The sequence below is a fragment of the Rhinoderma darwinii genome, chromosome 5, assembly GCF_050947455.1.
Source record: "Rhinoderma darwinii isolate aRhiDar2 chromosome 5, aRhiDar2.hap1, whole genome shotgun sequence".
Classification (NCBI taxonomy): Eukaryota; Metazoa; Chordata; class Amphibia; order Anura; family Rhinodermatidae; genus Rhinoderma; species Rhinoderma darwinii.
In genome coordinates, this window is record NC_134691.1 from 269,760,535 (window position 1) to 270,001,202 (window position 240,668).

General features: G+C 42.2%; 2 protein-coding genes across 2 annotated transcripts; both read left to right on the forward strand.

The window, feature by feature from the left end:
* The first annotated feature begins 68,374 nt into the window (after positions 1–68,374).
* Positions 68,375–174,881, forward strand: LOC142652591 (uncharacterized). Its single transcript, XM_075828246.1, has 28 exons — positions 68,375–68,441; positions 68,534–68,660; positions 82,608–82,767; positions 87,280–87,369; positions 90,465–90,689; positions 100,366–100,479; positions 100,769–100,789; positions 100,922–100,942; positions 101,661–101,705; positions 106,514–106,567; positions 107,293–107,337; positions 109,789–109,815; positions 110,217–110,243; positions 110,328–110,372; positions 110,473–110,526; positions 117,011–117,073; positions 120,349–120,411; positions 125,684–125,737; positions 130,008–130,043; positions 130,891–130,953; positions 135,222–135,284; positions 135,367–135,429; positions 138,111–138,173; positions 146,385–146,435; positions 149,192–149,227; positions 152,173–152,235; positions 154,080–154,145; positions 174,756–174,881. Exons 1-28 carry the CDS (start codon positions 68,375–68,377, stop codon positions 174,879–174,881), a joined length of 1,932 nt encoding a protein of 643 aa, XP_075684361.1.
* A 4,306-nt stretch (positions 174,882–179,187) lies between these two features.
* On the forward strand, positions 179,188–238,753 carry LOC142652907 (collagen alpha-1(VI) chain-like). The gene is made up of 6 exons (XM_075828601.1): positions 179,188–179,316; positions 191,167–191,279; positions 192,253–192,436; positions 229,299–229,470; positions 229,552–229,581; positions 238,132–238,753. Exons 1-6 carry the CDS (start codon positions 179,203–179,205, stop codon positions 238,731–238,733), a joined length of 1,215 nt encoding a protein of 404 aa, XP_075684716.1. The 5' UTR covers positions 179,188–179,202; the 3' UTR covers positions 238,734–238,753.
* Positions 238,754–240,668: the final 1,915 nt, after the last annotated feature.

A 240,668-nucleotide genomic window follows, 5' to 3' on the forward strand; every position in this document is an offset into this window, starting at 1 on the left:
GATCACATTATGTAGAAGATAGGGCACTTTTAATGTGGTGACAGAGCCTCTTTAACCCCTTCGCGCTCAGCGATGTAATATTCCGTCGCGCTAACCATGCCGTTCGTGCTCAGCGACGGAATATTACGTCGTGGGAGTAACGGCCATTTCGACCGTCTTCCCGACACATGCAGGAGTTGTGACAGCTGCTGTCTCATACAGCAGCTGCCGCAGCTCCTACAGCGGTAACCGATCGCTGTGTCCCCACTGATTAACCCCTTAAAAGCCGCGTTCAATACCGAACGCGGCTTTTTAGGGGTTAAGCTACCATCGCCGGCCTGCTACACGATAGCGGCCGGCGATGGTGACTATGGCAACTGGACACCTAATATGGCATCCGGCTATGCCATCGACGGAAGCCAAAGTCAGGCCCCACTATGCTTGCTGTCAGTGAGTAACTGACAGCTCTAATACACTGCACTACGCATGTAGTGCAGTGTAATAGAATAGCGATCAGAGCCTCCTGCCCTCAAGTCCCCTAGTGAGACAAAGTAATAAAGTTAAAAAAAAGTAAAAAAAAGATGTGTAAAAATAAGAAAATAAAAGTTAGAAAAGTAATAAAAGTAAAAATCCCCCTTTTTCCCTTATCAGTCCTTTATTATTAATAAAAATATATAAACAAACAAATAAACTATACATAATTGGTATCACCGTGTCCGTAACGGCCTGAACTACAAAATTATTTCATTATTTATCCCGCGTGGTGAACGCCGTAAAAGAAAATAATAATAAACCGTACCACAATCACAATTGTTTGGTCACTTTACCTCCCAAAAAATTGAATAAAAAGAGATAAAAAAGTCGCATGTACCTAAAAATGATACTGATCGAAACTACAGTTCGTTACACAAAAATAAGTCCTCGCATGGATTTATTGATGGAAAAAAAAAAAGTTATGGCTCTTAGAATAAGGTAACACAAAAAGTGAATGATTTTTTACAAAAAGTATTTTATTGTGCAAACGCCATAAGACATAAAAGAACAATAAACATCTGGTATCGCCGTAATCGTATCGCCCCGCAGAATAAAGTGAATATGTCATTTATAGCGCACGGTGAACGCTGTAAAAAAAATTGAATGAAAAATCAATAGTAGAATTGCTGTTTTTTAGTCACCACGCCACTTAAAATTAGAATAAAAACGGATCAAAAAGTCGCATGCACCCCAAGAAAACTGCAATGAATTCCTCAAGGGGTCTAGTTTCCAAAATTAGGTCACTTTTGGGGGGTTTTCACTGTTTTGGCACCACAAGACCTCTTCAAACCGGACATGGTGACTAATAAAAAGGAGGCCTCAAAATCCACTAGGTCCTCCTTTGCTTCTGAGGCCGCTCCTTCAGTCCATTACCGCACTAGGGCCACATGTGGGATATTTCTCAAAACGGAAGAATCTGGGCAATAAGTATTAAGTTGCGTTTCTCTGTTAAAACCTTTTGTGTTATAGAAAAAAATGGTATAATTTGGATTTTCTGACCCCAAAAAATATGTAAATTTCACCTCTACTTTGCTCTAAATTTCCGTGAAACACCTAAATGGTTCATAAACTTTCTAAATGCTGTTGTGAATACTTTGAGGGGTCTAGTTTCTAAAATGGGGTGTTTGATAGGGGTTTCTAATATATAGGCCCCTCAAAGCAACTTCAGAACTGAACTGGAACCTAAAAAAAAAATTAAAATGAGGCAATACTTCGCTTCTTACATTATACTGATAATGAGCAGTGCCCACCCCGAGATGACCCCAGTTTTGACCATTTGTATAAACGGAGACCTCTATTAGACCGTTTCAGTGCCCTGTTTTCCCAAGCGTAAACCCCCTAGAAGTGTATTTCTATTGAGGAGTCCTTGGTACATTTTAAAGGGAGGCTTCAATTCCGCCAGTACCTGCCGAGTAAGAGGGCAAGATATGGCGTGAAGATGTATAAGCTATGCGAGAGTGCATCGGGGTATACCTACAAATTTAGGATATATGAATGGAAGGACACCAGTATTCAGCCCCCAGAATGCCCCCCCTTACTGGGAGGTAATGCAAAAATTGTGTGGGATTTGGTGCACCCACTGCTGGACCAGGGTTACCACCTCTACCTGGATAATTTTTATACCAGCGTCCCACTCTTCAGGTGCCTCGCTTCCAGAAGTACTGCGGCATGCGGCACTGCTAGAAGAAATCTGAGAGGCCTCCCTAAAACACTGCTTGGGCAAACAAGAAGGGGTGAGAGCAGGGCACATTCTAGCAGCAACATATTGTGTGTCAAGTACAAGACAAGAGAGATGTCACACCAGTACCCATGTACCTGTACGAGGTACCAGTACAGAGACCCCCAAACCAGACTGCATCCTGGACTACAGTAGGTACATGGGAGGAGTGGACTTGTCAGATCAAGTCCTGAAGCCCTACAGCGCCATGTTGTGTGGTATAAGAAGCTGGCCATGCACATCATACAGATGGCATTGTACAATGTGTACGTGCTACGTCAATGTACAGGCCAGAGGGGAACTTTCCTGGAATTTCAAGAGGTGGTTATCAAGAAACTAATTTTTAGGGACCAGGAAGGGGGGGGCTCCCAGTACTTCTGGATGTGGGGCCACACGCATCGTACCAGGGCAATACTTTCCAAGAGAAGTTCCCCATACTGGCATGAAGGGAAAAAGTCAAAAGAGGTTCAAAGTCTATTATAAGATGGGGGTAAGGGAGGACACAATATATCAATGTGACACGTTTCCTGAAAAACAAAGGCTCTGTATGAAAGAGTGTTTTAAATGTATCATACATCCCTTGATTTTTAATCTACCCCAGTTTTACTTACTTTGATGCCCTCCGCAAAGCTTATCCCCCTCATCTTTCCCTTCTAAGCCCTGCTGCGTGCCCAGACAGCAGATAACAGCCACATGGAGGGTATTGCCGTACCCAAGAGAACCCACATTACAGTTTATGGGGTGTATGTCTCCGGTCAAAATGCTCACTACACCTCTAGATGAATGCCTTAAGGGGTGTAGTTTTAAAATGGGGTCACTTCTCGGGGGTTTCAACTGTACTGGTACATCAGGGGCTTCTGCATACATGACTTCGCACCAGAAAATCTCCAGTAGGCCAATGGTGGTCCTTTCCTTCTGAGCCCTCCCATGGGCCCAAACGGCAGTTTATCACCACAAATGGGGTATTGCCGCACTCAGGACAAATTGGGCAACAAAATGGGGTATTTTGTTCCCTGTGAAAATAAGAAATTTTGATAAAAAAATGACATCTTATTGGAAAAAATTGAATTTTTTTCATTTCACAGCCCAATTCAAATAGGTGCTGTGAAAAAACTGTGCGGTCAAAATGGTAACAACAACCATAAATGAATTCCTTGAGGGGTGTACTTTCCAAAATTGGGTCACTTCTGGTGGGTTTCCATTGCTTTGATACCTCTGGGGCTCTGAAAATGCGACATGGCACCCGAAAACCAATACAGCAAAATCTGCACTCCAAAGAACACACAGCGCTCCTTCCCTTCTGAGCCCTCCCATGGGCCCAAACGGCAGTTCATCTCCACAAATGGGGTATTGCTGCATTCTGGAGAATTTGGGCAACAAAATGGGCTATTTTGTTCCCTGTGAAAATAAGAAATGTTGATGAAAAATGACATTTTATTGGAAAAATTGTCATTTTTTAAATTTCACAGCCCAATTCAAATACATGCCGTGTAAAAACTGTGGAGTCAAAATGGTAACAACAACCATAAATGAATTCCTTGAGGGGTGTAGTTTCCAAAATGGGGTCACTTCTGGTGGGTTTCCATTGCTTTGATACCTCTGGGGCTCTGCAAATGCGATTTTCCGAAATGGGGTCACTTTTGGGGGATTCCTACTGTTTTGGCACCTCAACGCCTCTTCAAACCTGGCATGCTGCCTAAAATATATTCTAGTAAAAAAGAGGCCGCAAAATGCACTAGGTGCTTCTTTGCTTCTGGGGCTTGTGTTTTAGTCCACGAGCACACTAGAGCCACATGTGGGACATTTCTAAAAACTGCAGAATCTGGACAATACATATTTAGTAGTGTTTATCTGGTAAAACCTTCTGAGTTACAGAAAAAAAATTAATACAATTGAAATTCAGCAAGAAAAATGAAATTTGCAAATTTCACCTCCACTTTGCTTTAATTCCTGTGAAATGCCTAAAGGTTTAAATAACCTTCGTAAATGCTGTTTTGAATACTTTGAGGGGTCTAGTTTTCAAAATGGGGTGTTTTATGGGGGTTTCTAATACATAGGCCCCTCAAAGCCACTTCAGAACTGAACAGGTACCTTAAAAAAAAGGCTTTTGAAATTTTCTTAAAAATATGAGAAATTGCTGTTTTTGTTCTAAGCCTTGTAACGTCCAAGAAAAATAAAAGAATGTTCAAAAAACGATGCCAATCTAAAGTAGACATATGGGAAATGTGAACTAGTAACTATTTTGGGTGGTATAACCGTCTGTTTTACAAGCAGATGCATTTAAATTCTGAAAAATTCTATTTTTTTATACATTTTCTCAAAATTTTGCAATTTTTCACCAATAAACACTGAATATATCGTCCAAATTTCACCACTAACATAAAGCCCAATGTCTCCCAAGAAAACAATCTCAGAATCGCTAGGCTAGGTTTAAGCATTCCGACGTTATTACCACATAAAGTGAAATATGTCAGATTTGAAAAATGGGCTCTGAGCCTTAAGGCCCAAACTAGGCTGCGTCCTTAAGGGGTTAAAGAAAAAATTAATCCTGAAAACATACTAAACATAAATAAATAAATGAATGAATGAATGAATGAATGAATAAAAAAAACAACACTAAATTATAAAACAGGTATTGCAAAACAGTAGATGGAAACCTGCCAGTAAAAGAACTCTCCGAAAGGTCCAATAGGAGGAGTAGTACAGTCATTTATAAAGAAGGCATAGCTGCTATAAGTTATAAAAATCTAACTGTAGCTGCTATCAGTATTAGGGGAGGGGGGCATCTGAATTAGACAATACTAGTACTATAAATGACATGTGTTCATTGGGGAGCCCTGTTATAAATTTAGCTTAGTGGCCTAGGGCTAAGTTACACCTTTGCTTCCTTTCAGTAGCTGAAAACAAGTCCATACCTGCTGCCATTTTCCACCTAAAGAGAATCTCTCACCTGCCCATAAATGTGCAGCTGAGAGCACCATGTAATAGGCAGGGTTGCACAAATCCTGGAGCACTTTAATCATTTTTCCTATCCTCCTCCGTTATTTAGATATCAGTGTCGATATATTTGGTGCCCGATATTTAAATAACCCCCTGAACTGTCAATGGGGTGTGTAATTCGCACGGGGGCATGTTAGGCTGACGTATTTGCAGACGTAATGGAGGCGTTTTACTCCTCGAATTACGTCTGAAAAAACGTCTCCAATACATACGTCGGCAAACATCTGCCCATTACTTTCAATGGGCTTTACGATGTACTGTGCCGACGACCTGTCATTTTACGCATCGCTGTCAAAAGACGGCTCGTAAAATTACAGCCTCGTCAAAAGAAGTGCAGGACACTTCTTGGGACGTTTTTGGAGCTGTTTTCTCATAGACTCCAATGAAAACAGCTCCAAAAACGGCCGTAAAAAACGCTGCGAAAAACGCTGCGAAAAACGCTGCGAAAATCGCGACTTGCTCAAAAAATGTCTGAAAATCAGGGGCTGTTTTCCCTTGAAAACAGCTCCGTATTTTGAGACGTTTTTGACTCTACGTGTGAACATACCCTTACTGTTGCTGTGACACTGTCCAATTAGCTACGGACAGTGTTACAGCAAGAGCTGGAGAGAGGAGAGCGTGTGCCCGCACGCGCATGCGCAGCTCCGCCGCCACCAAGAACAGAAGAGGAGGAGAAGAATGTGAATTCTTCTTCTTCTGTTTTGTGGCGGCGGGAGTATCGTCAGCAGTGGCATGCTCTCACTCCTCAGCTCTCGGCAGACAAGGATGACAAGACTGTGTGATCTATCGCGAAAGATCGCACATTCTTGTCGTCCTTGTCTGCCGAGAGCTGAAGCACAATTGCCGCTGCTGATGATACTCCCGCCGCCACAATATACCATTTCCACAACACCATAATACCATTTCAGGGCATGTTGCAAATCTTCAAATCTGCAGCATGCCCATTATTGTAACAAATGTGGACTTTGTCATGAATTTGCTGCAGTTTTGCAATATCACCTGAACAGAATAAGACCTTATTAAAGTGACCCTCCGGTCTCAGGACAAAATTATGAATATAATGGGGTATGTAAAGTTATATAATTTATATTATCTGGTGCCCTCCAGTTGCGACCCTCTGCCGTAGATCCGTCGTTTTGGGGTGTCCTCTGTGTTGTCACAAAATGGCCACAGTGCGTTGTGTACTTACATCATATGGATGTGCCGCAGTTTTGGCAATGGAATCTAGCTTCCCCCCCACATGGTGTACCGCTTCGTTATCAACGCATGCCTGTCCCCTTTGTCTACGTGTGAGACAAACTCTCCACGTGACTTGGGCATTTTAGGAGGTTACTCTGCATTTTGCAGGGTTTGCGAGGACATATTGAGGGCCAGTGCAGATATCAGGGGATCCATACAAGATTGTTTGTGGATGTCCTATATCCATTATGGTACATATACAATAAATGTTTACATTTATTTAATAAAATACATATTTTTACACTAGGACCATTTTTTTCTGTGATTTTGATATAAACGACCTACCCAAGTGCACTTATCTTACGGACCGATACCCCTTTTATTTATTTATTCGTTCAGTGATATTTGTGTTGTGACATCACTACATTATCTCTGCGCTGTGACATCATTGTGTGCATTATACCTACAATCTGATACAGATGTGTCCACTCTGTCCGCCCTTACCTTAGCTAGAATTTGGTTAAGGACTCCAATTTCTCATAAAACAAATTCAATACAATATTGCGACATACTAGTAAAACCCTTGATAGGCTGCAATTCACATCAAACCACTGGGTGGCCATAGATAGACACACAGCATAGACATCTCTTGATAGAGAATCGCAAAATTATATTGTATTGTAAAGCTGGTCATCTCATGCTCCACATCTTAGGATATGTTGAGATATGAGGATAGGTAAGGAAGGATACATCTGTATGATATCATTGTGTGCATTTTCTCTGTACTCCGATCTCACTTTTGCACTCCGAGATCACTGTGTGGATAATTCTTGTGTTTTTACATCACTTTATGCGTTACCCTATGTCTTTGTTTGTATAATTCCTCTGCTGCAAATTTCATTGAGTAGTTTATTAGAGTTAAAAGTGTTGTCTGATATTTGATATTACACAAAAGGACAGGTTTTATTTCTTCCAGGAACCGCACCACTTTTGTCCATGGGCTGTGTATGGTATTGCAGCTGAGTTCCATTAAAGTGAATGGGGTTGAGCTGCAATAATAGATACAGCACATATATAAGAGGCCTTTTTGCTAATCCTAAACAACTTCTTTAATTATGTCTTAATTGTGACATTACGGTGTGTATTATCTCCTAGATTTTGACATCACTTTGTGTGCAGTATCCCTGTTCTGTGACATCACATTGTGAATAATGTCTGTGCGTTAGGTAAAAACACATGGCACAGAGTGGAGACCAAAAGTTCCATGAGCTTTTCAACTTCTCAACTTACTGCTGAAGGTGGGCATAGTAAAGTGGGGCCCCGTTCCAAGTTCTGCTATGGAGTCTCATGATTACTTACACTACTGAAGATGGGTCTGTCTTAATAAGGGCATGACCACACATGGCGGAATTCCTCCGCAACTGTCCGCATCAATGCCGCACCTAATCCGGGTTACGGCTGCGGATCTGCACAAAATGTGCAGAAAATTGATGCGGACTGGCCGCTGCGGACTGCAGGAAAAGTGCTTCCCTTCTCCCTATCAGTGCAGGATAGAGAGAAGGGACAGCACTTTCCCTAGTGAAAGTCAAAGAAATTCATACTTACCGCCCGTTGTCTTGGTGACGCGTCCCTCTTTCGGCATCCAGCCCGACCTCCCTGGATGACGCTCCAGTCCATGTGACCGCTGCAGCCTGTGCTTGGCCTGTGATTGGCTGCAGCCGTCACTTAGAATGAAACGTCATCCTGGGAGGCCGGACTGGAGACAGACGCAGGGAGTTCTCGGTAAGTATGAACTTATATGTTTTTTTACAGATACATGTATATTGAGATCGGTAGTCACTGTCCCGGGTGCAGAAACAGTTACTGCCGATCGCGTAACTCTTTCAGCACCCTGGACAGTGACTATTTACAGACGTCTCCTAGCAACGCTCCCGTCATTACGGGAGCCCCATTGACTTCCTCAGTCTGGCTGTAGACCTAGAAATACATAGGTCCAGCCAGAATGAAGAAATGTCATGGTAGTAAAAACAATACGCTCCGCAGCACACATAAGATCTGCGGACTTCATTGCGGAATTTTGACTCTCCATTGAAGTCAATGGAGAAATTCCGCCATGAGTCCGCAACCAGTCCGCCACTGCTCCGCAACAGACAGAGCATGCTGCGGACACCAAATTCTGCTCCGCAGCCTATGCTCCGCAGCGGAATTGTACGCATCGTGTAAACGAACACTGCTAAATTAAAGTGAAAGTCAATGGAGAAACGGCTCCGCTGCGGATTAACGCTGCGGAGTGTCCGCAGCGGAATTTAAGTGAAATTCCGCCATGTGTGAACCCGCCCTAAGGCAACCACTTTAGGTACAATACAGTTAATCAATCAGGACCAGCACAGGGGCAGAGCTAGGGACTTCATGTTATCCCAGGAGCTTTTATTCTAGGGATACATGGTGATGCCCATTGCCTGCAGTCAGAGGGCTTGGTGGTAGATTGCTGCTAAAACAGCGGTGACACAGCAGTGGGACGAGGGCAATATTATGGGGGCCTCTATAACCTTGGAGACCCAGGGAGCCTTCATGACAATGTTCATGCAGCTCTTCTTAGACACTCCCAGCAAGAAAAGATTTGAAGTATACTTCCAGCAATATAAAAGTTTTAGGATTTTAATATATGTAAGGAGCTTATTTTTTCAGCTTTTATTACTTAGGGTCGGAGCTCCCTTCCCCTTCTATGTAGCTCTAATACCTGATCTACCCGGATTGCTTTCTACAAAAAAAAGCAATAATGCCTTTTATTTGACATACGAACATGGAGAAACGAAGCTGCCAGACACCTAATTGACTGTCGGGTGATCAAAATCCAAAATGGCAATACTTGCTTAAGCCCCCTCTGGTCTCTGTGTTGCTGACCTCCTGGGATAAAGTTTTTTCCCATGTCAAAGGGTGCAAAGGTCGCCAGCACTAAGACCAGATGGGGAGCAGGGACATGTCGATACAGGAGACCAAGGAAGGGAGTATGATATATATATATATGCACCGAATTGAACATAATTTGGCGTGAAATTCCTTGGGTCCAATTTGCTGCAGAATTATACGCAGTGAATTCGACTTGTGTGAACATACCTTTTGTCCTTTAGTTATACCTCTCGCATGTCCACTGCATATGTCAAAAAATCTGGAATGGGTATTGGTGGAAAAATGGATCATGCACGGTCATTCTCCAGATGTAAACAGCCTAGTGAGAGCCCTCTATGGGGTTCCCCTGTCCACAGGATCAGTGGGGCCCCCGGTGGTCAGGACCCACCATTCATACTTTTAAGACATCCTATGTATAGGCTATAAAACAGTAGTTTGGTATTAGCCCCTTTTATATATTTTACAAATTCAAGATATATTCTTTTGGACAAAAATAAATATATGGCATATGTTTCACAGAAAAAAATTATAAAGTTCTATTTTATGTTAAATTTAAGTTTAAAAATGGGAAAAACAGGAATATATGCCATTTATTTTCATGTATATATGTGTCATGTATACATGGATAAATATAAAGAAAGGCAACTGTTATAAGGACAAAGCGCCATGAGGTACAAGAAGGAGAATTGGTAATGTGGACATCCTCCTAATGGTGGCCCTATCTATAGAGATAAATGTGTATAGTGATTTGGCACCAGTGTCCCCAAGGGCAAAGCACATGAGGAAGTTTTGATATGGGGACAAAAAAGTAGAGCAGCTGTGGGAGTCCAGTGGGCGGTCTCAATGTCACCCTGATTGACAGCCTTCCCTATATGAGTATTCATACAGATAATTGTCAATCACTGAGTAGTACCACCCAGATTGAGCAGAGATTTAAAGAGGCTCTGTCACCAGATTCTCAAACCCCTATCTCCTATTGCATGTGATCGGCGCTGCAATGTAGATAACAGTAAAGTTTTTTGTTTTTTTTAAAACGTTCATTTTTGGCCAAGTTATGAGCTATTTTATATATATATATATATATATATATATATATATATATATATATATATATATGCAAATGAGCTTTGAAATGGACAACTGGGCGTGTTTTTTTTTGTACGTCCAACTGGGCGTGTATTGTGTTTTTAACTGGGCGTGTTTACTTGTTTTACTAACTGGGCATTGTGAATAGAAGTGTATGATGCTGACCAATCAGTGACCAATCAGCATCATGCACTCCTCTCCATTCATTTACACAGCACATAGTGTTCTTACTAGAACGATGTGCAGCCACATACACAAGTGTCCTGATAATGAATACACATGACCTCCAGCCTGGACGTCATGTGTATTCAGAATCCTGACACTTCTGAATCTTTTCTGGGAGCTTCCAGCAAACCACGCGTAATCTCGCGAGATTACGAGGTAAACGAGATTTTGTTTCCCTTGCTGGAAATCTCACAGAAAAGATTCAGAAGTGTCAGGATTCTGAATACACATGACGTCCAGGCTGGAGGTCATGTGTATTCATTATCAGGACACTTGTGTATGTGGCTGCACATCGTTCTAGTAAGAACGTGATGCTGCTGTGTAAATGAATGGAGAGGATTGCATGATGCTGACTGGTCACTGATTCGTCAGCATCATACACAACGCCCAGTTAGTAAAACAAGTAAACACGCCCAGTTAAAAACACGATACACGCCCAGTTGGACATACGAAAAAAACCACGCCCAGTTGTCCATTTCAAAGCTCATTTGCATATATATAAAATAGCTCATAACTTGGCCAAAAATGAACGTTTAAAAAAAAAAACACGTTACTGTTATCTACATTGCAGCGCCGATCACATGCAATAGGAGATAGGGATTTGAGAATCTAGTGACAGAGCCTCTTTAACCCCTTGAGGACCAGAACAATTTTTTTATTTTTCTTCTTTGTAATTCATAACTTATACATTTTTTGTTTGATGAGGCTTCCAATGTGCAGTTTCATTTGTTTAATATGTAAACACTTTGCTTTAGGCCTCCTATACACACAGAAATTTTCTGGCAATTTAATCTGCATCACAAAGCGCTTCTAACAACGCTAGCATTATTAAAATGTAACATGCTTTTTTAAAGGCGTTTTACTGGCGTTTTTGGTGTCGTTTTTCATTTGGTGTCATTTTGTACATGCTTTTTTTGGGCATTTTTGAAGTCCTATAGAGAAGTCTATAGAGAAAACACAGAAAGAAAACCACGCCAAAACTGATCACAAAATTTCCTCAAAAACACCTCGAACAAAAATGCAGTTGTGTGCAGTGAATTTGATATTTCACTATAGACTTTAATGTAACATCTGTCTGCACTAAAAAAAAACACATTAAAAAAACTCCACAAAAAAACGGCATTAAAAACACCAAGAAAAACGCACATAAATGCGGCAAATACTGTTCTAAAACGATTTTTTTTCACTATGTTGGGAGCCAAAAAACATCCCGCACAGGGTGCCCCCTAAGCTAAGGCCGGCAATGAGCACGGGTTACATTGTAAAAGTAGAGGGAAGTTGAGTGGAAGCCAAATGCCTGCATCTTGTCTGCAGTCCCTGAGTAGACATATACAATAGACTGGATCGAATGAGTCCGTTAACAATGAAATGTGTTTTACTGACAGATGTTGGCCAGATGTCACGTCACACAGTCTTTGTTACATACAGCAAAAGCAAGATAATACATTTTAGATTTTAAAGGCCGACCACACTGGAGTTACTGTATACAGTGCAAAGTTTGCATGTATGGTTCACGTATAATGTTTATTGTAAACTATTCATCTTTATACAATACACACTGGTACATGAAACATCAAAGGAAATGTGCTTCTCAATTTATAATATTTATTTGACTAACATATTTTGCATTTATTTTTTACATTTTCTAATGCTGTAGACAGATTTCATTTTGGTTTGCATGAACGAGCAGATATACCTTTGTACCTGCTGTAGAAGCTGAACTTGATCCCCCCCTCCCTTCCTTAAAACAGCCCCAAAGTGGTGTTTGATGTTGACTATGGGTCACAATGGTAATTTTTGGTCCCTATGGCAGGGGACTGCACGTGCCACCAGCCACATGTGACAGATGGCAGAGTTCATTGACAGTGGAGCAGATGACTTGCCTGGCATCATGTCCAACAAACAGCCTTCCTCAGATTATTTAGTAATATAGTATACAGAGCCTCACTACCTCTTATGTCATATTAATACAATTTTACTAAAAGTTCATGAAGCGGTCCATAGACCACACTTGCCTACTCTTCTAGATTATGCAGAAGTCACATAAATAGGGGACATCTGCAATTTCGGCATAGCAGATAAGTCTCCCTGCAAAGCTCGCTGGCAGCTGCCACTAGGGAAGGTCACTGCATCTATAGCTGTATCACAGCTATATAAATATGTATGCAATGAACTCCACCTTTTGGCAAGAATTGTATTTTTTTTTTTTTTTTTTTTTGCTGTATGAAACACTATTCTTGCACTATTTATGAAGAGGACTCTGCTGGAACTGTTGATAATGGGGGACAATCTGCTGACAATGTTTAACCCCTTAAGGACTGAGACTGTTTTTGCCTTATGGACACAGCCCCTTTTTTTCAAAACTGACGTGTCACTTTCTATGGTAATAACTTTGGAATGCTTTTACTTATCCAAGCGATTCTGAGATTGTTTTCTCGTGACACATTGTACTTTATGTTAGTGGTAAAATGTGGTTGATGCATTCAGTGTTTGTGAAAAACACAAAAATTTGGAGAAAATGTGCAAAAATTTGAATTTCTCTAAATGTATCTGCTTGTAAGACAGATAGTAATACCACACTGAGGGTATGTGCACACGATATCGACAATTACGGCTGAAATTACGGAGCTGTTTTCAGGAGAAAACAGCTCCTGCATTTCAGACGTGATTGCTCGTACTCGCGTTTCGCGGGGCGTCAATTACGGACGTAATTTGGAGCTGTTCTTCATTGAAGTCAATGAAAAACGGCTCAAATTACGTCCCAAGAAGTGTTCTGCACTTCTTTGCCGAGGCTATCATTTTACGCGCCGTCTTTTGACAGCGACGCGTAAAATTACAGGTCGTCGGCACAGTACGTCGGCAAACCCATTGAAATGAATGGGCAGATGTTTGCTGACGTATTTGAGCCGTGTTTTCAGGTGTAATTTGAGGCGTAAAACGCCTCGTTTACGCCTGAAAATAGGACGTGTGAACCCAGCCTAATAGTTACTAGTTAACATTTACAATATGTCCACTTTATCATAGCACCACTTTTTGAAAGTCGTTTTATTTTTCTAGAACATTACAAATTTTGCAGCAATTTCTCACATTTTCAAGAAAATTTCCAAATCTATTTTATAGGTACCAGTTCAGCTGTATGTGGCTTTAAGGGGTCAATGTAATATAAACCCCCCCAAAAACAATTTAAAATCTGCACCTTTAAAGTATTCAAAACAGCATTTTAAAAGTTGTTTTTTTTAACCCTTTAGGCATTACAAAGGATTTAAGGGGAGGTGAAATTTAAATTTTTCCTTTTTTTTGCAGAAATTCCATTTGAATCCATTTTTTGCTGTTGCCATCGCAAACAATTGCACCCGGCACATGGGTCCCGATGGCGTTCTAACCCCTTCAATGCCATGGCCGCTGTTAACCACAGCATCTAAGGGGTTAATCGGCTGAATCGGAGGCTAGTTCCGGTCCTGGCCATTACAGCAGGGTGTCAACTGTAATAACCAGCTGACATCCGCTGATGACGGTGCAGGCTCAGCTTCTGAGTCCGCGCCCTTTCCCTCAGGTACAGGTACGTGGGAAGGCACTAACACACTAGTACCCACGATGTAACTGTACGTCATTGAGCGGGAAGGGGTTAATGGTGCCCAGTTTATTGGGGCACTCTGCTGCATTTTATAACTGTTCACGCTGATGGCATGCACTGGAGGAGCATTGGGTGTCATTATAGGTCATACATGCTTATAGTGTGACGCATCTCTGGTCTTCCTAAAAACTATTCGAAAAAGCTATAGAAATATGATAGTTGTTGACCAAGCAAACGGTCAATCAACTAGAAAATGGCACCTTTTTATAAATGGGGTTTCCTGTTTAGGGCAACGGGTAGCTACAAATTTCAATGTAAATTGTGTAATGCTTCATTTCTCCTATGATAGTGCTGTAGAGAATTTGAAGACTTGCTGCCAGATTCCCCTACATACTATAGCTGATCAATGGAGGTCCCAGCAGGGGAAAACCCTGTGATCAGTTATTTTTTGGGGGACCCTTCTACGAAAAAGGATTCTCCAAAGAGGACAACTCCTTTAAGTTCTACCACTACAGATGGCAGAACTGAATCATCTTATAGATTATGTTTATTACAGGCGTCTGTCTGGTGACAGTTAATAATTTATTGCTAAACATATGGGAAGGTGTCCGTGGGCAATTGAAATGAATGGGTCCGTACTTTGATCAGCAATTATGGTCCATAATACGAAATATCACTAGGATATACCATCACTTACTGATCATGGGGGCCGACTGTCATGATCTCTACAATACTCAGAATGAAGGAGCAGCAGCATAGGTTGAGTTCCCCAGAATTTCCTTGCACAGCAATGCTTCCGGACACCTGATGTGCATGGAGCTACAACACAGCCCCATTTAAAAAGCCCTAGCTGCCAGTCTTTGGCTATAGTATTATTATTCTGTGGGGTTTATTGACTAAGGCCCTATTCATATTGTGTTTGTGATGTCGGTTGGCGCGCACATCAGGAGAGCTCCCGACATTACCGTTTCAATAGGTCTCCATTAGCCCAACCGAGGTCTTATTGGCCTCCGTGGGGCTGGCATATATCAGTATAGCTTTTTTTTTATTTTTAATGAAGGAATAGCATAGTAGACAGCGCTTTTCCATCCCGCTGGATGCCACAAAAAAATCTATATTGTGTGGTATACTTTTTTTTTTAACAAGGAAGCCTATGGGTGATGTATGGTACATGTCACAGGCATCTGTTTAACATATACTCCATGGGCTTTCCAATAGCCTGTCAAGACGTATCCGTAAACTAATACCAATATAGTCTATGGGTGACGGATTCATTAAACAGAACACAACCTAACAGTGGCATCCGTCACTTAGGGGCTAAAATCATATATGTTTAATAAGTACGTCATAAACTCCCATGACCCCAGCTCACAACGTATCTATTTAACAGATACTTTTATAGTCTATGGTGACGGATGCCATTGTTAGGCATCCGTCACAGCCTACATTTAACGTATATGTTGGGAGCTTTTCCCCAATGTTAACGAAGGCAAAAAAAAGTGTTGTAAAGATAGCCTTACATACATCCATATAAAAAAAAATGTTAACACAATATTCAGAAATCAAAGTAATACTTTTTCCAACAGTACTGTACAATTAATAGCTATTCCGCCTCAGCGGCTGCTCCACATCTGTATCTTATAATTGTTCTGGCTGGGTACTTCCCTTCTGTAAGACACATTCTCTAAACAATGAGACAGCTCCCTTTCTGATCCGTAAATCTACAGTCATTAAAGCGCTCTGCTCATGTGGATTTAGGCAATGAGGAAGACCACATTTTGTTACTTGTAAGCAATCTCAAGGAGTCAGTGAAATTACAGTGTTTAACCCTTGTTAAACAATGAAAAATACCCTCTGACATTTTTCCATTGAAATGGTGTAGTCAAGCCTATCATGTTTAAAGGGATTGTCCACAGTTAAATATAAATTTTCCTTAATAGATCAGGAAAAAACAATTTTTTTTATACTCGAATCATTTAAAAAATATATGTTTCTGTGTCTAGATATTGCAGTTCCATACTTGTTATTCCTCGTCTGGTGTTCTTTTGATTCCCTCTCAGATCGTCCACCTAATGTGTCCAGTGACAGACTTGCCCAATAGCTCAGTCCCACCACCTGGATCTTCTTGTACACGGGTATTCTTGTGCAGGTCAGCCAATAAGATTGGGCACACTATGGCTTCTTCTCACCGGCACTAAACACATGAGATGGACATTCTGAGAAGGAATGAAAAGAACACCAATGGACACCATAGCAAGTATGTAACAGCAAAATCTAGATACAGGAGCATTTTATTTACAGGTTTCAGTTGCAAAATTGTTATGTTTTTCATGCTCTAAGGGTAAGTGCAGATGTTACGGGAAAAATAATTTTTTTTTACACAAATTCACAAAAAAATCTGCATGTGGATTCACCCAATGCGCTGAAAAGGGTGAAACCCACAGTGAAAATTTACAGCATTCCCATATTTTTCTGCTATGTGTCAACCAGTTTAAAGCATCGCTATCATTTGGGACAAGGGTACTTTAAACAAGGGTGTCTATGAAATACCCGCGATGGGTTAAAATAATGGGTGTTAAGAGCTTCCACTATATTGTTTGCAGAAGAGATATCTGAATGGCATCTAGTAAAAAAGGACATTTGGGTGGAATATCGTGTGTAGAGCCCTGTGTTCTCAGTCGATCACGTTGATGAGAACACGCTCAGTAATACTGATTGGCTGTAAAAAGTTGGCTGACTGACAGGCAGCAGCTCGCAATACTTCTTCTGAATGTCCTTTTCGATGCCAGAAACAGTAAATAGCCTCACAAACTCCCACTCTGAGTGTGATAGCTCTTAGCAATAACCCCTTCCCGCCGCAGTCGTTTTTATTTTTTTTTGTCCCCACGTTTCAAAAGCCTTAACTTTATTATTCTTCCATCAGCATAGCCGTATAAGGGATTTTTTTTGTTGAGAGCTGAGTTTTAGTTTTTAATGGCAACATTTAATATACTATATAGGGTACTGGCAAGCTTGTAAAAGTTATTTTATGGGGTGGAATGGGAAAAAAAACAGCAATTCCTCAATTGTTTATTGGGTTTAGTTTTTTATGGCATTCACCCTGCGGTAAAGACTACAGGTTCACTTTATTATGCGGGTCAATATAATTACAGAAATACCACATTTATGTATTATATTTTATGTTTTACTACTTTTACCAAATAAAAAGTTTGTTAAACAAAAAATTTGTTTTGTGTCACTCTATTCTGAGAGCCATAATACTTTTATTTTTCCGTCTACGTAGCTGTGTGGAAGCTTGATTTTTGCAAGGCACGCTTTAGTTTTTGTTAGTCTGTTTGATCACTTTTTATTCCATTATTTTGGGGGAGGAAGGTGACCAAAAAAAAGCAATATCACGACAAATGAGAAAAAAGGAGTCCAAATACTATATATAATAGAGAAAAATTAAAATTTTATTAAATACAATATAACAAAAGGGAAATGTATAAAAATAATACGAGGATCTAAAACAAAGTCTGTGTGGGAACCACTCCACAAGATGACATTGTTGCCAGGGATATAGTGTTAGTATCAATAATATATAATACAGATATATGTAGCTGTTAGGGATCTGCCAGGTACTACATCTAGGTATACTCCTGGGATTAATCAATCCACACCTGAGGCCAGACCTGTTCGACTGACACCATCTCCCACCAACCAGGGTGGCAGGCTCAGGAGTGGGAGAGCCTATCGCGGCCTGGTCAGTCGGAGTTAGCTCCGCCCCCTGTCCTTTATTACCTGCTGTGTTCTCCTCAGTGCTTGTAATTCTTTTGGATTCCTGGCCCCACTGCTGCTTGCTCCAGCCTGCTTCTGCCGTGCTTCTGCCTTGCTGCTGTTCTGCTTAACCCGCTTTGCTTTGCCCCCGGCTTGCTTCCTCCTCCGTGCTCACTTGGGTATACTCCACTTCATCCTGGTCCTGACAACTCATTCACCGCTCCGTTTCCTCGCGGCGTTCCGTGGGCTACTGCCCCTTCCCTTGCGTGTTCCCTGTTTGTTCTCGCGTGCACTTAGACAGCGTAGGGACCGCCGCCAAGTTGTACCCCGTCGCCTAGGGCGGGTCGTTGCAAGTAGGCAGGGACAGGGCGGTGGGTAGATTAGGGCTCACTTTCCCTTCACCTCCTTCCTGCCATTACATAATTACAAGCCCCTTACCTAGTCTACCATTTCCCCTACGTTGACGCTATCATGGACCCCCTTGAGACCCTGACCCAGCAGATGCAGGGCCTCTCCCTACAGGTCCAGGCCCTGGCCCAGAGGGTCAACCAGGGTGACGCTGCCGTAGTAGTTCCCCTCACCTCACCTCTAGAACCCGACCTCAAGTTACCTGACCGGTTCTCAGGGGACCGTAAGACGTTTCTCTCCTTCCGGGAGAGTTGCAGACTGTATTTCCGCCTTAAACCCCACTCCTCAGGTTCCGAGAACCAGCGGGTGGGTATCATCATATCCCGACTCCAGGAAGGGCCCCAAGAGTGGGCCTTCTCCTTGGCTCCTGACGCCCCTGAACTTTCCTCTGTTGATCGCTTTTTCTCTGCCCTCGGACTCATTTACGACGAGACTGACAGGACTGCTTTAGCCGAGAGTCAGCTGGTGACCTTACGTCAGGGTAGCAGACCGGTTGAGGAGTACTGTTCTGATTTTAGAAAGTGGTGCGTAGCTTCTCGGTGGAACGATCCGGCCCTAAGCTGCCAGTTTAGGTTAGGATTATCTGACGCCCTGAAGGATCTGCTGGTTAGTTACCCCTCTTCTGACTCCCTTGACCAGGTTATGGCCCTAGCAGTATGACTTGACCGACGTCTCAGGGAACGTCAGCTTGAACGCTTCAATGTGCTCCCCTCTGACCTTTCTGCGATTACCCCCGAGGTCCCGTCTCCTCGCCCCTCCACGGAGGACTCGGAGGTACCTATGCAACTCGAGGCCTCCATGTCCCCTCGACAACGTAGGGAGTTTCGCAGAATGAATGGTCTCTGCTTCTACTGTGGGGACGACAAGCATCTTCTGAACACCTGTCCCAGGCGCAAGAATAAAAAGCCAGAAAACTTCCGCGCCTAAGTGATCATCGGGGAGGTCACTTGGGCGCACAGGTATTTCCCGTTAATGTGAAACGCAATCAAATTTTGCTTCCCTTTCAGGTCTCGTTTGCTGGCCGGTCTGCCACTGGCAGTGCTTTTGTGGATTCTGGCTCATCTGCTAATATCATGTCTGTGGAATTTGCTATGTCTCTAAAAATGCCTTTTATTGATTTACCTTATCCTATCCCTGTAGTAGGTATCGACTCAACTCCCCTTGCTAATGGTTATTTTACTCAGCATACTCCTGTTTTTGAACTCCTGGTTGGCTCCATGCATTTGGAGCAGTGCTCTGTACTGGTGATGCAGGGATTATCGTCTGATCTGGTATTAGGTCTTCCCTGGTTGCAGTTGCATAATCCCACGTTTGATTGGAATACTGGGGAGCTTACCAAATGGGGTAATGAATGTCTTATGTCATGTCTTTCTGTTAACTCTATTTCTCCCCGGGAGGAGGTAAACACGCTTCCTGAGTTTGTTCAGGACTTCGCCGATGTGTTTTCTAAGGAGGCCTCCGAGGTGTTGCCCCCCCATAGAGATTACGATTGCGCCATCGATTTGGTGCCTGGTGCCAAGCTTCCTAAGGGTAGGATATTTAATCTTTCATGTCCTGAACGTGAAGCTATGAGGGTGTATATCCAAGAATGCCTGGCCAAGGGTTTCATTCGCCCCTCGACTTCTCCTGTAGGTGCTGGCTTCTTCTTCGTGGGGAAGAAGGATGGTGGTCTTAGGCCGTGCATTGATTATCGTAACCTGAATAAGGTCACCGTAAGGAACCAGTACCCACTTCCTTTGATTCCGGATCTTTTTAATCAGGTTCAGGGAGCCCAATGGTTTTCTAAGTTCGATTTACGGGGGGCATATAACCTTATCCGCATCAAAGAGGGGGATGAGTGGAAAACTGCGTTCAACACACCCGAGGGTCATTTCGAATACCTGGTCATGCCCTTTGGGTTGTGTAATGCTCCTGCTGTCTTCCAGAATTTTATTAATGAAATCCTGAGAGATTACCTGGGTAATTTTCTTGTTGTGTACCTTGATGACATACTGGTGTTTTCCAAGGACTGGTCCTCACACGTGGAGCATGTCAGGAAGGTGCTCCAGGTCCTTCGGGAGAATAATCTGTTTGCTAAGACTGAAAAATGTGTCTTTGGGGTACAGGAGATACCATTTTTAGGGCAAATCCTCACTCCTCATGAATTCCGCATGGACCCTGCCAAGGTTCAGGCTGTGGCGGAATGGGTCCAACCTGCCTCCCTTAAGGCGTTACAGTGTTTTTTAGGGTTCGCCAACTATTACAGGAGATTTATTGCCAACTTCTCGGTCGTCGCTAAGCCTCTTACGGACCTTACTCGCAAGGGTGCTGATGTCCTCCATTGGCCCCCTGAGGCCGTCCAGGCCTTTGAGACCCTCAAGAAGTGCTTTATCTCAGCCCCCGTGCTGATTCAGCCCAACCAAGAGGAGCCATTTATTGTGGAGGTTGACGCATCCGAGGTGGGAGTGGGGGCCGTCTTGTCCCAGGGTACCAGCTCCCTCACCCATCTCCGCCCCTGTGCTTACTTCTCTAGGAAGTTTTCGCCAACGGAGAGTAACTATGATATTGGCAACCGCGAACTTCTAGCCATTAAATGGGCTTTTGAAGAGTGGCGACACTTCCTGGAGGGGGCCAGACACCAGGTAACGGTCCTTACAGATCACAAGAATCTGGTTTTCCTAGAATCGGCCCGGAGGCTTAATCCTAGACAAGCTCGGTGGGCACTATTCTTTACCAGATTTAATTTCTTGGTTACCTATAGGGCTGGGTCCAAGAATATTAAGGCTGATGCCCTGTCACGTAGTTTCATGGCCAATCCTCCTTCCGAGAAGGATCCTGCTTGTATTTTACCCCCTGGTATAATCGTTTCTGCCACGGATTCTGATTTAGCTTCTGATATCGCGGCTGATCAGGGTGCAGCTCCCGGGAACGTCCCTGGGGACAAACTGTTTGTTCCCCTGCAATACCGGCTAAGGGTACTCAGGGAAAACCATGACTCCGCTCTATCTGGTCATCCTGGCATCTTGGGCACCAAACACCTCATTACCAGAAACTATTGGTGGCCTGGGTTGCCTAAAGACGTTAGGGCTTACGTCGCCGCTTGTGAGGTTTGCGCTAGGTCCAAAACCCCTAGGTCCCGACCTGCGGGCCTACTACGTTCCTTGCCCATTCCCCAGAGACCTTGGACCCATATCTCCATGGATTTTATCACCGATTTGCCTCCATCTCAGGGCAAGTCGGTGGTGTGGGTGGTAGTAGACCGCTTCAGCAAGATGTGCCACTTTGTGCCCCTTAAGAAGCTACCTAACGCCAAGATGTTAGCTTCTTTGTTTGTGAAACACATCCTGCGTCTCCATGGGGCCCCAGTCAATATTGTTTCTGACAGAGGGGTACAATTTGTTTCCTTATTTTGGAGAGCCTTTTGTAAAAAGTTGGAGATTGATCTGTCCTTCTCCTCCGCCTTCCATCCCGAAACTAATGGCCAAACTGAGAGGACTAACCAGTCCCTGGAACAATATTTAAGGTGTTTCATCTCTGACTGTCAATTCGATTGGGTCTCATTCCTTCCCCTTGCTGAATTTTCCCTGAATAACCGGGTCAGTAACTCGTCAGGGGTCTCCCCGTTTTTCTGTAATTTCGGGTTTAACCCAAGGTTCTCCTCCGTTTCCCCTGGTTGTTCCAATAATCCTGAGGTAGAGGATGTTCATCGGGAACTGTGCACTGTCTGGGCCCAGGTTCAGAAGAACCTAGAGGCGTCCCAAAGCGCACAAAAGATTCAGGCGGATAGTAGACGTTCTGCTAACCCCCGGTTTGTCGTCGGGGATTTGGTCTGGTTGTCGTCCAGGAACTTGCGCCTTAAGGTCCCGTCCAGGAAGTTTGCTCCCCGATTTATTGGGCCTTATAAGATCATTGAAGTCCTCAACCATGTATCCTTCCGTCTGGAGCTGCCCCCATCCTTTCGCATACATGACGTCTTCCATGCCTCCCTCCTTAAACGCTGCTCCCCGTCCTGGTCCCCCTCGAGGAAACCTCCTGTTCCCGTTCTCACCCCTGAGGGGGTGGAATTCGAGGTGGCCAAGATTATTGACAGTAGGATGGTCCAGGGCTCCCTCCAGTACCTGGTCCATTGGAGAGGGTACGGGCCGGAGGAGAGGACTTGGGTACCTGCCCGTGATGTTCACGCTGGGGTATTGATCAGGAGGTTCCACCTTCTCTTCCCTACTAAACCGGGTCCTCTTAGTAAGGGTCCGGTGGCCCCTCATAAAAGGGGGAGTACTGTTAGGGATCTGCCAGGTACTACATCTAGGTATACTCCTGGGATTAATCAATCCACACCTGAGGCCAGACCTGTTCGACTGACACCATCTCCCACCAACCAGGGTGGCAGGCTCAGGAGTGGGAGAGCCTATCGCGGCCTGGTCAGTCGGAGTTAGCTCCGCCCCCTGTCCTTTATTACCTGCTGTGTTCTCCTCCTCAGTGCTTGTAATTCTTTTGGATTCCTGGCCCCACTGCTGCTTGCTCCAGCCTGCTTCTGCCGTGCTTCTGCCTTGCTGCTGTTCTGCTTAACCCGCTTTGCTTTGCCTCCGGCTTGCTTCCTCCTCCGTGCTCACTTGGGTATACTCCACTTCATCCTGGTCCTGACAACTCATTCACCGCTCCGTTTCCTCGCGGCGTTCCGTGGGCTACTGCCCCTTCCCTTGCGTGTTCCCTGTTTGTTCTCCCGTGCACTTAGACAGCGTAGGGACCGCCGCCCAGTTGTACCCCGTCGCCTAGGGCGGGTCGTTGCAAGTAGGCAGGGACAGGGCGGTGGGTAGATTAGGGCTCACTTTCCCTTCACCTCCTTCCTGCCATTACAGTAGCATGCAAAAAAAACTCATCAGTCATATCAAGCAGACTGGTCTACGGCGCATGCGCGTGATTTTAATTGGGACCGCCGATCGTCACACTGCTACTGCGCATGCGCATCTCCCAAGACTCATCTCCAAGGAGACGGCGCAAGCGCAAAGCTTGCACTTTGATATTTCTTCACTTTTGTCCCAGAGCAAGGGGTGTGGTTTGGAACATGCCTAACAGTAACATATATATTATTCCGTTGATCTCTACATTGAACTTCTCCTACACATACTTACGGTGTTGTCTTCCTCTTTGGGGTCGCGCATGCTGCAGTGATATGGGACGCTGACTTCGTTCTTCTCTCGTCAATACACGCGCTCTGCGCTTGCACCGTCTCCTTGGAGACGCATCTTGGGAGATGCGCAGTATCATTTGTATTTTAATATTTAAACGGGACATACACACATCGTCAGTACCCCCAGAAGAAACGATACTAGCGAAACGCGCGTCGGGCCTCTGTCTCACTCTGTGGACCGCTCGACTACACTAGACTACATCTACTTCTATGGGTAAGGTTTTTTGCATGGGCTCCTTTTGACATTGGACTCTGCTACACACTTTCTAACCACTTGGTTGGATGTGTATATTTACCATTATCCAGTGACTTGTACTCCAGGTCACACCCACTTGATCCATGATTGCTATTAGAAGCACACACTCCTTCTATTTTTTGCCATGTTTAATACTAGCGCTCTTAACAGTAGTTTTGGGTAACCTGTATTACGTGAGGTATTAAACCTATAATGCTTTATCATTTGTATATACGTGACTGATGAGTTCTTTTTGCATGCTACATATATCTGTATTATATATTATTGATACTAACACTATATCCATGGCAACAATGTCATCTTGTGGAGTGGTCCACACACAGACTTTGTTTTCGATCCTCGTATTGTTTTTATACATTTCCCTTTTGTTATATTGTATTTAATAAAGTTTTCATTTTTCTCTATTATACAGTATATAGTATTTGGACTCCTTTTTTCTCATTTGCTGTGATATGATATATTGGAGTTTGCTATATCCATACTGACTAGAACTTTGGAGATGATTTACACTATGTTGGTATCCCCGAACCAGTTACTTAACCTGTGAGATCTTTTGTTGACAAAAAAAAGCAATGATGCCTTTTTCGGGGTTTTTTTTTTACAGCGTACACCGTTCCGTATAGATAACAATATATTGTAATAGTTCTGACTTTTACGGACACAGCGATATCAGTTATGTTTATTTTTTAACCCCTTCGCGCTCAGCGACGTAATAATCCGTCGCGCTAACTGTATCGTTAGCGCTCAGCGACGGATTATTACGTCGCGGGGATAACGGCCATTTCGGCCGTCCTCCCGACACATGCAGGAGCTGTGACAGCTGCTGTCTCGTACAGCAGCTGTCACAGCTCCTACAGCGGGGACCGATCGCTGTGTCCCCGCTGATTAACCCCTTAAAAGCCGTGTTCAATAGTGATCACGGCTTTTTAGGGGTTAAGCTACAATCGCCAGCCTGCTACGCGATAGCGGCTGGCGATGGTGGCTATGGCAACCGGACACCAAACAATGGCGTCCGGCTCTGCCATCGACGGAAGCCTAGTGGGTCCTGACAACGTCAGGACCCACTATGCTTGCTGTCAGTGAGTAGCTGACAGTTCTAATACACTGCACTACGCATGTAGTGCAGTGTATTAGAATAGCGATCAGGGCCTCCTGCCCTCAAGTCCCCTAATGGGACAAAGTAATAAAGTTAAAAAAAAGTTAAAAAAAGATGTGTAAAAATAAGAAAATAAAAGTTTTAAAAGTATTAAAAGTAAAAATCCCCCCTTTTCCCTTATCAGTCCTTTATTATTAATAAAAATATATAAACAAACAAATAAACTATACATAATTGGTATCGCCGCGTCCGTAACGGCCTGAACTACAAAATTATTTCGTTATTTATCCCGCGCGGTGAACGCCGTAAAAGAAAATAATAATAAACCGTACCACAATAACAATTGTTTGGTCACTTCACCTCCCAAAAAATGGAATAAAAAGAGATCAAAAAGTCGCATGTCCCTAAAAATGGTACTGTTCGAAACTACAGTTCGTTACGCAAAAAATAAGTCCTCGCACGGCTTTATTGATGGAAAAATAAAACCGTTCTGGCTCTTAGAATAAGGTAACACAAAAAGTGAATGATTGTTTACAAAACTTATTTTATTGTGTAAACGCCATAAGACATAAAAAAAACTATAAACATCTGGTATCGCCGTAATCGTATCGCCCCGCAGAATGAAGTGAATGTGTCATTTATAGCGCACGGTGAACGCTGTAAAAAAAATAGATTAAAAAAACAATAGTAGGATTGCTGTTTTTTAGTCACCACGCCACCTAAAAATAGAATAAAAACTGATCAAAAAGCCGCATGCACCCCAAGAAAACTACAATGGATTCCTCAAGGGGTCTAGTTTTCAAAATGGGGTCACTTTTGGGGGGTTTCCACTGTTTTGGCACCACAAGACCTCTTCAAACCGGACATGGTGCCTAATAAAAAGGATGCCTCAAAATCCACTAGGCGCTCCTTTGCTTCGGAGGCCGGCGCTTCAGTCCATTACCACACTAGGGCCACATGTGGGATATTTCTCAAAACTGCAGAATCTGGGCGATACGTATTAAGTTGCGTTTCTCTGGTAAAACCTTTTGTGTTATAAAAAAAAATGGTATAAAGAGGATTTTCTGACCAAAATTTTTTTTTTATTTCACCTCTACTTTGCTCTAAATTCCTGTGAAACACCTAAAGGGTTCATAAACTTTCTAAATGCTGTTGTGAATACTTTGAGGGGTCTAGTTTCTAAAATGGGGTGTTTGATAGGGGTTTCTAATATATAGGTCCATCAAAGCAACTTCAAAACTGAACTGTAACCTAAAAAAAAATAAAAAATCAGGCAATACTTGGCTTCTTACATCATTCTGATAATGAGCCGTGCCCACCCCGAGATGACCCCAGTTTTGACCGTTTGTATAAACGGAGACCCCTATTAGACCGTTTCCGTGCCCGGTTTTCCCAAGCATACACCCCCAAGAAGTGTATTTCTATTGATGAGTCCTTGGTGGATTTTAAAGGGAGGGTTCAATTCCGCGAGTACCTGCCGGGTAAGAGGGCAAGGTATGGCGTGAAGATGTATGAGCTGTGCGAGAGTGCATCAGGGTATACATACAGGTTTAGGATATATGAAGGGAAGGACACCAGTGCTCAGCCCCCAGAATGCCCCCGCTTACTGGGAGTTAATGCAAAAATTGTGTGGGATTTGGTACACCCACTGCTGGACCAGGGTTACCCCCTCTACCTGGATAATTTTTATACCGGCGTCCCACTCTTCAACTGCCTCGCTTCCAGTCCTGTGGCATGCGGCACTGCTAGAAGAAATCTGAGAGGCCTCCCTAAGACTCTGCAGGGCAAACAAGAAGGGGTGAGCGCAGGGCACATTCTAGCAGCAACATATTGTGTGTCAAGTACAAGGACAAGAGAGATGTCACAACAGTACCCATGTACCTGTACGAGGTACCAGTACAGCGACCCCTAAACCAGACTGCATCCTGTACTACAATAGGTACATGGGAGGGGTGGACTTGTCAGATCAAGTCCCGAAGCCCTACAGCGCCATGCGCTGTGGTATAAGAAGCTGGCCGGGCACATCATACAGATGGCATTGTACAATGTGTACGTGCTACGTCGATGTACAGGCCAGAGGGGAACTTTCCTGGAATTTCAAGAGGTGATTATCAAGAACCTAATCTTTAGGGACCAGGAACGGGGGGGGGGCACCCAGTACTTCTGGAAGCGAGGCCACACGCATCGTAGCAGGGCAACACTTTCCAGGAGAAGTTCCCCAAACTGGCAAGAAGGGAAAAAGTCAAAAGAGGTGCAAAGTCTGCTATAAGAGGGGTATAAGGGAGGACACAATATATCAATGTAACGCGTGTCCCGAAAAACCAGGGCTCTGTATGAAAGAGTGTTTTAACATTTATCATACATCCCTTGTTTTATAATTTACCCCAATTCTACTTACCCTGATGCACTCCGCACAGCTTATCCCCCCTTATCTTTCCCTTCTGAGCCCTGCTGTGTGCCCAAGCAGCTGATAACAACCACATTGAGGGTATTGCCATACCCGGGAGAACCCACATTACAGTTTATGGGGTGTATCTCTCCGGTCAAAATGCTCACTACACCTCTAGATGAATGCCTTAAGGGTGTAGTTTTTAAAACGGGGTGACTTCTTGCGGGTTTAAACTGTACTGGGGCTTCTGCACACATGACTTTGCACGAGAAAATCCCCAGTAGGCCAAATGGTGGTCCTTTCGTTCTGAGCCCTCCCATGGGCCCAAACGGCAGTTTATCACCACAAATGGGGTATTGCTGCACTCAGGACAAATTGCGCAACAGAATGGGGTATTTTATTTCTTGTGAAAATAAGAAATTTTCAGCCAAAACTACATATTATTGGAAAAAATTAATTTTGTTTTAATTCCAAGCCCAATTCAAATAAGTTCTGTGAAAAAACTATGGGGTCAAAATGGTCACAACACCCATAAATGAATTCCTTGAGGGGTGTAGTTTCCAAAATGGGGTCACTTCTGGTGGGTTTCCATTGCTTTGATACCTCTGGGGCTCTGCAAATGCGACATGGCACCCGAAAACCAATCCAGCAAAATCTGTACTCCAACAAACACATAGCGCTCCTTTCCTTCTGAGCCCTCCCATGGGCCCAAACAGCAGTTTATCGTCACAAATGGGGTATTGCCACACTCAGGACAAATTGGGCAACAAAATGTAGTATTTTATTTATGGAGACAATAAGAATTTTTGAGCTAAAACGACATATTATTGGAAAAAATATATATTTTTTAAATTCCCAGCCCAATTCAAATAAGTTCTGTGAAGAAACTATGGGGTCTAAATGGTCACAACACCCATAAATGAATTCCTTGAGGGGTGTAGTTTCCAAAATGGGGTCAGTTATAGTGGGTTTCCATTGCTTTGATACCTCTGGGGCTCTGCAAATGCGAGATGGCACCCGAAAACCAAACCAGCAAAATCTGCACTCCAAAGAACACACAGCGCTACTTCACTTCTGAGGCCTCCCATGGGCCCAAACTGCAGTTTAACGCCACAAATGGGGTATTGCTGCACTCAGGAGAAATTGGGCAACAAAATGGGGTATTTTGTTCCCTGTGAAAATAAGAAATTTTGATAAAAAATGACATCTTATTGGAAAAAATTTAATTTTTTTCATTTCACAGCCCAATTCAAATAGGTGCTGTGAAAAAATTGTGCGGACAAAATTGTAACAACAACCATATTTGAATTCCTTGAGGGGTGTAGTTTCCAAAATGGGGTCACTTCTGTGGGTTTCCATTGCTTTGATACCTCTGGGGCTCTGCAAATGCAACATGGCACCCGAAAACCAATCCAGCAAAATCTGGACTCCAACAAACACATAGCGCTCCTTTCATTCTGAGCCCTCCCATGGGCCCAAACGGCAGTTTATCACCACAAATGGGGTATTGCCGCACTAAGGACAAATTGGGCAACAAAATGGGGTATTTTGTTCCCTGTGAAAATAATAAATTTTGATCACAAATGACATCTTATTGGAAAAAATGTCATTTTTTTAATTTCACAGCCCAATTCAAATAGGTGCTGTGAAAAAACTGTGCGGTCAAAATGGTAACAACAACCATAAATTAATTCCTTGAGGGGTGTAGTTTCCAAAATGGGGTCACTATTCGGGGATTCCTACTGTTTTGGCACCTCAACACCTCTTCAAACCTGGCATGCTGCCTAAAATATATTCTAATAAAAAAGAGGACTCAAAATGCACTAGGTGCTTCTTTGCTTCTAGGGCTTGTGTTTTAGTCCACGAGCGCAGTAGAACCACATGTGGGACATTTCTAAAAACTGCAGAATCTGGACAATACATATTTAGTAGTGTTTCTCTGGTAAAACCTTCTCTGTTACAGAAAAAAAATGAATAAAATTGAAATTCAGCAAGAAAAATGAAATTTGCAAATTTCACCTCCACTTTGCTTTAATTCCTGTGAAATGCCTGAAGGGTTAAAAATCTTTCTAAATGCTGTTTTGAATACTTTAAGGGGTCTAGTTTTTAAAATGGGGTGTTTTATCAGGGTTTCTAATACATAGGCCCCTCAAATCCTCTTCAGAACTCAAGAGGTACCTTAAAAAAAAGGATTTTGAAATTTTCTTAAAAATATGAGAAATTGCTGTTTAGGTTCTAAGCCTTGTAACGTCCAAGAAAAATAAAAGAATGTTCAAAAAACGATGCCAATCTAAAGTAGACATATGGGAAGTGTGAAATAGTAACTATTTTGGGTGGTATAACCGTCTGTTTTACAAGCAGATGCATTAAAATTCTGAAAAATGCTATTTTTTCCAAATTTTCACTAAATTTTGCAATTTTTCACCAATAAACACTGAATATATCGACCAAATTTTACCACGAACATGAAGCCCAATGTGTCACGAGAAAACAATCTCAGAATCGCTTGGATAGGTTTAAGCATTCCGACGTTATTACCACATAAAGTGAAATATGTCAGATTTGAAAAATGGGCTCTGAGCCTTAAGGCCAAAACTAGGCTGCGTCCTTAAAGGGTTAAATATTTACATTAATTTATGGGAAAAGTTTTTTTTTCTATATATATAATTTTTTTCTTTATTACTAAAAGCTTTATTTAATTTAAACTTTTTTTTTTTGCCCACTAAGAGACTTGAACATATGATTCTTTGATTTCTTGCATAATACACTGCAATACTTATGTATTGCAGTGTATTGTGCTTTTTGCCGTCTCCTTTTAGTCACTGCCTCTGGCAGGGCTTACTAGGAGCACCAACATGGCAGACATGGGGGCCTTGACAATCCATCGGCACCCCGCGATCGCGTCACAGAGGGGCCGATGGGATGATGGCTTAGATGCCGTGGTCACTATTGACCACGGTATCTAAGTGGTTAAACGGGAGGAATCAGAGTAATCTCTGATCTCGGCCATTAGTGTGAGATGTCAGCTGTAATATACAACTGACATTTGCGGCATATGGAGTGGGCTCAGTCTATGAGTCCATAAAACTTATTTTAATGGGAAAAGGTAGACAAGCCGCTGCCGGACACTTGTGGCAGAGGCTAATCTCCCATTAGAACAAAAGAATTGGACATGTTGAAATCCATCAGGAAAAGTCGGAAGTCCCTCATATTGTCAGTAGATCCCTCTGAAATCATTATGATCCACCAAAATGTATCTAATATGTATGGAAAATGAGATTACCTTTTGTAATTTTTAAGTGGAAAAAGTAGGGGGTCTGTTCTAGTGGGTATGTTCACACATATTGAAAAGTACAAGGCTGATTTCAAGAGAAAACAGCCCCTGAATCCAGGCATTTTTTTTAGCACATTTTTAAAGCATTTTTGAAGTGTATTTTTCTAAGCATTTTTTTTGTGTGTCAATGGAAAACCAACTCCAAAAATGCGTAAAAATAAACCTCATATGAACAACAGTGTACTTTCCATTGAAATCAATGGGATACTGTTTGCAGGCGTAGTTCAACTGTGTTTTGGATATACACGAAAGTAAGAAGTGAACATACCCTCAAACATATGGCGTGTGATCATCCGCTTAGACGCATAGAGATGGTGATCGGTCATGTTAGATTGAACCTAAGTAATGTTTACAACTGTTTACATTGGTCGCTGATCTACCATACTAAGCTGCAATGAAACTTTTCCCATAGGACTCTGTGAATACACATAACATAAACTCTCCTCCAGCTTGTACGGAAATTGCGGTCAGCAGCTTTTAGGTACAAATAAATATTGCAATGGTAAATGTAATCTTCAGCAAATTAGCGCTGTCAAACTATTATATCGTGAAAAATGACATATCTGTTGGCCATTATAAACAGCACACAGCTGCAAGTAAAGGAATCCACTCACGGTAGAGTAAATAATGAATGAACTTCATGCTGCAAATCTGTTCTTCTACATATAAACTGGGAGGGAGTCAACCCAATAAGAATGACATCTTACATGAAAACATTTCTGGCACGATAGCAGTGCAGAGAGGAAGACGGATATATAGTAAAGGTGTACAGCTGTGAGCCATCAAAACAAATAGCTTTTTCTTCTAAAATAGTTTTTTCCAGCATTTACTTATTGTATTGACCTTTAAACATAACAGAAAACTCAAAAGTAGGTGATGAGAAGCAGAAATTGTTTTCTAAACTACTAGAAATAAAAATAAAAAAGAGCATTGAAACTGTGTTCCTAAAAATCTTGTACCAATATTCCGGTGGAAAAAAATTGGTAACTTTGGCATACGCTTGTTTTGTGCAAAAATGTGTGACTTTTTTCACTTTTACGCCACCTGAGCCCTTTTTAATTGGACGGGTCTTAGGAGAAGAAATTAGCGTTAATTATAGCTGCTAACTGCTGTAGATATCAGTTTGTGGTACCCGGGCAGCTCAAGATGCGAAAAAATTATTATTCCGACCTGAGCTCGTTCAAGTGAAAAAGACAATACTGTTCTGAGCGATCACAGCTCGGGGCAGCAGTGTGACTAAGGGTATGTTCACATGGCATCGTCCGTTACGGCTGAAATTACGGTGCTGTTTTCAGGAGAAATGGCATGTGCAGGCGTCTTTCGCTGCGTCCATTACGAACGTAATTGGAGCTGTTTTTCCATGGAGTCCATGGAAAACGGCTCCATTTACGTCTGAAGAAGTGACAGGCACTTCTTTGACGCGGGCGTCTTTTTTACGCGCCGCCTTTTGACTGCGACGCGTAAAAAAAATGACCGTCGGCACAGAACATCGTAAGACCCATTCAAATGAATGGGCAGATGTTTGCTGACGCTTTTGAGCCGCATTTTCGGACGTAATTCGGGGCTAAAACACCCGAATTACGTCTGTAAATAGTGTGTGTGAACCCAGCCTAAAGGGGAGCCTTCTAAAGGCTCTAGCACAGGCTAGCTCACAGCTAGAACCACGACTTTGGTCTTGTTTTAAAGTCAAAGCGGATGATAGTCTCATCTGGGTTCTGTATTAAGGAGATAGTAGTCTGGTTTGAGGTCTGTATTTAAGGGGAGTCTAGTCTGGGGGTCTATATTTAGAGGAAGTCTGTAATAGAAAAGTGCAGAAGTTGCCCATATCACCTATCAAAGCCATGGAAAACTACAGCTGTGATCTGTTTGGTTGCTATAGGCAACTGCCTAATGTTTTTTCTCACTGATTCTTATAGATCAGGAAATACAGGGCATGTTATAGTGTTGAATGGTGTCTCAGCCTGAAAACACAGGATAGAACGTCTTCAAAAATGGTGTGGCCTGCAAAAAAGAGGGGTCTGCCAAAAGGGGCATGACTTACTTAAAAAAAAACTACAGACTCTCCCTAAAAGCCATTTCCAAAACTTGTCAAGTATGTAAATACAGTTCATAAAAGTGAACATCCATCCAAAAGACATCTCTTTCTTCAGCTTTCAAATGATTGCATGGAAGCATGTCCTCTTGGGATGGACCACTTGTTCATCTGTAACTGGTCCACAGTTCATCTGCTTTCTGGTGGACATGGACGTGCACCCCCTTCTGTGATCTCTCTTTGGAGTTTCCTGAGCATGGGTTTGGTTAAGGCCCTTTTTAACTGTGTTTTTGGGCCGCTCTCCAGCGACCTCTTATATCTATCTATCTATCTATCTATCTATCTATCTATCTATCTATCTATCTATCTATCTATCTATCTATCTATCTATCTATCTATCTATCTATCTATCTATCTCATATCTATCTATCTATCTATCTATCTATCTACAGAAATACAAAAATAGGCAGCACACCATAGATGAAGTGAAAAAAAGGGTACTTTATTGGCCCCAAGTGCGACGTTTCAGCTCTATCCACCGTCGCACTTGGGGCCAATAAAGTACCCTTTTTTTCACTTCATCTATGGTGTGCTGCCTATTTTTGTATTTCTGTGGATATTGAGAGCTTGGTCGGCTCCTTGGGATTTGCACCCATCTTTTCTCATTCACCGGTGCTGCTGGATTTTTCTTTGTTTATCTATCTATCTATCTATCTCATATCTATCTATCTATCTATCTATCTATCTATCTATCTATCTATCTATCTATCTATCTATCTATCTATCTATCTATCTATCTATCTATCTATCTGTCTATCATATATCTATCTATCTCATATCTATCTATCTATCTATCTATCTATCTATCTATCTATCTATCTATCTATCTATCTATCTATCGATCGATCTATCTATCTATCTATCTATCTATCTATCTATCTATCTATCTCATATCTATCTATCTATCTATCTCATATCTATCTATCTATCTATCTATCTATCTATCTATCTATCTATCTATCTATCTATCTATCTATCTATCTATCTATCTATCTATCTATCTATCTTTGTGTGTGCAGCATGTTTTAAGCCTTGTAGCATTTCGTGCAGAAACATGTTCTCAATGTGTTACACTGATGTGTACAAGCTATTGAACTTCACATACTTTTGAATGAATATAAAAAGTGAAGAACTCAGTCACCTATACCTTATATTTACCTTCTTACCTAATATATACTTTTATAGGGCTTGAAACAACAGTTTATATTCTAGTTGCCTCATCTTTTTTACATAGAGACATGTTTAGGGCCTGATTCTCCTTTCACGTAGCACTGAAACATAGAATGTAATTAAAATGTCAACTACGCTTTTATTTCACTCATGAGAAAAAATTTAATTGTTTGGCATGATTAGGGCGGGTTCACACATGGCGGATTTTCACTTAAATTCCGCTGCGGACACTCCGCAGCGTTAATCCGCAGCGGAGCCGTTTCTCCATTGACTTTCACTTTAATTTCGCAGTGTTCGTTTACACGATGCGTACAATTCCGCTGCGGAGCATAGGCTGCGGAGCGGAATGTGGTGTCCGCAGCATGCTCTGTCTGTTGCGGAGCAGTGGCGGACTGGTTGCGGACTCATGGCGGAATTTCTCCATTGACTTCAATGGAGATTCTAAGTTCCGCAATGAAGTCCGCAGCTGTCATGCACATGTTATGTGTGGTGCGGAGCGTATTGGTTTTTTAACATGACATTTCTTCATTCTGGCTGGACCTATGTATTTCTAGGTCTACAGCCAGACTGAGGAAGTCAATGGGGCTCCCGTAATGACGGGAGCGTTGCTAGGAGACGTCAGTAAATAGTCACTGTCCAGGGTGCTGAAAGAGTTAAGCGATCGGCAGTAACTGTTTCTGCACCCGGGACAGTGACTACCGATCCCAATATACATGTATCTGTAAAAAAACATATAAGTTCATACTTACCGAGAACTCCCTGTGTCTGTCTCCAGTCCGGCCTCCCAGGATGACGTTTCAGTGGAAGTGACGGCTGCAGCCAATCACAGGCCAAGCACAGGCTGCAGCGGTCACATGGACTGGCGCGTCATCCAGGGAGGTCGGGCTGGATGCCGAAGGAGGGACGCGTCATCAAGACAACGGGCGGTAAGTATGAATTTCTTTTACTTTCACTAGGGAAAGTGCTGTCCCTTCTCTCTATCCTGCACTGATAGGGAGAAGGGAAGCACTTTTCCTGCAGTCCGCAGCGGCCAGTCCGCATCAATTTTCTGCACATTTTGTGCAGATCCGCAGCCGTAATCCGCAACCCGGATTAGGTGCGGCATTGATGCGGACAGTTGCGGAGGAATTCCGCCATGTGTGGTCATGCCCTTAGTATCTTTTCAGGCAGTTCACCTACTCATACAATATATTTCTAAAAAAACAAGCAGCATAAATTATTTGGAGTTTTTCTCTAATATATTTTAAAAAGTTACTGTGTTCAAGTTATTCAGCGCAAAACCGATCTATTCAAGTCAATTGAAGCTGTTTACAGGAAGCCCCCCTAGTGGCAGCAACAAGCAAATGAGATTTTTAAAAGTGTATCTATGAGGCAAAAGAGTTTTGGTGCCCAGTACTAAAAAAATAAAGCACTGTAGTTTTATCAAAGATATTTTTTTTAAAAAATCTCCAAATCATTTATGCTGATGTTTTTAAGAAATACATTTTAAAGTTGGTACTTTTTAAATCAATTTTTTTTCCCCACTATCTAAGCTTGAAGTCCATTATTTCACTCTGCGGTCTATTAGTTAAATAATACTTTCTAATATTACACATGCATCATTAAGAGGAAGCTCTCATGGCCACAGGATGTCAAATTTCCAAGCAATGAAGTATTACAGAGGTTCATTTGTACAGTTTCACCTGATTTCTTTTCCACTATCTATATAGATCTACTGTATATAGGGCATACAGGTCTGCACCAACAGTACAGTACGTGGCTGATGGAAGTGGTTATTTTTATATCTATTGCAAAATATAAAATATTGGACAGTTGCCAAATCAAACTACCATAGAATCCTACTACTTATTTCCTTCTCAGAATTAAGTTTTAATATTTGTTGATATACTTCGGTCAATAAAAACGTTTCTGTGCAATGGTCGACAATGGTCACAGTATGAGTTGCCTTAGTACTTAACCCATTAGGAAGGCCATTACTGAGCAGTATTAATAGGGTTGTCTGATGGGTTGTCACTAAACCAGAACAAGAAACAAGTCACGACCAGGTGTTTGAAAAAATCCAAATAATCTTTATTAAAGTCAATTAGACACATGGAGACAACGTATAACACTTAGACATAATAAAATGCCATGGATCCTCGAACACAAACGGAATCCGAACGTAAAAGCAGAGTAACCCCCCAGATGTAAAAATGGTCTGACACAACCTATATATGGCTAAAGTGCATAAGTACATATTAATGAGCAGGTACTAGGCATGGTACGCTTTGCACAGATGAACACACAAATAAGTATAGAGAATATATATAAGGTACAATCTAAGTAAAAACGACATGTAAAGTAGTATACCTACACCTGCGTATAAGAAGATAAATAGGAGATCAAGACCAGGAGGGGGACCTCTGCTTAACCCAACGCGCGTTTCGCTGGTGCTTCGTCAGGGGCACCAGTCAGGGGCACCAGCGAAACGCGCGTTGGGTTAAGCAGAGGTCCCCCTCCTGGTCTTGATCTCCTATTTATCTTCTTATACGCAGGTGTAGGTATACTACTTTACATGTCGTTTTTACTTAGATTGTACCTTATATATATTCTCTATACTTATTTGTGTGTTCATCTGTGCAAAGCGTACCATGCCTAGTACCTGCTCATTAATATGTACTTATGCACTTTAGCCATATATAGGTTGTGTCAGACCATTTTTACATCTGGGGGGTTACTCTGCTTTTACGTTCGGATTCCGTTTGTGTTCGAGGATCCATGGCATTTTATTATGTCTAAGTGTTATACGTTGTCTCCATGTGTCTAATTGACTTTAATAAAGATTATTTGTATTTTTTCAAACACCTGGTCGTGACTTGTTTCTTGTTCTGGTTTAGTTTTAATTAGTCACTAGGACCACTAGTATCATTCGGGGTATTATTCGGTTTGCTGATGGGTTGTCAGAAGCCCATGCGGTGATCAGTTGACCACCACAGGTCCGGCTTCTCCAACCCCTGATGATCATCTATTTTAATGGGAGGAATCCACTTCTGTAGAACTACATAGCGGCTCTTAGGCCTCATGAACACTTCCATCACCGTTTTCACGGCTGTTTTTCACGGATCCGTGTGTCCGTGATTGGAACAGTGTGCTTCCCGTGTGTACGCCGTGTACCCTTCCGTGTTTCAGTTTCCGAGAGGAAACTGAAACCCGTTCACACTATGTACACGATATTGTGAGTGCCGCACATGCTATTCCCTGTCCAGCGGTACTCACTGTCCAGGGTGCTGAAAGAGTTACTGCCGATCAGTGCAGCCCTTTAACTCTTTCAGCACCCTGGACAGAGACTACCGCTGGACAGTGAGTACCATGCGCGGTGCTCACAATATATGCCTGTGATTGGCTGCAGTGGTCACATGGTCTGAAACGTCATCTCAGGAGGCCGGACTTGAGCAAGAAGCAGGCAAGCAGGGAGTTCTGGGTAAGTAGCAACTTTTTCTTTTGTTGCATGTTTTTTTTTAATGAACACTTCAGAATGGGAGGTGATTTCTTGCCACTGCAAGTATGATTTCACTTGAAAGCTTTTTGAAAATAGACAGCTGCAATAATCTTAAGCAGCACCCATGGAATCTGGGTAAAGCAGTTTTTTTTTACCTATCTCCCCTGAGGAATCGTTTGGTAAGGATGAAACGCGTTGGGAGGACTTTCATTTACCACTTTTTGAACAGCGGCTACCCGATCCCTTTGCATTGACAGAACAGATGGATGACCTTTAGCATCAAAATGGGTAGGGGGTACCAGCCCCTAATTTCCATATTACTTCTACTGTCATTTATGAAAGGCAGGTATAACATCAAATGTTGGTGGAACCTCGCAGAAAGAAAAATAATATAGATTAATAACCCTCACAGAGGTGGACAATTTGCAGTCTCAATTTTGTTGGATGCATATCAAAAGAAATATATGAAAAAACGCATGAATATCTGGCACATGAAATCACCATGTGCATATGTCTATTGTTCTAAAATTGTTCTTAATGAAAATATAGCAAAAGTTATATTTTTTATATATATATATATATATATATATATATATATATATATATATATATACTCCAGATCTGCCTTTTTTTGTTTGAGAATCGATAGAAAGGTGGCCGCGCACATCTGTTCATTGATTCCTATTGGAGTTTCAGAGATAGCCATCCCTGCTTGCAAAGCCGTTTCCCATAGGAATCAATGAAGAGTGCCGCGCACATGCACACACAGTATCCCTGTAGAGTGTGTCACACACAGTGCCCCCATGTAGAGAGTGCCACATACAGTACCCCCGTAGAGAGTGCCACACACAGTGGCCCCTGTAAGGGTGCCACATACAGCACTCCCTGTAGAGAGTGCCACACACAGTGCCCCCTGTAAGGGTGCCACATACAGTACCCCTGTAGAAAGGGCCACACACAGTGTCCTCTGTAGATAGTGCCTCCATTCAGTAATGGTGCCCCCCAAACAAATAATGAAATGTCACCTAGCCCACATAGCCACGATGTACGGAGATGCACAGTAGGCCTCCTCAGCCCTATTAGGCCTGCAGCCTATGAGACACTAAGACGGGACAGTTGCATAGGCAGGCATGATGCAGTGACGTCATCGCGCCGCCCTGCCTGCGCAGGGATCCCGTCCCAGCATCTCATAGGCTGCAGGCCTAACATGGCCTGTAGCCTAGTGTATGGTGCTCTGCCATAGCATTCAATTGTACCTGTGTCTTGAGGACGCAGATACAATTGAATGTGGCAGTAGCCCGGGGATCCGTGCACTGGACCAAAGAAAACATACAATGAATTTTAATAAAACATAATGCACAACGAATGTTAATAAGATTTGCATGGTTTCTGTGCGTGGCAGGTAAGAGGTTGAACTTAGCAGTAGAAGATCGAGGATCAGGGTTATAAGAGATTTGCCCTACAGCTAATAGCAGGAGAATGGAGACAGCAGATGGTTCAGTAATTTATGAGAGCGACTTTTGTGTTGCACATTGGGATGAGATGGTTTAAAGAGAACCTTTCACCTCCCCAAACATGTGCAGCATGTTATAGGAAAGGCTTCACAAACCCTGTCTCACGTAAAATTATTTTTCTAACTCCCTCCGTTATTTACATATCGGTGCCGTTATATTTGGCGCCCGAAATGTAAATAAGCCCCTGAACAGTCAATGGGGTGTTTCTAACTAACTAAAAGGCAAGGGGGCGTGATGTCTCCGCTCTGACACTGTCCAATCAGCTGCGGACAGTGTCAGGGCGGCTAGTGGGTAATTTTCTGGGAATAGTTTTCCTAAAAGATTTATGTCCCTTTGACCAGCCAAAGTCTCCCATTTGTTGAATCTAAAGGAGGATATCTGGTGTTAGGGGTGTTTGGATACTGACTGCTGCCACTTTTCCACTACTACTAAAACTAGCAAGAGTTTTCTTTAATGGCTCACTAGTTTTAGGGTATGTTTCCATAGGTCGAATACGCTGCGTAAAAGTACGCATGGCAGGAAATTTCGGCCCAAAAAAACCGCAGAAAACAGAGTAAAAAAAGTCAACACTTACCATCAATTGCGTTGCCATAGTGATTGGTCCCTCTGTTCTCCGTGCAGCCTGGCCTCCTTTGATGAAACGTCATCCCAGGAGGCCATGCTGCACGGAGAACTGCCGAGAAGCAAAGAGCCTCCGCTATGACATTTTTTCTGTCATTTTTTTTTTTATATCTTCAAGTGCCTGTTGTGAACTACATTTCTTGAGCTGCTGTTGCATATTCATGTTTTAAAAAAAATGTAGTCTAGGTTCTAGATGTGGGAAGGGGCCCTCACCAAATAATGTGCCCCGCAACCTCCACAAACGTAATCCAGCCCTGATGTTCCGCAGCGATGACAGAACATGACTGGCCAGTCAGGGTTTCTGGTGAAAAGTTGAGATTCCCATTGTAATTATTAAAGTGTTACAATCACCGCTGAGGACAGTGATCGGCTGCAGCGGTCACTGCTGGACAGCAACAGAGACCAGCGGGGAAAACCAGATCGGCGTCACTAGAGCGGCGGGGGATTTACCAGGTCAGTAATACTTATTTTGTTACTCACCGTGTGTTTTTACACTTGTATTTAGTCTACACAATTCTCTGTAAGCCAGTGGCGTAGCTATAGGGGTCACAGCGGTTGCAATTGCCACACTGGCCCCCCCCCCAGAACAACGTTTATCCACAGTTAGGTCTGATTCAGACGAGCGTTTCCATTTTGTGTCCGCAAAAAACAGACCGTATTTAATGCATTCAAGTTCTGCGTGCCATCTGTGTGTGTTCCATGTGGCATGAATTTTTAATGTCAGTGTTGGTGCACATTTTTTTATTCATTTATTTTTCTCTTAGCATTTCTTTAGCAACTGGTGCGTGAAACACGGACAGCACACGCATGACGTCCATGTGCTGTCCGTGATATTCACGCATCCATAGACTTCAATAGGAGACGTTTCTGCAAAATGGATCAGAATAAGACATGCATTGAGTTTCACGTAACTGAATCATGCTGCGTGAAAAATCACGGACTTATGAATAGCCCCATTGAATTGCATAGGTCCGTGTGCTGTCTGTTTTTTTTAACGGACAGCACACAGACGTATACAACGTTTGTCTGAATAAGGCCTGTAGTAACTGGGGCTTATATAGTAAACTGGACGGGCCCCTATTACTACGGTAACAGTTTACTTACACTTTTCACTCCTGAGTCGAGTCCTGATGCCTTTCAGCGGCACGATGTTATGTGCGCCGCACACAACATTGTGATGCTAAACGACGTCATGTGGGCCCCGTATCTAATCCTATCATGTGTGATAATGTCTGCTGAGCTGTGTATTTAATCCTATTATGTGTCTACTTTTCCCTCCCTTCTTAGGGTATGTTCACACGCAGTAGCAAAATACGTCTGAAATTACGGAGCTGTTTTTCGCGGCGTATTTTACGGACGTTATTGGAGCTGTTTTTCAATGGAGTCAATGAAAAACGGCTCGAAAAACGTCCCAAGAAGTGACATGCACTTCTCTGACGCGGCGTCTTTTTACGAGCCGTCTATTGACAGCGACGCGTAAAATTACACCTCGTGGGAACAGAACGTTGTAAAACCCATTGAAAGCAATGGGTAGATGTTTGTAGGCGTAATGGAGCCGTTTTTTCAGGCGTAATTCGAGGCGTAAAACGTCCGAATTACATCTGAAAACAGTGCGTGTGAACATACCCTTAGTCCTAAAGTGCAGACGCCAATCACAGATCTGGCCACTTCTTTTAAAGTTAAAATTGACAACATCAATCCATGATATTATCTCCTAGTTTCCTAGTAACATTGATCCCCTCCCTTTCCACACTCTCCCTTCCTCACTTTCAGCATTTTACCCAATAACAGAAGTCTCTAGGCTCCTCTCTTCTTCTCATCCCACTAGTCACCTAACTAAAATATTTAACCTCTCTTTCTCCTGGAATCTTTCCCTCCTCTTTTAAACATGCCGGTATAACCCCATTACTGAAAAGACCATCCGTTGAACAGTCCTGTGCTGCTAACTACGACCTGTCTCTAATCTCCCCTGCTTCTCTAAACTTCTGGAACGCTTGGTCTACTCTCGCCTTATCCGCTATCTCTCTGCTAACTCTCTTCTCGACCCCTTACAATCTGGCTTCGGCACTTTAAAACGGCCCTTACCAGGGTCTCAAATGTTCTCCCTACGGCTAAATCAAATGGCAACTTTTTTCTATTGATTCTTTGGGATATCTCTGCAGCCCTTGACACTGTAGACCACCAACTCCTACTCAATAGGCTCCACTCTATTGGCATTAAGGACACTTTTCTTCCTACCTCTCTGACCGCTCATGCAAACGCTTCCAGTACCATATCTACGCTGATGACACCCAATTATATACCTCTCCCTGTGACATCATTCTCGCTCTAATACTAAACACCAGTGATTGTTTATCAGCTGTCTCTAACATCATGTTCTCTCTCTTTCTGAAACGGAATCTTTCAAAAACGGAGCTCCTTGTGTTCCCACCATCTACTAACCTACCTAAACCAGATGTCTCCATCTCTGTGTGTGGCACTATCATCACTCCTAAGCAGCACGCCCGCTGTCTCAGGGTTATGATGGACCACGATCTGTGCTTTACTCCTTATATTCAATTACTTGCACGCTTCTGTCACCTTCACCTCAAAAACGTCTCCAGAATCCGCCTTTATCTTACTGTGGAAACAACTAAAACTCTTATAGTCGCTCTGATTCACTCTCGTCTTGACTACTGTAACTCATTACTGATCAGTCTTTCCCTCACTAAACTCCCCTCTCTCCAATCTATCCTGAATGTAGCAGCCAGGCTCATCTTTCTGACCAATCGCTACGCCAACAACTCTACCCTGTGCCAGTCACTGCACTGGTTGCCCATTCACTTTAGAAAAAAATTCAAACTTATTACTCTCACCCACAAAGCTCTCCACAGTGCTGCACCTCCTTACATCTCCTCCCTCATCTCTGTCTACCACCCTACATGTGCTCGACATTCTACCAACAATCTAAGATTAACATTGTCCGTAATCCAAACCTCCCACTCCCGTCTCCAAGACTATTCTTGTGCTGCACTAGTTCTCTGGAATGTCCTAACCCAGACAAGTAGATAGGAAAAATAGTACAATTTTTATTGAAAAAATACAACATTAAAAGATGGGTCGTACTGAGCAAAAGCACAGAGACGTCTGACACTTGCAGAGAACGTACAAACACAAGGGGATACCTGACAATGTCAAGAATATATATCCTTGATCTGGGTGCAAATGGCCTGATCACATTGATGATTTTGTTATGCGTTATATGTGGATGGGGTGTAAATGTAACCAGCACATTGGTTATCAACAAAGAATGAACAACTGTGGTCCAGAAATGACACTGATGTGCTAGCAATGCAGGATACAGGCAAGTTAGGTGGAACAAAACCAAAGCAAGGAAACATGTAACGTACCCATTGTGGTCCTCTGCTTGGAGAGAACGTCAGTCCCGACGCGCGTTTCGGCGAAATGCCTTCGTCCGGGGGTGTCGTCTCTCCAGCAGGAAGCTCCTCATTTAAAGTGTATGGCCAACCAATCATAAGCGTATCTGACATCACATGGGACCGTAGGTGTGTGTACAGTGGCGTCAAGTGCCGGGGGCGGGGACGCCCGTCATTCACCTCCGAACGCGCGTCATCAAGGGGGCGTGGCCCAGCGGCGACTGACGCCGAAGAGACACGCCCACCCCAATAGAGACGCGCAGGACTGGGGGAAGCGGGGGCTCCTTCCCGACTCAAGCGCACAGGTAGACACTACTGAAATTGAGGTATCCCATGAGATGTTGTAAACACAGGACCGGGTGGCAAGGAGGAAAGGGAGAGTGTAACAGAGGATTTAGCATAAATCAATAAATCCTCATATGTTGAACTTGCCTGTATCCTGCATTGCTAGCACATCAGTGTCATTTCTGGACCACAGTTGTTCATTCTTTGTTGATAACCAATGTGCTGGTTACATTTACACCCCATCCACATATAACGCATAACAAAATCATCAATGTGATCAGGCCATTTGCACCCAGATCAAGGATATATATTCTTGACATTGTCAGGTATCCCCTTGTGTTTGTACGTTCTCTGCAAGTGTCAGACGTCTCTGTGCTTTTGCTCAGTACGACCCATCTTTTAATGTTGTATTTTTTCAATAAAAATTGTTCTATTTTTCCTATCTACTTGTGTTATTTGTGCCCTATACGCTTTTAGGTTTATACTAGTTATTTAGGGCAACACACCAAGAGTCACTTGGTTTCATCGAGGTCTAGCCTTTATATATAGGCTGCAATATAGCATATATCAATATGTATATCATTTAGACCTTTTTCCTGCATGTACCTATAGGTTTATGTCCTAACCCAGACAATCAGATTAATTCTTAATAAAAGCACATCTTTTTACACAGGCCTATGACATTCCCTTATCTGACACCTTTCCTTTACCTCTCCCCCATTACATTAGTCCTCAGAACCTAATCCTTTCATTCAACATTTTCTCCTACACTCCATGGAACTTAATGCCCTTAACGTCTGTCACACACAGATATGGGCTGGTGACCGGCTCATGCAGCTTTATATGCACTACCCTATGTTCACTAAAGATGGCTGGACCATTGTACAAAGTAAACACTTTTCACATTTTGTGCCATTCCTTGTAAGCTCTTGCGAGCAGGGCCCTCGCTCCTCTTATTCGAATTGTTAAATCGTTTTGTCACTATGTAATTTCTCATTTTGTCTGTACATTTACTTTTTTAATTGGAAACTGCTGTAAAATATGTAGGTGCTACATAAATAAAGATGAATAAATGCCACATTCCATTGTAAGTTAACTATCGGTAACAATTTTAAAGAACATGGGTATATGTAGGCTTCTATGGTTCAGCCTGGGCTAGACGTATGTCAGTATCCAGACATATACTGTTGATACCCATAGGCTTACATTGTACAAAATGTCTCATTTGGACTTATGTTTATGTCTGGATCTACGCTTTTTTATAATGAAAGTCATTGGCAGATTGATGAAAACATATGCATACATTTACTGTAGATGTGTGTAAAAAATAGAAATAAGACAATAAAACATTAGCTTCCCCTCTAAAAAAAAGTTACACTTTGTATACATCTGAGGTATTCTCATTTACTTAAATAATTTTCCTTTAAGGAAACGCAATTGGATATCATGATGCTTTACCTCATTCGATACTAACACATCAGTCCTTATCAGACATTATCTCCGGTTAACAAAGTTGCAACACGTTCTTACCTTACTACTCCTATCATAAAGCGAAGAACATCGTCAAGGATACAATAGATGGACCGTTGAGTAATCTGTGGATCTGTCAAGAAGAACAGGAATTTACACACATGTATACATAAAAACTGGTTCAAATGAAAAAAAAATATATAATATTCACACACAAAAACACCTAAAGAAGAAGAAGAGCCTGAGGACATCATATGGACTGTGCAGCTGTGAAGATTAACCCTGTATCTCATAACTCTCATCAAATTAGGCAATGGAATGTAACACCCTTTATAAGAATATAAAGTCAAAAGTCTCGGCTTTGAAGGATTAACCCTTTCTTACTGCAATACATTTATATCAAAACGGTATACATTTTTCCGTATTATCAAAAAGGCAAAAAGTAGAGAAGAACAAAGAGATATGGCTGAACTACAAAATACTGACCTGTGTAAAATGGAAAGAGGGTGTTTGATGATCTGTTGTTGCAGAAAAATCCTACTATAAAGGCTGATAAGTATTATAGCCAGTAAATGCTGCATCACAGTCCCAGGAGAGAATAGGAAAAAGAAAGTACTGAATCATATATCATGGGTGGGAGGGTCCTGGCTACAGAATGGGGAAGGGTCAAACCCACACACACTTGAATAAGCAGATGTTTTCTAAACATAAGTCTTTAGACAAAGTATTATATCCGCACACTCATCATGGCTAATGGTGTGAGATGAATGGATAAAAGTTGTACATGCTATATAAATGTGATTTTTCACCCCAGCAATGTTAATAAACACATATACAAGATAGATACATACATACATACATATATTGATAGATTGATGGATGGATGGATAGATGGATGGATGGATGGATAGATAGATAGATAGATAGATAGATAGATAGATAGATAGATAGATAGATAGATAGATAGATAGATAGATAGATAGATAGATAGATAGATAGATAGATAGATAGATAGATAGATAGATAAAGTCAGATGAACAGTTCACAGAACTGAATATATGTACGGCAGTATTATAGCCCTCCTTTCAGGTATTCACATCTAAGGCTTCGTTTACATCTGCGCTGGAAATCCATTCATGGGTTCCGTCTGAGCTTTCCATCAGGGGAACCCATAAACGGAATCCAAACTGAAATAAACGGAAACCATAAGTTTCCGTTTGTATCACTATTGATTTCAATGGTGACGGATCCGTTGCAAATGGTTTCCGTTTGTCACCGTTGTGCAAGGGTTCCGTTGTTTTGACGTTATCAATACCGTAGTCGACTGCTCTATTCATTCCGTCAAAGCAACGGAACCCTTAAACAACGGTGACAAACGGAAACCATTTGCAACGGATCCGTCACCATTGAAATCAATGGTGATGCAAACGGAAGCCTATGGTTTCCGTTTGTTTTAGTTTGGTTTGCGTTCATTGGTTCCCCTGACGGAAAGGTCCGACAAGACCCATGAACGGAGTCCCGACGAAGCCTAATCTACAGATGTTGTGAATGTAAGAAAACATTGTCTCTGTTGTTTCCACAGTTTGCTCAATTTATATTGCAACGTGTGGGCACATCATTTGCTTAGTTGAAGTCACTTTATTTGTAAATTTGTATAGAACCTTTCTAAGCTCCTGGGAATTAAAGTCTTATTTCATATTTTTATTGTATTTTTCAAATATTTCCCTATTTCTTCTTCATAGCATTAGTAGTAGTGGTAGTAGTAGTCCTACTTGTATATATCAGTATATGGATGTAGTCATCTTTAACTTGATTCTGATAACTTGCTGCAGCGTGATATCACACAACAAAAGTCATTGAAAAAGTCAAGACAAGAGATCTAGCCATTGTTTATTTAATGCGTTAAAAGTCAAGGTAAAGACGGCTACATCTGTAGGAGCAGTAATAGTTTTGTCTTTAACCTCTGAACGACGAAGAATGGATATATCCATCCTGTGAAGGTGCTAGTTCCTGCAAAAGGACGGATATTTCCGTCCTCTGATCGCGTGGGTACTGCCACGCAATCAGCGGCAGGAGCACGGCTGTTCTACACAGCCTGGCTCCTGCCGCAACTGCCGGAATCGAAGCGCGCTCCGATTCCAGCAGTTTAACCCATTAGATACCGCTGTCAATAGCGACAGCGACATCTAATGTGTTTAACAGAGGGAGGGAGCTCCCTCTGTCACCCCATCGGCACCCGCGCAAAGGCGCCCAACTGCCTGTAAGGCCATGCCAGAAGTATGGCCTAATAGATTGCCTGTCAGTTTTACATTGAAGGGTAATAATGCTTTAGTATAATGAGTATACCAAAGCATTATATAAGTGATCGGCAGATCACATGATGAAGTCCCCTAGTGATCAACATACACTGCCAGTGTACCCACGTTATCAGCGGCAGGAGCATGGCTGTTATACACAGCTTGGCTCCTGCCCCAACTACAGGAATCGAAGCACGCTCCAATTCCGGCAGTCTAACCCATTAGATGCCGCTGTCAATAGCGACAGCGGCATCTAATGTGTTTGACAGAGGGAGGGAGCTCCCTCTGTCACCCCATCGGCACCCCCGCAAAAAAATCACGGGGCACCATCGGGTTTTCATGGCAGCCGGGGGCCCTAAAAAAAGGCCCCCAGGTCTGCCTTCAGCAACTGCCTCTCAGGCATGGGCTAATAGATTGCCTGTCAGTTTTACACTGACAGGCAATAATGCTTTGGTATACTAAGTATACCAAAGCATTATATCTGCGATCTAAAGATCGCAAAGTAAAGTCCCCTAGTGGGACAAAAAAAAAAGTAAAATAGTTAAATAAAGTTTATGGGCAAAAAAAAGATTACAGTAAAAATAAAATAAAACCACTATTTTTCCCTCAAAAAGTGGTTTTATTTAGTAAAGGTTTCAAAAAAAAAGAACACATATAAGATTGTAACAACTCGAACAATAAAATTAATACATTAATTAAACCGCCGGATGAACGGCATCCAAAAAAAACACAAAAAACAATGGCAAAATTCATTTTTTTCTCCCATTCCCTCTATAAAAAATAATATAGAAGTTAATCAATAAGTCCCATGTACCCCATAATAGTATGAATGAAAACTACACCTTGCCCCGCAAAAATCAAGCCCACATAGGGCCATATTGACGGAAAAATAAAGAAGTTACGGCTCTTGGAATGCGTTTTTATTGAGCAAACGTAGGAAAACGTATAAAACCTTTACATATTTTGTATCCTCGTAATCATGCCGACCCATAGAATAAAGGTAACATATTATTTACGCTGCATAGTAAACTGCGTAAATTTATAACGTAAAAATCAATGTTGGAATAGCTGCTTATTTTCAATTCTCTCCTAAATAAAGTTAATAAAAGTTAATCGATATATTATATGCATCCAAAAATGGTGCAATTGCAAAATACAACTCATACCGCAAAAAAAAGCCTTTATACGGCTATGTCGATTGAATAAAAAAAAATTACGACTGTTGGAATGCGACCGTGAGAAAACAAAAAATAATCCTTGGTCATTAGCGCGCAAAATGCCCTGGACATTGAGGGGTTAAACAGAACTGTTTCCCTACACAGTCTCGCATAGTACAATCAGTGCTGCCAGCAATTTCCAGTTGTCAATTTATTCATACATTGCTAGGAGGAATAACAGAGGAATGGCACAACACAGAGTTCTACGAAAAGATGCTCCAGAATTGCTATTTTAAAGAAGTATTTACTAAAACAGAAATGTCAAGTGAGCTGAAAAGTTATTTTTAACGATGTGTTGTTTGTATAGATTGATTTTCGTTGTGGATTTTTGCCGCAACGCAAAAACACAAAAAAAACTGAGCTTGTGAACATACCACATTATGTAGAGTTCGAATGGATATACACATTCGTTAAGGCCTCATGCCCACTTCAGTGTTTTTCTTCAGGGTGCTAGCCGTTTTTCTGACGGCTAGCACCCTGACCCATTCATTTCAATGGGGCCATGCACACTTCAGTTTTTTTGACGGTCCCGTTGCTCCGTTTTGATCAAAAGTAGAGCATGTCCTACTTTGGTCCGAGACTCCGTGACCGTGAGGCCCATGCAAGTCAATGGGGCCGTCAAAAAAACTGAAGGCACACGGAAGGCATCCCTGTGCCGTCCGTGTGTGACGAAGCCGTTGCCTAGCAACGGCCGGGCGGGCAGAAGTACATTTCAGACATATTACACTAATCGGCAGCCACTTGTCTCTATCAATTACTGATAGAGAGAAGAGGCTGCTGATTAAAAATAAAATAAAAAGCAGTTCTTACGTATCCCGGTCGTTGTCTTGGTGACGAGTCCCTCTTCTTCCTCCAGTCCGACCTTCATGTATGAAGCGGCAGCCTGTGATTGGCTGCAGAGGCGGCTGCAGCCTGTGATTGGCTGCAGAGGCGGTCACGTGGGATGAAGCGTCATCCCTGGAGGACGGCCTTCTGACATCATCCTGACTTGCGTGACCGCCACTACAGCCTGTGATTGGCTGCAGCGGTGACATAAATGAAACGTCATCCTGGAGGCTGGACAGGAGGAAAGTAAGTATGAACTTATTTTTTTATTTTTTATTTAATTAAAATTTTATTTTCCGAGCGCCGAGCATGGTACTGTCCAGGGTGCTGAAAGAGCATGGTTCTTCAGCGCTAGTCACTGTCCAGGGTGCTGAAACAGTTACCGCCAATCAGTGCAGCCCATTAACTCTTTCAGCACCCTGTACAGTGACTAGCGCTGAATAACCATGCTCTTTCAGCACCCTGGACAGTACCATGCTCGGCGCTCGGAAACGGAAACACGGAGTGCACACGGAAATCACACGGCCGCTAAACCGAGCACATTGAGCCGTCAAAAACGGCCGTGAAAACGGTGATGGAAGTGTGCACGAGGCCTAAAGCAGATCTGTCACATATTTATGCTGCCCTATCTATGGGCAGCATAAAGTAGTGACATCCACGCTGATTTCAGCATGCTGTCACTTTTTAGTTAATGTTCCGTAGTTTAGGCGTATTTAGTACTTATACTTGCTTTGCGCATCCTGTGCCAAATCAAAGGTAGTATAAGGAAGAAATAAGAGTCTAACATGTCAAGCAAGATGCGCCAAAATTATCATACAACATGCATCACTGTGATAAATTTGGCGTATCTTGTGACTGCCTGGTCTAAGTTTATGCTGCCTAAATATTAAACAGCATTGTAAATGTGGCCCAGGGTGTTTGACCTACTATTGATCTGAGCCGCACACGCACATTTCTCAATAAAAGATCTGTTCTTCAGCATTTCACCTCTCAATTTGATATAATTATGAGTAAAAAAAATTATAATTGTGAATGAGCTAAAAGGCATTGGATACAATTTCTAAACCCCATACCTGCAAATACTTTTAAAATCTTCCCATGGGAGTTCCATAGTTTACTTCCCTTACATGAAAATATTCTATGCATTGTTATTTCTCGCATTGTGAAAGAACCCGGACCCTTAGGGTATGTTCACACGGCCGTAAATGCCCGAAAAACGCCCAAAAAATTGGAAGCAGAACGCCTCCAAACATCTGCCCATTGATTTCAATGGGAAAAACGGCTTTCTGTTCCGATGGGCCGTTTTTTTACGCAGCCGTTTTGAAACGTTTTGAAGCCGGTATCAGGGCAGACTAAGTAGTCTACCCGGTGATAACTGTCATTGGGCCACAGCTGTGGCCTATGTGACAGATCGGACAGTTTAGGGCCTTAGTGACCGTCGGGGTTTGGTGTAAGAGGTGTGGTCAGGTGACTGTTATTGTAGATATAAACCAGGAATATGAGTGGTCTTGGCAGACCATCTGACATATTCCTGGAAGAAGCGTTTCGCTGCCCTCACCCGCCCTCCCTGTTTTATTTATTACTGTATGTATTGTATTTATTATCACAGCCTTTTGTCGCTCAGCATTTTTAATGGATATATATATTATTTGTGGTAGGCATGAGTTTATGGCTAAGCCAGGTTAATAATTCAGGTTGATAAGTTTAATGTTTTTTTATTACATTGTTTTATGGTAACTTTAATAAAAGGCTGTGGCCAGAATTATTTTTTACCACCATTCCAGAGTCATATCTATTTATTTATTTATATCTAAAAGTTTGTTAGTGTTTTTTACTTAGTTAATATTATATTAGTATGTTTTGTAATCCCATCACAATGGTAAATGGAGAGTTAATCTATATTGACAATAAAAATGTATGCATAATACTAAGTCTAAATATGTTATCTTTTTTCTAAATTAAACAACCCCAATTTCTCTAAAATTTCTATACAATATAACCTATTAGTGAGTTTGTTATATCTTGGCTCTGAACTGTCTTGAGCTCTACTTACACACATGAACCTAACACGGTGCGTAATATTCCATCTATGACATACTACAGTAGTTCTATTTTACACCTCACAATATCATTAAACTGGGAAAGAGTAAATATTTCCATAATTTTACATTATTCTTGGTGTTTGATGTTTGTGGGATGTTGTGGTCATTTTTGCATTTATCAGCGCACTATAAGGCCTCGTGCACACTTCAGACACCGTTTTCACGGCCGTTTTTGACGGATCCGTGTGCCCGTTTTAGCGGCCGTGTGCACTCCCGTGTGCACTCCGTGTTTCCGTTTCCGAGCATGGTACCTTCCAGGCTGCTGAAAGAGTTAATGGGCTGCACTGATCGGCGGTAACTCTTTCAGCACCCTGGACAGTACCATGCTCGGCACTCGGAAAATACAATTTAAATTAAATAAAAGTAAATAAATCATAAGTTCATACTTACTTTCCACCTGTCCGGCCTCCAGGGATGACGTTTCATTTATGTCACCGCTGCAGTCAATCACAGGCTGTAGTGGCAGTCACGCACGTCAGGATGATGTCAGAAGGCCGGCCTCCAGGGATGACGCTTCATCCCACGTGACCGCCTCTGCAGCCAATCACAGGCTGCAGCGGCCTCTACAGCCAATCACAGGCTGCTGCGTCATACAGGAATGTCGGACTGGAGGAAGAAGAGGGACTCGTCACCAAGACAACGACCAGGTACGTATGAACTGCTTTTTATTTTATTTTTGATCAGCAGCCTCTTTTCTCTATCAGTGATTGATAGAGACAAGTGGCTGCCGATTAGTGTAATATGTCTGTAATGTATTTCTGCCCTCCCGGACGTTGCTAGGCAACGGCTCCGTCACACACGGACGGCACAGGGATGCCTTCCGTGTGCCTTCAGTTTTTTTGACGGCCCCATTGACTTGCATGGGCCTCACGGTCACGGAATCTCGGACCAAAGTAGGACATGCTCTACTTTGGATCGAAACGGAGCAACGGGACCGTTAAAAAAACGGAAGTGTGCATGGCCCCATTGAAATGAATGGGTCAGGGTGCTAGCCGTCAGAAAAACGGCTAGAACCCTGAAGAAAAACACTGAAGTGAGCATGAGGCCTAAGGGTATTTTTACACACTTAGCAAAATACGTCTGAAATCACGAAGCTGTTTTCACCTGAAAACACCTCATGATTTTCAGACGTTTTTAACAACTCGCATTTATCGCGGCGTATTTTACGGATGTTATTGGAGCTGTTTTTCAATGGAATCAATGAAAAACGGCTCCAAAAACGGCCCAAGAAGTGACATGCACTTCTTTGACGCGGGCGTCTTTTGTACGTGCCGTCTTTTGACAGCGACGCGTAGAATTACACCTCGTCGGAACTGAACATCGTAAAACCCATTGAAAGCAATGGGCAGATGCTTGTAGGCGTAATGGAGCTGTTTTTTCAGGCGTAATTCGAGGCACTGCATGTGAATATACCCTAAATGTTAGTTATAATTGTATGTTTTCTTTGTATTATTGTGTAATATTTTCTCAAAGCCTGTACACATAATACAGATTAAAGGGTTTGTCTCATGAAGACAATTCTTGTTTAAATGGAAGCCGGCCTAACAATCATTTAATTGCCGTTGGTCCGGCTTCTGAAGTTCAATCCCTGGCGATTAGCTGTCATCATTGAAATCGCGTCTGGCTACACATTAAGGCCGTATTCACACGAACGGGTGTAAAATGGACCGCCAAAAACATACGTTTTTCACGGCCAATTTGCATCCGTGCGGGACCTGTTTTCACGCATCCCTCATAGACGAGTCTATTGAGGAATCCGGGAAAACTGACAAAAATAAGACATGTCCTATTTTTTCACGTGCCGTTCACACTGTCCATTAAAAAAACGAACGTGTGAATAGCACCATAGACGTTCATTGATTTTAATGCAGCCGTGTGACGGCCATTAAAAAAACAGCTGTCACACGGCCGATTATCACTGTCATGTGAATGAGACCTTACCCTGCAGAAAACCAAAAGCTTGCATGTCAGACATTTAAATGAATAACTGACCATATAATGCATGGACTGGGCAGGTCTGCCAGAGTGGCAACCACTCGTTCAGAGTAGTTGTCCATTCTAGGATACCCCCTTTTAAAAAGGGGTTGTCCCTGTCAATCTCTTAGCCAGAATGGAAAGTGTCCCTTGCTCTTGAGGACCTGTGCTTCCAGCATTATACACACAAACCATTGTTTTGAGTGGGCACTGTGTAATGCTTAACTTCCCCTGTGGTGGTACTGCAGAAATATTAAACACTTACTGACACATTTTTACACAGATTACAGCTGATCGCTTAGGTCCCAGCAGGAGGACACTTTGTGATCAGCCTATTGTCAATGGACGCTTCTGACAAGTACGGATTATCCAAAATAGAGAACCTCTTTAACCTATTCCCCACATCCGCCAAATATGTATGGCAGAAGTCAGAAGGGAACGTATGGAGCGGGTTCACAGGCTGAGTCTGCTCCATATACTGCGGGTGTCTGCTGTATGTTAGGGTATGTTCACACACTGTGTTTTCAGGCGTATTTCGCGGAGTAAACGCCTCGAAATACGCCTGAAAAACAGTAGCTAAATGCCTACAAACATTTGCCCATTGAACTCAAAACTTAAAAAAACGCTGCGTAAGAAGAAGGAGCATGTCAATTCTTGAGCCATTTTTGGAGCTGTTTTTCATTGTGTCAGTGGTCAAACAGCTCCAAAAACAGCTAAAAAAAAAAGCCTCTAAAAAATATTTTCAACTTCTAAAACAGCTGAAAATCAGAGGCTGTTTTCGCCGTAATTTTCAGCCGTTTTTACTTAAGCGTGTGAACATACCCTTACAGTCGACAACTCACTGTAACGGCCCAGATAACTTCGATCCCGGTCATTTAAGCCCTCAGATATTGCAGTCAATAGCGACCACGGCATCTGAGCAGTTAGACAAAGGTAGGGGGATCCCTTTGTCACCCAACAGACTCCGAAAAACGTCATACCCAGAAGATGATGTGTTTAGGAAAAAACGCCACTAACCACAAAACTGCCTAAAAAAACCACAAACCAAAACACTTGTGTGTAGCGCATTTTATATTTTACTATAGACTATATTGTAAGATCTGGCCACACTAAAAAACGCTTTAAAAAACACCATTAACCCCTTTAGGACGCAGCCTGTTTTGGCCTTGTGGCACAGCCGATTTTTTCAAATCTGACATGTGTCACTTTATGTGGTAATAACTCCGGCATGCTTTTACCTATCCAAGCGATTCTGAGATTGTTTTCTCGTGACATATTGTACTTTATGATAGTGGAAAAATTTGGTCGATAAATTCAATATTTATTCGTGAAAAACACCAAAATTTAGAGAAAATTTGCAAAAATGGGCATTTTTCTAAATGTAAATGTATCTGCTTGTAAAACCGATAGTAATACCACACAAAATAGTCACTAGTTACCATTTCCCATATGTGTACTTTATATTTGCATCGTTTTTTAACATCCTTTTATTTTTCTAGGACGTTACAAGGCTTAGAACTTTAGCAGCAATTTCTCACATTTTCAAGAAAATTTCAAAAGGCTATTTTTACAGGGGCCAGTTCAGTTCTGAAGTGGTTTTGAGGGCCTTATATATTAGAATACCCCAATAAATTACCCCATTTTAAAAACTGCACCCCTCAAAGTGTTCAAAACAGCATTCAGAAAGTATTTTAACCCTTTAGGCGTTTCACAGGAAATAAAGCAAAGTAGAGGGGAAATGTACAAATTTCTCCTTTTTTTGCCGAAATTCATTTGTAATAAAAAAAATTGTGTAAAACAGAAGTTTTTACCAGAGAAATACAACTCAATATTTATTGCCCAGGTCCTGCAGTTTTTAGGAATATCTCACATGTGGTCCTAGTGTGCTTATGGACTGAAACACAGGCCTCAGAAGCAAAGGAGCACCTAGTGGATTTTGGGGCCTGCTTATTTTTAGAATATATTTTAGGCACCATGTCGAGTTTGAAGAGACCAAAACAGTGGAAACTCCCCAAAAGTGACCCCATTTTGGAAACTAGACCCCTCAAGGAATTTATCTAGGGGTATAGTTAGCACTTTGACACCACAGGTATTTTGCTATATTTATTGGAGTTAGTCTGTGAAAATGAAAATCTACTTTTTTTTCTGAAATAACATAGAAATTTTTAATATTTACAAGGAATAAAGAAGAAAATTCAAACCAACGTTTGTAAAGCATCTTCTCCCGATTACGGAAATACCCCATATGTGGTAATAAACTGCTGTTTGGGTCCACGGCAGCGCTCAGAAGGGAAGGAGCGCCATTTGTATTTTGGAGCACAGATTTTGCTGGATTGATTTTCAGTGCCATGTCGCGATTGCAACCCCCTGGAGGGAACAAAACAGTGGAAACCTCCAAAAAGTGACCCCATTTTGGAAACTAGACCCCTCAAGGAATTTTTCTAGGGGTTTAGTAAGCATTTATACCACACAGGTCTTTTGCAGAATTTAGTGGAATTAGGCCGTGATAATGAATATAAACATTTTTGTCCACTAAAATGTTGAATTTTTTCATTTTCACAAAGAATAAAGGAGAAAAAGTCGCCCTAAATTTGTAGCGCAATCTCTCCTGAGTATGACAATACCCCACATGTGGTAATAATTTATTTTTTTAATAGAAATTAATTAACCTTTCAGGACTGATCCTTTTTTGCTTTTCCATTTTAGTTTTTCCCTCCACACCTTCCAAATGGCATAACTTTTTTATTTTCCCATGAATTGAGCGGTGTGAGGGCTTATTTTTGGCAGGACGAGCTGTAGTTTTTACTGGTACCATTTTTTGGTAGATGCTAATTTTTGATCACTTTTTATTACTTTTATTTAGAGCTTTGGTGGCCAAAAACAGTGATTTTGGCGTTTTAAAGTCTTTATTTCTTACGGCGTTCATAATGCGCTATAAATGACAATTGTATTTTATTCTGTGGGTCGGTACGATTACGGCGATACCATATGTATATCGTTTTTTTTTATGTTTTGCAGCGTTTGCACAATAAAATCACTTCTTTATAAAATAATTTCTTTTTTGTGTCACCATATTCTGAGAGCCGTAACTTTTTTATTTTTCAGTCAAAAAAGCGGTGTAAGTCGCAAACGGCATCGCAAACGGCAAACGGCAGTGACGTCCTGTCACTCTGACAGGAAGTCTATCAGGAGGCTGATCCTAGTAGGCTTCCGTACATGGCAGACACGGAGGCCATTACTTGGCCTCCAATCGCCTTTGCTAGCCATCTGCAAACCTCACGATTTCATCGTGAGGTCTGCCGATGAGCTAGAAACCCCTGAATGCGGTGATTGCAATCGATCACCACAATCAAGGGGCTAATTGCCGATATCAGCGGAAATAAGCCGCTGATCGGCATTAAGTGGAGTGTCAGCTGTAAGGGACAGCTGGCCTCCCGGTTCCCGGTGCACACTGTCGCCGACAGTGTGCACTGGGATCTTCGCAGTAACTGTACGTCCCTGTGCCTTAAGACACTGGCCACATGGACGTACAGTTGCGTCCTCGTACGCCTAGGGGTTAAAATGCAGAAAAATGCAGCAAAACGCTTTGTATGAATCCATCCTTATGAATATAAGTCTTTTACACTATCAGGAAACGTGCACATGTTCACTAGTTTATAGTGTATCTGTCACTACTTTAACCCCTTGCCGCCACCAGACATAAATTTACAGAACTGGAGCTATATAGTTAGCAACAAGCACCGTAAATGTACAGTGCAGAGAAATGCGGTCACAGGAGCTGTGTCCGCACCGTTCGCTGCGGGTGTCTGCTGTATATTACAGCTGACACTCTGCTGCAAATGCCGGGATCAGAGATTACTCAGATTCTGTCCATTTAACCCTAGTGATACCGTGGTTGCTGCCTCTGCTACTTTATTGGCGATGCCATTGGGTTTCCGTGGCAACTGTGTATGCCTATTAGGCCCTGCCATAATAAGATTCCTTTACACTGACAGGCATAATACACTGCAATACAGAAGTAGTAAAAAAAAAAACAGAAATATAAAGAGCAGAATTAGATTTAGGGAGCAGGCGTAGATTTCCACTATGATTTATACCAGTTTCTAGCGTATATTATAGTAAAGGTGTCGGCCGCGGGTGGTCTCAACCCATTCCGCTAAGCTCCACCCATTTTGAGAGACAAGATTGTTGCAAAAGGTACAAAACTAGCCATATTCCCTGCAAATTGCTACTTTTGTGCCGTTTACAACTTTTCTATGTTAGGAAACTGGCGCAGTTAATAAATTCCCCCTGAACTGTCTAATGCGTAGGTGTACTAGGACCTCCAGAGAGACGCTCTTTGCAGTTACTTTGCACTTATTTGATCTCATTAGTAAAAAGTATGAAACAAATACATCTAAAGTTTACAGCTTGAAGGTAACAGAAATAAGTACGTACGAGTACATCGCACATTATAGATTGTATACCTTACACCAGTATTCATATTAATAGCACTTGTAAACATAGCTGGTAAGAAAAACTGACATTTCGGCTAAGGGAATTTTCCTTTTTGCAGATTTTAGACATGTTTAAATATGTCCAACTGTGCATCAGTGGACAAGGCTAACCTGCTGAAGGCTAAATACCTCAATTCTAGTAGTGATACGTGAAATATGATAGAGATGCATCCAGACTAGGACTTAAAAAAAATCCCTTGATATCTTTCTACACTCCAATTATACTTTGTTCTCCTGGAAATCATACAGTATAGTACATAAACTGTTATTTTGTTTTCTGTCATTTCTATATGTAGTTTTTAAAGCATTGTACTTCTTCGGTCACATTTAGGATTCTTTTTTGTATTGGTTTGCAGTCTCAAGGTAACGGTATAACAAATCCACTTGCTCGCAGTTTATCCAAATTAATCAAATGTTACATTTTATGTTATAGTAGTCAATATTTAGTGAATAGGATAATATAAACTAGAAAACACAAAAAGGCCCTGCTGGATATTTCCCCCCATTTCCCCCCAAATCTGAGAGTAAATCATAATCCAGTGTAAAAGGCCCTTGTGGCACATGCAATTTATGCCCCTAGTCATTGGAATAAACAATTAACCTGCTAAATTGACCATACATATATTTATACATGCTTCAATGCCCACTCCCACCCAACCTTAACCTAAGTCCATATTAGGGCATGCCCCCACGTGGCGGATTTCCTCCGCAACTGTCCGCATCAATGCCGCACAGAATCTGCGTTGCAGATTCTGCGGCAGATCTGCCCAAAATGTGCAGTAAATTGATGCGGACTAGCTGCTGCGGACTGCGGGAAAAGTGCTTCCCTTCTCTCTATCAGTGCAGGATAGAGAGAAGGGACAGCACTTTCCCTAGTGAAATTAAACAAATTTCATACTTTCCGGCCGTTGTCTTGGTGACGCGTCCCTCTTTCGGCATCCAGCCCGACCTCCCTGGATGACGCGGCAGTCCATGTGACCGCTGCAGCCTGTGATTGGCTGCAGCCGTCACTTAGACTGAAACGTCATCCTGGGAAGCCGGACTGGAGACAGAAGCAGGGAGTTCTCGGTAAGTATGAACTTCTATTTTTTTTACAGGTTGCTGTATATTGGGATCGGTAGTCACTGTCCAGGGTGCAGAAACAGTTACTGCCGATCGCTTAACTCTTTCAGCACCCTGGACAGTGACTATTTACTGACGTCTCCTAGCAACGCTCCCGTAATTACGGGAGCCCCATTGACTTCCTCAGTCTGGCTGTAGACCTAGAAATACATAGGTCCAGCCAGAATAAAGAAATGTCATGTCAAAAAAGCAAGACGCATCCGCAGCACACATAACATGTGCATGACAGCTGCGGACTTCATTGCGGAATTTAGAATCTCCATTGAAGTCAATGGAGAAAGTCCGCCATGAGTCCGCAACCAGTCCGCCACTGCTCCGCAACAGACAGAGCATGCTGCGGACACCAAATTCCGCACCGCAGCCTATGCTCCGCAGCGGAATTTTACGCATCGTCTAAACGAACACTTCTAAATTTAAGTGGAAGTCAATGGAGAAACGGCTCCGCTGCGGATTAACGCTGCGGAGTGTCCGCAGCGGAATTCAAGTGAAATTCCGCCACGTGTGAACCCAGCCTTAAACGGGAATATTCAGAACGTTTATACAATAGGCACACATTGTTGCATAATATTGTTGCACAATAGTGCAAAAAAATGTGATGGGAAAAAAAATCAGTTCTTGAATCTACAGGCTCAATGGCTAGAGCTCCTATGCTCTGCTGTCCTTATGACAATACTTCCTGCCCTGTGTTCTGAGAGTTTAGTTTTGTCATGGGGACATCACTCCCTTTATGCAGCAATCCGAGCCAGAAGAAAAAAAAATCGGATCCACCAAAGTGTAGCAAAAATAAAGTGTTATACAGCAGTAGAGTGAGAAAAAAAAAACCTACATAATCATCTTATATACAAATATTTTGTCACTGATTCTAACCAAAAAACAAAGAATTTATGAAGAGGGTCATGTGACACAAAATTAGGGGTGCATAGGCAGGCAGTTTCAGTGGGGTACATAAAAGGTGACAGATGCAATGATGCAGTGATGGGACACTGTAGAAGGAGCGCTTATAAGAAGATAAGTGGTGGCGCAACATCTACAGCTGTTCTTTATATTCTGCATAGTTACTGTAGATGCAGCAGTGCTGAGTTTTTGCACAGTGATAACTCTAATATCACAATGAGTTGTGTCAAATGACAAACATATCTCTTGTACATCTGCAGATATTAGTAAGGAAAATTAAACGGTGTATGTGCTCGTAGTGATACTATGTAAGGTATCATAATGCTCATCATGTCATATTGTCAACATTTTCAAATTAATAACTCACATATTGTGTCATATTTATAATGTTCAAACAACAGTCATATATACTGGTTATTGCATAGGACTCACTTTTCTGCTGTACTTGTAGATTATGAAGGGAAGGGGGAGTTACAAATCTTTCTTACACCCTAAGGTTAAAATACCATAGACACTACTTTTGTGTGTTACCAGGATACTCGTGTGCAGATCACCTGGCTCACATATAGAAGGTAAGCAATGTATACCCCACCTTTCCTGAAGTTGCCAACAATCCTGGATATAAAAAAAAAAATCTTTCTGGGAATTCCTATTCCTGTATTAGAACAATATCCCATTCATTTTTACAACAGTGTTGTTGTTTTTAGAATTGCTATAACATTTTCTATTCCAGATACATTGTAGAGTCATCAATACAAAAATTAGAAATAAAAATGAAATCTACATAAATATTTAATTGCCACTTTAGATGAATTACTGTAAATGTGCCTTAGTTTTTTTTGAGGATTTTTTTTTTCACAGAATTGTATTTTGTAAAATTGATGGTATAACCTTATATTATTTTTATCTTGTTGGATTACACTTTAGTTAACAAGTGTATTTGATGCCAATGGATGGCAATTTGAGAGATACGGGATAGAATACAATAAAATGCATTGCATGCTTATCACTTAGAGCAAATACATAATACATTAGTTTGAGATGTCAGTCAATTGACCTATACTGTGTAGTGTTTAACCATTAAGTTGTGGTAGATTGGTATTGTTACGTTTTTAGAATAAACGCTGTTGCTTATTCTCCTTTTTTTTTTTATAAACATAGTTTAAGTGTAGCCATGGCAAAGTGTATAGTGTAGGAAGTGATAAATGTGATGTCTACTGGAACTGAGAGCTAAGAGATTATTACCTTGGGGAATGTAAAACACTGTGGCTGTATTCTTTTTTCCTTAGAACTTCTATTCCTACCTAGCATGCAATACCCTGCTTCTGTATTAGACGTAAACTAGTGAGTTCTTGCAATGTCTCTTGGATTAATCAGCTGATGTAAACAAGTTTTTAATGTTTATTAGAATTTAAAAATAATTGACTATTACTGTAGGACTTGGTTCACATCTGCGTTGTGGCCTCTGTTTATACCGTACGCCACAATGTTGTGACGGATGTACACCAGAGGTGCCCTACGGGCCCAATTTAATTATAATGGAGTCCATCGGCTTCTGTTGAGATGTCCATCTTTTTGATTGGAAAAATAGTGCTACATGCAGCATTATTTTCCCAGTCTAAAACAACGTAATATGCAATGGAAACTCCAAATGAAGCCTCCGACGCGGATGTAAATATAGTATTTCTGTGTATCTGCAACTCTGCGTTGATGAGCCATGGGAAAGTGCAGAAAAAAGTGCTAGTTGGCATAGGCTTGGCCATCCAGCACTATGCTTCATTTTTGCACCAAATCACCAGTGACCAGGGGCGACCCATTATGATGTGGATCCATTGTGTCTGTGGACCCGTCCCCTGCCGTGTGTGATTCTGACAGCAAGGTTATAAGCCAGAGCCAGGAGTGGAAACATATAAAGGAAAGACTTTCGAATATCTACTCCTATGTTTAGCTAAAAAAAAAACTGTACTGTGGCTCAAAAACAGAAGCAATGTGTCACCAATACTTTTGGCTTTAGGCCAAACCAGGGAAAGAGGGGCTGAGTCTAAGGCCAGTGGCGTAACTACCACCGTAGCAGCCGTAGCAGCTGCTATGGGGCCCGCGGCATGAAGGGGCCCGTGTCGCCCGCGGGCACGGGCCCCCACCATGGCCGGAGGCTCCGCTTGCTGCCACTATGGCTGCTACAGCGCGACGCCACTGAACACTACGGCAGAGCAGGGAGGTATCTCTCCGCTCTGCCATTAAACAAAAGACATGTATCCCCTATCCACAGGATGGGGGATACATGTGTGATCGCTGGCATTGATAGGGAGAACGGGGGACTGAAAGTCCCCTGAAGTTCTCCATCACAAACCTCGGACTTCCGGGGTCTGTGTCGGCAGCTCCGTAGAAATGAATGGAGCGCCGATCACGCTTGTGCGCATGCGTGACCAGCGCTCCTTTCATTTTTATTGAGCTGCACAGACGCCGGAAGTCAGAGGTTAGTCATTGAGAACTTCGGGGGACTTTCGGTCTCCCATTCTCCCTATCGCTGCCAGCGATCACACATGTATCCCCTATCCTGTGGAGAGGTGATACATGTCTTTTAGTAGGACACACTGTAGGTCGCATTTTTTGGGGAGGGGGGACGCTGTATGGCGTTCCCTGCAGGGGGGGGGCTGTATGGCGTTCCCTGCAGGGGGGGGCTATATGGCGTTCCCTACAGGGGGGCTGTATGGCGTTCTCTACAGAGGGGGCTGTATGGCGTTCTCTACAGGGGGGGCTGTATAGCGTTCTCTACAGGGGGCTGTATGGCGTTCTCTACAGGGGGGGCTGTATGGCGTTCTCTACAAGGGGGGCTGTCTCGTTCTAACAAGCTTGCGCCAAACATGAATTCATACACCCACATCTTTCACTTCTTGCAGGCACAAAGCTATATCATTGGTGTTTTGCACTCCATGAGGGAGGAGGACTGGGACGACAATTTTTGTCGTCGGTTTGTCATCTTGATGGAACCCCAGAAACAAATCCCAGCTTACTACTCGCTACTCCGGAAATAGGTTGATTATCAGACACTCAACTCGGGATTGGAGTGGTGGACTTCTCATGACTCAGAGTTTACACCTGATTTAATCCTTCGCACACTCGGCAAGGCACTGAAATGCATACCGGTTATTTGCTACTGGGAAATGTTCTTGAAAATAGCACATAAAGGCTATATCTCTCCCCTATGAAACTTCCATATAGGAAATGTCCTAACCCCGGCTTGATCCAGGTGTGGGGAAGATGTGGCTGACATGTACTACTGCTTATGGACCTGCCCAGTGTCCCAGTCGTTCTGAAATAGGATACTACTTTTCACCCACACACACACACACACACACACACACACACACACTAAGCAACAGTTTCCCCTAACCCCCAGTTGGGCTCTTTTTGGTCATCTGCCTGACATCACTCCTCCTGTCCCCTGGCTCTACAAGTGGCTCATTTTCTGCATTTCCGCTGCTGCCTGAAAAACTACCCTGCAGACCTGGCTGGGTCCCTCTGTTTATTTTTAGTCTTTCTACTACGAATAGATTGGGTGAACGCCTCCCTGCAAAAACAATCAAGAGTACGTGGTTTCTTTGAGACCTGGCAACACATAATCCACATCCTCCCCAAACACATTAGCACCAGAATACTAGATTGTTTTTGTCCCACCATCTGGTTCCTGAAACGGACGTTAGTTGATGATGATCCTCTAGAGTTAAATTGGTCCCCTTGCCAATCTCCCTTTTTCTTTTTTCTCATCGGTCTATTCCTTTGAACCATTAGGGTGTTTATGGTCTTCGCGTCCCTATATCCCTATTCCCTCTCCCCGCCGCATTTTTTTTTCTCCTCGCTGCCGCTAACTGCCAGCCTTCAATACACAACTACAGCCCAGTAGTCTGGAATTCTGTACATTAAGAGTAAACAGACACCACCTCCTCCTATATCTCCGCAAGCTCCTCATTTCGACTCACCCAGAATGACCTGCTCCCTGGAGCCCTCTCATCGGAATGATCCCTAAATGACCTTGATACTTTTCTCTTTCTGAACTCTTTAATCCTCCCTACCCCATTTTTTTTCCCTCCCTTTCCCTCTTTTTCTGTTTCTGTTTCCCGTGGAATTCCATGGCTGGTTGTAAAACGTTATAAAATATTTACAATAAAAACATGTTAAAAAAAATACATTAAATAATCAGGGATGCTTAGACATATGCCAACCAGCTGACAGGCGCCTGTCCCTTTAAGATGTCGCACTGCACTCGCGTGATATACTCTCACTACCTCATGTTAGCTCAAGCTTAAAACAAAATAAAAAATCCAAATTCATCTCTTCCACATGCATGAAACATCAAAAAAGCTAATCCAGGCAGATATAATATCCCAGTAGCCAGTCTAAGTAAAGATGGGAGTTGGGGTGATCTGCGTCAAATTTGCATAAATCCTAATACATTTGGCGCATTTTGAACTCTCTGACAGCGATGAAAATATGCTATGAGCAGACGTAGATTTGCACCAAAATTTTCCCCATTTTCTTCTAGTCTAAATAATAAATCTGGCATCCTCTGTGTGATGAAGATGCGGGATAGACACAGGTACACTTCTACATGTTTTCTGGGACTGCTTTTTCATTGGCCATTTTTTGTACTGGGGTCTGGTGCATATTTTCAGCTATTTAGGCCTGCCTTGTTTTTGCTCCAACTGTGCGACTTCCCACTGACTTCTTAGGGCATGTTCAGACGTGGCGGAATTGCTGTGAAATTCTGCTGCGGACACGTCGCAGTAGAAATCCTCAGCAGACTTTTTTTCCCATTATTTTCTATGACAGTTTAGGTAACTTAGTGCAGATGTTGTGGAAATTAGGCTGCGGTGCAGAATTTTCATTCCGCAACATGCATGGCCGCCAGCGGAGAAGCAGCTGAATTTTTACTACGGATTTCAGCCTTTGCAATGCAAAGGCTGAAATCTGCGGCAAGTCCGCTGTGATATTCGCAACTTCTGAATTACCTGTCAAATATGCAAATGCTGCAGATTCGTTGCGGAATTGCTGCGAATTTGTGGCAAAATCTGCACCGGGAAATTTCTGCCACGTCTGAACATGGTCTTACAGTAAGTTGATGGTTCGCCATCTGGATGCGTAGAAGCACGTTGACCCAACCCTCTACGGCTGGGGCTATCACAAATTCAGGAGGTGATGCGGATGGAGGACGTTACAGTTTCCAAGAACCTCTCATGCCAACTCTCACCAGTGACTGATGAGCAGCCATGTATCTGGTTTTATACACGGCATCCCTGCTGAGAGGGGCTGGAGGAGACGGGAAGAGCCAGGGATGCACTGCCCTCATGAAAACAATATTATATTAAGATGCAGGGAACGTGCCTCCATATTATGATGATAGATCTGCTTTAATATCTTTTATTGACCAACAGTTATTTTGTAAACTTACGTGCTGGTTATTTTCTGTTATATTCCTTTTGTAATTTTGTGATAATTGTTTAGTGTTCCAGCTTTCCAACATCTCTGTGACTGGTCACATTATGCATAGCTATGTTGTGATTTTGCTATATTTGAAAATGTTAAATAAAGAATAAAAACAAATCTGCCATAATAATATCTCATTTGGAGACCACGTCTACTTTTACAGTTTCTTGCTACATTTGCCAAGCGAAGAGAAAAGTCACAAATTTTACCACTAAAATGTGGCACGTCATCATTTGAAACACTTTTAGCACCACAGTTTATGCCAAAGCCTTGTGTAAATTGTATAATAAATGTTGCTCATTATATACAAATACCACACACTACTTCTGATCTGCCCATGCCATTCTCTTCTCCAGTAGTCTAAACACATCCTCACCCTCTCATACCCAGGAGGGCTATCATGCCTCTCCTCCTCTATAGAATTCCTGTCCTTATACCATCTGCCATTCTTTAAACATTTTCCGCATTTGGATGTACTATTACTAAAACACTGCAATTAGAATGTAATGGTATGTCCTGATGAAGCTGTGCCCACATGATCATCACAGGAGCCCATCTATGACTGACAGCCAGACTTCCGCTATAACAGCTGGGTTTCTGAGAAATCTCAGATCCTTGGCGTTGAACACCCGATATATGCCATATCAGTCCTGATCGCGCTACCTAAGTTGTATAAACAAAGAGTGGGCTACCCTTCAGCCCCAAGTGATCATCAGGGCTGATTTCTTTATGTTCACAGCCCAGTGCCTAACTAATGCCACCAGGACGTCCAGTGATAATACCTGGGCATACCTTCAAATATGTAAAAAATAGAAGAAACTATTTTTTTTAAATAAACAACTTTTATTTAAAAAGTATCAGAAAAAACAATAAAACATATATATAGTTGATATTTCTGTAACTATAAGAACCCAAACGCATACATCAACGCTTACGCCCTTTCCACTGGACGGTGCAAGACTGTTTTGAATTGGCATCGTGACAAACTGCTTAACCCAATGCAATTCAAGAAAGGCTAAGGTTGAACACATCTGTACATGTACAGAGCTTGCTTCTGGTGCCGTATTTATGCACTTAGTTGGGTTCTCAATTAAAAACTAATTTAAATGTACCTCGAAATGATGCCCAAAAATTGTACAAAAAACAAGACAACATGCAGCTATGAATACCAAAAAATAAAAAAATGATGGCTGTCGGAATGTGGCAAGATTAAAACTGTTGTATGCAAATAAATCTTAATCTTGTGTTATAAGTACTGCAATTATGTTATGTATTTGTTTCAAATTGTTACCTTTTAAAAAAAAAAAAAAATTCAATATGTTTTACCTCACATTCATTTTTTAATACAAACACCCACACTATTATAAAATGCAGTTTTGGTGTGAATAAACTGTCAGATTTCCTTACTTTTCTGACTGTGCTCACTCTACTGTTATGGCTTCTGTTCATACCAAAGCCACGACAGCTATGACGGATTAATTTTGAAACCCAACCTATTCTAAAGAATCCCATTGTCTTTTAATGGGGTTTGTCAGGTTTCCGTCAAGGTTCTAGTTTTTTTTATCCCAAGAAAAGGCTGCACATAACACAATATTTGTCGTAAAATATACTTTAAAAAAAGCACATGTGAACAAAGCCTCACTCCCAGACTAAATAAAAAGAACAGAAGAGAGTGAGGTACGGAGGAAGTAGGAAAGAGTAGGGACTATGCAAGTGTGAGAAGCTGGGGTGACTCTGTGACAAAATTATAGTTTTACCTAAGCTGGTAAAAGTAGCTGCTGTTACTCCCTGGACCCACGAGAAAAAGTGTAGGTCAGGAACACAACTGCCTGACACAGAAAGCACAGCCAAGTTTTGATTTTTGATCATACATGGACTTTAAGAGCAGAAACTATATCACCATGTGCGGATGGTCATAATAAAATTGCTGGAGGAGGACAATATTGTGCAGGAACTTGACAATCATCTGTAAGATATTTCTATGTCTACAGCTGACATGGTAGCTATGATAGCTCTACTTGAATATGACTGCATGAATAAAATTTAGCTTCTCTGTCTTCAATATAAATCAGATTGACATAAACAGTAAGGAAATAAGAGATTTACTATCCTAGTTTTTGGTCAAGGAAATACTCTAAAAATGTCCAAGGTGACCCGAGGCAGTAAAATCCTGCATAGTTTATATTACTTATTATAATACCCATATCAACATGTTTAAAATAGCACAAAGAACATTTTTGTTCCAAGATGGTAACAACAAATTAAATTTTTACTTTGTATTTACAGCACAGTTTTAAGAAAATTCTGCCAGCTATCAGCAAATTTCTACAATATGCAATTATAGTTTGTGTATCAATTTCTCACAGTTTTCAAGATATCTGCCTGTAGTCTTTGAATAGAAAACTACTTTGTTTACTGTACTTCTAGAGGAAAAAATATTTCTGGATTATGCGATGATCACACAGGTGAATGGTTCGTTACAAGACAGAGCTCTGATAATTGTACTGTAACTATAGCGAGCTGTGCACCTGTGGGTAGGATTGGGTGGCAGATCTACCATCGTAAGTTTTGTTAATACAAACCTAATGCAAAATATGTCTGAAGCATTGAAAGAAAATTACTATGGAAATATACAGTATATTACAATGTCGCGTTTGGTATTTTTTTTGTAAAGCAATGGAGGATCAATTGCCTGTTTAACAAATAACAAAGTCATAGTTTTACCATCAGTTTCTGAGAAGCTAATTCAAAGGTGACAACCAATATGGCTGCATTAATCTATTCACTTTTGCAAAAAAAAATTAACACTAAATGAAAAAATTCTGTCTGAGAGCAGGGACCACTAGGGGGAGCTTACTGCATACATGCAGCTTTATTTAGCATTTTACTGTATGGGTATGTGTCTGCTACTCCTAAGCAGCACTGCTCCTACACCTGAATCCTATTTACACTTCCATCATATATCCACACAACTAAACATTGATTAAGGCTATATGCAAGTTAGAAAAATGCCTCTTTACTTTTTAGGCTGTATAGCATAGCTTGGCCACAAGGGGCAGAAAAGAGCAATTTGCATGTCACAACTCACTATGACAGAATGAGGATTTAATTCTTTGTTGCGTGGATACGTCATAGAAGTAAAAATTTAAATCTTCTGTTTTCGGAAGACTTGCTGTGTTCCAAATTGCTTCTGTAACAAAGATTTTAGTGAATACAGGAAATATTTGTTTTATATATTTATGTTTACAACTCATCTTGTCTTTCTTAACAGATTTCAAGCCCTTAACATGCAAAGAAGGCGAATACAATGACTCCACACCTCTCCTGCTTTTTTATGATCTTGGTCGTAACATATTCGGAATCAAGAAATCTTGGTAAGAAAATCATTAGTGAAACATACAATAACATAATAGCTTAACTGAACTAGGACTTCCCAAAGTGTTTATTCATTGACCTTTCTTTGCAGACTGCCCAGTCGACGTTTTCATTGTTTTAGACACATCTGAAAGCATTGCTCTCGGAACTCCACCATATGGATCAGTTGAAGATGTTAAGACATTCGCAATAGATCTTGTGGGTCAAATGAATAGCAGGTATGAGTGTAAGGCAAGCACATTCTTGTCAAACCATGAATTTTGCGCATTCCAGAGAGCTGTGAAGACCTCAATAAATTTCAGAGGAAATAGATTTATTGAAATAAGTTTACCAACTCATTCTGAAACACATTTATGAAAAGTACATTAATGGAGAACTATTTCACCAACTAGTAGAGAAGCATATAGCACTTAGGGTGAACTTTTTGGAAGGACCGCAGTTTTTGGGAGTGCATAAACTCAGTTACAAAGGTGAATCTGTGAAAAAAATCTGTATCATCCGCTTCCCCGTCAAACCATTATCTTCATTGAATGTATCCACTTCAGGCTTCTTTGAGACAGTGTACGTCACTAAATGAATGCGGAGAGTCCAACACTCACTTACTATATTCAGATTTGTATAGATTTTGCTCATAGTCACTGTACTATTTGCATGCCTCTTTATGTTCCATACTAAGTCTATAGCTCCACTTTATACCAATACCAAGCAGGAGCGTAACAAGTAACCGTTGGGCACCATAGCAAAACTTGGAATGGGGCCCACTCCATCAGGGCATAAAAGATTTTTTTATTATTTTGGTCTTTACTCTGTGTATTTTCCTCCCCTCCTTAGTCTTCAAGCGATCTATATTTATTTTCCCACTTTTTCCTTTCATCATTCACAGTTATCGCAGCCGGCACCTCACCTCTAAGCAGAGATGGGCCCGATTAGTATCTGGGCCCCATAGCAGCTGCTGTGCCACTACAGCTCCTCTTTATATTCTATTGCTCCTTTTTATATCCTACATCAAGGCTATTGCTCCTCTTTATATTCCATATCAAGTCTGTGGCTCCTCTATATATACCATATTAAGTCTGTGGCTCCTCTTCAAAATTCCTATGAACTCATTTATTTTTTATTTTTTTTAAATCAATAGTTTTTATTGAAGTTTTTAGAAAGTTTTTTCATTAAACAGTAAAGCAAAAACGAAACAATACTTTGGTGGTCTCTAAACATTTCGAGACCATCAGAGACAAATAAAGTATATGAATATAATACTACAATAAAGTACGGTAACATATACAGATTGTGCCTTGTATGAGGTAAAATGAAAAGAAATCCTAGAATAGTACAGGAAACTAAAATTTACAATCACACATGATCAGGAGAAATGATGAGAGCACATCCAAGGTTGCCATGCTTTCCAGACCCGTTGGTAAGAGGTAATTGTCTGCGAGAGCAGAGTTTCATGATGGCAGTTATTATTTACACTATTGATTACTTCCAGTATGGAGGGGGAGATTTCCAAGATTTAGCTATAGATAGTTTCATGTCTACGAGAATGTGGTGTACGACCAATCTGAACGCCTGAGGAATGTCCTCCAGGCCTATGTCTAAGATAGCCAAGCCCTTATTAGCAGGCACAGGTATTCCCGAGAGTTCTGAGATAAGCTGGAAGACTTCCTTACAAAGAACAGATACTGTTGGACAGGACCACCACATGTGTAAGGTCGTACCCACTTGACCACAACCTCTCCAATATACATTGGACGACCCAGCAAAAAAATGCACACATTTTCATGGAGTAAGCTACCATCTAAGATGTATTTTACGTACAAGTTCTAAGTGATTTGGAATGCCTAAAAATCCAATTGGATGCTTTCATCTAGCTAGCTACGGAAAATGTTTCTCCCAACTCCCGCTCCCACTTCAGCATGTGAGATGTCTTACCAAGTAAATTTCAATTTATTAAAAGAGCATAACCACAAGCCAGGCCCTTTGGAAAGCCATTCCATTTAAATAAAAATTGGTGATAGGAAGATAATGTGGTCTGTTTTGATGGGAGTGACAAAGATTGTAGGAGATGCCTTATTTGAAGATAGTGAAGAAAGAAGACACAAGAAAGACCAAAATCCTTGGATAGATTTCCAAAGGATTGGAAAATACCAGTTTTGTAAAAATTTGAGAGGACTGTTATGCCCGTTGATTGCCATGGAGTAATAGGGATTTGAGGTGAAAGGGGGATAAGTGCTTGAATTGCAATATGTACAAGGGAAATATGGACCCACTTATGTTACAAACTTTTAAAGTGTTGCTCATGGATTGTAAGGGCAGGTTATTTATTTGAGCTCCTAAGTAAGAGGCGGCCAAAAAAGACTTCATCCAGATACTTGGAATCATCTCATCTTCCAACTGGGACCATAGATTAGAGGACGGCGTATTCCAAAGAGAGACTATCTTATCCATAATGGATGCTATGCCATACGCTACCACATCAGGTACCCCCAATCCTCCCTCCCTAACCTTACGAAACAATAAATGTTTTGCCACCTGAGCCCTCTTACTGTTCCAAAAAAAATTAGGAAATAGCTTTTGAATTTGTGAGGTAATGGAGGAAGGGATAAGATATAGAATTGTTCTACATAAGTATAAATGTCTGAGTAATAAAAGCATTTTAATTAAATTAATTCTGGCAATCCAAGACAACCGAAATTTGTTTAGTCTTTCACATTCCAGCCTCATAGAAGAAACAAGTTCCAAAAAGTTATTTGCAATGACTTGGGACGGGGTGGGAAAGTTTTATACCTAAGTAAGGAAGGTCAAATGGGATGCAGATCATTTATCTCTAATTACTGGAGTAATATTGATCGATAACATCACAGACTTGGAAATGTTTAATTTATAATACGATACTTCAGAATATTGTAAGATAATATCTAGTACCGCTGGAAGGGACGATAATGGAGAAGTACAGGATAATATAACATCATCTGCGTAAAGACCAATTTTGTGTTCTACACTTCCTACCACAATGCCCGAGAAATGTGGAGAACTGCAAATCATTTCAGCTAAGTGTTCCATGCATAAAGCAAATATCAAAGGGGACAATAGACAGCCCTGATGAGTACCATATGATATATATATGGGTTCGGATATAAATCCGGAAGAAAGCACCACAGCCGAGGGGAAGGTATATAGGGAGGGAATTGCGGATTTGATGAACGAGTGAAATCCAAATTTATCCAATACTCCCTCTAGGTATCGCCAATTAACCCTATCAAAAGCCTTTTCGGCATCAAGAGAAATTAACAAAGTTGGAGTTGTAGAGGTATTAGCTATTTGTATAAGATCTAAATTCCTGCGAGTGCCATCGCTATCTTGCCAGTTTTTGACAAATTCTTCTTGATCTAATGCAACTAGAGAAGGCAGGCATTAATTTAGTCTTGTAGCAAGGATTTTCGCATATAGTTTTATGTCACAGTTTAGGAGGGATATTGGTCGGAAATTGGCAGGAGAGTCTGGAGACTTTCCTGGTTTAGGGAGCATAATAATTGTGGCTTGTAACATTTCAGGGGGAGGCTGCATGGAATTTTCTATTCCCATAAATGTGTTACGCAAATGGGGCAATAATATCTCAGAGAAGGATCTGTAGTATTCATTCGGTAAGCCGTCCAGGCCAGGGGATTTATTTTGTTTTGACTGACGATTATTTTACGGATCTCATCAATAGTGATCGGAGCATTTAGACGAGATAGTTGGGTGTTGGACAGTTCAGGGAGTTTCATACGGGCTAGAAAGGCGTCTATATTTTCTTGGTTACTTTTGGGAGAGTGTTATCCTCCCCAAGGTTAAATAACGACCTATAATATTCAGCGAGGGCCTCAGTTATCTGACGGGGATCATATAATTTTGAGCTATCTGAGAATTTCAAAAAGGATATTTTGGACCTAGCCATGTGCTGTTTCACCCCCTTAGCTAATATCTTACTTGGTCTGCCACCCTGTATACAAAAGTTCCAATTAAAAATTTTTTAAGAATTCCCAATTCATGTCTACAAGGATCTGTAGAACATGCTTTTAGTTTAACTTCTAAGGCTTGAATATTACCAATAAGGGAATCAAGGATTTTATTTCTTTCTCTTTTAGCTCCTGCAGCTGCTTGAATAAATAAACCCCTGACAAATGCCTTATGTGTACACCACAAAAGTTCATGGGAGGAAGCTATATCAGAATTAATTTGAAAAAATTATTTCAGAGCACTACCCACAGAAGATATAAGCGAAGGGGAATTTAACAGAAATGTATTCAGTCCCCATGAGATTCCAGGAGGACTACAATTTTGGTTACCAGTTCAATTGGAGCATGATCAGACCAAGTTATCAAACCAATTTTACAATAGGAAATAGTCAATCCGAGAGTACACTTTATGCAGAGATGAATAAAAAGTGTAATCTTTCTCGGTGGCATGTTGATATCTCCAAAAGTCATGTAAGTTCTCTTACATAATAAGAGAGGGCGGTCTAGCTCCGAGTTAATCACTGCGTTAAAGTCACCGCAAATAATCAAACTGCCTTTCTTCAGGGTGTCAACTTTTTCTAGCATTTTCTTTAAGAAGGGGAGTTGCCTTTTATTCGGGGCATAAAGCGAAACCAGAGTATACAACTTATTGTTAAGTTCACAGATAAGGATGATGTATTTACCTTGTGGATCAGAATATGAGTCAAGGGATTTGAAAACAACAGAGTCCTTAATAGCTATGATTACCCCAGCTTTCTTAACATCCCTAGATGCCATTAATATGTGTGGAAATTGTTTATGTTTAAATGAATGAGAATTACGATTAGACAAATGGGATTCCTGCACACAAAGAATGTCACATTTCGATCTACAATGCTTCCCTCCAAACAAGAGATCTTTTGAATGGGGAATTTAAGCCATGGGCATTAATTCATACAAATTTAACCCCCATGTCCGTATTTAAAGAAGGTCCCAAATTGTACCTGAACAATAAGGAATCCTACATGTAGAGAAAGATTAGTACAGAAATAATATAGCACAAGTATATAAAACCAACAAAGTACATAAAACAGTAAACAGAGAGTCACATTCAACGCAATGTGCATTCGCAAACAAGGAGAAAAAAGGCAAAAGTCTGGCCAAACAAGGCTTACACTCACGCAGATGGCAAGAAGCCTTGTAGATAAACCTGTAGATGAAAGGGATTGTTCATCAGACATTGTTTCTTCGTCTCATTCTGCTAACTTTATCCGACCATAGAGTTGTAATGAATTCCGGGCGGGATGCAAAAGCGTGGTGAGGACTCTGAGGAGGAGTAGAAATCAGGCCCCAGGAATGCAGAAGGTCTTCTGCCATCTCTGGAGAAAAGCAGACGTGTTGAGTCCCATTCTTGGAGATAAGGAGCTTCACCGGGAACCCCCATTTGTAGAGAATGCCTTTGTCACACAAAATTTTAAAAAACTAAGCAAATTCTTTGCGTCTCATCATAGTCACTTCAGACAGATCAGGGAATAGAGATATATATTTGAAGCGTCTGGCAGATCGGGACCGGATTTTAATGCTCTGAGGAATTAATCTTTTACCCTATAGAAGTGGATGTGAGCAATCGTATCCCTAGGGAGCTGCGAGGCAATATGACAGGGTTTTGGGATCCGGTGGATCCTGTCAATCATGAGGTCCAGAGTAGATTTATGAGGTAAGACTATCGCCATCAGATCAGTGAGGTATTGAGAGAGGATATCTGGAGAAACCGTCTCAGAAATTCCTCTAATACGAACATTGTTCCTACAGGAACAGTCTTCCAAATCCAATACCCTGTGGCAATGGATTGAATGTTAGATCTTAATTCCCCCATAACTTGTCTCAAGTCCAGTTGAAATGAGTCTCTTAAAGAGTTCAGTAGTTTTTTCATTGTTGCCTCTGAAGCGGGCTGGGAGTCAATGTGATCAAGAATGTCATTGTTGATTGAATCTGCCTTGGACGAGGGGGTGGGAGAAGATGGTGGAAGAGAAATACATCTGCTCACCTCTTTGTGTTGAGAAGAGGGGTTATTGAAATACTCTGTGAGTTTGGCTGGTTTAGCCTTGGTGTTCTTTTTTTGCAGTACCACCCATTGTGTTTTATGTGGACACACAATTCAGCTCGGTATGACATCAAACTTTCACCTTGGACAAAGTGTTATAAGATCCAAACACAGCCCCCTACCAGAGACAAAGTTAGTGAGAACTGCAGGAGCGACTAAGTAAGTGAGAACTGCAGGAAGTCTCCCATGATCTATTCCCAGACTCCAGATCAGTTGTCACCGGCAGAGAGGGGAAAACCATTCACGCTTCCCCTCTAGATAGCTGCTTTCAGTATAAAGCAGAGCTCAGTCCTCCCAGCATTCAGTGGCTGAAACCAAGATGGGCGTCGGAGGAGAATGGGCCCACACGACAGCCGAGGTAAGTGTCACGCAGTCTGCACAGGAGATGACACCAGACACTCAAGGAGAGTAAATCCCTCACCTCAAAGAAGCGCCCGACACCAGACAGAGGAGATCAACGGCAGGATGGATCCTCAGAATGGGGAAGGCCGGCCCTATCAATGATAGCAGGCCCACCTGAGAAGTTCTCCCGTCACAGGATTTTCCGTGGGACCGGAGGATCAAGGGTGAGTCCTTTCTTGCCACCGTGTCAGGGATGCTCAGAAGGAGAAAAAGTTTGCAGGATAAAGGATTATTTGAGCCGATTTGGGCTTCAGTGCAGAGGAGCTCAGCAGCTACACGTCTTCCTCCATTCACTACCAGGCCACGCCCCTATGGCTCATTTTTATATTCCATACAAAGTCAATGGCTCATCGATCTGCATATATTAAAAAACAAATAAAGTCCCATTGAAAAATAATGGAGTTGAAACATATTCAAATATTATAATATGTTAATACATAGAGAATTACTGGGTACTTTCTTACTGCACAATCTATGAATAAAAAAAGAGACAAGTACATCAAGATTAGTTAAGCTAAAAGAGTGCTCTGGTAAACACAGTTTTTTTGGATGCTGTGGAAAACAAGACAAGTGGAGTCAAAGTTCAATTGCAGCAGAACTTTACTGTACATACTTTACTATACATGAGGGCAAAAATTCTTAAACCTTGCATCCCAAACAAAATAAATACAGTTCTTACATGGCACTAATGGTGACCTTGGTGCCACTCTCTCGCTCTACTGACGGCAATGCGATTCCTCTCGGGTATTCCCTTTATTCTGAGCCAACAGCATGACCCAGTCTGTGCTACATTGCAGGGAGACTCCTAATGCTGCGTCACAGTAGGCCAAATCCACAACAACGTCAATTGTCTTTGACCCGAGGTGGCCCCAGGCAACTCTGACCCAGCAGCATTAAGCAGACTCCAAGTCTCGTGGCGCAGTCTCATCGTAGGTCTCTCACCACAGCTGACACATCTGCTACAAGGGGTGGCTTTGAGCCCCTTACAGTCAACTTATTGTCATGCTGTCTTAATTCAAAATAAGACAAAAGCAAAACCCAAGTGCAGTAATTGCTGATTGTTGTGTTAGAGGAAAAACTTCTGTTTTTCAATGTAACTAACAACAATATAATTTAACATGAAAGAAAAATCGATGAAATAATAATCAGCCATTATATTTATGCCCAGTTATCAACGATGTGACAGGCGTCTAACATGGAATTCTGGAGCTCTCCACTACAGTGATGAGGTGAAGGTGATTAGTGAGATGATCAGTATGGAATCTGGCAAGATGCATCTGAAAAAAGTTATTGAAGAAGTAACATACCTTGGAAAGGGCACATACACAGATTGCGCAATCGCTGCAGCTACAGGTCACCTTCTGTCTGGGTAAGTTAATTAGATTTAAGTATATATGTAAGTAGTCAAATTGTAATATAAGAACAGCATAAAAGTAGCAAAATATTAATGTGGAAATAAAGTACTTAACGTTATGGGAACTAAAGTGGATTTTCATCGTGTATTATATGTACACGCATAGGAACATTGTAGATGGGTGTTTCCACCACCCCTCATTCTGACTCCACAGGGACCCAATACTTTCATGAGGTATAAACCAGCATGTAGAAGACATTGTAAAATCAAAAACAGATGCCTCCCACACAGGGCACATAAGCTATGTGACTACTGAACATACATTTTGTAAAATATATGTAACTTGATGTCAGGGTAGTGATTGGATCAAAGGTGCAGGTTTATCCAGTGTGTAAGCACCAATTCTCTGCATGAAATTTTGCCATACAAAGGTGGCTGTTATTTTTTATCACACTGGTAAGTTGAATGTGCTACCAGGGATATCTAATCTAATTAGCCATAAGACTATGCCAGCGTACCAAAGAGCTCCATTTGTTGTTAAAAAAAAGTGAAATAATGAAGGTACTTTAAAAATAGTCTTGTAAAAATGTAAAAAATTCCTAAAATTTTTTCAGTCCTAGTGGTCACTCTGGTAACAGACTACAAGCAAACCTGTGTGTATTCTGATCCTGCAGTCATACTCCTTCCGTCATTCCCTTACTAACTTACAACATCCGGTAAGTTATCAAGAAGTAGGATACTTATGTAAGGGAGTATGACTGAAGGGTCAGACTACATAGAAATTTGTCTGTATTCTGTAACCATGGACACACATAGGTCTGCTTAGGAGCTGTAAACACAAAACTATGGGGGACTTTCAGGGCCGCCATCAGGAATTTCAGGGCCCCCTACAGCTAAATTTTCTGGGCCCCCCTACCGTGGCACCGCCTGTTAACGGTACTCCGTCCAGCACTATATCATGGTACCCAGGGCCGCCATCACGGGGGGTATTATGGGTACTGATGTGAGAGGCCCGGCCAAACCTAATTGAAAGGGGGGCCCGGCAACTGCCGCGACTTGCCTTTGGTAGAAAAAAAACAGGCCCCTGCAATGGGGCTTGTTTTTTTCACCAAAAGAATGTCGTGAGCTGCGGGCCCCCCTTTCAATTAGGTTTGGCCGGGCCTCTCACATCAGTACCCATAATACCCCCCCCTGATGGCGGCCCTAGGTAGCATGGGGGTCGTCATGGGGGCCGTCAAACACTGCCGCCCGTGCGACCGATCGCGCGCACCCGCAAACTCCCGCGCATGCGCACCCGGGACCGCCTGGAACCGCGCTCCGAATTTTGAGGCAGATTTTGAAAGGACGTGCTGCTTTTTCTTTTTTCAGCGACTTACTCCCATTGATTTCAGATTAAATCAATGGGAGGCGGTTTTGGAAGTTGTTTGGTGCTGATTCTGACGCAGTGTCCGAGTCAATATCAAGGCCCGAAAACTCTGTGAACTGGGCCTTATTGTTAGGGCTTATTCAGACAAACATGTAATACATCCGTGCAACGTGTGTGATTTTCACGCGCCTCGCACGGACCTATGTTACTCTATGGGGCCGTGCAGACTGTAAGTGATTTTCACGCAGCGTGCGTCCGCTGCGTAAAACTCACGACATGTCCTATATTTGTGCAGTGTTCGCGCATCACGCACCCATTGAAGTAAATGGGTGCGTGAAAATCACGCCCAGCACTTCCGCAGCAGTATAAACTATGAATGAAAATAAAAAAGCATCACGTGCTACAAACATACAAACAGAGTGTCATAATGATGGCGGCTGCGCGAAAATCACGCAGCCACGCATCATACGCTGCTGACACACGGAGCTGTTATGGACCCTTTGCATGCGCAAAACGCCACGTTTTTGCGAACGCAAAAAGCACACGCTTGCGTAAATCCGGCCTTAGGGTAGGAACACTAGACTAGGCATGAACGCTGCGGATTTTATGCAACACATTTTATTGTGGAAAATCCGCAGCGTATCACAGTCGCAGCCGAGTGGATGAGATTAGAACAAATCTCATCCACACGCTGCAAAAAAAATGGACCTGCAGTGTGGCTTTTTAAGCCGCAGCATGTCAATTTATGCTGTGGAATCGCTGCTCCTCTGTTGCGGAAATGCTGCGGTTCTGCCGCAAAAATCACAAATGAGAAAAAAAAAGGTACTTTTTTACATTTATAAAAAAGTTTAGACTTGCCCCGGCCGTAGTCCTGGTGACGCGATCCTCTATTCTTAGCGCAGCCCAGCCTCCTGTCATGACGTTTCATCCCATGTGACTGCTGCAGTGGTCACATGGTCTACAGCGTCATCCCAGGAGGCGGGGCTACTTTCAGAAGAGAGAGATGCGTCACCTAAACTACGGCCGGGGCAAGTCGAAACTTTTTTTTCCCTGCAGGATTCCCGCAGCGGACACGCCTCACGAAACCTGCGCCACTATTTGGTGCGGTTTTGCTGGCAGAATTCCCTGCGGCTACCGGGGCGGATAAGCTGTGTAGTTTTACTCAGCATATCCGCCTAGTGTGTTCCTTATGATGTCGCTCCTGGAGCTGCTGCCTGTCTCTAAATAGGCAATTGGTCCAGTAGAATTTGGAATTATTTTTTTTTGTGAACCAGCTTAAAAAAATACAAAACTTTTGTGTTAGGGCCTGTTCACATCACCGTTCGCTTCCGCTCCGGGGTTCCGTCTGAGGTTTCTGTCGGGTGAACCCCGCAACGGAAAGTGAAAGTGACAGCACAGCTTCCGTTTCCGTCTGAGTAAAACTACACAGCTTATCCGCCCCTGTAGCCGCAGGGAATTCTGCCAGCAAAACCGCACCAAATAGTGGCGCAGGTTTCGTGAGGCTTGTCCGCTGCGGGAATCCTGCAGGGAAAAAGTTTAGACTTGCCCCGGCCGTAGTCCTGGTGACGCATCTCTCTCTTCTGAACGTAGCCCCGCCTCCTGGGATGACGCTGTAGACCATGTGACCGCTGCAGCAGTCACATGGGATGAAACGTCATGACAGGAGGCCGGGCTGCGCTAAGAATAGAGGATCGAGTCACCAGGACTACGGCCGGGGCAAGTCTAAACTTTTTTATAAATGTAAAAAAGTACCTTTTTTTTTCTCATTTGTGATTTTTGCGGCAGAACCGCAGCATTTCCGCAACAGAGGAGCAGCGATTCCACAGCATAAATTGACATGTTGCGGCTTAAAAAGCCACACTGCAGGTCCATTATTTTTGCAGCGTGTGAAAGAGATTTGTTCTAATCTCATCCACTCGGCTGCGACTGTGATACGCTGCGGATTTTCCACAATAAAATGTGTTGCATAAAATCCGCAGCGTTCATGCCTAGTGTGTTCCTACCCTAAGGCCGGATTTACACAAGCGTGTGCTTTTTGCGTGCGCAAAAACGTGGCGTTTTGCACATGCAAAAGGTCCATAACAGCTCCGTGTGTCAGCTGCGTATGATGCGCGGCTGCGTGATTTTCGCGCAGCCGCCATCATTATGACACTCTGTTTGTATGTTTGTAGCACGTGGTGCTTTTCTGTTTTCATTCATAGTTTATACTGCTGCAGAAGTGCTGGGCGTGATTTTCACGCACCCATTGACTTCAATGGGTGCGTGATGCGCAAACAATGCATAAATATAGGACATGTCGTGAGTTTTACGCAGCGGACTCACGCTGCGTGAAAATCACGGACAGTCTGCACGGCCCCATAGAGTAACATAGGTCCGTGCGAGGCGCGTGAAAATCACACACGTTGCACGGACGTATTACACGTTCGTCTGAATAAGCCCTAACAATAAGGCCCAGTTCACAGAGTTTTTGGGCCTTGATATTGACTCGGACACTGCGTCAGAATCAGCACCAAACTTCCAAAACCGCCTCCCATTGATTTAATCTGAAATCAATGGGAGCCAGTCGCGGAAAAAAGAAAAAGCAGCACGTCCTTTCTTGCCGCGGTTCTGCCTCTGACCTCCCATCGAAATCAATGGGAGGCAGAAAATGCATTTTTCGCTGTGTTTTTTGTCTGCTGTCCTCAATCGCAGCGGGCAAAAAAAACGCAGCAAAAAACGCGGCAAGATAGTGTGGGCAGGTCAAAATCTGCCTCAAAATTCTTTAAGGAATTTTGAGGCAGATTTTTTCGGCCTGCAAAATACTCTGTGTGAACAGGGCCATACATAAACAGCACTTTGAGACACTTTACTCACCGTGTCAGAAGAGCTGCTCCCACTCCAGTCCTCTTCAGGCGATGTCTTCGGTCCAGACGTCCAGTCCTTCACCTCCAGGCTCCAGAAAATGGCGGGGATCGTGTAACTCCTGCCGCCGCGCAAGAACTGGACTCCTCCCCCTCTCCTTACGCAGCTACGCTCTGGAGAAGAAGGAGGCGAAGTCGGACGAGGAGGACGAGGAGGCGAAGTCGGAGGACAAGGAGGCGGAGTCGGACGAGGAGGCGGAGTCGGACGAGGAGGCGGAGGAGGAGGATGACGAGGAGGCGGAGTCAGAGGCGGGCCAGCAGGTAAGTAAACTGTGCGCCGCTGCTGTCCTTCCCCGTAGATCGGACTTGTGTTGCGGGCGCACCGCCTCCCTCTCGGCGGCGCGCCTGGTCGTTCGCGTGGGTGCTTGCGGTCGTTCGCGCACGGGTGCGCGCTTGCGGTCGTTCGCGCGCGCGCAAGCAGTGTTTCGCGGCGGTGATGAGAGGGGGGCCCGCAGCTCACGGCGGTGTTTGACGAGAGGGGGGCCCGCAGCTCACTACATTGTTTTGGTGAAAAGAACAGGCCCCATTGCAGGGGCCTGTTTTTTTCTACCAAAGGCAAGTCGCGGCAGTTGCCGGGCCCCCCTTTCAATTAAGTTTGGCCGGGCCCCCTACACTAGTACCCCTAATACCCCCCTGATGGCGGCCCTGGGGACTTTTAATCAAGACGATTTGCAAAGTTGCTTCATTTTTTATTTTAGATGCTTTAACACCTTAACGACTGCCAATACGTCTTTTCACAGCGGCAGTTAAGGGTACTTAAGCCAGAGCGCCCCCTTTTCATGGCGCTGTGACATAAGCCCGGCACGGCTGTCCTGTGCCAGCTAAAGCGGGTGTCGGGCCCGTCTAGAGACAGCAGGGCACTTGCTCTAACGGGCGGGATCGATTTCAACATCGATCTCACCCGTTTAACCCCTTAGATGCGGCACTCAACAGCGAGCGCCGAATCCAAGTGGTTTTGGAGGGAGTGTGCTCCTCCTCTCACCCCATCGGCACACTGCAATTGCAATCACAGGGTGCCGATGGCTTCTATGGCATCCTGGGGTCTAACAGAGGCCCCCAGGTCTGCCTGTAGTGGATGCCTGCTAGGTCATGCCTGGGGGATGGATGGATGGATAATAGATGGATAGATGATAGATAGATAGATAGATAGATAGATAGATAGATAGATAGATAGATAGATAGATAGATAGATAGATAGATAGATAGATAGATAGATAGATAGATAGATAGATAGATAGAAGGATAGATAGATAGATAGATAGATAGATAGATAGATAGATAGATAGATAGATAGATAGATAGATAGATAGATAGATAGATAGATAGATAGATAGATAGATAGATAGATAGATAGATAGATGATAGATAGATAGATAGATAGATAGATAGATAGATAGATAGATAGATTTAAAGTTACATACAATGATGACAATAATGTCTATATAGTTGCACAATTTATGCATGTGTATTGACTGTGAAAACATTCCCATATTCGTCTATGCTATCCCTAAATAAAGCAGAATGTTATATGCAGGCTGTATATTTTTTTAAATAGTTTCCTATAAATCTTATGGCGTTTCAGTAACTGTTAAAGAAACATTTCAGGACTAAATCATATTTCACAACAACAAGGGCATAAAAAGTTCCAAATATTGAGCCACCACAACGTCAGGCTTACCTAGAAAGGGACGAGCTGTGTCAGAGCGTCTGACTGTTATGTGTATTAAATGTGGCCTGCAATTCTTCAAATGTCAAAATGTAACAAATTTCTACAGATGTTTACTATGGATATGATCAGCCTGTGCTAAGATCCTGCTGAAAATGATTACAGATTATAAATGGATCGCATACACAATGGTTTAGACTAGTTGACTAATTTTTGGGATCTGGACCACCAAATTAGATCCCACGCATTCACTGCCGAGTGCATTAAACTAGAAAGCAGTTGCTTATGTGTCTTCTTGGCCTTATTTAGAATGATGTTGAGAAAATGAAGTTGTGCTTTGTATGGTTTTAAATACCTTCATTTACTTTTGTGTGATGTTCTTTCTTGTGGTTTGAATAGTGGAAGCTATAAGAAAGGAAAAAAGTTCATGATTGTGGTCACAGACGGATACCTCAATGATGGTTACAAGGAAATGTGTGGTGGATTGCACTATGTACTGAATGAAGCAAAATCGGCAAATATAAGGATATTTAATGTGATGGTGGATGCTGATCATAAGGTAATAGTTTTAATAAGAATCAACAAATTTGATGTCAATTTTATCTGAGCCAGAGGAAATAGAATTCTGCTAACTACAACTTCAGTCAGGGAAATAACTAGAATGTATGGGGCCCCAAAGCAGGAATCAGGCCCGCAACATAACTAAAGAGGGGAGCCTTCAGATTTTTTCTCCATGAAGTTCATCGGCAGACACTGGGTTGCCAAATGTGTTGGTCTCCAAGGAGAAAGTTAGTGATAGTATTTCTTCTAATATACGTACCTAGTAGTCTAGAGAATTTATGGGGTTAATATGGTAAAGCTGTTTCCTGTAATATCCATTGGGCTTTAGGATGGCTATACAGTGAAGGATTTAAGTATTTGATCCCTTGCTGATTTTGTAAGTTTGCCCACTGTCAAAGACATGAACAGTCTAGAATTTTTAGGCTAGGTTAATTTTACCAGTGAGAGATAGATTATATTAAAAAAAATCAAAAAAAATCACATTGTCAAAATTATATATATTTATTTGCATTGTGCACAGAGAAATAAGTATTTGATCCCTTTGGCAAACAAGACTTAATACTTGGTGGCAAAACCCTTGTTGGCAAGCACAGCAGTCAGATGTTTTTTGTAGTTGATGATGAGGTTTGCACACATGTTAGATGGAATTTTGGCCCACTCCTCTTTGCAGATATATCTGTAAATCATTAAGATTTCGAGGCTGTACCTTGGCAACTCGGATCTTCAGCTCCCTCCATAAGCTTTCGATGGGATTAAGGTCTGGAGACTGGCTAGGCCACTCCATGACCTTAATGTGCTTCTTTTTGAGCCACTCCTTTGTTGCCTTGGCTGTATGTTTCGGGTCATTGTCGTGCTGGAAGACCCAGCCACGAGCCATTTTTAATGTCCTGGTGGAGGGAAGGTGGTTGTCACTCAGGATTTGACGGTACATGGCTCCATCCATTCTCCCATTGATGCGGTGAAGTAGTCCTGTGCCCTTAGCAGAGAAACACCCCCAAAACATAATGTTTCCACCTCCATGCTTGACAGTGGGGACGGTGTTCTTTGGGTTATAGGCAGCATTTCTCTTCCTCCAAACACGGCGAGTTGAGTTAATGCCAAAGAGCTCAATTTTAGTCTCATCTGACCACAGCACCTTCTCCCAATCACTCTCAGAATCATCCAGATGTTCATTTGCAAACTTCAGACGGGCCTGTACATGTGCCTTCTTGAGCAGGGGGACCTTGCGAGCACTGCAGGATTTTAATCCATTACGGCGTAATGTGTTACCAATGGTTTTCTTGGTGACTGTGGTCCCAGCTGCCTTGAGATCATTAACAAGTTCCCCCAGTGTAGTTTTCGGCTGAGCTCTCACCTTCCTCAGGATCAAGGATACCCCACGAGGTGAGATTTTGCATGGAGCCCCAGATCGATGTCGATTGACAGTCATTTTGTATGTCTTCAATTTTCTTACTATTGCACCAACAGTTGTCTCCTTCTCACCCAGCGTCTTACTTATGGTTTTGTAGCCCATTCCAGCCTTGTGCAGGTCTATGATCTTGTCATTGACATCCTTAGAAAGCTCTTTGGTCTTGCCCATGTTGTAGAGGTTAGAGTCAGACTGATTAATTGAGTCTGTGGACAGGAGTCTTTTATACAGGTGACCATTTAAGACAGCTGTCTTTAATGCAGGCACCAAGTTGATTTGGAGCGTGTAACTGGTCTGGAGGAGGCTGAACTCTTAATGGTTGGTAGGGGATCAAATACTTATTTCTCTGTGCACAATGCAAATAAATATATATAATTTTGACTATGTGATTTTCTTTTTTTTTTTTTATATAATCTATCTCTCACTGGTAAAATTAACCTAGCCTAAAAATTCTAGACTGTTCATGTCTTTGACAGTGGGCAAACTTACAAAATCAGCAAGGGATCAAATACTTATTTCCTTCACTGTATATACCTAATATCCAGGCCAGTAACTAGAAAATTCCGAGTGGGTCCCATACCAAACTTCAGCCATATTAGTAGACATTGCAGGATAGGGGCACCCAGACCAGGACACCTAAATTAACATTTAAATTAAATCAGACCTCAGACCCTTAAATCAAACCCTAGACCAACCCCAAAAAATATTTCAGACCCTTAATCAGATCCCTAAATTAATTAGGACTCCTAAATCAGACCCCAGATCTCTAAATCAGACTCCAGACCCCTAAATCAGACCCCAGACCAGACCCCAAAATAATTCACACCTAAGTTAAAGCGAACCTGTGAGGTGATTAATTCTGTCCTATTTGAGAGCAGCATATGATAGAGGGAGGGATGCTGAGCTAAGTGATAGTACAAAGAGGCTGTCAATCAGCCTGTGTGGGTGGGGTTAGCAGGACTCGAACTGTCTCTCATAGGAGTCCTGTCAGGATTTACTTTGCCTTTTACTCAGAAATCTTAAAACAGACTCCAGACCAGACTTTTAAATCAGACCAAAATAAAAATAAAAAAACAGGTAGTTCCTTTCCTCTCCTCACTCCCATCTTCTCTTGTCTTCAGGGCCCGACACAAAATTCTGTACTTATCAATCTCATGATATATGTTTATAATGGTTGAAGCTCCATTTTTCTGCTACAGAGCTCTAAATGCCCTTCTTCCCTTCACACAGGCTGTCTGGAGCCACCACTAGGGAGAGCACACTGCATACAGATTTATAGAGCTCCACCTATTGGACACAATACTAGCTGTATAAATCCATATGTAAGGAGTTCCCTTTAGTAGTGGCTGCAGGAAGAAATAATTGTATAATTTAACTCTACGGCTGTGTGACTGCTTCTCTCGAGCAATGCCTTTCTTGCACCTGAGGGGGGCCTCTCAGTCTCTGGGGCCAAAAGCAGCTGCTATGATTGCTGCGGTTGTAGTTGTGTTCATGACTACAGGTACAACTAAGGGCAACTTTTATCAACTCTTTCTGGGGGGTGGAAAAAAAACAGCAATTCCACAATAGTGTTTTTGCATTTTAAATTTATGACTTCCAACGTGCGGCATAATTAACATGTTAGCTCTATTCTATGGATCGATACGATTACAGCGATACCAAATATGTGTCTTATTTTTATTTTTTTACTACTTTTCACAATAATTGCAAATTTGATGGAAACAAATTAGATGTTATGTTGTTGCATTCCAAATACCATAATTTAATTTAATAGAATAATTTTAGGTCCATATAAGTTATTGTTTAACTTCTATTATTATTTTTTTAAAGTTGGGAATGTGAAAAAAAAGCAATCCCGCAGTTGATTTTCCCGTTTTGTTTTTTTTACATCATTCACCGTGCAGTTTAAATAACATGTTACGTTTATTGTACGGGTCGATACAATCGCTGCGATACTACATATGTGTATTTTTTTTTAAACACTTTTTATAGAAAAAAATGTTTTTATCTTTTCTTTCCTTTTCGTCCTACGAAAGCACAAAAGCGGTAAGTTGACCTCAAATGATTTAGCCCTAGGACAAGTCCACCTAGCGACTAAGCACAAATAATTAGCAATAATGAAACAGTTAAGCACAAAACACCAAAAAAATTTTTATTACCTGCTTTATGCCCAACTTCATCAGATATCTTGTGAATTTGTTTTCATTGGGGGTGTCCCTGTGTTCCCTATCACAGGATTATTTACAGAGGGGTGTCCCTGTATTTATATGTTTATTTCTACTGGGGGTGGCCCTGATCTGAAGGTTTTACCTCTGGTGATCATACTCTGCTGGCCATCTTGCAGATGGGATTTCCTGTTGGGTCATTGAGTCTAATTGCTGGTACTTCTATAGCTTGCGAGCATTGAGCACCTTGTGTGATCCAGCTTACCTCCTTCTTCTCTTGCTCTGTGATTCAGGTTGATGGCGTGGTTGACGTGTCTTTCAAATTTCTGCACAAGTGCACGCCATGTTTGGCGGGCATTTCAAGTTACTGTGCTGGTGCATGCCGATTATTCGCGTGCGTTTCAATGACTGCACATGTGCACTCTGTTCCAGCTGATCCGGGAGCATTTATTATTAAAGGGTAGCTAAACTTTTAAAAAACTTTTGAGATGTCATGGTGATATGCCGGAAGTTTTGATCGGTGGGGGTGCTCGGATGAGGTCTCTGCCTCTTAGTTTCTGATTGGCTTTCCTCAGTGTAAAAGCTTTCTATTGAGCCTGCGCACTGCTCCAAGGAAAGCCGATCAGAAGCGAAGTGGCTCAGCACTCACCCGAGCGCTTTTGAAGCTTCGTTTTAGTGATTGGTGGGGGTTGCAGTGCTCGGATCCCCACCGATCAAAACTTCTGACATGTCACTATGATGCTCCAAAAGTTTTTAAAAGTTTAGTTACCCTTCAAGTGGGTGTGTTAATTAATCCCCGCACTACTTTAACCCTTTGATTATGGTGACTATGTCACAGTGTGCCTGAGGCAGTAGAGCTAAAATGGCATCAAGCTGCGTCTAAACCTCATAGGACTTTATTAGTCCTGTTATGTGCTTGCTTATATTTTTTAAACAGAGAGAGGGCAAGAGAAAGAGGAAATCAAGGCATTGTCTGTGCCGTCGCTATGAGCAACCATTAGACAAAGAAAAAGTCTACTCAAAAGAGGTGCAGCTCATGGATTCAACCCCTCCCGGAGGGATTTACTTTAGATATCTGTACTACTTGTAATATCCCACCAGACCCATCACAAAAATGAAGCCAAAGATTTCTTCTTTTGGCTGAAAAATCAAATGTCCACATCCATGAAAACAAAAAAGAGATTCGGACGTCAGTCTAGCAGACATACATAAGAGGAGCAGAGTTTCTACTGCAACTTCTTCTTTATCTGGGTCTGATCTATCTGAGCGAGAGATTGAAAGTGGAGTGTCTGAAGATAATTTGTAATTCAGAAGAGAAAACTCAGATAACTTGATTAAACTTGTTAAGAACAGCATTGAAGTTAAGAAAGAGAATAATTCCCACCAAGATAAAGAAAATTTATTTTCCCAGGAAAAAATCATGTGTTTTACCAGGTTTAAATTCAATTCTGTAGAGAGAGTGGAAAAATAATCTGACAAGGTCATAGACCTGGCTACTCATTTCAAAGCAGCGTATAGAACAGACCCTTCAGAATCTGATAGGTGGGACTTACCGGGGAGAGTTGATCCAGCTGTCGCTGAACTTCCAAGGTGCAGTTTTTCCCTGCAGATGAATCAACTCTCCTATGAGACACAATGGACCGCAAGGCAGACACCTTCTTAAAAAGGTCTTATGCCGCTTCGGCTTCTTTATGCAAAGCTTCTGTTGCTACAGTTTCAGTCGCAAGAGCACTACGTATCTGACTTAGCCAGCTTGGATAAGAAATTCAGGATGGAGTCCCAGAGAAGACCTTTTGGAGCAAGTGTCTTCTTTAAAACTGAATATAGAATTCTTATGTGACTTTCCCCTTGATGTCTAACGTATCTTATATAAAAACGTGGCTTTTTGTAATATAGACAGAGGAGCTATTTGGCTAAAACCTTGGACTAGTGACTCTAATTCTAAGACTAATCTATGTACTTTGCCCTTTTAGCCAGGATGATTTTTGGCTTGGAGTTCGACAGAATATTAGAAGCAAATAAGACGGAAAGGGTCAGGTCTTTCCCCAGACATTCAAAAGAAATATATTCCGGTCCTTTTGCCCAAGCTGTCTGTTCAGATGTAAAATATATGCAGGACCAGACAGACAGAGGTTTTGGAACAGAAAGAAAAAAGTCAAAGGCAAAAAAAAGTTAGGAAGAAACTTCCCTACTAAAGTGGAATTCTGACACAAGAAAAGATGCTCTTCCAGTGACAGCAAGATTGCTAAAATATTTTAGTCTGGTAAAATTCTACTTCCAGCAGATTGGTGCGGCAAATTATAAATGAGGACTTTGTCCTTGAATTTATAACATCTATAAGATCATTTTCTCTTGAATCAAGAAAATCCAATTATATTAGGATTATTTGAAGAGTTCCAGAGAAAAAATGTTCTAGAGCCAGTACCCCTTTCGCAACACAATACAATGATTTACTCCCGAGTTTTTCAAGTTTCAAAGCCACACGAAACTTGGAGACTGCTTATAGACTTAAGATATTTAAACCATTGTCTATTAAGGAAAAAAATCTAATTGGACACAATTTGCTTAGTAGCTACAGTTCTACAAAAAAAGGACGTGATGGCATCTCTGGATTTAAAGGATGCATATTTGCACATCCTCATTTATCTAACTTCGAGAAAATTAATACAAGTGGCCTTCCAGCAAAATACAGTTTTCCATCTCCAGTTCACGGCGATGCCCTTTGATCTTTCCTCAGCTCCTCGGGGGTTTACGAAGGTGACAGTAGTTCTTGCAGCAGGCCTTCATTTTCAAAGCATTTTTATAGTCTCATATTTAGACAAATGGTTGATAAAAGCGTCATTCCTAGAAGTTTTTTTGCAATAACGTCACCAGGAGGTCTTTCACCTCCAGAGGAATCTTTTCTTATCCATCAGATCTGCAATGAAAATTCTAGGTCTCCTGACCATATTTATAAATGCAGTTTCTAGGGCACAGGCCCATATCAGAGAGGTTGGAATCTTGGGCCAAAGGGCTCTGGTCCACTAAGGACCATACACTATCCTCAAATCTCAAAAAACTTAAAGCAGTAAGGATTGTTCTAACAGAGTTTCAGATTATACTGAAGGGGAAAGTTGTTACGATTCATTCAAACAATGCATCCACTGTCTACTACTTGAACAAAGAAGGAGGAGCCAGGACTGTCCATTTGCCAGCACAATGCAAAAAAATCATAACCTGGGCGGCAGACAATCTTCTGTGTAACGTCTATGGCCGCGGCCCTCATTCTGACTTACTCTCTGACGGCCGTGGCCATGGACGTGTGAGTGCTCGGCGGCATCTCCCTCCTGAGAGACGCCAGCACTCACTTCCTGGTTCTGTGACTGTCTCTCGCAGGGTGTGCGCGCCCGAGCGTGCACGGCCTTAAAGAGCCAGTGCGCGCATAATTGCAGGAAGTCTGCAATCAGTCCAGAATGCTGCTGGACTATAAAAAGGGCTCTGCCCTCTTGATCTTTGCCTGAGCGTTGTTGTGTACCTAAAGTTTGTCTTGAAAATGGTCTCCTAGTGTTTTCCAGTTCCCAGTGTTACCCGTTCCTGCTGCCTGTATCCTGTATCCCATGCTACCGTGCCTCTGTGCCATCTAGAGTTCAAGTCGAGTTGTGTCTTCCGCTGCCTCTACTGCGTCACACCCCGCCGGGTGTCGGTCTATTGCCGGAGCCTTATCTTCAGCCAGAATCACTGCTACTGTCTACATTGCCTCAGGTACCCTTCCTGGACTATAGACTTTGTATTGTACCTGTTTGGCAGCTGCTATTCTGCTACGCGGTACGACCCAGTGGGTTCACACCCCGCGCCGTGACATTCTGGACCTCAGAGCAGTCCACATAAAAGGCCACAAAAACATACAAGCAGCTGGAGTCCTGAATCCTGCAGATTTGGAGTTAAATCCCATCTTTTTCTAGGAGATTATAACAAGATGGAGGAAGCCAAAAATTTATCTCTATGCAACCCGTGAAAATTCCAAGCTGGATCTATTTTGTTTTCTTCTAACCGAGGATCGGCCTTTTGAGTCAACACATTTTCATGAGTTTTGGCCAAGATAAGAGCAGATCATCCATCAGTCATTTATATCACTCCCTACAGACCCAGAAGCGTCTGTTTTCCCAAGTTGTTGAGGCTTTCAAGGGCAGAATTCTGGAGACTACTGATACTCAAGGACCAGCTGCTTCAGAAGGGATTTCTGAACCCTCATCTCCACAAGATGAGAGATCTAATTTAACTATTTTAGACTTTTCTGATGAAGTTGTCAATACTTTGTTAGCAGCCAGAAAACCTACTACTACATTAGTTTACACCAGCATCACTACTGTAAGTTTTCCACCTGGTGCCTAGAGAAAGACTCTTCCAACCCTGGAGTACCTCAGATTCTTCAGTTTCTTCAGGATAGTTTCCATAAAGGTCTAAAAGTGAATACGTCTCGGCAATTAACTCAATGTTTCAGGGGACGTTTACATCTCAGACCAATGATTAAACATCTAGTTCTCATCTGGGACTTGACTTTGGTCCTTAATGAACTTATAAATAAGAGCCATTAGAACCAGTGAGTTTTAAATTCCTCTCTTGGAAGGCTCTTTTCCTAGTGGCAGTAACATCAGCCAAGAGACTTTGAGAGCTTCAAGCGTTGTCATGCAAGGAGCTTTATCTGCGGTTCCTTCCAGAGGATGTTGACATACACACATTACCATCGTTTCTACCAAAAGTTCCGACTTCAGCTAACATCAATAAATTTATTTTCCAGTTTCCTCATCAGATTCGGAAGATTTTTCATATATAAATCTGCATCTGGTAGATGTTAAAAGAGCACTTTATCTCCAGAGAACAGAGATTTCCTGAAATGCAGAAATTTTATTTCTGCAATACCAAGGGCCAAGGAAAGGCCAAAAGGCAGCTAAAATTTCATTAGCTAGTTGGATAAAGTCAACAATTTCTCTGAAAGATCTTGATCCATATTCAGTCCTCAAAGCACATTCAGCAGGGTCCGTATCAACCTCATAGGCCGAGAGAGTGTCTGCTCATTACATGACATCTGCAGTGCAGCATCCTGGTCTTGACCGTGTTGTTTATCAAGCATTATAGTCTTGAAATCCAGTCCTCCGAGATCTCAGTCTTCCGCACGGGAGTCATAAATGCAGCTGTATTAACATAACCCCCCTTTCCCTGTTGTCGCTATTCAGTTTATTTCAGTGCTGCCATAGGACGGAAAGGAAAGCTAAAATTTAACTGACTTGTAATTTTCCTTTCCTTGAGTCTGAAGGCAGCACAATATCCCTCGTAATAAATTGTAATTGCATTATTTTATTTCACAATTTTGGTGTTTTGTGTTTAACTGTTATACTGTGCTATGCTTCCCGATTGTTTAATCTTTATTGCTTGTTAAGTGGGCTTGTCCTAGGGCTAATTACTTACAGGTAAGACAAATTTTAGATTTTTATTTACTGCGTACACTTTTTTTTTTGTATAAATTTTACTTCATTTTATTTCGTTATTTTTTAGTACCACTAGTGGACTTCACAAAGCAGTTGATTGCTGATATAATATTTTGGTATACTTAGTAAAGCAAAGCACTATTGCCTGTCAGTGTAAAACTGCACGGCCTAACAGGCATACAGCCATAGAAATCCTGGGGGTCTTTAATAGTCCCTAAGCAACATGGCAACCTATTAGCGTCCCCCAATCATGTTGCTGGGAGGGGGAATTGGATGAGTGAGGGAGCCCCCTCCCTCTGTGTAACTCTGATCTAGGCCAATGCAGTGGGATGTCGTCTGTACATTCATCTACTTCGGATAGCAGGGCATAGCTACTGTGCCCGCGCTATTCAATACACGAAACTGTGCGCTCATTTGCGGAAATGTACAGCTAAAATGGACATACATGGAATTTATTCCGCACAGTGAACACTTTTAAAAAAAAACTGCTGAATTTGTTGTTTTTTAATCACTCCGCCTCACAAAAAAATGAAATAAAAAGTGATCAAAAAGTTGCATGTACTCCGAAAAAGTAACAATATAGACTACAGCTCGCCTCACAAAAACAAGCTCTCACACCGCTCCATTGACAGAGAAATAATAAAAAATCATGGGTCTCAGAATGTGGCCACACAAATTAAAAAATTTTTGTAACAAAGTTTTTATTTTGTAAAAGTAGTAAAACATAAAAACAACTATATAAATTTGGTATTTTTGTAATCATATTGACCTGCAGAATTAAGGAAAGATGTCATTTTTACCGCTCGGGGAACATTGTAAGATCGAAACCCCCAAAAAATTTAGGAATTGCTGTATTTTCCCCATTTTAGCCCACAAAATAACTTTTAAAAGTTTCTCAGTTCATTATATGGTAAAATAAATGATAATGTAAAAATATATTATTCGTCTGGCAAAAAACAAGCCCTCATATGCCTGTCAACGGAAAAATAAAAAAGTTATGGTTCTTGAAAAGGAAAACAAAAAGAAAAAAATTCAAACTGGCTTCAGCGGGAAGGGACTAAAAACATATTCCAAGAGTGAAGCAAAAAAAATTAATTTACAGGAGCCCATTGTTGTAAATAAGAATGAAGAATCTAATCACTAGTAGTAGACATCCCTCAGTATATGGGTGCCCATACATGAAGCGGCCGCAGTTTTGGCCCTGCAGCTTAAAAAGGTGAGGCATATGGTTTCAATGTGCTTCACCTGTTAAAATGTATTTTCAAAGAACAAATCACAAAACCGGGGCTATTCGTGTTAAGACTGTATGTGGTTTTGCAAAACAGCACACTACCTCACGCTGCTGCTGCGTATACAGGCATCCTTATGCAAAACAAATTGATCCCCTCTGCCCCATATCTACAGCTGCATGTGCAGATTACCATTTAGATAACAGATTTACCAAATTAGTGTTTAGTTGATTAAATTGTTCTTTTAAAGTTTAGCTTTACATACTGTATGAGCATTATTTTACCATTTAAAGATATATAGTATGACCAATGTTCACTATAACTTGCACAGCTTCGCAGCCACAAAGCTTAAAAACTGCTCGTTCAGGGAAAATCTGCACCCTCACACACTCCAGGAGCACCCCCATAGTGATGTGCGATGCCTGACCATAAAGAGGTGTGCAGCTTTTAAGTCACAGATGCACAGTTCTCTATGATCAGTGCAGAGCAGTTTAGAGAACCTGAGATTAGGGTTCAACTTCCTGTCACATGGACAAAGCTGGAGTCCGGGGAGGTGGGTAAATCCCTGGACACCATTTCAGTGCCCTAGATACCCGTGAATGTTACCATCAACCCATTTACTGCCCTAGCTTTTTCAGGGATGCAGACCTTAACCTAGGGCAGTTAAGGGAACTGCCCTAGACCTCCAGAGATGCAGATATGAACCCATTCACTACACTAGACCTCCAAGGAGGCACAAATTTACCAATCAACTGCTTTAAACCACAAGGAAGTTACTATAAACTCCCTTGCTGTCTTAGACCACTAGAGATGTTGCCATTTTATCCCCTTCAATATCCTAGACCCCCCCAAGGAAGTGGGCAGTCATCCCTTCACTATCCTAAACCACCACTTAAAGAGGCTCTGTCACCAGATTTTGAAACCCCTATCTGCTATTGCAGCAGATAGGCGCTGCAATGTAGATTACAGTAACGTTTTTATTTTTAAAAAACGAGCATTTTTGGCCAAGTTTTGACCATTTTTGTATTTATGCAAATGAGGCTTGCAAAAGTACAACTGGGCGTGTTTAAAGTAAAAGTCCAAGTGGGCGTGTATTATGTGTGTTACATCTGGGCGTGTTTACTACTTTTACTAGCTGGGCGTTCTGACGAGAAGTATCATCCACTTCTCTTCAGAACGCCCAGCTTCTGGCAGTGCAGACACAGCCGTGTTCTCGAGAGATCACGCTGTGTCGTCACTCACAGGTCCTGCATCGTGTCGGACGAGCGAGGACACATCGGCACCAGAGGCTACAGTTGATTCTGCAGCAGCATCGGCGTTTGCAGGTAAGTCGATGTAGCAATTACCTGCAAACGCTGATGCTGCTGCAGAATCAACTGTAGCCTCTGGTGCCGATGTGGCCGACACGATGCAGGACCTGGGGCAGGAAGTGAGTGACGTCACAGCGTGATCTCTCGAGAACACGGCTGTGTCTGCACTGCCAGAAGCTGGGCGTTCTGAAGAGAAGTGGATGATACTTCTCGTCAGAACGCCCAGCTAGTAAAAGTAGTAAAAACGCCCCGATGTACGCACATAATACACGCCCACTTGGACTTTTACTTTAAACACGCCCACTTGGACTTTTGCAAGCCTCATTTGCATAAATACAAAAATGGTCATAACTTGGCCAAAAATGCTCGTTTTTTTAAAATAAAAACGTTACTGTAATCTACATTGCAGCGCCTATCTGCTGCAATAGCACATAGGGGTTGCAAAATCTGGTGACAGAGCCTCTTTAACTACCTTAGAACACTAGGGCTGTTGGTAACAAACCTTTCACTACCACAGAGATGTTGCATACCCAGGGATGCTACCATTAATTCATTCACTTTGCAACCAGGGATGTTTGCTTGGGTAAAACTGGGGTGTCCTCTCTCTACTATTCTAGACCATCAGGAAAGCTGGTATTAATTCCTTTACTTCCTTAGACCATTAGAGATATTGGTATTAACACCTCCACTACCCTAGACTTCTACTAATGGTGTTACCATTAGTCCTTAACTACTCTAGACCACCAAAGATATTACTATTGTGTCATTACCCCGATAGACAGACATCTTCTTTTGTTAGAGAGCCCAAAAAGTCTATGGGCTGCCCTGATTTATCTCGACACTGTATATTTTTCTCGAGTTTATTAGTTTCAAGATTCTAGACTCTGTAAACTATTTATCTGGACATCATGTATAACTATATATATATATATATATATATATATATATATATATATATATATATATATATATATATAGAAAAAGAAACTTTGCAGCACTCCAATATGAAAAAAGTGGTGGTTTATTCACTCCAGATACAACAGCAACGTTTCAATCCTACAATCCTTGATAAAGATCCTATTGTAGGATTGAAACGTTGCTGTTGTATCTGGAGTGAATAAACCACCACTTTTTTCATATTGGAGTGCTGCAAAGTTTCTTTTTCTATACATTACATTACGTCCGAGGATCGGGACGTTTTGCTGGGCACCTGATCAACAATTTCTGTGCGAGTGCTGCTGCTTTCTTTTTTGCTATATATATATATATGTATATATACATATATATATATATATATATATATATATATATATATATATATATATATATATATATATATATATATATATATTATATATAGCTTGATATCATGTAATATTGTGTATCTGGCTCCTGTATCGCAAATTATTTTGTTGCTACATTGTAAAAAAAAAAACAAGGATTAAAAAAAATAGATAAATACTCAGTTTGTTAGACCTCAAACAGTCATATAGTGTGTTGTCGACTCCAGGTGATGAAGTATATCCAGGGAAAACACAGCTTAGTCGCTTGTTTTGCTCACTCTCTACCTTCAGCTTTCATGGTGGATATGTCAGTTGTCAATTCATGATGTCGCCTCGTCGGGTAGAGTTTTCAAATTCGACTTTTTCCCAATTTTAGAAAGTATATCACATGGTCGTCTGCTAAGCGATTACCTGCACCCAACACGTCGTCATCACAATTTCATCAGGTGTATGGCTGCATGACCTGTCATTGATATTTAAACCCTCTCCTCATTTAACATTTGTTACACATCGCTACAGTACAATCTCAGTGGCGGATTAAGTAGACCATGGGCCCTGGGCTGTTACACAAACTTGGGCCCCCCTTCCTCACCGCCGCCCTGCCGCACCGTAACTATTTTTAACACTACTTTTTGGGGCAAGCATTAACAGTGTTACGATTCCCCTTGTCACAGCGCGGTGTCCCTACATACTGACAGTATCACACTGTGCAGGGACACATCCTCCTGACAAGGGGAATTGTCTATCAGTCCTGGACTGCAGAAAGACTTTTTGTGAAATACAAGGATTTCCTATAATAAACATGTCAGGAGAGGTGACAGATTCTCTATAAATCTAGTGACTCACAGGGGACGACGTAGTTTTTTTCCTCTTCTCCATCCAGTCCAGACTTCATGACGACTTTTCCCGGCCATGACCCATTTCTGCAGAATTTGCCACTCAGATGTCTTTGGCTCCTCACTTTTCCAACATTTCCACACCTATAAACAAAGATAATATTATCATGGTGCCACATACTGTGCCCCTAAATATAATAGCACCAAACACTGCGCCCCTGAATAAAATAGTACAAACACTGTGCCCCTAAATATTATAGCACCATAGACTGCGCCCCTGAATATAATTGTGCCAAACACTGTAGATAGCACCACACACAGCCCCCTGTAAATAGCGCTACACAGTCCTCCCCCTCTGTAAATAGCGTCACATAGCCCTCCCCCTCTTGTATATAGTGCTACACAGCAATCCCCCTTAGATATAGTGATACACAGCGCTCCATTCTATATAGTGCTATACAACAATCCCCCCTTGTATATTGTGCTACACAGCGTCTCCCCCCTTGGACCTGCAGCTCTTGTAATTGCTCAGTATAATGTCCCCCATAGCTGCCCCCACAGTATATTGCCGCCCATAGCTGCCCCCACAGTATAATGCCCTTCATAGCTGCCTCTACACAGTATAATGCCTCCATAGCTGCGACACAGTATAATGCCTCCATAGCTGCCCCCACAGTATAATGCCCCATAGCTGCGACACAGTATAATGCCCCCATAGCTGCGACACAGTATAATGCCTCCATAGCCGCAACACAGTATAATATCCCCATAGCTGCGACACAGCATAATGCCCCATAGCTGACACAGCATAATGCCCCATAGCCGACACAGTATAATGCCCCATAGCATAATGCCCCATAGCTGACACAGCATAATGCCCCATAGCCGACACAGTATAATGCCCCATAGCCAACACAGTAAAATGCCCCATAGCCGACACAGTATAATGCCCCATAGCTGACACAGTAAAATGCCCCATAGCCGACACAGTATAATGCCCCATAGCTGACACAGCATAATGCCCCATAGCTGACACAGCATAATGCCCCATAGCTGACACAGTATAATGCCCCATAGCCAACACAGTATAATGCCCCATAGCCGACACAGTATAACGCCCCATAGCTGACACAGTATAATGCCCCATAGCTGACACAGCATAATGCCCCATATGTACGTACCTAATAAAAAAGAAAACATAATTGCTTACCTATCCCGGTTCCCACGACGGTGGGGGATGCGATGCTTCTCCTCCTCTGCACTGTGCTGTGCTGTGAGTGACTCCGTGCAGACAGGCGCGATGACGTCACTACATCGCGCCTGCCTGCACCGAGCCGCTCACGGCAGAGTGAATGCTGGAGCGAGGCTCCAGCATTCAACCCAACTGAATCTGCGTCCTGCGGACGCAGATTCAGTCGGAAGCAGGCAGCGCGGTAGCGCTGCATAGTTTTTTCAGTTTGTGTGCGGTTCGGGCCGCGATGGGCCCCCTGGCAGCCTCGGGCCCCGATGGGCCCCCTGGCAGCCTCAGGCCCCGGGCGACCGCCCGAAACGCCCACATTATAATCCGCCATTGTACAATCTATTTTCACAACAGACAATCTTATTGTAAGGGTATTTAAAACTGTTAAAATATGTCCTAAAACATTTAGTTGAATCTATACACACGATAATAAAAAATGTGCCCAACAAGTAACCAACTACTGGGCACCAACTTCTTGTGGCTTATCACCGTATTACTAAATGTCTATCTTCAACCCATTAATAAAACTGTTCATAAAGTGGAGTTAAAAACTTCTCAGCTGCTAAGTAATACATGGTAATACTGGATTGTATCAGATAGAGAACATTCTAGTATAAACCCATAAACTACCAGAGAGTAGAAGAAACTACCTACTGAACTTGTGACATGTGACAGATTATGACTATAGCATAATTCTTATTATAAGAATTCTTGTTCCAGACCGAAAACCTATCAGTCACATTAGCGTAACTAGTAAAGCATACAACTCCTACTTGCACCTGCTTTGGAAAGTCTTGCACACAGATTACACAATCATGTGGTTGTTGCTAAATTTTATAAAAGCCTCAATAGAGTACATCATTTGCTAGTAGGCAATCTTCCAAGTCCCCTGGCTGAGAAAGTCATTCCTGGGCTCTTTTCCATAGCCAATTATGGTGATGTCCTCTCTGTCTTTACAACATAAAGTAAAAAAGTGTAATATTATATTATACAGTACTATTACTATTATACTATACAATATACTGCATTGTGTTTTGTTCTTGCACTGAAACCTTTGTTATACTGTATGTGTTATATATCATTTCCTTTTAGGGGAAAAGCTATCATTTATGGTTAACTTCTGATTAACATTGTGTCATGTCCTGCAGTGTCACACAGGAAAATACTATTAAAAAATATGCATCCACTTGCCAGTAATTGCACATAGTAATAAAATTGTGTTCCCTTCCATATATCTATCAGAATATACTAGTATACTTGGGTTAAGGAGAGGTTATGTTATTCTACATAGATAGATGATGGTACCTGGCAAGAGAACGTTTGGAGGTGGTAGTAATTGTAATTAGTACTTTTAATTTCAAAATGTTTCTTAATTCCGAAGGTAATTTATAAGGTCAGAATTGCTGAATTAACATATAATGCCATAATAATGTACTTGTAAACCCAGATATGATGAGGTTATTAACGAGAAACCAATATAAGGTTGGATTCAGGCGGAGAACAAATGGAGAGGTGCCCATGCATGTGCGTGGGTCTCTCCATTCACTTTTATGGGAGTTACCTTGTCGCTGTATTTACACTTTTAACAAGGGGGATGCTTTCACTGTTGTATACTGTTTTATTTTTATATTAGTTTAGCTGTGACAAATTAAACTTGCTTCATTTGTATGCAATATTTTATTCAGGGTGCACTGTCCAGGAGGGGAGGTAAGAATTTCACCTCAGTTCATCCTTCCTTCAATGCAGGGGGCAGAATTTTGGCAGACATATAGTGCATCCATGCATTTTCCCATCCCAACCTGGGGAGAGGGGGATAGTGGATGCCATTTCCTTTTTGCTGTTCCTCTGATTTTAATATACCTTTTTTGGAACCTATATGAGAAAAAGTTAAAATATTCTACATATTTCTTTCTACGTTAAAGGAGACGTTTCTAAATGGACTGTGTGGAAACCTACTTCTGTAAAGCAGATGAAACAAACCAATTTTTTCAAACATGGTTTATATTTACTCTCCTCAGACGCATCAGTATTTTTGAGACTGCTAGAGGGACGCGACCTGGGGCTTCCCTGCACGAAATTCATACCCTCGCATGTTCCTTAGACTACACTCCCCCCCCCCCCCCCAGATTTAGTTCTAGCAAATGTAATAGTGACACAGTGGGTCCACGCTCCCGCCTCAAGACCTGACCATGATAGCTCATTTATACATAACTATATGCTACATTGTTTATAACCAATGTACAGAAATGATTGACTGCACTTATTTCCTTGATATGTTTTTTCTCTTTGCTACTACAATCAACACAAGCAGGGGCGTAACTATAGGGAGCACAGAGGTTGCAGTTTCACGTGGGCCCTGGATTCTGAAAGGGCCCAAAAAGTCCCTCTGCCCAATTTGGGGAGACCAGTTCCATAAATTACATGTGATAATTGGGGGGTCCTGCTAAAGATTTTGCATTAAGCCCAAGAACTTAAAGTTACACATTTAGAACACAAGTGACACACGTTTCTTTATGTTATTGTTTGCTTTTAACAAATAAAAAAATGACTATAAAAACATTAAAAAAAAAAAAAAAAAAGAATTATGATAGGTAACAATATCTGTGAAAAGCACCAAATTCTGAAAATGTTCTTTTGCTAACATTGTTAATTCCTAATAGGGTGATCGCTTGGTTGATATTGCCACAGATTCCAGATACAGTCACAGTTTAAAACCTACTATACAAAGCCCTGAAGGCCATCACGCTACAGTGAAACGCATTTTAAGTCAAATGGTAAGTCTCGTGAATTTGTGGGAGACAGGTCAATGTAGGAATTACTTGATAAGGTTATAATGTAGGTTCTAAAAAAAACTGTAAGGCTGGAGTAGGCGGGCAGTCACCCATGTGTGATGTCACCATCTGAATATACTGCAGCTATTCAGCCCTGGCATCATATCCAAAATGACTATCCTACTAGATAGTCGGTTTAATGGTAGTAGTAGTTGTGGTAATAACATATTTTATGTTGCTTCACATATTTATATGTTTCTTTGTGTTCATTTCACTCTCTTCTTTTTTGAAGATGGAAGATTCACAGACCATGGTATGTTCCATTTAATGTTATCTTATACAGTATGTTTGTGTTGTACTGGTTAGGTATTTAACTTGATTTTGAAGACATTATATGATTGAAATTTTACATAGAAATTCATAAACATATATTTTTATTTTATAGTGCTGTGCCTATGAATGCCAGGTAAGAATCAACATTGATTTTTATAATATGCAAACACATTGGTCTGAGGCCCTTGTATGTCGTTTTTGGGCAATTGGTAGATACCATTGTGCATCAAAGATTGCTAGGGCTTATGGAGTCTCCATTCACAGTAGCACTAGAGAAGGTACCAGTTGAATTGCTGTTCTGGAGCCGGCAGCATACACTATAGATATAGTAATTTATCAGTTATACAAGAACCTGGTGATCATAACCTTTTTTTTTTTTCGTGGAGGGTAAAAAAAGGTTGTAAATGGGTTGTTTACAATTAAATATTGATTTACTCTGTAAGATTCTGTATAACATAACAAATTTAGAATTCAAATTATTTAAAAAAAATGTCCCTATGTCTAGATGTTGCTTTTTCATACTTGTTAGGGCGCCCCCTGGTGTTCTTTTAATTCCCTCTCAGAATGTCCACCTAATGTGTTCAATATTGGTGAGAAGTTGTGTCTAGTGCGCTGATCCTTACTGGTTGACCTGCACAATAGCAGGAATTCGGGTGGTGGGACTGAGCTACTCGGCATGTGTGACCGCCAGATTTGATACATAAGGTGGACATTCGTAGAGGGAATAAAAAAACAGCTGAACAATTCCAATTGAAAAATTGTTACATAAATTAATATTTATTTACAGGACAACCCCTTTAATGATTAACACTGAATTATAATTCTTTTAAATAATATGTTTTACTCAACAGGCACTAAGAGGACCACCCGGACCAGCCGGTATTCCTGGAGATCCAGTAAGTATTAGTTTCTGTAAAAAAATATCAGTAGACTTATGAATACCAATAGACATCAGAAGCAAAAGAGAATGCAAAAAATGATAGAGGAGTCTTGTCTCATTTATTAGTGTGTTTTTAGAAAATAGGAATATTGCTTTTGTTTATAGTTGAAACTTAAAATAAATGTGCAAAATCCTTAACCTTTTTGCTGCCAAGAGTTTCTGAACATTTTGCACCTCTGGAAACCAAAATACAAAAACAACATAAATTATACAATATAAAAAATATATATTTTACCCCCATACTTAAATACAGTATTTTGTGAAGTTAGACAAATAGTATATTCTAAAAATGCCCCCCAGCACTCTATGCTCACAGGTGCCTTCATGCAATTTTGCTTCAATCAGTAATCTCCTGCACAAAATGCATAAAAAAGCAGGTCTGCAAATGAAAGTCTAAGGCTGGGTTCACACGACCTATTTTCAGGCGTAATGGAGGCGTTTTACGCCTCGAATTACGCCTGAAAACCCGGCTCCAATACGTCGGCAAACATCTGCCCATTCATTTCAATGGGTTTGCCGATGTTCTGTGCCGACGACCTGTAATTTTACGCGTCGCTCTCAAAAGACGGCGCGTAAAATAACAGCCTCGTCAAAGAAGTGCAGGATACTTCTTGGGACGTAATTGGAGCCGTTTTTCATTGAGAATGAAGAACAGCTCCAAATTACGTCCGTAATGGACGCCTCGCAAAACACGAGTACGAGCAATTACGACTGAAATTCAGGAGCTGTTTTCTCCTGAAAACAGCTCCGTAATTTCAGACGTAAATGCAGTTATCGTGTGCACATATCCTTACGCTGAAAAATAAAAGTACAAGATGTGCAGAGTTCATACATGCTGCTTATACCTATGTCTACATGCACATAACTCCACAAAATGACAAAAAAGGAAAATACTAAGTTTTAATCTGCAAATGTAAAAGAAGTACTGTAACAGCTTGAAAAAACAGGAATTTAACACCTTGAAGTCAGTATACCATCAAACCCTATACGTTTTCTGAAAGCCGACTGAATTTTAAAGGCATAATTAGATGTTTGCTGTCATCAATGCCTTCATGCAAATATGCGTCATACAGTGATTCTTTTACAAAGATTGCATCAAAAGTGCCTTTTAAAAGGAGAAATATTAAAGGGGTTTTCCAGGGAAATAAAAATTCTAGCAAATGACAGTACATCTAGACATAAATAACTTCCCAATATAACTCCTGTTAAAATGTTGCCTGCTTCTGTCTTTTCTCTTCTGTACGCCGCACAGCCGGAAGTTCAATAATTCCTGCATTCCAAATTGTGTGTCGACCCAGGCTCAGGCACATAGTAAACACCTCCCCAACTTCTGTGTCGACGCGTCACAGCAGACGCCATGCTAGTGGGCTTGGCTTGCATTCCTCCTCGTAATGCAAGCCCTGCCGCCCCCTTGCTGCATCTTCCCCCACACTGCTCCATTCTCCCCCGGATTACGTTGCCTACAAGAGAGGGGCAGGGAGAAAGTCTGAACATTGTATGGAGCGGGCAGACATGTATCAAGTGCGAAAGGCAGGAACGTCCACCTAAGGTGTACAGGGCGGGAGACAAATACTTAGGGTATGAGCGAACAAAGACTTAAGATGATGGGGTAGAGATATGGTGGGAGGGTGGCTATTAGACAGAAGATATGATCGCATGCTCATCTTATGGACTACCCCATTACCGGAAGTACGGATGGTCTGATGTCCGGGAACGAGAATTCACTGAACATGGCAGAAATTGAAATATGTGTACTGCAACATGCGGAGAAGAACAAGAAAGAGCTTAGAAATATATTTAAAGATATTTAAGATTTTTTTTTGTTCACTGGAAAACCCCTTTAAATTTCTAGCTGCAATTCTGAGCTCAATAAGAGATTTTCTATCCAGGACATTAGAGTTACATTACTAGCTAGAAAAGCCCTGGCTCGAACGTCTGGCTCACAATTAGCTTTCCAACATGCCAGTTTTAAACCTAATTCACTGTGTTGAAATAAGAATTTTCTAGTGTGCAAACCATCTTACCTGATCCGCTCTTCGGTGCTCCCCGCAGGTCTTTTTTCTATCATTTATTTTTTATTTTAACAGTATAAAACAAAGCGTACCTGGCTAGGGTGGATATACCATCGATAACACAGGATCAATTTAATCACTTCGATGCCCGGATAAAAAGCAAAAAGGTAGAGTAGGCAAGCCCCAAAACAAAAAGCACCAGGACCCGATGGGTACAATGCAGAGTTTTTATTGTAGTAAACAACTGTTATTGAACATTCTGACAGAAGTTTATAATAAACTCTTTAGAGAAGCTAGAGTAATGGAATCAGGTAACACTGCATATATTACAGTAATTCCTAAGAAAAAGGATGGTCAGCGTTACCTGACCTCATAAAGGCCAATTTCGCTGATCAATGTTGACGCTAAGATTTATTCAAGAATATTGGCTGATAGATTGACAAAGATCCTGCCAAGCATCATCCAAAAATTCCAAAATGGTTTCATAAAGGGTAAAAATATTAGGACTATGTTAGGAGTGCTAGATTGGGCCATGGCAAAGCCATCTTCACTACAAAATGTGGCGATAGTCTCCTTTGATGCGGAGAAAGCACTTTGTTAGTGTGGCCTTGCCCTGGCTCAATAAGGTGATGGGGAAAGTGGGCATATCGGGGCAGATTTTGGGAGCAATCAAGGCCATGTACCATCATCCATATGTCCAAGTTGTCAGACAGGGAAAGATATGGCCCCTGTCACTGTTATTACTAAATCTAGCCATTGAACCATTAGCTAGATTTATACTTCAGACTTCACATATAAAAAGTATAAAAGTTGGGGAAGAGAAAGTAAAAATAGCACTTATTTGCAGATGATTTGGTTTTATTTGTAGACGATATTAGGGGGCAGATTTGCTAAATATTAGATGTAATGCATGAGTTTGAAAATTTGTCAGGGTATAAGATTATTAACAATAAGACTGAGGTCCTCCTGTTAAACTAACAAATGGACATTACCTGGAACCGGGAATATGGATTGAATTTAGTGTTGGAGAAATTAAAATATCTCGGTGTCTCCATAGGGAGGGATGCACATCATATCTATAGGTTCAGCTACACCGCTATATTGGACAGGGTTAGGAAGGAATTCATCTCATCATGAAAAGATTTACCTGTATCCCTACATTGGAAAAAATATCTTAAATGGTGATCTTCCCTAGGTTATTATATTAACTTCAGATGATCCCACTTCTGTTAAGGCATAGTGTTGTAAACAATATTAACAATGCCTTTCAGAAGTTTCTATGGAGGCATAAAAAACCCAGAATGTCAACAAAGAATTTACAAAGAGATACTAGAGTGGGAGGGATGTCTTTTCCCCAATATATGAGCCTACAATATTGCATGTATTGTGAGATTTGTCATAGAATGCCTGAATGACAATAATACATTTGTAGGCTTAGAGGTGGAGAAGCAACTGATATCACCAACATCTCTGAGGGTATTTTTGCACCAGTCACCTTGAACGGATTCCCCTGGAGTCGTTATGTTCAAAGATTCCAGGGCAGTATGGAGGATTTTGTGAAAAAGCTTCCAATCATCATATAGTATATCGGAGCTCCTGACTATAGGGGAATATTTACAACTCAGAGGATATCGAGATATCACTGGATGGACAAAGAGGTGGGCACAAATGGGTATATGTAAAATCCTTGATATGATTGACGAACATGCTAAAAGACTTAAGATGTTTGCCCAAGTCAAGGTGAGATATCACCTTGAACATGGCTACTTCTTGCCATTCATGCAAAGGGTTGTGGGAACTAATAAAAAAAATTATACGTATGACAAGAGGTATGCTGGGCAGTTCATCAAACTAATTTATTAGGCGGAGAGTGCCAATAAAGGAGGATTCTAGATATCTAGATAATATAATGAAAAAAGCCAAAGAGATTTGGGCACCCAGAGGTAGAAAGCGAGGAACAATTACTAAAAGGCCTGGTGCAAATAACCAAAGCCACGTATGAAAAGTTAAGGGAAATGTAGTGGAAAATAGGATGGAGGATTTATGGATGAATAGCGTATCCAGCACACAATTAGAGTATGTTCACACAGCCTAAACCGGAATCAGAACACCTCCAAACATCTGCCCATTGATTGCAATGGGAAAAACAGCGTTCTGTTCCGACGGGCCGTTTTTTTTACGTGGCTGTTTTGAAAAACAGCCACGAAAAACAAGTGCAGTTCACTTCTTGGGACGTTTTTGGAGCCGTTTTTCATAGACTATTGAAAACAGCTCCAAAAACGGCCTAAAAAACGCCATGAAAAACGCAGCGAAAATCACGAGTGGCTTAAAAAAAAGTCTGAAAATCAGGAGCTGTTTTGCCTTGAAAACAGCTCCGTATTTTCAGACGTTTTTGGTTAAGCGTGTGAACATACCTTATAGTCTCCCATTAAAATAATGGTATATTATTCTTGTCTGATACACAATTACATAAATCAAATAGTGGGGAAAATGAGTGGAATGTATAAGAATGCCAAAACCAATCTCTGGCCTCCTAGTTAGAGATACAAAACATATATCTAACTAGATTATCCACCTTTTTTAGCCAAAATTATATATTAGCTTGATCAATGTGTTAGGATGCTTACTCCTCTTAAATAATTTAAAAAAACGGTGTGAATTTCAGTCCCAAACCATCTCCTAGATAGTAAATCTTTTTTCTTCAGTCGTGAAATGCATCCAATTTCAATCAAATTTTATTGACCTTTTGCAGGGCAGTGAAGGAAGAGCAGGGCCCTCTGGCAAGCCAGGTGCTGTTGGACCAAAGGTATGTTTTCACATTGGACCTACAATTGTCATGACCTGACTTATGATAAAGTATATAGATACAAATATTAAAGTTATTTTTTGGTGCTTTATTATTGAAGGCCTATACTAACAATAGGCCATCAATATTTGATCAGTGAGGAACTTCTACTACCCCCCCCCCCCCCCGCTAATCAGCAGAATGAAGGGGCTCGTATTCTAAGGGTAGGCAATCAATATTAACGTCCTGAAAACTCCTTTAATAAGGGGGATTCAATAAGATTTGGTCTATGCCTCCCTATTGAAATGCCAAACCAAGAACCACGTGCACTATGCCAGCATACGTCTGTCACCAGTCATATACTGGAACAGAGTCTTAAAAAATGCCCATCTCATCTTTCATACTAATCTACATGATTCACTTTCTCCATTTTAATGAAAGTTAATTTTAACAGATACCCATAAATAACGGTAGGTATTAAATGATACCATTGTAACTGGCTATGGCCAACTATTGGATTTGGAGTAGAATGATACAAGGTAAGCATTAAATAGAATGGTTCATAGTAAAACGGTGCAAGATACCGTAGTCCTGAAATATTTATTCTGGTGTTTGCAACTTAATTTTCCTAAGCATTGAGAAAACACTGTCTCAATATTGTTTCATGTTTTCAGTTTCCTTAATGAATTCTTTATTTTTGACACAATGTGAAACTATGATACATTTTAAGTTCTATTCTTTTATAGGGTGCTCCTGGTGACACTGGACCTCCTGGGCATGCAGGAATAAAGGTAATTTAGGACAATACTATGTTTTTAAAAAAAAAAAAACAACTGGCAAGAAAACACAAAGTTATCTTCCTCTATCTGACAGCCAAGACATTATGCCGGGTTGCACACGACCGATGTGCCACTTGGGCCATTTTTTTTAACGGCATCGGGTGACACCCAATAGTTTTAACGGACCCATTCACTTTAGCAGGTGAATCTGGTCTGGGTAAACTGACCCGATTCTCCGATCCGTGGAAAGATAGGACAAGTCCTATCTTTTCTCGTATCACTGACGAGACCCGGCCGGCGCAAACTGTCGTGTGCATGAGGCATTAGGCAGTCACCACAAGCCCATGAACATCTAGTGTTGTCACATGACTAGCCACGGGTGACATTGCCAGTAAAACAAATTTAGGGTTTTGGTGCAGGTATTCTTCTTACCGGTGGCTGTATTTGTGGGTTATCCACTCCCTGGTCCTCAGCTGTGTCATGTGACCAGCAATAGGACTCTCCAACTGCCACAGCGTCTCATTCCCTTTAAATTAGGCCTACATAACTAAATATTTGTTACAAATAATCTTCTGCTTTAAATTTGAAAATGGCATAATAATTATGACTAGACTCTGGTGATTCATTTAAGTCTCTCTCATAAGGTTTAAGGACTATACTTTACCTAGTAGATGCTCATTTAATTGTAAACTATAGGATACTTTGTATTTGAGACCTACTGTATTATAACCTATAGAAATATAGAGTAGGGACCTGGGTCCTTCTACTATCGATATGAAAATTCAGTCTGGAGAATTTATGTTCTAGATATGGAGATCTGGAGACATTATTTTTGTAACTTAAACCTCAAAATCACAAACAGTGAATGATGACCCTATACAACATCTTTTTGTAATAAGCTATTTTGTGACTTCCTCAATAAAATACAAAAAAAAAAAACGTATTAATTATACCCAGCTATTTTACTTTGAAGCTTCTTCGGGTCTACAGTTACGGTTTATGAGAAAGTTACGATATGACTATTTTATAATGTTTATTTCAGAAAGAGTAACGATCTCTTGCAAAAAGAAAGGACAACAATAACTTAATAAATGTTAAAATAATAACTTTATTATAATGATAACTGTAGAAAACATATTCTATGAAGAAAGATACTTAAACTTTCTCATTTCAATCTGGAATTGAGAGTTATTCCATGTGAAATACATCAAGCATTTTGTAGATTTAGATTAAGCATTAATATTTTTTTTTTTTACAAATCTGAAACTATTAAAGATGAAGGAAACCACTGCAACTGGTAGAATAAAATCCCATCTAATGCCCTTATGTGACCTTGAATTATATACCAGCTTGATACGAACCTTGTATTTATTTTTTGTACTTTATATCTTACGCCAGCCCATACAAGTGAGTTGCTGCTGGATGAATGAGCATTCAGATATTTCTCCCGATTCCACCATTAACACGTACAGTCGGTTTGGTCCAGCAGGCATGTTTGTTTCAATGGGAAGAGGGGAATAAGACACTAGGGACCCCACTGACAGGCGCTTTTCTCCTGCAGGAAGAATCCAACAAGCCCAATCCTTTTTCCCCCAATATCTGCCGTCGGGGTACAGTCATGAAGCCCCCATAAACAGCTGTTTCGCATCTAATATCTGTGGACAACTTAAGGAATTTTTAATTTCATTTATTGTGCTGCAACCCAACATAGTGGGCATTGATTACCCTGCAATATTGATGTTCATTTTAGGTAGTAATTTTAAATGCAAAATCACTTTCCTTTTTTTAACTGGTTGCCGACCTATGATGGGTATGTTGGTCATGAGTGGCAGGACATTGACGCATCATAACGAGCATACTCGTTGATCTCAGGGGCACATCTGCCACCCAGCTCTAACAGTAGATCTCCGCCAATAGCATTAAAGGGAGATTAAAAACCCCACTATACGAATGAAAAAAAAGTTAACTTATTTAAAAATCTATTGTTAAATAAAAAAAATCTGTAAAAATAATACACATCAATGCAAATTTTTTACAATAAATAAACTTTATTAAGACCTAAAACATAAAATAATATATACATATTCAGTATCATGACGGTAACCTTCACAACTAATTCATAGCATAGTTTATGATGATCGTGTATGCTTAAAATAAAAAAAAACTCCAGCAGAACTGCTTTTTTTTCCACATTTTTGGGAAAATAAAAATGTATATAAATGAAACAATATTGTAAATGTACAAAAAAAAAGGCACATAAAGTACAACTCATCCCGCAAAAAACAAAGTCTCATACAGCTACGTCAAATTTTTTTTTTGTTATGAGCGCCGGGATGCAAAGAAGAAAAATCAAGAAATGATTCTGGTTCTCAAGGCTGAAATTGGCCTGGTGGTTATGGGGTTAAGTACCTACGTAATATAAGGTCAAGATTTATACTCTTTTTTTTTTTCTGACTGATACAGGGTGCCAGAGGCCCTCCAAGTGCAAAGGTATGTCATACTTATCTCTATAATTGCCAATTAAAAACTAAAACGTGCTGTCTTTACATAAAGATCTAATGCACAGAACACAAGGATTTAGGGTACACATATACAAATCATTTATTTTTAGTATTTGTGGTATGTATTATTTTTAGGGTCCCTGTTAATATTTTATTCTTTTCTTTTCATTGACATACCGTATGAAACTTTACATTTTTTTTTTTGGTTAGGTTTGGCTGTGTTTATTGTTATATATAGCTATGTAGTGATCATAATAAATGCAGATTGTATATACTGTACTCGGTGAAAGCCAAGAGCTACAACATACTCAATAGCCTAAAATTGTGCAAACAATAAATTTGTGGAAAGGTTCTTTTTTACATTTTTAACATTTCTTTATTTTGAAACAGGGCTCAAAAGGACAAAAGGGACCAAAGGTTTGATCTTTGTTATTATATAAATTAAATGTTTTTTTAACATGTGCATAACCACATTAATAATACGCCTTGTATTGCTCATAGGGTGTCAAGGGCAGAAATGGTGTTGATTTAAAAGATGGTGCAAAGGTGAGTCAATCGGCACATAATAGCTAAAATTTAAGAATATTTTTTTATTGATCCAAGCACTATACATAAGATCATACATGTTCTCTTCATCTATTTTTAGGGTGAGCCTGGGCTGACTGGATTACCAGGATGCAAAGGTGAAGCTGGGCCTGAAGTAAGTAAAATAATATGACCTAAGTATAAAGAAATAATTCACCGCAAAGTATAAACACACCTAAAATCTATGTTAGATGGGTTGTCCAGAGTGATCAAACATGATCTGCTTTTTATTGGAAACAAAGCTATGATAGATGTACATGATACCTCTGCGAGGCACCGTATGTTCCTCTAGATGCAATTCTAGAAATGAAAGCATCTGCCTGCCTGAGAGATAGCAAATCCTCCGCCACATATAATGATCAATCCCAGGAGAATAGATTTTCATAGAAACCTGTTAGGCTATGTTCATACTGCATTCAGCGAGCAATGAAAATGAGTGTCCTTTTGGCATGCGGTTTAGAGCAGTGTAGCCTGATGCGTTTTCCTATACAGTTGGGCACCCAAAAAACATATACCACATGGCTGCGTGTGCAGCTGTGTTATTCTGCAGGATGATTTATCACCACATCGTTTTCTGTAATCAGTATTAAGCAATCAGTCAAATAAATCCTGCATTCATAGGAGCCAAGAAACTACATGGAGTTTTCTAGAAATATATACATTTAGCATGAATAACCGAATATCTGTGATGCCTTAATTTGATGAAATACTGTTTTATATTCTCTCAGTATATATAGATAACATAGATCTACTAGAATGCAGCTGCAGAGATTCATGGTAGCTTATGTCTCATCCACCAAGATAGGGTAGAGTAGCTACATAAGTATAACCCACATCTGAGGACAAGGCATATGAGAACAAAGAATCCCTAATCTTCTCCCTGAGCAGAATGTAAAGTATGTTTATGTTTTATTATATTTTTATAAAAATCGAAGACATGGGGCGACCCAATTTATCTATCAAACATCTTATGCCGATATTTCACCACCATGTGGGAGTTCTCGGACAGCAGCTGCCCCAATACATAGGCTATGCAACTGTCTTGCAAGGAATGCAATTCACATTGATCTTTTTCTACTATTGTCTATTGCAACAATTCCGAAGAGGAACACAATGCTACAGACGTACATCCCAAACTGATATGTATAACTTAATCTAAAAATACCTAGACTGACTTTATATTTTGTAATTTTAATCAAGAAAAATTGAAAGAATCACAGACTGAGGTTTTAAAGAAAAGTTAGACAGTACTTTATTTCGGGTTTTGGTGGATTGCAGGAGCTGTCCAGAAATGGAAAAAAGGTACAGTCCCCCCCCCCCCCCCAGAAATAGCACCACTTGTGTCCGTGGGTTATGCCTGGTATTGCAGCTTAGTCACATTCAATACTAGACAACAGTGGTTCTGTTTCTAGAAAAGAAAACAAATTATTTTTTCTAATTCCATTTAGTAAGGAATTAATTTCAAGGATTAATTTCTATATATGAAGTCACTAACTAAAAATTATTTTCACTGAATAGTATACCTCTTGTTTAGATTCTGTATTATTGGTTACTAAATATTACATTGTTTCACTTAAATCTTATTATCCTTTTCTTGTAAGTGGAATAATAGATTATTCCTATTATGTGATGAAATACAGTAAAAATAACCCTGTTTTTGGATATCACATTCTATTTGCAAATTAAACACATGATATTTATATTGCCAAAATATATAAATACAGCATAAGAAATATGAGATGGTCTCACATCTGGCTAAATGCTTTGGGACCAAGCAATTTAAAGGGTACTGAAAACAAATGAGTAACATGATAGTTCCTTTGCCTTGTTTATACTTAGATTCTTTATTTACTCTCATGAGTAATATAAAAGTGACATGTGGGCTATTGTACGCATAAAATAGTCTGTTGAGATATTTTCTTTGGTAGTTTGAGAAATTCACTACAATATTCTTAACGCCATGATGTGTTCCCCTTTAGAATATTTTGAATTGTTCATAGCAAGGACTTGGCAAGACATTAAAGCTGCAACATTGACTTGGCCTAACTCACAATGAATGCTTTAGATTTTATAAATTAGCTGATCTGAAATCCAGTAACATATGAACATATGTTTGTATAATATCATCAAGTTGTTGAATTGAGATCTGGAAATCAGTTATAGATGTATTTCCACTTCAGATATTGACGGCATATCCACAGGTATCTCCATTGTGACCCTCCTATGTGGACCCCCTCCCCTTTGTCAGTCCAAGGCAGAGAGGTGACTGCACTCATGCTTGGCTCTCTCCAATGAAGTCTATGGGAGTGCTTTTGGAAGGACTGATCATGATGGGTTGACTTCTGCAAAACAAATAATAACCGTTAATCATTGTGATCAATGTCATGATTTAATTGTTATTACACCGTGTTCCAAATTATTATGCACATTGGATTTAAGTGTCATAAACATTTAATTATTAGTTTTTCAATAAAACTCATGGATGGTATTGTGTCTTAGGGCTCTTTGGATCATTGTAATCAATCTCAGACACCTGTGATAATTAGTTTGCCAGGTGTGCCCAATCAAAGGAAAACTACTTAAGAAGGACTTTCCACATTATTAAGCAGGCCACAGGTTTCAAGCAATATGGGAAAGAAAAAGCATCTCTCTGCTGCCGAAAAGTGTGAAATAGTGCAATACCTTGGACAAGGTATGAAAACATTGGATATTTCAAGAAAACGTAGGTGTGATCATCGTACTGTGAAAAGATTTGTGGCTGATTCAGAGCACAGACGGGTTCGTTCAGATAAAGGCATAATGAGGAAGGTTTCTTCCAGACAAATTAATAGGATTAGGAGAGCAGCTGCTAAAATGCCATTGCAAAGCAGCAAAAAGGTATTTGAAGTCGCTGGTGCCTCTGGAGTCCCGCGAACCTCAAGGTGTAGGATCCTCCAGAGGTTTGCAAGTGTGCATAAAGCTATTATTCGGCCACCCCTAAACAATGCTCACAAGCAGAAACGGTTGCAGTGGGCTCAGAATTACATGAAGACTAATTTTCAAACCGTGTTGTTTACTGATGAGTGCCGTGCAACCCTGGATGGTCCAGATGGATGGAGTAGTGGATGCTTGGTGAATGGCCACCATGTCCCAACAAGGCTGCGACGTCAGCAAGGAGGTGGCGGAGTCATGTTTTGGGCTGGAATCATGGGGAGATAGCTGGTAGGCCCCTTTAGGGTCCCTGACGGTGTGAAAATGACCTCTTCAGAGTTTATGACTGACCACTTTCTTCCGTGGTACTAAAAGAAGAACCGTGCCTTCCGTAGAAAAATTATCTTCATGCATGACAATGCACCATCTCATGCTGCAAACAATACCTCTGTGTCATTGGCTGCTATGGGCATAAAAGGAGTGAAACTCATGGTGTGGCCCTCATGTTCCCCTGACCTCAACCCTATTGAGAACCTTTGGAGCATCCTCAAGCAAAATATCTATGAGGGTGGGAGGCAGTTCACATCAAAACAGAAGCTCTGGGAGGCTATTCTGACATCCTGCAAAGATATTCAAGCAGAAACTGTCCAAATACTCACAAATTCAATGGCTGCAAGAATTGTGAAGGTGATATCAAAGAAGGGGTCCTAAGTTAACATGTAACTTGTCCTGTTAAGTTTTTTTTTATTGAAAGAGCTTTTGATTTCTGTAAATATGACCTCCTAATGCTGCAAATTCAACAAATTACCATTTTAGTTCTCTTTACAACCTTTAAAATGTTTTCATGTCTGTTGTGCATAATAATTTGAAACAGTGCATTTTGAGTTTTTTACTTCTAAAAAAATATCTGTTATCATTAGGAGATTTGTTCAATAAAATTTGCATTATACTCGAACGGTTGATGGCTTGAAGATTATACTGACTGTCATTTGCATCGACTATTTAGGAAAATCAGCGAAAAATAACATTTGCATAATAATTTGGAACACGGTGTATATTTTATATACAGATATATGCACTATCTGGTAGAAAGAATGTGGCACATAACCATAACACCTATATGAACTGGTTGGACATCCTATTCCAAGACTATGGGCGTTAAGATGGAGTTGGGCCCTCTTTTGCAGCAATAACTGTATCCACTCTTCTGGGAAGTCGTTCCAAAAGATTTTGGAGTTTATCTGTCGGAATTTGTGTCCATTCAGTCAAAAGAGCATTTGTGAGGTCAGACACTGAAGTTGGACAAGAAGGTCTGGCCCACAATCTGCTTTCCAATATGTCCCAAATGTGTTGGATGGGGTTGAGCTCATGTCAACCGTGTTCTTCCACACCAAACTCATCGAACCATGTCTTTATGTACCATGCTTTGCGCACAGTGGAACAGTCATGCTGGAACAGAAAAGGGTCTTCCCAAAACTGTTGCCACAAAGTTGGAACTATACAATTGTCTAAAATATCTTTGTATGATGCAGCATTGACATTATCCTTCAGATAGTGAAACGTGATTCATCATTCCACTGTTTCAGTCCAGTGGCAGCATGCTTTACACCGTTCCAGCTGACGGTTGGCATTGAATTTGGCGAACTCAGGCTTTTGTGCTGATGTTCAGCTGTGGAAACCCATTTTATGAAGCTTACAACGCACAGCTCCTGTGCTGATGTCACTTCCAGAGATAGTTTGGAACTGCTGTATGTGATGCCACTAGAATAGGGAATTTTTATGCGCCACATGCTTCAGAACCTAGTGGTCCCAATCTTTGAGTTTGCGTGCGAACCGCTTCATGGCTGAACTGTTGTAGGGTCAGTTAACACTTCAGATTTTGCATGGTGGGCCCCACCGCCAAATCCGCCTCTGAATTATTCCTGCCGTCGGCAGAAATATTCCTCCTCCCATTGGCTGCAATGGGAGGTGCGGGCGAAATCTACCCGAAGATCGGGCAGGACGCTCCTTTTCCCGCTAGCTGAAAAAATCAGCTAGCTGGAAAAAGAAGCGTCCGACTCCCATTGAAATGAATGGGAACGGGAATTTTGCGGCAGAAACCGCGGTGGTTTCCGATGCAAAAATTCTGCTGTGTAAACAGGGCCTTACGCCTAGAAACTTCCACTTCACAATGATAGCACTTGAAGTTGACCGGGGAAGACCAAGCAGATTGTGGCAAAGGTGGCATCATATGATAGTGCCACATTTAAAGTCACTAAACTCTTCAGTAAACCCCATACCCATACCAATGATTATCTATGGAGATTGCATGGATTTAGGCTTGATTTTATGTACCAGTTTGCAATGGGTATGGCTGAAACACCTGAACTCAATAATTAGCAGGGGTGTTCACATTCTTATGGCCAAACAGTGTATTATTACCGTATATATCCAAAATCAATGGACTTTGAGAAGTCTTCTTTTAACTCAGTGACCTTCTATTTTCTGGTTGCTCCCAGTGGTATGTGGCACTGGCCATGGAAATCTTTAGAGAGTTCAAACTTTATTATATTTTGTAGTAGGGGGTACAATATCACCTCACAGGAGTACAGTATTTTTAATAGAGGTCAAGATGCATATGCAATATCTACTTATATTAAGAAGTATAACTAACATCATTCCTTTCACAGTTTTCCAAGACAACAGGTATAAAAGGAAATTTTGCTTCTGTCTTCTGACATGTATTACACTGGACTTAAAGGCAATGTGTTGCCAGAAAAACATGTTGTTTTTTTTTAAATTAAACATTTAGTGTGTGGGTGATTAAACATTGTTCAAATTTTTTTTATTTTTTTCACGAGTCAGGAAATATTATAAATTAATTCTAATTTATAGTATTTCCCATTTCTGGTCACTAGATGGAGCTATTCCCAAAATTGCAGCATTGCAAAATTGGGTAAAAAGCCCTCGCTCTAGTGAGCTCTCAGCATCCCCCCCTCCTTTATCCTGGCTAGTGCCGGGATAAACGAGGGGTTTGAACGGTCTAACCTCCTACACTGTGTGTCGCCATTTTTTGAGCTAACACACAGTGTAGTAGGTTTACATACAGTAGTAAACACACACAAACACGAACATACATTGAAATCTCTTACCTGCTCCTGCCGTCGCGGCTCCCTCCGGCCCGTCCGCTCCGTCTGCTGCCGCTGGTCCAAGTGCACAAGTCCGGAAGCCGCGACCGGAAGTAGTAATATTACTGTCCGGCCGCGACTTCCGGTCCACAGGAAAATGGACGGCGCCAATTTCAAGTTGGACTGTGTGGGAGCGGCGCATGCGCTGTTCCCACACAGACGCCGTACACACAAGTGAATGGGACGGGAGCGGTTCGTCGTCCCTATGGGACTGTGGCTGCCGTATTCCATGTCTGTATGTGTCGTTAATCGACACACACAGAAATGGAACAAAAAATGGCAGCCCCCATAGGGAAGAAAAAGTGTAAAAATAAGAAAAAGTAAAACACAAACACACAAATAAATATAAACGTTTTTAATAAAGCACTAACATCTTGAACATATGAAAAAAATTTCTGTGATGACACTGTTCCTTTAAAGTGATTTCTATTAAGTGAAGTTATGTGTCTTTATACTCATCTACATATGAATGCGGAAAAGAGTCTTCAATGTCTATTGACTATGCATTCTGTCTGTGTGCAGGGGATGCCAGGCTCTGTAGGCCAGAAAGGAGATCCTGGTCCTTATGGAGCAAAAGGTGAAAAGGTATGACACTGTGTCATTTGTTTGTAAACATCTGTTATGAAATAAACCAAGATTTATTAAGCCTCTTCGGCTTCACTGGCTATGGTATTTACAGCCCATTCACATGGCTGTATTATGGCTGGAATGGGAATTGATCCTATTCTTGGAAGTCAGGAAATTCTTTACAAAAATCTTCTTTGGGAAAGACTTTCCTGATTTCCCAGTACGGAATGCTGTCCAATCCTTGGCATGCATGAGCCACAAAATGCACTGGTATATTATTTATACAAAAAAAAAAAAAAATTACACAAAACAACAACGAACTGGAATGATAGCAAGAGATGCGTGAAGGCTTGAAGGATTGAAAGAATGGCGCGTAGTGATCCATTCTGTACTGCAAGTGAAATTGGACGTCACATCCCAAGCCTAGGGTGGCAACCAGTGTCGACACAAACCATCAGAAGGTGTTTGCACGACATTGGGCTATGAGTCAGACGTCCAGCTACAGGTGTTCTATTGACCATTTGCCACCTCTCTCAAAGGCTATCATGGTGCACAGCAAGACGGCAATGGAGGCTGGAATTGAGGTCTATCTTCAGCGATGAGTCACCCTTTTGTCTCTGACAAAATGCTAGCCAGAGATTTGTCTGTAGACCACGTGGGTAATGCCATGAAGAGGCCTTCACAAGGGAACGTCACACTGGTTCTACTCCTGGGATTGTGCTGTGGGATGGCATAATGTACGGTAGCCGGACCCATTTAGTCTTCATTTCAGGTACACTAACAGCTCGGCATTACATTGATATGGTTATAGAACTAGTGGTATGGCCATTTCTCCAAAGTGTTCCAGAAGCCGTTTTTTCAACAGGACTAGGCCAGACCACTTGGAGCTCGTGCTACTGTGAGCAGCCTGCATGGCCTAAATGTGCTACCATGGGCTGCAGCGTCTCCAGACTTGTCTCCCATCGAGCACATCTGGGATGTCATTGGTCAGCAATTGCAAAGGGAGATGCCAGCAGCAAATCTTCATGATTTGTGTGCCCAAGTGCATTCAGCGTGGCATAACATTCCTCAGACAACCATTAATAACCTCATTGTTAGCATGCCAAGGTTTGTACGTCCGTGTATTTCTGTGCGTGGCGCTCATAATCGATACTAAATAAATCAAGATGTTTGGAATATTTTGTTTCAATTTTTTTATCATTTGCATATTATTTACATGTCTATCGATCCTGCGATTTCCATATTTCCCAAATGTTTCCTTCTTGGTGTTGAAGTACAGTAAAAAATTGTGTAGTACCGTGTTAGCCAAAGACAATATGAAATGTTAAATACTTTTGTGTCAAAAAAGACTAAAGTATAATAGGTATGATACCTTTATTGGCTAACCATAAAAGTTCTATATGCAAGCTTTCAGAGCACAGAGGCCCCTTCTTCAGGCAATTGGTGTTGCAATTTCAATGTTGACGAGTGTGTATGTACAGTGAAGGAAATAAGTATTTGATCCCATGCTGATTTTGTAAGTTTGCCCACTGTCAAAGACATGAACAGTCTAGAATTTTTAGGCTAGGTTAATTTTAACAGTGAGAGATAGATTATATTTTTAAAAAAAACAGAAAATCACATTGTCAAAATTATATATATTTATTTGCATTTTGCACAGAGAAATAAGTACTTGATCCCTTTGGCAAACAAGACTTAATACTTGGTGGCAAAACCCTTGTTGGCAAGCACAGCAGTCAGACGTTTTTTGTAGTTGATGATGAGGTTTGCACACATGTTAGATGGAATTTTGGCCTACTCCTCTTTGCAGATCATCTGTAAATCATTAAGATTTCGAGGCTGTCGCTTGGCAACTTGGATCTTCAGCTCCCTCCATAAGTTTTCGATGGGATTAAGGACTGGAGACTGGCTAGGCCACTCCATGACCTTAATGTGCTTCTTTTTGAGCCACTCCTTTGTTGCCTTGGCTGTATGTTTCGGGTCATTGTCGTGCTGGAAGACCCAGCCACGAGCCATTTTTAATGTCCTGGTGGAGGGAAGGAGGTTGTCACTCAGGATTTGATAGTACATGGCTCCATCCATTCTCCCATTGATGCAGTGAAGTAGTCCTGTGCCCTTAGCAGAGAAACACCCCCAAAACATAATGTTTCCACCTCCATGCTTGACAGTGGGGACGGTGTTCTTTGGGTCATAGGCAGCATTTCTCTTCCTCCAAACACGCGAGTTGAGTTAATGCCAAAGAGCTCAATTTTAGTCTCATCTGACCACAGCACCTTCTCCCAATCACTCTCAGAATCATCCAGATGTTCATTTGCAAACTTCAGACGGGCCTGTACATGTGCCTTCTTAAGCAGGGGGACCTTGCGGGAACTGCAGGATTTTAATCCATTACGGCGTAATGTGTTACCAATGGTTTTCTTGGTGACTGTGGTCCCAGCTGCCTTGAGATCATTAACATGTTCCCCCCATGTAGTTTTCGGCTGAGCTCTCACCTTCCTCAGGATCAAGGATACCCCACTAGGTGAGATTTTGCATGGAGCCCCAGATCGATGTTGATTGACAGTCATTTTGTATGTCTTCCATTTTCTTACTATTGCACCAACAGTTGTCTCCTTCTCACCCAGCGTCTTACTTATGGTTTTGTAGCCCATTCCAGCCTTGTGCAGGTCTATGATCTTGTCCCTGACATCCTTAGAAAGCTCTTTCGTCTTGCCCATGTTGTAGAGGTTAGAGTCAGACTAATTAATTGAGTCTGTGGACAGGAGTCTTTTATACAGGTGACCATTTAAGACAGCTGTCTTTAATGCAGGCACCAAGTTGATTTGGAGCGTGTAACTGGTCTGGAGGAGGCTGAACTCTTAATGGTTGGTAGGGGATCAAATACTTATTTCTCTGTGCACCATGCAAATAAATATATATAATTTTGACTATGTGACTTTTTTTTTTTTTTCTTATATATATAATCTATCTCTCACTGGTAAAATTAACCTAGCCTAAAAATTCTAGACTGTTCATGACTTTGACAGTGGGCAAACTTACAAAATCAGCAAGGGATCAAATACTTATTTCCTTCACTGTATATGTATATATATATATATATATATATATATATATATATATATATATACATACATACACACTTCACAACTAAAGAGTTGCACAGATTTGGTAATTAATGGAATAAGTAAAGATGTTAACTAATTCAATCAATCAATAAATAAATATTTTATGTGTATAGTTCATACAAAATAACTGATTATACATTCAATTTTGTGTTATGATACCATTTTTAGGGTGATCGAGGCATACTTGGAACACAAGGGTTACCTGGAGTCCCAGGAGTCTCTGGGCCAATGGTAAGATAATCTCTCAACGTTAGGCCGTGTTCACACGTCATGGTCAAATTGCATTTTTTGAAGTTATTTTGCAAAAAATCGCAGCGAGAACATGCAAATTGACCACGACGTGTAAACACAGCCTTAGAAATTCTCAAGCATATATCAATTACTGGCAGTAAGTCAACCATCTAATTTATAAAAAATGGAAACCATGTTTTTAGAACAAAGAATATTAAACCGGTTATCCCCAACTAATCACCTGACCTATCCACAGGATAGTTCATAAGTGTTTGATCACTGGGGGTCCCACCGCTGAGGCCCCTAATGATCAAGAGAACTGGGGTTCCGAGTCCCCTAAATGAACGAAGAAGCGTTTTCACATGTGTGCTGCTGCTCATTTTATTCTCGATGGGACTACCAAAGGTAGATGTGCGCTGTACTTGGCGTGCGCCAACAGTCACATGGAAAATTAATAAAGCAGCTCCTTGCGCCTTCGCTTCGTTGAACATATGGCCGGAAGCCACGGCTGGAAGTCGTCATCTTACTGTCCGGCAGCGGCTTCCGGTCCACATGAAAATGGCGCCAGATTTCGCTCTATGAACGAGCTTCGTTTTGGTCTGTGTGGGAGCGGCGTACTCTTCTGTGAATGGAACGGCTCCCGTTCGCATTCTCTATGGGGTTGTATGTGCCGTATTCCATCTCTGTATGTGTCGTTAATCGACACATACAGAGATGAAAGAAAAAAAATGGCAGCCCCCATAGAGAAGTAAAAGTCAGAAAACATTAAAAAGTTTAAAGTCACAACACTAATAAATAACATTTTTGTTTATATTATATTAAAAGCAATATAATATAATAAAAAATAAAATAATTAATGACACCTTTCCTTTAAAACGGTTATTCGGGTTACTAAAATTAATAGCCTATCCTTAGAATAGCCCATCAATATTGGATCGGTGGCGGTCCGACTGTTGGCACCCCTACCGATCAGCTTTTTGAAGGGGCCGTGAAACTCATATGAACGTTGCAGTCACTTCTTTGTTTACACAGTTCTTCTTTCTGTTCATACTTGTACCACTGTCTCATTAAAGTGAATAGAGCAATGGTACAATACATTTCACCGTTGCTACAAATGTAATGACGCGTGCAAATATGAACAGAAAGAAGAACCATGTAAACAATGAAGAGACTGCGGCACAGGTACAATCGCCGCGGCCCCTTCAAACAGCTAATCGGCGGGGGTGCCGACAGTCAGACCCCCACCGATCTAATATTGATGGTTTATCCTAAGGATGGGCCATAAATATTAATAGCCCAGATAACTCCTTTCAGTCATGTATTGATTTAAATAAAGCCGAATATTGCTGTGTGCTTCTCACAACATTTAGCACCCACTGCAGCCTTTACGCTTGTCCTTCTGTAGGTACTGTCCTTCTCTCACTCACATTGCACTTTAAAAGCTATGTAAGCCTTTGCACGCTTTTATTATTTTTATTTTTTTAATAAAACAATGCATTATGTTGTTTTAAGTAACTTTGTAATTGTTTTTTTTTTTACTTTTTCAGATACAGATTCTATGTATCCTGGACACATAGAAGCTGTATCTTGCGCTCAGAGCCGAATCCGTCAGGTCAGCGGGATTGACGGCTTGGGTGACAGCGTGTCCTGCATGTCTCTGACACGCAGGATCCACCTGTTATCAATCACATGTAAGTTATACATTTTTAATAAAAAAACAATTACAAGGTTGCTTAAAATACCATAATCAGTGGCGTAACTACCACCGTAGCAGCTGTAGCGACTGCTACGGGGCCCGCGGCATGAAGGGGCCCGTGTCCCCTGCCGCCACGGGCCCCCACCATGGCCGGAGGCTCCGCTAGCAGCCGCTATGGCTGCTACAGCGCGACGCCACTGAACACTACGGCAGAGCAGGGAGGTATCTCCCCGCTCTGCCATTAAACAAAAGACATGTATCCCCTCTCCACAGGATAGGGGATACATGTGTGATCGCTGGCATTGATAGGGAGAACGGGGGACTGAAAGTCCCCTGAAGTTCTCCATCACAAACCTCGGACTTCCGGGGTCTGTGTCGGCAGCTCCGTAGAAATGAATGGAGCGCCGGTCGCGCTTGTGCGCATGCGTGACCAGCGCTCCTTTCATTTTTATTGAGCTGCTGACACAGACGCCGGAAGTCAGAGGTTAGTCATGGAGAACTTGGGGGACTTTGTCCCCCGTTCTCCCTATCAATGCCAGCGATCACACATGTATCCCCTATACTGTGGATAGGGGATGCATGTTATTTGTAGGACACACTATAGGTCGCATTTTTTTTGGGGGGGGCGCTGTATGGCGTTCCCTGCAGGGGGGCTCTGTATGGCGTTCCCTGCAGGGGGGGGCTGTATGGCGTTCCCTGCAGGGGGGGCTGTATGGCGTTCCCTACAGGGGGGGACTGTGTGGCGTTATCTACAGGGGGGGGGCTGTATGGCATTCCCTACAGGGGGGCTGTATGGCGTTCCCTACAGGGGGGGCTGTATGGCGTTCCCTACAGGGGGGGCTGTATTGCGTTCCCTACAGGGGGGGCTGTATGGCGTTCCCTACAGGGGGGGCTGTATGGCGTTCCCTACAGGGGGGGCTGTATGGAGTTCTCTACAGTTGGGGCTGAATGGCGTTAGCGCCATACAGCCCCCTCTGTAGATAACGCCATACAGTCCCCCTGTAGATAACGCCATACAGTCCCCCTGTAGATAACGCCATACAGCCCCCCCTGTAGATAACGCCACACAGTCCCCCCTGTAGATAACGCCACACAGCCCCCCCTGTAGATAACGCCACACAGTCCCCCCTGCAGATAACACCACACAGTCCCCCCTGTAGATAACGCCACACAGTCCCCCCTGTAGATAACGCCACACAGTCCCCCCTGTAGATAACGCCACAGTCCCCCCTGTAGATAACGCCACACAGTCCCCCCTGTAGATAACGCCACACAGTCCCCCCTGTAGATAACGCCACACAGTCCCCCTGTAGATAACGCCATACAGTCCCCCTGTACATAACGCCATACAGTCCCCCGTAGATAACGCCATACAGTCCCCCTGTAGATAACGCCATACAGTCCCCCTCTGTAGATAATGCCATACAGTCCCCCCTGTAGATAACGCCATACAGTCCCCCCTATAGATAACGCCATACAGTCTACAGGGGGGCTGTATGGCGTTATCTACAGGGGGGGCTTATGGCGTTATCTACAGGGGGGACGCTGTATGGCGTTATCTACAGGGGGGACTGTATGGCGTAATCTACAGGGGGGGCTGTAAAAAAAGGCACTATCTACAAGGGGGGGGGTTGTGTGACACCCAGGGGAGGGGGGGCCCCAGTCAAAAGTTTGCTATGGGACCCAGTCTTTCCTAGTTACGCCCCTGACCATAATACATTTTTTATATTTAAAAAAAGTGTTTGAAGGTTTACATAGCATTCAAGTGTCTAATTTACATAAAACTACACATAATTTACATATGTATACTCACTTTTCAGTGTATTCATAAATAACTTAACGTCAGCAGGTGCCCTTGCCCCAGGGCCACCTATAGCCACAGCCTTACTGTGACTTTAGGTAAATCAAGCCATGGTCCAAATACTTTTTATGTACGTTAAATATACTCATCCAAACAAAAATAGATAATTTGCCCAATTTTGTGTCAAGAAATATCAAAAAGTTTATTCAATCACATAAATAGCAATGATAATATAGTTAATTTTATTGAATAAAAGATAGAAAACAAACCAGAAGGCATAAGGTGTTAAAGTCTACCAACCTACAGATAGCGTTCACCTGATAACAAACACTTCCAACACCATATACATGTACTGTATTATACCAAAGAAGACAGCAAATACCTATTTATACCTGTCACAATGTCTGTTAATATGATTAAAAATGATACATAAATGTGAAACTAAATCCCGAATAAACACTATATATTCATAACATGGATATAAACAATCTAATGTATTGGTATGGGGGATGATAATTATAAATAGCAGGGCTCATAAACTAATGACACGTGCCAGTGTGGTCCCATAAAGGCTAGTAATCGAAGTGAAAAAACATAAGGTAACAAAAGGTAGACATACCCTGAGACATGGTACAGAGGGGAAAATATCAGGCAATACCAGGTTCCCCGATGCGTGTTCCCTTCATCAGGAGACATCAAACCATTAAAATTGGAGGGGTATATATATATATATATATATATATATATATATATATATATATATATATATATAAGAGTATTGTGAACACCCACCTGATCCCAAATCGGTGTATGGCTGCAGCGTTAGGTCCGCATCCCCACACTGTGGAAAGCGCACATGTGGCCGTCAGCCCCAGAGCCTGCCCTCTTAGGGTTGGTAGGCGTGAACACTTTATGCCTTCTGGTTTATTTCCTGTCTTTTTATGTGATTGAATAAACTTTCAAATATTATCTTTTTTTGTTTGGTCCTTTTGCGGAATTGTATAGGCTTTGTAATGGCCATATACGTTTTATTTTTACAGATAATAAATAAGGGAAAAATCTGTTTTTGTACAAAACTTTTTTAGCATTCGACAGCTTAAATCTAATCTATTCTCTGCCATGACTAAGAGCACTGCACGTGCTCGAAACGCGTAGGCTCAGGTAACAACCCGCTACTACTCTTCACCTTGAGACTGCGTCTCCCTTTCATTTTTAATCAAATTTGCTAATAACAGTGGGAATAGCACTTCCCTTTTAACTTTACACAGCGCTGGATCATCTTTTCTTCTTTCCAGCTTAAATCTACACGACGTGTTGAACAAGTCTGCAAATACTTTACTCTTGTTCTTTATTTTTTTAAGTATATGGTGTTTTATTCTCCATTCAGACAGAAAGCTAAATTCCTTAAATTTTGCTGATTTCTTGTTACCAGAGAGCAGTGTATTGTAGATGGTTCCCAGGTGCCCTGGCCTACCAATGTCCCTGATATAAATGCTGCAAGACAAGCTCTATTAGGTGATATTGTGATCTAGTATGTTTCACAGGGCATAGTATATAATATGACTGTTCAAACCGAATACCTGAATATTTATATGTACAGTACAAACAATAAATGCTACATCATGTTCAATGACAGTAGTACAATATAAACCTATTACTCCGATTGTATCTTGTTACTTGGAAAATACAGACATTTTTGTATAAACTATTGAACCTAATATTAAATAAGAGTGCAAAATACATGATACTATTTAATCTTTTCTTGTAAAATTTAGGGAACACAAGGACCTTTGGGTCAAAAGGGAAACAAGGGAGAAAGAGGGGATGAGGTAAGTTTAATGGATTCCCGTTCTTAGCTGTTGCTTAAAACTGTGCCCTATTTACAATTGTGTGTAATAGCTTATTGTATCTGTCACTAGGTACTATAGGGACTGCACCAGTCTTAATATAAAAAAAACAAGCTAGAGTAAGATGCAACAAATTTATTAAGAGGTACGCTCCTCTTAAATAGTTTGTTGCCTTTTCGGCTGTCCGTGCGACAGTAAGTCAAATCTACACCAGGCCGGAGCTGGCGTAGTTTTTCGCTACAATTTATGACAGATTCTGGGGTAAGTTATAGTAAATGCGTTAGGTCGCATGTGGCCATGTTAACTTCTACTAAGCTCCACCCACTTTTTGGGGCAAAAGCGGGGACAACAAACCAAAAGTCAAATTACTACAGCTACAGTCACTACCCAATGCAATACAGGTACTGAAACACAGGCCCATTTACTTGCATGAGACTGAGTTTCAGTTCTTTGTATAGAACCTGACTGAGCCTATGAATTAATGTATGTCTCAGAAGTCAGACCTCATTGATCAGTGAGTTATAGTCGATCCTAGTGATATGTCAGAATTTTTTTTATAATTGAAATACCCCTTTAACGTTGAGAGAACAATGGAAGCTGAATAGAAAAAAGCTTTTGAAGATAAAATAATGAACAGACGGATCGATGGATGGATTGATGGATTGATAAATAGATGGATTTTTGTAAGTGAATAATGGGAAACAATTACGAATATTTAAGAAAGTATTACAACAATAACATTTTTCAGACAATTCATACCCTGTTTAGTCAGTTTTGCTAAAAATGGAATAGCAGTCCTATATATAGTGTGGGTGCCACTTGGAATGAATCTTGAATCCGTATCACAATAAAAAATAATAATTAATGGCATTTCTTGGCAACAATGAATATAATGTAGCTTTATTAGTCACCAGATAATATAAAATTTGTCAGGTATCATCAAGCATATTTTTATATAAAAAGGTTACATCTAAGTAGTTATTGGCATAATATCCGACATTAACCCCTTTATGACCGGGCTTGAAAAGGCCATAATGACCGGCTAAATTTTTCTGTTTTTGCCTCTCTGCCTTTCAGAAGCCAACATTTTTTTCATTGACGTGGCCCTATGAGGCCTTGTTTTATGCGGGAGTATATAGTATTTTTTTCCCCGCAGTTTGGGGGTAGAAAACATTTATTTTTACGGCGTGAATATAGGAAAAAGCAATTATCGGCATAGTTTTTCTTGTTTATTTTTTATCCCCTTCATGTTTCATGCTAAATACCATGTTTATTTAATTCTTCAGGCTATTACGGTCGTGTCGATACCTAATATGTGTAGGTTTTGTATTATAATGTAATGTAGGGGCAATAAAATCTATTTTACGCAAAATAATGACTTTTTTTGGGACTTTTTTTATTTATTTATTTTGTTACTTTTTTTTAACCAATCAAGGGATAACTTTATTTACAAATGCATTTTTTTTACTGTATTAGCATACACTTGTATACTAATTCGTTACACTAAGTCACTATGACACATGCTGCTGTTAGGGGAGAACATGGTGTGCCCTAACAGCGGGCAAACTGAACAGACAGCCCTGGGGTTATTTGTAGGTCCCCAGGGCTGACTGCAGAGGGATTCCCCGGTCTTTGATCATGTCACTGGGTTTCCGATGAGGAGATCAAAGTGGAGAGTTCCCTTTGATCATGCTGCGGTCATGGACTGCGGCGATCAAGGGGTTAAACAGCTGGGGTCCAAATGTTTTCCGATCCCAGCTGTATTCAGCAGGCTGCTTTAAGATCAGGAGCTGTAATTTACAGCTCCTGCTTAGAGGATGAACACTCACCGGACCCTTGTACAGCGACGCCAAAAGACGTCGCTGTAGATGAAGCACCTGCACCGTGCAAGCGTGGGATTTCGTGTGTTCTGGGGGAGGCGAGGAGCGGGCAATCAAAAGTAAGGAGGCGGGGTAAATTCGGAAAGACTTGAGGAATGAAGATATGACTCTTTTCAAATGAAGATCTGACTCTTTTATGCTCATTAGCATACAGCGCAGGAACACTTCAAAACTGAATACTAAAGCTACAGAGCCGACTAAGAAGACAATTATAGGTTATATAGAAATGATTCACCCACTACCACCAGGTATTGCTATTATATTTGCATAAAACTCCTAATGCAATTCAAGTAATGGGCTAGATGCTATTGTAAATAAAGCATTCTCCCTTAATTACAGCAAAGGCAACTCCTAAGTATGTATTTAAACAAAAGAGAAAAAACGGAGCATAGAAGCCATATATTAAAAATAAATAAACTTTATTAATCACATAATTTTAGACAGAACATCATTTAAAAGAGGTACAAAAAAGGACAAAGACACTCTATAATGTTCCAGTTTGCATATGAAAAGCAGACTCCCTACATCATTAATGGGAATGTATAGTACATTCTAAGAGAGGAATATGGGGGATGGTGGTGGAAAATGTAGTAACACTAAATCGTCATGTAGTATCTGTTGGTTATAGTCTATAGGTTAGAGACATAGTAGTCCGATAAATATCAGGTACTTATAAGCAAGAGACAATCAGTCACGAACAGATATTAATCTACCCCTCCCCCTTCCTTCAAAAAGCCTTACCCATATTGGTGTTACAGGGAGGTCTGGATGTCATGAAAAGAACCCCTAAACTTATTGCTAGTTTAATAGGTGAGATGCTGGTGACAGGTTCCCTTTATTATTCTACCAAGTAATACAATACTAAATGAACATTACAGTATAGTCAATGTTGTCCATACAAGTGACATGTAGGAATAAGTACTACGTCAATATGGTAGAGCAGTTAATAGTGTAACTATCTATTAAATGGCAAATATCAATGTCACAATAATATTAAATGAACTCTAAAGGCTTATTCAGACGAGCGTATGTCCCCCTCCTGTGCTGTCCGTGCATCTAACGGACTGCACACAGACCAATTATAGTCAATAGGTCTAATTACACATCTGTTTTTTTACACGGACCTTTGCAGTATACACTACTTTCTTCCATTTAGCCTCCTAGACTTGCCCATTCATGTCAATAAGACGTATATAAAGGCTGGTTGAGAACAGGTAGAACAAATAGGCGCTGCATAGGGTGAGTACGTCAGATTAGCAATGGCTTTCTCTGTTAGGTATAGAAAACTGAGGCTGACCTTTAGGGTTGTGCATGGATAGGCACAACTCTATTGCGGAGCCAGTTGGTTAGGAAGGATGCTGCCGGTGCCGTAATCCCTAGACAGTCAGGTGCTAACCTCGCCGGGGAGTAGATGCAGGTAGATAAAAACAATGGGAACCAGGTGGGATCCACTGTGAAAAAGAGACACCATCCAGGCGCAATACTTCCACGAGTCCAACACGTTTTTGGAGAAAAAAAAATGTTATTGTCTAAAACAATAGATCATAATAAAATGTACATAAAAAAGATAGAGGGTCTCTTGAGGTACAACGCGTTTTCGGGGAAACAAAACCCGGTTATCAAGTAAACATGAGACAATGACGTGTATGGTGTAGCTAACTTTGTGTTTAAATCAGCCCTTGAAATTGGCGCCAATTTCAAGGGCTTATTTTAACACACAAAGTTAGCTACACGCAAAGTTAGTTCTGTTTCCCTGAAACGCGTTGTACCTCAAGAGACCCTCTCTCTTTTTTATGTCAATTTTATTATGAGCTATTGTTTTAGGCAATAAATTATATTTTTCCCAAAAACGTGTTGGACTCGTGGAAGTATTGCGCCTGGGTAGTGTCTCTTTTTCACGGTGGATCCCACTTGGTTCCCATTGTTTTTATCTACCTGCATTCATGTCAATAAGGACGCAAATAAAAGGCCCTCATTAAATTTTTTACTGACGAGAAAAACAGATTATATACAAAAGTAAAAAAACTGACACACAGAACGCAGATGGACACAATACAGGTCTTCACACAATTTAAGTATGATCCGTTGTTTGTCGACACGATCATTTGAATAAGCCCTAAGGTCTGCAGAGTAACAGCCTCATAATAGTCAGTGTCTTGAATGAGTGGATCCCAGAGTCTGATTTTACCAGAGCTATGACCATAAATAGTGAACATTCCCCTTGAAATGAATGTGAGTTGTGAGTGCTGACTTACAGGAACATAAAGTAATAGTCTACTTATTGTTAAATCAATATTGTGGCTTATCTGTCTTATAATTCACAATCATTCAGTTGGAGATATGATAAATTATATAATAATTTTACTCCACAGGGTGACCTTGGAAAGCGTGGCTATACAGGAAAAAAGGTTGGATGAAATGAGAAGGTTTTTTTATTGTCTAATTATAAATTTTTTACAGACTTTTTATTTTACACGGCAGCATTTGATGGTTTTATAAGGTCACGTTTAGACCCACCGGAAAAATCTGCATGTCTTACATGAGGATTTTGCTGTGGATTCGCCATGGATTTCACCCTTTGCAAATCCACCCAATAATAAGCATGCAGTGGATTCGAAAAATCCACCAAATGTGAGAGAAGTTTGGAAAACTCCATATACATGTATTGAACACTGAAAATCCTCAACAACCCGTCACTTCGGAACATTGCATAATATAAAATGCTCAAACAAGCATAGTCTAGGAAGGCCCATTGTACGGTATCTACATAGGTGTCAGCTTTATAGCATTTTGTCTATTGTAGCATTTTACTACAGATTCAAGAGTTTATATAATTTTAAATTAAACTTTTAAAGGTCCTGTTTCCCTACGATGCAACAAACCTAACATTTCTTTTTTGTTATCACAATAGGATTTTTCATAGCATCAACACTAGGACCATTTTTTTAAAGAAAAAGAAAGCCACCATTGAGGTTAATGTATGACAACAATTACCCATACTTACATGAAAAAAAATTTATGCAGCCTTTATGGTACAGCTTTACTTCAGCGCATAATGAACTGGATATTCTACTAGACAACATGCAGCCATAAGAGTCCTAACTACAAATTTACCCAGAAATACATATACGCATACCTGAAATTATAAGTGTAGTGTTTCCCATTTCTATACGTGTATCACATTAGGGATGTACTATATATAACTGTTATCAGATATAAGAATACATATCATAAAACAGTACAACATATTTTTAGGGTGAAAAAGGAGAGCAAGGTTTAAGAGGTCCCCCTGGCAATCGAGGACCAAGTGGTGAAAAGGTAATAATAGTCTGCACTTATGTTATGTCTACACAAGCATCCCTCCCAGGGTCATTGAAATAAAATATTTATTGCCCTGATGTTTATATTGATAGTCTGAGACACTGGCGTAGCTATAGGGGTCGCAGCGGTCGCAATTGCGACCGGGCCCCGAAGCCAGGGGGGCCCACGGCCCCCCGCGGCACATCAATAAAAAGTTACTATAGCAACTCGGGCCGCGGGCCCCTGTTACTATAGTAACTAACTGTACTTACCTTCCTGGTTCCGGATCGCAGCGGAGGTCCTGACGTCAAGCGCTGTGCGCAGCGCATGACGTCACAGCGCTATGTGCCGCGCACAGCATCGAGACGACAGAACTCCCGCCGCGGCCGAAGAGGAAGGTAAGGTTAGCCCTGACTGGCGGGGTCCGACTCCCGGGACCCGCCAATCAGCTGTTTTGAAGGGGCCGCAGCACTCGTACGAGAGCTGCTCCCCTTCATTCCTGTCACTTCATTCCGGTCACACTGTGAATCCGTGTCGGCGATTCACAGTGTGGGCGAGTAGTGAAATGAAGGGGAAGCAGCTCTCGTACGAGTGCTGCGGCCCCTTCAAAACAGCTGATTTGCGGGTCCCGAGAGACACAGCAGCTATTGATGGCCTATCCTGAGGATAGGCCATCAATGTTTAGGGACTGTACAACCCCTAAGCCAACGATGTAGCAGGCTTAGTGGGCCCATCAGACAGGATCACAGATTGTGTGATCCTGTCTCCTGGGCCCTGTATCTAAGCCAATCACATGGTAGGCTTAGATACATGGCCCATGCGTGATCCTGTCTGCTGGGCCCTGTATCTAAGCCAATCACATGGTAGGCTTAGATACATGGCCCATGTGTGATCCTGTCTGATGGGCCCTGTATATAAGCCTACCACACTGTAGGTTTAGATGCAGGGCCCCAGCACACAGTAATCTTATACTGTATAAGATTGCTGTCTGCTGGACCCTGTATCTAAGCCTACGTTGTGGTAGGCTTAGATACAGGGTCCCACAGACAGTATCACACATGGGCCCTGTATCTAAGCCTACCATGTGATTGGCTTAGATACACGGCCCAGCAGACAGGATCACGCATGGGCCATGTATCTAAGCCTACCATGTGATTGGCTTAGATACAGGGTCCCACAGACAGTATCACACATGGGCCCTGTATCTAAGCCTAACACCCGTGTTACTAATCATTTTTTATGTGTTTTCTTACCGGTTCGGTCGTTGGACTACGGCGGATTCCAGGACTACTTCGATGACAGCTTTTTTTTTTATTATCAATAAAATGGTTAATGAGGGCTGTGGGGGTTTCTTTTATTTGAATAAAATATTTTTTCTATGTCTTTGTGTTTTTTTTTAAACTATATTACTACCGCCTTAGTAATGGCCGGCCGGCTGATTGACAGCATCCATTGCTAAGGCGGGGCATAGTGTTAGCCGATGCAGAGGCTAACACTAACCCCCTTTATTACCCCGGTACCCACCGCCACCAGGGGTGCTGGGAAGAGCCGGGTACGATCCAGTACCTGACCATCTGTAGTGATGGTCGGCCACTGGGGTGACCGCAGGCTGGTATTATCAGGAAGGGAAAGGCCAAAAACTGGCCCTTCCTACCCTGGTGATGCTAGGCTGCTGCTGCTTTATTGTATCTGGCTGGTTATGAAAAATGGGGGGGACCCCACGTCATTTAAAAAAAAAAAAAAAAATGGAAAGAACGATGTGGGGTCCCCCCCCCCAATTTTAATAACCAGCCAGATACAACACAGCAGCAGCAGGCAGCATTACAAGGGTGGGAAGGGCCACTGTTTTTGGCCTTCCCCAGCCTAATACTACCAGCCTGCGGCCACCCCGGTGCCTGCCCGTCGCTACAGATGGTCGGGTACTGGTTCGTACCCGGCTCTTCCCAAAACGCCTGGTGGGTACCGGGGTAATAATGGGGGTTAGTGTTGGCCTCTGCACCGGCTAACATTAAGCCCCGCCTTAGTAATGGAGGTTGTCAATCAGCCGGCGGCCATTACTAAGGCGGTGATAATAACGTTTAAAAAGATACAAGCACATAGAAAAAATATTTTATTGAAATAAAAAAACACAACCCTCATTAACCATTTTATTGAGAATAAAAAAAACGCCGTCATTGAAGTCCTCGAATCCGAAGTCCAACAACCGAACCTGTAAAAAAACACAAACGCACAAAAATAATCAGTAACACATAAAGAAGCAAAATTATTATTCTTACCTATCCTGGGTCCAGCGCTGGAGACGCAATGTCAGCGAGCTGGGCCCTGTATCTAATCCAATCATGTGTGATACTGTCTGCTGAGCTGTGTATCTAATCCAATCATGTGTGATACTGTCTGCTGAGCTGTGTATCTAATCCTATCATGAGTGATACTGTCTGCTGGGCCCTGTATCTAATCGTATCTTGTGTGATACTGTCTGCTGAGCCACTATATCTAATCCTATCATGTGTGATACTGCCTTCTGAGCCACTGTATCTAATCCTATCATGTGTGATACTGTCTGCTGAGCCACTGTATCTAATCCTATCCATAGTTTATAGGGTCGTAGTGCTATAGATATGCTATGCTGTCTCATATACACACTTTTTTTTGGGCGGACACACATGTATTGGGGCTATTTCCCTGACATTTTAAGCCCTGAGGGTATGTTCGCACTGCAGTGTCTGTTACGGCTGAAATTACGGTGCTGTTTTCAGGAGAAAACAGCACCGTAATTTCAGCCGTAATGGCATGTGCAGGCGTCTTTCGCTGCGTCCATTACGGACGTAATTGGAGCTGTTTTTCTATGGAGTCCATGGAAAACGGCTCCATTTACGTCTGAAGAAGTGACATGCACTTCTTTGACGCGGGCGTCTTTTTTACACGCCGCCTTTTGACAGCGGCGCGTAAAAAAAAAATGACCGTCGGCACAGAACATCGTAAGACCCATTCAAATGAATGGGCAGATGTTTGCCAACGCTTTTGAGCCGTATTTTCGGACGTAAATCGGGGCTAAAACGCCCGAATTACGTCCGTAAATAGGGTGTGTGAACCCAGCCTTAGTGACGCCCCCGACTGCTAGTGCTGCATTGTTGGGTCACTTAGGAGACCCAGCGATGCAGCTGAAAGCTGCGGACCGTCGGCCATGAGAAGTTTGCGGGGGGGGGCCCAGTAAGAATTTTTGCATCGGGGCCCATGAGCCTTTAGCTACGCCCCTGGTCTGAGATCTAGAAGCCCTCTAATCCCTAATCTAAGTGTTACACTTAATTACCTCCAATGTACGTAAAATATTAAAAGCGCACCTTACTTTTCCGGTGACTTTTCCGGATAAGCTTATACATGTGTGTACATGAGGAATGGCACTATTTCTGGCCATTATGACATGTTTTCTTAATTTTTTTTTATCAGTTTTCTCCTGTAGGTTCTATCACTAATTCTCAGATTTCTCTGAGTTAGTGGGTGGAGCCAAACTGCTATCATGTCTTCTATACACTGCACAAATCCTGCTCTCCTATCTCTATCTATCACATATACAGAAACAGCAGCAGCATGGAGGATATTATACAGCAGTAATGAGCAGTGTAGCTAAGAATCCAACACTGAAGTGAGACAATAATACTTACCAGGAAGCTGCAGCACATCTGTCTGAGTCTTTTTCATGCGGCACCTGCTCCCCCTCCTCTAGCCTTTTATGGGCAGTGTGTCTGTGTCTTTCTCTCCTCGCTTCTTCCTCCTGATCACCCTCCCCTCTCCATAGAATGCTATTGGCAGGCTGTGAAGAGACACACCCCTACTTCCTGTAGTTTGTATCCTCTCCTCTGAGACAGCAGATTACAGGAAGGGAGACACCTAGTGTCAGTAACTTCACACAGAATTTGCATAGATAAAACAACTACATTTTAACAATAAGTAAATTACATAGTTGATCTATATCAGGTATACTATAAGATTAGAAGAAATTGTTTGAAAAGTAAGCGTCCATTTAAACATGCAGCACAACTTTAACAGTACACATCAATGACGTTCTACTTGGGCATGACTTCTAGGGATGTATGGGTGACTTTGTTGCTACAATATAACATCTGACCATATCCCATTGATCCAGAAGCATTACCAGAAACAGCCTGAAAAGGCCAAGACTGAAAATTGGCCCAGAAATAACATTGCAATAACAAAGTCATAAAAGTATAGTCAATGAGTAAATTGTATCAGTTGATTTCTTTAGTCACTTATGATTGGCATTGCAGGGCAAAGAAGGACTGCTTGGTCCGCCAGGACATGAAGGGATGACTGGAGAAAATGGATGCACTGTAAGATAATTTTCTAATAATAGTTAAAGTTGATACATGCAATTAAACCAGATGAGAATTTATAATTACTTTTTAATTACAGGGAGAAGCTGGAGAGACTGGCATTAATGGTTTTAAGGGTGAACCAGGCCTCACTGGAACTGAGGTATTTATCATTATTTCCTCTTGCCATACATATTGATCAAAAATAAAAAAGCTAGACTAGATAGTTGTATGCAGGCAAAAAAAAGTGTTAAATCTAAAGGATCTCCCAGATCATAACTCTTGACCCCTTCCTTTTCCAGTCAGATCCTAAGGTTAAAACATTGGAATAGTCACCAATTGGTGGTAGCTATTTAGAAGTAGGGGCTGGGCAGTAGCAAGAGTTGCAAAGAAACCTGGAACACATTTAGTAGGTTGTGGAAAAAAGTAGAAGACACAACAAGGCACCTGGATGGGTAGAGCCAGGACATGCCAGAAGCTGGAACCGGAAAAGCAGGCAGACGTAGTCAGACAACCAAGACGGCAATAACAGGAACACGGGACATATGTGGTTTAAAAAAATCCAGGAGTCAATGTGGGAACAACAGACAGAATATCAGGCACTAAAAAATGATAATAAAGCTCCTCGGGCAAGGCTTGAAAAGAGGGTTTACCTAATACATCCCAAGCCAATGCAGTCATTGGCATGTTTACCTGGCTCCTAATGTAATGAAAAATGCCTTGAAGGGTTGGTCCTTAGAAGCGTCAGCTGTGTGCAGTGCATAGTGCGAACAAGGACAGATGGGCAATAATATACATGGCTATAGATAATACACTGTGTGTGAGATATAGATAGTGCATTCTGTGTGTGAGATATAGATAGTGAGTGCACTGTGTGTGAGATATAGATAGTGAGTGCACTGTGTGTGAGCTATAGATAGTGAGTGCACTGTGTGTGAGATATAGATAGTGAGTGCACTGTGTGTGAGATATAGATAGTGAGTGCACTGTGTGTGAGCTATAGATAGTGAGTGCACTGTGTGTGAGCTATAGATAGTGAGTGCACTGTGTGTGAGATATAGATAGTGAGTGCACTGTGTGTGAGCTATAGATAGTGAGTGCACTGTGTGTGAGATATAGATAGTGAGTGCACTGTGTGTGAGCTATAGATAGTGAGTGCACTGTGTGTGAGATATAGATAGTGCATTCTGTGTGTGAGATATAGTGTCATTCTTAATAACTCTTGATGTTTATAACCATTTTAAGACACCCTAAATGAAGAGCAAGGAAAAAAATATTTTACCTGCTCATTGGAAGGGGATAAGACTGTGCTACAGTTACCTGCACCGCTTTTGGTCGGAACTAGGAATCAATAGGGGTTCCAGCGCTTAGACCCCATCAATCAGCAAGTTATGGCATATCCTAGAAATACACTATAAATTGTTATTCTTAGAATACCCCTTTAAAGATGAGTGAGCAATGAAAGCCAAAGAAGATTTAAACTAGTAACATTGGCTTCATATTTCCTTTAATTTCCAAAAGCTATATTTTACCAATAAAAAACAGAAAATAATTTCTTAAATTTCAAGCAAACCAAACATTCATTTTCATTGGAATTTTTCAACTTTATAGCGATTAATAGACGGCAATCACAAAGATTTATTAATGTACATTGTGTTCTAAATTTCCACAATTTTTTTTTACTCTGGAGCTACTTCAGGAGAAAAAAAAAGACAGTGGGGCAGATGTATTTATGCCAGTTTTCTGGTGTAAATAAAATTGCAAAACATGGCGTTCTGACCAAATTACATATTTATAAAACTTCAGTGTCACTTTTTCCAACTCGGGTACGTATGTCGGAAAAATTATGTATGTACTGTATGTACTGTCACATGCACGTATATTTCTATCTAAAATAAATCAGAAGATTACAAGACTGTAGTATATCAGACCTGAGAGCAGCGCTTTCAATAATACGGCAGTACCACCCATATTACTCACTTTTTTTTAAACAGAAGAAAAATAAGTTGTTTTTCTGATATTCTGATAATTTGTCAGATGTTGGGTAAGCAATAAATCGAAACCATCAATTTTATACCTGCTGAACATTTCATCTAAAACAACTATGTACTAATAGGGGCACTAGAGAGACAGTTTTCTTTTGCTATTTTACCTACTTTTTCCCAGGGATCATTGCCCTAAAGACTCCCTACCAGCTGGATCTCTGCAAGGAGAATCAGTATTTTATTTACTTATATAGTGCCAACATAGTACGCAGCGCTGTACAGAGGTCCTCTTTTTTACCATCCCCATTGGGACTCACAATCTAAATTCCCTATCGGTATGTTTTTGGGGTGTGGGAGGAAACCAGAGTACCTGGAGGAAACCCACGCAAACACGGGGAGAACATACAAACTCCATTCAGATGTTGTCCTTGGTTGGATTTGAACCCAGGACCCCAGCGCTGCAAGGCAATAGTGCTAACCACTGAGCCACTCCACACATCTCACACAGCCAACCAGAAGCCTACTCTGTGCTGATAAGGAGCAACTATGCCAAAACAGTGCTGTCTACAGATGGATGTCTCTGGTTTGGCTTATAACTGGAAACATGTTTCTATGCTCCTTAGGGTTGGCCATTTACTTATATGGTAGCCATCCATAGGTAGCACTAGGACAGCTATTTTACATACTTTTTCCTAGGGAGCATTGCCCTAAAGATTTCTTACAGCTGGATCTCCACAAAGAGTTCTGTACCTTCCGGTAGCGAATAATACCAGTTGATACACTGTTATTGATTCTGCAAAAGATGACATGATTTGTAAATTGGATAGTTTGTTAACTATTGCTTCTTTTATTTACAAAGGGAGAAAAGGGGTCAAAAGGTTTCCCAGGGTCACAAGGAAATCCAGGAGCACCTGGGAATAGGGTAGGTAATTTAACTAACAATGTCCTTTATGCTTTTGTGATTTCTTAATACAACGGAGTGTGAAATGTCTCCAAGAACAAAACAGGCACAGTATTTTCATAAGTTCTAAATGACAATAGAAAAATTACAATAAGGTTTAGGAAGGGGAAAAAATACAACTCCTAGGAGAGGCGCTCCTGTGTCCGTGATGTATATCTGGATACTTCAAGTAGGTGAAGACGACTCAAGTAAGATAAAAATGCAATGTTTATTCTTGTTGGTAAAACCCCTAGGCATAGGGGGTAAAATTAATAAAAAATTAAATGCAACGTGTTTCGACCCAGAACTAGGGTCTTCATCAGGCATAAAATAAAACTTCACAGAGCATGATAAATATATATATATATATATATATATATACACAAGTCCATGCTTTATGACGTGAGGGTCAAACAGTGTAGGTCGGGGTTCAAAGGAAGAGGTGTTTAACTTTGTTCAGATGCTAATTGCAGTGCTACTTTCTATTTAAAAAAGTAAAGCTGGCATAGGTATATTGACTTGTCATAGTACTTGTTAGGGAAACGCCTGTTCCTTTAAGATCACCATGACTACTGTTCTAGCGTCTGGGCGGTTCTGGTTTTACTTTGAGCCTATCTCTTTTCTCTGTCCGTCTGCCAATCAGGTGTAAGCCCTGTAAGCTGTTTCCTGTGGATATGTCATAAATGTCCCTGATGGGAAAACCCCTTTAATGTCATCAATTTAAAACCCCATCAAGGGAGCCGGTACTGCACAGGATCCTGCTCAGACTTCAGACACTATAATGTAATCTCTCCCCAAAGTGCCCATTCGGTGCTATCTGGCTGGCCCTGCTGAAATTTACACTGCTCTCGCCTGCAATGTCAGAGATCAGCAGAGGTGGTGACTGGCAGATAGGGACGTTAGTACACAAAGTGCATAATTGATTATAGATTCTGTTAACCTGTTCCCTACCGGGGAACAAAGAAGTTATAATCAATTAGATATACATTTTTCCAATTGTATTTTTGATTTAAAAAAAAGTATTTGCAGAGGTTAAGTTGTGGAGTTACATAGAATTATTATAGCAATATATGTTAAAAAGTTATTTATATAAAGAAAATGCTTTATTCAATTATGCCTTAGTATTACTGTTAAATAAATAAATAAAATAAATAAAAAAATTGAGATTCGAATCCAAAATCGCCAATAGTTTTGAAAAAAGTCTAGATTTTATTTTTTACCAAAATCGCGCAGCCCTACTACACACATATGTACATAGATATAAAATATATACCATATTTTTTGGCACATCATGGAGCGGGGAAGCGATGATGTTTGGAGCGGAGCGGGCTCACCCGCTGAGCCCACTCCATACACTGCAGGTGTCAGCTGTGTTTTACAATGATGGCACTGTTCCTGGCCGTTTAACTAGTTAAATGCCGCGGTCAATAGCGACCGCGGCATTGATATGGGTCTTCCCATGAAGGACATTTATGACATATCCACAGGATATGTCATAAATGTCAGATAGATGAGGGTCCCACCTCTTACCCGGCTCCGCTGTCTCCCGGCCACTTCCTGGTTAGGTGGTCGGGAGTTACGAAAACAGCCGAGTGCTCGCTGAACTACGCTGTTTCCCTAACTCCCATAGAAGTGAATGGGAGTTACGGAAATAGCGTAGCACCGCGTGCTACTCTGTTTCCGGAACACGGTAGCTACAAAAACAGCGTACATGGTCAAGCTACGGAAACAGCATAACTCGCTGACCTACGCTGTTCCTGTAACTCCTATAGAACTGAATAGTAGTTACGGAAACAGAGTAGAATGCTACGCTGCTTCTGTAACTGCCATTCACTACTATGGGAGTTACGGAAACAGCGTAGTTCGGCGAGTTACGCTGTTTCCGTAACTCATCCATGTATTGCAGTGTATTATACCAGCGATCTAATGTAAAAATAAAAAAATAAAACAAATTGGTATCGATGCGTCTGTAAAAGTCAGAAACTATTTTTACGCCGGTGAACGGCGTAAAAAAAAATAATTTCAAACCTCAGAATCTACTTATTTGTAGTCCCAACAACAGTAGAATGTGGCTCAAACTCCGCTCAGATAGCCAACCAACATCGAAAAAAAGGAGTCATAGGACCATGACTGTTTTAACAAATACAATAAATGTTTTAATGAAATGCATAATAAATATAACACATGATTAAAAAATAATAAAAATAAGTGATGAATAACCATAAGACCAGAATGCATAAAAGCAATGTTACAGCAATGCAATACAGAGCTAATGTATAATGCAACAATAGTGTACCACTGGAAGAACTATGTACTGAAAAAAAAAGAATTCGTATGGCTGCCGAGTTGAATATATAAATATTATGTAGTGTATCCCTCAAAGATGATGCATGTAACCGAAGTCAATATAAATGCAACATAGTAGTATGCAAATGGTTATGAATCTATGTGGGAAGCTGTAACCAACTAGATAATGCAGCTAACGAGATAATAATAACATATATTTCTGACAAACAATATTATGCAAAGTAAACTGAAAGCTCACTTGGATGGAAGTGACTAATGTGCCTGGTCGCCTCGCCTCGACGCGCGATTCTAATTCGTTTTCCCCAGAATCGTTTAAAAAAATCGTATGTAACAAAAAATGGTGCTAATAAAAAATACAGCTCGTCCCGCAAAAAATAAGCCCTGACACCGCTCAAACGATGAAAAAATATAAAAGTTATGCCTCTCAGAATGTGGTGAAACTGAACAAATAATATTTTTTAACCAATAGTTTTTTCTTTGTAAAAGAAGTAAAATATGAACTTTTTTCCTATTTCGTGTTGTCTAAAACCTGGGTGCGTCTTATAGTCCGAAAAATACGGTAAAAACACTTCCTTTTACAGTCACTGTTGTCGGTCTTCAACAACTTTTAAAATAGATATATTAGAAACAAGTCATTGAGTAGAGAAAGTATTTGGTTACGGGATGACACTATTCCGGTTGCTCCATAAAACATATCCTGTGAATCTTTTTCTGTTTTTAATGGATTTTGCATTTAAAACACTGTTTCTTTTAAGCTGTTTCTTTTAAGCCAGAATAATTTCGTTCTAACAGTATGATTGATTATAGTATGCAATGTTGACCTCTGTTTCAGACAAAAAAAAGTCTTCCCTTTATTTGAAGTACTGACGAAAAGCTTTCAAATTATTTTGGCAGAACTTCAATATTCATCATGTAAAACGATTATGTACCCATTAGCGCATGCTAATAGCTTATATCTCTGATTAAAGTTTTGATTATAGCTATTCCATATGGCCTGGTCTTATCCACATCTGACTTTTAGAGATGACTAATTATCAAACATAGATAACATAAATGATGATGTCCAATTAAAGAGGATTTGATTTATTATGTACTTTTAGGAATCCAGGATCATTCAGTTCCTGAAAACTAGAGGCAGTTTTATTTTCTCTTCTATGAACATGCAAGTGGTTTACAAGAATTGAAGACTCATTCACTAGGGCTGAATACTTTCAGGAATAAAGCCAGTAATGCATTTGTCCATCTAGTTGTTGATGAGATTGTAAAATGTGATCTAATATTTGAGTAGTGGATAGGGTAGAAGCAAAGACTTTCTCACATACGTCTGTGCATGGCTATAGTATAGATAAAGGGTGGACTGACCATTTCAGCATTAGGGCAGTGGCTGAGGGGCCCATTACCAGATTGGGCACACAGCTCCTCAGTCCATTGATTCCTGATGGAAGGCAAATTCATATGGTGTGGCTGCATTTTGTAGGATAATGATCAGACATGAGAGCTCCTGTATACCAAGTGCTCTGCCCAACCACAAAAGACAGAAGAGATAATTCGGATCCTCCTCTGTTTTGGGGGCAGACACAGTTCAATTAGGCTTTCACAAAGCAAACAGTTCAATTTCTAGGTAAAGAGCTTAGTAGTTGCAATATACACATTTCTTAAAGAGGCTCTGTCACCAGATTTTGCAACCCCTATCTGCTATTGCAGCAGATCGGCGCTGCAATGTAGATTACAGTAACGTTTTTATTATTAAAAAACGAGCATTTTTGGCCAAGTTATGACCATTTTTGTATTTATGTAAATGAGGCTTGCAAAAGTCCAAGTGGGCGTGTCTAAAGTAAAAGTCCAACTGGGCGTGTATTATGTGCGTACATCGGGGCGTTTTTACTACTTTTACTAGCTGGGCGTTCTGACGAGAAGTATCATCCACTTCTCTTCAGAACGCCCAGCTTCTGGCAGTGCAGACACACTGCGTGTTCTCGAGAGATCACACTGTGACGTCATTCACTTCCTGCCCCAGGTCCTGCATCGTGTTGGCCACATCGGCACCAGAGGCTACATTTGATTCTGCAGCAGCATCAGCGTTTGCAGGTAAGTAGCTACATCGGCTTACCTGCAAACGCCGATGCTGCTGCAGAATCAACTGTAGCCTCTGGTGCCGATGTGTCCTCGCTCGTCCGACACGATGCAGGACCTGTGAGTGACGACACATCGTGATCTCTCGAGAACACGCAGTGTGTCTGCACTGCCAGAAGCTGGGCGTTCTGAAGAGAAGTGGATGATACTTCTCGTCAGAACGCCCAGCTAGTAAAAGTAGTAAACACGCCCCAATGTACGCACATAATACACGCCCAGTTGTACTTTTACTTTAAACACGCCCACTTGGACTTTTGCAAGCCTCATTTGCATAAATACAAAAATGGTCATAACTTGGCCAAAAATGCTCGTTTTTTAAAAATAAAAACGTTACTGTAATCTACATTGCAGCGCCTATCTGCTGCAATAGCAGATAGGGGTTGCAAAATCTGGTGACAGAGCCTCTTTAAACTCTTGACAGTTCTCATATAGAGGCTCATTCTCAGTTACATGATTGAACAACCGGCAGTTATTGTATCTGTTTCATCTCCTTGAGACCTTCCTTAGTGTGGTTCCTGCTGTATGATACACATCCCACTGGTCACTGCCATTCACTACCCTCGTCTAGCCTTTCTTGTAGCCTACGTTAGTTCCTCTCACTCCGGGAAACACACACCACCCTACTTGCCATCGCAACCCAGCGAAAGTCCCAACTGACACAGCTACTGTGTGCTACGGATGCTACTGTATGGCATCTGTCACAGTTTATCACTGGAGCTTCATATGGCCTAACTCACTCCTTGCCTGCATCCCTGCCTCACACAACAGCCTTGGGGATGTGAGGGCAAGATAGCCTTCTGCCGGTAGCGCTGCAGAATGGCCGAGAGCAGCGGTGGAGTGTCCCGGGAGGCTTAACCTCTCTGAATGCTCTGTCGGAGACTCCAGAGAAGCTACTTACGTAACTGTCCACATATGAACAGTTAGGGTATGTTCACACGGCTTAGCAAAATACGTCTGAAAATACGGAGCTGTTTTCAGGCAAAACAGCTCCTGATTTTCATACATTTTTATAGCAACTCGCGTTTTTCGAGGCGTATTTTACGGACGTTATTGGAGCTGTTTTTCAATGGAGTCAATGAAAAATGCCTCCAAAAACGTCCCAAGAAGTGACATGCACTTCTTTTTCGCGGGCGTCTTTTTACGCGCCGTATTTTGACAGCGACGCGTAAAATAACACCTTGTGGGAACAGAACACCGTAAAACCGATTGAAAGCAATGGGCAGATGTTTGTAGGCGTAATGGAGCCGTTTTTTTCAGGCGTAATTCGAGGCGTAAAACGCCCGAATTACATCTGAAAACAGTGCGTGTGTCCATCCTCCCTTCATGTGTAGTTGACTCAATAGAAATTCTAAAATATTTCAACTTAACATCCTATACTAAAGGTGTCCATACAAGTTGTAATTTAATAAAATATCTCTCTAATACAACTCCTTTTAACTGCCGTTGGGAATTGATGCTGAATTATGAGAAATTTGGAATTATCATATAGATAAAGGCAAGTCAAAAAAATTACCTCTAATGGTAGAGGCCAAGCAGCCCAAAGAATTTGGAAGACAGTCCCTATTAACTAATATTAAAAAATATATTTAAGGTGTCGGACTATCAGAATTGTGGGTCTATCAGATGCTAGAAGGGATTACTTTTTCTAGGCATAAAAATACATGTCAGCCATCCTATTCTATTTTTAAAATACTTACACAGTAGAGCAGGTTTACTAAGACTGGTGTATAATACAACAGTCTTAGTCCTCTGCCTACAGGAGTAAGATGTGACAAATTTATTAAGATGCGTACTACCTTGTGCCACATAGTGATACCTGCCAGCTACGAGCTGGCGTAGATTTCCATTATAATTTATGACAGTCTCCAACGCAAATTTTAGTAAATCTGTTGTACTGTGGTGGCCGCTTCCATAAGCGTCAAATGCCAAAAAGTCGCAAATTATGGTGCAAATGTGGCGTGCACCATAATTTGCGACTTTTTAATGCCAGAAAACTGGTGTAAAGCCCTTTATAGCATTTCCCCTATTTTACTAATGCAGAATCAAGTCTGGAAATATAATCAGTTGTGAATTGCCAAAGTCCCTTTTCTTCAGTTTCCACGTAGTAACCAACAGCTGCTAAAATAAAGAATACTGGTCAACTCAGAAGCAACTACACTGTTTGCCAGATTTTTATTAGTCTTGCAAGACAAGTGCTACAGATTCTTAGGAATTGTTACTCACCTCGCTCCTCTCCTGAGGACAAAACATGGATTCCTAAGGAGGGCGTTCATGCTCCAAAGGTCATCAAGTTTTCACTTGAAGTATCATCTCAAACCTCTAAGAGCCTCTTTAAGGAGGGACCCTAAGAGCTTAAGAGGGGGTACTGTTAATCACCCCTCTCAGCTGCATCCAGTTGCTAGGCAACTAAATGCTAGGCAACTAAATGCTTCCTCTTCTCCTGCCTTGGCTTCTGCCACGTGCCTGCTGGTTCGGGCTGAGGTTCTCCTGATAGCAGTACAGAGCAGCGTCAGGTTGCCAAGGCAACCAGTGCCAGAAGTTTATGTCAGGCCTGGCAGCCTCATGCCATGCATTGCCTGATTATTGAGTTTCATACGTTTCCTGGCTCCTATTCCCGATCCTGACCTCGGCCTTGTTCCGGACTATGCTCCTGCCTTGTCTTTTGGATTGTCTTGGATTGGGTTGAGTAACATTACCCTGCTCTTAGGTGCCAGTTGTCTTTCTCCTGGCTCTAACCCTTGGCCATGTTCCTGACTACGCTACTACTACATCAGCGCTACTGCCACCAATCCGTGACTATTCTAGGGTTGTGACCTCGGGATCTTCCTGCAGCAAAGTCCACACCTTCTTGCGGAGGTTAAAGATGATTGCTGGACTCTGCACTCCAGTCTAGCTAGCGCCAAATGGATTGCGAAGAAACTACAACTCCTGCTGCAAAAAAATAAGCCTTTAAACTCCACGAAAAAATAAAAAAGTTATGGCTCTTGGAAGGCTGGGAGTGAAAAACGAAAACGAAAAAAACAAAAATGGCTTTGACTACAAGGGGTTAATGGAATATAATTTTTACGTTTTTGAAACAATTGATTTGCAATGTCACTAAATTTCTATTTAACAAAAAAATATATATAGCAAATAAAGTCGGTGCATCAGTTCAGAATCTGCCGATCAGTTGCAATGGGCACTGGAGCGCTTGTTCTCGGGGACAGTTTTCACATATGGGGAACATTGTGCCCATCACCGCAGATGAAGCAGTGATCATGAAACTGTAAGGGTATGTGCACACACACTAATTACGTCCATAATTGACGGACGTATTTCGGCCGCAAGTACCGGACCGAACACAGTGCAGGGAGCCGGACTCCTAGCATCATAGTTATGTACAATGCTAGGAGTCCCTGCCTCTCCGTGGAACTACTGTCCCGTACTGAAAACATGATTGCAGTACGGGACAGTTGTCCTGCAAGGAGGCAGGGACTCCTAGCATCGTACATAACTTTGATGCTAGGAGCCCGGCTCCCTGCAGTGTGTTCGGTCCGGGATTAGCGCCCGAAATACGTTCCGTCCATTATGGACATAAAGTGCTCGTGTGAATCCAGCCTTAAATGTCATGCTCTGTCATTTAAACTACGATCTGCTATGTCTGTAACATTGCAGTATCACAGTCATTGGAATTTGTATAGGGATTCTGCTACTTGAATTTGTCTTAATATTTACAGTGTAATATATAAAGAGATAACAACTTCTTGTTAACAGGGTGAAGAAGGTGAATCTGGTCAAGGAATACTTGGATCAATGGGATTTCAGGTATGAGAATTAAATAAGTTGTCCGGAAAATAGGATATTCTTGTTTTCCAGAAACAGCGCCACATTTGATCATAGGCTGTGTCTGGTATTGCAGCTCATCCTCATTCAAGTGTATGGAACTGACATTTTTTTTAATCTTGGTCAACCCCTTTAATGCATCAATATTATTAGTAGTAGTTTATTTACTTGTGTATGGATTCTTGAAAGGAATAAAACAACTTAATAGTTTAACATTAAAAATGCATTAGGCAAAACTCAAGAAGTGTTCAATAACCGTGCAAGACAATTGTTGGTAGAATAGTGAAAATATATAAGGGGAATTGTGGAACCCTCTACTGGATACTTGTGGAACTGCACAGACAACAGCTTCCGTTTTGTAAGTAATGAGCAAACCATGTACAATAGAGGGGTTCACAGAAATAGTGAAGAAGACTACCATAAAAGAATAAAGACAAAAGAAAAGATAAAGACATACAGTCAAGAGTTGAAGTAATTCTGCTCCTGGAAAATTAAAAGGTTCAGGGATTATAGGCGGTGTAATGATTTTATTTACTTTTAGCTGTACTTATCCCATAAAACTGGCAATCCTCTGGTCCTCGGACTTCAAGACACAGCTATAAACCCTGAACAGACTGGCACCGAGGACCAGAATAAACCAAATTTAGGAAGGCAGGAGAGTAGTAAGAGATCAGCTAAACTAGTTAAAAATAATAGTCCGCAGTGCAATGGCGCGCGCTGGTAGACAGTAGGCACAGAAGGTCAGGATGCTGTCATTGTTTCGAGCACCCAGCCTGGTATCCAGTGGTATTAATGCAGAAGCGGGAGATGACCTTGTAGCCAACCGATCTGCATGCCATTGTATAGTATAATTCTAAAGAAATAATTTCCTTCTTCCTTCAGCTGGAATATAATCCTATTTTTGGTAAAAATATACAGTAAGAAATATAAACATAAGATATATAGTAGATGTATACATGAGGCGGTGTCACAAAGGCTGTTAGGACTCCATAATTCTGGGTTCAAATCTCAGGATAAATTTTAAAGGATCATATAAAAGGAAACCTCAATCTTCTCACAATCGCTACTAGGCAGCTACCATATATACGGATGAGATGAACAGCTAGACGTCACTGGACAATACGTAAACTCTGAAGCGCATGGCACAGGGATATTACTCTCCAGGGAAGTACACAATCACTGGATTTGTCCCCAATCAAATTGTTCCTGGTTTCTCACAAAAAATATCTTATTTTATTGTATGTTCCATTACTACCATCCTTTTATGTTGTACAAACTTCCCAAATGTTGAAAATGCCAAACTTTCCTATAATAAAATGCAGTCATTATTTCACTATGTGAAATTTACTAGATAAATGAAAGGCTGGAGACACTAATGTCAATAGAAATCATTGTAATTATTTTGCTTGGCTCTGAACTTTATCAGACCGAACACAATCCTTTAGACATGGTGGACTTTATTGTTCCTCTTAGGCTTCGTTCACATCTGCGTCAGGGTTCCGTTCTGACGTTCTGTCACAGCCTCCCGTGAGAACGGAACCCTGACTAAGACAAACGGAAACCATAGGTTTCGGTTTGCATTACCATTGATTTCAAAGGTGACGGATCCGGTGCAAATGGTTTTCGTTTGTCTCAGTTGTGTAAGGGTTCCGTCACTTTGACGGAATCAATAGCGTAGTCGACTATGGTATTCATTCCATCAAAATGACTGAACCCTTGCACAACTGACACAAACAGAAACCATTTACATCGGATCCGTCACCATTGAAATCAACGGTGATGCAAACGGAAACCTATGGTTTCCGTTTGTCTTAGTCAGGGTTCAGTCCTGACGGGAAGCTCCGATGGAACGTCAGAACAGATCCCTGACACACATGTGAACGAAGCCTTATATCTAAAAAATGTATTGTGTGCTCTGTTTGGGAGTCCCTAATATAAATGCAAGTTCCCACAGATTTAAAGCTTTACACCTACACTCATTGCTGGCCCAATTGCCCAGTAAGACCAGGTGTGGCGAATGTCTGCACTGAGTTTGTGCCGGAGATTTGCATTGCGAGAGTAGCCTTTACACCCGGTGCAGTACAGTAATCGTACAAAAAAGTACTGTCATTCTACACTAGCGTACAGGGGTGGTCAGCTAACTGGCTTTTGGGAGTTTGGTATTCCAGGAAAGAGAAAGTTATCCCTGACTGTCCCACTGAATTTTAGGGACACTTGTTTGTCATGGGGTTGGAGTGTCAGGAGCTGCAGGAAGGAGGTCCAAGAGCCACATGTGGCACCCAAGCAACACTGTGACCACCCCTTCTATAGCTCCTTAGCTAAGCTGTTAGGGAAGTGTCTGTTGTTAATCATATCCAATAACAACCAGCAGAATTGTGAATGCAGCACTGGACCATAATAAGTATATTTCCCTGCTCTCATATCATAAGAGCAGGGGGACCTACAATAGGAAAAGGGGTCCTCCAAACTGGAAAATCACTTTAAATAGTGTGAGCACATGAAGACACTCGCCCTTCCCAGCTCAGTCATGCTCAGATGTCACATTTTTTACATTCTGCACACACTATTTAATTCCATGTGCGAAGAGTAGAAATTCCCTTTAAAAGAGTCTTTTTCTTTGCACATTATGAATGTAAAACAAACTAGTTTAGTTGGAATATAAGTCCAGACTATAGTTATAAATAAATCAAATGAAGGCATTGTTTTTCTACCTGTTATTTTTAACCTTTTTATTTCAGGGTTTTCCAGGACTACGGGGTGAAGATGGTCCAAAGGTACTTACATCTTCTATTCTCCGTTCCTGTGTGTGTGTGCGTGCGTGCGTGCGTGCGTGCGTGCGTGCGTGCGTGCGTGCGTGCGTGTGTGTGTGTGTGTGTATTAAAAAAGACAAGAAACAGAGAAATGCAGGAAGCATTTAGAACAGAAAATTGAAGAAGAAAAAAGTCGGAATCCGTGCCTGAAACATAACTAGTTGCCAGATTCCGCTGATTTTCAATCCTAGTCCAGATGATCATGAGGAAAACTTTGTTTCCGAATAAACTGTGGGATACAAGTTTTGTTTTTACTACATACAGTAATCTTGTCATGTGATCAAGACTTTTTAATTTAGAATTATTGTCAGCACCCTTATAAAATGTTCCTTTTGGCAGAAGCAATTTCCCACAGACAATTTTTATTACTGTCTACCAGTTTCTGTCATCCACTGGTAGAACTCTTTACACAACCTATAATGGATACTTTTTTCAGCAGTGCAATGCTTGAGGGGTTCCTTGCATTCACAACCCATTTCAAAATGGGTCATTTTCATGTTGCACGGTCCACTTTGACACCCACCTTAAAGGTGTTTTCCAGCCAGTAAAAATGAATGGCTTATCCTCAGGTTAGACCATCAATAGCTGATAACACATAATGATCACTGTTATTGAAGAATGCCTGGCACTAATATTGCAAGTTGTGTCCAATTCTATGTCCCCAATGGCATCGGAAGTGCATAAAAAGGGCAAATGAAACAGCCAGGATTGGTGTCACTATAGCTTAATGCCCAAAAGTGAGAAGTTCTCGGGGACGTGGTGAATATCTATACTCTATGTCATTAATTTATAATGTATGGGTAATGTCTGCTGATGGCTGAAGGCAAATCTCCCCAAGATGAGAGGATTATGCCAGCAGTGTGACCATATTAAATTCTATATGGAGAACGGAACAGAGTGAATCCACTTAGAAATGGACAAACTAGCTAGGTGTGCGCTATAAGCCTTAGAGCTGCTCTAGTGTCTATGAGCCATTCCAGGCGATGTAGTTCACTCTGGACTGAGCTCCGAGCGGTGAGCACTATGTTCCTGCTTAACGTCTACACCACTTAACATAGAAGCGGAAGAGAGCAGGTCAGCTAATCCGCAGAGTCACTCTCACGTCTGTGAGCCGCTCCCGGCAATTGAATACACTGTATTATATATGACCAACGGTGGGCACTACTATGCTGCCTCTCGCTCACACCGCAATGTGCGGAGGCGGTAGCGAGAGAGAGCAGAACGAGTGATTGATGTCAGTGAACACTGTATCAAATGTGTAATTGTATTGCTGGATTAGAGATGGAAGCCAGACATTGGACGCATTAAATCTGAACAACCGACGCGCGTTTCGCCGGTACTTCCGGCTTGCTCACTGTGAATTGTCAACACAGATGTACCGGCGATTCACAGGTATTGCAGCCTTCTTCTCCCATTGAAGTGGACTCCAACCCACCAGCTATTGATGGCCTATCCTGAGGATAGGCCGTCAATTTTTACTGGCTGCAAAACCCCTTTAAGCACCCTGTGGTACCATTTAGAATTCATAGTGGATTGTATGATGTTGAGCTCCCCAGACACTGATGCAGTAAAGCAGCCCCAAACCATAACATTTCCACCGCCATGCTTTAGAGTTGGTATCAGGTTCTTCTGGTGAAATGCAGTCTTTGGTTTTTTTTCCAAATATGTCAAGCAACTCTATTTTTTCTCATTTGTCAAGAGCACATTATTCCAGAAGTTCTGGTGTTTGCCCATGTGTTCATTGGCAAACTATTGTCTTATCCTGATGTTCTGTCTGTATAGAAAAGGTTTCCTCTTTGCAATCAATATTAGCGAGCACAAGCTGTCGGCCCGTGATGAAATTCTGGGGTTTTTAGAGACTTTTTTTCAGCACCTTGAGTTTTGCTCTAGGGCAGATCTTGATGGGATGGCCTGACCTGGTCAAGTTGACAGTTGTTTGAAAACTTCTCCACTTGTAGATAATGTTCCGGACAGTGGAATGATTTATGTACAATTGTTTGGCAATCTTCTAAAATCCATTTTTTAGACTCATAGGCATTTATATAAGCTTCTTTCTTAAAGCCTCAGAAAGCACTTTGCATTTTCGCATGGTGATATCATACATTTCAACAACAGAGAGCAAACCAACCAAACTAAATGCCAGGTTTAAATAAAACAGTTTTTCCAATGTAGTTTTTGGCCACATGACTTGTACAGATGAAACACATTGAAGCCATATGCCCCAATTTTACAAGCCATGCTGCCAAAAAGGTATCGCAAAATCGCAGCTCACTAATGTTGCGTGTATGTGCAGTCTATCAAAGTTCTAATTCTTTGCACCTAATCTGGCATATCTGATTCTAATTTTAGGACTTTAAAGGGGTTTTCCGAGTTATTTCATAAATTGGTTAAGGTAGTAGGGATGCAAAAAAGAAAAGAGCCATTACTCACCTCACAGATCCCCGTTGTTCCAGCATCGCCGCTCCGATCCTCACTGCCGCTGTTTATTGACATAGCTGCAGCGATGACATGCCCGTATACCCACATGATCGCTACAGCAAAGCACTGGTCTCAGCAATCCTGTGCCGTATACCCGCTCAGACCAGTGATTGGCTGCAGCAATCATGTGGATATACAAGCACATCATCGCTGCTGCTATGTCAATACACAGCGGCAGTGAGCACCAAAAGCAGCGGCGCTGGAACAACAAGGATCTGTGAGGTGAGCAGTGGCTCTTTTGTTTTCTTGCATCCCTTCTACCGTGGTCAATTTTTTTTAGATAACTCAGAAAACCCCTTTAAGTTATTGATAAGTACTTACTTTTTCCACAGAAGAGAATGGCTTATCTGTGAATTTTTGGATTAATATGCTATTGCAAAAGTAGATTTACACATATGTTATATCTAATTAATATTGTTTTCTCTTATTAGGGAATAAAAGGCTTTCCTGGAATGAAAGGAGAACAAGGTTTAGCTGGAGATGATGGAGATGATGTAAGTCTATATTTGTAAAGTATTTATATCCAGTTTGAGCATTGAGAAACATTTTACCAAAGTTGCACTGTGAGAACACAGAAATAAACATGTATGTACATCAGCAAATTGCATTAATAATATAGTGCATTGGGAAAGTCTTCACACTTTGACTTTTTTCACATTTTGTTATGCTGAGGCCTTGTGCTATTATATAAAAAAAAAGTTTTTCTCTGCACTAAATACCCCATAATGACAAATTGAAAACAGAATTTTATACATTTTTGCCAATTTATTGTCAATTAAAAACTAAAATTTTGAATGGACATAATTATTCAGACCCTTTGCTATGACACTTGAAATTTAGCTCTGGGGACCTCCCATTTCTCTAGATCATCTTTGAAATGTCTCTACACCTTGACTGGAGTCAACCTGTCGTATATTCATTTGATTGGACATGATTTGGAAAGACACACCCCTGTCTATATAAGGTCTCACAGCTAACAATGCATATCAGAGCAAAAACCAAGCCACGTGGAGCAAAGAACTGCCTGTAGAGCCCAGAGACAAGATTGTGTGGAGGCACAGATCTGGAGAAGGGTACAAGAAAATTCTGCTACACTGAACGTTACCAAGAGCACAGTGGCCTATAATTCTTAAATGGAAGAATTTTGGAACAACCAGGACTCTTCCTAGAGCTGGCTGCCCCACCAAACTAAGTAATTAGGGGAGTAGGACCTTGGTAAGAGATATGACCAAGAACCCAATGTTCACTCTGACTGAGCTCCAAATATCCTGTGTGCAGATGGGAGAAACTTACAGAAGGTCAGCCATCACTGCAGCACTCCACAAATCTGGGCTTTATGACAGAAAGAATCTTACCTGGAGTTTGCAAAAAAGCACCAAAAGGACTCTCAGACTGTGAGAAACAAGATTCTGTGGTCTGATGAAACCAAGATTGAACTTTTTGGCCTCCGCTCTAAGCATCGTGTCTGGAGGAAACCAGGCACTGCTCGTCACCTGCCCAATAACCTCCCTACAGTGAAGAATGGTGGTGGCAAAATCATGTTGTGGGGGTGTTTTCAGCGACTGGAACAGGGAGACTGGTCAGGGTTGAGGGAATGATGAATGGAGCAAAGTTCAGAGATATTCTTAATGAAAACCTGATCCAGAGTGCTCTGGTCCTCAGACTTACAAGACAACAATACAATAACCCTAAGCACACAGCCAAGACAACACAGGAGTGCCTTAGAGACAAATCTGTGAATGTCCTTGAGTGGCCAGCCAGAGCCCTGACTTTAACCCAACTGAATATCTCTGGAGGGACCTGAAAATGGCTGTCCACCGACATTCCCCATCCAACCTGACAGCGCTTGAGCGGATCTGCAGAGAAGAATGGCAGAAAATCCCCAAATCCAGGAGTGCAAACCTTGTGGCATCATACCCAAGAGGACTGGAGGCTGTTATCACTGCCAAAGGTGCTTCAACCAAGTACTGAGTAAAGGGTCCGAATACTTATGTCCGTGCAATATTGAAATTTTTCCTTTTCAATAAATTAGCAAAGATTACTAACATTCTGTTTTCACTTTTTCATTATGGTGTATTGAGTGCAGAATGTTGGGAAAAACTTTCATTTTTCTTTATTTTAGCACAAGGCCTCAACTTAACAAAATGTGCGAAAAAATTGAAAGAGTCTGAAGACTTTTTGAATGCAAAACCATCACTAAATAATTGACAAGGCCAGGATTGTCCTGTGGGAGTATTGATAATCTTTCCCACTCTCCACAGATTATCAATACAAGGCAGTGTGCTTATAAACCTAGGCAATCCTTCTGTACACTTACATAGTATTTTTCTTGTTACAGAACTATCAATCTGGAAAAGAGGGTGAAAGAGGACCTAAGGGGTATAATGGGCCACTAGGAGAACAAGTATGTGCCATAGATTTAGCATTTCACAAATTGACATAAATGTGACTATGCAGATAATGTAATAAACTATAGTTAGACTTCAGAGTTTTCTAACCACTCGTTGGCATTGGTAGCTCTGTCAGTAAGGGCTCGGAGTGGATGAAATGTGAAAACAGTTAATGATTGTAGGTTTATAAATCATCCAGTTTACAATGAAATAACATGTAAGAAAGAAAGATAAAAAACAGAACAACCATTGAAAGACCAAAGTGGTGGTTGATTTAGATCAAGGGTTATTTGCATTTAATTTTTTCGATATGTAAATATTGACTTTTTTTTCATTATAAAAAAAAAAGAAAGACCAAAAAAGGGAAATCTGAAGCCAGCTGTCTCAGAGACAGGAAAGTGATTTCAAGCAATAATCAAGAATAAATTAGAGGCTGATAATGTATTCAAGCAAAACAGTGACATGTATAGTCCTGGCCAAAAGTTTTGAGACTGACACAAATTTTGGTTTTCACAAAGTTTGCAGCTTCAGTGTTTTTAGATCTTTTAATAAGATGTTTCTATGGTATACTGAAGTACAATTATGAGCATTTCATAAGTTTTTTAACTTTTCTCACAAATACATCAAATTTATAACAATTATTAGCCAATAATTCTTCCAGATGTCCCAAACAGTCTGAAGGGGGCTTCATCAGAAAAAATAACTTTACCCCAGTCCTCGGCAGTCCAATCCCTGTACTTCCTGCAGAATGTCAGTCTGTCCTTGATGGTTTTCTTGGATATAAGTGGCTTCTTTGCTGCCCTTCTTGACTCCAGGCCAGCCTCCAAAAGCCTTCTCCTCACTGTGCATGCAGATCCAATCGACACCTGCCTGCTGCATTCCTGAGCAAGCTCTGCACTGGTGTTGAACCGATCCCATAGCTGAATCCTCTTTAGGAGATGGTCCTGGCATTTGCTGGATTTTTTGGGGTGCCCTGAAGTCTTCTTAACAGCAATTGAACCTCTCTGCTTGAAGTTCTTGATGATCCGATAAATGGTTGATTTAGGGGCAATCTTACAAGCAGGAATGTCGTTGCCTGTAAAGCCCTTTTGATGCAAAGCAATGATGACTGCACGTGTTTCCTTGGAGGTAACCATGGTTAACAGAAGAAGAAGATGATTTCAAGCACCATCCCACTTTTAATGTAACCAGTCTGTTCTTATAATTCAATCAGTATGACAGAGTAGTATCAGCTGCCTTGTCCTCGTTAACACTTTCTCCTGAGCTAACGAGAAGATCACTGAAATGATGGTAGCTGGTCATTTTATGACAGGGCTGAAATGCAGTGGAAATGGGGTTTTTGTCCTTAAAGGGAATGTGTTGCCAGCAAAACATGTTTTTTTTTTTTTTAGTTAAACAATTAGTGTGTGGGTGATTAAACATTGTTCTAATTTTTTTTTATTTTTTTCACGAGTCAGGAAATATTATAAATTGGATTCAATTTATAATATTTCCCAGCACTGGTCACTAGATGGAGCAATTCCCAAAATTGCAGCATTGCATGTGGTAAAGCAACCACATTGCTTTATGCTGCAAAATTGGGAAAAAATCCCTCGCTCTAGTGAGCTCTCAGAATCCCCCCCTCCTTTATCCTGGCTAGTGCCGGGAGAAACGAGGGGTTTGAACGGTCTAACCTCCTACACTGTGTGTCGCCATTTTTTGAGCTAACACACAGTGTAGTAGGTTAACATACACTAGTAAAACACACTGAAACACGAACATACATAGAAATCACTTACCTGCTCCTGTCGCCGCCGCTCCCTCCGGTCCGTCCGCTCCGTCTGCTGCCGCTGCTCCATGTGCACAAGTCCGGAAGCCGCGACCGGAAGTAGTAATCTTACTGCCCGGCCGCGACTTCCGGTCCACAGTAAAATGGCGCCGGACGGCGCGCATTTCAAATCGGACTGTGTGGGAGCGGTGCATGTGCCATTCCCACACACACGGCGTACACCATAGTGGATGGAACGGGCCCCGTTCGCAGTCCCTATGGGACTGGAGCTGCCGTATTCCATGTCTGTATGTGTCGTTAATCGACACATACAGAAATGGCAAAAAAAATGGCAGCACCCATAGGGAAGAAAAAGTGTAAAAATAGAAAAAAGTAACACACAAACACACAAATAAATATAAACGTTTTTAATAAAACCCTAACATAAAACTGATATAAAAAAAAAATGTTGGTGACACTGTTCCTTTAAGTTAATTTTCATGGCAAGGAATGACTTTTACAATTAATTGCAATTCATCTGATCACTCTTCATAACAATCTAGAGTTGTTGCAAATTGCCACTATAAAAACTGAAGCAGCAAACTTTGTGAAAACTAAAATTTGTGTAAGTCTCAAAGCTTTTGGCTTGGACTGTACACATAAATGTATACAAAAACTTTTCTTCTTCTAGCAATCCATCCACATTCCTATTGAATTTTCTCCAATTATATGTAAGGTTTTTTTTAGAGAGCTTCATGTAAGTTGTGCACTATTTTCTAATATTTTTTATTAATTTAAAGGATAAAAGGACAACTTTGCACAGATTTTTTTTTAATGGTAATTTGCTTCCTAAATGCAACTTTCTAAATAGTCCTTATTAAAAAAAACTGTCCTATGATTTTGCTGGTATGTAGTTTGCATAACGCCTTCACAGAGCTGATTGTCCTGCTAATTCTGACACACATCCAACAGCACACTGCTACTGTCAGGGCTGACATTATCTGCTCTCTCTCATTTCCCCTCCCTTCTCTTAGTATTACACATAGCAGCAGGGAGGGGGAGAAGGTTATAGACAAGACAAGTGTAAACCTGCTCACCTAACTTTAACTGCTGTGCGTTTGGTGGCTCCTGTACTGACCTTTAACAAGGGCACTTATGAACCCTTTATATGTGCATAAATGTCCAAGAAAAAACAATCACGCACTCCGTTCTTTACGATCCATTAAAGGGAAACTAAACTTTAAAAAACTTTTGACATGTCATTAGTTTTGATCGGTGAGGTCCGAGCACTGAGACCTTCATCGGTTGCTAAAAAGTAGGCGGCAGAAGCGCTTGTGCCGCTTAGTTTCTTATCGACTCTGCTCGGCTTTCCCCAGAAAGGCGAGCGAGCGGTGTACGGACTCATAGAATTTCTATTGAGCTCATACACCGCTCGCTCGGCTTTCCGAGGAAAGCCATTCAAAAACTAAGCGGCACAGCGATCACGCATGTCAAACGTTTTTTAAAAGTTTATTAAGGGTATGTTCACACATACAAAAAGAAGTGGCTGAAAATTATGGAGCTGTTCAATGGAAACAGCCTTTGATTTTAAGGTGTTTTTTGAAGCAGAAAATTTAGCTTTTTTTTATTTGAAGCTTCGTTTGAGGCTTTTCTTGAGTAGTTTTTCAGTGTCAATCAGCTCCAGCAGCGTAAAAATACACCCCATGTGAACAGCACTGTGTATTTCTCATTGAATTCAATGGGAAGCTGTTTGTAGGTGTTTTTCTAGTGTTTTTCCAGGCGTATTTCAAGGCGTTTACGCTCAGAAATACGCCTGAAATTAAGACGTGTGAACATACACTTACACTTGAATTAATTACAGCAAAATCCAATATAGAGACCTCAAAAGAAAAGTTAAAATCCTTTCACAAAGCGTTAGCGATGGGATTTTAACTCCTGCCTACTAACCACAGCTCACGCCAGGACCTCTGCCACATGCCTAATGATAACTGCCATCGTCAATTGCAGCTTCTCCAACTTTCCTGCAACTCACCTCAGCCAGCTTTCCCTCTCTATACAGTGCAATCCCAGGGTAGTCCAATTTCTACCCAATACTGAACAGCGTTTTATGCATTAAGCACCATTTCCAGCGTGACGAAGTGGCGGTTACTCTGTAACGCAGTGGCAAAATCATGGCCAAAACGGTATCGTGCCATACATCCTGGTGTCTACAGTTTCAAAAGCCAAACATCCGTTGCTGTACCTGAAAACAACATAAATGTTACAGTACAAACATAAATGCAATAGGCCGGATGTCTACACTATTACAACCGCATTACACAGTGGGTGGACTGACCATTCCTCCCCTGCAACGCCACCGAGTGGGAAAAAAGCTGATAATAGCAGACAATAGCACACAGTTTAAAGGGGTTTTCCCGAGTTAAACCTTGTGTGTGTTAATGCTTTAAACTTGGGAATGTGAATACATTTGTAATGTACTTACAGTTTCCTAATTGGCGCCGTTTCCCGATGCTGCCATGGGGCACATGACTGGTGACGTCACTCTCTTCCCGCTGTGTTTAGACTCTGTATACTTGTTGTAGCGTCCATGGCCGCGAGCCGTCAGGTTTACTCACCTCCCGACGCCCGCAGCCATGGATCTGTGAGCGCTGGTCTCCGTCTCCCTCCTAGGAGACGCCAGCACTCACTTCCGCTCCGTTCGGCTGTGTCCCGTAGGATACTAAGAGAAGAGAGCCACCTCAGTATCTTCCTGGGACTAAAGTCTGGCTGTCCTCTCGGAACATTCGCCTGAGGGTGCCTTCATACAAGTTTGCTCCCAGGTTCCTTGGTCCTTTCGAGATCCTGCAACAAATCAACCCTGTCTCCTATAAGCTGCGGCTGCCTCCTACCCTCAGAATCCCTAACTCCTTCCATGTGTCCCTCCTGAAACTAGTGGTCCTGAACCGCTACAGCAAGACTTCTAGTTCCACAGTTGCTTCCAGCGGTCCTTCTGATGTATTCGAGGTAAAGGAGATCCTGGACTGCAAAAGGGTAGGAGGAAGGACTTTCTATTTGGTGGACTGGAGAGGGTTTGGTCCTGAGGAGAGGTCCTGGGAGCCAGAAGAGAACCTCAGCGCTTCTGCTCTTATTAAAAAGTTCCTCTCTCACTCTGGCCCCAAGAAGAGGGGGCGTAAGAGGGGGGATACTGTAGCGTCCATGGCCGCGGGCCGTCGGGTTTACTCACCTTCCGACGCCCGCAGCCATGGATCTGTGAGCGCTGGTCTCCGTCTCCCTCCTAGGAGACGCCAGCACTCACTTCCGCTCCGTTCGGCTGTGTCCCGTAGGGTGCGTGCGCACGCTCGCGCCCGGCCTTAAAGGGCCAGCACGCGCAAATAGGAAATCGTCATCATCATCAACTGCCACGATTTCCTGGTCTATAAGAAGGCCCCTGGCCTTCTAATCCTTGCCTGAGCGTTGTTAGTTTTCCTAGTCTGTCTTGCAAATGGTCCCTTAGTGTTTCCCGTTCCTGTTGTTACCCGTGCCTTGTTCCCTGTTCCTGTTTCCCGTGCTTTGCCTTAGTATCAAGTCGTGCCACATCCTGTGTCATCTGCCACGTCCTGTGTCATCTGCCACGTCCAAAGGAATCTGCCACGTCCTGTGTCATCTGCCATGTCCAGAGGAATCTGACACGTCCTGTGTCATCTGCCACGTCCAGAGGAATCCGCCACGTCCTGTGTTACATATAGTTACATAGTTAGTACGGCTGAAAAAAGACACATGTCCATCAAGTTCAACCAAGGGAAGGGAAAAGGGAAGGAAAAATTTCTACACATAGGAGCTAATACTTTTTTGTTCTAGGAAATTATCTAACCCTTTTTTAAAGCCATCTACTGTCCCTGCTGTGACCAGCTCCTGCGGTAGGCTATTCCATAAATTCACAGTTCTCACTGTAAAGAAGCCTTGTCGCCTCTGCAGCTTGAACCTTTTTTTCTCCAGACGGAGGGAGTGCCCCCTTGTTTTTTGAGGGGGTTTTACAAGGAACAGGATTTCACCATATTTTTTGTATGTGCCATTAATATATTTATATAAGTTAATCATGTCCCCCCTTAGTCTTCTTTTGAGGCCTCACTAATGCTTTGTAAAGTGGCATTATTACATCCCTGTCCCGCGAGTCCATGCCTCTTTTAATACACGACAATATCCTGCTGGCCTTTGAAGCAGCTGATTGACACTGCATGCTGTTATTGAGTTTATGATTTACAAGTACACCCAGATCCTTCTCAACAAGTGAATCCGCCAGTGTAGCGCCCCCTAGGACATATGATGCATGCAGGTTGTTGGTACCAAGATGCATAACTTTACATTTATCTACATTAAACTTCATTTGCCAAGTGGACGCCCAAACACTTAGTTTGTTTAAATCTGCCTGTAATTCATGAACATCTTCCATAGTCTGAACTATATTACATAGCTTGGTGTCATCTGCAAAAATGGAAATAGTGCTATTAATCCCTTCCTCTATATCATTAATAAATAAGTTGAATAATAGTGGTCCCAGCACTGAACCCTGGGGTACACCACTTATAACCGGGGACCATTCAGAGAAGGAATCATTGACCACAACCCTCTGGATACGGTCCTTGAGCCAATTCTCAATCCAATTACAAACTATATTTTCTAAACCTATAGTCCTTAATTTACCCATTAGGCGTCTATGGGGGACAGTGTCAAATGCCTTTGCAAAGTCCAAAAACACTAAATCCACAGCGGCCCCTCTGTCTAGACTTCTGCTCACCTCTTCATAAAAACAGATTAGGTTAGTTTGACAACTTCTGTCCTTAGTAAAACCGTGCTGGCTGTCACTTATAATGCTATTTATTGTCACATAATCCTGTATATAGTCCCTCAATAGCCCCTCAAACATTTTCCCCACGATGGATGTTAAGCTTACTGGTCTATAATTACCCGGGGAAGACCTAGAGCCCTTTTTGAAAATAGGCACCACATTTGCCCTGCGCCAGTCCCTTGGCACTATACCAGTCACTAGAGATTCTCTGAATATTATGAAAAGGGGGACAGAAATAACTGAACTAAGCTCTTTAAGAATTCTAGGGTGTAACCCATCTGGTCCCGGAGCCTTGTGCACATTTATTTTATTTAATTTAGCTTGGACCATATCTACATTCATCCAATTCAGTATATCAACTGATATATTAACAGCACTGGCACCGGCTACATCAGCTGCTCTTTCTTCTGTTGTATATACAGAGCTAAAGAACCCATTTAGTAACTCTGCCTTCTCTTGATCCCCTGTGACCAACTCCCCATTACCATTATCTAGGGGTCCTACATGTTCAGACCTTGGCTTTTTTGCATTTATATGCTTGAAGAATTTTTTAGGATTTGTTTTACTATCCTTGGCCACCTGCCTTTCATTTTGTATTTTTGCTAATTTTATTAAATTTTTACAGATTTTATTAAGCTCTTTATATTTTACAAAGGCTACAGCTGTACCCTCAGATTTGTATTTTTTAAATGCCCTTTTTTTGTCATGTATTGCCCCTTTCACAGAAGGTGTAAGCCATGTGGGGTTTAATTTGAGTCGTTTATACTTATTACCTGTAGGAATAAATTTTGCACTATAATAACTCAAAGTAGATTTGAAAATCTCCCATTTATCATTTGTTCCATTATTTGACATTAGTTCTTCCCAGTCTATATCCTGAATTGCAGCCCTCATCCTGGGGAAATTGGCTTTCTTAAAATTAAATGTTTTTGCCCTCCCAGCCTGCGTTTGTTTTTTACAGTATAGGTAAAATGTAACTATATTATGATCACTGTTACCGAGGTTTTCACGAACATTGACATTCCCAACAAGATCTGCATTATTAGAAATGACCAGATCCAACAGTGTCATCTGCCACGTCCGGAGGAATCCGCCACGTCTGGTGCAACTTGCGGCTCCTGTGTCATCCGCCATGTTTGGCGCCATCTGCTGCACCCATCTCATCTGTGCCTGAGCGTACTGTCACGAAGCGGGTTAGTGGACCCACTAGGCCGTACCGCCGTAGCGGGAAGCCAGCTGGCCAAACAACAGGACACCCCAGAAATACAATGTCCCGCACAAGGGTACCTGGATAGTCCAGACGGTGACCGAAGCTCTGGCTCAGATGAGATGGGTGCAGCAGATGGCGCCAAACGTGGCGGATGACACAGGAGCCGCAAGTTGCGCCAGACATGGCGGATACGTGGCAGATGACACAGGACGTGGCGGATTCCTCTGGACGTGTATATCCTCTCTCCTTGCCTGAGTCTCTATCCATGTCGGCCTATATCAAGGAGAATCTGGAGAGGGGTTTTATACGAAAATCTTCCTCCCCGGCCGGGGCTGGATTCTTCTTAGTTAAAAAGAAGGATGGATCCCTTCGTCCCTGCATTGACTACCGGGGCCTCAACCTGATCACAGTCAAGAACAAATACCCGTTGCCACTCATCTCTGAGCTGTTTGATCGCATACGAGGAGCCAAAAAAATTTCTAAGCTAGACCTGCGTGGGCTTACAATCTAGTCCGGATTCGCCGGGGTGATGAATGGAAGACGGCATTTAACACCCGGGACGGGCACTACGAATACCTAGTGATGCCCTTCGGACTGTGTAATGCTCCCGCAGTATTTCAGGAGTTCGTTAATGATATCTTCCGGGATCTACTCTATGTCTGTGTTGTTGTTTATCTCGATGATATTTTGACTTTCTCCCCAGATCCGACGACTCATCGGAGGCATGTCCGTCGGGTTCTACTACGATTGAGGTAGAATCATTCATACGCCAAGTTTGAGAAGTGCGTCTTTGAGAAGAGTTCTCTGCCCTTCCTGGGTTACATCATCTCGGATCAAGGCCTCAAGATGGATCCTGAGAAAGTGAAGGCTGTCCTGGAGTGGCCACGTCCTCAAGGCTTAAGGGCCATACAGCGGTTCCTGGGTTTCGCCAATTTCTACCCGCAGTTTATTCCTAACTTCTCTGACGTCTTCCATCTCGACCCTTACCAGGAAAGGTGTGAACGACATGGTGTGAACTCCAGAGGCAGAGTCCGCATTTATTAGCCTCAAGAGAGCCTTCACTTCAGCCTCAATCCTCCATCATCCTGACGTATATCGTCAGTTCTCACTGGAAGTGGACGCTTCCTCTGTTGGTGCAGGTGCACTTCTGTTCCAGAGGAGCTCCAAAGGAAAGGCAGTAGTATGTGGCTACTACTCTAGACTGTTTTCTTCTGCTGAGCGCAATTACTCCATTAGAGATCGGGATCTGCTGGCCATCAAATTGGCTCTGGAGGAGTGGAGACATCTTCTGGAGGGCGCTGCTCACCCAATCCTGATCTTCACCGACCACAAGAATCTTACTTACCTTCAGTCCGCTCAAAGACTGAATCCTCGTCAAGCCAGGTGGTCGCTGTTCTTCACCCGTTTTCTGTTTGTGCTCCACTACCGTCCCGCGGACAAGAATGTGAGGGCCGATGCCCTGTCCAGGTCGTTTGAGACGGAAGACACGGTGGAGTCCCTTCAGACCATCATAGACCCGTTCTGCATTGTCACTGCTAATCCTCTGCAGGTTACAGACATCCCTCCTGGGAGGACTTTTGTTCCGTTGGCAGACAGGAGAAGAATTCTCCGCTGGGGACATAGTTCTAAACTTGCTGGGCACGCTGGTGTCCGTAAAACCCGAGACCTGATTGCTCGTCACATTTGGTGGCCCACGCTACCTAAAGATGTTCTGGACTTTGTCTCTTGTTGCACGGTGTGTGCCTCTAACAAAGTGACTCACTCCAAGCCTGCCGGCCTGCTTCAACCTCTGCCTGTACCCAATGCCCCCTGGCAGCACATTGCGATGGACTTCGTCACAGACCTTCCCCCCTCAGCAGGATGTAACACTGTCTGGGTGGTGGTGGACCGGTTCTCTAAGATGGCTCATTTTATCCCGCTGACCGGCCTACCTTCTGCTCTTCGTCTGGCGAGTCTCTTCATTCTACACATCTTTCGCTTGCATGGCTTGCCTCTTCACATCGTGTCAGATCGGGGTGTTCAGTTTACCTGTAAGTTCTGCAGAGCCCTCTGTAAACTCCTGGATGTGAGTTTGGACTTTTCATCTGCCTATCACCCACAGTCCAATGGGCAAGTTGAGAGGATCAACCAGATCATGGAAAATTATCTCCGCCACGTCATCTCTTCACAGCACGATAACTGGGTACAGCTTCTTCCATGGGCCGAGTTTTCATACAACAACCACACAAGTGAGTCCACCACTTCCACTCCGCTTCACATCGTGTACAGTCAACATCCCAGAGTCCCTCTTCCTGTGTCGACTTCATCTCAGGTACCCGCAGCTGACTCTGCATATGGGGACTTCCTGCAAATCTGGCAATAGACCCGGTCCTCTATTTTGCTGGCGGTAGATCGCATGAAGCGAAAGGCAGATACTAAGAGAAGAGAGCCACCTCAGTATCTTCCTGGGACTAAAGTCTGGCTGTCCTCTCGGAACATTCGCTTGAGGGTGCCTTCATACAAGTTTGCTCCCATGTTCCTTGGTCCTTTCGAGATCCGGCAACAAATCAACCCTGTCTCCTATAAGCTGCGGCTGCCTCCTACCCTCAGAATCCCTAACTCCTTCCATGTGTCCCTCCTGAAACCAGCGGTCCTGAACCGCTACAGCAAGACTTCTAGTTCCACAGTTGCTTCCAGCGGTCCTTCTGATGTATTCGAGGTAAAGGAGATCCTGGACTGCAAAAGGGTAGGAGGAAGGACTTTCTATTTGGTGGACTGGAGAGGGTTTGATCCTGAGGAGAGGTCCTGGGAGCCAGAAGAGAACCTCAGCGCTTCTGCTCTTATTAAAAAGTTCCTCTCTCACTCTGGCCACAAGAAGAGGGGGCGTAAGAGGGGGGATACTGTAGCGTCCATGGCCGCGGGCCGTCAGATTTACTCACCTCCCGACGCCCGCAGCCATGGATCTGTGAGCGCTGGTCTCCGTCTCCCTCCTAGGAGACGCCAGCACTCACTTCCGCTCCGTTCGGCTGTGTCCCGTAGGGTGCGCGCGCACGCTCGCGCCCGGCCTTAAAGGGCCAGCACGCGCAAATAGGAAATCGTCATCATCATCAACTGCCACGATTTCCTGGTCTATAAGAAGGCCCCTGGCCTTCTAATCCTTGCCTGAGCGTTGTTAGTTTTCCCAGTCTGTCTTGCAAATGGTCCCTTAGTGTTTCCCGTTCCTGTTGTTACCCGTGCCTTGTTCCCCGTTCCTGTTTCCCGTGCTTTGCCTTAGTATCAAGTCGTGCCACGTCCTGTGTCATCTGCCACATCCTGTGTCATCTGCCACGTCCTGTGTCATTTGCCACGTCCAGAGGAATCTGCCACGTCCTGTGGAATCCGCCACGTCCTGTGTCATCTGCCACGTCCGGAGGAATCCGCCACGTCTGGCGCAACTTGCGGCTCCTGTGTCATCCGCCACGTTTGGCGCCATCTGCTGCACCCATCTCATCTGTGCCAGAGCTTCGGTCACCGTCTGGACTATCCAGGTACCCTTGTGTGGGACATTGTATTTCTGGGGTGTCCTGTTGTTTGGCCAGCTGCCTTCCCGCTACGGCGGTACGGCCTAGTGGGTCCACTAACCCGCTTCGTGACACTTGTTACGTGGTTTAATTATTTTAATTGTCTTCAGTGCTGGATAGAGGGAAGGGGCTGCCGATTAGTGAAGTGCAATATAGCAGAGAAAACGGGTCCGTAAATACGGGTGGAATACGAGTGACAACGGACCCGTATTTACAGGCACGGGTCTGTAAATACAGGTGGAATACGGGTGACAAAGAACCCGTATTTACGCCAGTATTTACGGGAGGGAAAAAATACGGCCGTGTGCATGGGGCCTAAGGCACTGTGCAATATATATACTATACGGACAAAATAAATTGGGACACCCAAGCATTACGCTTACAGGAGCTTTAATGACATCCCATACTAAATCTATAGGCATTAATATGGAGTTGCTAAAACAGCTTCCTCTCTTCTGGGAAGACTTCTAAAATATTTGGGAGTGTGTATGTGGGTATATTTGCCCATTCATCCTGAAGAGCATCTGTGAGGTCAGGCACTGATGTTGGAGGAGATGACCTGGCTTGCAATCTCTGTTCTAGATCATCCCAAAGATGTTCGGTGGGGTTGAGGTCAGTGCTCTGGATGGACCAGTCAGGTTCTTACACACCAAACTCTCCCAACCATGCCTTTATGGACCGACATTGCCTTGTGCATTGAGCACAATCATGCTGAAATAGCTGTAAAACCCCATCAATGCATGGTCTTAATGATGAAATGTCTTGGTTTATAATATAGACTTAGAGAAGATAAATAAAAAAAAGTATCTTCTTATTGGCTTCTTTTGTTAGACATCTTGTGGGATTCATGGTTACCGGGCAGTTTCTCTGTTTAGAAGAAATACCACATTGTAACAAATTCCAGACGATGCCAGCTTAAAGTAATCTGGGCTTATTTACACGAACGTAGGTCAAATCTGTTCGGGACCCGATTCTACAGATCCCTTACAGACTTGAGTCTATTGAAGGATCGGTGAAAACGGGCAAAAAACATGTCCTATTTTTTCACTGGCCGTTCACATGGTCCGTTAAAACAACGGCAATGTGAATAGCCACATAGAAATACATTCATTTTAATACAGCCGTGTGATGGCCGTTAAAAAAACGTCCGTCACGTGGCCAATTAGGTTGTTCGTGTGAATAACCTCTTAGTCTGTATAAGAAATTAAATCCGGATAAAATACAAGGATATTTACTCTTCTTCTGTAAATACAAACATCAAGATAGGAATGTGGTTGAATAAAACATTACTACTACTATACACAAACATCTTCACATGCCACTGTTTCTTTTTTCAATGTCTTTCACATTTAAATAAAATAATCTTATTAAACATAAAATGCAAGGGATCACTAAAAATCCCGTGTGTTCCCTGAGAGCCAGCTCTGCTACATGTAACAATTCTCCAGCCCATGGCCCTCACTAGATGACACAAAGTATAGACATGACCATGGGATTACAGAGCTCGCCCCATTTCGAACCCTTTTGCTTAACCTTCCCTTCCTGTCCACCCCCTTTCTTGCTTCCAGGCCTTTTTCCACCCTCCCATGTCACTCTCCCATCCCCAGTGAGACACACGAGACAGTGGGTTGGAAAATTTCGGCCACAGCAGCCATTTTATTAACAAATTTACATGAACATAAAACATAACTTTATAAATAACATTACTAGGAAAGGGGAAGTCCTTGGAGCTCCAAAACTTTGGCGCCTAACTGCCCCCTGTATAGCTACTTACCCCCAGCCGTCTCCCTACAGGCTCAGAGGCACCTTTCTGCTCCGCAGTTGGCTTGCCAAGTATGTAAAACCACTCCCCGGGACACCACCCAGCAGGAGTCCAAAATACGCCCATCTCCATGAGCAATTATGTATTTGTTAGGGACCATACCTCTGATGAATCCCCCACTTCAAATTACCACCAACTCCAAGGACCCCCCAATCCGCCAACAAAGCCACCGTGACTCCGCTCCTACCAGTCACCACCAGCCGACTCCTGTAAAAGAAAAAACACCAGCAGCAACAAGGAATCCACATCGCTAAACAAAACATAACACCTGTCCTTAAGGGAGGGCGGGCGGGACAAGGTCTAAACTGTTTTCCTGGGGCGTGAATGGCGCGAACCTGTCCCTCACCCTTCCTATATGCCCTCTGTTATCCTCGCCCCCCTTCTCCTCCACCTTCCTCCCCCTCCTCCATTTGAACTTTTCACCTCATTCCTTCTCCCCTGCAACCCTGGTCATGTCTGCCTCCCCCAATCACTTCTTGATGTGTCCGGCTGTTTCTGATCATGTATACTGATTCTGTCAAATTTATACTGTGCAAATGCATGCTTACACATAGCCATATGTGTGATCCATCCTAAAAGCATAGCAGCCTATGCGTCTAAAATGGAAATTACACTTTCATCAAACTTTTGATATATCATAGAGACATATCAAAAGTTTGGATTGTGGGGGTCTGGGTGCTGAGATCCTCACTGTTGCTGAAACTAAGGTGCAGAAGCGCTTTGCTTCTTCGGCTGAGATCAGTGCTCATTGTCCGGCTGAAGACGGCTCACATAGAACGTCCATGTAAGTCATTTTCAGCTTAAGGGTATATTCACACAAAGCGGATACGCTGTGTAAAAGTAAACAGCGTATCTGCCCTGTGCACCGCTGGGAATTCCAGCTGAAAAACTGCACCAAATTGTGGTGCAGGTTTTTGGCCAGAATATCCGCTGCAGAAAACTGCACAGCAAAAAAATGGATACTTACCACGGTGGCGCGTTTCTCCGACGTATTGACGCTCTGCAGCCCTGGGATGACGTTTCAGCCCATGTGACCACTGCAGGATGTGATTGGCTGCAGTGGTCACATGGGATGAAACGTCATGCCAGGAGGCTGGCCTGGACGAAAAAACACTGACTTCTGGGTAAGTATAATATAAATTTTTTCCTGAAATGCGTTTTTTGCGGCGGAATCGATGCGATTCCGCTGCAAAAAATGCAACATCTGCTATTTGTTGCGAGTTTTACCTCCAATTGAATTCAATGGGTAAATCCTGCAGCAAATAAGCAGCGTTTACGCAAATACAATTGACATGCTACGGATTAAAAAACGCACTACAGGTCAATTTCTGAACGTTTTTTTCCGCTCAGCATTTACAGAGTGTGTGGATGAGATTTGTTCAAATCTCATCCACTTTGCTGCTACTGTATTATACTGCGGATTTTCCGCGACAAAATTCCAAAATCCGTTGCGGCACATCCGCAGTATCTACGCTACGTGTGAACTGACTCTGACAGGGAGCGCCGTTCACAGCCAAAGGTGCCGGGGGCTCAGTTGAGGCATAACTACAGCTTTACTGTTCAGTGCACTTAACCAGAAAATTTTGATATAAAAAATTAGCTTAAATAATCTGTTTCCAAAAAACAAAATTCGAGCAGTACTACCAGATAGCATTGTCAGAAAACACGCTGTTGTACAGAGCAAAGCATAACATTAGAGATCAAACTAGAAATAGTCAAGACTGCATTTCGATAAAAGGAAGGATGTACATATGGAAAATCCCAGTCTGTGACAAATCCGCAACATGTGAACTTGTTTTTTTATTACTACATCCTGTAATCTCATTCACCAAACATACTTCATTTAAAATTATATTGTAAGTCAACACTCTATTCAGGGTCTCTAGCAAGTACAGCAACTTGCATTGCTCTTCTCATTCCTGTAGACGAGGGTGTCATTAATGGTATATATTAGGTCAAAAAAATATTGGAAAAATGTATATTGTGTGGGAATGCAAAGTTGTTGTCCCGGTGCCAACCCCTCAGATCCCAGCTGCCATAAATTAAACCATTGAGCTGGTTATTTGCTATGATTTACACGTCCGCATGACTCAAGTAAGTAGAGTCGTGTAATGTACTATTCTCTTGATTGAAAACTTTACCTATAAATAAAATAGACACCGGAAACAGAGTTGGATTTTAATGGCCACAGCAGCCGTTTTATTACGTCCAGAAAAAACAACAAATTCTTAACTTTTATAAGATATTCAATAAACCGTGAAGTCCCACAAGGAATTCGAACCATAAATAACTAAAACACGACCATATCAGGGTCATAAAATAAAAACATTTTTCCTAACATGGAAAAAGACAGGGGCAAGTCCTTGAAGCTACACACATGTACCTTGATCATCTGCCTACACCAATTCCTTACCCCCAGCCGTAACCCGGCTCGGAGGCACCGATTACCTCTGCAGATGACCACTAATATATCACTAAGCCTTCCAAGGGATAACACCCTATGAAGCCGTCTCCCAAGTAAACGGAGGGTGCCTCCCGTGATGCATCCCCACCACTGTTTTTTACTTACTTCAAGGACTCCCCCCGCAGCTGCCATGACAACACATACAAACAAAAGACACCCATACTCAACCAATCACGAGATACAGCTACTAACCACCCACTCACTCAACCTAAAACAGCAAATAAAAGAAAATCTAAGATTAGGGCGGGCGGGGAACATTTTGCTGCTTCCTTGTCCCAACACGCAGTGACTGAGAAGAGGGCGAGAAGGTAAGTACAGCCCACTAAAAAAATCCTTCCCTATCCCCTCTCCTAGCCCTCTCTTTAACCCTTCCCTATACTCAGGGGCGTAGCTAGAGGCTCATGGGCCCCGATGCAAAAATTCTTACTGGGCCCCCCCCCCGCAAACTTCTCATGGCCTAAGTGACCCAACAATGCGGCACTAGCAGCCGGGGCGTCACTAAGGCTGGGTTCACACACACTATTTACGGACGTAATTCGGGCGTTTTAGCATTGAATTACGTCCGAAAATGCGGCTCAAAAGCGTCGGCAAACATCTGCCCATTCATTTGAATGGGTCTAACGATGTTCTGTGCCGACGGTCATTTTTTTTACGCGCCGCTGTCAAAAGGCGGCGCGTAAAAAAGTGCCTGTCACTTCTTCAGACGTAAATGGAGCCGTTTTCCATGGAAAACCAGCTTCAATTACTTTCGTAATGGACGCAGCAAAAGACGCCTGCACATGCCATTACGGCTGAAATTACGGTGCTGTTTTCTCCTGAAAACAGCACAGTAATTTCAGCCGTAACAGACGCTGCCATGTGAACATACCCTCAGGGCTTAAAATGTCCGGGAAATAGCCCCAATACATGTGTCCGCCCCAAAAAAAAGTGTGTATATGAGACAGCATAGCATATCTATAGCACTACGACCCTATAAACTATGGATAGGATTAGATACAGTGGCTGAGCACAGTATCACACATGATAGGATTAGATACAGTGGCTCAGAAGGCAGTATCACACATGATAGGATTAGATACACAGCTCAGCAGACCGTATCACACATGATAGGATTAGATACAGTGGCCCAGCAGACAGTATCACACATGATAGGATTAGATACAGTGGCTCAGCAGACAGTACCACACATGATAGGATTAGATACAGTGGCTCAGCAGACAGTACCACACATGATAGGATTAGATACAGTGGGTCAGCAGACAGTATCACACATGATAGGATTAGATACAGTGGCTCAGCAAACAGTACCACACATGATAGGATTAGATACAGTGGCTCAGCAGACAGTATCACACATGATAGGATTAGATACAGTGGCTCAGCAGACAGTATCACACATGATCGGATTAGATATAGGGCCCAGCAGACAGTATCATACATGATTGGATTAGATACACAGCTCAGCAGACTGTATCACACATGATAGGATTAGATACAGGGCCCAGCTCGCTGACATTGCGGCTCCAGCGCTGGACCCAGGATAGGTAAGAATAATAATTTTGCTTCTTTATGTGTTACTGATTATTTTTGTGTGTTTGTGTTTTTTTTACAGGTTCGGTTGTTGGACTTCGGATACGAGGACTTCAATGACGGCGTTTTTTTTATTCTCAATAAAATGGTTAATGAGGGTTGTGTTTATTTTATTTCAATAAAATATTTTTTCTATGTGCTTGTATCTTTTTAAACTTTATTATCACCGCCTTAGTAATGGCCGCTGGCTGATTGACTACCTCCATTACTAAGGCGAGGCTTAATGTTAGCCGGTGCAGAGGCTACACTAACCCCCATTATTACCCCGGTACCCACCGCCACCAGGGGTACTGGGAAGAGCCGGGTACAAACCAGTACCCGACCATCTGTAGTGACGGGCAGGCACCGGGGTGGCCGCAGGCTGGTAGTATTAGGCTGGGGAAGGCCAAAAACAGTGGCCCTTCCCACCCTTGTAATGCTGCCTGCTGCTGCTGTGTTGTATCTGGCTGGTTATGAAAATTGGGGGGGACCAGACATCATTCTTTCCAATTATTTTTTTTTAAATGACGTGGGGTCCCCCCCATTTTCATAACCAGCCAGATACAATAAAGCAGCAGCAGGCAGCATTACCAGGATGGGAAGGGCCACTGTTTTTGGCCTTTCCCCTCCTGATAATACCAGCCTGCGGCCACCCCAGTGGCCGACCATCACTACAGATGGTCAAGTACTGGATGGTACCCAGCTCTTCCCAGCACCCATGGTGGCGGTGGGTACCGGGGTAATAAAGGGGGTTAGTGTTAGCCTCTGCATCCGCTAACACTAAGCCCCGCCTTAGCAATGGATGCTGTCAATCAGCTGGCGGCCCTTACTAAGGCGGTTGTAATATAGTTTCAAAAAAAAACACAAAGACATAGAAATAATATTTTATTGAAATAAAAAAAACCCCCACACAACCCTCATTAACCATTTTATTAATAAAAAAAAAGCTGTCATCGAAGTAGTCCTGGAATCCGCCGTAGTCCAACGACCGAACCTGTAAGAAAACACAAAAAATGATTAGTAACACGTGTGTTAGGGTATGTGCACACGTAGTGACCAAAAACGTCTGAAAATCCAGAGCTGTTTTCAAGGGAAAACAGACCCTGCTTTTCAGACGTTTTTTGACCAACTCGCATTTTTCGCTGCGTTTTTCGCGCCGTTTTCCCAGCGTTTTTTACGTCCGTTTTTGGAGCTGTTTTCATTGGAGTCTATTAGAAAACAGCTCCAAAAACGTCGAAAGAAGTGTCCTGCACTTCTTTTGACGAGGCTGTATTTTTACGCGTCGTCGTTTGACAGCTGTCAAACGACGACGCGTAAATAACAGGTCGTCTGCACAGTACGTCTGCAAACCCATTCAAATGAATGGGCAGATGTTTGCCGACGTATTGTAGCCCTATTTTCAGACGTAAAACGAGGCATAATACGCCTCGTTTACGTCTGAAAATAGGTCGTGTGAACACAGCCTTAGGGTATGTGCACACACACTAATTACGTCCGTAATTGACGGACGTATTTCGGCCGCAAGTACCGGACCGAACTCAGTGCAGGGAGCCGGGCTCCTAGCATCATACTTATGTACGACGCTAGGAGTCCCTGCCTCGCTGCCGGACAACTGTCCCGTACAGAAAACATGTTTACAGTATGGGACAGTTGTCCTGCAGCGAGCCAGGGACTCCTAGCATCGTACATAAGTATGATGCTAGGAGCCCGGCTCCCTGCACTGAGTTCGGTACACTACTTGCGGCCGAAATACGTCCGTCAATTACGGACGTAATTAGTGTCTGTGCACATACCCTAAGGCTTGAGACAGGATCACAGATTGTGTGATCCTGTCTGCTGGGCCCTGTATCTAAGCCAATCACATGGTAGGCTTAGATACATGGCCCATGTGTGATACTGTCTGTGGGACCCTGTATCTAAGCCTACAGTGTGGTAGGCTTAGATACAGGGCCCAGCAGACAGGATCACGCATGGGCCATGTATCTAAGCCTACCATGTGATTGGCTTAGATACAGGGCCCAGCAGACAGGATCACACAATCTGTGATCCTGTCTCATGGGCCCCCTAAGCCTGCTACATCGTAGGCTTAGGGGTTGTGCAGTCCCTAAACATTGATGGCCTATCCACAGGATAGGCCATCAATAGCTGATGTGTCGCCCGGGACCCGCAAATCAGCTGTTTTGAAGGGGCCGCAGCACTCGTACGAGAGCTGCTCCCCTTCATTTCACTACTCGCCCACACTGTGAATCGCCGACACCGATTCACAGTGTGACCGGAATGAAGTGACAGGAATGAAGGGGAGCAGCTCTCGTACGAGTGCTGCGGCCCCTTCAAAACAGCTGATTGGCGGGTCCCGGGAGTCAGACCCGGCCAGTCAGGGCTAAGCTTACCTTCCTCTTCGGCCGCGGCGGGAGTTCTGTAGTCTCGATGCTGTGCGCGGCGGCATAGCGCTGTGACGTCATGCGCTGCGCACAGCGCTTGACATCAGGACCTCCGCTGCGATCCGGAACCAGGAAGGTAAGTAAAGTATGTTACTATAGTAACAGGGGCCCGCGGCCCGAGTTACCATAGTAACTTTTTATTGATGTGGTGCGGGGGGCCGTGGGCCCCCCTGGCTTCGGGGCCCGGTCGCAATTGCGACCGCTGCGACCCCTATAGCTACGCCAGTGCCTATACTGAAGGCCAATAACGCAACCCTGTCATTCTCTCCCTCCTAGCTTAGTCATGGAGGCCTCCCTTCATTGTTTTCTGTCTGCAGTACGGCCCCCTCTTTTCCTTCACACCTTTATACATAAGTACTAGGGAAACTAAGAACAGTGGTGGAGTATATAGCAACCAATCAAAATCCAACTTATATTTTGTAAGTAAAGGTTAGAAGATGAAGACATACATCTGACTGGTTTCTGTTGCCTACTGTTTATTATGTGAACTACATGGTATACGCTACCATATTACAGCTCTTCTAGTAGTACAGAGCTGTAATGTTACTCCCATAGACATCTATAGGTGGTTCTTCTGTACCCTTGTATACCTTTGATTTCATACAGAAGCATATGAGGGTTGAATTTAATATGAATCTTATAGAAAACATATAGTGGCATGTTCAATCGGATGTCGTATTATGGAGGTATCTCCCCTAGAAGCATTGCATAATACGTTGATGTAAAGAGGCCACTCTACAACACGGAGTGACTACGGCTCTGTAGTATGGAGCCTCTGGGACTCTGCATGCCTCCGCACAGGCTCTGTGGCACGCGGAAGAGGTGTGGGATCTGTACTGACTGACCATTCCTTTCATTTACTATTTTCCATACACATTCAATTCTGAACTCAGTGTGCGGTTGAATATATAAATCATTTGGTTGATCTGTTTACTCTCTGAAGCTGTAAACAGCCTAATATATTTATGTTCTAGATAAATTGTTAACATTAAGCTTGTGTGTTGCAGGGTCCCCCCGGTATGCCAGGACTCCCAGGACCTAACGTATGTCAACTACACAACTTTACATATCTGTGGTCACAATTGTTTGTACTTTTAGCTTGGTTTAAACTCCTAATAGTTCAGATGGAATGAACCAAGCCATTGAATATTAACAGGTTCCTAGTAAATGACATATTATAATAAAATAGGCAACACACATGTAAAATTTCGGAAGTCAGTTACTTCAGGTCTGTGACAGGGAGAATAGCTGTCACATTTTACTGTTTATAGTGGCAGTACTACTCATTGTCACCAATAACAAGATATAAAGTTACCAATCTAAAAGTAGTAGCAATGAGGTAAAAGAATACGGGGATTAAGATACATACAATGCCGCCTCAATATGGTAATAACTTCATCATTGGGGGGCTGTATTTTCATCTCACATTGTACACAGTGTACATTGGCCAATGGCACTTCATAAAGGTCAGTGTTTGCGTAACACACATTATTGCATTGTAGTAGATGTGGGGCCCTCACCAGAAGACGCAGCTCACACACAGATGCATCTTGGGTACTTGGTCTGGCGATGGCAGAATGACTACTACTGTACAATTCAATAAGAGTCATGCTACCTTTTTGACTATAATCTTTTATTTTGCAACCAATTACTCAAGGGCTAATTTATAAAACATTTCACATGTAACACTGTCCCGTATAGTCAAATATAAGAGCACCAAAATACACACAGGACAAAATAATATTGAAAAAGTGATATATAAATCTTTATTGAATAAACATATAAAGGATAAAAAATAAAAAAAATACATGTAAAAAGGCAACAGATAACCCACAAAAAGTTGGCGGTGCAAATTCAATATAAAACTATTGCAGGCATAGTAAATGGACAGCGATAAATGTCCAGAAGTACCGTGTTATATAGCAGGCTACTGACTACTGTATATAATGCTGACAGCAAAACATATACAATGCATAAGAGACAAACAAAGCAGCCAGCAGGGAGCTATAGATGCAGAGTATACAGACCAGACACAGCACACCAGCCCCAACGCACGTTTCGCTATTTGATTCGTCCGTTTCACAGTTTGCGAAACATGCGTTGGTGCTGGTGTGCTGTATCTGGTATGTATACTCTTTGCATCTATAGCTCCCTATAGTAGTCACTAACCTGCTATATAACACGGTACTTATTATATATTGATGTCCAGTTACAGTGCTTGCAATAGATTTATATTGACCTTGCACCGCCAACTTTTTTTGGGTTATCTTTCGCCTTTTTACATGTATTTTAAGCATTTATTATCCGTTATATGTATATTCAATAAAGATTCATATCATTTTTTTTTTTCAATATTATTTTGTCCTGTATAATTTTTATTATCTAAATACAGAAGTTTCAAATGTCTGTGCGGATTCATTTCATAATATATTTTTATAGGGGTCACAGATCTGTTTTGTTGATATAGAGCTCAAAATCCCCTGCCTAACTTCACACATAGTGATATATAATAAAATGTTGGATCCAATTGAACTCGATGATAAATCTGTCTTCAGCAAGCTTGTAAACACCCCCTAGTGGTGGCTGTAGCTTACAAGGGGAATTACAGGGAGTGGTTGTCAGACAATTAATTTTAGTATTGAATTTTTTAATATTAAAATTCTTTGCAGTTATTCTGTATACAATTTTAAATGTTTCTAATAATCTTTTTTCTTTGGAACTGGTTGTTATCATTTCATAAATTCAGTTATACCAATGATTCACATTCACCATAAGAATACATTGTTTTTTAGGAGTGTGAAATACTCGACTACATCCAGAAAATGAGCTGTAAGTGATCCATTTTATTCAGTCTTGAAAATAAGATAAAAATGACATCTACTGGATTAAGAATACAGGGTGGGCCATTTATATGGATACACCTAAATAAAATGGGAATGGTTGGTGATATTAACTTCCTGTTTGTGGCACATTAGTATATGGGAGGGGGGAAACTTTTCAAGCTGGGTGTTTACCATGGCGGCCATTTTGAATTCGGCCATTTTGTATCCAACTTTAGTTTTTTCAATGGGAAGAGGGTCATGTGACACATCAAACTTATCGAGAATTTCACAAGAAAAACAATGGTGTGCTTGGTTTTAACGTTACGTTATTCTTTCATGAGTTATTTACAAGTTTCTGACCACTTATAAAATGTGTTCAAAGTGCTGCCCATTGTGCTGGATTGTCAATGCAACCCTCTTCTCCCACTCTTCACACACTGATAGCAACACCGCAGAAGAAATGCTAGCACAGGCTTCCAGTATCCGTAGTTTCAGTTGCTGCACATCTCGTATCTTCACAGCATAGACAATTGCCTTCAGATGACCCCAAAGATAAAAGTCTAAGGGGGTCAGATCGGGAGACCTAGGGGGCCATTCAACTGGCCCACGACGACCAATCCACTTTCCAGGAAACTGTTCATCTAGGAATGCTCGGACCTGACACCCATTATGACATAAATAACTCATGAAAGAATAAAGTAACGTTAAAACCAAGCACACCATTGTTTTTCTTGTGAAATTCTCGATAAGTTTGATGTCTCACATGACCCTCTTCCCATTGAAAAAACTAAAGTTAGAAACAAAATGGCCGACTTCAAAATGGCCGCCATGGTCAACACCCAGCTTGAAAAGTTTCCCCCCTCCCATATACTAATGTGCCACAAACAGGAAGTTAATATCACCAACCATTCCCATTTTATTTAGGTGTATCCATATAAATGGCCCACCCTGTAGTTATCTTGTTACCAGGCTGGGCACTATGAGCTACAGGCATCTTTCATATGCCATCGAAGTAACAAACCGAACAATACCCCAATTGGTATTAGTGGTCCTAGTGACTAATTTTAACCATCGAAGTCTAGAATTAGCAGTATATATAGTTGCTATGTACTAATCCTCTGTCAGGGTTGCTGTACCTGTGTTGTTTTCAGATCATACTAAAGTTTGGCTAGTGTGAATAAAAATACGTCTGTCTTTTAAAATCAATTAACAGTTGATAAGAAATGTAATCAAGATGGAGCAGAGCTGAATTTGCCATGTTTAGATGTAGCAGAGATGAAGCTTGTATATTGTTTGTTTTGTACATCATGATAACTTAGGGTATTCCCATCTTATAAAGTGATGACATATCACTAGGATATGCCATCACTGTATGATCGCGGGGGTCTGACCTCTGGGACCCCCACTGATCTTGATTTAGCACTGTGTCTCTTTCACTGTTTTTCCCTGCACAGCAGTGCCTCGGCCACCCACTGAGCAGGGAACTACAGCACAGCGCCATTCTAGTGACAGGGGCTAGCTGAAGTTCCCTGCACTGACGGGTGGCCGATAGAGCCACTGTGCAAAAAAAACTAAATTAGAAGGGCACTAAATCAGTGGCTCCGGCCCATTCATTCTCAGGATCGGTTAGGGTCCAAGAGGTCAGGCCCCCATTATCATAAAGTGATAGCATTTCCTAGTAGATCAGCACAGTTTTCATTTTGACTACGGGGAAAGCACTTTCATTGTTAATGGCCGCGCGGTTATGCAGCCAAAAGTCAGTTTACTGCGCAGCCAATTACAACGAAAGTGCTTCTCCCTGCGTCCGCACCGTGAGAACCCAATCTATAGAATGGGAATAAAGGCATTTTAAATGCATTGTCCACTTCAGACAACCTCTGTCCAGCAGTCACGTTCCCTGATGAGCTGATCACGGGGTTCCTTCTTCTTGGCCGCCTGTTATAGTTGGGAATAGGCCTCTATTATTTATTTTACCATAGTCCTATGCTAAAAAAAAACACTCACTACACAATGAAATCGCAAAAAGTGCTGCCAAATGATATCACAAAACTTACACTAAACTCCACATATATATATATATATATATATATATATATATATATATACATACACCTATATACACACATTTCTTTTACATGACTATTAAAATAACCATGTCATTTTTCTTTTCATTTTACAGCTTGTTGTGGTGAGTCAAACCAAACTCTTTATATCCTGACAAGACCTTGGTTCTTCTTCACCAGCACCATCTATTTCCATGTGTGGTCTTCATTTCATAAAGTATTAAATATCTCAATATTTGGCATTCGTTTGACACTTCTGTCACATCAATAGTCAGTTCAGCTCTGGAACTCTTCTTCCTTCCCTTGTTATTTCTGGCATTATGCCCAACTGTTTCTGTTTCTTCGTCTCACATGATGCCACTGTCCTGACCTCACTACAATAGGCACATCTGTTACATATATATATATATATATATATATATATATATATGTAGAACATTAAAAATAATAATCTCTTAATTACATTTAGTCTCCAGCTCAGATCTCTTTATTCCTAGTCTGTCTTTGATTTGACCTTGTCATTTGGTATTTATTACTATCTCTGTACAGAATGCCCATGTGGACCAGTTATGCTGCTCTTTGTTCTGGACAGTTCTGAAAGTGTGGGACTCAATAACTTTACTCTGCAGAAGGAATTTATCCTCCGTGTGATCACCAAAATGACCAAACAAGGCAGAAAAACGGTACACTGCACAGAGGCAGAATATACATGTCAAAAATGCTCATACACTAAAAACCTCTACAAAAAATTGTTCAGAAACAAAATGCAAAAACATACAATAATTGTGTTCTCTATGCATTTTTTGCCAAAAGGTTTATGGGAGAAAAATGCATAAAAAAAAAACAATTAGGCTGGGTTCCCACGTAGCATAAACAGAATTCTACCAGAAAATTCTGCAGCATTTACAGTAGTAGCAAAGTGGATAAGATTCAGAAAACCTCATGCTCACGCTGCGGGAAAAAAATCGCAGCGTAAACGTTAATAAATTAACCTGCAGTGTGGAATTTAAATCCACAACATGTAAATTTATGCTGCATTTTTGATGAATTTCTGTTGCAGGTTTTCCACATTGAATTCAATGGGATTGCAAAACTTGCAACAGAAAGCTAAATGTTGTGACTTTTGCGGCAAAATCGCAGCGGTTTCGGCGCAAAAATCACAACTCAAGAAAAAAAAAATCATCCTTACCCAGAACACCCTCCTTCTTCCTGCAATACGGCCTCCTGGGATGACGTTTCATGCCATGTGTCCGCTGCAGCCAATTACAAGCTGCAGTGTCACATGGCCTGCAATGTCATACATGGAGGCCGGACTACACGCAGAGGGGGTAAGTATGAACGGCTTTTTTTTTTTCACAGCGCTGATTTCCGCAGCAGAAACTCCACAATGTGGTGTGGTTTTTCAGACGGAAGGTGCTGCGGTTTTCAGGTCAGATACACTGCACAGTTTTTGCACAGAGTATCCAACCTGTGGGAACCTCTTCTTAGAGTGTGTTGCAATAATAAAAATCAGTTCCATGCATCTAAATGGAGATGTTTACACAAATCCGCCTGAATAAAGACGCTTAAATCAATTTTATTTATTTATAAGTAACCTAAAAACTAGGCAAAAAAAGCCAAAAATTCTCTCCAAAAAAGTTTCAGGCTGAATTCACTGGATGTGATATTCACAGGAAGCATTGGACATCCCAATGCACATTGATCTGTCGATAGTATTAACTTCACCATTCAGTATCAAGAGAGCAAATATTGCAGATCCCTGCCTGGACTAATATTATAAGTCTAACATCTACTTAAATAATGGTCTAAAGAACACCTAACGCAATTCTACATCCCCTAGTGCTATGGATGTTTCCACAGAGGTGCATATAATTCATTTAGGCGTATGTTTCCCCCCACCTCCCTTTCTTCAATATTTTTATTTATTTGCTTTCCGGTTTTCCGACGGAATCAATAGCGGAGTCGACGGACGGAAATGAACGGTGATGTGAACAGGCCCTTAGATTGATATATCCGTCTTGTAGTACGCTGCTACTTGGCCGCTTGGTGGTTCCCATGGTAACTTTTGCTATGCGTTGGTTGGTTGACCTACGAGTCAGGAACTAGGACGTGTCGGCTGGAGCAGACACACGTCAGCCGGACCTGTATACTGCTCTGATTGGTCCAGATAGGGCTCGTTCTGCCTTTAATGGGCGGGGAAGCCTCAAATAGCCGGCTTCTCACCACGCGTGCTGCGGTGAGACATCTGTGCCGTCACTGACATCTGCATAACAGGGGGGCTTTTCACATGCACAAAACAGTGTAATAGCTGCCCCTGTTGTGAATTATATGCACCACTGTGGAAACATCCATAGCACTAAGGGATGTAGAAACGCGTTAGGTGTTCTTTAGACCATTATTTAAGTAGATGTTAGACTTATAATATTAGTCCAGGCAGGGATCAGCAATATTTGCTCTCTTGATACTGAATGGTGAAGTTGACAGGTCAATGTGCATTGGGATGTCCAATGCTCCATGTGAAAATCACATCCAGTGAATTCCCTACCTGGCTAGCCTAAAACTTTTTGGGAGATAATTTTTGTCTTTTTTGCCTAGTTTTTGGGTTACTTATAAATAAAATAGTTTAAAGCGTCTTTATTCAGGCGGATTTGTTTAAATTTCGATGCAATATTACATTTCTGAGTAATATACTATTGTTGTTGATAAATGGAGATGTTGCAGGAGCATGTGCATGGATTTCTGCAAGCCAATTTAGATTAATGGGACATCTGCCATTAATCTGCCATGTTTGAACATACTTTAATAGGGCATGCTGTTTTCAAAAACCTTTTAAAAATTAACGCAGCATGCCCGAATACTTGCAGTTTTCAACCACACTGTGTAAATGACATTTCATAGAATCCCATTTACTACAGCGGCCAACAATGTATTGACCCCGCTACTTGTGAATATAGTGTAATAGTAGCCCATTATTTTACTAATTACAGCAAGGGATATATGAAAAAAAATTAACATGATACAACAATATAATATATTACTTGTTTTAATAGGTTATTTTCACACCCCATAGTGATGGTGTACGTTCAGCGTAAGGGTATGTGCACACACACTAATTACGTCCGTAATTGACGGACGTATTTCGGCCGCAAGTAGTGGACCGAACACACTGCAGGGAGCCGGGCTCCTAGCATCATACTTATGTACGATGCTAGGAGTCCCTGCCTCTCCGTGGAACTACTGTCCCGTACTGAAAACATGATTACAGTACGGGACAGTTGTCCTGCAGCGAGGCAGGGACTCCTAGCATCGTACATAAGTATGATACTAGGAGCCCGGCTCCCTGCACTGTGTTCGGTCCGGGACTTGCGGCCGAAATACGTCCGTCAATTACGGACGTAATTAGTGTGTGTGCACATACCCTAATACTCTCAACACACAGTGCATTCAAAAAGTCTTCAGACCCTTTCACTTTTTTCACATTTTGTTATGTTGAGGCCTTGTGCTAAAATAAAATATGCAAGTTTTTCCCCATCATTCTGCACTCAATACCCCCTAATGACAAAGTGAAAACAGAATTTTTAATTTTTTTGCACATTTTATAAAAATTAAAAACTTAAATTTCGCATGTACATAAGAATTCAGACCCTTTGCTATGACACTTGAAATTTAGCTCTGGGGGCCTCCATTTTCTCTAAATCATCTTTGAAATGTTCTCTAAATCATCTTTGGAGTCCACTTGTGGTAAATTCATTTAATTGGACATGATTTGGAAAGACACACCCCTGTCTATATAAGGTCACACAGCTGACAATGCATATCAGAGCAAAAACCAAGCCATGAGGAGGAAAGAACTGCCTGCAGAGCTCAGGGACAAGATTGTGTGGAAGCACAGATCCGAAGCAGGGTACAAAAAAATTTTCTGCTGCAGTGAAAGTTCCCAAGAGCAAAGTGGCTTCCATAATTCTTAAATGGAAAAAGTTTGGAAAAACCAGGACTCTTCCTAGAGCTGGCTGCAAACCCTGTGGCATCATACCCAAGAAGACTGGAGGCTGTTATCGCTGCCAAAGGTGCTTCAACTAAGTACTGAGTAAAAGGTCCGAATACTTATGTCCGTGCAATATTTTCGTTTTTCCTTTTCAATAAATTATTACTAACATTCTGTTTTCACTTTCTTATTATGGGGTATTGAGTGCAGAATGATGGGAAAAAAACAGAATTTTTTTTTATTTTAGCAAAAGGCCTCAACATAACAAAATATGAAAAAATGTAAAGGGTCTGAACTTTCCGAATGCATTGTATTTACTGAACATATTCATAGAGTATAATCGGCTGGTGTTCTTTTAGCACACATTCAGGCAATCTTTTTATTTTACTGACTTTGACAAGCATAGTACAAGAGGATCCTGCAAAAATCTTATACTGCCTGTTATACATTTTTTACAATGTGCGCAAATGTAATTTGTATGAGCAACACTTTCAGCTTATATATTGGGAGATTTCTCCGGCATATATGCTAAACATTCACCACAAACAGGATGTGAACAGAGCTTTTGTGTTTTTTTACAGTAGGATATTATCAGTGATTTCTTACTGGAAACTAAGTAATAATAGAATACACATACATATTTAATTTTTCTTTGGTTGAAGAAGGACATCTAGTGGTGCATTGTTAATAAACTTCGTGACAAGAACAAGCATTAAACATTAAAAAAACTGCATAGTAATTGCAAAGATATACAGTATACACACATATAGAAATACAAGAAAATGTGACATCAGCCGTGTAAGGTTTATAAAGTGATGTGTATTGATTAGTTTCATGGATTGTTAAGTGAAATTCTATATGCAAATTCATTATCATATAAATAACAAAAATAAAATGCATAGTGCCAATCCCAAAGACGTAAACAAGCGTCTATAGTAACATGGATCCTTTGGGTTGGTCTCCACAACATACCTGTCTACAACATGTAAAACTTTACTGTCATGCACAATGAAGAACGTTTGCACTGAACGGACATGAACATTGAACTTAAAGGGAATGTGTCGATAGAATTTTTTTTTTTTTTTAGTTAAACAATTATTATTTAAATGATTACACATTGTTTTAATTTTTTCACAAGTCAGGAAATATTATAAATTAAATTCTAATTTATAACATTTCCATGTGCTGGTCACTAGAGGGAGCAGTTCAAAAAAAGCAGCATGGTCAATGTGGTAAAGCAACCTCATTGCTTTATGCTGCAAATTTGGGGTAGACACACTCGCTCTAGTGTCCTCAAACAATCCCCCCTCCCTTATTCTGGCTAGGTCCAGGAGAAGGAGGGGTTTGAATCTTCAAACCTCCTACACTGTGTGCCGCCATTTTCTGAGCGACTGCACAGTGTAGGAGGATTAGATACAGTGCCAAGCAGACAGTATAACACTAACATACACGAACATAAATTACCTGCTCCTGCTGCTGCCTCCGCTCCTATTCCTTGGGTCTTCGCTTCCTTGAACATATGGCCGGAAGCCGTGGCCCGGAAATTGTCATCTTACTGTCCGGCAGCGGCTTCCGGTCCACATGAAAATGGTGCCGGATTTCGCTCTGCTAACGAGCTTTGTTTTGGTCTGTGTGGGTGCGGCGCATCGCCGTTCCCACACAAACAGCATACGCTGCAGAGAATGGAACGGCTCCCGTTTGCATTCTCTATGGGGATGTATGTGCCGTATTCCATCTCTGTATGTGTCGTTAATTGACACATACAGAGATGAAAAAAAAATGGCAGCCCCCATAGAGAAGTAAAAGTAAGAAAAAAGTAAAAAGTAGAACACAAGAACACAAATAAATAAAATTTATTTTAATATCATACTAAAAGCAATATTATAAAAAAAAAAAAATCATGACACCTTCCCTTTAACCCCTTCCCTCTTTAGCCACTTTTGACCTTCCTGACAGAGCCTCATTTTTCAAATCTGACATGTGTCACTTTATGTGGTAATAACTCCGGAATGCTTTCACCTATCCAAGCGATTCTGAGACTGTTTTCTCGTGACACATTGCACTTTAAGTTACTGGCAAAATTTGCTCGATATGTTCAGTGTTTAATTGTGAAAAACACCAAAAATTAGCGAAAAATTGCAACAATTAGCATTTTTCTCAATTTAAATGTATCTGCTTGTAAGACAGGCAGTTATACCACACAAAATTGTTGCTAATTAACATCCCCCATATGTCTACTTTAGATTGGCATCGTTTTTTTAACATCCTTTTATTTTTCTATGACATCACAAGGCTTAGAACTTTAGCAGCAATTTCTCACATTTTCAAGAAAATTTCAAAAGGCCATTTTTACAGGGGGCAGTTCAGTTGTGAAGTGGCTTTGAGGGCCTTATATATTAGAAACCCCCAAAAAGTCACCCCATTTTAAAAACTTCACCCCTCAAAGTATTCAAAACAGCATTTAGAAAATGTCTTAACCCTTTATACATGTCACAGGAATTAAAGCAAAGTAGAGGTGAAATTTACAAATTTCATATTTTTTTGCAGAAATAAATTTTTAGTACAATTTTTTTTATAACACAGAAGGTTTTACCAGAGAAATGCAACTCAATATTTGTTGCCCAGTTTCTGCAGTTTTAGGAAATATCCCACATGTGGTCGTAGCGTGCTACTGGACTGAAGCACCGGCCTCAGAAGCAAAGGAACACCTAGTCGATTTTGGGGCCTTATTTTTGTTAGAATATATTTTAGGCACCATGTCAGGTTTGAAGGGCTCTTGCAGTGACAAAACAGTAAAAATCCCCCAAAAGTGACCCCATCTGGGAAACTAGACACCTCAATGAAATTATCTAGGGGTGTAGTGAGCATTTTGACCGCACAGGTTTTTTACAGAAATTATTGGAAGTAGGCCGTGAAAATTAAAATCAACATTTCTTCAAAGAAAATGTAGGTTTAGCGATTTTTTTTCTCATTTCCACAAGGACTAAAGGAGAAAAAGCACCGCAAAATTTGTAAAGCAATTTCTCCCGAGTAAAACAATACCCCACATGTGGTAATAAATGGATATTTGGACACACGGCAGGGCTTAGAAGGGAAAGAGCGCCATTTGGCTTTTGGAGCTCAAATTTAGCAGGAATGGTTTGAGAGGCCATGTCACATTTACAAAGCCCCTGAGGGGACAAAACAGTGGAAACCCCCCACAAGTGACCCCATTTTGGAGACTACACCCATTGAGGAAATTATCTAGGGGTATAGTGAGCGATTTGACCCCACAGTTTTCTTGCAGAAATTATTGGAAGTAGGCCCTGAAAATAATAATCTACATTTTTTCAAAAACAATCTAGGTTTAGCTAATTTTTTCTCATTTCCACAAGGACTGAAGGAGAAAAAGCACCACAAAATTTGTAAAGCAATTTCTCCCGAGTAAAACAATGCCCCACATGTGGTAATAAACGACTGTTTGGACACACGGCAGGGCTTAGAAGGGAAAGAGCACTATTTGGCTTTTTGAGATCACATTTAGCAGGAATGGTTTGCGGCGGCCATGTCACATTTGGAAAGCCCCTGAGGGGACAAAACAATGAAAACGCCCAAAAAGGGACTCCATTTAGGAAACTACACCTCTTGAGGAATTCATCTAGGGGTGTAGTGAGCATTTTGACCCCACAGATGTTTCATAGAATTTATTAGAATTAGGCAGTGAAAATAAAAACAGTCCTTTTTCTTCAATAAGACGTAGCTTTAGCGCAAATTTTTTCATTTTCTCAACAAATAAAGGAAAAAAAGAACCCAACATTTGTAAAGCAATTTCTCCCGAGTACGGCAATACCCCATATGTGGTCATAAACTGCTGTTTGGGCAAACGGCAGGGCTCAGAAGGGAAGGACCGCCATTTGGAGTGCAGATGTTGCTGGATTGGTTTCTGGGCGACTGTGGGACCAAAACAGTGGAAAACCCCCAGAAGTGACCCCATTTTGGAAACTACACCCCTCAATGCATTTACCAAGGGGTGTAGTAAGCATTTTAACCCTGCAGGTGTTTTGTAGAAATTAGTGTTCACTCGATGTTGCAGAGTGAAAATGGGATTTTTTTCCATAGATATGCCAATATGTGGTGCCTGGCTTGTGCCACCATAACAAGACAGCCCTCTAATTATTATGCGGTGTTTCCCGGTTTTAGAAACACCCTACATGTGACCCTAATCTTTTGCCTGGACATATGACAGGGCTCAGGAGTGAAGAGTACCATGCGGAGTGGAGGCCTAATTTGGCGATTTACAAAGTATTGGTTCACAACTGCAGAGGCTCAGATGTGAAATAATAAAAAGAAACCCCTGAGAAGTGACCCCATTATGGAAACTGCACCCCTCAAGGCATTTATTAAGGGATGTAGTGAGCATTTTCACCCCACAGGTCTTTTCCATAAACGAATGCACTGCGGATGGTGCAAATTAAAAATTTATATTTTTCCCTAGCTATGCCATTCAGTCGCAAATATGTCATGCCAAGCTTATGACGCTGGAGACACACACCCCAAAAATTGTTAAAAGGGTTCTCCCGGGTATGACGATGCCATATATGTTGAAGGAAACTGCTGTTTGGGCACACTGTAGGGTTCAGAGCCGAGGGAGCACCATTTGGCTTTTGGAGAGCAGATTTTGCTTGGTACTATACTTGTTTGAGTATTGCTGGTGTTTTATAATGTGGGGGTACATGTAAGCGGGGCGGAGTGTATAAGGGGCATAGTCAGGTGGTATAAAAAAATAATAATAATCCATAGATGTGTGTTACGCTGTGAAGCAATACTTTCCGCACAGGCCAGTCTCGCACTGATAAATGGTGTCATTTCTTATCCCCCTTTTGGTCCACACTCAGCACCTTTTGTAGTTTGGAGAATTTTGCTGGGAAAGTGTTGTCCTGGTATAATACGGGCACCGTCGCTTCCAGCGGATATGTTTGGGCTCTCCCCTTCCTGGTTCCCTAATTTTAGGTCCTTGATAAATCGCCTCTTGAAACAGAAGAAATGTTCCCCTCGGGCACAACTGCATATTTTTTTATTTCCTGACTTATTGGAGCCATAACTAATTTTATTTTTCATAGACGTAGCGGTATGAGGGCTGGTTTGTTGCGGGACGAGCTGTAGTTATTATTGGTACCATTTTGGGGTACATGTGACTTTTTGATCACCTTTTATCCTATTTTTTGGGATGCCAGGTAAACAAAAAAACGCAATTCTGGCACAGCTTTTTTCGTTTTTTTTTATACAGTGTTCACCATGCGTTATAAATTACATGTTAACTTTATTCTGCGGGTCAGTACGATTCTGGCGATACCTAATTTATAGCACTTTTTTATGTTTTACAACTTTTTGCACAATAAAATTACTTTTGTAAAAAGAATGTATTTTTTCTATCGCCAAGTTGTGAGAACCATAACTTTTTAATTTTTTTGTAGACGGAGGTGTATGAGGGCTTGTGTTTTGCGGGACGAGCTATAGTTTTTATAGGTACCATTTTTGCATACGTGCGACTTTTTGATCACTTTTTATTCTAATATTTGTAGGGCAAAGTGACCAAAAAACAGAAACTCTGGTAAAGTTTTTTAAGTTTTTTTTTTACGCTGTTCACCGCGTGCAATAAATAATATAATATTTTGATACCTCAGGTCGTTACGGTCGTGGCGATACCAAATACATATGGTTTATTATTATTTTTCAATAATAAAGGACTTGATAAGTGTAAAAGGGGGATTGTGTTTTATTTGATTACTTGAAACTTTTATTGTTTTCAAACTTTTATTTTTTGCACTTTTTTTTACACTTTTTTATACTTTTTTTACACTTTTCTTCAAGACCCACTAGGGGACTTGAAGGTCCAACGGTCAGATTTTTTTTTTTCTAATACATTGCACTACCTATGTAGTGCAATGTATTAGATCTGTCAGTCATTCACTGACAGCAAGCCGATTAGGCTTCGCCTCCCGGCGGGGCCTAAATCGGCTTCCGTAATGGCAGAGCAGGAGACCATTGTGTCTCCTGTTGCCATAACAGCAGTCGCCAGTCCCGATTGCGTCTCAGGGCTGGCGATCTGCTAGTAACCGCTACGATGCAGCAATCGCTTTCGATTGCTGCATCGAAGGGGTTAATGGCAGGGATCGGAGCTAGCTCCGATTCCTGCCGTTACAGGTGGATGTCAGCTGTACAGTACAGCTGACTTCCATCGCTGATGACGCCGGATCAGCTCCTGACCCGGCGCCATCTTGCCGGCAGCTACGGAAGCCGATCAGGCTCAGCCGCCGGGCGGATCTTGACCGGCTTCGGTGCTAGGCAGACCGGGAGGCCAGTATTAGGCCTCCGGTTGCCATTGCAGCCACCGGAACCCCGGCAATTTCATTGCTGGGGCTCCGATGAGCTGCAAACACCTTAAGTGCAGCGATCGCGTTTGAGCGCTGCACTTAAGGGGTTAATGGCGGGGATCGAAGCTAATTTCGGTCCCCGCCGTTACAGTCGGATGTCAGCTGTAAGATACAGCTGAGAACCGACGATGATGGCACCGACTCAGCTTCTGAGCCGGTGCCAAACATTTGAAGTACATGTACGGCATTTTGCGGGAAGTCAATGCTTTCCATGACGTACATGTACGTCAAATGTCGGGAAGGGGTTAAGGACGCTAAAGTTATTGATGAAGTTAATGAATTAATGAACAGCGTTCCTCTGTATTTGTTATTGATGAGATCAGATTGGTGGTCCCAATTGAAAAATTAGGTTTGTTTATAAACTTTTTGGATATATATTCGTTTTTACTTTATTATGATCATGTTATATACATAGAGCTGGGCATTTATAGATATAATGCATTCGGGTAGTCTCCAGATCCTTTCAATTATCTCACATTTTGTTTTGTTGAGGCCTTGTGCTAAAATAAAAAAAAATCATGTTTTTCACCATCATTCTGCACTCAATACCCCATACTGACAAAGTGAAAACAGAATGTTAGTAATCTTTGCTAATTTATTGAAAAGGAAAAACTAAAATATTGCATTGACATAAGTATTCAGACCCTTTACTCAGTACTTGGTTGAAGCGCCTTTGGCAGCGATAACAGCCTCCAGTGTTCTTTGGTATGATACAACAAGATTTGCACACATGGATTTGGGGATTTTCTGCCATTCTTCTGTGCAGATCCTCTCAAGCTCTGTCAGGTTGGATGGGGACTGTCGGTGGACGGCCATTTTCAGGTCTCTCCATAGATGTTCGATTGGGTTCAATTCAGGGCTCTTGCTGGCCACTCAAGAACTTTCACAAAGTTGTCCCTAAGGCACTCCTGTGTTGTCTTGGCTATGTGCTTAGGGTCATTGTATTGTTGGAAGGTGATCCTTTGTTCTAGTCTGAGGTCCAGAGCACTCTGGATCAGGTTTTCATTAAGAATATCTCTGTACTTTGCTCCATTCATCTTTCCCTCAACCCTGACCAGTCTTCCTGTCCCAGCAGCTGAAAAACACCCCCACAGAATAATGCTTTCATCACCATGCTTTACAGCAGGGATGGTATTGGGAAGGTGATGAGAGTCCTTTAGGTGCTTTTTTTTGCAAACTCCATACGGGCTTTCATGTGTCTTTTACTGAGGAGGGGCTTCTTTATGGCCACTCTGCCATAAAGCCCAGATTGGTGGAGTGCTGCAGTGATGGCTGACCTTCTGAAAGTTTCTCCCATCTGCACACAGGATATTTGAAGCTCAGTCAGAGTGACCATTGGGTTCTTGGTCACCTCTCTTACAAAGGCCCTTCTCTCCCAATTACTTAGTTTGGTGGGGCGGCCAGCTCTAGGAAAAGTCCTGGCTGTTCCAAGCTTTTTCTATTTAAGAATTATAGGCCACTTTGCTCTTGGGAACTTTCAGTGAAGCAGAATTTTTTTTGTACCCTTCTCTAAATCTGTGCCTCCACACAATCCTGTCTCTGAGCTCTACAGGCAGTTCTTTCCTCTCATACCATGGTTTTTGCTCTGATATGCATTGTCAGCTGTGTGACTTTATCTAGACAGGGGTGTGTCTTTCCAAATCATATCCAATCAAATGAATTCATCACAGGTGGACTCCAATCAAGGTGTAGAAACATTTCCAAGATGATCTAGAGAAATGGGAGGTCCCCAAAGCTAATTTCAAGTGTCATAGCAAAGGGTCTGAATACTTATGTTTATGCTAAATTTGAGTTTTTCATTTTTAATAAATTTGCAAAAATTTCTAAAATTCTGTTTTCACTTTGTCATTATGGAGTATTGAGTGCAGAATGATGGGGAAAACGTGATTTTTTTAATTTTATTTTAGCACAAGGCCTCAACATAACAAAATGTGAAAAAAGTGAAAGGGTCTGAAGACTTTCCGAATGCACTGTGTTTATAAATTTTAACAGCATATAGAGAAATAGCCACTCACCGCTTTCAAAGGTGCTTTAATTCTGTGTAGAGGCAGGCATTGCACGGGAAATGAGACAATATATATACAGTATGGTACCGACTACGATATATTTGATGTTTTTGTCGCTCTTTTTACCAGAATAAAGGACTAGGTGCTAACCGTTTTGGAATCATTCAGTACAGTCATGAAGGGAAACAAGAACTTCTTTCTACAGATGACCCCAACATTAAAACACTTGCCCAGTTTAAAAGGTAACAGTTCACATATTCAGTGTCATCAAGTATTTAAAATAAAAATCCATGTTTAATAGGCCATGCTACATAGACACTTATGTTCTTCCTTAGGGCTTATTCAGACGAACGTATAATACGTCCGTGCTGCACGCGTGATTTTCACGCGCGTCGCACGGACCTATGTTAGTCAATGGGGCCGTTCAGACTGTCCGTATGTCCGCTGTGTAAAACTCACGACATGTCCTATAATTGCCCGTTTTTTTGCGTATTACGCACCCATTGAAGTCAATGGGTGAGTGAAAACCGTGCACGGCACACGGATGCACTTCCGTGTGCCGCGCGCGATGCGCGCTAGAGTAGTCAGAGCTATGAATGAAAACAGAAAAGCACCACGTGCTTTTCTGTTTACAAACATAAAAACAGAGTGTCATAATGATGGCGGCTACGCGAAACTCACGCAGCCACGCATCATATGCTGCTGACACACGGAGCTTTTATGGACCTTTTGCGCGTGCAAAACACCACGTTTTTTGCGCACGCAAAACGCACACGCTCGTGTGAATCCGGCCTTGGGGGAAGTGCTGCAGATTTTCCGACTAGATTTGCGGATGGAAAATCTGCATCGTATTACAGTAGCAGCAGAGTGGATGAGATTTTAACAATTCTTATCCACACACTGCAGAAAATTTTAGCGCAGGAATTGATCTGGAGTGCAGATTTTAAAAACCACAGCATGTCAATTTCTGTTGCGTATTTTCACCGTGCATGTCACTTATTTTAATTAAACACATTGCAATTTTATTGCAATGTGTTTTTTCTACCTAAAATCCACTTAAAAAGTGTTAATTATAATAATAATAATAACAATAAGAAAAGAATAATAACAGTTATTGTTTCAAATAACAAGTTATATTACATTTAAATATATTTAAGAGTATTTTGAAAAATGTACGTATAAAAAAGAAGTCCTTCCTGACATTTATTGTTTCAGTGCTGTAAAGAACATGCAGTGGATGGCAGGGGGAACATTCACAGGAGAAGCATTAGATTTTGCCAAGCAAACTTTAGAGGAATCCATACTCACCCATAAAGTGGCAATAGTGATGACAGACGGTAGATTTGACACTCGTGATCGCAAATCCTTGGCCTCACTTTGTACAGTACCAAACATGAATGTAAGTAATATCCATGTTTTCTAGACAATATGCAGAATATCATCATTGGAACAGTCAGGGTATGTGCACACACACTAATTACGTCCGTAATTGACGGACGTATTTCGGCCGCAAGTACCGGACCGAACACAGTGCAGGGAGCCGGGCTCCTAGCATCATAGTTATGTACGACGCTAGGAGTCCCTGCCTCTCCGTGGAACTGCTGTCCCGTACTGAAAACATGATTACAGTACGGGACAGTTGTCCTGCAGCGAGGCAGGGACTCCTAGCATCGTACATAACTATGATGCTAGGAGCCCGGCTCCCTGCACTGTGTTCGGTCCAGGACTTGCGGCCGAAATACGTCCGTCAATTACGGACGTAATTAGTGTGTGTGCACATACCCTCACAAGTATAGAAAAATAAAAGAAGCAAAATAAAGCTTGATTAATAAATAAAAAAATTATTAGAACCAAGCGATTAACAAGAAGGAGCACAATGTTAGGCTTCGTTCACATCTGCGTTGGGGTCCCGTTCTGACATTCCATTGGAGGTTTCCGTCAGAACGGGACCCTGAGCAGACACAAACTGACACCGACGGAAACCAGAGGTTTTAATGGTGACAGATCCGGTGCCCATTGTTTCCGTTTGTGTCTGATGTGCACCGGACCTGTCATTTTGCCGGAAGCAATAGCGTAGTCGACTACGCTATAGCTTCCGGGAAAACGACGGGTCAGGTGCACCGGAAACCATGGGCACCGGATCCGTTACCATTGAAATCGATTGTGATGGAAACGGAAACCTCTGGTTTAGGTTGGTGTCAGTTTGTGTCTGCTCAGGGTCCCGCTCTGACGGAAACCTCTGACGGAACATCAGAACGGGACCCCAACGCAGATGTGAACGAAGCCTTCGTGAAAATCAATTGTTTACTTTATCTTCTGTTTTCCAAAAAATCTGCAACCAAAACCTGTTTGTGTTTTACTTACTTAAAGAGGCTCTGTCACCACATTATAAGTGCCCTATCTCCTATATAAGGAGATCGGCGCTGTAATGTAGGTGACAGTAATGCTTTTTATTTAGAAAAACAATCAATTTTTACCACTTTATGAGCGATTTTTAGCTTTATGCTAATGAGTTTCTTAATGCCCAAGTGGGCGTGTTTTTACTTTAGACCAAGTGGGCGTTGTACAGAGGAGTGTATGATGCTGACCAATCAGCTTCATACACTTCTCTCCGTTCATTTACACAATACTAGCGATATAGCTATATCACTATGTGCAGACACGTAAACACACTATAACATTACTGCACAGTCCTGATAATGAATATACATTACCTCCAGCCAGGACGTGATGTGTATTCAGAATCCTGTCACTTCTGTAGCGTGTAATGCCGGGGTAGGGAGACAGACAGGTGAGCCCTAATCTACCCGCCAATCAGTCCCTGCCTACTTGCAACGGCCCGTACTAGGCGACTGCGTACAACTGGGTGACAATCCCTACGCTCACTATGTGCACGACAGACAAACAGACAAGGGTACACAGAAGCTAGGGGAACGGGGCAGTGCCCACGGCAACACCGTGAGCAACAAGAGTAGTGAATGAGCCGAGTCAAAACAGGAGTGTACGAGGTACCAAGCGCAGAACAGGAGAGTAGTGAACGAGCCGAGTCAAACCAGGAGTATACGAGGTACCAAATACAGAGAGCAGGAGAGTAGTCAGTAAGCCAGGGTCGATATGGAGCAGAGGACAAAAGTACAAGCAGCAGCAGCAGAGCCAGGAAACAAACAGAATCACAGGCAAAGGAGGAGCAGGAAGTGAAGGTATAAATAGACAGAGGGCGGGAGCTAGCTCCATCTGGCCAGGCTGTGATAGGCTCTCCCACTCCTCAGCCTCCCAGCCTGATTGGTAGAAGGAGGGTCACTCGATCAGACTTAGGAGCAGGTTCAGACTGACTAACCACGGGCGTCGACACAGAAGCTGTGTCTGGCAGATCCTTTACAGTACCCCCCCTTTTATGAGGGGCCACTGGACCCTTTCTAGGTGGACCTGGCTTATTGGGGAACCGAACATGGAACCTCCTGAGCAATACTGCAGCGTGAACATCCCGGGCGGGTACCCAAGTCCTCTCCTCAGGCCCGTATCCTCTCCAATGGACCAGGTACTGGAGAGAGCCTTGGACCATCCTGCTGTCCACAATCTTGGCCACCTCGAATTCTACCCCTTCAGGGGTGAGAACAGGGACCGGAGGTTTCCTCGAGGGAGCCAAGGACGGGGAGCAGCGTTTCAGGAGGGAGGCATGAAACACGTCGTGTATTCGAAAAGACGGGGGTAACTCCAGTCGGAAGGAGACAGGGTTAAAGACTTCAATGACCTTGTACGGCCCTATATACCGGGAAGCAAGCTTTTTGGACGGGACTTTAAGGCGCAAATTTTTTGAAGACAGCTACACCAGATCCCCGACCACAAACAAGGGGTTAGCAAAACATCTTCTATCTGCCTGAGTCTTTTGTATGCTCTGGGACGCCTCTAGGTTCTTCTGAACCTGGGCCCAGACTGTGCACAGTTCCTGATGAACGACATCTACCTCAGGATTGTTGGAACCACCAGGTGAAACGGAGGAGAACCGTGGATTAAACCCAAAATTACAGAAAAAGGGGGAGACCCCTGACGAGTTACTGACCCGGTTATTAGGGGAAAATTCAGCGAGGGAAATGAAGGAGACCCAATCATATTGACAGTCAGAGATAAAACACCTTAAATATTGTTCTAGAGACTGATTAGTCCTCTCGGTTTGGCCATTAGTTTCAGGATGGAAGGCCGAGGAGAAGGACAGATCAATCTCCAACTTTTTACAGAAGGCTCTCCAAAACAATTAAACAAATTGTACCCCTCTGTCAGAAACAATATTGACAGGAACCCCATGGAGACGCAGGATGTGTTTAACAAACAAGGTAGCTAACGTCTTAGCATTGGGTAGTTTCTTGAGGGGCACAAAGTGGCACATCTTACTGAAGCGGTCTACTACAACTCACACCACCGACTTGCCTTGAGATGGAGGCAAATCGGTGATAAAATCCATGGAGATATGGGTCCAAGGTCTCTGGGGAATGGGCAAAGAACGTAGTAAGCCCGCTGGTCGGGACCTGGGAGTCTTGGACCTAACACAAACCTCACAAGCGGCGACGTAGGACTTAACGTCTTTAGGCAACCCAGGCCACCAATAGTTTCTGGCAATGAGGTGTTTGGTACCCAGGACGCCTGGATGACAAGATAGTGCGGAGTCATGATTTTCCCTAAGTACCCTTAGCCGGAATTGCAGGGGAACAAACAGCTTGTCCTCAGGAAGGTTCCCGGGAGCTGAACCTTGATCAGCCGCAATTTCAGAGACTAAATCAGAATCAATAGAAGAAATGATTATACCAGGAGGCAAAATACAAGCAGGGTCTTCCTCCGAAGGAGGGCTGGCCATGAAGTTACGCGACAGTGCATCGGCCTTAATATTTTTAGACCCAGCCCTATAGGTAACCAAAAAGTTGAATCTGGTAAAAAATAGCGCCCATCGAGTTTGTCTCGGGTTTAGCCTCCGGGCAGATTGTAGGAAAACCAGATTCTTGTGGTCGGTAAGGACCGTTACCTGGTGCCTAGCCCCCTCCAGGAAGTGGATTCAGAATCCTGTCACTTCTGTAGCGTGTAATGCCGGGGTAGGGAGACAGACAGGTGAGCCCTAATCTACCCACCACTCAGTCCCTGCCTACTTGCAACGGCCCGTCCTAGGCGACGGCGTACAACTGGGCGACGGTGCCTACGCTCACTATGTGCACGACAGATAAACAGACAAGGGTACACAGAAGCTAGGGGAACGGGGCAGTGCCCACGGCAACACCGTGAGCAACAAGAGTAGTGAACGAGCCGAGTCAAACCAGGAGTGTACGAGGTACCAAACGCAGAACAGGAGAGTAGTGAATGAGCCGAGTCAAACCAGGAGTGTACGAGGTACCAAACGCAGAGAGCAGGAGAGTAGTCAGTAAGCCAGGGTCTATATGGAGCAGAGGACTTAAAAGTACAAGCAGCAGCAGCAGAGCCAGGAAACAAACAGAATCACAGGCAAAGGAGGAGCAGGAAGTGAAGGTATAAATAGACAGTGGGCGGGAGCTAGCTCCGTCTGGCCAGGCTGTGATAGGCTCTCCCACTCCTCAGCCTCCCAGCCTGATTGGTAGAAGGAGGGGTCACTCGATCAGACTTAGGAGCAGGTGCAGACTGACTAACCACGGGTGTCGACACAGAAGCTGTGTCTGGCAGATCCTTTACATAGCGTCTCTGTGAGATTTACAGTAAGGCAAGCGTAATCTCGTGAGATTACGATGTAACCTGTCATTTCAAACGAGATTACATTTGCCTTGCTGTAATCTCACAGAAAAGATTCAGAAGTGTCAGGATTCTGAATACACATCACGTCCTGGCTGGTAGTGTTGTATATTCATTATCAGGACACTGCAGTAATGTTAGTGTGTGTGTATGAGACTGCAGATAGCGATATAGCTATATCGCTAGTGCAGTGTAAATGAATGAACTGATTGGTCAGCGTCATACACTCCTCTGTACAACGCCCACTTGGTCTAAAGTAAAAACACGCCCACTTGGGCATTAAGAAACTAATTAGCATAAAGCTAAAAAATCGCTCATAAAGTGGTAAAAATAGATAATTTTTTTAATAAAAAGCACTTCTGTCACCTACATTATAGCGCCGATCTCCTTATGTAGGGGAAATTCACTTTGGACAATAAATGGTTAACTGTAGTGCTCTAACTCTAATGTTAATACTGTCCATATTTGATCCCTAAAAGCTGATCATGAGTACTTCAGCTGAGGGGCAACATATTACATGTCCATGTATACTGTAAGTGTTATAAACGGCAACGTGCACACTGCGTGTGTGAAGCCGAGGGTAGTCAGGATCCATAAAACAGAGGTGTAGTTAGGTTCTCCAACCCCCGGGGCAAAGATTCAGTTTGCACTCCTCCCTCCCGAACCTCTTTCCCGACATCTCCTTCCCCCTCGCCATATTTGTTTTCTCTACCAATCAATTGGGTGTAATTTATTTCCACTTTTTTTGGTTTAACTCTAGCATGAAACTATTTGTACATTTTACAAGAAATATAGTTCTATATACAATACCAGAACCAAGCTCTTTACATATATACATGACCAGAACCAAGCCCAGTACATAAACACAACACCAGAACCAAGCTCAGTACTTATACACAGCACCAGAACCAAGCTCAGTAAATATATACAGTACCAGAACAAAGCTCAGTAGATAAATAGAGCAAAAGCACCTAGCTCAATATATATATATATATATATATATATATATATATACACAGTACTAGAACCAAGCCCAGTACATATATACAGCACCAGAACAAAGCTCAGTAGATAAATAGAGCAAAAGCACCTAGCTCAATATATATATATATATATATATATATATATATATATATATATATATACACAGTACTAGAACCAAGCTCAGTACATATATACAACACCAGAACAAAGCTCAGTACATATATACAGCACCAGAACATGATCAACTTATATATATATATATATATATATATATATATATATATACTCACAAACAACGAAGACAAGCAGTAGCACTCACTTTAGGAAGGAATTGTATATATATATCTGGGTGCCCAGCAAGTAGTCCCGATCCTTGCTTGAGAAAGGTCCTATTGTAGGACAGAAACGTTGCACCTTTGCTTGATGTGGACTGAATAAACTTCACGATTTTGCTTATTGGAGTGCTGCAAGACTTTCTTTATTTATATATATACACTACCGTTCAAAAGTTTGGGGTCACCCAGACAATTTTGTGTTTTCCATGAAAACTCACACTTATATTTATCAAATGAGTTGCAAAATGACTAGAAAATAGTCAAGACATTGACAAGGTTAGAAATAATGATTTTTATTTGAAATAATAATTTTCTCCTTCAAACTTTGCTTTCGTCAAAGAATGCTCCATTTGCAGCAATTACAGCATTGCAGACCTTTGGCATTCTAGCTGTTAATTTGCTGAGGTAATCGGGAGAAATTTCACCCCATGCTTCCAGAAGGCCCTCCCACAAGTTGGATTGGCTTGATGGGCACTTCTTGCGTACCATACGGTCAAGCTGCTCCCACAACAGCTCTATGGGGTTGAGATCTGGTACATGTGCTGGCCACTCCATTACAGATAGAATACCAGCTGCCTGCTTCTTCCCTAAATAGTTCTTGCATAATTTGGAGGTGTGCTTTGGGTCATTGTCCTGTTGTAGGATGAAATTGGCTCCAATCAAGCGCTGTCCACAGGGTATGGCATGGCGGTGCAAGATGGAGTGATAGCCTTCCTTATTCAAAACCCCTTTTACCTTGTACAAATCTCCCACTTTACCAGCACCAAAGCAACCCCAGACCATCACATTACCGCCACCATGCTTGACAGATGGCGTCAGGCACTCTTCCAGCATCTTTTCAGTTGTTCTGCGTCTCACAAATGTTCTTCTGTGTGATCCAAACACCTCAAACTTCGATTCGTCTGTCCATAACACTTTTTTCCAATCTTCCTCTGTTGAATGTCTGTGTGCTTTTGCCCATATTAATCTTTTCCTTTTATTAGCCGGTCTCAGATATGGCTTTTTCTTTGCCACTCTGCCCTGAATGCCAGCATCCCGGAGTCGCCTCTTCACTGTAGACGTTGACACTAGCGTTTTGCGGGTACTATTTAATGAAGCTGCCAGTTGAGGACCTGTGAGGCGTTTATTTCTCAAACTAGAGACTCTAATGTACTTGTCTTGTTGCTCAGTTGTGCAGCGGGGCCTCCCACTTCTCTTTCTACTCTGGTTAGAGCCTGTTTGTGCTGTCCTCTGAAGGGAGTAGTACACACCGTTGTAGAAAATCTTCAGTTTCTTGGCAATTTCTCGCATGGAATGCCCTTCATTTCTAAGAACAAGAATAGACTGTCGAGTTTCACATGAAAGCTCTCTTTCTCTAGCCATTTGGAGAGTTTAATCAAACCCACAAATGTAATGCTCCAGATTCTCAACTAACTCAAAGGAATGTCAGTTTTATAGCTCCTCTAAACAGCAAAACTGTTTACAGCGGTGCTAACATAATTGCACAAGGGTTTTCAAGTGTTTTCTAATCATCCATTAGCCTTCTAACACAGTTAGCAAACACAATGTACCATTAGAACACTGGAGTGATGGTTGCTGGAAATGGGCCTCTATACACCTATGTAGATATTGCATTAAAAACCAGACGTTTGCAGCTAGAATAGTCATTTACCACATTAACAATGTATAGAGTGTATTTCTGATTAATTTAATGTTATCTTCAATGAAAAAAAAATGTGCTTTTCTTTCAAAAATAAGGAAATTTCTAAGTGACCCTAAACTTTTCAGCGGTAGTGTAAAGGATCTGCCAGGCACAGCTTCGGGGTTAACGCCCATATATAATCAGTCTGCACCTGCTTCTATGTCTGTGAGACTGACTAAATCTTCCACCACTCAGGGTGGCAGGCTTAGGAGTGGTAGAACCTATCACAGCCTGGCCAGACGGAGCTAGCTCCCGCCCTCTGTCTATTTATACCTGCCTTTCCTGTTCCTCCTTTGCTTGCGATTCTTCTCGTTTGGTTTCCTGGCCCTGCTGCAGCTTCTTGTACCATTGTCCTTGCTTCATATTGACCCCGGCTTGCTGACTACTCTCCTGCTCTGCGTTTGGCACCTCGTACTCTCCTGGTTTGACTCGGCTTGTTCACTTCTCTTGTTGCTCACGGTGTTGCCATGGGCAACTGCCCCTTTCTCCCCCTAGCTCTGTGTACGCTTGTCTGTCTGTCGTGCACTTATTGAGCATAGGGACCGTCGCCCAGTTGTACCCCGTCGCCTAGGGCGGGTCGTTGCAAGTAGGCAGGGACTGAGTGGTGGGTAGATTAGGGCTCACTTGTCTGTCTCCCCACCCCCGTCATTACATAATCACAAGCACATACCTAGTCTACCCTGGTCCCTGACACCACTATGGACCCCCTTGAGACCCTGGCTCAGCAAATGCAGGGTCTCTCCCTACAGGTCCAGGCCCTGGCTCAGAGGGTCAACCAGCCTGATGCTACCATGGTAGTCCCCCTCACCTCACCTCTTGAACCCCACCTCAAGTTGCCCGACCGGTTCTCAGGGGACCGGAAGACTTTTCTCTCCTTTCGGGAGAGTTGTCGGCTCTATTTTCGTTTAAAGCCCCACTCCTCAGGTTCTGAGAGCCAGCGGGTGGGTATAATTATGTCCCGGCTCCAGGAAGGGCCCCAAGAATGGGCCTTCTCCTTGGCTCCTGACGCCCCTGAACTTTCCTCTGTTGATCTTTTCTTTTCTGCTCTCGGACTCATCTATGACGAGACTGACAAGACTGCTTTTGCCGAGAGTCAGCTGGTGACCTTACGTCAGGGTAAGAGACCTGTTGAGGAGTATTGCTCTGACTTTAGGAAGTGGTGCGTAGCTTCTCGGTGGGTCTGTCGAACGCCCTGAAAGATCTGCTAGTTAGTTATCCCTCTTCTGTTTCCCTAGACCAGGTTATGGCTTTAGCGGTACGACTTGACCGACGTCTCAGGGAACGACGACTTGAACGTCTTGATGTTTTCTCCTCTGACTCCACCATGATGCCTCCCGAGGTTCCGTTGCTTCGTTCCTCCCCGGAAGACTCGGAGGTACCTATGCAACTCGGGGCCTCCGTGTCTCCCCAACAACGTAGAGATTTCCGCAGGAAGAATGGTCTCTGCTTCTACTGTGGGGATGACAAGCATCAAGTGAACAACTGTCATAAGCGTAAGAATGCAGCCGGAGAACTTCCGCGCCTAAGTGATCATCGGGGAGGTCACTTGGGCGCACAGGTATTTCCCGTAAATATGAAACGTAATAAAATCTTGCTTCCCTTTCAGGTCTCTTTTGGTGGTAGGTCTGCTACCGGCAGTGCCTTCGTGGATTCAGGGTCTTCTGCTAATATCATGTCTGTGGAATTTGCTATGTCTCTAGCTATGCCTTTGATTGATTTGCCTAAACCTGTCTCGGTAGTGGGTATCGACTCCACTCCTCTTGCTAATGGTTATTTTACACAGCATATCCCTGTTTTTGAACTCCTTGTTGGCTCCATGCATTTGGAGCAGTGCTCTGTACTGTTAATGCAGGGATTATCGTCCGATTTGGTTTTAGGCCTTCCCTGGTTGCAGTTGCATAATCCCACGTTTGACTGGAATTCTGGGGACCTTACCAAGTGGGGTAATGAATGCTTGACGTCATGTTTTTCTGTTAATTCTATTTCTCCCCCTGAGGTGGTGAACACGCTACCTGAGTTTGTTCAGGACTTCGCCGATGTTTTCTCTAAGGAGGCCTCCGAAGTGTTACCTCCTCATAGAGAATATGATTGCGCAATCAATTTGGTACCAGGAGCTAAGCTCCCTAAGAGTAGGATATTTAATCTCTCTTGTCCCGAACGTGAAGCCATGAGAGAGTATATCCAGGAATGCCTGGCCAAGGGTTACATTCGCCCCTCTACTTCTCCGGTAGGTGCTGGCTTCTTCTTCGTAGGGAAGAAGTATGGCGGTCTTAGGCCATGCATTGACTACCGAAGCTTGAATAAGGTCACTGTAAGGAACCAGTATCCCCTTCCTTTGATTCCTGATCTCTTTAATCAGGTTCAGGGGGCCCAATGGTTCTCTAAGTTTGATCTACGGGGGGCGTATAACCTTATCCGCATCAAAGAGGGGGATGAGTGGAAGACTGCGTTTAACACGCCCGAAGGTCATTTCGAATACCTCGTCATGCCCTTTGGGTTGTGTAATTCTCCCGCGGTCTTCCAGAATTTCATAAATGAGATTTTAAGAGACTACCTGGGGTTATTTCTTGTAGTGTACCTTGATGACATACTTGTGTTTTCCAAGGACTGGTCCTCCCACATTGAACATGTCAGGAAGGTGCTCCAGGTCCTTCGAGAAAACAAACCAAATCCTCACTCCTCATGATTTCCGCATGGACCCTGCCAAGGTCCATGCTGTGGCGGAATGGGTCCAACCTGCCTCCCTGAAGGCGTTACAGTGCTTCCTGGGGTTCGCTAATTATTACAGGAGGTTTATTGCTAACTTCTCGGTCATCGCTAAGCCTCTTTCGGATCTCACTCGCAAAGGTGCTGATCTCCTCCACTGGCCTCCTGAGGCTGTCCAGGCTTTTGAGGTCCTTAACCCCTTAAGGACGCAGCCTAGTTTTGGCCTTAAGGCTCAGAGCCCATTTTTCAAATATGACATATTTCACTTTATGTGGTAATAACGTGCGAATGCTTAAACCTACCCAAGCGATTCTGAGATTGTTTTCTCGTGACACATTGGGCTTCATGTTCAAGGTAAAATTTGGTCGATATATTCAGTGTTTATTGGTGAAAAATTGCACAATTTAGAGAAAATTTTGAAAAAATTGCATTTTTCAGAATTTGAATGTATCTGCTTGTAAAACAGACGGTTATACCACCCACAATAGTCACTAGTTCACATTTCCCATATGTCTACTTTAGATTGGCATCGTTTTTTGAACATTCTTTTATTTTTCATGGACGTTACAAGGCTTAGAACATAAACAGTAATTTCTCATATTTTTAAGAAAATGTCAAATGCCTTTTATTTAAGGTACCTGTTCAGTTCTGACGTGGCTTTGAGGGGCCTATGTATTAGAAACCCTGATAAAACACCCCATTTTAAAAACTAGACCCCTCAAAGTATTCAAAACAGCATTTAGAAAGTTTTTTAACCCTTCAGGCATTTCACAGGAATTAAAGCAAAGTGGAGGTGAAATTTGCAAATTTCATTTTTCTTGCGGAATTTCAATTTTATTCATTTTTTTTCTGTAACACAGAAGGTTTTACCAGAGAAACACTACTAAATATGTATTGTCCAGATTCTTCAGTTTTTAGAAATGTCCCACATGTGGCCCTACTGCGCTCGTGGACACAAGCCCTAGAAGCAAAGAAGCACCTAGTGCATTTTGAGTCCTCTTTTTTAATAGAATATATTTTAGGCAGCATGCCAGGTTTGAAGAGGTGTTGAGGTGCCAAAACAGTAGGAATCCCCCAATAGTGACCCCATTTTGGAAACTACACCCCTCAAGGAATTCATTTAGGGTTGTTGTTACCATTTTGACCGCACAGTTTTTTCACAGCACGTATTTGAATTGGGCTGTGAAATGAAAAAAATGTCATTTTTTCCAATAAAATGTCATTTGTGATCAAAATTTCTTATTTTCACAGGGAACAAAATACCCCATTTGGTTGCCCAATTTGTCCTTAGTGTGGCAATACCCCATTTGTGGTGATAAACTGCCGTTTGGGCCCATGGGAGGGCTCAGAAGGAAAGGAGCGCTATATGTTTGTTGGAGTCCAGATTTTGCTGGATTGGTTTTCGGGTGCCATGTCGCATTTGCAGAGCCCCAGAGCTATCAAAGCAATAGAAACCAATCATAAATGACCCCATTTTGGAAACTACACCCCTCAAGGAATTCATTTATGGGTGTTGTGACTATTTTGACCCCATAGTTTTTTCACAGAACTAATTTGAATTGGGCTGGGAATGAAAACACAATTATTTTTTTCAAATAATATGTAGTTTTGGCTGAAAATTTCTTATTTTCACAAGAAACAAAATACCCCATTCTGTTGCGCAATTTGTTCTGAGGGCCGCAATACCCCATTTGTTGTGATAAACTGCCGTTTGGGCCCATGGGAGGGCTCAGAAGGAAAGGACCACCATTTGCCCTACTGGGGATTTTCTAGTGCGAAGTCATGTATGCAGAAGCACCTGAGGTACCAGTACAGTTGAAACACGCAAGAAGTGACCCCGTTTTAAAAACTACACCCTTAAGGCATTCATCTAGAGGTGTAGTGAGCATTTTGACCGGAGACCTACACCCCATAAACTGTAATGTGGGTTCTCCTGGGTATGGCAATACCCTACATGTGGCTGTTATCAGCTGCCTGGGCACACAGCAGGGCTCAGAGGGGAAAGACGAGGGGGGATAAGCTGTGCGGAGTGCATTAGGGTAAGTAAAATTGGGGTAAATTATAAACCAAGGGATATATGATAAATTTTAAAACACGCTTTCATACAGAGCTCTGGTTATTCGGGACACGTGTCACATTGATATATTGTGTCATCCCTTATCACCCTCTTATAGCAGACTTTGCACCTCTTTTGACTTTTTCCCTTCTTGTCAGTTTGGGGAACTTCTCCTGGAAAGTGTTGCCGCCCAGGTACGATGCGTGTGGCCCCGCTTCCAGAAGTACTGGGAGCCCCCCCTTCTTGGTCCCTAAAGATTAGGTTCTTGATAATCACCTCTTGAAATTCCAGGAAAGTTCCCGTCTGGCCTGCACATCGACGTAGCACGTATGCATTGTACAAAGCCATCTGTATGATGTGCACGGCCAGCTTCTTATACCACACCGCATAGCGCTGTAGGGCTTCAGGGCTTGATCTTACAAGTCCATCCCTCCCATGTACCTATTGTAGTCCAGGATGCAGTCTGGTTTGGGGGTGGCCTTTCCTTCATATATCCTAAACCTGTAGGTATACCCTGATGCACTCTCGCAGCTTATACATCTTCACACCATACCTTGCCCTCTTACCCGGCAGGTACTCGCGGAATTGAACCCTCCCTTTAAAATGTACCAGGGACTCATCAATAGAAATACACTTCTCGGGGTGTATGCTGGGGAAAACCGGGCACTGGAACGGTCTAATAGGAGTCTCCGTTTATACAAACGGTCAAAACTGGGGTCATCTCGGGGTGGGCACGGCTCATTATCAGTAATAATGTGAGAAGCGAAGTATTGCCTCATTTATTTATTTTTAAGGTTCCAGTTCAGTTCTGAAGTTGCTTTGAGGGGCCCATATATTAGAAACCCCTATGAAATACCCCATTTTAGAAACTAGACCCCTCAAAGTATTCACAACAGCATTTAGAAAGTTTATGAACCCTTTAGGTGTTTCACAAAAATTTAGAGCAAAGTAGAGGTGAAATTTACAGAAAATCCTCTTTATACCATTTTTTTTTATAACACAAAAGGATTTATCAGTGAAACGCAAATTAATACTTATTGCCCAGATTCTGCAGTTTTTAGAAATATCCCACATGTGGCCCTCGGGCGGTAATGGACTGAAGCACCGCCCTCAGAAGCAAAGGAGGACCTAGTGGATTTTGAGGCCTCTTTTTTATTAGGCACCATGTCCGGTTTGAAGAGGTCTTGTGGTGCCAAAACATTGGGAACCCCCCAAAAGTGACCCCATTTTGGAAACTAGACCCCTTGAGGAATCCATTGTAGTTTTCTTGGGGTGCATGCAGCTTTTTGATCAGTTTTTATTCTATTTTTAGGTGGCGTGGTGACTAAAAAACAGCAATTCTACTATTGTTTTTTTATTCTTTTTTTTTACAGCGTTCACCGTGCGCTATAAATGACATATTCACTTTATTCTGCGGGGCGATACGATTACGGCGATACCAGATGTTTATAGTTTTTTTTATGTCTTATGGCGTTTGCACAATAAAATACGTTTTGTAAACAATCATTCACTTTTTGTGTTACCTTATTCTAAGAGCCATAACGTTTTTATTTTTCAATCAATAAAGCCGTGTGAGGAATTATTTTTTGCGTAACAAACTGTAGTTTCGATCAGTACAATTTTTAGGTACATGCGACTTTTTGATCTCTTTTTATTCCATTTTTTGGGAGGTGAAGTGACCAAAGAATTGTGATTGTGGTACGGTTTATTATTATTTTATTTTACGGCGTTCATCGTGCGGTATAAATAATGAAATAATTTTGTAGTTCAGGCCGTTACGGACGCGGCGATACCAATTATGTATAGTTTATTTGTTTGTTTATATATTTTTATTAATAATAAAGGACTGATAAGGGAAAAGGGGGGATTTTTACTTTTATTACTTTTAAATCTTTTATTCTCTTATTTTTACACATCTTTTTGTAACTTTTTTTTAACTTTATTACTTTGTCCCACTAGGGGACATGAGGGCAGGAGGCTCTGATCGCTATTCTAATACACTGCACTACATGCGTAGTGCAGTGTATTAGAACTGTCAGCTACTCACTGACAGCAAGCATAGTGGGTCCTGACGTTGTCAGGACCCACTAGGCTTCCGTCTATGGCATAGCCGGACGCCATTGTTTGGTGTCCGGTTGCCATAGTCACCATCGCCGGCCGCTATCGCGTAGCAGGCCGGCGATGGCAGCTTAACCCCTAAAAAGCCGCGATCTCTATAGAACGCGGCTTTTAAGGGGTTAATCAGCGGGGACACAGCGATCGGTCCCCGCTGTAGGAGCTGTGACAGCTGCTGAACAAGACAGCAGCGTCACAGCTCCTGTATGTGTCGGGAGGACGGCCGAAACGGCCGTTACTCCCGTGACGTACTATTACGTCATGGAGCGCGAACGATACAGCTGCCATGACGTAATAGTACGTCAAGGAGCGGGAAGGGGTTAAGAAGTGCTTTATCTCGGCCCCGGTGCTGGTTCGGCCCAACCAAATGGAGCCATTTATCGTGGAGGTTGACGCGTCCGATGTGGAAGTGGGGGCTGTCTTGTCCCAGGGTACCAGGTCCCTCACCCATCTCCGTCCCTGTGCCTACTTCTCCAGGAAGTTTTCACCCACTGAGAGTAACTATGATATTGGCAACCGCAAACTCTTAGCCATTAAATGGGCATTTGAAGAGTGGCGCCACTTCCTGGAGGGGGCTAGGCACCAGGTAAATGTCCTTACCGACCACAAGAATCTGGTTTTCCTAGAATCTGCCCGGAGGCTAAACCCGAGACAAGCTCGTTGGGCGTTATTTTTTACCAGATTCAACTTTGTGGTTACCTATAGGGCTGGGTCTAAAAATGTTAAGGCTGATGCACTGTCACGTAGCTTCATGGCCAGCCCTCCTTCGGAGGAAGATCCTGCTTGTATTTTGCCTTCAGGTATAATCATTTCCGCTATTGATTCTGATTTAGTATCTGAAATTGCGGCTGATCAAGGTTCAGCTCCCAGGAGCCTTCCTGAGAACGAGCTGTTTGTTCCCCTGCAATTCCGGCTAAGGGTACTTAGGGAAAATCATGACTCTGCACTATCTGGCCATCCAGGCATCCTGGGTACCAAGCACCTCATTGCCAGAATCTATTGGTGGCCTGGGTTGCCTAAAGACGCTAAGGCCTACGTCGCCGCTTGTGAAGTTTGTGTTAGGTCCAAGACTCCCAGGTCCCGACCAGCGGGCTTACTACGTTCTTTGCCCATTCCCCAGAGACCTTGGACCCATATCTCCATGGATTTTATCACCGATTTGCCTCCATCTCAAGGCAAGTCGGTGGTGTGGGTTGTAGTAGACCGCTTCAGTAAGATGTGCCACTTTGTGCCCCTCAAAAAACTACCCAATGCTAAGACGTTAGCTACCTTGTTTGTCAAACACATCCTGCGTCTCCATGGGGTCCCTGTCAATATTGTTTCTGATAGAGGGGTACAATTTGTTTCATTGTTTTGGAGAGCCTTCTGTAAAAAGTTGGAGATTGATCTGTCCTTCTCCTCTGCCTTCCATCCTGAAACTAATGGCCAAACTGAGAGGACTAATCAGTCTCTAGAACAATATTTAAGGTGTTTTATCTCTGACTGTCAATATGATTGGGTCTCATTCATTCCCCTCGCCGAATTTTCCCTTAATAACCGGGTCAGTAACTCGTCAGGGGTCTCCCCCTTTTTCTGTAATTTTGGGTTTAATCCACGGTTCTCTTCCGTTTCACCTGGTAGTTCCAACAATTCCGAGGTAGAGGTCGTTCATCGAGAACTGTGCACAGTCTGGACTCAGATTCAGAAGAACCTAGAGGCGTCCCAGAGCATACAAAAAACTCAGGCAGATAGAAAACGTTCTGCTAACCCCTTGTTTATGGTCGGGGATCTGGTGTGGCTATCGTCTAAAAATTTGCGCCTTAAGGTCTCGTCCAAGAAGTTTGCTCCCCGGTTTATAGGGCCGTACAAGGTCATTGAAGTCCTCAATCCTGTCTCCTTCCGACTGGAGTTGCCCCCATCTTTTTGAGTACACGACGTGTTCCATGCCTCCCTCCTGAAACGCTGCTCCCCGTCCTTGGCTCCCTCGAGGAAACCTCTGGTCCCTGTTCTCACCCCTGAGGGGGCAGAATTCGAGGTGGCCAAGATTGTGGACAGCAGGATGGTCCAAGGCTCCCTCCAGTACCTGGTCCATTGGAGAGGATACGGGCCTGAGAAGAGGACTTGGGTACCCGCTCGGGATGTTCACGCTGGGATATTGGTCAGGAGGTTTCACCTTCGTTTCCCCAGTAAACCAGGTCCACTTAGAAAGGGTCCGGTGGCCCCTCATAAAAGGGGGGGTACTGTAAAGGATCTGCCAGGCACAGCTTCGGGGTTAACGCCCATAGATAATCAGTCTGCACCTGCTTCTATGTCTGTGAGACTGACTCCATCTTCCACCACTCAGGGTGGCAGGCTTAGGAGTGGGAGAACCTATCACAGCCTGGCCAGATGGAGCTAGCTCCCGCCCTCTGTCTATTTATACCTGCCTTTCCTGTTCCTCCTTTGCTTGTGATTCTTCTCGTTTGGTTTACTGGCCCTGCTGCAGCTTCTTGTACCATTGTCCTTGCTTCATATTGACCCCGGCTTGCTGACTACTCTCCTGCTCTGCGTTTCGCACCTCGTACACTCCTGGTTTGACTCGGCTTGTTTACTACTCTTCTGCTCTGCGTTTAGCACCTCGTACTCTCCTGGTTTGACTCGGCTTGTTCACTTCTCTTGTTGCTCACGGTGTTGCCGTGGGCAACTGCCCCTTTCTCCCCCTAGCTCTGTGTACCCTTGTCTGTTTGTCTGTCGTGCACTTATTGAGCGTAGGGACCGTCGCCCAGTTGTACCCCGTCGCCTAGGGCAGGTCGTTGCAAGTAGGCAGGGACTGAGTGGTGGGTAGATTAGGGCTCACTTGTCTGTCTCCCCACCCCCGTCATTACAGATATTGTACATACACAAACATATACATGCATACATACATACACAGTACCAGAACCAAGCTCAGTGCATAAATAGAGCACAAGCACCTAGCTCAATATATATATATATATATATATAGATATATATATATATACAGTACCAGAACCAAACTCAGTACATATATACAGCACCAGAACAAAGCTCAGTACATATATACAACACCAGAACCAAGCTCATTACATATATATGGTACCAGAACAAAGCTCAGTACATATATATAACTCCAGAACAAAGCTCAGTACATATATACAGCTCCAGAACCAAGATAATTACATAAATACAGTACCAGAACAAATCTCAGTACATATATACAACTACAGAACCAAGCTCAGTACATAAATACAACACCAGCACAAATACAACTCAATTTAGTGCAACCACTGCCGTATAGGTTCGCACTAAATCGTATACAGCTCCCAGCATGGCCCGAAGTATGGTAAGGATATGATGGGAGATGCTGTTTCACAAAAAAAATCATACCACCCATCATCTCGCTGCAGATCATACAGTGACTACAGTACATATTAGAGGCAGAATAAACATTTACATTAAGTGACTCAGCAGTGACGTCAGATTCTAGTTGTTCTTTTTCTCTTTCCTTCCCCCCCCCCCCCCAGGTCCAGACCTCTATGATGACTTTTCCTGGCCACAGCCCACTTCTGCAGTTTGCCGCTCAGATGTCTTCAGCTTCTCCCTTTTTAAACATTTCTGCACCTATAAACGAAGATAAAGTTCTCATGGTGTCAGACACTATGCTCTAAATATAAATATAATAGCGCCATACACTGCATCCCACACACACACCGTGCCCCCTGTAGATAGTGCCCCATATAGATCCCCCTGTAGATAGTGACCCACATAGAGCCTCTTTAGATAGTGCCCACATACAGCCCCCTGTAGATAGTGCCCCACATATAGCCACCCCTGTAGATAGTGCCAACATATAGCCCACTGTATATAGTGCCCCACATATAACCCCTCTGTATATAGTGCCCCACACATAGCTCCCCCTGTATACAGTGCCCCACATATAGCTCCCCCTGTAGATAGTGCATCCAAAAAAGAGAGATCAGCAGCACATCACAGTCCCAGAGAGCATTCATAGGGAGCTTTTAAACAGGAAGGAATTTTTCAGTCGGTGCAGGCAGTGTCGACCCCAAGGCTTGGGAAAGACCCTATGTGTCGAAACGTCGCTGTTTTGGTGAAATAAAGACACCTTATTTTGTACCTTGTTAACGTTGCGCTGCAGTTTTTCTACCTTCTTTGCCTGTAGATGGTGCCTCACATATAGCTCCCCCATAGATCGTTTTCCACATATAGCCCACCCCTGTAAATAGTGTTCCACATATAGTCCAACCCTGTAGATAGTGCCCTACATATATCTCCCCCTATAAATAGTGCTCCACATATAGCCCACCCCTTTATATAGTGCCTCACATATACCTCCCCCTATAGTGCTCCACATCTAGTCCACCGTTGTATATAGCACGCTGTAGATATAGCCCACCCCTGTATATAGTGTCCAACATAAAGCCCACCCCTGTAGATAGTGCCCTACATATATCTCCCCAAATAAATAGTGCTCCACATATAGCCCACCCCTGTATATAGTGCCTCATATATAACACCCCCTATAGTGCTCCACATATAGCCCCCCCACTGTAGATAGAGCCGACCCCTGTAGATGGAGCCCCCTGTAGATAATGCCACTCACATTTTTATTAGGATAAAAAAAAAAAAACTTTACATACTCACCTTAATCCCATTCCCGCGCCGTCCGGTGGCAATGCAGACCTGCTTTCTTCAGGTCTGCTGGGGTTGAACGATGCAAGCAGCGCGATGAGGTGCAGGGGTTTCCCCATACTAAGTGACTTGTGCAACCCTTTGCTGGCATATAGGCGGGGTAGGCGATGGCAGAGACCCACAGAGGCACGGCTGGATGGGCTAAGAGCGGGAACAAACACAGAAATTGATACCTGAGATTCTACTTTAATAATTAGGTTAAAACTACACTTTGTGATCATTAAAGAACCATCTGTTACAAGCATATCGCGCCCTTCTTTCAGTCACTTCTGCACAGTGGCCACCCTGACCTGGTACCTCAACAGCAACATGGCAAGGGAACCATTGCAATCCCTGCACTGCTTGTAAAATCTGTCTAGCATGTGGACATAGGACATAAGACCATAAAACAACAGATGATGATGATGATGATGATGAGCATAGAATGTAAAATGGGAGAATGCTCTCGTAGATACTGAGAGGATCTTTTGCATCCCTGGATAGGCCCTAAATGTTTGCCCCGCCACCTCTTTGCACCACCGCATTATAATACCACACGTGGCTTGCGCCCACCCTCCTAAAAGGCCAGCACACGCCAAGTGAATTTTTATTATTTAACCCTGCCTCTGACTGCTTAAATTCTCCTGAGGAACAATGTTCTTGGGTTCCTGTCCTATTTGTGAATGTATACTTGGTTCTGAATCATATTGTTCTTGACTATCCTTATTGATTACTGCCTGCCCGAACCTGTGCCTGTTTCGTGTATTGCAAGTACTCTACCAATCTTGACCTAGATTTCATACGACTACTCTCTTGCCTATCGTTATTGGTACCAAGCTTTGAAATTCCTATCTGCTAGCAGTCACCTGAGAACACGTCTTAGGGATGACCGCCAGGAAAGTCCACACCCCAGTTTAGCCCCAAGCCAAATCCTTCAGGAGCACAGTGAGTCCACTATCTGTCTGCTAGCTTGTCCGTGACTTGTCATTGTCACTGAGCAAATTGCCCATTTGGAGGAGTCATGGGGAAAGCCAGCAGGTGACCTGCTACTGGATGCAACATTTCATGGACATAACATTTTGTCAGGAGCTGAAGGAGTTAATATCTGAGGTCAAGGACATTCCACCTAGCTTACTGGGTAGGAGAGATGTTTTCTAAATGCTCCTGAGAGAAAACAGACGTTGCTCTAAGACTGGACTTCCTGATTTTCATGTTTTGGTGAGAGAAACCAGCTGGTTTAACGTTTTGGGTTCTCACTCAGCAACCCAACTATGTACAGTATGTCCCAAGGAAGGCCACTCATATATCGGTCCAATACTATCCTGTCCCCAATGTACTCAAAGTCTCCGGTTGGAGCCAGTTTCCTGTTGTCTCTGGTTGCGCACCATGTGCTGGAGATCAAACATCTGAGAACGTGGTGTCTTACTTTATCCAAATTGTCAGTCATAGACTCTATGAGCCTCCTACCCTAAGGTGACCCCCAGATAAGCCATTATCTCTGCCTCAGTCCTTAGCTTGTTCTGTAGACAGATCAAAACACACCTTTTGTGGCTTCAAAGTTAAATAAGGTCCCAGATTCCGAGGCTGTTTTTATCTTTCACCAACTTTACACAAACACTGTAAGGGTATGTTCACACGGCCCATTTTCAGACGTAATTCGTTCGTTTTACGCCTCAAATTACGCCTGAAAAAACGACTCCACTACGCCTGCAAACATCTGCCCATTGCGGTGTAATTTTACGGGTCGCTGTCAAAAGACGGCGCGTAAAATGACGCCTGCGTCAAAGAAGTGCATGTCAATTCTTTGGACGTTTTTGGAGCCTTTTTTCATTGACTCCATTGAAAAACAGCTCCAATTACGTCCGTAATGGACGCCGCGAAAAACGCGAGTACTTGCAAAAATGTCTGAAATTCTGGAGCTGTTTTCGCCTGAAAACAGCTCCGTAATTTCAGACGTATTTTGTGTTTGCGTGTGAACATACCCTAAGGGTATGTTCACACGCAGTGTTTTCAGATGTAATTCGGGCGTTTTACGGCTTGAATTACACCTGAAAAAAACGCCCCTAGTATGCCTACAAACATCTGCCCATTGCTTTCAATGGGTTTTACGGTGTTCTGTTCCCACGAGCCTTAATTTTACGCATCGCTGTCAAAATACGGCACGTAAAAAGACGCCCGCGAAAAAGAAGTGCATGTCACTTCTTGGGACGTTTTTGGAGCCGTTTTTCATTGACTCCATTGAAAAACAGCTCCAATAACGGCCGTAAAATACGCCGCGAAAAATGCGAGTTGCTACAAAAATGTCTGAAAATCAGGAGCTGTTTTCGCCTGAAAACAGCTCCGTATTTTCAGACGTTTTTGGTCAATGCGTGTGAGCATACCCTAACACAATCTAAGCAAAGCAACTTGTTCCATCAGGATCCAGCAGCACCTACACCTGAGAAGCCCTACCATATTAAATAGACCAACCTGGATGGGATGTATCTGCCTTCAGATATTAACCCCTTCGGCTCCTGACAAATAGCTTATGATAATATCATTGCATTGTTGACAAAGTCAACACCTGTATACATGTAAGAAGTTGATGGGTCACCTCTATCACAGGGCCTCTTATACCTGAGACTGTGCAGCTTCAAATTCTTATCAAGCCTCATCATGAAGTTATTTATTTTCAACCGATTTCTTCCCCAAAGATTCCTGTAATTTTGGGGATTTCTTGGCTGTCTACTCACAATCCATTGATTAACTCGGAGACACATTGTATACATTTTCACAAGGGAGAGAAGAAAACATTGACTGCACATCCACTTGCTATACTTGATCTATTGCGGCTTAGCAAAATTGAAAAAAATGTACAAACTGTATAAGCCCACAGCAACTTCTTTTAAGTGGGTCCCTACTCTATCATGTCCAGAGCCAAAGTGGTTTAGACTGGCAGCATGGGTGCTGTTGGTCCCCTGCGTTGCTGCTTCTGCAGGTGCTGTGTTATAGCGGCACTGGTTGCCATGCGATAACGCACTTGCTAGAGAAGGGATCCGCTTAAAAAAGGTTGCCGTGAAGTGGCAACTGGGCTTATACAGTTTGATCAAGATGTTTACCAAGAACCTCATGTTTGTACATTATTTAAATTTTGCTGAGCCACGATCAAGTATAGCAAATGGATGTGTGGTCCAGGTTTTCTTCCCTCCCTTGTGGATTGTATACATTTTCACTCCGAATATTGTCAGATAAATTGTCTGCGTAAACCCTCTTCGCTACCTGAGAGCCCCTCAATTTCTGAGCTTACTGTTAAAGACTGATAACATCCTTCTAGTGGAAAGAACAACAACCTCATAGTGAAAGATCTCACTAGGATGGCCCATTTTATTCAAAGTAAGGGAAAACCCAGCAAGGAACAAACTTCTGAACTGATGATTTGGGAATTCTTACAATTTCATGGAATTCATAATAATGTAGTTTCCGTAAGGGGAGTATGGTTCACTTCCAAACTGTGGAAAAATATTTTGATCTTGGGATAAGAGTAAATTTGTCTTCGCCTTCCACCCCGCAATCTAATAGGCAAACTGAAAGAGCTAATAAAACTCTTCAACAGTACCGTTGATGCTTCATAAATTATCTTCAGGATGACTGGATAGATGACTGGATGGATTACTTGGATTACTTACCCATGGTTGAGTTTGCATATGATAACGTTGAGCATAGTTCTATGCTAATACAGGCCTTCATCCAATCTTCACCCAATTTCAACATCTCTTCCAGCAGTAATCGAATATTTACATTACATAAGGTTCAAGAAAAGATTGTTGAACGTTTGCACAATTTTAAAAGCAATTTAAACAGGCTGCTCATAAATCTAAAATCTGCAAGTATCTTCTCCATAACTGGGAAAGAAATATATCTGGAAATTTCAAATTTCTGCTAAATTACCGTTTGTTTAAAAATTCCTGAGACTATGAAAGTTCATCCTGTGTTTCATTGCTCTCAAAGCCATTTTATGAAAATTATTTTTAATGGATTTCATCAGCGATATCCTAACAAATCAGCCCCTAGATCATTCAGAGGACATCCTCGAAGAAACAGAGTTATGTTAGGATTTGAACCCAGATAGCAGCACTACTCGCGGAGCTAACTGAGATGCTGAACAGCTCCTTTTCCATTGTCAATGTCCAGATTTACCCTGGTCTGCTAACTACTATGTTTCTTGATCAAAGTTTGTGTAGCCCTACCTTATTGATCTCCTATATAAACCTTGCCCTTGCACTCTCTGATTGTCACATTATTGTGCATTTCCTCTAGCCAAGCTGCGTGCTGCCTTACTTTCAAACTGTTGCTGCTTATTTGGGTACTAAACTTGGATTGCTTCTGACAACGACTCATTCATGTGGCTGTAACACCGAATTTAGTTTTGGCTCGACATGGGGTCTAATGACCTGAAATAGACCATGACATGCAATTTATATTAATTAAAAACGTCTACAACATCTACTTACTAAGAGGCAGGCAAGGCAAGAAAAAATCATACACATCTTGCAGAACTTAAAACTTTTTGTGTGATGGTATTATGTTCCATGTATTCCAGCCTCTACACAACAATGTAAAGCTCCAAATATGGTCTGCAACCATACAAAGATGAACATAACATATGTTCAACCTGTGCAGCTCCAAAGTGGCCCAGTAGATAAGAGGGCCACTGCTACCATAAAAAAAGTTTCCTACTATTAGATTGCAATTAAGGATCTAGGCTAATAAATTTCATGGCTCACAATTACTGGTGGATTGTCATGGAGACATAAACACTGTGCTACTGGATGAGCTGCTAGAAAGCAAGGAGTCCATATAAGAGGAAACATGTTTTACCTATTCAAGCGATTCTGAGATTGCTTTCTCGTGACATATTGTACTTTATGTTAGTGAAAAAATTTGGTCGATTAAATTCAATATTTATTTGTGAAAAACACCAAAATTTAGAGAAAATGTGCAAAAATTAGCGCTCCTCTAAATTTAAATGTATCAGCTTGTAAAACAGATAGTAATACTATACAAAATACTTACTATTTCACATATCCCATATGTCTACTTTATGTTGGCATCGTTTTTTTGAACGTTCTTTTCTTTTTCTAGGACGTTACAAGGCATAGAACTTTAGCAGCAATTTCCCACATATTCAAGAAAATGTCAAAAGGTTATATTTTAAGGGACCAGTTCAGTTGTGAAGTGGCTTTGAGGGGCCCATACAATACAAACCACCATAAATCACCCCATTTTAAAACTGCACCCCTCAAAGTATTCAAAACAGCATTAAGACATTTTCTTAACCATTTAGGCGTTTCACAAGAATTAAAAGTAGGGGTGAAATTTACAAATACATTTTTTTTTTGCAGAAATTCATATTTAATCCTTTATTTTTTCTGTAACACAGAGGGTTTTACCAGAGAAATGCAACTCAATATTTATTGCCCAGATTCTGCAGTTTTTAGAAATATCCCACATGTGGCCCTAGTGTGCTAATGAACTGAAACACAGGCCTCAGAATCAAAGGACCACCTAGAGGATTTTGGGGCTTTTGGAGCTCAAGATTTTCTGCAATGGTTTTCAGGTGCCATGTCGCATTTGCAAAGACCCTGTGGGCCAAAACGGTGGAAAAAGCTCAAAAGTGACTCCATTTGGGAAAATACACCCCTCAAAGAATTTATCTAGGGGTATAGTAAGCATTTTGACCCCACAGGTTTTTTGCTGACTTTAGTGGAATTAGGCCGTGAAATGGAAAAGCTACATTTTTCCGATAAAACGTGGACATTTTCCATTTTTACAAGGAATAAAGGAGAAAAAGCACCCCAACATTTGAAAAACAATTTCTCCCGACTATGGCAATACCCCTTAAGTATTCATAAACTGCTGTTTGGACACACTGCAGGCCTCAAAAGGGAAGGAGCACCATTTGGAGCTCAAATTTAGCTGGAATGGTTGTCGGGTGCCATGTCACAAATCAAAAACCCCTGCGGGGCCAAAACAGTGGGAGCCCCCAAAAGTGACCCCTTTTCGGAAACTACAGACTTTAAGGAATCTATTTAGTGGTATAGTGGGCATTTAGACCTCACAGGTCTTTTGCAGAATTTATTGGAATTAGTAACAATTAATATCAACATTTTTTCCACTAAAAAGTAGAATTTTCTCATTTTCACAAGGGATAAAGGAGAAAAAGGCACCCAACATTTGTAAAGCAATTTCTCACGAGTACGGCAATACCCGACAGGTGGTCATAAACTGCTATTTTTACACACAGCAAGGCTCTAAAGGGAACCAGCGCAATTTGGTTTTTGAAGTGGAGATTTTACAAAATTAGTTTTTTGACACCATGTTGCTGTGAGCTAAGGTACCAGTACATGGGAAAGCCCCGAAAAATTACCCCCATTTTGGAAACCACATCCCTGAAGAAATTTATCTAGAGCTATGGTGAGCATTTTGACCAATATCTTGTGCCCAGCTTGTGCCACTGCAGACACACACCCCATTTTTTTTTTTTTTTTTACTCCTCACACCCCATAAATTGTTAAGCAGGTTCTCCAGAGTACAGTAATACCCTATGTGGTCATAAACTGCTGTTTGGGCACACTGTCAGGCACAGAGGGACCGCCAATTGGCTTTTGGAGCGTAGATTTTGCTTGGTAGTAGTTTTGTTTGGGGTTTTACTGGTATTTCAGCTTATAATGTGGGGGCATATGTAAGCTGTGCGGAGTACATCAGGCACATGTAAGCTGTGCAGAGTACATCAGGGTATATGTAAGCTGTGTGGAGTACATCAGGGTATATGTAAGCTGTGTGGAGTACATCAGGGCATATGTAAGCTGTGTGGAGAACATCAGGGTATATATAAGCTGTGCAGGTACATCAGGGTATATGTAAGCTGTGCGGAGTACATCGGTATATGTAAGCTGTGCAGAGTACATCGGTATATGTAAGCTGGGTGGAGTACATCAGGGTATATGTAATCTTGGAGGAGTACATCAAGGCATATGTAAGCTTTGCGGAGTACATCGGTATATGTAAGCTGGGCGAGTACATCAGGGTATATGTAATATGGGTGGAGTACATCAGGGTATATGTAATCTGGGTGGAGTACATCAGGGTATATGTAAGATGGGCGGAGTACATCAGGGTAAATGTAAAATGAGCGGAGTACATCAGGGTATATGTAAGCTGGGCGGAGTACATCAGGGTATATGTAAACTGGGTGGAGTACATCAGGGTATATGTAAGCTGGGTGGAGTACATCAAGGTATATGTAATCTGGGTGGAGTACATCAGGGTATATGTAAACTGGGTGGAGTACATCAGGGTATATGTAAACTGGGTGGAGTACATCAGAGTATATGTAAACTGAGCGGAGTACATCAGGGTATATGTAAGCTGGGAGGAGTACATCGGGGTATATGTAAGCTGGGCGGGGTACATAAGGGTATATGTAAGCTGGGCGGAGTACATCAGCGTATTTGTAAGCAGTGCGGAGTACATCAGGGTATATGTAAGCAGTGAGGAGTACATCAGGGTATATGTAAGCAGTGAGGAGTACATCAGGGTATATGTAAGCTGTGTGGAGTGCATCAGGGCACAATAGGATGATGTAATAATTGGGTAAATTAATAATAAAATTAATAATCCATGGATAGGGACGTACGCTTTGAACCAAGCCTGTATGCACAGGCCGAGTTTTTTGGGTATTGTCCAAAATTTCTGCGCTCCAGTATTGCCTAATCTGGGACTTTTTCACTAGCCCTATAAGCAGCACAAGGCCCTAAAGTGTCCTCAACTCTGCTGCATCTACAGGGTCCACCTGTGGGGTCCAGCAAATGACGATGTGGGGTCTTTAGTGAAAAACGACTGGACCTCAAAAATTGGTCTGGGCCGTCATTTAGCATCATTGCATTTTGAGAGTCATAACGTGTTATTTTTCCGTTGACAGGGCTGTGTGAGGGCTTGTTTTATACCAGGACAATGCTTTCCCAGCAAAATTCCCCAAACTGCAAAGGTGCAGAGTGCGTAACAAAGGGGGATAAGAAAGGACACCATCTATGAGTGCGACACTGGCCTGTGAAGAAAGGATTGCTTCACAGCGTAACACACATCTATGGATTATTTTTTTGTCTTTTTTGTACCCTATTATTATACCACCTGTCTATGCCCCTGATGTACTCCGCACAGCTTACATGTGCACCCACATTATAAACTAAAATACCAGTAAAACTCCAAACAAAACTACTACCAAGCAAAATCCGCGCTTCAAAATCTAAATGGCGCTCCCTCCCTTCTAAGCCCTACACTGTGCCCAAACATCAGTTTACTTCCACATATATGGTATTGCCAAACCAGGGGAAACCCCTTTTAACAATTTTTGTGGTGTGTGTCTCAAGTGTTTCTAAAACCAGGAAACACAGCATAATAATTAGAGAGCTGTCTTTTTATGGTGGCACAAGCTGGGCACCACATATTAGCATATCTATGGAAAAATTCCCATTTTGAATTTATTGTTAAAAACGATCATTTTTTAGCAAGTTATGAGCAATTTTAGATTTATGCTAATTAGTTTCTTAATGCCCAACTGGGCTTTTTTTTTAAACTTTTGACCAAGAGGAGTGTATGTCGCTGTGCTGTCACATACACTCACATTGACTTTACTGAAGTGTCTTGAGATTGAATAGACATCACCTCCAGCCAGGACACGATATCTATTCACACTGCCGACGCTTCGGTAAAGTTTGTGTGGGACTTACTCGCACAGCACAGCGAGATCACGCTGTGCAGTGAATAGAAATGGACATGAATGGAGAGAAGTGAATGACGCTGATTGGTCAGCGCCATACACTCCTCTGTACAACGCCCACTTGGTCAAAAGTTTAAAAACACCCAGTTGGGCATTAAGAAACTAATTAGCATAATTCTAAATAAAAAACACTACATTACAGTGCGATCAGATTATGTAGGAGGCACTTATAATGTGGTGACAGAGCCTCTTTAAAACACCACTAGATGAATTCCTCAAGGGGTGTAGTTTCCTAAATGGAGACATTTTTGGGAGTTTCCACTGTACTGGTACCTCAGGGGCTTTGCAAATGCGACATGGAGCCGAGAAACGAATCCAGAAAAATCTGCGCTGCAAAAGCCAAATGCCACGCCTTCCCTTCTGAGACATGTCGTGTGCCCAAACAGCAGTTTATGACCACATATGGGGTGTTTACATACTCTGGAGAACAAAACCTATAACTAGGAGTCTGACACACGAAAAATGGGTTAAAAGATATGAAAGTTTATTGAATCAATTTAAAATAAACGCATATATAAAATTTATAGAGATGCAAACCACAAGAAAAAATGGACAACCAGAACACATGTCACACAGAACAGCACTGTGTGAACAGGCTGAATACACCTGTGTTAAGTAACAGTCATAATGGTGTTTTAACAGCCAACCATGGGTCACTGAGAGGTACTGGGAGACAAATGCATCAAAAAGTGTATACACATTGGTAATTGGTCTATACAATATGTCTAAAACAGTAGTACATCACAGTTCCAGAGGGAACAAGTATATCAAGTAACAGGAAATAGAGATATATCCTAATGAGCTGTGCATGATATGCACATGTCTCTTACCCATGGCAGAGTGCAAGTGACTGGCGTCCACCCGACGCGCGTTTCGGCCCGGAAGCCTTCGTCAGACGAGGGTTTTAGACATATTGTATAGACCAATTACCAATGTGTATACACTTTTTGATGCATTTGTCTCCCAGTACCTCTCAGTGACCCATGGTTGGCTGTTAAAACACCATTATGACTGTTACTTAACACAGGTGTATTCAGCCTGTTCACACAGTGCTGTTCTGTGTGACATGTGTTCTGGTTGTCCATTTTTTCTTGTGGTTTGCATCTCTATAAATTTTATATATGCGTTTATTTTAAATTGATTGAATAAACTTTCATATCTTTTAACCCATATTTCGTGTGTCAGACTCCTAGTTATAGGTTTTGTTGTATATTTAGCGGGTTCACCGTTACCGCCATGCTTATTTTGGGCCTGAGGCTCGGTTCCCGATAGTGTCCGCACATCATTGTGATGGGCCATCAACCATGAACTTTCTAGGGAACTGTTTGGTGTCCTCCATTTAGGTATAATACTCTGGAGAAGTTGCTTTGAAAATGTTGGGGGGGCAACATGTCCAAATTTGAATAAATTCTATGAAACACCTGTGGGGTCAAAATGCTCATTACACCCCTAGATGAATTCCTTGTGGGGTTAGGTTCCAAAATGGGGTCTTTTTTGGGGTGTTTCCTCTGTTTTGGCACGGTAATGTCCGTGGTCGCGGACCACGAACTCCTTCCTTCCGGTTGACGCCCTACTCTCCAGAGATGTCTTCACATGCAGCCATCCTGTTCCACAGTGACCACTAGGGTGCGATCACAAGCTCTGTCCAGCTTTAAGGAGCCAGAGCGCACATATGTGTGAGTTAAGTGTCAAATTAGACCATGAGCACCCTGGACTATAAGAAGGGCCCAGCCCCTTCCTGCCTTGCCTGAGCCTTGTTGTCGTTACCTTAGTTTGTCTCGGCAAAAGGTCTCCTAGTGTCTTCCAGTTCCCAGTGTTTCCCATTCCTGCTACCTGTATACCGTGCTATCCAGGTCAAGTGCCGTAACGAGTTGGAGTTGTGCTGTGCCATATACCACGCCTGTCCTGTTACACCACGCCTGGTGTCTACCTGCTGCCAAAGTCCCTTCCGATTCTTCCTTGTTACTGTCCGAAGCTACCACAGGTACACCTATATGAACTATAGACTTTGACCTGTGTCCTGTTGGCCAGCTGCCATACCGTTAAAACGGTGCGGTTGAGTGGGTCCACGTATCCAACGTGACAGGCCCCACAAGACCTCTTCAAACCTGACATGGTGCCTAAAATATAATCTAATAAAAAAAAGGCCCCAAAATCCACTAGGTGCTCCTTTGCTTCTGAGGCCTGTGCTTCAGTCCATTACCATACTAGGGCCACATGTGGGATATTCCTAAAAACGGCAGAATCTGGGCAATAAATATTTAATTGCGTTTCTCTGGTAAAACCTTGTTACAGAAAAAAATGAATTAAAAATGAATTTCTGCAAAAAGTCTTGTGAAACGCCTAAACGGTTAAAGAGGCTCTGTCACCAGTTTATAAGTGCCCTATCTCCTACATAATGTGATCGGCGCTGTAATGTAGATACAGCCTGGAGCGACTGCCTGCTAGATCATGCCGCAGGCATGACCTAGCAGATGCCTGTCCGTTTTAAACGGAAAGGCATAATACACTGCAATACAAAAGTATTGCAGTGTATTATAATAGCGATCGGAGGATCGCATAGTGAAGTCCCCTAGTAGTAAAAAAATGTAAAAAAAAGTTTAATAAAGTTAATTTAAAAAAAATGTGAAAAAAAAATGAAAACCCACTTTTTCCCCTTACAAACTGCTTTAGTATTAAAAAACCAAAATAAAGTTAAAAAGTTACACATATTTGGTATTGCCGCGTCCGTAATGACCCCGACTATAAAGCTATTACATTACTTAACCCGCACGGTGAACGCCGTAAAAAATTAAATAAAAAACAACGGAAAAATTGCTGTTTTCTGTGAATCCTGACTTTAAAAAAAATGTGATTAAAAAGTGATCAAAAAGTCGCATCTACTCCAAAATGGTACCAATAAAAACTACAAGTCTTCCCGCAAAAAAAAAGCCCTCATACAACTGCATCGGCGAAAAAATAAAAACGTTACGGCTCTTCAAATATGGAGACACAAAAACGAATAATTTTGAAAAAAATGCGTTTTTACTGTGTAAAAGTAGTAAAACATACAAAAACGATACAAATTTGGTATCGTTGCAATCGTAAACACCCGCTGAATAAACTTATTGTGTTATTTATATTACACGGTAAACGGCGTAGATTTAGGACGCAAAAAAGAATGGCGAAATTCAGATTTTTTTCTATCCTCCCCCCAAAAAAAGTTAATAAAAGTTAATCAATAAATAATATCTACTCAAAATGGTGCTATTAAAAAATACAACTTGTCCCGCAAAAAACAAGACCTTATACATCTGTGTCGACGCAAAATAAAAGAGTTATAGCTCTTGGAATGCGACGATGGAAAAACGTAAAAAATAGCCTGGTCATTAAGGTCTAAAATAGGCTGGTCATTAAGGCAGGGGTGTAGCTAAAGGCTCATGGGCCCCGATGCAAAAATTCTTACTGGGCCCGACGCCCCCCGCCCCCCCCCCCCCGCAAACTTCTCATGGCCGACGGTCCGCAGCTTTCAGCTGCATCGCTGGGTCTCCTAAGTGACCCAACAATGCAGTACTAGCAGCCGGGGCGTCACTAAGGCTGGGTTCACACACCCTATTTACGAACGTAATTCGGGCGTTTTAGCATTGAATTACGTCCGAAAATGCGGCTCAAAAGCGTTGGCAAACATCTGCCCATTCATTTGAATGGGTCTTACGATGTTCTGTGCCGACAGTCATTTTTTTTTACGCGCCGCTGTCCAAAGGCGGCGCGTAAAAAAGACGCCCGCGTCAAAGAAGTGCCTGTCACTTCTTCAGACATAAATGGAGCCGTTTTCCATGGACTCCATAGAAAAACAGCTCCAATTACGTCCGTAATGGACGCAGCAAAACACGCCTGCACATGCCATTACGGCTGAAATTACGGTGCTGTTTTCTCCTGAAAACAGCACCGTAATTTCAGCCGTAACAGACGCTGCCATGTGAACATACCCTCAGGGCTTAAAATGTCAGGGAAATAGCCCCAATACATATGTGTCCGCCCAAAAAAAAGTGTGTATGTGAGACAGCATAGCATATCTATAGCACTACGACCCTATAAACTATGGGTAGGATTAGATACAGTGGCTCAGCAGACAGTATCACACATGATAGGATTAGATACAGTGGCTCAGAAGGCAGTATCACACATGATAGGATTAGATACAGTGGCCCAGCAGACAGTATCACACATGATAGGATTAGATACAGTGGCTCAGCAGACAGTACCACACATGATAGGATTAGATACAGTGGCTCAGCAGACAGTACCACACATGATAGGATTAGATACAGTGGCTCAGAAGGCAGTATCACACATGATAGGATTAGATACAGTGGCTCAGCAGACAGTATCACACATGATTGGATTAGATATAGGGCCCAGCAGACAGTATCACACAAGATACGATTAGATACAGGGCCCAGCAGACAGTATCACACATGATTGGATTAGATACACAGCTCAGCAGACAGTATCACACATGATTGGATTAGATACAGGGCCCAGATCGCTGTCATTGCGTCTCCAGCGCTGGACCCAGGATAGGTAAGAATAATAATTTTGCTTCTTTATGTGTTACTGATTATTTTTGTGTGTTTGTGTTTTTTTACAGGTTCGGTTGTTGGACTTCGGATTCGAGGACTTCAATGACGGCGTTTTTTTTATTCTCAATAAAATGGTTAATGAGGGTTGTGTTTTTTTATTTCAATAAAATATTTTTTCTTGGTATCTTTTTAAACTTTATTATCACCGCCTTAGTAATGGCCGCTGGCTGATTGACAACCTCCATTACTAAGGCGGGGCTTAATATTAGCAGGTGCAGAGGCTACACTAACCCCCATTATTACCCCGGTACCCACCGCCACCAAGAGTACTGGGAAGAGCCGGGTACGAACCAGTACCCGACCATCTGTAGTGACAGGCAGGCATCGGGGTGGCCGCAGGCTGGTAGTATTAGGCTGGGGAAGGCCAAAAACAGTGGCCCTTCCCACCCTTGTAATGCTGCCTGCTGCTGCTGTGTTGTATCTGGCTGGTTATGAAAATTGGGGGGGACCCCACATCGTTCTTTCCAATTTTTTTTTATTTTTTTTTTGTTTAAATGACGTGGGGTCCCCCCCATTTTTCATAACCAGCCAGATACAATAAACAGCAGCAGCCTAGCATCACCAGGGTAGGAAGGGCCACTGTTTTTGGCCTTTCCCCTCCTGATAATACCAGCCTGCGGCCACCCCAGTGGCCGACCATCACTACAGATGGTCAGGTACTGGATCGTACCCGGCTCTTCCCAGCACCCCTGGTGGCAGTGGGTACCGGGGTAATAAAGGGGGTTAGTGTTAGCCTCTGCATCGGCTAACACTAAGCCCCGCCTTAGCAATGGATGCTGTCAATCAGCCGGCGGCCATTACTAAGGCGTTAGTATTATAGTTTTAAAAAAAACACAAAGACGTAGAAAAAATATTTTATTGAAATAAAAAAAACCCACACAACCCTCATTAACCATTTTATTGATAATTAAAAAAAAGCCGTCATCGAAGTAGTCCTGGAATCCGACGTAGTCCACCGACCGAATCTGTAAGAAAACACACAAAAAATGATTCGTAACACGTGTGTTAGGCTTAGATACAGGGCCCATGTGTGATACTGTCTGTGGGACCCTGTATCTAAGCCTACCACAACGTAGGCTTAGATACAGGGTCCAGCAGACAGTAATCTTATACAGTATAAGATTACTGTGTGCTGGGGCCCTGTATCTAAACCTACAGTGTGGTAGGCTTAGATACAGGGCCCATCAGACAGGATCACACATGGGCCATGTATCTAAGCCTACCTTGTGATTGGCTTAGATACAGGGCCCAGCAGACAGGATCACGCATGGGCCATGTATCTAAGCCTACCATGTGATTGGCTTAGATACAGGGCCCAGCAGACAGGATCACGCATGGGCCATGTATCTAAGCCTACCATGTGATTGGCTTAGATACAGGGCAGAGCAGACAGGATCACACAATCTGTGATCCTGTCTCATGGGCCCCCTAAGCCTGCTACATCGTAGGCTTAGGGGTTGTACAGTCCCTAAACATTGATGGCCTATCCTCAGAATAGGCCATCAATAGCTGATGTGTCTCTCGGGACCCGCAAATCAGCTGTTTTGAAGGGGCCGCAGCACTCGTACGAGAGCTGCGGCCCCTTCATTTCACTACTCGCTCACACTGTGAATCGCCGACACGGATTCACAGTGTGACCGGAATGAAGTGACAGGAATGAAGGGGAGCAGCTCTCGTACGAGTGCTGCGGCCCCTTCAAAACAGCTGATTGGTGGGTCCCGGGAGTCGGACCCCGCCAGTCAGGGCTAACCTTACCTTCCTCTTCGGCCGCGGCGGGAGTTCTGTCGTCTCGATGCTGTGCACGGCGCATAGCGCTGTGACGTCATGCGCTGCGCACAGCGCTTGACGTCAGGACCTCCGCTGCCATCCGGAACCAGGAAGGTAAGTAAAGTATGTTACTATAGTAACAGGGGCCCGCGGCCCGAGTTACTATAGTAACTTTTTATTGATGTGGTGCGGGGGGCCGTGGGCCCCCCTGGCTTCGGGGCCCGGTCGCAATTGCGACCGCTGCGACCACTATAGCTACGCCAGTGCATTAAGGGGTTAAGTATTACTCTTCTTTGTTGACATTCAGAGGTTTATTTACCTGTGTTTCTTCAGGTCATTCTGCGCCGGGAGCAGCGACTAAACAGAAGCTAGGGGCTGCGCATGCGCAGTCTATTTTCATTTAGTGCGCATGTGTGATTTAAATACACTTTTTTGAAACGCGGATGCGCTGGCTTACTAAATAGACGTTCAGCACATTACAAGAATGTCACTGATGACGCGCCGTTTGTGAAGACCGGAAGAGGAGCTTGTCCAGAAGTGAAGAACATAGAAGACTGGTCGGCACATCAGTGGAAGAGAAAACTTGAGATGCATGCGTAGTCACGTGACAAAAAGATCATAGCTATAATGGCTGAGAATAGAACCAAACTGTGTCAATGTGTTTCTTCTCAGAATTGTTTAGGGTGAATGATGATCAACTGATTATTGTAATTCTATTGGACATTTATACCGCTGCTACATATCAGCCAATTAGAAGTCAGGTTTGCATGTTGAATTAGAAAAAAAAAATTAACCTTGTATGATGCCTGCAAAATTTTTTAGAATATGATGCCACAAAGTTTCAGGATGTGTTGGAAGTGTTACAAGTTGTACAACATAAAGGTAATTTCCTTTCTGACTGATGAAAAGCAATTATGATTCATAGCATGTGATTTTATCTATTTATGTCAAGAATGACACCATTAAAATCTATTCTATTACTCTGAAGTAAAAATGTATGCAAGACCAACACACACTTTTACCTCATTCAAAAGATATTTATTTTCTACACTTAACAATTTCAGAACCTTTACGCTCATCGGACATTTCTACCTTTATGTTGATAATCTATTTAGACTTTAAACCCATTTAGACTAAAAATTAGACCACGTTTCCTTTTTAATATGTTCATGTTACTGTTTAATATTTAAAGGGGTTTAATCACAACATCAGTGGCCACATTCATGGTCACTTTATATTTAATTAAATTGGAGGTGCAGAAATATTTCTCCAATTGAAAGTGGGACACAGTAGGTGTCACATCTCTGCTGGGTACAGGAACTGAGCACTCCGTTTTTTGTGGGATTGGTGAAGGTTTGACCCCATCAGAATTTTATGGCATATCCAGCCAAAAAGCCATTATCAAGGCTGTGGGGTATGTGGACCCACTGGGCCGCTCCGCCGTAGTGGAGTAGCAGGTGGTCAAACAAAATGTCAATGACAGTCACTAGGACGAGAGTACCAGGATTGGTGGCTTGTGACGGATAATCAGAAGCAACCTGGTGCCGGACTACTGGGAGCTGGCTTGTGCCTGGACTATCGGAAGCTGGTTTGTGCCGGACTATCGGAAGCTGGCTTGTGCTGGATAACTGTACTAGTCTTGGACACAGGAACTGTAGTTGTCATGGACACTGGACATGGCACAGACACTGGACTTGAACACAGAAGTCGCCTCGGACACTGAACTTGACAAGGATACCAGACACAGATGGTGAAGTCGTTTCGGACACTGGACTTGACGAGAACACCGGACGCAGATGGTGAAGTCATCTCGGACACTTGACTTGAACACAGATGTCGTTTCAGACACTGAACTTGGCAAGGATACCAGACACAGATGGTGAAGTCGTTTCGGACACTTCACTCGGCACGGACACAGATACTGGATATGGGATACAGCTAGGGAACCATTTGAAGGACAAACACAGGAAAGACAAAACATTGCTCAGGCACCGCGGAAAGGGGCAATATTCCTTTTAAGGGTTAGGGTATTCAAGGGTAGGTTGGGGATAATTTTACTGGTGCGCGGGGTGGCCCATGAAGACTGGGCACGAGCGTGCGAGCGCACCCTATGGGACAGCCGGGGAGAAGAAGCAGAGAACAAAGCGCACGGGCGACCCTGAGGAAGGAAACGCCAGCAAAGAGACACAGTCCTGCGGTCGCGGCCGCTGGTAAGAGGTGGATGCTGTGGGTCCGCTGCCGCAGGTGTTACAACCATGAAAGTATTTTGTGGGAAAACCCCTTTAATAATCACAGAGGTCAGACCCCTACTTAACTTAATTGAATGGTCTGGGTCATTGACAAGTCATAAATGTAAAAAACAGATTGTTGTCGGACAACCCCTTTAAGTTCTGCTCCTTGATCCTAAATTAACATAAGTGATAGGTTTTAAGTCCCATTGAGTAAACATATATTGATGCATATCAGGATTGTATGTACAATTATTTTAGTACATATATTTAGAGGAAGAATAAAATGTGCATCATTGAGTAACCAGAAAATAAAAGAAATGTTAGCATATAGGTTGGTCAGAACATATCCTTAGATATAAAGTGAACATTTTTCCAAGATGTTTTGACTCTTTCATTGAACCTTACAGCAAAATCCAGACTCCGGAATGATCAGAGTTAATCAAATCCTCACTATTCCAGAAATGTGCATTGTAACTGTATTGTATTGTACTGACATATAGTATGAAGTAATGTATATCAGGGTTATCTGTCCACAGGTGGTTGGCATTGGTGTAGGAGACCTATTTAAAAGAACCCCACATATGAAGGCTTTACAGGAGATCACCTGCCATGGAACCAGAGCACAAGGAATGCAACTGTTAATAACAGAGTATGAAGATCTAATTGAGGAGACCACACTGCAGAATATTACAAGATACACTTGTAAAAGTAGGTTTCCTGCATGTTTTGATGGTCTCAGATGCCAAATAAAATGTATATTGTTTTCACTATGTCTCTTCTCTGTTTCAGATTCCATATGTCCTGACTTCACATGTCAAGGTATGGGGTGATTTTATTTATTTCACAAACACATTTATGGATTGTTGCATCATACACTCCTCAACATTGAAATTGCAACACCAAGAAGGAAAAGTTTTGGAATTGTAGTAATCACAAGATTGATAGACATGTTAATGACATGCAAATGATAAAAAAATTGAAACAAAATATTCCAAACATCTTGATTATTCAGTATCGAGTACGAGCGCCACGTGCAGAAATACATGCACTCACATGCCTTGACATGTTACCAATGAGGTTATTAATGGTTGTCTGAGGAATGTTATTCCATGCTGAATGCACTTGGGCACACAAATCATCAAGATTGGCTGCTGGCATCTCCCTTTGCAATTGCCGACCAATGATTTTCCAGATGTGCTCAATAGGAGACAAGTCCAGAGATGCTGCAGGCCATGGTAGCTTGTATAGGCCACGCAGGCTGCTCACCGTAGCACGAGCAACATGCAGCCTGGCCTTGTCCTGTGTAAAAACGACTTCTGGGACACTTAAGAAATGGGCGTACCATAGGTTCCACAACCAAATCAGTGTAACACTGATTTATTAATGTACCAATGTACCTGAAATGAAGACTAGACGGGTCGGTCGGGCTACCCAACATTATGCCACCCCACACCATAATCCCAGGAGTAGGACCTTCATGGCGTTGCCCACGGGGTCTCCAGACCAATACCCAGCTATCATTGCATTCAAGACGAAAGCAGGACTCATCGCTGAAGAGGATAGACCTCCATTCCAGCCTCCATTGGCATCTTGCTGTGGACCGTGATAACCCTTGAGAGCGGTGGTGAGTGGTCAATGGAACACCTGTAATTGGACGTCTAGCTCGTAGCCCAATGTAGTGCAAACGCCTTCTGATGGTTTTGTCTGGTTGCCGCCCTAGGCTTGGGATGTGACGTCCAATTTCACTTGCAGTAGAGAATGGATCACTACGCTCCATTCTTCCAATCAGATGATCCACCTGTGCAGAGGTTTGCCTCTGCGCACCTTTTGCTGTCATTCCCGTCCATTGGTGTTCCCCAACCTCCGGGACACGCAACATTGAACAGTGCTGACATCTCAGCCTAGGCGCATAGCGATCTGCCAGAGTGATCAACAAAGATCTCTCAGTTCAAGGATTCCTTTCCTCTCAGTTTGGGACAAGTGGTGATAACTGGCACGTTGACGAACAGGAGGCATAGCACAATCATTCCACACCACTTGATCTGATTTTTGAGGTTTCATGTGGCTAAAAAACTTTGCTTTCAATCTGGCTTTTATGCCCTCCCACGTGTCATAGGTTGGAACTAGGTGCTTGAAAATGTGATAATTTGCAGATCTTAGCGACACCTGCTACTTCCTTGATTTTCATAACCTTACAGCTTCCCCTTCTTGGTGTTCCAATTTCATTGTTGAGGAGTCTATTGACAGATCTATAGACAAGTCAAAATATGTGGAGAGGATAAATAGCGTGAGGATTCCATTGGTGACATGCCATTCTTTTATTCATGGTCTTACTCTGTTTTTTAGGGGATATGTGCTTACTTATTTTTACAGACATTGATCCTTGACCAGACACTTTTTAGAGATTTTGAAGATACGGTGGTTTAACGGTCCTTACTTTTTTATTTCTTAGGCTACCAAAGATATTTTTGTGTTTGTTTTTTTATGATGCATAGGGTTTCTTTTTTAGTTTTGATAGAGGAAATTGTATAAAAAGTAAACAAAAATATATTTTTAAAGTTCTATGTTTTTTAAATTTGCTAAATCACACTAAAATATGTCATCATTGTTTTGATAAATAATATTTATATTCTCAGGTAGTCTGAGCTGTGTTTTTTTTTACTTTATTAGTGTTTTATATTTCACTTATTTTCATGTTTATTTATTTGAGGTAATATGTCCCCAAATAGTTCATAAAAGGCATGAGGGCATTTACACTGTTTCGATTGCAGAAGCAGGCGTACTATGGGTTAAAAGCCCAGGACCAAGTTACATACAGTTACCGTGCATGGTCCTTAAATGGGTTGTCTCACTTAGACACATGGAATGCCTTATGTTGAGGCACCATACAGTAGATGTACGTCATGGTGATCACACAGGCACAGAAGATGTGCTCGTGTGCTCAACTGTGTGAGCCCGCCGGTGATTAACATTCGGCCATGTAATGGCCAGTATCAAAGAAACCTCTGAATCCCCATGTCACAGATCCGTCTTTAATGGTGCTTACATGTATTGACAGCCTTTAAAAACAGATACATTGACTTATATGGGGCTGTCTGGCCGTGAAATCGGCCAAAAATAGGTCCTATTTTTTGACAGCCATTATTCACGGGCCGTAAAAAAAACAGCCGTGTAAATACACCCATAGAACATCATTGTTCTGAAAACGGCCGTTTTTCACTGTCGTGTGAATAAGGCCTAAGACTACTTTCGCAACCAATTTTTTTTTCATTTTTCCAATGTAACTAAAATGAAGCAACTTTGCACTTTAGTTTAAAGGAAATGTTTTATTAAGACATTAGTTCAGTGTGACGTGGGGTTGCTTGGGCGGTCCCCATTTAAGAAATCACAATCTAGCAAATTGTGTTGAACAGATGATTTTTACTGAACACAACTGATATTACATTGGCACACAAACGTTTATATCTCCTTAAGAAGCACAGTAAGCTTACTGGTTACAATTTTCCAAAGAGGCACACAATCTTGGCCAATCTTCCTTTACAGGTCATTGTTTGGTTGACAGAGGCCACACCCAGATTATGTCACCTCACACAGTCCCACTCAGATTCTCACCCACTGTCAAAAGCAGACAACACTATATCTCCCTCTTCCTTCCTGCCTTGCCTAAAGACTCCCTCGCACTGGGCCGCAGTTACCTAGCTATGAAGGGTTCCAGACCTGGTCACAGCTCCCTGACCCACAAGGGCTCTGTAATACTTTTGCCCAATAGGCAATTTCACTACGGGACTACAGACCAATTCCAGACCTGCTTCTACACACTCAGACACACTCTCTCTACAGCTCTAACTTTTCAAAGGCTTCTACATGCTACCCCTTCCACTGAGTGTTTGAGCCAGCCCAGCTCAATGTACAATGGCAATACTAGGCCACATATCAGGAATACAGGGCAACCAATGCCCACTGTCATACCTCCGAACCTTCCCGGATTCAGCGGGACAATCTTGGATTTCGGGCGCTGTCCCGCTGTCCCAGACGACCAGTGATATGTCCCGGGTGTCAACTGTATCTGTGTCCTCAGGACACACAGTTGAATCCAATGCTGAAGAAAGGAACCGTTAGCTCCCTGCTTCAGCATTAGTACAGAGTGGAGGAACAGAGGGAGCTCCACTTGTTGAGGACTCCCCGGGTACAGTGCTACTTTAAGAAGCTGAGCCCAGGGAAGCCCTTGACATCACTGTCCATATATGGACAGTGATGTGGGGCTTTCAACTATGGAGTCCCTGGCCAGAGCAATGCAAGTTCTCTGGCCAGGGAATCCTGGTTTGGGAAAGCCCTTGACATCACTATCCATATATAAGTACAGTGACGTCAGGGGCTACTCCTGGAGCGGAATCCCCTGCCAGAGCGTTGCCGATGCTCTGGCCGGGGATTTCGCTTCTGGAGGGAATCCGTGACATTACTGTCCATACATGGACAGCGACGTCAGGGGCTCCGCCTGGAGCGGAATCCTCGGCCACAGCATGGCGGACTCTCTGGCTGGGAATCCGCGCCTAGAGGGAGCACCAATGTCGCTATCTAAAGGGGGGTAGCGCTATCTACAGGAGGAGTGAAGCTATCTTTAAGGGGTTATGGCACTATCTACATAGACAATGTGGCACTTTCTACAGGGTACACTGTGGCGCTATCTAAATGGGCACTGTGTGTGGCACTATCTACATGAGCACTGTGGCACTATCTACGTGGGCTCTGGCACTTTATATGTGGGCACTGGCACTAGGGGCAGCTAAGGGGCATTATACTGTATGGGTGCAGCTAAGGCGGTAGCAGATATGGGGTATTATACTGTATGGGGCAGCTATGGGGCATTATACTGTATGGGGTGGTTATGGGGGTATTATACTGCATGGGGGTGGTTAGGGGGGCATTATACTGTATGGGGCAGCTGTGGGGGCATAATGCTGTATGAGGGAATCTGTGCGGGCATTATACTGTATGGGGGCATCATGCTGTACAGGTCATCTATGGGGAATTATACTGTATGTGGGAATTTGCGTGGCCATTATACTGTATAGGGGCATCTGTGTGGGCATTATACTGTATGGGGGCATCTGTGTTGGCTTTATACTGTATGGGTGCATCTATAGGGCATTATACTGTATGGGGTTATCTGTGTGGGCATTATATTGTATGGGTGCATCTATAGGGGCATTATACTGTGTGGGGGGCAGCTATTTTGCATTATACTGAGGGGGAGGCACTATGGGAGCATTATACCGTGTGGGGCAGCTATAGGGGCATTATGCTGTGTGGAGGGTTCATTAGGGGCATTATACTGAGGGGAGGCACTATGAGCACATGATACTGTTTGGGCTGAACCAGGTGTGTATGGGCGGGGGTTGGGCGGGGTTAGAGGCGTGGCTTAAAATGGAAAAAATTGTCCCTCTTTGCGATACTTGAAAGTTGGGAGGTATGCTCACTGTAGCAATTCAGGCCAACTAAAACATGGAACTTTCTAAACCCCACCATGAGCTGCCTTACAGCCTCCCCCCCCCCCCCTGGGTTTTAACACAGCACCACTCACAACCTCACAACCCCAGCAGACTTCAGAAAACTAGTCCCTCAGGCTGACAATGCACTGCAGCCTGTACCACTTCAGTGATGGCCTGCACGGAACGCTGCAAACCCCCCTAATCCACGGTGCAAACTTTTAGTCACTTGCTAGCTCACCGTCCGTTACATAATAGATGCTCCATAATGCCTTGCTCACTTCCAAGCAGGCAACCTCCTTCTCAACTCTGCATGGGCCTGCGTAATATCACCCCACCCCCAGTTCACCACTCCTATAGCTGCAGCCTCCTCTGCCTCAAGGCAGAGGGAAATGATTGCTATCAATGGCAACGAGGTCCCGGCTTAAAGAGGCTCTGTCACCAGATTTTGCAACCCCTATCTGCTATTGCAGCAGATCGGCGCTGCAATGTAGATAAGAGTAACGTTTTTTTTTTTTTTAAAACGAGCATTTTTGGCCAAGTTATGACCATTTTTATATTTATGTAAATGAGGCTTTCTAAAGTACAACTGGGCGTGTTTAAAGTTAAAGTACAACTGGGCGTGTATTGTGTATGTACATCTGGGCGTTTTTACTTCTTTTACTAGCTGGGCGTTGTGAATAGAAGTATCATCCACTTCTCTTCACAACGCCCAGCTTCTGGCAGTGCAGACACAGCCGTGTTCTCGAGAGATCACGCTGTGACGTCACTCACTTCCTGCCCCAGGTCCTGCATCGTGTCGGACACATCGGCACCAGAGGCTACAGTTAATTCTGCAGCAGCATCAGCGTTTGCAGGTAAGTAGCTACATCGACTTACCTGCAAATGTAGCCTCTGGTGCCGATGTGTACTCGCTCATCCGACACGATGCAGGACCTGGGGCAGGAAGTGAGTGACGTCACAGCGTGATCTCTTGAGAACACGCTGTGTCTGCACTGCCAGAAGCTGGGCGTTGTGAAGAGAAGTGGATGATACCTCTCGTCAGAACGCCCAGCTAGTAAAAGAAGTAAAAACGCCCAGATGTACACACATAATACACGCCCAGTTGTACTTTAGAAAGCCTCATTTACATAAATATAAAAATGCTCATAACTTGGCCAAAAATTCTCGTTTTTAAAAAAAAACAAACGTTACTCTTATCTACATTGCAGCTCCTATCTGCTGCAATAGGAGATAGGGGTTGCAAAATCTGGTGACAGAGCCTCTTTAACTTCAGCTTAGACCAACAGCTTCACACAGACCATCAGCAGTTCTTCCGTTCTCTTCTCCTATTGACACCAGACCTCCTCCATAAAGGGGACACGCAGTGTATCAATGTCACCACGCTCTGTCCTCTACCAGCACCAGGCTCTTCCTACGCCTAGCCAGCCCTACTCCCTGCAACTGTCACACAGAAAACTCTCCTTCCTTGTCCAGTTGCAGCACAACATACATGCAACAGTGCCACAGGGCACCATTGCCCCTCATCAGATTACCCAGTATACAAAATAACATTTATACAGCACAACAAAAAATACATATATGTGACATGAACATATAAACACCTGAGCAGTTTTTCAGCAAAACTTTGCAGTCCTCCTAAAGTGACAGGCAACTGTTTGCAAAAGGATATATGGACAGTCCATAGGTTGTTAATAGGGGTATTCCGCTCACCCTCCTTACACCTATGTTTCTGTGGAAATGCACTCCAAACAAACCCTGTGCAGTCTCATACTGTAATCATACTCTCTTCCATCTATTACTAACATACATGTGGTAGGTTGGTAAGAAGTATGAGACAGAAATAAAGGAAATATGACTCCAGCTTTTGTTTGTGGTCTGGGTGGTATACGGCCCTTGCGTGTGTGTCACGGCAAAGATGGTAAGAAGAAGGAGAATAGTTGCAAATTTAAACTTTATTACGCCAGTGTTCTCAGCTCAACTGGCAACAGCAGGAAAACAAGAGCAGTTCTCTCTAATGCAGCTATCTCTCTTGTGATGCAGCCCAAGTTCTCTCCAATGTTCCACCCGAACACTGAACACTCACTGGCAGGAATAGCAGTGTTTTCTAAAATAGGCACCGCCCCCAACATAAGGATGCGGCATAGCCACGCAGCGAAGTCCTGGGGGTGTTATAGCGCGCCAATGCAAATAAAATTACGTCCAAACCATACATCCCAGCTCCAAACAGTTAAGACCAGCAAAGCCAACCATCATCATATCAGTACAAATCAAAGTAGAACTTTACAGTGCATTAAAGGGAATGTGTTGACAGCAAAACATGATTTTTTTTTTTTAGTTAAACAATTAGTGTATAAGTGATTAAACATTGTTCTAATTTTTTATTTTTTTTTCACGAGTCAGGAAATATTATAAATTGGATTCAATTGGATTCTAATTTATAATATTTCCCATTGCTGGTCACTAGATGGAGCCATTCCCAAAATTGCAGCATTGCATGTGGTAAAGCAACCACATTGCTTTATGATGAAAAATTGGGTAAAAAGCCCTCGCTCTAGTGAGCTGTCAGCATCCCCCCCTCCTTTATCCTGGCTAGTGCCGGGAGAAACGAGGGGTTTGAACGGTCTAACCTCCTACACTGTGTGTCGCCATTTTTTGAGCTAACACACAGTGTAGAAGGTTTACATACACTAGTAAACACACTGAAACACGAACATACATAGAAATCCCTTACCTGCTCCAGTCGCCGCCGCTCCCTCCGATCCATCCGCTCCGTCTGCTGCCGCTGCTCCATGTGCACAAGTCCGGAAGCCGCGACCGGAAGTAGTAATCTTACTGTCCGGCCGCGACTTCCGGTCCACAGGAAAATGGCGCCGGACGGCGCGCATTTCAAATTGAACTGTGTGGGAGCGGCGCATGCGCCGTTCACACAGACGGCGTACACCATAGTGACTGCGAACGGGCCCCGTTCGCAGTCCCTATGGGACTGTGGCTGCCGTATTCCATGTCTGTATGTGTCGTTAATCGACACATACAGAAATGGAAAAAAAATGGCAGCCCCCATAGGGAAGAAAAAGTGTAAAAATAAGAAAAAGTAAAACACAAACACACAAATTAATCCAAACGTTTTTAATAAAGCACTAACATCTTTAACATATTAAAAAAAAAATTGTGGTAACACTGTTCCTTTAAGATAACAGCAGAACAATAGGTGGGACTGGCCACATAAGTGCAACAGGCCGGATGGGCTTCTCCTCCTTTAAAATGCCACCTAGGAGAAACAAAAACAGCACTACCACACTTATATATACAAATATACCTAAGTAACACCATTACTGGTCAAGTATGGGACTTCTTCCCCGCACCTTTATGTTCTGTTATCTGGAACTGTAGACTCAAAGCAATAGGCTCGGTTCACATTAAAGTTAAGAGCCTCTGTCGGAGTTTCCATCACTTTTGACAGCAAGAAAATTGCAGTATTAAGAGCTATTCTTGCCATCAAAATGACGAAAAAACAGAATGCTGACTGACCCCATCAATTAGGTATGTGGGTCATCAATGTTTGGATCCATCACAGGTTCATGTCTACCGATTTGTTAGTGAGAACAAAGTCTAATCAAGACTATTTTCTTCACTTTTTCACTGCGATGGAACAAAAAATAATAATAATTTGGTTGTGAAGGTGACAAAGCTTTTACATTAGAAATATTGGAGAAATTAATGTATAACAGTATTCTGAGTAAATAAAGTTGCAAAAATGTTGCAAAAACATAACATTTCAATTAAGGGCTCAAATATGTAGAATGCACTCTGGTTGTATGATGAAATGATCAATAGAATTTCTATAACTTCTAATATACGATTGTATCTGATTTTATTGCAGTCGAGTTTGACGAACCCACTGACATTGTGTTCCTGATGGATGGCTCCAGCAGTGTTGGCTATAATAACTTTGAAAAAGTAAAAGAATTTGTAAAGATCACAATGTCTAAGATACTGTCTGAAGAAATGAACTTAAACAAAATGCTACGACTGGCTGTGATTCAGTACAGCAATACGGGGGCACAGAGGCTTGAAATACCTTTCACCGACAACTTAGAGGTTGCAGTGTCCTATTTGACAAAAGCTACATATATAGATGAGTCCACAGACCTACCAGATGCTTTAAAGTACCTGCTGAACTTGTTGAGTTCCAGTGGGAGATCCAATGTAAAAAGTAAAGTCATTATATTTTCTGATGGTAGATCTTCAGGGAATGCCCAAAACCAGATTGCGGCACAGGCAGCAGAAACCTTAAATCCCAGAACTGCACTATTTGCAATTACTGTTGGCGCCTTCCATGAACTCGGCATTTGTCAGTTAGTGAGTGGAAAGGAAAAGAATTTTAATTTTAATTATATTGAGGATAAAGTTTTCCGTGTCTCAGAATATAATGATCTACCAAGGAGAGGCACCTTGCAAAGCTTTCTAAAGAAAATCACATGACATCCTCAGACTGTTCGTTCCTTGCATTTTATGTATATATAAAAAAATAAACACTGATAAGATTGAAAATAAAAAGTGTCTTGAACTATACTGCAGAAATGTGTGTCAGCTTTTTAAAACAGTATTTTTCTATATAAAAGTTCACATTTTGGGGGATATTTAAGGATAAACTACTAAATCCCATATAAACTGTGTTAAGTGTAATATAATAATAAAATATGAATCACTTTTGTCCTCCGAAGCTCCTGTTCTATTCAAATACTTGTTAAGGGACATTTAAAGTGAAACAAGTAAAGAAATGTTATTGTTTAACTACATACACAGACATATCTCCCAAGCGTCTCGGATTCGGCGGGACAGTCCCGGATTCAAGGCAGTGTCCTGGGAGGCTGGTGGTACGACCCAATGTTAGCTGTATCTGCGTCCACAGGACGCAGATACAGTTGAATCCAATGCTGAAGCAAGGAACTATCTGCTCCCTGCTTCAGCATTGAACTATCTAGGAGCGGAATCCCCAGCCAGAGTGATCCCCTGATGTCACTGTCCATATATGGACAGCGACGTTAAGGGCTCCTCCTGGAGCAGATTCCCCGGCCAGAGCGTTGTCATGCTCTGGCCGGGGATTCCGCTCCAGGCATGATACAGATGTAGCTGAGTTTAATTTATTATTAAAGGAATACTCCAGGCAAAACTGATACATTGTGTTATGCCTAGTGCAGAGCCTGAGGGGACAGTGCATGACACAGAGAGTCAAAGAACACCAAAGACAAAAGTCATGCATCCCCCCTCAGGACCCGAACTAGACATAATACAGTGTAACAGTTTTGCCTGGATTGTTCCTTTAACTCTCTGGCTGCATCATCTCTATAGTGTGATAATATTCTACATATCGCTCTGCTTTACTGAGAAACCTCAACTTTGTATTTGTTTTTAAGTCATAAACATATATTCTAACAACAGCTAGAGGGGGATCACAACATGCAACCCATCATTTTTCTAAGAAAATGGATCCACAGATGTTCTTTAGAGTCCCTCATCTTTTCACATGCTCATTGACCCCTTCTCAATAGTAGTACAGCTGAGTTTATCAATTGTTGTTATCTGTGGTTCTACGTAGGAAGTCAAGTAAACATACAGCATTATTCTAGCCAAACTATCACTATGGCACAAACATTGCAGCCAGTTTCCATCAGGATCTCCGGTATTCTTGATAGCAAAAAGTAACATACTTTAAACTAACAAGGAATGTTGGGAGATTTCCCATGCCCACCTGTTCACTGCTATACTAGATCTGTATTTCTCCTGGTAATTGGTATATCTAGAACCTGACGATGATTGGTGCTAGACGAGGGCTCCATCTCGACTTTTTTTTAGTGCTACTGATTGATTTTAACTGATTATCTTTTCCAGTAGGTCTGTTGCAGATCTATATAGCGCTCCTTCTCTTTTCAAAAAGAGGTTCTTCAACAGCCGCAGTCTGTATTATACGTAGTATACCCTAGAATAGAATAGTACACGCAGCTGCTGCACTTGCTTTTTTAACCCCTTAACGACTAGCAACAGATATATCCATCACCAGCAGGTGGTAGTTCCGGCATCATGATGGATATATTGTGGGTACTGCCACGGTACCCACGAGATCAGTGGCAGGAGAATTGCTGTTATACACAGCCAATTGTAATGAATTCTACAAATAAAACTATGTGCTCACTATACCCCTAGATTAATTTTTTGAGGATTGTTGATTCCAAAATGGGGTAATTTCTGTCGGTTTCCACTGTACTGGTACTTTTGGGGTGTTTCTTTTGTTTTGGCAACTCAAGACCTCTTCAAACCTGAAATAGTGCCTAAAATATATTCTGATAAATGGAGGCCCCAAAATTCACAAGGTTCTACTTTATTTCTGAGGCCTATGTTTCAGTCCATTAGCACACC

Bases quoted from the DNA above. Each gene is read 5' to 3' on its own strand.
- LOC142652907 (XM_075828601.1), top strand. From the start codon at position 179,203: ATGCTGCTCTTTGTTCTGGACAGTTCTGAAAGTGTGGGACTCAATAAC. The intron at 191,280-192,252 runs GTAACAGTTCAC...TTATTGTTTCAG, and splicing joins ACACTTGCCCAGTTTAAAAG to TGCTGTAAAGAACATGCAGT. The intron at 229,471-229,551 runs GTAGGTTTCCTG...TCTCTGTTTCAG, and splicing joins TACAAGATACACTTGTAAAA to ATTCCATATGTCCTGACTTC.
- LOC142652591 (XM_075828246.1), top strand. From the start codon at position 68,375: ATGACTCCACACCTCTCCTGCTTTTTTATGATCTTGGTCGTAACATAT. The intron at 87,370-90,464 runs GTGCAGCTCATG...CACTCCCTACAG, and splicing joins AAAAAGTCTACTCAAAAGAG to ACCCAGAAGCGTCTGTTTTC. The intron at 154,146-174,755 runs GTATGTGCCATA...TGTGTGTTGCAG, and splicing joins ATGGGCCACTAGGAGAACAA to GGTCCCCCCGGTATGCCAGG.